General features: G+C 42.4%; 1 protein-coding gene across 1 annotated transcript; it reads left to right on the forward strand.

Annotated features, from left to right (window-relative positions):
* The first annotated feature begins 16,191 nt into the window (after positions 1–16,191).
* Positions 16,192–148,284, forward strand: PTPRC (protein tyrosine phosphatase receptor type C). Its single transcript, XM_052654011.1, has 31 exons — positions 16,192–16,306; positions 73,541–73,567; positions 76,945–77,124; positions 81,055–81,279; positions 82,058–82,129; positions 83,499–83,528; positions 85,622–85,831; positions 87,350–87,490; positions 88,594–88,737; positions 91,791–91,910; positions 93,992–94,150; positions 95,859–96,067; positions 100,528–100,588; positions 117,902–118,010; positions 118,618–118,652; positions 124,405–124,514; positions 125,077–125,167; positions 125,260–125,336; positions 127,073–127,109; positions 127,206–127,303; positions 128,154–128,279; positions 131,401–131,558; positions 132,096–132,231; positions 134,087–134,236; positions 137,640–137,730; positions 138,957–139,096; positions 140,775–140,909; positions 143,341–143,463; positions 143,687–143,865; positions 145,419–145,554; positions 147,935–148,284. Exons 1-31 carry the CDS (start codon positions 16,234–16,236, stop codon positions 148,208–148,210), a joined length of 3,858 nt encoding a protein of 1,285 aa, XP_052509971.1. The 5' UTR covers positions 16,192–16,233; the 3' UTR covers positions 148,211–148,284.
* Positions 148,285–288,358: the final 140,074 nt, after the last annotated feature.

A 288,358-nucleotide genomic window follows, 5' to 3' on the forward strand; every position in this document is an offset into this window, starting at 1 on the left:
TTGCTGTCTTTGTTATGAGTCATCCCGGTTATCTACTGCTGCTTAAGCAATGATTCCCAAAATTAGGGCTTAAAATGATTTATTATTATCATATCTCATGCTCTAGGAACCAAGAATTTGGCAAGAGCACAGCCAGATGACTCATCTTGCCCGGATAACTGGGGCCTCATCTGGGATAACACACACGTCAAGGACTGGAGCAGTTGAGGGACTGGTGAGCATCTTTTTCTCTCCAGTGCAATCTTGCAGCCTGTTGTATCATGAACTAAGGATGCCCAGGAGCCAAGCAAAGTTTTAAAATCTATCAATGTTTTTAAAAAAATCTGAAGAAGAATAAAGCTCCATGAAGTCTGAAAGTTATATGAGATTCAAATTTGTAGCCATAAATAAAGCTTCGTTCACATGGCAACACACACTTGTTTAAATGTTATCTACTCTGTGCAACTGTATATCCTGAAAAACTGTAACCATTTCCCCCTTTATGGAAAAATCTGCTGCCCTTTACGGTGAATGACCTCCACACGTGGCTAACGTGGGCTCAAGGCTTCAAGAGTGAGTGTTCAAGAGACAGGGCGTGGAAGCTGCTATTTTCCCAAAGTATCTCCTCTTGTTCAAATCTTGCCAAGGATAGTGTGGCCTCCTTCATCTCTGTCACTTGACCTACAGCCTGTTCCCCAAAGAGGAGATTTTTGGAAGGTAGAGGACATTTGTTGAATTATTTTTCCCCAAGTCAATAAACATGTGCGCAATTGCACTCCAGTTGTTAAATTGATGGCATCTCTTTGCCTTGATATCAAGCTTGAGGGGGAAAAACTCGTTCCATCTTACTTCATCTTCAGTTTGGAAATGAGGATCCAATGGAGAAGTGGAGACTTCAGAATTCTAATTGCTCTCGGTGTTCGGACCCCTTCTAATAAACTTGAGAGCTTTGTGTTTCTGGTCTTACCATGGGGCATGTTCACGATTCACCCCATTGTTCCCAACAAGGGTAACTGACTCCTCTTTAATGGAGAAGTCGCTGACGATTACGTAAGTCCCCTCGACTCCCGCTGCATGCCAAATCACGGCAAGATGGGGTTGGGGTTTTATTACCTGGTCGCCCTTTCGTGTGTTCGGAGTGGAGGATGGAGTCTCACTGTGGTTCTAGAAAGTGCGAACATGCCTTCCTTGGGCGGCTTTCCCAAAACACAATACTTCTCCCCAAAGAAACAAAGGTCAAAACCCCACAACTGTCTGTCCATCTGAACCAACTGATTACATATGAAAGCGAAGTCCATTGACAGAAACACAAGTGCCCCCAGCAGGCCTGGTGGCAGATTCCTTCAGATTAGTCATTCTCAAACTCTTGAACCGGGTCATTAAATTGTCAAGTAAGAGATAAGGAAAGACGTGCTTGCAGATTTTTGAAACTCATGTTTACACAGTTACAGCTTATTTTGGAAATTGCACTAAAATCTCATTTGTAAAAAGTTAGCGTTTTCATTTTTGCCCTTCTTGCCGCTATTGTGTGTGTGAGTTGCTCAGTCGTGTCAACTCTTTGTGACCCGGTGGACTGTAGCCCGCCAGGCTCCTCTGTCTATGGGATTCTCCAGGCAAGGATACTGGAGTGGGTTGCCAGATCCAGGGGATCTTCCCAACCCAGGAATCGAACCCGAGTCTCCCACATTGCAGGCAGATTCATTACCATCTGAGCTACCAGGGAAACCCTTGCAACTATTAAGGTTCACGAAAAACTACATTAAACGTTTCCCAAATGGCGTGACGATGGATTTAAGCCTCTAAATTAGAGCTAAAAGCAACTTGTTATTATCCTATCACGTTATCTACGGAAGCTAATATGTGACAGATAATATTATGGGTAGAAAATGATGGAGTATTGCCCTAAAGTAAAAAATAAAAGAGTGGTTAACTGAGAGCGAGTAAGTGGGAAGCTCACGAATAGAAACAAGTTCTCTGACCCCGGGATCAATGTAGATCCCGGGCTGTGTTCTCCAAGGAACTGTCGTTTCCTACACAGGACGTGGTGCCAGATGCTCAACATGCATTTCACTTAGTTCATGTTCCAATTCAGTCAAGTAGTGTCGACCATTTTATACCGAGAAAGCTGTGCTAAGAAAAAGCACCATTACGTGTAGAGAGCAAAGTAGCTTTTATACAAAGTTCTCCAAACTTGGTGGCAGCTATTGCATTTTTAGGAAAGAAAGCTTACTCCAAAGTGCAAGCTGTCAATATATTATGCTGTGTCTCTACCAAAATTATATATGTTAAGGTTTCCTCACATGGGAAAAATAAACGCACATCTTCCACTTACTCATGTAACCCTCTTCTTGTTCGTGCATACCACCACGCTCTCCTTCACTGACATGAACTGCGCACTTTCCAGAAGATAGGCACTGGGCTTCCCTGGAGGGCCAGTGGCCAGATTCTGCACTTCCAATGCAGGAGATGTGGATTTGATCCCTGGTTGGGGATCTACGGTCCCTCATGCCGTGCGGTGAGGCCAGGAAAAAAAGAATAGGTGCTATGCCTGGCACCAGTGATTCAGCGGTGGGCAAGGTGAGCAGACCACTGCCCTTATGGAGTTTACATCCAAGTGGGGAACATGGATGAAAGTCTAGGAAATAAATGGACAAACTGAAATATCCCAATTATTGAAAGACATTACAAAGGGAAAGATGGAGGGGCTGAACTAGAGGAGAGAAGCAGAGTTGGGGTCTTCTTTAGGAAGGATGGTTTGGGAAGGCTGTTCTGATAGTCAAGACATGATGTGAAAAGCAGGAGTGTAGTGGTCTATGAACGAGATGGAAAAGAAGTTCCAGACGTGAGGCAGAATGAGAGAAGAGAGTTTATTAGAGTGGGAGACGCTGTTAGAACAGCAGCAGGCTCTAAGGGAGAGACGAGCCCTTTAGCGGGCTAGTAGCCAGTTCTTAAGCAGCCTCAAGACACAGAAGAATTGATGTTTTTGAACTATGTTGGTGTTGGACAAGACTCGTGAGAGTCCCTTGGACTACAAGGAGAGCAACCCCCCCAAAAAAAACCTCTGGAACTGACCAAGTCCCATAGTGACTGTTTCTATGAGCCTTAGGATCTAAACTGGTCAGTTTTCTGACCCCATATTGGGTAAAATATCCACCTATTACCCACCCTATGACATCCCAATCAATCACCTAAGAGGAGTCAACCCCAAAGGAAATCAGTCCTGAATATTCATTGGAAGGACTCTTGCTGAAGCTGAAGCTCCAATACTTTGGCCACCTGATGCGGAGAACTGACTCATTGGAAAAGACCCTGATGCTGGGAAAGACTGAGGCAGGAGGAGAAGGGGACGACAGAGGATGAGATGGTTGGATGACATCACCAGCTTGATGGACATAAGTCTGAGCAAGCTCCAGGAGTTGGAGATGGACAGGGAGGCCTGGCGTGCTGCAGTCCATGGGGTTGCAAAGAGTCGGACACGACTAAGCAACTGAACTGACTGACTGACCGAGAAGACGCAGAAAATTCCTGTTGGAAGGGTGGCATTAGGTGATTGATTGGGATGTCATAGGGTGGGTAATAGGTGGATATTTTACCCGATATGGGGTCAGAAAACTGACCGGTTTAGATCCTAAGGCTCATAGAAACAGTTGCTATGGGACTTGGTCAGTTCCAGAGGTTTTTTTTTTTGTCCTCTGACCTTGGTTCAGGGTTCCAGAAGAAAGATTTGGTGATCGGAAGTAGGAGGGAAGGAGTGTAGTTCAAGTTAACCGCATACGTCGTGGCCAACGTAAGGGGAGGACGAACCCGGAAGCGTGGAACAGTCGGCGGGATTAAGTGTGAGGCCCAGGCTGGAATTTACAGGACTCTGGGGGCTCTCCTAAGGGGCTGGGTTTTATTTGAATTGCAAACAGGACCTTTAAGCAGATTGTATGCAAGTTCCTATCACGGGCTTATTTACATTTTAGGAGATTCTCTTGCTGCTGTTGTGGAGGATGGCTTTGAGCAGGGCAAGAGTGGAACCCGAGAGCTGGGTTAGGAAACCTTTCTGGTTCTCCAGGAGAGAACTGGTGTCATACCGACATGGCAATGATGCCAATGGGAGGAAGGTCATGAAAGGGATGCACAGGTTAGACCCAGGATTGAGAAAACTTACTTCTGGACTGGACTTGGCCATTTGAGATGAGCATGGAAAGTGAGGCTGATCTCCAGGTTCCTGGCCTGAGTAGCTGGGTAGGTTGTGGTGCCCTTCACTGGGGCAGGGCTGTGCACGGGGCAGGAGGGTGGGATTCGGGGGGAGCATAGAGAGTTCAGGGTCCACGTGTTGTCGGTGGAGCACAATCCTGTCATATTAGGCAATAGGAAACGGGCACAGAGGTAAAGTTTGGGCCTCGGCTAGAAAATACCGATGAAGATTTGAATCAGTGGAAGTCCACGGCATTTTAGTTCACAGGAGTCAATCAGACTGTCTTGGGAGGAAGTGTGGCGGAGGAGCAGGGCCTGCAGTGTTTAGAAGGTGGGCAGAAGAGATTGGACATCAAACCCTGAAAAACTGCATTGTATACGTGTTTGCACTGTTTATTACTTCTGAGAGACACGAAGGTAGGTTTGATTGGAAACATTTCCTGATTCTGGGATTTTTCCATTTGAGTTGCTTAGAATTATGTGTACTTGCAAATAAAATCCTTTAGCGCAGAATTTTGGAAGATTGGATGGGGTTCAAGTGCTTACACTCAGGACTTGGGTTCAAATTTCAGTTCTGTCTCTTACAGTGCTAATAAGCTAGGGGCAGTTTCTTTGCTGATCGGAGCCTGAGACCGTGGTGGCGTATACTGCCCGCCTCGTACTGGTGCGCTGGCCCTGTGAGAAACTCCGTGGTAACGTGAGAGCAGCTTTTGATGGCTATGTCACAGCCTCTGCTACTGCTGCTCCTGCTCTCAGCACGGCTTGAGAAAGCGCAACTAATGAGAGATGGCTCTCCCCTCTTGGCTCTTTAAACATAATCTTGTTCCGTAAAATTGTCCAGGTTCATGGTATTTGCCCATTTTCACTCCAGTTCGTTCCCTCCCGTGCTGCCTGTCTTATCTTGCTTAATTTACAATGATTTTTTTGTTTTTTTGCTGTGAAAATTTACTGCCTTCCATAATAAAGTGAAGGTCACTCAGTTGTGTCCAACTGTTTGGGATCGATGGACTGTAGCCTGCCAGGCTCCTCTGTCCATGGAATTCTCTAAGGCAAGAATACTAAAGTGGGTTACCATTCCCTTCTTCAAGGGATCTTCCCAGCCCAGGGATCAAACCCAGGTATCCCACATTGTAGGCGGATTCTTTACCATCTGAGCCACCAGGGAAGTCCAAGAATACTGGAGTGGGTTGCCTATTCCTTCTCTAGGGGATCTTCCCGACCCTGGAATCAGTCCAGGGTCTCCTGCATTACAGGCAGATTCTTTATCAGCTGAGCCACCAGGGAAGCCCCCTACATAGTAAATACATCCTCAATTCATGAAAAAAGAAATAAAGTGTCGAGGTTATCTGACAGGTGATAAGGGGTCACAAATGCTATGCTTCTCCTATAAGACAAGTAACATTTTTTAAAAAATTAATTTTATATTGGAATATAGTTGCTCTACAGTGGTGTGTTAGATTCTGCTGTACTGCAAAGTGAATCACCTAGAAACATACATAGATCACCTAGTTTTAGAATTTCCTTCCTTTTTAGGACATCACGGAGCACTGAGTGGAGTCCCCTGTGCTGTATGGTAGGTTCTCCTTAGTTATCTAATAAATTACTTTTTACAGATGATATACCTTTGGCAGCCACAAAACCCAATGCTTGATAATCATCTGAAGAAAATAAAGATAATCCTTAAGATCTAAGCATGTCCTGAAAATTTGAAAAGTCTTAAATTCATTAAAAAAAGTAAATGCACACACGTGTGCACACATGTATGTTTGTTCACATTTATGTCACACAGCATCTTATGTTATAGTAACTGGGCACTTGACGCTTTCCTCCCTGGCTTGAACTCCTGTAGTGTTTAGCTTGAAAGTGTGTCAGTTGCTCAGTCATGTCTGACCCTTTGCAACCCCAGGAACTGTAGCCCACCGGGTTCCTCTGTCCATGGGATTTTCCAGGCAAGAATACTAGAGTGGGTTGCCATTCCCTTCTCCAGGGGACCTTCCTGGCTCAGGGATTGACCCTGGGTCTCCTGCATTGCTGGCAGCTTCTTTACCATCTGAACCACCAGAGAAGCCCCAACTCCTATAGGGTGTGGATAAGATCTTACTCACTTTTATTTGCATTGTACTCGAAAAATAGCTGTATTTTTTATTTTCCAACATTCTCTTGTTTCTACTTCCAAGTTCTCCTGGACATTTTTTTCCCCTAAGGTGGAGAAGGCAATGGCACCCCACTCCAGTACTCTTGCCTGGAAAATCCCATGGGTAGAGGAGTCTGGTGGGCTGCAGTCCATGGGGTCGCTAAGAGTCTGACACAGCTGAGTGACTTCACTTTCACTTTTCACATTCATGTATTGGAGAAGGAGGTGGCAACCCACTCCAGTGTTCTTGCCTGGAGAATCCCAGGGACGGCGGAGCCTGGTGGGCTGCCATCTCTGAGGTCGCACAGAGTTGGACACGACTGAAGCGACTTAGCAGCAGCAGCAAACCTAAGGTATTTTTGGAAAAACTCTAGCTGTCCTCCCAAACTTACATGTGCTCTCTTTTCCATAGAGTAGAATTGTTGCCCACAGTTGGAGACTGCATTTTCCCATTGCCCTTCCCCAACCGTATCTGGCTCTGACATTATAAATCATGGTCAATAGAGTGGGTGGCAAAATGTGAGTTCCAGGCCAAGGCCTCAAAGCACTGTGTATGACGTATCCGTGCTGTCTTTAGCCTTCTGCCACTGAATGCTGGCACCTCCAAGGCCAGGAAGTGTGAAGCAGCAAGACGGAAAGGACCTGGTCCCTGAATCACTGTGTGGGGCCGATCAACTTCCAGCCTGGGGACACTAGACTTGAAGCATCTGGTGAGGCAGAAATCCTTTATAGATTCGAGGGTCTCTTTGATCCAGGAGGAAGAATTAACCCTACGTAATGGAGTGTCAGTGGCTCAGACATTAAAGCGTCTGTCTGCGATGCAGGAGACCCAGGTTCGATTCCTGGGTGGGAAAGATCCCCTGGAGAAGGAAATGGCAGCCCATTCTAGTATTCTTGCCTGGAAAATCCCATGGACCGTGGAGCCTGGTAGGCTACTACTGTCCATGGGGTTGCAGAGCTGGACACAACTGAGCGACTTCACTTTCACTTTAATGGAGTGCTTATTACTGTTAAAAGGACTTCCGTCAAAACACAGCTACAACTTTTGGAAGATGATTTTGGTGTTACATGCCCTTTTGTTTCTTCCTGGATACAGAGCATAAAATGAACTTGTCTTGGTAAACAGGAAGAATAAGGGTGCCCTACTCAGCAAGCACAGATCTTCCTCCACTTGTGATGGGGTTACGTCCTGATAAACTCACTGTAAGTTGAAAATTTCACAAGTCAAAATGCATTTCGTACTTCAAACCTACTGAACATTGTGGCTTAGACTAGCCTGCCTCCGCTGTGCTCAGAACACTTGCATTCTAGCCTGCAGCTGGACAAGGTGATCTAACACAAAACTAGTTTATAGTGAGGTGTTGAACATCTCATGTAATTGACTGAATACGTTCTGAAAGTGAAAAGCCGAATGGTTGTGAGTGTATGACTTGCTTACCTTCGTGATCTCATGGCTGAATTGGAGCTAAGGTTGCCACAGCCCAGCCTTCAGAGAGAGTATTGTATAATGTATCGTTGGCCTGGGAAAAGATAAAAATTCAATATCTGAAGTATGATTTGTAATGAATGCATATCATTTTTGTACCATCATAAGATCAAAAAAATGGTCAAGTCAAACCATCATCAGTTGGGGACTGTCTGTATAGCAGATATGATTCTGTGACTTTAATTCAGGTATCCTCAGGTTGTCACACTTCTTTATTTTTCTGTAACTCAAATCTAACCTGCTACCCACTTTATACCAGGAAGGGTGGAAACTTGAATCCTCACCTCAGGGCTGCACTAAAGTCCTGAGAGTCTTAGGCCGTCCAGAAACATCAGGAAAGACTTCTGTGTTTATTCATTCATTTAAAAACTAACGAGAGTTCACCTCTGCCCACGCGCTGGAGGTGCAGACCTCATGGGACATTTGGTTTGGTGGTGGAGAAAGAAATTAATCAAACAATTACCCAAACAATGTGACTGTGAAGATGAAATAAACACTGGGGGGGGGGGGTAATGGTAGGTTATTCGGTCTAATCAGAGATGTAAAGGAATGCTCCCCAAGATAGGGGTGCTTGGTCCTACCTGTAGGATTCAAAGAGTGTCGACAGGTGGAGAAGAGGACATTAGATGTAAAATCTCTTACCTGGGTGAAACTATGGTAAACAGGAAGGTGTGAGCCAATGTCTGTATCACTGGGGTGAAGAGATGGTGAAAAACTGGGTTGTAGAAGAAGCAGAAATTTGGGTCATGCAAAGCCACTGAAGGTCCTCTTAAGCATTTTTCTTTTAACCTAAATTCTGTGAAAAATATTTACAGGATGGAGGGCAGGTGCCTAGGATATAATTTAATTTTGAAAAGACCCCGCTGATTACAGAGTAGAGAATGAACTGGGGAGTAGGAAATGTTGTTAAAGCAGAAACAGGCAGAGCCGTGAAGAGCTCATCTTAACTGCATCTTCACGAGGTGGTGGTCCCCTGGCTGGTGAGGTGGATGGAGAGAAATGGAAGATACCCTTAGGAGATCACATGGAGAGGAGTTAGTGATGGACTGGAGGAACTGAGTTTCGAGAATGACAGCGAGGTTTCTATTTTCACAACAGGATGGCTGGGAGTGCCACGAGCCGAGGTGGGACGCTCTAGAGCAGAAGCACGTTTGGGGGAGAACAGTTATGAGTTTGCTGTCCGCTGTCTCCGGCAGGTGATCCCCGACGATCTGCTCGGTCAGTTTTCTGAGCCTGTCAGGCGCCTTACTGTACTGGCTGGCTGTCCTGCCAGAGTTCTCACTATTCTGTTAGGAGCTCTCAGTGGTATGTTGGGACACAGCCCTGTTCCAATGACATGGGTGAGTGTAAAGCAGACAGAACTCAGAAGAAGCGATCGACCAAGGCTGGCCCGCAGGGAAAGCTGGCCTGGGTCTCTTACACACCGGCTCACAAAGTCACACCACCCACCCTTGTGTCTTTCCTTTGTCCGCAGAGAAAGCTGGCTTCTCAGAAATCATGTTTGCACTAGGAAGTACGCTGCACAACTCAGTGACCCAAGTGGCAGGTTTTCTCACCCTTCTAATTCTCAGAAGCAGCACCTGCAAGGCTTCGAGTTAGGCAGACTTGCAGCTACCTAGCTTTCAGTTCATCGGTTTGCAAGAAACACGTGGGATTTAGGGATCCACAGCGCTGCCCTGGCTCCTCCCGAGTAACATGCCCCAGAGGACACTTGGCGTGAAGCAGTCCAGGGGCTGGTGTTCCATGAGTGTGCTGTGCTGCAGGGCTGTGGGGAGGACTGGACCAGAGGGCTCCTTGGAGGAGGTGGCCTCAGGTGTCTCCACCACTGGGCCTTATTCAAGCAAATAAAAAGTTTTCTGAAAAATTGTTCTCCAAATTAAAAAAAAATCATACAGGAGTTCATCACCCTCAGAACAGAATGTGATGAGATGTGCCTGGCTGTCCAGTGGTTAAGACTGTGCTTCTACTGCACAGGTTCAGTTCCTGGTTATGAAACTAAGATTCCCCAAAGCTGGACAACTTGGCCAAAAAAAAAAAAAAAAAAAAACAAAACCCCAAACATGTTATATCTCACATTATCAACCTAAGGGCATCTTCGAAATCATGTCCACTTGAAACCAGCACAATCAAAGCTTACATGTCAAATTTAAACAAATCAGAATGGAGAATGAATCTTTTAATTAATTAGTTTTTATTAGTGTATAGCTGATATACAATGTTGTGTTAGTTTCAGGTATATAGCAAAGTGATTCAAGTATACATATGTGTGTGTGTGCACGTGTGTGTGTGCTGGCTTAGTTGTGTCCAACTCTTTGTGCCCCTATGGATTGTAGCCCACCAGGCTCCTCTGTCTATGGGATTTCCCAGGCAAGAACACTAGCGTGGTTGCTATTCTCTTCTCCAGCAGATCTTTTTGACTCAAGGATCAGACCCCTATCTTTTTGTGTATCTGATATTGGCAGGCAGATTCTTTACCACTGTGCCACCTGGGAAGACTACAAATATACAACTAGATATATATTCTTTATCAGATTCTTTTCCCCTGCAGGTTATTACAATATACTGAGTACAGTTTCCTGTGTTCTTCCCTGTTGTTTTGTTCTATAATGTGTTTTATAAGTTGGCCAAAGCAATATGCAATGTCTTCGTGATGCCAAGGGCATGTTTAAGTTGAGACTTCCAGGAGACTGAAGCTCTAGGGCCCATTACATGGAATGTGCACCTTCTCACATTCTTGGCCTTGATTCTGTGTCATTTAGCTTCACGGGGTCCAATCCATCGCCACTCTAACACTATTTCCCTTGTGATTCTGTGTAACAAGCTTGGAACCCTGGCATGTCCATATTTTTGACATTTTGAGATTTACTGTGAACTTTTTGATGGAACTTTTTTTTTTAATCATTGATTATTTGTGTGGACTAATTTAATGCTGGATTCATAAATTTTAACTCGAAACGTGTGTTTCTGTAGCATTTATAGCACTGTCTACTGATGTATCCTTTGATACTGTGCTACTGCTTCACAGGGCTGTCAAACCGCTGCATGGTTACAATATGGACTTTTAAAAAAATGTTCCATCGTATGTTGGAGTATAGTTGATTAATAATGTTGTGTTAATTTCAAGTGATTCAGTTAATTTCACATTAATTCAGTGAATTCAAGTTAATTTCAGTAATTTCAAGTGATTCACACAAGTATCCATTCTTTTTCAAATTCTTTTCCCCTTTAAGTATTACAGAATATTGAGCCAAATTCCTTGTGCTATACAGTAGGTACTTGTTGGTAATCTATTTTAAATGCAGCATGAACTTCTAGAAATTTTTTTGTGAAAATGTAAGTAAAATGCAGATGACTATTTAACAATATTTTCAAACTATAAGAGCTACTAAGCTATTAAGCTGGTGATAAGGAGTTTGAGCATGGTACGACACGCGGTGGGAAAAATCCCACAAAGGAAAACCCGTGGACACCAGGGTGCAGGACACCAGCAGTGTAGACACGGTATGAAGGGGGTGTCAGTGGCAGCTCAGATGGAGCCAAGTGTGCAGCGTCTTTTGGTTTTTTATTTTCTATCTTGTTGAACAAGTCACGACACTTAGGGCTGTGAAAACTGTGTGTTAGTCACTCAGTCGTGTCCGACTCTTTGTGACCCCACTAGGCTCCTCCATAGGATTCTCCAGGCAAAAATACTGGGGTGGGTTGCCATTTCCTTCTCATGGGGATCTTCCTGACCCAGGGATGGAACCCGAGTCTCCTGGTTTGCAGGCACTCTTTGCTGTCTGAGCCTCCGGGAAACTAAATCAGTCGAGTGAGCGTTCAGTGCAAGGGTTAGAGTGAACACGTCAGGTCACAGTCGAGGCGTGCACAGTAGAGTGTGCAGAGGCCTCTCTTTTACACCAACGTGAACAGGATCCCAACATTCTATTGCTCGTAGCATTTGGAGGCCAATTCGTCTCATATTATGCATCTAGTTAGGTAATTGGAATGGCCCAGAAAAGGAAGTCATCCATTGCCAGGAGCCTGTGCAGTAAGAGATGGAGAGAGAGAGTCAGACAGACAGACACACAGATAGAGAGAGAGAAATAGCATCCTGGAGCCTTGAAAGGAACCAACCAATGTTAAACGCGGCTTGTCATCAGTCATCTTGCTGAAGCAGAGCACTCATACCCCGGCTCAGACCTTACAGAATAAGGACAACGTGGGATCCATAGACCAACTGGCCAGAGTGGAATATTCTCTGAATTTGTGAAAAGCTACAAGACTTTCTTATTGAGGCAGATTTGGAAACCTGTCGGAACTCACTGTAATACATTACTGGTTTACTAAACAGTTTGAGCTCATTAAAATAATTGTATAACCCTCCTGCCATGGGTCATCTCTTTCAACGTATTTCATTGATTCTGAGACACATATCTTATAAAGCACTTTGATCTGGCTGAAATCAGAATGCATCTTACCATCCACAGTGTCTTTAAACCAATTAAAGAAAGCATATTGAATTTTCATTTCCATCTGTTAACATTAGTAGGGAAGGTACCCCAACTGCCTAGCTACATTGGGGTTAAAAAGAGGTCCATCCAGCTGAGCTGAACCTCAATCAGCGTAGCCCTTCCACCTCCTCTCCTTCTGTGTCCACAGACGTTGCCAGGAGGAGGTGTAGAAGGTTCTGGAGAGGTGAGGTCCTCGGGGTGTTCCTCCTCCCTCCTCTGGGGCTCTCCTCTTTTGGTTGGGGCTGGAAGGAAGGACAGGATGCATGCTCTAATGTGTATGCTTTTAAGTGTAACCTCGTATGTTCACACCATTAATGGAATGCTGTTTCATTAATTCAGTTCTCACAGCAACACTAGGTAGAATTATCAGCTCCATATTAAGGAGATCAAGTCATTGCTTGAACTAGGAGTTAACCCTGTTTCTTGGCCACTAGGCAGAATCTTTTCTTTTGCATATCAACACTGAAGCTTTTGCATCAGTTGGCAGTGATGTTTGCAGATCCATGGGCCAGGTTACCGAGAATCGCCAGGAGAGCTGGGGTTCTGAGGTCCAGGAAGAGTGAAGCGGGCCTGGCCTGAGCTTGTCCTGTGTCAGGGACAGGAAGGACCTCTCATGACAGCTGCTACAGATGAGCCAGTGAGGGTCAGGGAATGTGTTTTGGAAGCTGACCGGAGACAAGGGTTGGCGGAGAGGCTAACAGCTTGATGCTGCTGTGTCACGTGAGATGAGGACAGGGAAGTGAGTGCAGGGATCAGATCTTGGATGCAGGGGTCATCAGCAAGGAGACTCGGGAATAGCTCTTCACACACTCCAACAGCTCCTGTGTCTCTAAGGATAAAGTGATAAGTGGCTTAGAACCTACGAGGTCTGGCAGGGTTTGACTATCACCTCCTTCTGAGCCAGATCTTTTTTTTCTTCTTCATGTCTGGCTTAAAAAATTTTTTTTTTAAATTAATATTTAAAAATAAAATTTTTGGCATGGCATGTGGGATCTTAGCTCCCTGATGAGATACTGAACTTGTGTCCCCAGCGATGGAAGGCAGAGTCTTAACCTCTGGACCACCAGGGAAGTCACCGAGAGCCCTTGAACTGTATACTATTTACCCAGTGCTGTCTTTCTATATGAGGCCCCATTTCTTTATACCTTTCTAGTATCCCTTATCAGAGAAGGCAGTGGCACCCCACTCCAGCACTCTTGCCTGGAAAATCCCATGGACGGAGGAGCCTGGTAGGCTGCAGTCCATGGAGTCGCAAAGAGCTGGATACGACTGAGCGACTTCACTTTCACTTTTCACTTTCATGCATTGGAGAAGGAAATGGCAACCCACTCCAGCGTTCTTGCCTGGAGAATCCCAGGGACGGCGGAGCCTGGTGGGCTGCCGTCTATGGGGTCGCACAGAGTCGGACACGACTGAAGCGACTTAGCAGCAGCAGTATCCCTTACACATTTTGCTACCTCAAAGTCTACGGTTTCTTGTTGACACCAAACTCAGTTTTAACACTTTAAAATAAAAACACCACCCGGTTCATTTGCTGCGGATTAACTTCAGTGTTCCTTGGGTGGACTCGCTCTGCCCACTCGCCTGAAATGAAATTAAGTCTCCTGATTTCTTGCTATTCCTTCAAAGTTATAACCTGCAAAACCCTTTTAAAAATGTCTCTTAAAGGCTTCTAATCCCCTCTCTTCAGCTCAGTCAAAGTATATTGTCTTAACTCCCTTTTTAAAAATGGCATGTCACACGGCTTTTCCCTGGCTTTTAGTTTACTGAATATCCTACCATAAGAGTGAGCTAACAGAACACAGATATTTGCCTAAAGATACAGCTAATCCCCAGATAGATTTCCATTGCAAATGTGTTTTAAGAAACACATTGAGGTGAGAACTAAAATTCGTGACCTCTGACATAGATCAATGCTTTTCTTTAGGCCTAACTCCTAAACAATAGTGTTGACGAGCACAGACGCTTAATTAAAACACACGTTTGTAAAAAGAGACTAGTATCATCTGTATGCCATCAGGTTCTATCTTTCTGAGATTAAGAATTAGAAAAGTACAAAGTATAAAAGATTGGAGAAGGAGATGAGAAAAATGAAAAAAAAAATAGTAAAGCAAATAAGGAAAGTAAGATGAAACTTGAGGTTGGGTTCAAAACGTAGCTTGCTTACGTCCCAGCTGTGAGACTTCAGACAAATCACCTAACCTCTCTGAACTTTACAGATAAGATGAAGAATTATGTATCTCTTTATCTCCAAGTTTGTTGTACAAATTGCATTATATGATTAAAGGGTAAGCATTTTCCTGGATGTGGTAAGAGTGCAGTAGTGTTAGCTACTATAAAAACCATCATTTAAAATCATAATAATGAAAAGAATCTCATTAAAATGTTACTTACTGTTCAGAAATTAAGGAGTGGAATTATTTTCATTTGTACCAAGTTGGGGTGTGTGTGTGTGCAAATTGGGTTCTGTAGTTCCTAGCAGCTAAAGTAAGAGAAAAACAAATAAGTATGCAGACATTAAAAGGTTTATACATGTCAACATAGGAATCCTACTCTAGCACTTCCTAGCCAGATCATTGCAAGGGGTCTGTCTCCAAGTCCCTTCCGCCTGATCTGTAGTTCAGAGCACGATGCCTTGCCTATGTGTGCAGTAGGGTTTTTATTAATGCATGCCTGCAGGTTCTGTGATGATGAGACCAGCTCACTCCACTGTATTGCTGACTTCTTAAAAAATGTTCGTTATTTATTGGTTTATTTGACTTTGCCGGGTCCTCGTTGCGGCACATGGGTTCTTTGGTTGCAGAGTGCAGGGTGTTTTAATTGCAGCACGTGGGGTCTAGTTCCCTGACCAGGGATTGAACACGGGCCCCCTGCGCTGGGAGCTCGGAGTCTTAGCCGCTGGACCACCAGGGCAGTCCTGTACTGCTGATGTCATAGAGGCTTCCTTCTCGTACGCGTTTTCCTAGTTAATCGACTTACTGAGAAACACCATCCAAATCACAAAGGATGTTGTGTATTTATTTGCAGTCATTTAATCAGAAAGGTCGAGACAGTATGGCTGAGGGGGAATAAAAGGTTAACTTTTGTAAAAAAAAATAGCTCTCGATTGAATGTCTCTTCTTTCCCTCATCAGCAACACCAAGAATATCTCAGGTCACAGAGGCACCCCTTTATTGAAGCATGGTTTACTGCAGGAGAGGTGAGTTTCTGATTCCATTCCCAGCCCTGCAAGAATATCTGTGAAAGATTTGGGGCAAGCCTATTAAGCTTTCTGAAAGTGCTTTGCATAGAAAGTGGCTGGATACTCGAACTGTCCTATTGCGGAGTTCTGAATGCCCTAATGGTACAAGATTCTGGTTGTCGAAAATAACTAGAGAGGTAGTTGCTTTTTCATTCATTTGGTCATTTTAAGACAAATACAGTTGTTTTTTCTTCATTAATTCAATTAGCATATCATCTTGCCAGTCCTCATTTTTGTTATACCTATGCTGACTGTTTTATCATTGTTTAGGTAAGAATGTAATGGATTTTGTGGGGCATGTCATTTTCTAGTTATCATGAATACTGCATGGGAGTATTTGGATATGAAAAATGCATCTTTCTTGAGGGAAAATCTATTGAGAGGCCTAGTAACTCAGTCTAATTACTTGAATTAAGGAAGTAAGAGGCCTTGGCAGTGACTTTGAACAACTTTCTTGACTTCCTGCAAAGAGGACCCTTTGCAGCTTTTTGGAGAAGTTAGTAAAACCGAATCTGACATCACTGCCTCTCAGCAAGTGGTTTGTTCTCAGGGCAGCAGGAGGAAATCGCCCCTGTCTGATAAGACACCAGTTGAAGAGTACGCATTCACTTCTTTCCTTCTTGATTCGGCCTTACAGAGAAACATTGGTTCGGAGATAACCATTATTTTGCCTTTCAGAAGGACGCATGCTGTCTCTCGGGAGTTTGGCTGATTTCCAGATATGACCATGTATCTGTGGCTTAAACTTCTGGCATTTGGCTTTGCCTTCCTGGACACCGCAGTGTTTGTTGCAGGTAAGCACAAGGAAATTCATATTTCCTTAGTTATTTGTGTGTGTGTGTGTGTGTGTGTGTAAGGACATTGGTTTGAAACAGACATAAAAGCAAGTGAAGTGTTGGTGACTGGAGGTGGGGAAGCCCTCTGTAAAACGGTCAAGGTCATTGTCCCTCAGAGAGACATGGCTCCCTGGGGGACAGAATACATTGTTTCTGTTTAAAAAGGCGTATATGTTTGGCCCCAAAATCACGATTCCAAAGGCAAACATTGTCTATCTGTATCTTGGTTTACAAACTGTTCAAGGATATTACAACAGCAGTGTTGAAAGTCTGAAGATATCTGAATGACCAAAAAACTAAATTTTGGTCTTTTTAACAAAAACTGCATTTGTAAAAATCATAATATGGCTTTGTTTGCACACAAACCACTCCTTTTTTTTTTTCAGACCGGGGGTTTGCTTCCTCAAATTTTGATTATGGCCAAAATATTTTATTGAATACTTAAGTGTATGGTACTTAAAAAAATAAAAAGCAAATTTGGATATGGCATTAAAGAGTAACTTTTTGCAAAATTTTTATCACAAAATGTATTTTAAATCAAAGTTTTTGTTCCTTACAATCCTTTGAATGATTATTTCCTCTGAATACTCTTGCAGGGCCACCGCCCTTCCTGGGTGCTGGGTAAATCTTACAGCCTTGACGAGATAAAAATACCTAAACTCTTTAGAGTCATGTAGATAAGGCATTCTATAGGAAAATGTAACTGACTGGAGCTCCTGCATCTATTCAGCTTTAAGATCTTTGCACACTTCTGGCCCACTTAGTGGGCATTTCTCGAACGGTTGCAGTGTGGGTCATGAGTACATTTCGGTTGATATTTAGTATGACTTCTTACGGTGGAGGATCGAAAAGCTTTTTAAAAAAATTATTATTGAAAGGATATTTGAAATGATATTTTTGCAGATTTCTAAATAAGTTAAAAAAATGGGAAACATACTTTTAAAAAAATCTTGCTTATTGTAATTCACTTTGAAATGCCTTTTAAAAAAATTTGCACCACTCTCCTTTTCTCTAAAAGGCAGGACAGAAGTTTTCTTTTGAACATGCTACACTGTTAATTTACATTCTGTGAAACTAAAGATAGTAGAAAGTAGTGTGTATATATATATATTTTTTTAACTGCAAAAATGGATTAAATATTTTTTATGTAGGTATAGCATTTTGTCTTAGTACAGAAAATGTTTATTAAGTTGCCATTCCTATGCAGCTGGTTATCACAATTAAAGTATTATAAGGAATAATAATTTTTATAAGGTAATACATGTATTATCATGTCAGAGTAAATTTCCATTAAAATTTTCACTCAGAAACTGTTGCACAACTTTCTAAATGAGATATTTTGTAGGCCATAGAGCAAACTACCATAAAAATTTCAACTTCGCCTATTAAGACTTTTTACTCTACGAAACATCTTTGAATTTATATTCAACATGAGAGTATAAAATGATCTAGAAACCTTTAAAGCAATTTTGCTGAATAGTTTGTACCATAGATAAATGAATAGATGTACAAAGATTTATTTTGAAAGACCAAGTTTAACCTGAACTGCTCAGAGAAACACTAAGGGCAAACATTTTTCTAGTCTTCCTCTAACACATACTCATTTTTTGGGAAAAAAATATACATACAGTTATCTAGGTGTGCAAATCTTGTTTATCATACTTTGAAGTCCCAAGAGAGATTTTGTGATTCACTGCATAATTTGGGAAATTATTAGTTCTTTCAATGATATATTTTCTTTTATTAGCAAGCTGTGAGCTGGAGTGTATGTTTTATTTGAAGGTGTTAAATTGAGTTTAATGTTTATAAGAAATATTAGACATCAAATTTATATTGTGTATTCTAAACACATAAAGAAATAGAGCCAAATGGAGAGAGACATCAATGGATAAATTGATGCACAACTTGGATATGTTATTTAATCTCTAAAATGCAAATGTTGGCAAAGTTCAGCTTTCCCAGAGCAGTCACAATGCTGGGTGGAGTTTTACATAAAAGTCAGTAATCTCTTTGCTCTGTGCCTCTTTGCTGAGATAACAGGAAACCAACATTTTGTTTAAATTTTCTAAATAATTCGCGGGGAGAGAGATGGTTTCAAGAATGCAGGTAGAGATGAATGATCTCTGGCTTGAACAAAGTATGGCCAGGTTACAGCTTTGTACCGTCACAGCTATGAATGCAGAAATTATGTTGAGTTATGAGTCATAACAATTAAGAGTTGTTTCCTGGACATAGTTTTTCATTTTTCCATCGACAGAAAATAAATAGCTTATGTTACAAATGCGTACTTTGCCTTGCACACTTGCGGGAGTTCAGTCTAACTGTTAATGGAATTGGATCGGCAATCCTATTAAGGTCTAAATACAATGTAGAGTTTTGGGGGTGTGGGGATGAAGACGTACTGAGTTTTTGGAAAGTATTTTTCCTAATACACGTCTGCGTGGGATCCTTCTTGTTGCTAGGATTTGAAACGCGTTTGGTGAGGGGAAGGTAAGGTGAGGCTAGGGGTCTGCTTCCGTTTCCACCCTTGCTTCACGAGACGGAGCGCAGGGTCAGCACACTCAGTACTGAGCTAGGTCCTTGCTGTGTTCTGGGCTACATGGTGTCCTTTTGCCAGTGATGGTTAACCTCTGTAAGAATACAGGTGCTTCTACATGTCCATACACACACATGAACAGGCTAGTTATATGTGTGGGGGCTCCGTATGTAATATGTGCCAGTTATTTCATCACACTTACAAACATATATATGAGTATATATTGGTTTCTCATCTGTCTACTGATTCTCCACATTTGTCTGCTTTTAACACTGTGGTTCTACAGGCCTCAATCTTCGGCCAGTTTTATTCTCATTGAGTGGACGCTGGGAGTTGGTGATGGACAGGGAGGCCTGGCGTGCTGCGATTCATGGGGTCGCAAAGAGTCAGACACGACTGAGTGCCTGAACTGAACTGAAACTCCGAGCTCCTTATCATCACCTGCTATGTGCTAATGGTCCTTATTCTCTGTCTCCAGATTCAGCCCTTACACCGGTGAACCTACCTCCTTGCCTAAATGGAATCTTGTTCCATTGCCTTGGGTTTTTGCAAGAGAGAAAGTCTGAAATATGTATATTTAAATGGTCCCAAGTCCTATCATTTTACTTTATAAAGACGCCCAAAATCTTCCCCTCTTCTTCTCCATTGCCATCCCTTTCATTCGTGTCTTTATCACTTTTCACACTCGTATTGTAACGATCTCATCGTCTGTCCATTTCTTTTCACACCCTACAGCTTTAAAAATAGAAAATGAAAAAGGAAAACACCCTCAGACATCTCATCGCCTTGGTTTGCCTTCTAAACTCACTGCTGGGGCACTCCTCAGGGAGACAGGAGCTGGGCAGGGATATTTTTTCCTTTTAAGATGGACTAAAATAGAACAAGCAGGAGGCAGTTTCAACACCCTGCTTCTCTACACTTGCTTCAGACCTTTAAGGTACTGTGCAAGTCCTATTTTCCCTCTAAAGTTCTCTGTCATCACTCCTGCCACAAAATATCTCCACCATGATTCTATACATTTCATCACCCTTCCCTGTATAAAAAATGAAACAGTGTTTCACATACTGTTTCAATTTTTCGCTCTTAGCATTCAGTTCAGTTCAGTTCAGTCACTCAGTCGCCAGGCCTCCCTGTCCATCACCAGTTCCCGGAGTTCACTCAGACTCATGTCCATCGAGTCCGTGATGCCTCCAGCCATCTCATCCTCAGTCGTCCCCTTCTCCTCCTGCCCCGAATCCCTCCCAGCATCAGAGTCTTTTCCACTGAGTCAACTCTCTGCATGAGGTGGCCACAGTACTAGAGTTTCAGCTTCAGCATCATTCCTTCCAAAGAACACCCAGGGCTGATCTCCTTTAGAATGGACTGGACCTCCTTGCAGTCCGAGGGACTCTCAAGAGTCTTCTCCAACACCACAGTTCAAAAGCATCAATTCTTCGGCACTCAGCCTTCTTCACAGTCCAGCTCTCACATCCATACATGACCACAGGAAACTCCAGTACTTTGGCTCTTGGCATTCCTATTTACCAATCAGAGCATGCTTCCCAGTGTAACTTACATGAAAGCAGGAACCATCTTTTTGGTGCTTGATTTCTTCCCAGGTGCTGAAAAAGTAATGGGCATCTTTCTTTGGGGGGTGCATACCTGCAGATTATAACAGTAGAGAAATGAGGCGGGGGTAGGGGGAGGAGATGAGAAAAAAGTAAAGACAGAAAGAGGAGAAATAAAAGATGAAAAAACTAGACAGAGGCCAAGTGGAAGGATGGAGGCTGTTTGATAAAATGAACAATAAAATCAAACAATCAAGATTAGATAAAATCATTTTAGATCTGAATCTTTACAGGCATTGCCTCCCCCTATCCCCATTTCCTTCTTTCATATTATTTTACTTTTTATCTGGAAAGAGCCTCTGATTTCTTAAAAATACAATGTTCAAGAATGTTGTTCCTAAATTTTTCTTGACTTGCTCTTTTGGACATTCTTGTTAGAGCCATTTTGTTTGATGGATCAGTTTTGTTCTTCAAATCCAGATGTCTCTGGGGCAAAAAGTAAGGACTAGGAAGGGAGGGACTCATGTGGCAGGGGTACACGGCACCTGGGGTCTTGTCCAGCCTTTCCACAGACCCACGTGGGCGGCACCTAGAGCACTGGGGCTGTTTCCAAGGGTGGATGGAAGACAGCTCACCTTGTCAGCCTCACCGCCTGTGCACAGCAAGCCTGGAGGAGTCTGAGCATCACTTCTTCCTGGATAATGTGACACTGAATTTCGGTCTGAGCAGGTGAAGAGCAGAGATTTGTAGTCAGGTTGATCAAATTTGTTACTGAAAGTCTAGTGTGAACATTGCAAGGTTTTGTTTTCAGACCCTGTGTGTGTAAGGCAATGGTGCAGAGAAAGAAATTCGTCTTCAGGGCAGTTCCCTGGTTGTTTTCAGTTGTCTTCTACATTTATGAGAATTGTTAGGAGAGAAAACAATGGAATTTAACTTAACCTCAGTTTAAACTTAATTTTAATCTTGTCTAAATAGTTTTTTTCATTATAAGGGACCCAACCACATCAAAGCTGCCTAACACTACAGAATTAATGCTATGACGTTTACAAGCATAAAGATATTAGTAGTAGTCTTATAAGCAATGAGGAGTTACTATATAGCACAGGGTACTATATTCAATATCTTGTAATAACTTATAATGGAAAATAATCTGAAAAAATCACTGAATCGCTTTGCTGTGCACCTGAAACTAAAACAATATTATAAATCAACTGTACTTCAATTAAAAAAAAAAAAACAAAGATAGTAGTCTTATGGAAGGATAAAGAAAAAAAATATGGCAGGTTATTCATTAAAAAATACCATGTGATATCTATTTTTACATACTTCTGAAACACATAGAAGTAAATATTATAGAAATTATTAGTTTTTTTTTTACACAGCTACTGCTACTACTACTGCTAAGTCGCTTCAGTCGTGTCTGACCCTGTGCGACCCCAGAGACGGCAGCCCACCAGGCTCCGCCATCCCTGGGATTCTCCAGGCAAGAACACTGGAGTGGGTTGCCATTTCCTTAACCCAACTGATATTTAGATTGGAAACTATTTAATTATCTCCTAAAATCTTTACCATGCATCCCTTTAACCTCTAAATATATACATCAATATATTACTTAAATTTCAGTCTCTCAAGAGCTTGGGGAATGGCTCTTGTAAGCAGAATATTATATGTTCAGATATAACAATAGAAACAAGGAAAATAAAGAAACGGAAAGCTTCCTACTCTTTCAGCTGGGACAAACATAAGCAAACAGAAAGTCAGTGTTGGTGAAGTCCTCAAGAACTGTTCACGTCCCATCACTGTACCTATCGCCGATTCATTTTTGAAAAGATAATCAGGAAGATTGTCAATGCTTTTATTAGGTTCTTTACTGATGGCCCAAACTGAAGCAAACGTTAACATCTTTTATGGTGCATAGTTATACAGTGTTGAAAACCAAACATTCGTTTCCTGTTAAAAATGAGACACACGGATCTGAAGTGAAAAAAATTTGCCTTACTAAAACTTCAGTTTCTCCTGTAAGCGTACTGCAGGTGTGATAAAGTTGTAACTGCGTGTTGTGGTATCTAAATGAAAACAATTGTCATTCATATATTTAAAAATTTACCTTCAATCAAAATGTGATTGACTGGAGGAAATTCATCAACTCCCTGAAAAAGTGATCTTCTGGAGCAGAGCCTAAGGGCTGAGGGCACCTCAATGTCCTGCTCGTTTCCTAGTGTTGGGAAATGAGCAGCTGGCCAAGTGCACTTAGCAAAAATCCCTGATGGATAAGAAGAATCTCTGTGTTGTTCATTAAACAAAATGTCCCGGCAGTCATGAAAAGGGATTAGAGACACGTGTATAAGTGATGGTGTTAAGAGATGTTATCAAAGGGACAATATCAAGGGAATAAAGTGCGGTGAGTGTATTTTAAATATGTCTACTTAAAGGGAAAAAAACCCAATCCTTCATTTATTGATAAAAGAGACATATTAAGCATCATAGAAAGTGAGTCAGGACCCATTCTAAGTTGGAGAAGACCATGGCAGGTGGAATGAGAAATACACTGGAAATCAAATCTATGAATTGTATCATCTGGGTCCAATCATTTTCCACTTCTGATCCACAGTTTACTCATCTATAAACTGTCATTGGCATGAAAAGTGATAATCTTGTCAAAATGCTTTGAAAACGATGAGACCCTCTGCAAAGTTGAAAATTCCATTTATAATCCCATGCAGTCAGCACACAGCTCTTCTCCATTGAAATATGGGTCCAAGTCACACTTCTTCCTTGGAGGGTCTGAGAAGGTGAAGTTGGAGACTGTGTGGCAGAGGAATAAACCCTTAGGAATCTTTGAATGTTTTAAATTTCGTATCCCGTTTTAGAGGTTTGCAAACTCCTCTGGATTCTCCTTCTTGATTTATAGATCCATCCTGTATCACAGCTCTGCTCCAGAGTCTTATTTCTTACTGCAACCATAGTCTGGAACCTTGCTTTCCCTCAGATCCCATTAGGACTGTCTTTGTAAAAGGCAAAACTCACCTTCGCTCATGCCTTCTTCAGAGCCTCCCAGAGGGGTGGAGAACATAGTGATCCTGTGATTTTGATCTCAGGAGTGTTTTGACTCAACATTTATGAATATAAACATTAAATTAGAATATACCAACATTTTTGAATTTTCCTTGAAAACAGATTTCACGCAAAAATCTCCCTCCATTAAGCCAATTTAATTCTGTATTTTTTATATAACTTAATTGAATCATTACCAGTGTTTCCATTTTTATTTTACTGAACTAAAGTTCAACAGCATCAGTTTTCATGTAGCTTTTACAATTGTTATTAAATTCATGAATTGATTTTTATTCACATCATATTTACTGATTATAGTTTATGCCTGTGGGAATTTTTCCTTTATGGCTATTGTTTTTCTTTTTTTTTCTTTCTAAGTGTAATTTTTCTTGTCAAGCAATATACGTGCTTAGTCGCTCAGTTGTATCTGACTCTTTGCGACCCCACAGACTATAGCCCACCAGGTTCCCTGTCCATGGGATTCTCCAGGCAAGAATACTGGAGTAGGTTGCCATGCCCTCCTCCAGGGGATCTTCCCAACCTGGGGATAGAACCAAAGTCTTCTGCATTGCAAGAGGATTCTTTACCGTCTGAGCCACCAGGGAGGCCCTATTATTTTTCCAAGTGTGATTTTTCCTGTTGAGCAGTACGGATCTACATTCCCCCAAAAGGCTTTAGTTTTTCTATGTAGCCAGAAACAACATTTCCTGTGTGCAGTTTTAGACACTGTTGATTTCTTGCTTTCTTTTTTCACATTTCAAAGTCACATAAAATGTAATTTATGTGATATAATTTTTCACTTTTGTCAAATTCTAGATTGGGCAGTACTAGCCATCATCAGATCTGTTTTGTGTTGATTCCTCTATTTGTAACACCCATTTTGTGATTGAGAGCTCTTTTACCAAGCTTCCTCTGAGATTGGGAGTTCTTGTTGTTTCTCAGGTAGCCAATGGAAACTTTAGAAACCCTGATTGGACTGTTGTACAGTCTAGCATTATTATATGTTAATTCTCATTTGTTTGTGCCAACTTCTTAGTAACTGGTGGAGCAAAAGATAAATAGGACAATCAACAGAAGTTTAGAATGTTCTCGAGAAACCATGGCAAGTGAAGTAAAAGAATGAAGTGTCTAATTGCCTTCCCTGGTGGCTCAGATGGTAAAGTATCTGCCTGTAATGTGGGCGACCAGGGATCGATCCCTGAGTCTAGAAGATCCCCTGAAGAAGGAACTGGCAAGCCACTCGAGTATTCTGGCCTGGAGAATCCCACGGACAGAGGAGCCTGGCGGGCTACAGTCCACGGGCTCACAAAGTCTGGGTCATGCCTGAGCGACTAACACGCGAGCACCCTCCTCTGTTCTCTGCGCGTTTAGGAGAAATGAAAGCGGTTAGCACAGCACGCGCGGTTCTCGGGGAATCCCTCTAGGTCTCTCCCGCTGCATCTGGAGCCACTTTGTGACATGCACCGAATACTCTTGCCACTTCCATTTTCCCAAAATACAGTGTTTTCCTGCCTGCAAGCTGTTGCAGCTCTCCTCCACTGCGCTTTCTTCCCTCCACAATGTTTTTAAATTGGGCAAAGTATAATTGCTCTTCAAAATTTAGTTCAAAGGTCACCTCCTCCGGCAGCCCTCCTGGACTTCCCCTGGTCTTCTGCGCCTTTCACACTTGGGTAGGTCCTCTTCTGAGCCGGAGGTCTGTTTCTCTGGCTGTTTCTCACCGCTGCTGGTGAGCTCCGGTAGGTTTTCAGCAGGTCTCTACTCATTTACCAGAGTTGAATGGTCCAACCCAACTCTGTCCTTGGGAAGTACTTAAGTCATAGAAAAGAGTTGGATTGTCCTTTGGTTGTTGTTGTTCCTTAAGTGAATTATTCATAGAAAAACTTCTATGTGAAAGAAAATTTCAAGAAATAGATCAAAGAAAAAAAATCTTAAACTCCTTGCTAGTATTTTTTTCTTTCTTTCCTGCTGTTCCTCTCTTTCAGTCACATGCTGTGTATAAAACTGCATATCCCATTTTTTTTCCACAGATGAACCACGATTATTCTAGACAACTTGAGAAATGCAGAAATCAATACATAAGGAAATAAAAACCAGTTACCAATACCCATCACCTAAACACTTTCTGAGTATTTCATTTTACCAGACGAGCGAGCCCTATTTACTTATTCATGCATTCACTAATGAATGTTCTGTGAGGGTTTCCCCTGTACCGTGAGTTGGGAATACCGTGCTCCATGGCTTTCCTTGTGTAGTCTGTGAACTCCATGTGGCACTGCAGCTTAGGGAGAAGGTTTTACATCTTTCAGAGTCTTTTCTTTTTTTTGGTTCCACCTTGTGGCATTAGGGATCTTGCTTCCTGGGCTAGGGATTGGACCCAAGCCACCTTCAGTGAGAGCATGGAGTCTTAACCACTGGACACCAAGGAAGTCCCTAAATCTTCCAAATTCTTCATAAGCTGTCTCCTTAAAGTAATAGTTCAACTCGTAACAGATAATTATTTGTGTTCTCAATCTTTTACAAATGATAAATTATTCCTTTAAAATCTACATATAGTACATTATTTAAATAAAAATTCTATTCTTGCCAGGCTACATTTAGGACCCATTCCAACCAGGTTTCTTCAGCAGGCTTTTGGTTATGGAAATTTTGGGGCTGCCACTGAGTTGTATAGATTATTATTAGATATTTAATCAATCAAGGTGATAGACGTACGGAGGAGCTAGCCAACGGTATCAATTTGTTTCGGTTTATGATTTAAACTGAAAATAAAATATTTACTTGGAGAGGAAGTTTAGACATACACACACTCACACACACACACACACACACACACACACACACAAATCCTCCACTGTTTTTGGTGATCTTTCACAGTAATTTTCTAAGGTCAACCCCTCATAAAGAGTGGGAGTTGTGATTTCGTTTATCAAATTTTTCTTATTTTTTTTTAGCCATGCCATGTGGCATGTGGGAATCTTATTTCCCTGACCAGGTATTGAATCTGTGCCCCCTGCATTGAGAGCATGGAGTCTTCCCACTGGACCGCCAGGGAAATCCAGGGTTGTGATTTCAGACTGAGGCTGTCTGATTCTAGGTTTATTTTTCCGTCCTTCCTAATGGTCAGCTTAAAGAGCAGGGACACTTGCGCATGGCTGCCTGGTGATGGGCAGCTCACACCAGGACTGAGGAGGCAGTGCTTAGAGGTTATTTGGGTGAGATACACATTAATCCACATCTACCTGACTTAGCTCCATGAGTGAGCCACTGTACCCTGAGCCGCTTCCGTGTCATTAGCGAGATCTAAGACTATCTCTTATGAAAAGCAAAAAGACATCTTTGATTAATTGGTCCTAACTATGAATACTGATGCCATGTCAATAATGCAAGACTGGAGTATGACCCTTGTCTTGGAACGGTGATTGACAAAAGCGTAGCACCAATTCTGACTGGAGCTGAGTGACAGAATGGAAATGCTGGATTTTCCCCATACCTAATTGGGTTTTGATATTGTATAAAGTGAAAGCTATTGAATAATTTACAGAAGTATCTAGAATTTTTTTTTTTTTTTTTTTGCTTTTGAAGTTTGAAGCAAGGGAAGTAACTTGACCTTTGCTAGACGCTTTGATCATGGAAAACATATGAGGTTCTCGTCTCATTCCAGGAAGTGTAGACACCAGATTATCTTTTCACGGTCATCCCAGAGGCATAGTAAATGAATCAGGTGGAGCATTCTTGCAGTTTGCTACTCCAGGAATAAGTTGATGATAACTTAAAGGAAAGTAAAGAAAAAAATATATCTATTGTTTGGTTGCCTTGATGAATGTAGGCTGCCCATCAGATAATTCAGGCCAAATATTGTACTCTGACTTCTCAGACTTTGGTTTCTTAACCCCTTTTGGGTTACTAAACCAAGACTTTAACTTTTCCCGAATAAACCCTGTCTCTCTGCTTTTCGGTGGTCCATGGTTTTATTTTCTTAATTTGCTTATTGATTCTTCAGGTGTGATCAAGATCTATACTCACGAAAAAAGCATAAAGACAGTGGAAGACACCAGTTCAGAGTTTTGACTGTGAGAGGAAGTGATGATATGAAGAAGGTAGATGAGGACAAGAAAAGGGTCGGGAAGTTGACAGAAGAAATTTAAAGAGATAATACTAGACATTATCAATACAAGCTAGACATTATCAATGCATGCTTAAAAATTTATGAGTTCTCAAACCCCCTCTCCTTGTCACCACTTGTATTTCATTCTTTTACACTTCTGCCAAGTTTATAGGGGCAATTCCCCCGCCCCCATATTCCTTTCTTTTAATATTTACTTTTCTGGTTCACTAGTAAATTTCATCTTTACTAGTAACTAGCAGTTAAACTTCATCTTTGAAAGCCATTTATATTTGCCCATATACATTGCCATTGCCACCTTTTTCCCTGTTGATTTTGAAGAACTTGAATATTGCAGATAGATAAACCTGCTTATTAGTAGTTAAAAAAGAGATGATACTAAAAATGTTGGATTCAGGCAAGTTCTACTTTTAAAGTGCTGAAGAAATTAACCTTTGCCATCTTGCCTAGACTTCATTCTGAGCTTTCCAACTACGAAACATGAGGAAAATTACCTCTTAAATTCTCAGCTTCATTATCTGTACAGTGGGAATCATGGCAGCCGTTATTAAATGAGACAATTTACTCATTGATTTAATTGTTTTTAGGGTCCCTACTATGTGCCAGAAAAGTGCTGACATAGAGGTAAACACACCAGGAATAAAAATAGTGGTAAATAGTGGTAAATACAACTTTCTTGAAGCCTCCATCTTAGCAAGAAAGATAACAGAAAACCAAATACATAACTGAGAACATGCGGATGTTGATGAGTGTTGGGAAGTGAAGCAGTGTGATATGACCCCCATCAGGCGGGCGTGAATGGACCTTCAGACAGAGTGATCAAGGAAGGCTTCTTTGAGCAAGTGTCATCAAGCTCCTTGTCAGCCGCCAAGAATATAAAGATTCATGTGAAGAGCAACTGGCAGGTGCAAAGACCCTTTGGAAAAAGCAAACAATGGATGGGCTCACGGCCCAGAAAGGAGGTGAGAGGCTTGCAGTGTGGCAGGTACAGATGGAGTACTGAGGTGTGCTGAAGAGGGAGGGAGCAGCAGGAGGGGCAGGCTCCCGGCACCTCCTGGGGGTGGAAAGAGTGTGGACTCACCCTGAGTGCAATGAGAAGAAGCCATTTGGAATTTTCCCACAGAAAATGACCTAGCCTCTTTTCTCTCTGCAGAAACTATCCTGGTGCTGTGGGGAGAGCAGGCTGGAGATGAGACAAGTCTGGGGGCTAGTTAGCACCAGGCGAGATGGCAGAAGGGAGAATCTGGGCTGAGTGTTGATAGTAACAGAAAGGAGAGATTTGCACAGGGTCTGGAGAAGTTGCGGTGTGAAAAGGAAGTAAGACGTCGTGCAGAATGACTCATTATTTTCCCCATGAGCAGTGAAGACGGGAAACATCCCAGGAGGAGGCAGACAATCCAGGGTCTATTTTGTCCGTGCTTGAATTCTCATTAGACATCCATCTAGAGATGTGGAGAAGTCAGCTGGAGTTAAATTAAGCGTAGGGGTCTCCCTGTTTAATGCGATTGACATATGTGCCCTGTTGGTCCTCTGTGACTAATGAGAACCTACCGTATATCATGGGGAGCTCTGCCACTGCTCTGCGGTGACCTAAATGGGAAGGGAATTCAGAAAAGAGGAGACACAGATGTGGGGGCTTCCCTGGTGGCACAGATGGTAAAGAATCTGCCTGCAATGCAGGAGGCCCAGGTTTGGTCCCTGAGTTGGGAAGAGCCCTTGGAGAAGGGAGTGACCACCCACTCCAGTATTGTTGTCTGGAGAATTCCATGGACAGAGGAGCCTGGTGGGCTGCAGTCCGTGGGGTCACAAAGAATTGGACATGACTAACACACACACATACACACACACGTGTATATATGTATATACATGTATATGTATCTATTATAATAAAGCATATCTATATATATATATCTGATTCACTTTGCTGTATCACAGAAACTAACAAATACTACAAAGCAGCTATACTCCAATTATTTTTTTTTTTTAAGACTAAGGGGCTCATTAGGTCTTGATCGGAGGCATAACTTTGGGATTCACTGTGTGCATACGAATTCAGAGCTGAGGGACTGACTCTGAGACACCGGGAAGAATGTTCAGGTGGAGAAGGACCGGGGACTCGAAGCTAAGGCCTCGTGCACCGTGTTTGAAGGGGTTGGCAGGAGGGTTTAAGAGAAGAATGTGAGAAGGGGTAGCTAGTGGGAAAATGGAGAATGTTTTGCTTCAGCAGTTGAAAAAAAGAAGTGATGATTGTGAAAGGCTTAACATGTTTGCTGGCATGTAATAAGAATCCAGTAAATCCCATTAGAAATCCCAATTCATGATGCCTCTTGAAAGGTTATTGATAAGAGATTATGAATTTACTAATTATTGTCAAATATCCCCATTTGACTTGAATATTATCACAAAAATAAATGTGAATGAAGTTATAATAATATTTAGAAGCATGGTATATTTAATATCACATATATATTTAATATGTGTTATATGTGATATATTAAATATCAAATATCTCACATATCATATGTATAGCTTGCTGGCTTAGCTATTAAAAAATAAAGGTACAATAGTTTTTAAATAAAAACTATGTAAAATGTATTGAGAACTTAATAAATTAGGAATTTAACTCAAAAAACAATGCTCTGTTGAGTCTATTGTGGGGACCTTGTTTTGATGCTTACTGATAAAAAAATATTTTAAATACTATTTAAGGCGATACTTGGACAGGTTGTGGTGGGTTGTTGGGAGTGAATTTGTTACATTAAAGGCTTCTTTCTTTTTTTGAAATATAGTTTATTTATATTATTGTGTTAGTTTCAGGTGTACAGTAAAGTGACCCAGTTATATATATATTTTATTTTCCACTACAGATTATTATAAGATATTGCATATTATTCCCTGAGTTATACCATAAATCCTTGTTGCTTATCTGTTTTATGCATAGTAGTGTGTATCTGCTAATCCTATGATTTATCCTTCCTTCTTCCCTTTCCTTTTGGTAAGCATAAGTATGTTTTCTATGTCTATGAGTCTATTTCTGTTTTGTACATAGATTCATTTGCATTATTTTTTTATATTCCACATAGAGGTGATATCATATAGCATTTGTCTTCCTCTGTAAGAGGCTTATTTCCAACTCAAATTGTAAGTCTTTCATTTCCTTGAGAAAAGTGAAAACAGTTGGTGATACCATAGTCTTGTACCAGGTGGAACTAACAGCCTTGATAACTCTGCAGCATACACACGAGGATTTGTCCTTTCGAGACCACACACAAATAAAATCTTAATTTCAGGCTTAGAGGTTTTCTTACAGGTAAATCTTTAGAGGAGCTTATTTTTGGACTCACTGGTAGTTAACTAGCAAGAAAAGTAGTGCTGACCAAATACTTCTCTCAACATTTTATAAACGCGATCTCCTGCAACAGGCACACAGCCGTTATCAAGTCTGGCTCATACTTGTGCTTCTTCATTTGTTTCCCGATATTCATCGTAAGAGCTACTGGCTGTCCTGTGCTAAGAGCGAATAGGTAGACTCCCCCTTGGCTGTTGTTCTGGTTTTAAGTACAAAGCCTGAGAAGGAAGGAGCCCAGGGCCCCTCCCGTGGGCCCGGCGCGGCAGGATGAGCCGCCTGTGCCACGCTGCTCTTTGATGTCCCTTTCTACACTTTCTGTATTCAGAATCCTGCAGACTCTCAAATCAATGCTCCGACAATCCTTGGTCTCTAGTCTTAATAGAGGACAGCGGAATTATTAATAAGATTAAACCCAAAGTGCAAGTAATAGAGATATTATCACATTTAGTTTTGTGGGATGGTGTCTCACTTAAGTTGAAAGACAGGCACGTCGAATGTTTGGGTCGTTTACTGTGATCCCAATAATGAAATCATACCGAAAAGGCTCAGCACAGGAGACAGTTGTAGGGCCTTCTCTTCTGGCCCTGCTGTATCTTTGTTCAGGTATAAAGCATAGTTTAGGCACAACTGCTTCATCACACATGCATGCAAGGTTGGGGTTGGGGGAGAGGGAATGAGAGAAAGAGAACCAAAGTACTGTAAGCAGTCTCTTCCTACAGGGGCATAGATGATCATGCTTGTGACTTTTGCATCAGTCAATCAGAAAGCCTAGCTGCTGTAAGTGGAGAAGGCAATGGCACCCCACTCCAGGACTCTTGCCTGGGATATCATCTGGACGGAGGAGCCTGGTGGGCTGCAGTCCATGGGGTCTCTAGGAGTCGGACATAACTGAGCGACTTCACTTTCACTTTTCACTGTCCTGCATTGGAGAAGGGAATGGCAACCCACTCCAGTGTTCTTGCCTGGAGAATCCCAGGGACGGGGGAGCCTGGTGGGCTGCCGTCTCTGGGGTCTCACAGAGTCGGCCACGACTGAAGCGACTTAGCAGCAGCAGCAGCAGCTGCTGTAAGACCATCCACTTGTGTGTAAGGAGTAGGGTGAGAAAGCCTGGAACAACCAAGTAATCCATTTTCAGAGGTATTAGCTCAGTGATGGAGCAAGTATGACTTTATTTGCCCATTTTTTTTAAGGATAAAAGTTTGAATGAAGGGAATGACTTTCCATCTAAATAAAAGAGAACTCGAAACAACTTTCCATGTGAGCAGCTATGATGCTGGTTTGCTCGCTGGTAACTTGAGAACAAATGGAACCCACAAGTCTACAGATTTGAGAGAGGGAGGTTCTTACAGAGAGGAAGACCATTTTCAGGGTGACTTACAACGCAAACTCACCAAAGCCTTTGCAATACAAGAGGATCCCTGTTCTCAGAATAGAAGGCGATGCTACATTGAGGGCCTTTAGAAGGTGCTGATGAAAGAACCACAGGGGATGGCCAGTGCAGGGTCAGAGACAAGTAGAACCTCAGCATTCTGGACGTGGAACAAGTCAGATAGAGTATGAGCAGAACTTCAAAGCTGAGGAAATAGAATCACAAAAGCACCTTTAGTTGTCAAATGTAAAATTTGTGCCAGCTCTGTCACATTCTGTTTTTCAGGAGTGCTGCAAAACTAAAGATATTGTCTATTAACATCAATTTAACTTTACCTGTTTTCCCCGTCTAGCTTAATCAATTTGCAAAACAAAAAAAAGTGCATTAGGCTCAAGGAATCCAAAATGACTTTTGTGATCCTCAACAGAATGCCTTCTCTTAAACTAAATGTCAAAATGTACTTTCTAAGTATGGGGTGGTTACAGAAAACGAACGAGAAAGCACTTCATGAAGTGCAGTGAAATGAAGTCATAGAAGGAATTCTTTAAGAATTTGGAAAGCCGTGCGGGAGTACGAAGTTCTGTTATTACTGTAATCATTAGCTCTCTTTTGGTTTTTCACTTTATGAATCGGAATAAAAGTTGAAATCTTGATTTAAAAAATAAGAAATGTTCTCATATTAATCTATAAATCGAACGGAAATATGGAATATTCAGCCACTGTCAGTGTGTACACCTATTTTGTGATCAAACTATTCTATAAATATCTGTATTTGCTAAAGACCAATGGACTAAAGAAAAGAAAAAAAATCAGTGCAACCCACAAAGCATTGGTTTTGTGGAATATTTGCTCTGATATCTGTTTTGTCAGTTTTTGAAAGAAAATTCTTATCATGGATCTACATTTTTTTTTTTTTGCTAAAAGAGTAATCTTTATATTTTAAACTGAAGTGTTTTATAATGTTATTTCTGAAAAAGAAATCCTGCATCTTTTAATTCACCCTTTATTCCATTCCACATTGAATGTAGAAAATATTGTTACAATTCTTTTAAAACTAAAGCTTAATTCATTTAAAAATCTAATTTGGCTTTCCTTGTCCATGAATTTTATCAGAAGCAACACTTCTTAAGGCTATCAGATACCATAGCCCGCCTTTCTTTCTAGGCTTCCATTTTATGGGCTGAACATCTGGATTTGATGGGCAGGAAAATATTTCCTTCTGCTGACTTTTTAAATAATCATTTCTTACAGATGCACATGCCTCATGTCTGTTAATAAAATGGACATGACTTTCATATCTACTGTTTTAACACATAGTGAATTATGGAATTTTCAATGACTTGTTTAAAACTAAATACCCTTTAAAATTCCTTATAAAAACAATATTAAGAGCCACTCTAAAAAGTGTTAGGACCACAGATGTTTTCCTTTAGAGTGTTAATTGATTTAAGATTCATCAAAATGTTGTTAAAACCTCCAGAGGTCAACAATAATGATAGCACATGGGTCAGATTAAAATTCTTTTTGTACAAAAAAAGAGAGAGAGAAATGGTAGCTCATTTAATTCTGATTAAAAAATTAACTAATGAGAAAATTAACAGCAGTCTGACATCTAAAAATGCCATTTGCCCTTTTTTTTAATAAAGAAAGAGGATTTAAAATTAGGACTTAAAAGTTACATGGTAACCCTCCCCCCCCCCCCCAAAAAAATTTTATGTATACAGGTTACAGGTAATAGTTTTGTTTTTAGTGAACAGAGGAGAACTATACATTAAAAAAAAATCCCTTGTCCTGTTTTACAATTGTAGCAATTAACCTACTGAGTGTTTTAGTCTTCAAAATAGAGCACATAACAAGCACCATTAATCCCACTTTTGCTCTAAATGCATGAGTATGAGAATTAAAGTACTGATTAATTTTTCTTATCTATATTATCAAAGTTACTGATAATTAAGATCAGTGAAGGTTTTGGGGGACTTTTATCCCAGGAAATATATCGTGGATTTTATCTGTCAAGCAAATTCCATTAACTGGGTAGCAACATCTTGCTGAGTACATGACTGATTTTCTTGTGTTTTCCTATCCTAGTGTTTATATTGCATGTTTATGGTCAAAATAAGTTAATATGTACATAGGATAGGAAAGGACCAGAAAAACTTGTTTTCCTACTAAAATCATAGACACTGAGGATGCCTTTACTCCTTTCACTTTATTTTTAGATTACATATTTGAATCGCATTGCACACTATGCTCTTCACCATTTACTGAGAGTCAAGTATTTGTTAGGAGCTGTTTTGTTTAAATTAGCAGCAATATTTTCCGCTTCTTTTGGGGTTAGGATTCCCAGAGATGTTTAGAGAGAAAGACGAAGGGAATTTGGAGACAATTATAATGTAAGGCATCATTGTTTATGTAATTATAGAATTTTAGAGTAAAGAAATCCTAAAAAGGACTTTAGAAATCATCTATTTTAGCTCATCCACTTTACGAGTGAAAAAGACTGAAACTCAAGATTGTTTAAGACTTGCCCTGTGTTAGATGCTCTAAAATGAGGAACCCCAGTCCAGAAATGCTCTTGTACACCCTGAGGTTCATAGCGATTTGCCTGACAGAATGAAATGAATATGAGATTAGACGTTCAGGGACACGCTTTGAACCTTGACCCTGTCACCAGTTTCTGTTGCTTCAACTCTCTCAGACTCTTCTGGGTGGTGTTGCGTCAGTCACTTGATGTCCTCGGAGCTCAGTTCCCTAAAGTGAAATGAACGCAGTCTGAGTGTGATGGGCGTTTTGGGCTGGATAACTGGGCTGTCTTGTGCATTGTACCACGTTCAGCAGCACCCCTGGTCTTTACAAATTAGACATCATAGCCTCCTTTGCCCCCTTCTCCCCTCCACCACAGTCAGTACCACCCAAGAAGTCTTCAGGCATTGCCAGTGGTCTGAGAGCAAAATCTCAGACCCTCATCACCTTCCTTGGGAACTAGTGGTTTAGCTGAAATCACTTCTTTAGGACTTCCCCAGCAGTACCGTTGTGCAATTTGGGAAGGACATAACTCTTGGATGCTTCCAGGAAGGACATACACAGCATTGTTCACCAGGAAGTTTGATGGGTTACTGTTTAAAGTGACCAAAGGGGACATTGATTTTTTTTGTTGTTGTTTAGAAACTTAAAAGATCAGAAATATCCACAAATTTGAGAATTTTACTATAGACGCAAGACAGTAAATAGTAAAAAGGTTTAAGAAGGCTCAACAGAACAATATAAAAACATCTTCCTCGTAAGGGCATCATTTTTTTTTTCCATGTAAGAATTATCTGCGTATTTACCAGTTGTTCCAAAGGCAAAACAGCAATTCGGTCCCTATTTCATCGATGAGTAGAGACCCACTTCTAATCATAGGGGGCCACAAGGCATGTTCCTCTCTAAGAGCAGTTCAACTGTCTCAGGCAGTTGTCTCTGATAAGATGTTCTAGAACCAACCTTAAGCGTTTCCTGGTGAAAAGGGTCACAGATGTGTTTGCATTGTTTACACAGGGAAGAAAGAGATATCTACCATCCTCAGGTTTTAAACTAGAAGATACTGTGGCTTTCCTTCCTGTCTCTTTTTCGTCCTCCAGATTTCCACCCCCTCCACCCCCCATTGAATCCAACACCTGCCAGGAGAATAGGAGAGGCTAATTCAGAACAAGGTGTGCTCGGGAGCTACCAAAGGGATCTCAGAAACTTGTCTAGCTACTGATGCAGCTCGGCTGGGCGCCGCGAGTTGAGGCTGTTGTTCACGCATTGCTGCGAGCTCCCCAAACAAGTGTACTGACTTAAGGTTTTATAGGAAATATGCGTCGTGGAGCTGGTGGGGGGCCAGGAACCCAAGCAAGGAACATTCAGTTGCTTTAAAGTCGGAGCTGAGAACTTAAACAGGTTGGTTATGTTCTGCCAGATGGAGATAAAAATTGAGGCAGCCACATCCTGTGACTCGAAACTGAAAGCAGACACAGGCAGCCTTCTAGCAGGGAGCCGTAGCAAAGTGCGCTAGAGAAGGAGATTCAGTTAGAGAGGAAAGCCAGTTTTGTTTCGACTAGAAGGTGTGTTTCTTGGGTTTATGGAACATTTAAAATGCAGCATAGCATGGAATCAAGATCATTTTACACCAGTAGGTGTAAATAGTAAATAATAGTATAAAAATACAATATTTACATGTATATGAATATTTAAACTAAAGACTTTGATTTCCTACAGTAAAGAAAAGTTTGGGCTGATATTACAAAAAAAAAAATTGGTTATTACAGCAGAGAAAGTTACCTGTGTCTTTTCTCTAATCAGTGTTGATAATGAACTGTTTCAGAAAATTAAGTTTTTCCAAGTTTACTAATGGAGAAAAGAAGCTTTTCTGATCCTGAATACTCACCAATATGGTGCTTTAATATTTTTTTTCATTAAAGAAATTCAAATTTTGTAACTAATTCCATTTTGTGTATTTATTGAAATCAAACAGTGAAGACTTTATTTCTCCCCAAGCTAAGGTAGAGAATGTCAAGAATAAACAATGTTTCTCTCTAAATAAAAATAGATTCATTAGGGATATTTGCCTATAATCTCAAACATATCTGAATGAAGTATACTGAGTTTTGTGGATAAAAATCAATTGTCATTAAAAATAAATTAACAGTGTTTTCATTTTTATCTCTCTTGCTTCTTCCGGGTTTCTGAATGAGTCCGGAAGCAGAAGTGGCAAAACACTGTGAGAAAACTTTGGCTCAATTTTTTTCAATCTCCGCCCAGATGGAGATGCCAGAAGTCTGAGAGGAAAGTCCATTCTTGCTAAACACGAATTTCAGGGTTGCATCTCCACCGCGGCGCTTGGGCACCCTCAGTTCAGTTCAGTCGCTCAGTCGTGTCCGACTCTTTGCGACCCCATGGACTGCAGCACACCAGGCTTCCCTGTCCATCACCAACTCCTGGAGTCCATCCAAACCCATGTCCATCCAGTCGGTGATGCCATCCAACCAGCTCATCCTCTGTCTTCCCCTTCTCCTCCCGCCTTCAATCTTTCCCAGCATCAGGGTCTTTTCCAATGAGTCAGCTCTTTGCATCAGGTGGCCAAAGTATTGGAGTTTCAGCTTCAACATCAGTCCTTCCAGTGAACACTCAGGACTGATCTCCTTTAGGATGGACTGGTTGGATCTGCTTGCAGTCCAAGGGACTCTCAAGAGTCTCCTCCAACACCACAGTACCTCTACCCATTCAAAATTTCTGCTCATGTGCTAACATCCCTGCTTTCATCTTGAACAAGTTCTTGTAGGTTTCTTGTTGCCATGGGCTTCCTCCAGGCCCCCTAAAATTCGATAAGCATTGGTAGCATCTCTTCCATAATTATACAGACTAGTCTAATTATGTTTAGATATTGAACTGTAGCCTGGTAACCAGCTCCATGGCCTAGCCCAGTTTTTTTTTTTTTTTTTCTATATTCACATTTTTAGGAAAGAGGTTGATGTGCCTGTAGGTTGCAGCCTTCCACATCCCCACAGGGACATCTTCTGACTGTCTCATGGGAATGCTCTTTCCTTGACATTTTAGTTTCTCTCAGAAATATTGCAGGGCTTCCCAGGTGGCGCTAGAGGTAAAGAACCCGTCTGCCAATGCAGGAGACACAAGAGATGCTGGTTTGATCCCTGGGTTGGGACGATTCCCAACCTGCCTTGGAGGAAGGTGCAGCAACCCACTCCAATATTCCTGCCTAGAGAATCTCATGGACAGAAGAGCCTGGAGGGCTACAGCCCACGGCGTTGCCAAGAGTAGACATGACTGAACCACTAAACACATCACGCACATAATCCTGTAAGTCCCTGCAAGGACTGACTTGTCCTTGTTGCTTTTATATCCTCCGGGGCAAATGCTTTCGCATTAGAGAGCGGTCTTTCAACACATCTTTGCTGGATTCACAAGAAATGAATGAATGAACCCTTAACACTCTGAGGTTCCTTGTGAACACGGGAATATTTTAGACTGTTTTGTATAGAGACACTGATACTGATGGCTGCTATTCTGAGAGAAAAATGGCAAACCATTGGGTCTGAGTAGGATGGTATTATGTTACTTCTTTGTACCAGGAGGGCACAGAACAAAGCAGCATGCACCGAGAATAAATGAACCAGTGAAGGAAACCTGGAACGTAAATGCTTTGCGTCCTCCGCAATCGGAGGACATGGAGACAGCAAGACACAGAGAGGCTGGGATGGTCCCCGTGACTGGCCAGTCTCTGGTGCGTGAGAAAAACATTTCCTCCGTGTGCAGCAGTTTGGGTCATAGAGGCTTTTTACTTGGTCTTTTACAGACTAAGGTAATAAGTTTTCTGTGCCTTTCCTCCCCTTTCCTGTCCCTCGCACCCCCCAAAAGCTGGTTAACACTTCAGCATTTGTAACCTGGGAATAGTAAATGAAGCACATCCGTCACACACACGTGCACACACAAACGCGCAGATGATGAAGTGGTGAAATGGCTCTTCTGTTCTGATGCGAGTTTCCGGAAAACCCTACTCATTCGGTCCCCCACAATGACTGTTGAGAACACGGCTCGGTTGTTGGAAGCTTTTCACAATGATCTGAGAAGACACCTTCCCTTGGGAGTAAGTCTCCAGAAGAAAGGACATTTGTTAGTGAGACTTGAGAATGTCAAGCTGAAAAAGCAACGTGGTCCTACCTCGTGGCAGCAGACAGCAAGCGTCTCCCCCGGCAGGCAGCGCTCTGCCTCGGCACTGGTGAACGAGAAAGGCCATTTTTACACGGCCTGGTTTTGTTAACAACGTTTTTTTTTTTTCCAAAGTCTTAATGGTGAACTCAAAATTAGGGACCAAGTGATTTCAAGTAAAATAAACACATTCAGAGAAGTGAGATTCTATTTCCTTAAGACTGGAAACCCAACATGGATCAGTGGAGGTGGCCCGTCCTAAGGTGCCTGGTCCTAAGGGGGTGTCCACATGAGTCCCACGTCTCTGACGATCTGGTACCACATCCTCACACTGTGATCTCCATCTTGTGCTCCTGCCTGTGGTCACTGGACACGTACAGTGTCACAGCAATTACTTGCTTATTCCCTACAAGGACTGAACAGATGTACGCATCACTCTGAGCCAAGGGATGGAAGACACAGCAGTGGTGGGAAGTTTCTGGCCCCTTCCTACATGGACCCTCCTGTGTGATCGCCCCTGGAGACGTGGAGGGGACCGAAGCTTCAGGCAACAGTAGGTGGGGGCTGTCTCAAGAATCGGACAGTGTATGTTTGATGACCAAGCCGATTTGGTCCTGAGGGTTAGGTGTCTTACTTTTTCCCATGGAACTAATTCTTTAGTTTGTCATCAAAGAAGAATGCTTTGGCAGTTTCTCTTTAAAATGCATATCATTATACAGAAACCTTTGACCATAGATATGTGACTATTTTAGACAGAGTCCCCGATCTGGAATTTCTGTGTCAAAGACCAGGAACAGTTTGAGTCTCTGCATGTGAAGGCACAAAGAACTTTTCAGAAAGATTTTCTTGCCGAGGCTCTTCCTGGCAAGGTATGGCAGTCCCTCATGTACATCTGCCAGGGTTTACTTGCATCATTTTCAACGTGTTAATTTTATAGGGGCAACTGGTACTCCTTAATGTGCCTATTTTGCATTTAGTTTGATACTTACTGTTTTTTTTTTATTTGCTTATCATCTTTTGCATTTCCTCTGTGAACTGCATTCTCCTAGTTTGCACATTTATCTTGGGTGCAGCTGTGTTTAAATTTTGATATAAAACTGAGTGGAAGAGAACAGAAACATATATGTATATAACTCAGGGAGATGGTGAAGGACAGGGACATCTAATGTGCTGCAGTTCATGGGGTTGCAAAGAGCCAGACATGACTTAGCGCCTGGATGACAACAACAAGTATTTGTGAATGTTAGACACAAATGTTGATACCAGCAGTAGAACCAGAACAATGAGTCTGCAGAGTCAAGACTTCCAAGTTATTGGAGGTGACATAGTCCAGAGGAGGAATCATATGTGCTTTGACCAATTTTCCTCTTCAAATGACTCTTAATCATTAGTTTCTGGAATGTTCAGGGGAGACTTGTGGGGCCATTAGGAAAACCAACATTTATCCTTCCAGTTCAGTTCAGTTCAGTTGCTCAGTCATGTCCAACTCTGTGACCGCATGGACTGCAGCATGCCAGACCTCCCTGTCCATCACCAGCTCCAGAAATTTACTCAAACATTTCCATTGAGTCCGTGATGCTATCTAACCATCTCATCCTCTGTCGTCCCCTTCTCCTCCTGCCCTCAATCTTTCCAGCATCAGGGTCTTTTCCAACGAATCGGTTCTTTGCATCAGGTGGCCAAAGTATTGGAGTTTCAGCTTCAGCATCAGTCCTTCCAATGAATATTCAGGACTGGTTTCCTTTAGGATTGACTGGTTTGATCTCCTTGCAGTCCAAGGGACTCTCAAGAGTCTTCTCTAACACCACAGTTCAAAAGCATCAATTCTTCTGTGCTCAGCTTTCTTTATAGTCCAACTCTCACATCCATACATGACTACTGGGAAAACCATAGCTTTGACTAGACAGAGGTCCTTAAGAAATGGAAGTGACTTGGGCTGTGAACCCAGAGCCTCTTCTCAGAGAACCTAGCTCAGGCACAGCGGTCAGAGCGCATGTCCCTTGCTTGGGGAGAACTCTTCACTTTCTGCTTCACCCCAAACTTCTACCCGTAACCACATGCCAATCTGCCCCCTCCTCCAGCAGCCTCATGAGAACAGTATCTCAGCCAACTCTCTTTTGTTTCCTTTCTCAAGGGAATTGCACAATCTGAATTGAAACAAATTTTAGAGGACATTAATATCAATGAATCCATTTAGCACATACCCTTTCTGTAGGGGGGATTTCCCTGGTGGCTCAAGTGGTAAAGAACCCACTTGCCGATGTAGGGGATGTGGGTTCAGTCCTCTGGTTGGGAAGATCCCCTGGAGAAAGAAATGGCAACCCACTCCAGTACTCCTGCCTGGAGAACCCCATGGACGGAGGAGCCTGGCGGGCTGCAGTCCATGGGGTCACAAAGAGTTGGACACAACTTAGCAACTAAGCAATAACTAAAAGAGGAAAGTCTACTTTGGTGGTAAGCAGCTCAAATTATTTGAAATTACTGGTTTCAGAGCCTCTCCATTATGACTGGACCTCAGACATTTCAGTTCTAGTGCACCTTCTTGAACATTCTTTAAAGTAAACTCCATTCTTCAGCATCATTATGAACCTTGAAGGGTTTTCTTTATGTGGGTCATATCTCTACTGACCACAATGGAAGAGAAAACTGAGACTGTATAGTATTTATTTACTATTAATTCAATAATAGAAACAAACCCCATAGGTGTGAATATAAACAGTATTTATAATAATATTTATTTAAAATAATAAATATTATTTATTTATTTATTTATTTAAAATAATCACATATTACAAAATAAGAATTTAGTAAGGCTAGTGGCAATGTTTTATATTTTTACAAATCTCTTTAATGTCTGTCTTAGTAGAAATACTTGGATTCTCATATCTGCTTTTATTTATTTATTTATTTTTGCCACACCACATGGCTTGTGGGATTTTAGTTCCCTGACCAGGGATTGAACCCAGGCCCTTGGCAGTGAGAGTGCTGAGTCCTAACCACTGGACTGCCAAGGGATTCCCTGCTTTTGCATTTTGACTGTTGTTATATCATATGCCATGTAGCCTCTGGGAATATCTGCTGCTGCTAAGTCACTTCAGTCGTGTCCAACTCTGTGTGACCCCCTAGACGGCAGCCCACCAGGCTCCCCCGTCCCTGGGATTCTCCAGGGAAGAACACTGGAGTGGGTTGCCATTTCCTTCTCCAATGCACGAAAGTGAAAAGTCAAAGTGAAGTTGCTCAGTCGTGTCCGACCCTCAGCAACCCCATGGACTGCAGCCTACCAGGCTTCTCCATCCATGGGATTTTCCAGGCAAGAGTACTGGGGTGGGGTGCCATTGCCTTCTATTTTCTACTAATGGGTGGGAAAAAAAAGGGTGAAAAATAGGCATTGCTGTGAAAATAGTTTTGGCCTTGAAGACACCTTGACAGATCCTTGGGGACCCTGTGAGTCTCCAGAACACACTTGGAGACCTACTGACTTAAACCAACTTGGTAAATTTCTTTCTCTTACATTGGCATAAAATAGGATGATACCTTCTCCCATATAATATTCCAAGTATTTGGATGTATTTCTTATATCCTCACCAACACTATTTTATCTCAGAAAAAAATATTCTACATTTTCTTAAATTTCTAGGCTTGACATGTAGTGTTTCATCCTCTGCTCCCCACACGACTGGGTTAACCTCTTTCGAATAGTCCAGGATTTCAATTCCATTCTCAGTGTGCTATCCAGGGCTGGATCTGGCTCTTCAGACACCTAGGATCTTGACTCAGCAAACATGTGTCTTTCTAAGGGTGACTATCAAGAAGTGGCCATGTCCAATTAATAGGCTAACTTTTTGCATTAAACCCTGGTGATCTTGGAGTCCACATAACTGGGTTCCTGTGACATATTTCTTCCATGCTATATTGGCTTCTAAATAATAACATCAACAGGAATAATCATTCAAATGACTGACACTGTTCAGCACTTGAAATGTGCTATGTTGAATGCAATATTCATTCGCTCACCTAATTCTTACAACAGTCCTATGGTATACATACATTTGTCCTCCCTATCTGATAGGTAAAGAATGGGAAGTGTCGGGAAATTGGGTAAGTTGTTTGAAGTTACATGGCTCATAGGAAGCAGGGTGAAGATGTGGTCTGAAACCTTTTGACTCTGGTTCATTTTGACCAGGCGTGTTCTGGAGGCTGTGTGTTTAGATAAATATATAAAAATACAGTATAAGTGTGTATTACTATAAACATAAATATCAATGCATGTTTTATTTTTTTGATTTTTAAAAAAATTTTAACTGTGCTGGGTCTTTGTTGCAGCACCCCGGATTCTCTAGTTGGGGCACTTGGGCTTACTTGCCTCTAGGCATGTGGGATCTTAGTTCCATGATCAGGGATTGAACCTGCATCCCCTACATTGGAAGGTGGATTCTTAACCTCTGGACCACCAGGGAAGTCCCTCAGTATATAATTTAGTCCAAAACATCACAGGTAGGAGTAGTTTGTTTGGTAGCAATGAGAGGGATAAAGTAGGATGCCGAGAGAGAGAGAGAGAAGAAATGAAAAAGTATTTAGGAAGACTGGAAAAAATTTCAAGCTTTGTCCTCCCCTTATGCCGGAGACTCCTGTTTTAAATCTACCCAGTGACCTTCCACACACAGACCAGGGTCACTCGCCGCTTTGCCAGGACAGCCTAACAGATGCTACAGATAGCCAGCTCCCGGACAGTGATGTTTCTGTTCTTTGAACTTACCTGACGGTGTTTTCATAGCAATTATGAAAATGATGATTTCTCCTTTAGCTCTGAGGTCTTTATTTCAAGCCCTTGTTCTTTTTCTCTTAAGGGATCTGATAATTATTTGGTTTAACAGGAATTTAATTGCCAGGTGTGGATGAGGAAAACAAACGCTGGGCGTGATTTAGGGTGGAGAGTAAGGGCGAGGGGACAGCAGCAGGAGAGGTCACTATTCAGGGAGAAGGCGGCAACCTGGCGAAATCAACGCGCCATTTCTTAATGGAAAATGTGGACTGTAAAACTCCACCTGCGGTATTAGGGTAAAAAAACAAATACTGAATATATTCATGAACAGACCAAAGGGTGATGTGGACTTTAAACAATGCAATTGAGGATGTGAGTATGAGTAATTTTTTTTGTTTGTTTTCAGTTATTTCAGTATTATCTGAAATGAAGTATTAAAAAAGAAGGGAAAGAAACTTTATATATTAGAGATCAAGACACTGGGAAGCCAGATACACCACAAATAAGATATAGAACACTTTTGTGGGAATGAAAGCCTGCATATATCTCTTATGTGTGTGTGCGCATTCACTCAGTGGTGTCCGACTCTTTTGCTGCCCATGGACTGTGGCCCGTCCTCTGTCTATGGGATTTTTCAGGCAAAAACACTGGCGTGGGTTGCCGTTTTTAGGGGATCTTCTCCCCCCAGGGATCGAACCCACGTCTCCTGCATCTCCAGCATTGGCAGGCAGTCCTTTACCCCTGCGCCGCCTGGGAAGCCCATATCTTTTCAAGCAGTCTGTAAGTGGTGGTCGGCCAAGCTCTCCTTCTGGACTAACCCATCCATTTATGCAGTTGCTGCAATAATGCCACATGTCCCAGTGTGGGGGGTGGGGGTGGGGGCTGAACTGCCATGGTCCCCAGCCAGGGCACAAACCGCCTGCCACAGAAGGGGAGCCTCTGTGTCCTACTTCCTGGGGACCACCACAGCCTCCCGAGTCTGTGACCACGCTCCTGGGGAGCAGAGACGCTCTCCCGCACAATTACCCTGCAGGCAAGGTGCCCTGGATCACGACTCCGCTATGTAATTCTGAATTCCGCAGACCTGAGCCCTGCTGGGTACACCTGCTCCCTTCGACACCTTGCTGAATTTTATTCTTTTCAGTCCATCTATGGAGCCGAGCCAAGCTGGGAGTGCTCACAATCTGAATAATAATGGTCTTGAACTTTTTATCTTTCTTTAAAAAACAGCATTCTGAAGAGTGCTTGAAGCTATACGGTTCCTTTATCTAATTAAATAAGCCCCAACCCCTTGTGAAGTGTAGAGCGGCTCAGGTGGGTTTGTGGAAATAGAAGGAAAAAATCCTGAGTCTGGATAAGTGGAGGCACTGGCGAGCTTCTGGAAGCATGGAAAGAGGGTTCAGTTCTAAGGGGATCCCATGGGCCATGCCCTGATCAGGTCACTGCAGACCCGTAGCCTCCCCTGCATCCGGAGCGGACCTGGTGGCCTGGAGACACGCTCTCAGTTATAGGGTAGTCTTTCCATTGCTTAAGATTGGGGACTTGACTAACTAGACTTCCTGGATTTAAATCACAGCCCCTCCACATACTGGATTTCTTTGGGAAAGTTGCTCAACCGCCCTGTGCCTCCATTTCTTCTTCTGTAAATAGGGAGATTTTGAGCATCTACCTCCCAAGTCCTAAAGAATAAACAATTAGCCCAGAGAAAGCATTAAATATATGTGAGCATATATTAGCTAGCATTTGTTATTATCGTGGGCTTCCCAGGGGGCTCTAATGGTAAAGAAACCTGTCTGTCAATGCAGAAGACTCAGGAGACCAGGGTTCGCTTGATCCCTGAGTCAGCAAGATCCGCTGGAGTAGGAGAGGGTGGCCCTCTCCAGTGTTGCTGCCTGGAGAACTGCACGGACAGAGGAGCCTGGCTGATCACCGTCCATGGTGCTGCAGAGGGACAGACGCGACTGAAGCAACCGGGCGTGCACATCGTCATGGCTACACTGTTATTTGGATCATTATTTTCTTTCTGTCTGACGTCACCTTGCCTGCCTTTGAGCAGCGTAGAACACAAACAAAAGAGCGTTTCTCTGTGAACAGTAACGGGGGCCGTGGCAGCCCAGTTGGATAAGACTTCGAGTTTCCAGTGCAGGGGCTCGGGTTTGATCCCTGGTCAGGGAACTAAGATCCTACATGCTGTGCAGCGTGGCCAAAAAGTGAAAGAAAAAAAAATTAAAAATAGCAAGAAGCACCTTCAGTGTTTCAGAACAGTACTGCTTTCTCCTGCATGCCCGTAAGTCATCTAGGAACCAGGACATCACATGGTGAGACTGTATGGAGGCGAGGAGGGGAAGGAAATTATACTGTTTGGGGCAGCGTTGTTCTGATTTTTATGCATCCATATAAGCCTGTGTGTTCTAAGAAAACTGATCTGTGGATAACTGAGGTGAGACTGCGGGTGTTCCTTCTGTTTCTCTCAGCATCTGTGGCTGGTTGTGAGAAATAAGGAACAGACCATCTTCCCACGTTTGAAAGGTTCACAAAAACGGGAAAGTATTTGCTCAAAATGGCTGATTTGAACTCTGCGGCAACTGTGAAGGGTGTTAACAGCAAATAAACTATTTGGTTGGTGAGAAGAGATTTAAAGATGCTTTGTGTGTAAGAAAACCAAGTGCCCACCTGTCTTCCTGAGAACAAGCTGCAGAGGGCATGGTGTTTTTCAGACCCTTAGGGCCGTCTTCTTGGGGCCCAATGTAGAAACTGTTTCCCTGTAGAAAGCTGGGCTTTGTAGTCAACTCATAATTTTTTTTTTAGGAAAAACACTGAAGCCTTGATCCTGCTCTTCCTGTTTTTATTTATTTGGCTGCACCAGGTCTTAGTTATGGCACATGGGATCTAGTTCCCTGACCAGGGATCGAACCCAGACCCCCTGCATTGGGAGCAAGCAGCCTTAGCCACTGGGCCATCAAGCAAGTCCCCATAATTTTCACTAGTCGTGTTACTTGATAACAAGGCCAAGTAGAGGGACTCGTAATGGTATTTAATGAATGCTTTTTGGAAATTTGGAAAATTCCAGCTTCCAGAGGCAAGACCTGCTCTGATGTTTATGGCCCATGAGTGTGAAACTCTGGCTGAGAAAAAAGACAAGAATCTCCTCTTTGAGGATACTTAGGACCCCAAGAAGCACTGGCTTGCAAGTTAAGGACTAGTTTTCCCACCGGGCCTCCTCCTTTTAACTCCTATAGATTCTAACACCTGAAGAAGCAATTGGACAGCTACTTTCTTTTGACTTTGTGATACTCATGTATCAACAGTAGTCGATGCTAGCTTTAGCCCTCTAAGGCTGACGTTCTGGGAGCCCATGAAGAAAAATTCAGGTCTTCCAATTCAGAGAGGGTCTTGAATCTGAGTGGGTTTGGATCCAACAAAAAGGCAGTGATTTTGGAAGATTTCCACAGCCTTTTTATAACAGTTCAATAGATCATTTGGATATCCTATTTTGTAGGAGAATATATGTTGTTACTTATTATAATTTTGATGGATGTGTTTTGACATCAAAATGGGCAAGAGAAATCAAGTTAGGCACCAGGGCAGTGAAGCAGGCTGGAGGCAAAGCCAGTGAAGCAGCAGAAAGGTCAGCCCCCAAAGCATCTGACATCCTCATTCTGATTTCTCGACACATTTGTATGTCTCCAAGAACAGATATCAGTCTTCTCTGAAAGCTCAGTTGGTAAAGAAACCTCCTGCAATGCAGGAGACCCCGGTTTGATTCTTGGGTGGGGAAGATCCGCTGGAGAAGGGATAGGCTACCCACTCCAGTATTCTTGGGCTTCCCTGGTGGCTCAGCTTGTAGAGAATCCACCTCCAATGCGGGAGACCTGGGTTTGATCCTTGGGTTGGGAAGATCCCCCTGGAGAAGGGAAAGGCTATCCACTCCAGTATTCTGGCCTGGAGAATTCCATGGACTGTATAGCGCATGGGGTTGTAAAGAGTCGGACATGACTGAGCGACTTTCACTTCACTTCAAGAGCAGATACCTCTGAACTCAGTATAGGGTCCTCTTGGTTCCCTACCCTCTGGCTAGTAAACACAGCACAAACCTTCAAGCTTGTTCCTCAGGGTTCATGGCAAGAAAGGCCAAATGAAGAGTCTCTTTAGCAAACTGTTGAAGTGTAGGCAGATAAATTCTGATCAGCACATTCAGGATAAAAAGAGAATATGGAGAAATTTGAGTGAGTCTCTTCCTGATCCTGGAAAGACAGCTCATGCACGATTCATATTGTCATTCATGTGTCTTGACCTACAAAGGGAGCTCACTGTCTTTTAATTGACTCCCATCTTCACATTTAAAGATGCAGGTAGAGCTGTGGACACTGACTTATAGAGGTTTGAATAGTGGAAACGGCAAACTTCTGTGTCTGGAAAAGTGTGTTTTTTTCACTTAGAGAAGAAGGAGAGGCAGAAACAAGGGTGAGATTCCCTTGGTGATTGTAAATTTAGTAGATGTGGTGATCTCTGGATTTAATAGATTTTTTTTTCTAGGCCAAATACTTTTTAGAAACAATTGTTGAGGTGAGGTTGCTCTATCTTAGAAAGAAAAGGCGATGATGAAAGGCAATTTGCTATCTAGATGCTGAAGCAAGTGTAAAACTGAAAAGTCTAACCATCTATTAACTGAGTTGAAGAGAAGGACTCACAGCAGTCTTTAAGATGCACAGGGCCAGAGCAGAGATGGCACGAACAGATTTTATCCAGCCTCGGTCAGACCAGACGCAGAATTCGCCGGCATACAGTACTCCATGAACAAAGCGACCTTCTTAAAAGAACACTGTTTTCAAGGTAGACTGTGAGTACTTCCATCATAAACATAGTAGATTTATTTTTAATTAATTTATTTATGTAAATAATTTTTATTTTAAGTAATATTTATTTAAACTACCTTTAAACATAGTAGATTTATTTCCATTTGTCTTTAAAAGTAAAATCTAACCTCGCTTGAGTGTAGATAACTCTAAGAAACTTCAGCAATGATCCTGCAGCTTACTGTATCAGTCAGCCTGGTATTTAGCTAGCAAACAAAGTAAAGTAAATCAAATAAATTAAAACTATCCAACTAGGGATCTAGAGGAGTTTAATCCATGCCCAGCACAGAGGTATTGGAATGGCTAAAGCGACGTTCCTCTTTTCATGTGTCTGACCTAATTCTATTAAGATTTTAGAGGCTTTTGTCCTCGTGCTGGCCATCTCGTGTCTCTTCATGGCTGCTGTACATCCATACTTTTCATCTGCCTCCCGAGAAGGAAGAAAGGGAAGGGCAAAAGTAGCAGGAGAATTTTTTTTTTTCTAGTGAGCTTTTGCCTTTTGTTTAAGAGATGGAAACCTTTCCCAGAGGCTTTGTCTTCACTTACTGGCCAGAAAATTGATCGTGGGGCACCCACTGAAATTCGGGATAGGGAGGAGGCAAGGAGAAATAAAACATTTTCACCTTTCAGCCTCTATAGTAGACTAGGACAAGGAAGAAGAGGGTTAGGAGGCACTCTTGAGTACTCATGGTGTCTGCTCGTTGCCAGAGCTGGTGCTCATTGCCTATGATTAAATCTGTGTTAGGCCATTTTATCTGACAAGCTTTCCAGGGTGTAAAGATCAAAGAAAAATAGTGAGCTGACCTCAGATGGGACTGATTCTATCATACAGCTGGTGGTGATGTAAGAGGCCAGCCTCTTTGGCCAAATGAGTCTAGGAAGAGAAGGTTTTGGCTTAGTTCCTTTACTGACAGGCAACAAAGAGCAAGGCCCTTCATTCACCCGGGTGCTGGGTCATTGCGGTCATCCTAGCCGTGGTATCCAATCCTTATTATCTGAGAGCAATGCACTCAACACTGGGCACAACACCGAAAGGGTAAAGTCTTGGTCTTTGCCTCAGAAACATGTTTACGGTATTTGCAGACATACACACACATGTCTGCAAACCAGCAGTTCACAAGGCGCCATAGAAATATGCTGAACAGGTAACCACACATTGGGTGTCTAGAGAAATACTGAAGTGGTTGATAGAATTTAAACCCTATGATTTGGATACATCGTCGCTGTGACACAGGTGTCCTGGGCAGCACACAGCCTAAGAAAGTAGAGTCATAAAAACACACAGTGGCAGGGACTTTCCTGACGGTCCGGAGGTTAAGACTTCACCTTCCAGGCAGGGGGTGTGGGTTTGATCCCTGGTCAAGGAGCTCAGATCCCACAAGCCTCACGGCCAGAAAACCAAAACCTAAAACAGAAAATGCAATATAAAGACTTTAAAACATGGCCTCCATCTAAACAACGGCAACACAGGCGGAGTGGGGGAGTGTTAGAATATTACTCAGGGATTCAGCATGTAGCTGACTCTGAAAGCGGAAGTCGGAGTTAAAATGCGCTCTCATACCAGTGGAATAGAGACTGTTACAGGGGCCAGGGCAGTCACAGAAAGTGACTTCAGAGGAAGAGCAGAAATGGTGAGAATTACCACATACCTACGTGGGAGAAGAGCATTCCACGTGCTCAAATCAGAAGATACAGTGACGATACAGTGTGATGCATTTTATATAAGCGTAGACAGAGAGTGAAACGGTAGCAAAAAGTACTATCAGCTAAGGTCGAGCTTTAAAGACCCTATAGGAGTTGGGGAGGTGGAGCGCACACAGACACATTCAGACATCTGGGGCACGAACCTGCCTGCAAAGAGACGGCTTCAATTTAGCCGAGCACCTCCCATACTGCCACTCAGCACAGACAGTATGCGGGAGAATGAAATAAGAGCCCTTCTTGCATTTGGCAGGTCAGTGCCAAAAGAGCATAATCATTCCAGTTGCATGGTTTGGGGGAAAAACCACTGATCAGGGGCCAGGTGAGAATGGGGGTTAAGTCATGAGTCGCGTCTATATCAAGGGAGATGGTTTGAAAGGAAGCAGGGAATATGGCCACAGCTAAAGTGTCTTCCAGGAACAAGCAAAGATTTTTTTCAGATTAGGTGAGACAGGTACGTGAGAGCACAGGAGACTGAGTATACGTTCTAGAGGAGATAAACACAGAGTCACAGAGATTTCAGACTCGGAACGGCGCGGGCAGGTGTTTTAGCCTTCAGATTGGGAACATCCATCTCTACCTATGGAAGAATTAGAGTTCTTTGGTGAACAGATACGTATTTAAGGGAGATGAAGCCAGGGGTTGGTGATGGACGGGGAGGCCTGGCGTGCTGCGATTCATGGGGTCGCAAAGAGTCGGACATGACTGAGCGACTGAACTGAACTGAACTGACTGAAGGTTGTTTAACAAAGACCTTCCATCCACCCACGTAGCAAGACCGCCGAGGCCATGATACATTTGGCTAGAAGCCATTTTCACACGTACAGTAGGCGACATGGGGCAGACAGGCTGAAACACAGGCACTGTTGGCTCTCAGAAGGAACCGTTTTCTGGGATCCAGCTTAATGGCAGTCATTTCAAAGGAGTGACTTTTGTGCAAATAACATGGTTGAAATGGTGCCCACAGCTAACTTTGTGCAAATAACATGGCTGAAACGGTGCCCATAGCTAATGGGTCAGAATTTACAAAGAAGTCACTGCTTGGTTGCATAGTAACCACAAGAAATGAACCCATTTTCAGAATTCACATTGTGGTGGTCGATGTGAGTGTGTTTGAGAATGACTAGTTCTCGGCGCCATTTCCTCTGCTGCCAGGGGCTTGCACAGGGCTCCATTCTGCCTCTCTGACTGGCCGTGCTCCTGTGGGCTCTCTGCCCGCTTTGCTGGGGCTCACACCCACCCACCTGCTTACCCGGCGTTCCCCTGTGATGCCGTGTGTGCCCTCCCTCCCGCTTCAGCCGCAAAACAAGATCTGGTTTTGTTTTTTCTGCTAGGTCTGCCTGCTCATGGGATGTTAGCTCCCCAACCAGGGATTGAACCCACATCCTTGGCAGTGAAAGCCCCAAGTCCTAACCACTGGATCGCCAAGGGATTCCTGCGAGATTTTTTTAAACCTTGAGAATTTGAGAATCGTCATTCTTTACCTCCACTGGTCTTTAATATCACCTTTAACCAATTGGTAATGAACCACTGTGTTTGGCAGATGAGGTTTTTGTGTGCCTGTGGGTTTATGTGTGTTTATGGCGAAAAGGACAGCATATTTGTAACTGACTTTAACTAGAGCTATTCTAGGCTTAGGGGGAAAAAAATTAATTCCTTTGTTTCACTCAGAAATCGTTTGATGACTTGGAAGGTCAACCAGTAGGCATCATTTGTGCAGGGGGTTAATTGATTTGTTTGATCAAGAGTTTTTCAAGCTATAAAGGCTGAGATGTACATTGACTTATTTCTTTAGAGGTGATACAATTAGATTTAAACGTGAAATATTTCTTTTAAGATATTTTCCTTTGTTTTTCAAGTTTTTGCATTATTTGCTATTTCCTTAGCACTTTTAAGGAAAGACACAGGCTTAAAATTCATGGTAACTATGTCAGATACTGAAAAACACTGGAAGCCAAAATTCATGATAACTGATTAATGTTATATAGCCCTATTAAGCATAAAAAGTGTACTTAACTTCCTAAATGTGAAACCTAAGCAGTTTGAGGCTTAAAGATTTGTAATATAAGGAAAAACCATTGAAGAAACATGCAGAAAAAACAACAGAAGATAGCTTAGACACATTCATCACTTATATTTAAAAACAAAGGTTTAAATGCCAAAATTTTTCCTAATGGATTTAGTACGTGATACATCCCAGAGGTAATTACATTACATTTTTTTAAAGCTTTCTGCCACGAAGGCTCCAGAACAGTTCGTCAATGTGACCATCAAAACACAGTTCCGGGAGAAGTAATCGCAGTGAAAGTGTGATTAACAAATAAGAAGCCCCTCTCCACTCGGCGTCCCTGCAAGCCTTTCTTCTCTAGCTCTTTGGTCACAGACTTTGTAAAGATTTTTCCAACCTCACAGTCAACACCCTCACTTCCCATCAACCCGCCTACCACCCTCTCACTGCTTTCCTCCTACACCTGCTCACAGTCACACACCAACATCCCCCCCCACCCCCATCTTCCAGCTCGTACACCTGCTCACAGTCACACACCAACACCCCCCCATCTTCCAGTTCCTACACCTGCTCACAGTCACACACCAACATCACCGCCCCCATCTTCCAGCTCCTACACCTGCTCACAGTCACACACCAACATCACCGCCCCCATCTTCCAGCTCCTACACCTGCTCACAGTCACACACCATCACCCCCCCCATCTTCCAGCTCCTACACCTGCTCACAGTCACACACCAACATCACCCCCCCTCCCCCCATCTTCCAGCTCCTACACCTGCTCACAGTCACACACCAACATCACCGCCCCCATCTTCCAGCTCCTACACCTGCTCACAGTCACACACCAACATCACCCTCCCTCCATCTTCCAGCTCCTACACCTGCTCACAGTCACACACCAACATCCCCCCCACCCCCCATCTTCCAGCTCCTACACCTGCTCACAGTCACACACCAACACTCGCCCCCCATCTTCCAGCTCCTACACCTGCTCACAGTCACACACCAACATCACCCCCACCCCCCATCTTCCAGTTTCTACACCTGCTCACAGTCACACACCAACATCCCCCCCCATCTTCCAGCTCCTACACCTGCTCACAGTCACACACCAACATCACCCTCCCTCCATCTTCCAGCTCCTACACCTGCTCACAGTCACACACCAACATCCCCTCCATCTTCCAGTTTCTACACCTGCTCACAGTCACACACCAACATCCCCCCCATCTTCCAGTTCCTACACCTGCTCACAGTCACACACCAACATCACCCCCCTCCCCCCATCTTCCAGTTTCTACACCTGCTCACAGTCACACACCAACATCACCCCCCTCCCCCCATCTTCCAGTTTCTACACCTGCTCACAGTCACACACCAACATCACCCCCCCCATCTTCCAGCTCCTACACCTGCTCACAGTCACACACCAACATCCCCCCCACCCCCATCTTCCAGCTCCTACACCTGCTCATAGTCACACACCAACATCACCCCCACCCCCCCATCTTCCAGTTTCTACACCTGCTCACAGTCACACACCAACATCACCCCCACCCCCCCATCTTCCAGTTTCTACACCTACTCACAGTCACACACCAACATCACCCCCCCCTCCACCCATCTTCCAGTTTCTAAGGAATTAAATCCTGCGGACCAAGCTTGAACATTTATTTTACTCCACCCCTCCCAGATGTTTGGCTTTCTTCTTTTTGAATCTCTTTCCTCTCCTAGTTTGCAGGAAACATGAAACCACCTTCTCTAGGCTTTCTTCCTTATCTCAGTCCTCCGGCTCCCCTTTCTCGGCTGGCTCCTTAATTACTGGTGTTGGTATCTTTCTGGGAGTGATCACTCCCTCCCAGGCTTCTAGGTCTGTGTCTCAAGTTTTGCTGTCTCTTCTGTTTTAAAGACCCAAGTTGTCCAACTATACACCAGACACCTAGAACCCGTCTCCCAGGAATCTCAGAACAGCCTTTTACCAAAACTCAACTCAAAACCTTCTTCCGTTAACCTACTCTGCTCTTGCAGTCCCTGAACCAGGAATCCTATCAGTTTTCACACAGTGAGTTTGGAAGGCAGAAACTTAGAACCTATTCTGAATGTCTGCATTCCTCTTACTCAGCCTTCACTTATAAAATATTCCGAAGTCGACAGTCTTTGTATGTCTTGAAATATTCACTCCTGTCCACTCTGGCTGCCATAGCTCCAATGCAGCCCACCTGGCTTCCTACAGTCGAGCCCTCTGAGACTGCTCAATGTCATGTGGCAGCCTGGATGCGAGGGGGGAGTCTGGGGAGAATGGATACACATATATGTATGACTGAGTTCCTTCGCTGTTCCCCTGCGATGATCACAGCATTGTTAATCAGCTATGCCTGTGTGCGTACTGTTTCTTCAGTCACGTCTGACTCTCTTGCAACCCCATGGACTGTAGCCCAGCAGGCGCCTCTGTCCAGGGAATTCCCCAGGCGAGCATACTGGACTGGGTTGCCAAGCCTTCTTCCAGGGGATCTTCCAACCAAGGGACTGAACCCAGGTCTCACGTCTCTTGCATTGAGAAGCGGGTTGTTTACCACTAACTAGCACCACCTGGGAAGCCCATTAATGGGTTATACCCCTGTACAAAATAAAAAGTTTTTTTTTTAAGAGAAACATCTGAGTTTGTAACCCCACACCTCTGCGTTTTTCTTGCTAATGAGAACTTCTTAGAAACAGAAGTGGGTTTTGCCTTCTTTTGTTTATTCATCTTTTTATGCCTTTCCGTACGATAAAGTTTGGTTCAACCTGGCTGCTTCAGGGTGGCGGCACCTGATGGGTCAGAGTAGCTTGTGATGCACGTTCTCCCTTTAACAGGGGTGTGATTTAGATCCATGAGACATCAAGTGGGCTTGGGGAGACCTTGTCCTCAGGTTTAAGAAGAAGCAAAGGGACGGCGAGGCACCTTTCCTGTCTCCAATCTGTGTTTTATGAGACGGTGCACCTAGTCATTTTGAGACCTTGAGGGCAGTGAGGTCAACACCCTGTGAATGTCAGAGAATCTACGGAAGGAACCTGGACTCTGATACCATTGTGGACGCACTGAATTAACCCTTTGGGGGAAACCAGTAAATTCCTTGGTGTTTATTCTGTTTGAGGGTTTCTTTTTCCCCGCCTCTGCAGCGGAAGGCATTTTAACAGCATTTGGAGAGCATCTGGCAGGCTCCCACCCCGTGCCCTTGTCTTGCCTGAACTCCACTCGGAACCCACACACGGGTCACCCACCTGCTGAAAGCGCCCCCGCGGGTCTGGTTGCCCGAGGAGAAGAGTGTGTAATAAGGAGGGCCTTCCACCAGCAGAGCAGTTTCCCTTCCAGATTCGAGCCCTTTCTATCTCTCCTCCCGCTTTCACTTTTTTGAAATGTTCTAGGTTCTCCGCTCGGGGCCTCATTGGTCTTTTTCTCTGAAAGACTCATCCTTCCTCCCTGGCCAGCTCCAGCCTGTCCTTCTCAGCTTAGACACTGCTGTTTCCAGGGCATCTTCCTTTATCCCCCCAGAGTCGGGTTAGGCGTTGTCTGTCGGTTGCCGCGGTCAGCTGTGCTCGGCTCCACTAAGGCACTTCGCATGATGCTGTGTGGTTACAGCCAGTGATGAAGAGAGCTGACTTCAAGCCCTGCTGTCTGCACTCAAATCCCATCTCTGCTGCTCACGAGCTGAATAGGCCTGGACAAATTATTCACGGTACCTTATTGTGCCGTCTCCATCTCCAGAGTCGGGGTGGTAATTATACACACGCCACATGATTGCAATGAACGAGGAAGCTAATACGTACGGCACATTCACACAGACACTGGAAATGGGGTGTGAGAGTGCCGGTACATGACAGGGGCTACGCAGGCGCCAGTGTTACTAGGACTACATGTCGACTAGGCTGGATGTCACCCGACACCAGAGGCTGCGTTTCCCTGGCGTCACAGACACGGCGTCTTGCATACAACAGGGATTTGACTATATGTATTGAGTGAATTCGGAGAAGGCAATGGCACCCCACTCCAGCACTCTTGACTGGAAAATCCCATGGATGGAGGAGCCTGGTGGGCTGCAGTCCATGGGGTCGCTGAGTCGGACACGACTGAGCGACTTCACTCTCATTTTTCACTTTCATGCATTGGAGAAAGAAATGGCAGCCCACTCCAGTGTTCTTGCCTGGAGAATCCCAGGGATGGGGGAGCCTCATGGGCTGCCGTCTCTGGGGTTGCACAGAGCTGGACACGACTGAAGCGACTTAGCAGCAGTAGCAGCAGCATTGAGTGAATTAACAGTGAAACATTGGATTTTATTAAACAAGAAGACCCTGTTTGGGCTGTTTCCTTTATAGGGGCAAAGCCCCAGTCTCTCAGTTTGTTATTTAGAAAATGAAAGAGTTCATGTTTATCTCTCTTCCAGTGATAGTAAGGAACACAGTCTCTTATTAGAAATTAACAACATATGATGGAAGACCACAGAAGAATATGCTCTCAGAGTGAAGCAGAATTTCTCCACAAATAAATCTTTTGGTTTGTGATATCTATCTGTCTGTCTGTCTATCTATCCATATATGGTTGCCTAGTGGCTCAGACAGTAAAGAATCCTTCTGCAAAGTGGGAGACCCAGGTTCTATCCCTGGGTCAGGAAGATTCCCCTGGAGGAGGAAATGGCAACCCACTCCAGTATTCTTGCCTGGAGAATCCCATGGACAGAGGAGCCTGGCGGCCTACAGTCCATGGGGTCACAAAGAGTGAGCAACTAACATTTCACTTCGCTTCATATATGTATTTACTTTGCTGATATTTTTAAAAAAGTAAACCCAAATTTCAGAAATTTATAGTTGGGAGATGTTCATGATATACTTCTCTCCAAACATTGCTTTAATTAAATGACTTTCATGCCATGGTGAATTGTGTAAACATATAGGGGCTAAAAACCCTAAAAAATAAGTAGAGTTATTTATAAGCTCTATTGGTAAACTCATATATTCATTTGGTATACCATAAAGTAGCCATCAAAAACCACTCTGAAAAAAAATTATATTTACACATTTTCAACAGAATCCAGATTTATCTTCTTCACCCACAGGGTTTATTTCCCCGCATTTGTTTATTCCTTACCTGTAGTAGAAATGACACTGGCTCTTTGGCCTGAAGGCCATGTCCTCTTTCCATGGGAACCTGGAGCAATTGTCTCAAACCCACCATCCCTTCTGTTAGGTGACGGATGCTGTGTCCATGTCTATAAAAAGCTGTGAGTACGTTTTCTATAAAGATGTTTAAGGGTGAACTCACACATAGTGTGCAGGAATTTTCTAAAGCAGCTTCATGTTAAGTAGATATTTAAGGACGCTTTATTGCATCTTTCAGTCCTGAAATTTTATGATTCCTAAAACGGCCCAGTATCCAATGCGGCCTTTTTCCCAGTGGCTATTTACAGCATCTGCATTGCAATTCCACGAGGACAGAGCCACGACGGCAAGCATTTACCAGATGTGCCACGAAAGTTCCTCTGAATCTCGAGAGTAATTCTCTGTAGGAGTGCAAGACAATCTTTATGTTTCTCAGAAGCATAAAAATAAAACGCTTTTTAAAATAACCTTTAATTGGGGAATAATTTTAGATTCACAGAAAAGTTGCCAAGAGAGTTCCCATCCACTTTTCACTCAGCTTCCTCAAATTTTAACCTTTTACATAACCACGGTCCATTTGTCAAAACTGAGAAATAGACGTTGAGATTTCACCAGTTTTTAACGCCAATGCCCTCCTTCTGCTGCGGTGTCCAGTCCAGAACAGCACAGTAATTATTCACCAAGCCTCTCCAGTCTCCTCGGACCTGTGAGTGTTCTTAACGTCTTCCCTTAGTTTTCATGATCTTGAAACTTTTGCAGAGTTACTGGTCAGGTGTCTTGTAGAATGAATTTGAACTGGGGTTTGTCTGACGGACCAACTGAACGGCGATGCTCTCTCTTGAACGTAGATACTAATGATGAGTAATTATCAAGAGGATTTTACTATTAAACTAGCCTCCTTTAGGACTGAGTAACTCACAGCACTAACACTCAGTGCGCTGTTCACTTCTCACAGCGATGCTGGAGCCCGGGGCTCACTGCGGGTCACTTCTCACAGCGATGCTGGAGCCCGGGGCTCACTGCGGGTCACTGGGGTCCTATGACCCCCAGTGGCATATGCGCCACCCTGCAGCTAGGCTGTTACCGCAGTGACTTGTCCTCATCAACGTGGCATTGACCTCCCCTCTGAAATGCAGGTAGTACCTCCATCACAGACGCCCTCACTCAAGTATCAGTGGGTACAGATTTCCTTATGGAAACTTCCACCGGGTCTTTGCTATGACCTTTCTGTAGCTGGCCCTTTCCTGCTTCACATTTGCATCCCTGACATTGAAAGCAGCTGCCTGTGACTTGGAAAGCTTATTCTGCCTCTGAGTCTTTACGGATCCCTCCTCTTCACCAAACTACGGACAGATGGGGCTTATCCATCCAGTATTAAGATAAGAAGGCAAATCTTACTCTCGGGACCTAAATCCATGGGTGGAAGGCAGAGCCTCTGAGCCCCCCTCCCACTTAGCCTGGACCATTATCTGCATGGTGGTCCAGTCCACGGTAATTGGAGGATGCCACGTAGCACCCCATGGGACATATATTAAAGAAATAATGGTCTTGAAGACCCAGTGGCTTTGGTGTTATCTGGAGGAGCAGCGAGGGAGGTAGGTTATCCTGACCTCGTCCTGGCTGAGCAGAGTGTCAGGAGGCCACCTTAAGGGAAGACTATCCGTCTAAGCTCCCCGATGTCATACTAGCAGTAGCTGTTGTTTAGTTGCTAAGTTGTGTCTGACTCTTTGCGACCCCACAGACTGTAGCCCGTCAGGCTCCTCTGTCCATGGGATTTCCCAGGCAAGAGTACTGGAGTGAGTAGCCATTCCCTTCTCCAGGGTATTTTCCCAACCCAGAGATCAGACTCGTGTCTCCTACATGGGCAGGTAGATTCTTTACCGCTGAAGCACTGGGGGAGTCCATCATACCAGCAGGGCAAGAGCTTAATCAGCATTAACTAGTGCCCTCACCTTCATCATCATCATTGTCGCTGTCATTTCTACATTGAGAGGGATGCTCTAAGCCATTTCAAATATTTTCCCATTTTTCTAATTCTATTTTATATTCTCCATTTTCAAAAGATGTGGCTACATGTTCTAAGATTCACGGTGGGTCCATTGTTCTGATTTATTATAACTCTCAGAGCAGTTTTCAAGAATCCACAAGTTGAGGATATTGTATAACGTGACCCTTCACTTCTAAAAACATAGCTATGTTCTGTTTCATAGTCTTTCAATCATTGTCTCAAAATCAATCAGCAGAAAATATAGAGATTAAAGGTAGCTTTAAATGAACTTCTTTAACACACAGCAAATATTAATTTTCTAATTACAAATATAATATATTCACAATAACAATGTAGACACAGAAGTATGCAAATAGATGGACAATAAGGTAAGCAGTTAAAATATTTATTAGTTAATATAATGATGCATACACTTCTAGGTTCTCTTCCCCATGCATATACCAAAGTGACTCAATTTAATTTACCAAAAACTTTAATCATACCGTATACTGCAAAACCACTCTACCAGAATTCCCACTCCGTTTTTGGAGACTCTGCAGTGCCCCCAGTAGTTTGCATAATTCTTTAAAATTATCTATTAACAGTTATATAGCATGTGAATTTCATTTAACTATTTCTGTAATCTGAAGGCCTGATTTCGGTTATAACAAATTTTTTCCAGTCATCCTTGGAAAACTTTTAACATTTCTCGATTCCACTCACTGTAAGATTGTAGTAACTGTAGTTTTTTGATGTGTAATTCATTTTTGTGAGAAAGTGAAAATGAGTGAAAGCCACTCAGTCGTGTCTGACTCATTGCTACCCCATGGACTAAACAGCCCATGGAATTCTCTAGGCCTGAATACTGGAGTGGGTAGCCTTTCCCTTCTCCAGGGGATCTTCCCAACCCAGGAACTGAACCAGGGTCTCCTGAACTACAGGCAGATTCTTTACCAACTGAGCGAGCAGGGACAAAATCTAAATTTTAAAGAAAATGTAATTTTGTTGAGATAGGTGAGAGACTATGAAACAAGAACTTATAATACAAAAACCAAAAACAACCCAGTGCTTTCTCACTGAATGTGCTCCAATTTACCTTTATTTCATTCGCATCTAACTTTCATTCTTTAAAAAAAATACCATTGATAATATTTCATTACAGTAAGAATTCACTGAATTGTGGCCTCAGCTTCCCCCTCACTAGGGTCTATTGGAATAGATTCTCATAAGGAGAAAAAGGATGTGAAAAAATTAAATCTATGAGCTTCTCATGAGATTTCCATCAGAATTATCTCAGCCCAAGTACACTTTTTTGTTCTATGACATGAAATGATGTACTAGGCCAGAAACCAGATTTCTTTTATTATAAGTCAGGCATCAAAATGATTTTTCTATCTCTGTAAATTAGGTATAAGTTATGCAAATATGTTAATGAACTGATAATTCAAACCCATGTGGCTTGTCTTTGTTGGATCATTTTATCACTTATAAAAGGAAAGAAGACCTCTATATCCATTTTATTTTATTACACACACCCACACACACACACATGCACACATTTTGGGTAACACCTTATAGCTGGCAGGATTCTAGTTCCCTGGCCAGGGCTTGAACCCATGCCTTATGAAGGGGTGCACAGAGTCTCAGCCACTAGAGCACCAGAGGATCTCTCAGGCTTCCCGACCCTGAATGCCCCCTTTATTTGACCAGTGGCTCTGTTCCTGGATCTGAAATGGGTGGGCCAATTTCTGTTGTCACTGCTGCCTTCACTTTAAAGGATGACCAAAGCCTGTGAAAAGCACCGTTCCAGAGCTCTGCCTGCCCACAGTCCACGCCTGCCTCAGGATTGAGGGCCAAACTCGAGGGTATGCATGCTCTGTGAGATGAAAATGGCGCCTTAATGTGAGCAGTAAGTCAAGACGCAGCTGCAGTGAGAAATAGACGCATGATGAGGCGTTTTATTTTGGCCACTGCACACCCGCTCTTCAGTGTTGTGATGCTGTTGTGTTTTTTAATAACAAGATTCAGCCAAACCAGTTTCAGCTCAATACACAGAGTCGACGTGCTGTCTGGGCCCCCAGGCTGGCACTGGATACTTGAGGACTCAGGTCTAATGAAGCCATATCTGGAGGTTTTAAAAGAGTGACAACCTTAGCATGGCTTGCATGAAAGCCTCTGGTATGCTTTCGACTTGGGCAATGCCTCGGCCAGTCGGTAAGGAGGACAGTGAACTGGACGTGAGGCTGAAAAGAAGGCAGGCCTGTCTCCATCCAGCAAACTGCTATTACTATCTTTTGGTGTGCATACAACTTATTTACAGTGTTGCTATATTAACTCTACAAAGAACAGAGACACACAGACAGAAGCTTGAGCTGTATAGTACTCCCATAGTTCTTTAGGACCACTTAGTATTTCAGTATTGCGTTAGCCTCTGATATCCTATAAACGTAAGTTAGAGGCAAGAAGAAAAGTCTTTCATGGGCTATCACTATTATACAACTTAAGATCTGTGTCAGTAGGTGAGGGGTTCAGGGTAGTGTTCTGGGTGATGGCCAGAAGGCTGGGTCCCAGAGAGTGGCGCTGGTGTCTGAGCACCTCTGGGAAGGGAGGCCTGGGGCTCAGCACCCATGGGCCCCAGCCATTTCCACTGCTTGCCCGAGACAGAAATCACAGCTGATGGGTCATTAGGAAACCACATGTTTTTGAGGGCTGGTATCTTTATTTTCACTCATAAGCCCTTCTTTGATAACATTTCTTCAAAGCTCTCCAGGGGATGTTGTTATTCAGTTGCTAAGTCACGTCCGATTCTTTGCAGCCCCATGGAGTACAGCCCGCCAAGCTCCTCTGTCCTCCACTATCTCCTGGAGTTTGTGCAGACTCATGTACATTGAGTCGGCGATGCCATCCAACCATCTCACCCTTTGCCACTTTCTCCTTTTGCCTTCAACCTTTCCCAGCATCAGGATCTTTTCCAATGAGCTGGCTCTTTGCTTCAGGTGGCCAAAGTATTGGAGCTTCAGCAATAGTCCTTCATCCAAGGGATGAGGAGAATGCAAAAGAAATATAGAAGACACACTCCTGGATATGAAAAGCACATCCATGCTAAGGGCACATGACATATTCTGGGTGGAGCTCAGAGTCTTTCCTTTCTTTCCCAGCACAAGTTGCATTAATTGCACAACAGGTCTGCAAAAATTGAGAATTCAAGATAGTAGGCACATGTAGATTCTTACTCAACTCATAATGAAAAATAAAATGAGATTTGGAGTGCCAATTTAATGAATAGATGACTCAGCCCTGAGAGCCTCTTAAAATGGTAGCTTTAACTACCCCTGGATTCCTGACTCTTTTTTGAAAATTAGGACTACTGAGAGTCACCAAGTGAAAAAAGCAGAGTGATGGATGGGTGTCATTGGAATGAACGTTGATTCAACACCACTTGTGTGCCTGCTGTGCATTTTGTGAACCCTCCACAAGTATTACTCCATCTAATCGTTTGTACCTACATGTACATGAGGTGTGGTGATTCTGTCTCCACACACAAGGAGAACAAAGCTCACAAATATTATTCAGTCTGCTCGAGGTCCTAAGTGGCTGGCTAGGATTCAACACCAGGTCGTTGTGAATGCGATGCAGAGCTCGGTTTGCTGTGGGTATGGGTTTGCATTTTGGTCTTCAGTGCAGGACGTAAATAGAGATGTGCAGGAAAATGTGGAAGCACACGAACATGTCAAGAGGAACCACAGTGCTGTCTTATGAAATGAGCAATTACACATCCCATATCTTACAATGAGTTTCAGAATTATATTGCTCAATGTTGTGTTACCATGTACGAACTGCATGAAGGCTAAAACCCAAGATATTTATTATTTACCTTCCATAAATAGTCACTGTGTAACACACAAGGCCTGACGATTCACCAGCAACTTTAAGGAACACAGATAGAGTTAACAAGTCAGATTCCCAAAGGTGATAATCATGGTGTTCATGAGAAAAACAGTGGTCGTTATCCATGTAAGTCCCTAAGTGAGAAAGGGCTCAGTGATTACTTAGGGGCTGAGTGCACTCATTAAGTGCTTCACATTGTCTTACCTAACAGACATAGAGCCCTAGTAGATATTACAGATTAACTGGAGAACTGATGTTCAGAGAGGATATGCCACTTTTCCAAGGTCAGACAGCTGGAGAGTGGAGATGGAGGGATTCAAGCCATCCTGTGCTGTTTCAAACAGCTATGACCTTAACTGGCACATTCCATGGAAAGAGATAACTAAATAGATAAGTTTACTCATGATATATATGCCCGTGAGTGCCATATATCATTATTATTCTAAACACTGGAAGACCTTGGTGACCTGAGGGGACCAGGAAAGTTGTCATGAGGTTGGATTTTGAATCAAGTCTTGGATGGCCACGACTCAGGGTCATTAAAAGAAGGAAAGATACTCCAGGTTAGGATAAAAGAAAACTGAAAGGGGAGTGGGGAAGTATGCTGAAACCCTATTTGGTTGCAATAAATTGCACTTAAACTGAATTTGAAGTTAAATAAGTAATTTCATTTCAGCATACCGATAATGTCATTGGAAAGGCAATTTGGAGATAGATTGGGAAGGGCTTTCAATAATAACAGTAAAGATTCTGGAATCTTCTACTAAGTTATTTTGACAAGAATCAAGCATATCAGTACATTGTAAAAGTGGACTCCTCGTGGCTGTATCTAAAATGCATGGGGAAGTGGGGGGCTGGTTCACAGTTTAGGCCCGAGTGTAAAGGTTGGTGAAATAGGACGAGGTCAGACTAGGGGAAAGGCTGGGGAAAGAAGCTCGGAGCCCAGGTATTAGATATTCATGGAGGCTGAGCCAAAGCTCAAGAGTAATGTGAAATGGATGCTCTGAATCCTGCAGTGCCAGGGGGTGGCCTTCTGTGGTTGATAAAAAATGCCGGCTCTTTGCTGTCTGGCAGAGGTGGGACTGAGTTTTTGCACTGTTAACTTACTCACTCTGTGTGTTCATTTAATCCAATTTATTCAAACTATCAGCATCCTCGTTTTCTCAGTTTTGAAGCAAGAGTTCTAACACCCCCACAGAGATATTCCAAAGAAAGTAGGTATTCCAAAAACGCTCCTTTTTACGTGAGAGAGAGGAAAATTTCCTGAGACACAAAGGCCCAAGAAACTGACCCAATATGAATCTTCCTGAAAACATTCAATAAAAATGATCTCATGACCTTTTCCAGGATTGATAATTTATGGGTGTTCATATGCTGTTTTAATATTTTATATATCATTAACTATCTTCAGCTAAGACCTAAGGCAGTTGGAAAGATTGAAGGTGGAAAGAGAAGGGGGCAGCAGAGGATGAGATGGTTGGTTGGCATCATGGACTCAGTGGACATGAGCTTGAGCGAGCTCCGGGAGATAGTGAAAGACAGGAAAGCCTGGCGTGCTGTAGTCCACGGGGTCTCAAAGAGTTGGACACGACTTAGCAGCTGAACAACAACATCAGGGCAGTTGGTAGAAACACTCGGCATGGAAAATGGTTCCTAACCGGGGCTGAAGCCGGTTGGTAACGTGGCTGAGGGACCAGAACTCACCTATACATTTCTGGGTTCTCAGGCGTGACCTTTCAGGAGGCTTCAAGTGTGATATTAAGGAAGTTGCTGAACATATTTAGCTCAGAACATTTGCTTGCAAAGGGTGTGATGTGTTGCGTCGTAGCGGGAGAGTAACATTCGTAGGTGATGATAAAGAACTCTGCACTGGGTGAAATATTTTCACCTCTGCTCTCTTTGGTCATTTCATAACCTTAAGGTTAAAGGAGTGTGAATTCTATTTACAAATAAGCACATCTGTCTTACTTTTTTCTTTGGAACCTGTTTTCTCTAAGCGGCATTATGTAACTAATGAATCCAATTTCACTGCGGGCCCAAGAGAGGGTGACTTTTTACTTTATTGAAGAGGAGCTTGGATTTAACTTATTTTTTTTTTCTCATTAAAATATGATCGGCAAACGCCTTTCCAAACGGAGTGCTTCCAAGGGGTACAAACCACCCTCCTAATTCTCAACCTTCTCCTTGAAACACCTTTTCATTGAAACAAAAACAGAGAGCTCTGAAACTCAGGGCTGCAGCACGAGCTCATTGTCTTATCAGCCGGCTTCGCCATCAACTAGAGAAGTTGTGGTTTAACCCCGGGCTGGGGCCGCTGCCCACGCTGCCATGGCAACGCGCTGCACCATTTGCAAAGGCTTGCGCGCTTAACCGCACGGCTACACCTCTTCCTTTCCTATAAAGACTCAGAATCAGAAAAACAGAAGTACCCTGGAGGAGGAGAAACCACAAGAGCAGAAAAGCCACCAAGGCTGCTCTTCGCTGTGCAAACAGCCTTCTGATGAGAAGAGCGTGTTGAGAACCTCTTCTGTTTGAAAGGGGAGCTTTTCCCATTAGGCCAGGTTCCTTTAATGATTTTGAAAGTCAATCAAGTGTTTCTGTTCGGAGTTTTCAGCAAGGGGAAATGAGAAGTTAGTAGCGCGTGTTATCAGACTCTGCTTTTATTTCCCTTCCCTTCTGGGCAGCCTGGTCAGACCTAGGGATCCTGTTTGCCAGAGGGGAGACAGGTTGGTTAGGCAGACTCGCTGCAACCTAGCGTCCTTCTCCTCTTTATTTATTATTGTCTAGTGTTTAGTTCACTAGAAGATAGTATTGGGCTGGCCAAAAAGTTCATTTGGGTTTTTCCATAACCTCTTGGCCAACCCACTATAATTTAGATTTCACTCTTGGTTCCTTTTTAAAAAAAGTCTGTGGGTGCTAAGTCATGGACCTTGACCCAGACCTGGATCAGTGCCCAGCCCTGCAGCCAGCTGTCAACCCCTGGCCCCAGGAAGCCCACCCACCACCCTCTCTCTCCCATATCCCACCTCTTTTAGGAGATGTAGGTTTGATCACAGACTTTTTTGCTTGTTTGTTTAGTTTTAAAGCATGCACATAATAAGAGTAAACCATTTTCAGGAATGTTTTATTTTCCCTTCCTTGAAGCTTTGTGTACAAATACTGAAGAATAAGGGGATTCCCTGGTGGTTCAGTGGTAAAGAATCTGCCTTCAAAGCAGGAGACATGGGCTCGATCTCTGGATCAGGAAGATCCCCTGGAGAAGGAAATGGCAACCCACTCTACTCTTCTTGCCTGGGAAATCCCACAAACAGAGGGGCCTGGTGGGCTACAGTCCACAGGGTCACAAAGAGTCAGGCAGTACTGAGTACACACACACACACTGAAGGATAAGGTGTCAGCTTGGTTCTATTTATTTATTTTTATTTTAAAGATTGGATTTTTTTATGTGGACCATTTTTAAAGCCTTTAATGAATTATATAATATGGCTTCTGTTTTATGTTTTGGTTGACTGTGAGGCATGTGACAGGCATGTAAATCCCTGACCGGGGATGGAACCCGCAAGCCCTGGAAGGTGAGGTCGTAACCGCTGGACCACCAGGGATGTCCCTCAGCTTGGCTTTAGTTTTGTTAGCTCACCACAGTTCTGTTCACACCCTTCCTTGCCTTCCATGCGCCCCCATCACTTTTTTTTGTTTGTTTCTAAGTAAGAAGCTACCTCTTTCACAGCCATCATTCAGCTTTTAAAAAATAAATTTCAATGTATGACTTACTCTGAATCCCGCTTTGATGGTTCACACATGGCATTTTACTCATCGTGGGTCTCTCTAGAGTAACTACTGGATTGAGCATTAAATATGTTTCCCTTATGGCAGTGTGTAGTTGAAAAAGCCTGGGACATTTTAGAATCATGCTGCTGCTGCTGCTAAGTTGCTTCAGTTGTGTCCGACTCTGCGACCCCATAGATGGCAGCCCACCAGGCTCCCCTGTCCCTGGGATTCTCCAGGCAAGAATACCGGAGTGGGTTGCCATTTCCTTCTCCAATGCATGAAAGTGAAAAGTGAAAGTGAAGTCGCTCAGTCGTGTCTGACTCTTAGCGACCCCATGGACTGCAGCCCACCACGCTCCTCCATCCATGGGATTTTCTAGGCAAGAGTACTGGAGTGGGGTGCCATTGCCTTCTCCGTTTAGAACCATATCTACATTTAAAACCAAACTCCTGCTAGGAGTTCTTTAGCCTTGCATGTGTTTATTTATTGAGACCTCCTCTGTTAAAAGAGGACAGTGCCACCTCCTCTCTGGGGTTTCTGATGAGATGGGACTGGGAGGTCTGTAGTAAGACCAGGCCACGGCCCTCCACCTGTTAGTTAGCAGCCTCCAGCTCTCCAGAAGAAAACACAAACACGGAGCTACTTGACCGTCTTTAACAGGTATTTCCTGTTGTCCTGCTGTTTGTTTTTCCTGAAGATCTTGGCCAGTATCTCTTGACCTCCTTTCTTGTTCTTGAAATGTTGCTTTTTAGTGCTCCTCCTTCTGTTCGTGGATAGAATATTGTCTCATTTCTGAGAAGAATTACAGTTTCCAGTGGTCTGTCTGCTCCTTGCACCCTCTTGTCTCTCCCGGGTCTTTCTTCTGCTTATTCTGGTCTCTGTCCTTCCTAAAGATTTCAGTCCATGCTTCTGGGAAGCCCATTGCATCTAAGAATGAGGCTTCCCAAAAGGGATGTGAAGATCTGTGCTAACTGATGGAGCTTATAAATCATGTTGTTCAGTTGCTAAGTCGTGTCTTATTCTTTCGTGACTCCGTGGACTGTAGTCCGCCAGACTCCTCTGTCTAAGGGATTTCCCAGGTAAGAATACTGGAGTGGGTTGCCGTTTCCTTCTCCATGGGGTCTTCCTGACCCAGGGATTGAACCCACGTCTCCTACATTGGCAGGTGGATTCTTCACCACTGAATCACCAATAAATCTCCAAGTCTTTCTACATGGCATGAAATCAAAAAGGCATTAAAATTCACTGAGCCTTAGTTTCCTTATCTGTCAAAAGAGCTCCATGTCAATAGATATTAAAATCCTATGTTCCTTTACCAGTTGGAATATCTAAAATGATTTTCTGGTGGTAAGAAGCAACTATTTTATTCATGGGACTTTAGACACTTAAAAAATGTAAGCTATGTTTTAATACAAATTCTGCATAAAAAATAGGAGAACTAGTATCAGACAGTCTTCTTCACGTCTGCCACTTGCTCAGCGCAACTGGACAATTTGCTAATCTCCTTTCAGTGTCAATTTCATTCCCTGTAAAATAGGAAAAATAACTGCTGACTCATTGACTTGCTGGGATGCTTAAGGGCAAAACCATGAGAAGAGGCTTGCAGAGTCTCCAATACACAGCTTTTGGCAAACTGTTGCTCTAATTATTATATTCACTGAAGGAGGGAAGGAGAGACTACCCCCTACAATTTTCCGAAGTCTAGCCAATGTTTTGTCACTTGCATGAAGACTCATGCCATAGACGCGGAGTAACTGGATATATTTGTTGGATTTGCTGTTTGTTGCTCATACATTTAAAGAGTAAGTTAAGGTAGAATCCTTTTATATTTATTATTCTGTTTTGTTATTATCATGCCTTAGTAAGCAAGGAAAACCATACATATCTGTCTTACTTGACCTGTATTTTTTGGGGGGCGTTCTTGATTTGCTTTTCCATTTTTGTATTTTGCTTTTGTGTTTACAGAGGTCAGATGTGCATTTTTACCTTCAAAACATGCAACCACTCATTGGAGGCTAGATCCTGAAAATCAGCATTTATTTCATTTCTTCTGCTCACCCCTCTGTCCTTGTACCTTTCTTAGATTTGCCAAACGAGACAGATTTGGATCCCTTTGGAAATGGTGTTCCATCCCTTCTGAGGGAGTAGGGGGTTGGGGCAGTGGTGGTTATAGGCATAGTTGGTATTTAAAGCTCAAGTATGTCTTTTGAAATGTCATTTTCACTCAGTTGATTCCTAGTTTTTGCTGAAATCTCTGGTGGGGGACTTAGGGGTGTGACTTCAAGGTAACTTTGATTTGCAATCAGTTAAACATTTTGAGTTGTAAAAGAAGCATATTGGGAAAGGTAAATTCAGTAACAAGACATGTGTTAGAATAACACGGCTTTGAAGATCAAGTGGCCTGTTATCTCCATTTTCATCTGTTTAATGTACCTAGTCAGTTCCGTGGGTGATTCACAGCAGCGGGATGGGAATGCTAGGAAAGGATTTGCAGATTTTTGGTGCTCTTGTGCCACCTACTGGAATACTTCTAAATAGTCCTTTGTCTAATCGGTGAAAACTAGTTCTTACCATATATATATATATTTTTTAAAGGGTAAGAAATGTTATTCCCAGAAGAGAAAAAGTCAGATTATAACACACAGAAACACTTGATATCTAATGGTGCTCTATTTTATTATATTTATTGGATATGATGTATGTGTGTGGAACCCAAGAGACCATTCAATGCGAAAAAAAAAAAGGAAAAATCTTGATACCTTCTCTTGACTGTCACATCCTAAGCATGTACTTTCGTAATTCCTACGGCTATTTCACACATTTTTCTTCACCTGTTTTCCAGACCTTCTCCGTATTGTTCATGTAAGTTTGACACCTATTGTAATGCTATTTGTATTAGCATAACCTCCTAATATTAAATAGCTTTCTAGGGAGATCAATGGTGAAGCCTTCTTCTGCCAGTGCAGGAGATGCAGGGTTGACCCCTGGGTCGGGAAGATCCCCTGGGGGAGGAAATGGCAACTCTCTCCAGTATTATTGCCTGGAGAATCCCAGGGACAGTGGAGCCTGGCGGGCTACAGTCCATGAGGCCACAAAGAGTTGGACACAACTGAATGACTGGGCACATATATACAGTATTAAATCGGTACCTGTCATACATAAGTTATTAAGTGCTTTAGGCAGATATCTTATTTGCTTTTCCAGGTCTGTTTGATTCCACTAACAGTAGGTGGTTGCTTTCTAATCACACACGAATTTGGGTATAAAGAGAGCTGCCTGCCTATATCACACAACACAGGTAACCGCGCCACCTTCGTTGGCCGATCAGATCCCTCAGTGACCAAACGCATTGACCAGATGGCTAAATGGTGACGTAGTTAAATATCTCACACAACCCTTCTCATCAGGTCTTCTTGTTTAGTGAAAAGGATTCAGCAGAGTCCCTTCGGCCTGTGATTTTGCTAATGTTCTGATGCACGAAGTGCAACAGACACTTGAAATCACTGCTTATGTAATTTTGGAAGAATTGCCAGTTAGGATGGGGCGTCAACAAACTGTACAGACATTTGGTAGTTCAGTCTCCTCTCAATATTGACGCAATTCCAACCTTCCGCTACTTTATCATGGTTTTGTTTGTTGTGGTTTTTGTTTGTTTGTTTGTGTCTGGCTTCATCTCTGGGCTTCCGGGATCTTAGTTCCCCCCGGCCAGGGATTGAGCCCTCAGCAGTGAAAGCATGGAGTGCTGACCACTGGACCACCAGGCAATTTCTATCCTCTCTTTATCTCTCCTGGGGAGATAACCTCCACACAAGTGTCTGTTGTGTTCATTTGTGGGACAGTCATCAGGGGACTTCTGAGCGTGGATGTGTCCTTAGAGGCGCTTCCTGGAGGCTCCGTGGTAAAGAATCCACCTGCAATGCAGGAGACCTGGGTTTGATCCCTGGGTCCGGAAGATCCCCTGGAGGAGGGCACGGCAACCCACTCCGGTGCTCTTGCCTGCAGTATCCTATGGACAGAGGAGCCTGGGGGATTCCAGTCCATGGGGTCGCGAATAATCAGACACAACTGAGCGACTAACACACTTTCCATACACACATGTCCTTTCCCTATGACTTAGATTTTTGACTAGTCTACTTCATGCAGACTGTCTTTATATGTGTTCCCGCCTTGCAAATTATAGCTAAATTCTAAAAACTAATTGAAATATTTTAATTGTAGTCTAGTGGGTATGGCTTATGGAAATGAAAGTGTCTTTTCCAGTTACATTGCTGTAGTGCCTGAATATTTTCTTAAATATTTATGTGTAATGAACATTATATATATGAAAGTGGAAAAGTGTTAGTTTTCAGTTGTGTTGGACTCTTTGAGACTCCACGGACTATAGCCTGCCAGGCTCCTCTGTCCATGGGATTCTGCAGGCCAAGAAGAATGCTGGAGTGGGTTGCCATTTCCTCCTCCAGGGATCTTCCCAACCCAGGGATCGAACCTGGGTCTCCTGCATTGCAGGCAGATTCTTTACCATCTGAGTCACCAGGGAAGCTCATATTACATAAATAATGTATAGTATATATGTGTGTGTCTATCTGTCTATAAAATCAGTTCATTTTAGTCGCTCAGTCATGTCCGACTCTTCGCAACCCCATGGACTGCAGCATACCAGGCTTCCCTGTCCATCACCACCTCCCGGAGCTTCTTTAAACTCATGTCCATTGAGTTGGTGATGCCATCCAACCATCTCATCCTCTGTCGTCCCCTTCTCCTCCTGCCTTCAATCTTTCCCAGAGTCAAGGTCTTTTCCAGTGAGTCAGTTCTTCGTATCAGGTGGCCAAAGTATTGGAGCTTCAGCATCCGTCCTTCCAAGGAATATTCAGGACTGATTTCCTTTAGGGTGGACTGGTTTGATCTCCTAATACAAGAATATGTTTTATTTTGAAGAGCATACCAGGGAATGTAATTGAAGGACCCTCCTCGCTGATACACACACCTCTGATGGTGTTTTTGAGGGGAGAGGGTTTTTTTTTTTCAGATCTGTTTGTCCTCAGAAAATAAAATCTCGAGGCAGGAAGTAGTTTAAATACCAGCCCACGCGTTATGCTACCCTCTCACAAGGTCAGCTGCCTGTCTTTTGGGGGAGAACCGACAGGATCTTTTTATTCAATACTTGTTTACTGAGAGGGCGGATGGATCCACGCCTTGCGATGGGCTGGAATCCAGCTCTCATCACCCCAGTACAGTAGCTGACCGTAATCCCTGAGCTCACAGGCTAAGTGTACCGAGAAACGCTCTCCAACACCTCCTCCACCCGCCAGCCACCAACGCTGGGAGTCTGCGTTAGGTGATCCTCATATTCTTCTCTCGGAGAAGGCGATGGAGCCCCACTCCAGTGCTCCTGCCTGGAAAATCCCAGGGACGGAGGAGCCTGGTGGGCTGCAGTCCATGGGATCGCTAAGAGTCGGACACGACTGGGCGACTTCACTTTCACTTTCATGCACTGGAGAAGGAAATGGCAACCCACTCCAGTGTTCTTGCCTGGAGAATCTCAGGGACCGGGGAGCCTGGTGGGCCGCCCTCTGTGGGGTCGCACAGAGTCGGACACGACTGAAGCGACTTGGCAGCAGCATATTCTTTTCTATGTCGTATTTCCTCTCGTCTGTCATCACACTGGATGGCTTTTCTCTTTCTTTTTTCTTTCTTATCTTTTTTGTGTATATCTCACATTGGACTAAGTTCATTGAGGGTAGAGAATTTCTTTATCTTGATCATATTTAATCCTAGAATGTGGCATAATGTACAGAACATAGTAAGCAATCAATACTTATCATCTCAATAAAGGAATTCGTTTTCGAAAAACTTTCCAGAAGTCCTTTAAGATTTTTTTTGCAGACTTGAAATTAATTCCAATAGGTCTTCTTTAGCCTATTATTTTTATTTTACCCAAGAATTCAAAAACTAATATTAATAGGGTACTTTTTACATACTTTGGCTTTATAAACACGATGTTAAGAGAATAGCTATGGTTTCACCGAGAAAAAGGTACTGAAAATTGTGACTGTGTGAATGTGAATCAACATGCTGCTGCTGCTAAGTCACTTCAGTCGTGTCCGACTCTGTGCGACCCCAGAGACAGCAGCCCACCAGGCTCCCCCGTCCCTGGGATTCTCCAGGCAAGAACACTGGAGTGGGTTGCCATTTCCTTCTCCAATGCGTGAAAGTGAAAAGTGAAAGTGAAGCCGCTCAGTCGTGTCCAACTCTTAGCAACCCCATGGACTGCAGCCCACCAGGCTCCTCCATCCATGGGATTTTCCAGGCAAGAGTACTGGAGTGGGGTGCCAAGAGATGCTGTGTATGTATATATATATATTTACATATGTATGTGTGAAATTTGAAAATTTCTAAGAGATGTTTCTTTTCCTTTTTTCAGGAAACTCTACCCGTCCTTCCACTCAAGGTATTTACATTTTACTTATTTTACTTTTTGTTGCTAACTTTGTATATTTAATGTTGATAAAATTTTCTGTGCTATTCTAGTGAAATTGTTTTATACAGACAAGCCTTATAATCATGAATGGCTCTTGACATTCTCTTGTTCTTAATATTCCTACTTGAAAGTTATAAAGTTTGATAACTACCTGAACATATTATTTGTAGATGAATTATTGTGTATAAATTATAGCTTTTCTTACACCTGACAGTAAACCATATGGCAAGTTTTCAATCTCTTTTTAAATTTTATTGCTATAAAGAAACCAATTTATTTTGGTCAGATTGCAGAGCTTCATAGTTAGGAAACTGTATGATAAATTAGAATTTTAAACATAATTATATATATATCTGTATAAATTCCTACAACAGAAAAGTTTTGACAGTATCGAGATATTTTAAATAATCATTTCCAAGTTGTATTGTCACACCCAAACTGTTTTAACAAGTGTCCTAATCCTGAGGTAAATTAAATTTAAGCAATGAAGATGCTGACAGTTAGTTCATATATTTCACATGTCAAAGGAGAGAGAAAAATTAGGTTACATCCGATTAAAAATAAATTACACTGGTTAAATGTTATTGAAAATATGTTATAGGTACCGTATAACATTAATCATTAAGAAGATAGGTAATGTCCCTAAGATAACCCTGGTTTAACAGTTATAGAGCACAGCTCTAATGAGGCACATTTGAAATCGCCTCAGAATTGTTTGTTATTTTTTAAAAAAGAATTTTAATTTGGAGGATAATCACTTTACGATATTGTGATGATTTTTGCCATCCATCAACACGAATGGGCCACAGGTATATATGCGTCCGCTCCCTAAAGAAACTTTAGCCCATGGCAGAGAGGTCTTATAAATATATGAAAGTCACTGAAGCATAGCAGATTGTGATCAATCAGTTTATTCCCACCTGCTGACATACCCACCTTTTACAGAAGAGTAAGTTCGTCTCGACCACAGAAACTGGTTACTTTTGCCGGAGGGCATGGGAACGGGGTGGAAAGGAGAGGGAACATTTAAAACAGTAGGTGACCCTCACCTTATTGGGAGAGTTTCCACGCTCTCTGCACGGACCCATCACAGCAAGCCTCCAAACGGTGAAACCGGGTAAGTGAAAATAGTGGCCCCGGATGCAAGCCAGAATATTCTCTCCCAAGTACGAGAATACGATCAGTGGGAACCAGTCCCTTTTTCCTGAAAGCAGAAGGGCTCACTGGAACCTTGCTGACACAAACGTTAGTTTAGCCTAAAAACAAGACCCTGGTCAAGTCCGTAGTGATGGCTGTGGATTAACGTTACTGGGCAGAATCTTCAGCTCCTCCCCCGCTTCTTTCTTCTCCCCGCCCCTGCCCTCCTCCAGTCTCTCCCGGCCCCACGCCCCTGCTGTCAGTCGACACTTGGCAACGAGAGACCCTAAGGTTTAGGTTTAGCCCTTGACGCTGAAGACAGGAAGGTGCCACTTGCTTATTACTCAGCTGGATGTGTTGGCGTGTCATTGTGGATGAAAGTTTGTTAATTAAACTCCTTATTTGTGACGTCCTGCTGCTGCTGCTGCTGCTAAGTCGCTACCGTCGTGTCCGACTCTGGGCGACCCCGTAGACGGCAGCCCACCAGGCTCCCCCGTCCCTGGGATTCTCCAGGCAAGAACACTGGGGTGGGGTGCCATTTCCTTCTCCAATGCATGAAAGTGAAAAGTGAAAGTGAAGTCACCCAGTCGTGTCCGACTCCTAGCGACCCCATGGACTGCAGCCCACCAGGCTCCTCCGTCCTAGGTTATGACATTTTAGGGATTGGGGCCTTTCTTTGGCAAAGACCACATGGAGCAACTGCCCTGCCTCTAATTACAGACTAGTTCTGTGATCTTTCCGGCGCTCTGGCCTCGGGGCAATTCCATGTGACTCAGGCAGATTTCATAGCTATTTGGTGAAAAATGGATTTCACGTCACCTTCAACACTGATGACTGAAGCTGCGAATTCCTTCCGTCGTTTGCTGTTTCTGTTTCCTTAATCCTTTGCTCCGATCTTCCATTTCTGTTCTTCGTTCTGTTGAACTGAATGAATCAAAATGCTTCTGTGATAGAACTCAACTTTTCATGAATTAGATATTGCATAACATGAAATTTGCTATTCATAGAAGTAAACGCAGGTTAAACAGAAAATTCAGAAAAAAATGGATCTCTATAATCCCATTAGTCAGAGATCACCGTGTTGTTTTATTTATTTATTTATTTTAAACAGCGGGTGTACTTCCCCCTTCCTCTGAGATGAGGAAGCCTGCTCACCGAGGAAGAGTGCACACGTGCTGCAGCCTCAGGCACATGGCTCCTGCTCGCCCTGCCTGCAGCCTCTTCCACTGCGCACTCATCTCGGCGGTGCACTGTTCTACTCCACCGCCCCCTCGCCACATTTTTTTTTTTCTGAAGTGAACTGAAACTGGGGGAAATGTTACCTCAGCATCTCAGACTGATGTTTCATTTGTTATCATGAAAAAATATTTTTTTGGAGACTTAGGTCATTTGTATATTTGTGAACTTTGTTTTCCAGTCTTTTACTCACTCTTTGTTTGAATTTCTTTTTTCCATTTTATTAATTTTTTAAAAAACTTTTTGTTTTGTATTGGCATATAACTGGTTAAAAATACTGTGATAGTTTTCAGGTAGACAGGAAAGGGACTCAGCCATATATATACATGTATCCATCCCCCCCCCCCCCCCCCCCCCCAAATTCCTCCCATCCAGGCTGCCACATGGCACTGTGGTTTGTTTGGATCTGATTAATTAAAAAAATCAGCGTGTGCATTTAGAACATTTGTCTTTCATTTTTTATCTCCTGGTACCCTAGCCCTCCTAATGAACCTCTTCAACTTTATTTTTCTTTATCCTTTTCCTTGATCAGTCTTCTATAGTTTCTTTTAATCATCTTCATGTTTTGTGTTTCATCCTTCTGAACCTGAGTGCTTCAGACAGAATCCACCAGTGAAGTAAGAGGCGGGGAGAGGATTACTGCTTTTGATTCCATTTCCCTATTTTCACCTTTAGCCCCTGTTTTGTAGCTTGTGTTACACATGTCTACATATTCTGTCTATACCTCTGCACGCATCTTTATTTGTATATATGCGTGTGCACATATGTATACACATACACACCCCATATACACATATATACCACGGCTCCTGGCAGTATGGTGTGTGTATATATTTACGTATATGCGTGTGTGTTGATGTACACACAGTAATGGGCGGGGGAGTTGGCAGGCTCAGACGGTGTGATTTGGGGTATGACTCACGTGTCTGTTTTCTCCTTCCTGCATCTCCTGTGAACATGATGGAACACAACAGAAGAGCTCTCTGCTTCGACTCCAGGTGGCCCCTTACCTGCTCCCACCACTGCATTCTCACCCGCAGACACCTCTGAACGAGGAAAAGACTCCTCAGAGACCTCACCTCCTGCGAGTCCACACAGTCTCACCACAACAGCACCCCTGACCTCTTGGAAAAGTGATAGTACTGCTGTGACAGGTTGGCAGAGATTAACTGACACAGGATTAGGAAAACTTGTCTCTCTTGCTCTCTTTTTAAAGTTATCAGAACAGTTTGCCTTTAAATTCTGTGTTCGGTGTCTGTGTATGTGATTTCGCTGAAGTGTGTAAAGTGTAGAACCTCTAGGTTTTAGTGGAATGTTGGCGGACTCAAGTCACGCAGCCTGTTGTTGGGGAGAAGGGGAGAGAGGGAAGCCCCCTAGGTAATATGAGTGTGTGCATGGATGTGGGGAGTGGGTTCTGAGTGTCCTCTGGCTCACGTACCGCCTCATTTTCCTGGATCCTTCTCACCTAGACTTTCTGTAGCCCTCCAAGAGTCAGAATGTCCCCTTTCAGGTTGTCAGTCTTACCCTTCCTGGCTTTTACCCCAAAGTAGAGCTTTTCTTGGTTCAATCCCAGGTTCTCAATATCAGAAAATCACTGGAGACAGACCTTTGATTTTTTTTTTTTTTTTTAATCACGCTGAAGGGTAATAATACAGCTTTGTTCTTGGATTTCTTCCAGGGATTCTTGTTCTTTTTTTTTTTTTTTTTAATTATTTAATTAGGGTCGTGAGTCCCAAGAGTAGAATTTAAGATAGCAGGGCTATGTTGGTAGCAAAGTGGCAGAGTGCATGGGAGGTGTTTCTGCCGGGGAGGTCTCTGAGGTTCCTAGAATCCAGGGACACCAGTGAGCTGCTGGTTCTCTGCTTAATGCCCACTTTGCAAGTGTATCTGCCACATAAACTGACCATCCTGAGGACTGTTCCTGCTTTTTGCCTTAGTAGTGTGCTGGGCGCCATTTTCTGAGGCAAACTGTTTAATAGGCCTGCTCTGATTAAAGAAAAGAAGAAATTTATTTGTTCAGTTAGGTCATCAATCTTAGCTTGGGTAGCGCCGTCACAGACCTGGGGTCCACGGCACACATAGGGTTTTGAGTACCATCCCAGTGAAGTTTATTGGTTGTGGTAAGCAGTTATATCAATTGCAGTAATTTATATTTAATCTTTATCCCACTTTCCCCTGCAACCACAGGGCAGGCATGGTGGCTGGGACCTACCTAAACATGGCAAGCATTCAAATTCCATTTAACAAAAGGAATGTGAGGATGAGGGAGCTGATGTCTAGTTCATGCTAAACTTTTTTAATGACTGAGTGACAACACAGTGCACAAAGTTCTCTCTTTCAGAGACCCCTGCTTTATCTCACACACACAACATTACTACTTTTCATTTCCACAACTTCCCCCCAAAGCCATTAAAGCCAGAGATTTACGTATGAAACAAAGCTCCATAAAAAAAGGTTTAAAAGGAAATGGATTGGACATAAGGATGAATTCTTTACAAATACTAACTTGCTCTGGCACAGTAACACTGATGGTGAAATTGGCATGGAAATCTTCATATGCTTTCAAACAAAACACATTTTCTTTTCTGAAAAATAATCTTGGCAATAATCAAATTATTATTTTAAAGTATTAAAACCGTTCCTTTGGGATAAAAATTATGACAGGCAATCCACGAGCTTTAAATAGCCACCCCATTTCACTGACTCCAGCTGCTGTGGAAACTTTTCCAGGCAAGAATACTGGAATGGTTGCCATTTCCTTCTCCAGGGGATCTTCCTGACCCAGGGATTGAACCTGTGTATCTTGCATCTCCTGCCTTGGGAGGATTCTCCACCACTGAGCCACCTATTTTTGTTCAGTTGCTAAGCTGTGTTTGACTCTTTGTGACCCCATGGAGCCACCTGGCAAGCCCTAAAAAGATCTGGAGATTTAGCAAATCCATAGATTCAAGAACTGTGGCTGGAAGGACTTTTTCCGAGACGCTTCCCATCCATGAATGAGGGCAGGGGTGATTGTCACACAGACTTGTCTGCTTTGTCCCATCAGGGACTTCTGTCCCGGTGGCTACGTCCACTAGTGAAAAATCGATTAGGATCAATTAACCTCATTAAAATTGTGCTTGCCACTCCTATGCCGTCTCTGAGATCACTCCTCCAGGAAGAGCAGGTTCCCTTGAAGAGGGAAGGTCACGGATGTCTGGACCGGGAAGAGTGAGGGCTCTCAGGACGCCCTGAGGACTAGGGACCCTCGGGAGGGACAGAGAGAATGAGCTGGTGAGTGGAGGAGGAGAAAAAGGTGCGCAGAAGCCTCAAGTCAAGCCCGACTGATTTCAGAAGGGCCAGTCGTGTGCCTGCCGGTTTTTTGAAGGCTTAAAACAAACAAACCAACCAAGTTTCCACTCTTCTCCTGGTTCTGTGGGAAGCTGCTTCTGAGGATCTGGAACTGAAGAACGGATGTTTACGTTCTCCATTCTGGAACAGCTTTAGTTAAATTTGGGGGTTAAGGGGCTTCTGGAGCCTGAGCTGAGAACTCAGACCCAGAATCTGGGAAAGATGCGCATTCAGTTCTGGCAGGCATGGATGTGCGTGATGGGAGGGAGCCTGCGTGCTCACGTCAGAGCCATCGAGGGACGTGCACGTGCATGTCACACACTGACACACCCAGCATCTAACTGCAGAAGCGCAGCCAACCTCATACCTTTGAGCCAGTGACCCCAGTGGTCAGTGCAGAGAAGCTGCTACACAAGTTCAACCAGGAGCTAGCCCGTATTTTGTTTCTGCCAGGACAACGAAGCGTCTAGTTAGCACTGAGTGAATACTCGTTGCTCCCCTGTGCTGTGATTCTGGGTGAAGTGTGTGTGCATGTGAGTAAGTGTGTCTGGGGGTGGGGGATGTGTGACGCGCGGTGGGTGCTTTGAACCTTGACAATGAGGCGTCTGGGTGAAGTATGTGTGCGTGTGAGTGAGTGTGTCTGGGGTGGGGGATGTGTGACACGCGGTGGGTGCTCTGAACCTTGACAATGAGGCGTCTTAAGTAAGTTCGCAGTGGGCTTTCATCGGCGGCCATCCTTGATTCCACATCCACGAGCTATACTCATGAGCTCGTCTGTGATTGGAAACCCAGTGGGCGGCTGTCAGTGTAGCATGACGTTCTTGGGCTCGAAATCAGTCCCCTTTCCCCTGGCAAGGGCAGCCGCCATCCTGAAGGGAACATCGTGACCCTCAGCTGGAAGAAAAAAGTCAGTTCCGCAAAGGTGCAGGCGAGACCCCTCGCAGCTCTGTTTTCAGAAAGTCAGGAGGGAGCACCCGCACCGCGGGCTTCCTCCGCCCCGAGGCTCCGGGCAGGGCTGGGGGGCAGGTCCTGCGTGGGGACCTCACCGCAGCCTTCCACCTTCAGAGCTCACTTCCACCTCTGCGGCCTCTGCCCCGCCAGCAGCACCCACTCTGTGCATTTTCAGCGTCACCCACGGTACCCCCTACCCCCGCCAGGAAGCGAGGCCTCCCTGGGTGGGCGGGCAGACCCAGACTTTCTCTCCAGGTCCCAGATGCCTCGTTTACTCCTGCTGCTGAGTCTTTGCTGCTGCACGCGGGCTTTGTCCAGCTGTGGAGAGCCCAGGGCTCCTTTCTAGATGGGGACTTCTCCTTGCGGTGGCTTCTCTTGTTGCAGAGCCAAAGCTCTAGCGCGCGGGGGCTTCCGTAGTTGCAACTCTGGGCGCTAGAGTGCAGGCTCCGCAGTTGCGGTGCATGGGCTTGGTTGCTCCTTGGCATGTGGGGTGTTCGTAGAGCAGGGATGGAACCCAGTGTCCCCTGCAGTGGAAGGAGGATTCGTTACCCCTGAGCCACCAGGCTAGCTCCCCCCATCCCACCCCCTGTGATTTTACAATGTGAGTTGAGACGCGCTTGAAGTCATGCCTCCCGCGTGCCGCGCTGGTTTTCATCCGGGTTTGCAGACGGGTAGGTTGTGATGCTGCAGGACTGCTTGAGTGTTTGCTGCCTGGCCTTAGCTTGATCAGTAGGCGATGCCTCCACGGGCCGCGTGGCCCTGCACTTGCCCGTCGGGAATGCTGATGGCCTTTGTGATTGCAGGTGCCCCAGGAGAAGGGACCACGGCCACCTTGCCTGCAGACCCTGCTGCCCCATCAGCCACCTCCCGCAGCCCTGCACTCAGCAGCACTGCTGCCACACCTCCACTCACCTCCAACCCGACCACCCAGGATAATGCCTCACTTCCACTCACCTCCAACTCGACCACCCAAGATAAAGCCTCACCTCCACTCACCTCCAACCCGACCACCCAGGATAACACCTCAGGTTTGACTGTGATGCCTTAGGCATGTTAGATGCTGGATCATGAAATGGAAACTTGAGACCTTTAGGCAGCTGTTTTATTTCACACCCAACAGTGCTCAGTGGGTTTCCTGTTTTACAAATTTTCACACATTGGTACTAAATTAGGCAACAAAACCTTACCAGTAAGCTTCCTCTGGGCATGTTTTATTTTGTTATTTATTTTCTAAAAGTTCATGGCAAAGAAGAAAGGTAACAAGCTTTCAGTCCCATAGCCCTGAGATCAAATCCAGCCTCTTCAACTTTCTGGTTGACTTCAGGAAAGTTGCTCCTACTTTCTCTGTGTCTGTTTTTCACTTCTTGTAAAAAGGGGTGTACTAATACTCATTTCATAGGATTGATGTGAGGGTGGGATATGTAAAAAGCCTGGTATGAGATGAATAATACAAAAAGGTAACTGGGATCCTCGTTAGTGTAACAATTAGAATAAGGAGAGTTGTAACAGAATGAGAAGCAATTGGAGGGAGACTGCACACGTCAGAATTACACCAAGGAAGGGTTTCTTCTCAGCATATACAGTATCTGGTTCCAATGGTATGAACTCTTAGTCATCTTAAAGGGCCATGCGTAGATAAATCTTTGGCTCACTTTCTTATTTTAGCAACAAGCCAGCGTCCATTCAAATGAGGAGGAAGCCTCTAGCAAAGATTCCTTTAAGAAATGATCTTTGCTGAGGCGTTTTCCCCTCGCCCTTCGATGGGACAAGCTCATTAACTGTGAGCCCCTGTTCACTTCCTTGCAGATGAGCAGACCACGACCCCTGCGCTGACCCCTGCATCCAACGTCAGTTCTGCAGCTGCTCCCTCGACCACAGGTGACGACCTGGCCCCAGTCGTGCAGTCACCCCACCACCATGCCCTTGGGACAGGCTCCCTGAAGGCACTGCGTTGGCCCCATCTACCCCAGGCTCCTTCTTCAGGATGTTCACTTGAGTGTCCTAATCCTGGTACCATGGAAGGGCAGTTGGTCCAAAGCACTGATCCGTGTCTGCAGTGCCAGAGCCGCTGAGATCTGGGCCGGTGTCACTGTGATAACCTATTGCATCCCGGTCGTAGCATTCCCCTCGGGTGTGGACTTGAGGAAAATGCGTAGAGATGACCAGCTAGCTATACCAGGACTTTTAAGAGTGGATTTCGGTCTTGGTATGAAACAGAACAGTTCTCTCAGTGGGAGGCTCCGTATCAAGAAGTCAATGGCAGGGGAGCCTCAGCATTCTGGGGCTGGGGGTATGGAGACAGAGATGAGGAGGCCTCCACGTGGGAGTGAACGCCCAGGAGTTGGCCGAGTCTGCGATGGGTCAGCCAATCACAGCCTGCCAGGGCGCTGTTCCCACCTCAGTTTCTCCATCTCCAAGACCAGACTAGCAGGGATCTCGTATCTTCCACAAGCCACATTTCCGTCATGTTCATTAGTTAAATATATACGCTCACACAAGACTTGTCTCAATGGATGGACAGATTTTTTACCCTGAGTCTAGTATATGGGCAAAGAGCTTACACAAGTGAAACCAGAACATGGGCAGCCCTTATCTATTTTCTGATATTCTTTGCAAATGAAGTGAAGTCACTCAGTCGTGTCCAACTCTTCTCGACCCCATGGGCTGTAGCCCACCAGGCTCCTCCATCCATGGAATTTTCCAGGCCAGAGTACTGGAATGGGTTGCCATTTCCTTCTCCCGGGGATCTTCCTGACCCAGGGATCGAACCTGGGTCTCCTGCATTGTGGGCAGACACTTTACCCTCTGAGCCACCAGGGAGACATTCTTTGCAGAGATGCAAACTGAACTCTCTAGGGTTATAAATATATAAACCTCTTTTGAGATTAATCAGGGGGATAAAGACTTTAAAAATGCCTCTGGCTGCTTGAATAGTCAGCCACATCACCATTCCATAATCAGATGTGTGTCAAAAAGTCTTAATATTGTATTATCACGATTGGGCTTATTAGGTAAATTCATGAAAATGTTTTATGGGGCTAGCTCCTTGGTTTACAACCTTTGAGGTTCTGAGATCCAAACATGGGACTAGGCACTGCAAACTCTGGCTTTTCTGTTAAATCTAATTTGGTAAATTCTACAGTTTATGAAGATGAAACATTGTAAACCACCCTTCCCCAAAATGACTAAGGTCAGAGATATCCTAAAAGTTGATTTTAATCATCTGCATTCTCTTTTTTTCTTTCAGCTCCTACTAGTACATCTAAGCCATCATGTGGTAAGTTTGTCTACCTAGAGGCAACGTATATCACTTTAATGATTTCATTCTTTATTTCAAGTTTCCAAGACCCCTGCTCCCCCACCCCAGCAAAATAAACTCAGTGGCTCTAATTTCTAACCAATGATTATCTCCAGCTCTTAAGAGCCAGAGTCCTTCAGGGTGAGAAATTTGATGTCATGTTCAGACCTGGATTTGAGGACGTGGATCAATCATTACTAGCTAAACAACTCTGGGTGGAGCCACTTACCCGTACTTTGGGTGTTTAAAGTGGGGTGACAGCAAGCTTGTTTGGGGGTTGGGGGAGGATTCCATGTAGTGATAAATGTGGAATGTGAATAGCACCTTCAAGGCTAATCAAGAAGAAAATTCTCCCCTGTCTCTCTGTCTCGCTAGGGTTCTCCTCAAAGCAGATGCTTGAAAACAGTTTGTATCTGTCCTCCCATCTTCTTCCTCTGTTCTCAGTGAAAGCAGAGTCCTTCTTCACGACCTGGGCTCATGCACTGCACGTGTGTCTAAATCTCACCGCCGGAGTCCCTGCTTTCAGTAGCTCTTCACATTCAGTGCAAACACCAGCCTTCATATGTTTGCTTAACTGATATGATCCTTCGTGATCAGATTCCTCTTGCATTATTGCTTTTTTACTCTTTTCACTTAAGTAACACGGAAATACTCATTGTTGTGTTTCTCAACCTTTTATTTTGTTTTAGAGTCCAGCTGATTGTGATAGTCTCAGGTGGACAGCAAGGGGATCCAGCCATCCATATACATGTATCCATTCTCCCCCAAACTCTCCCGCATCCGGGCTGCCACATAACATTGAGCAGCGTTCCCTGCGCTGTATAGTTGGCCCTCGCTGGTTATCCGTTTTGAATATAGCAGTGTGTCCCTGTCCATCCCAAACTCCCTACCTATCCCTTCCCCCGATCCTTTCGCCTGTAAATTTGTTCTCTTGAGATTGAGCTAGAGATTGTCTTACCGAGTGAAGTAAGTTAGACAGAGAAAGGGAGATACCATGTGGTATCCCTTATATTTGGAATCTGAAAAGAAGTGATACAAATGAATTTATTTACAAAATAGGAACAGACTGACAGACGTAGAGGGCTGCTTCTAGGTTTCTGAGCACAAGTTTCTTCCTCCCAGGTTCTTTCCCTACACTTGGAATTCCATGCCATCCTCGCCCACCCCCGCTCCCCCCCCCAGTCACTTTTTCTATGTCTTGCTCCTATTTTAAACTGCAAACTGAGTCGTGTGCCCTGGAGAGCCTCTCCGGGTCCTCTGCTTCTTTATTCCCGTGTTGTTTTGTGCATCATCTTGTTTCGGCGTTTTTCCTGTCTTCTCCAGCCCATTCCTGTGCCCATCTCCACGTTAGAGACCCCACAGTGGAACATTTGTACTCCTGTTGTTTGGGACAGTGTTTTAAAACAAGTGCGTCATAATTTTTGTTGCACTAAAAAATAAGTGAATACATCAGCGTGTACTGAGAAGGTGTTTTTGTGAGTCAGTGGAGTCTGTTCGAATGAAGGAGAGTGTGAGATGACACTTGAGAAAGCTTGAGGAGGAGCTGTTGTCCGTGGCTTTACATAAGCAGAGGCATTGTGAGGCCTCTGCTCTCTAATTAGTGTTCTCCGTGTCAGGAGAAAGAGATAATCAAGTTCTGCAGTTTAGAAAGTGAGGGAAATGAGAGAGCTGGAATAAGAAATTTGTCCGCTGTGTCACTCTTTTTTGCGTAATTCAGCCACTTTTGAGACCTTACTAATGACAGGTTTTGCACAAGGATCTGAATTTATGGTGATGATCAAAATCGATTTTGCTCTTATGGAATTTACAGTCCAGTTGGGAAGACACGAGTCCAGTAATCATCCAAGTACAGACTCCTGAGCGGGGGTCTTTGATGGGGCAGCGATCTAAAGACAATCACGAAGGAGTAACCTGGAGGCGCTGATGTGTTCCTTCTCCATTTTATGTTCCTGGGGCTATTTTTGTTGATGTTTGGATATTTTAAAAAATATATGTTAAGGGGTTTGTAGTTAATGTAGGTTTGTTTGTTCTGAAAAATCGAAGATAATCCTGGCTGTCTTATTTTCTTTCAGAGGACAAATACAGAGGTGTGTCTGTGAACTACACTTGGAACCAGAACAATTACACATTTACCGCAACGCTCGATGTTAAGGGAGAGGAATGTGAATCTCCTGGATGTGAAAAGCAGCACCGTGACCTGCCTGCATGTGAAGCTAAGGCTATCAATATCTCACACCCTTCATGTGAGCCTCCATTTGTATATCGCTTAGAGGTACCACCAGGTAAATGCCAGTTGCTTTCTATTTGTGTGTTTACAACAACAGTGCGGTTTTGTGCGTGGATTGTCGGGAGGCGGGGGGGGAGGGGACGCTGGCGGCGGGGGGTGGGGGGGTGGGGTGGGGGGGGTGGGGGGCGGGGCGTGCTGCTCTCCTGACCCAGTGAAAGTGGTGACCTGGGAGGAGCCTTCTGTCTTCATCCCTTACTCGCCTCCCTGCACCTCTTTTACTGCATGGTTTGTGTCGACCAGATATAATCTACTCCTCTGAGCGATTATTCATGAGCTTCTTTTCTCTCCTCAACTGAATTCAAGTCATTTAATATATATATATATTTATACATTATATGTATATACATATGTGCATACATTATACGTATATACACATCAACACACATATGTATATATTAATTGATGTATTAATTAATTGCAAGTGTATCTAGAATAAAGGTTTCCCAGGTGGCTCAGTGGTAAAAGAACCTATCCGCTGCTGCAGCAGCCGTGGGTTCAGTCCCTGGGTCAGGAAGATCCCCTGGGGGAGGGCATGGCAGCCCACTCCAGTATCCTTGCCTGGAGAATCCCATGGATGGAGGAGCCTGGCGGGCTACTGCCCATGGGGTCGCAAAGAGTCGGACACGACTGAGCGCGCGTGTGCATGTCTAGAATATCTTGGGGGAAGGATACAAAGTCAAAAACTTGATGTTTGTGGGGAAAAAAAAGTACTTTTGCAAAAAAAATTAAAAAGGAGAGTTATAGTCACGTTAGGGGGATCCAGCTGGTTTTGGGGCCTCCGTGACTGCTGGGAAAGAGAAGGGGCTAAGGTACTGTGTGGACTTCAGGCACACAACCTTCACTAAATGTGTTTTCCAAACGAGACTTGGGAGCTGTGTAAGTTTGTTAAGCCTCTTACATCTTTTATTAATCCAAGATCATTGATTTAATTATTAACATTTATGTAGGCTAAATGTCTGATGCTTTTGGAGAAGAAAGCTTAACCTACTCATTTTAAAAAAATATTACTGAAATAAATGACCAAATAAAAACAGAAAGTGACAATTTTTAAAAAATGCATCACCCAGTGGGAATCTCACATGCTCTGTGTAATGACCATTCAATGAAAATAATCAAAGAGTAAAGGAAAAACTGAAAATATAAGTAAGAATACAAAATGAAGCCAGTCTTTTAAAATGTGCAAAAGATGCAATTTTATCTAGATTTTTGCTTGGGTTCTACTTTTTAAAAGTAGTGTAAATTTTAAATGAATTAGCGTTACTTATATTGGTAGCATTTCATTTAGAATTTATGCTACTTTTAAGAAATAGAACCCAAACAAAAATCTAAAAAAAAAAAAAAAAAGAATAAAGGCTTAAGAAGTGCAAAACCCTGAGAATTATTCAACTTTTCAAAAGTAATCTAAATTCTTGCCAGATTCTGTATCATGAATATAATTTGAATAACTGTCACTGAGCATACAGCACACATTATGGAATATTAATCATCCATTTTTGTATCTTTATTCTGACAGATCCTAATCAGTTTGAGCTAATAGACTGTGTGAAACCTAAAGAAGCAGATACTTCCCTTTGTTTACGTTGGCAAAAAGATTTTCCCCGTCATGGAAAATTCATGTGTGATGAAAATAAAATTGAATACAAATTTCAGTGTGGTAAGAATTTAACATTGATGAGAGGAGGTTTTTTTTTTTTTCTCTATAGTGGGAAGTTTCTCTAAATATTATCTAATGGTTCCTTCCTCCCTCCTTTCATCCACTCTCTTTCAATCTCTCTCCCTCTCTCTCTTGCACAGTCCATGATACGTTTGGAATTGAACACTTATATTCTTTATACCACTCAAACTCATAAAAGGGACAAATACTTCACTGGAAGAATAACTTTTGAAATAGCAGTATCATTTTTATTGATAAGAATTTTCTTGGCAACAGTTACACAGGAGGCGTTGCTGAAGAGATTATCAGAGAAGAGTTTAAAAAGTTAAGATGCTCATTCTCTTAGCATGAGTGGGAAAGCAAGCAATTTCATGTGATTCCATGAGTTCCTTTTTCAGCCTTCCATCAACAACACTCATAAAAAACTGCCAGAAGACTTTTACAGAGGAAAGCAGGAAAAGAAAAATCAGTGCTGCAAGGGATATGAGTCGGTGTTCATGGAAGGGGGGACACTCGAGATAGAATTTCTTTTTAATAATTAATGATCAAATACCTTTTAATTTCTCTTCATTTGAGGTTATTGGGATGAAATCTCCCTCCCTTGGCATAAAGCCACCTGCTAGGCCGTATTTGGCAAGACACACAGACGAAAATACACACTCTCACAGAGGGTGGATTGTGGGACTAGTTATAGACATCATGTTTTGGGGAAGATGTGCAGCTTGGACACGAGCAGGATGAGGAAAGCAAGAGCAAACGTATGACGGACTGACGACACAGCCATGGTCTCAGATATCTGCGAGATAAAGGCTAACTCAAATGCAGTCTCAGCTCTGAACAGAGAATGATGAGCTAACACCTCATTTCCTCAGTTAAATTAGAGACAGTCTCAAGTTGAGTTCTACTTACCAGTGTTTTCTTTAAAAATGCGTGTAGCAAAATCACACATTATTGCAGCAGATCTCTGGATCTTCTACTTATTGTTTTGACCATTTGCATAGGTTTTTAATCTAATAGATATTAACTATAGATATAAAACCAAAGTGAAATTTAAGTGTGATATATTACATTCATATACTCATATGCAATACTTATTTTTTTAGATGCCCGTTTTCAAAGTGGTAATGAAGCAACATTTAAAGTGAGCGACCTTCAACCCAGAACTAATTATACTTGTAGTTCACAAGTATTCTATAATCAACGGCTTCTTACTAGCCAGAATAAAACTATTGAAACGGATTTTGAAGGTGAGTATATTGCTTACATTTGTATGTTAAATTTCTTTTCTTTTTATAGTCTTATGATTCTTTGAAAATCATAGAAAATGATATTATGAATTTGGAGAAGGGGTTTCACAAAAAGGCGTTGTGTCCATTTTAAAGTGAGAATTTAGAAATAAATGACAGAGAATCCAAACCTCCATGAAGTTTTTGCAAACTGTAGGCTGCTGTGAGGTCCAGGTGGAAACAAGACTGTGAGGTAAGTGACATGCTTGTTCACACAATCCCCATTGCATCTCCTCGTTCCTGTAGCAGCCTCCTCCTTTTGGTGTCTCCTGCCTCTTCTGGGCCATTTTCAAATCCTGCCTCTCACAGGAGTAAGGTGAGCACAGAAGCTAATGAGAAGCAATGATAAAGCGAATTGTTGATAGCAAAATAATAGTTGTTACTACTGAGAAGCCAGCAACATAAATAATAACAAGATTATTATAACTAGTAGCAATTGAAAAATAAATTCTGGAAAATAACAGCATCTGGAGGCTGGCAGGGAAAAGGAATCGAAAAGTGCTAAAACTTCAGTCATATTTAGTGGAAGTAGAGAGATTAGTAGAAATAAAGCCTCTCGATGAAGGTGAAATGGAGAATGAAAAAGCTGACTTAAGACTAAGATCATGGTATCTGTTCCCATCACTTCATGGCAAATAGATGGGGAAAAAATGGAAACAATGACACACTTTATTTTCCTGGGCTCCAAAATCACTTCAGATAATGACTGCAGCCATGAAATTAAAAGATGCTTGATCCTTGGAAGAAAAGCTATAATGAGCCGAGACAGTGAAAAAGCGGAGACATCACTTTGCTGACAAAGGTCCATATAGTCGAAGGGATGGTTTTCCCAGGAGTCATGTACAGATGTGAGCTGGACCATAAAGAAGACAGAACACCAAAGAATTAATACTTTCGAACAGTGGTGTTGGAGAAGACTCTTGAGAGTCCCTTGGACTGCAAGGAAATCCAACCAGTCAGTTCTAGAGGAAATCAGCCCTGAGTATTCATTGGAAGGACTGATGCTGAAGCTGAAGCTCTAATACTTTGGTCACCTGATGTGAAGAGCTGACTCAATGAAATAAACCCTGATGCTGGGAAAGATTAAAGGCAGGAGGAGAAGGGGATGACAGAGGATGAGATGGTTGGATGGCATCACTGACTCGAGGGACATGAGTTTGAGCAAGCTCCAGGAGAGCGTGAAGGACAGAGAAACCTCGCGTGCTGCAGTCCAGAGCTGAACACAACTGAGTGACTAAACAACCAAGAGGCTCCAGTTGACTTCAGAAATTTACTAGGAAAATATGGTAATTGTGAGGCAGTTTATGAACAACCACTAAAAATGTGAAGGACAGATAAATAGATGCCATTGTGTATAATCAGTAGAAGAAAGTTATGGAATAAAAGATGTTCTACATGTTGAAGGAGGGAAAGGAGAAAGGAGGAGGAGCGGGAGGAGGATGAGGAGGAGGAGAAGAAGAAAAATGGGGAGGAGGAGGGGAAGGAAGAGGGAGAACGTGGCGGGGAGGGAGAGAGAAAAGGCCAAGTAGCAAACAGTAGGTGAAAGAGCAGAAACGTCAAAGCACATCGAAAGCCGGACTTCCCGCATAGCTCAGTTGGTGAAGAATCCGCCTGCAGTGCAGGAGACCTGGGTTCGATTCCTGGGTTGGGAAGATCTCCTGGAGAAGGGAAAGGCAACCCACTCCAGTGTTCTGGGGAAATCCTGGGAAATCCCATGGCCAAAGGTGCCTGGCGGGCTGCAGTCCATGGGGTCACCAGAGTCGGACGCGACTTAGCGACTAAAACCGCCGTATCAAAAGTTGGTATAAATAAAATGGTTTAAATTTACCTTTAGAAGCAAAGGCATTCAGACTTGACTAGAGTAAAGACATATTTGAGGGGAATTTGTACCTTAAGTAAGATCAAATGATAATATATGGGAGCTTTTATCACTTAGCTCCTGTTAAATGAAATCAGTGGAGAGTGCTTGGAAAAGAACAACAACAACAGCAACAACAAACAAAACAGAAATGTTAGAAAGGAGACAGTAACAAAGCCTGGAGTACAGATTATTGAAAGAAGAAACCAGCAAAAATATCAGGAATTTACTAATCAGTTTGAAGGCTTGGTTTTGAAAAGAATAATAAAATAGACCTCTAGCAAAACAACCTTCCCCCACGCATTAACAAAAGGACATTAAAAATACAGCAGAAATTTCACAGATTATAAAGAATCTTGTACCCAATATGAAAAGTTAGGTAAAATGGATAATTTTCTAGAACATACGAATTATGAGCATTTGCCTAGCGGAAAAGTTAGAAAATTAGACTTAAAATTACAGTCTAATACCTCTTCACTCACTTCCTACTCCCTGTCTGCTTACTTCACCTATCCTTTAAAAAAGAAAAACCAGAAAGGTAAGCTTACAGTTTCTGTCCTATCCAAACTACCCCACAGTATAGAAAACATGTACATCTATCAACTCACTTTGATTATTGTTAGGGTTTGGAATAGGCTTAGGGATACTGTTATGTGGATATCAAACATGCACAAAGATGAGGCCACTCTAAGCCGGTCTCTTCCATGCACGCAGGTACTAAATAGTAAATGAATTACTGACCAAGTCAATCCTCTAGTACATTATAAAGCATATAGTTACAAAAGAAGATACACAGAAGTGTTATATGCTCGGTTGTGTCCAACTCTTTGCAACCCCATGGGCTGTAAACTGCCAGGCGCCTCTATCCGTGAGATTCTCCAGGCAAGAATACGGCAGTGGGTTGCCATTCCCTTCTCCAGGGGATCTTCGCAGCCCAAGGACTGAACCCAGGCCTGCTGCATTGCAGGCAGATTCTTTACTTTCTGAGCCAAATGATCTCTAAAGAAAATGTAACAAGAGCAGGTATCTTTCTTACAATTTCATCTTTGATTCATAATCAAATTATGACTATTAATGATGCATGCTAATAATATGAAAAATGGTTTCTCTATGTCTTGTTTTTTTTTCATATTTTATCTTCTTATTCTCTCAATAGAACCAAAAGCACCTCAGAATATTACTTGTTCTGCTAAAAGTGCAACTGAAGGAAAGATTACCTGGACACCACCTCAAAATTATTTTGATAGATTCTCTCTTTGCTATTGGATTACTTCAGGTAATTTGTAGAAAATTTAATTCCATATCAGGAAAGATAAATCTAAAATTGGAAAACACTAGATATATGGATGGAGCAAGTGAGCCACAGAGCTTTCTACACAGCAACCATAATGGGCATCCTATATGTCCTGATTTTAAGAATTGCCTCCACTTACCATGGACTCCCCAGCCTCTGAGATGACTGAAGCTCAGAACATCCCCAATATTGCTTGTCCTTCTTACTTATAATCTTTACACTCTAAAGCCTAGTGAAAGAAAATCTCTGGACGATAATACTCAGCTGTCTTCCACATATTATGTAAGTGAGCTGCACTGGCTTGAACTCTTTGTTCTAGATGACAAACAAATCACTTTCATAGCTTGATCCAACTGGCACCCACACAAAATTGGGTAAATAAAAATGAACATGTTCCTATTTAGTCATGGAGGGCACTTTACCGGCCAGTGGAATCTTAGAACGTAGTTCTAGTTAGCATGAAACTTCTGCAGAAGTACAGGCAGTCCAAAACACATGCTATGATGAATCCAACCACTGGACTCGCCCTTCCTTTGGAGGGACTGTTTAAGAGAACAGACCTCTCCTGGATGATGTGAAGCATCTAAAATGCCTGTAGAACACAGTGGGGACTGTGGATCATCTCAGAATAGACTCAGCCCTTGGGATAGCCCTCTTGACAGCCCTTGCCCTGCAGTTTAAAGTAGTTTTGAGCTGAACATCTCACAGAGTTCCATCTCTTTAGTGGGTAGGTGAAGTTTTCAGATTTCAAGAGGCAGAAAGCCACTTCTCTTCAGCGTGTTATTGCATATTTTGATAACATGTGCCTTTTGCTGGTTGAATCATAATAATCAAACTCCTAAAGCAAAGCTCCATCCACATGTAGTTTTCCAGTTAGCATAAGAGGACTCAAATGCTATGGAGAAGAAATGTTTGCCATGTATTTGAGCTTATGGTACTTTGAAAAGTGATGTCTATGAGAAAAGGAAAGTGGAAATTATAGGAAGATAAAACTGCAGGACAGTCGGATAGTCTGCCTCGCTGGACCGCTCTCCTGTGAGCTCTCTTTGCTTGGTTTCTGTGTGAGCACATTGGTTTTCTTTTCTCTTTTCTGAATCTCCTCACTTTCCCTTGCTGTATTCCTCACTTTTTATATTCTCTCTCCACTATGGAGTTTTTTTCAATGCCAGAGTATATGGAGGGAATTTATGGAACAATGTTTATTGTTCCTTTCCATTTTATACAGTTTTTAAAAGCATTTGAATAATAGGCTTAGAAGGAGGTAATGCATTGGTTATTGTGGTCAGACAAGTCCTTGTTTATTTTTTGTAACGAGTGCAGATCTTTCTTACTCAGTGCTATCCAAATTTATGACTGCCCTGTGATAATCCTTGAACAGAATGGATGGGGAGGGATGGGCAGGGAGGGATACAGCCTCAGGCTTTGTGTGCCCTTTTCTCAGAAACTGGCTTGGTATCTGGCTGAATCCAGCCTCCACGGTGGCTCACGCACTGACTCTGCTCAAAGGGTTCTTCGGAACCAGCTCACCCGCAGTCCCCTGTCTCTCGCGGCCTCCAGACTCCGCTGCTTTCCCTCATCGTCTCAATTCCTGTAGCGCTCAGAGGAGTAGGGCGTGGAGACGGAGTTATCGGTGATCAAATGGATTCTGCATCTGAAGTCCATAACAGTAGCTCATACCAAAGTTCAAAGTTTGGAGGTTATCAGGAAAAGCTTCACTAAAGTATTGGAAAAAAGACTTTCATAATATCTGCCATGGGCTGTGCTTTCTCAGAAAGAAAATAGACCATCTTCACTGATACGCTTGGACTCATTTATTAATATCTTATGTACCAAATTAACTATGAAACCATTAGTTTGGAATATTTGAGTTTATTTGGAGTAATTACATTCATTCAGTACATTTGCCGATAGCTGTATGTACTTCTAGGCACAAACAATGTTTTTGTATTTCAGTCACTCAGTTTGGAGTGGGCTCAGGATGATTTAATGGTACAGGCCAAGTTAAATATGTGGTAATCCTGACTTTTGATGACTTAATAAATGTTTCTGTTTTTCCTTCTGAGATAAACCAAATTGTACCACTCTGGATAAAACCTGTATTGGAAGAGATTTGCACCATTTGACACCTTTCACAGACTATGAGGTGCTGTTACAAGCCTGCGTCACAGGAAAAATAGTTCGCAGTGGAAATGTGACCTGTAAATTTAAGACAAATGCAACAAGTAAGTTATGAAGTTTAATGCTTTTTTCTATGGATGGCGGAAAGCAAAATCTAAACCGTCTAAACAGCAAGTTCACATTTATTCTTCATTTGGGAAGCACGTTGACTTGGCACATTTGTTAATACCTAGGGTTTTTAATAATTTAAAAAACAACAATTTAAAAGCTCTCATTTGAGCTTTTCTCTGTGTCCTTCAGGTATAATCACAGAATTGTAAGAATGAAACCTGAGAACCATGAGCTGGGACAGTGTGTAAGAGTTCAGGCAATGAAGAACCTAATCAACTTAGAGAAAAATGAATTATCTATTGTTTTCTTTATTGTCTGGAAATTTCGACTGCTATCAGATACCTGAGAATACCACACTCACAAACCATTCACTTGCTGACTTTTGCCTGCATGACAAGCACTTCATAAACCGTAGTGCCTTGCCAGCATTTTCTTCTCATTGCAGTGAACTGCGTACTGTTTTAAGTCCCATTTTACGTTTATTCGGCTCTTGCCACCAATGGGAGGCATCACAGATTCCAGGTGCAAAGCTCCACCCGTCTCTGGGGTGACTGTGAACTCCATGAGGGTCAGGACAGAAGAAACAGCCCTATGCAGATCAGCAGCCGGGGCTCCAGAGACCCTCCCTGGGGCTAGGCTCACGGAGGACAGGTGTTCTACTCGGGGCTGGGTATAAAATGCTCCTAACGTCATTTAAGTTCATGCTTCAAAAATCCAAGTCCTCAAACTTTACTCTTTGGTTATTTTCCTGAATTCCTATGCTATCATAGACACAAAGACGATTTGTTGCTGATGAAGAATTCAGCCAGGTATCTCCAGGGTCATGTAAGCGCTTCCAAAAGGAGGGCCTGAGCCGTCTGTAGGTCTTCGAGGTTTCCCCATCACCATCTCTTCCCTCCCTGCCCCTTCTCTTCATTTCCTCTGTTTTCTACTTCTACACATTCTCTGTGATAAAACTAGATAGCGTGTTAAAAAGCAGAGACATCACTTTGCCAGCAAAGGTCCATATGGTCAAAGCTGTGTTTTTCCAGTAGTTGTGTACAGCTATGAGGATTGTACCATAAAGAGGGCTGAGTGCCAAACAACTGATACTTTCAATCTGTGGTGCTAGAGAAGACTCTTGAGAGTCCCTTGGACCTCAAGGAGATCCAACCAGTCCATCCTAAAGGAAATCAACCCTGAATATTCATTGGAAGGACTGATGCTGAAGGTGAAGCTCCAATAATTTGGCCACAAGATGTGAAGAGCCAACTCACTGGAAAAGGCCCTGATTCTGGGAAGCATGGAGAGCAGGAGGAGAAGGGGGCGACAGGGGATGAGATGGTTGGACGGTATCATCAACTCAATGACATGAGTTTGAGCAAACTCCAGGAGACAGTGAAGGACAGGAAGTCTGAGGTGCTGCAGTCTTCAGGGTTGCAAAATGCTGGACACAACTGAGTGACCTCTTTGGGAGAATCGCAAGCATCTCAGAGTTTCAAGAACAACTTATGTGCTAATATTCATTGAAAGATGTGTAATTTATTTTCAGATGTTTTCTTAAACAGCTTTTTAATGTACATTATCTCCTAATTTCCCCATCCCCAAATAAGCACTTAGAATGGTTTATATTGTTCACATATATTATTAAGTAATTTAAATATTCATTTAACAAATGGTTAAAGTAACCACTGTTTTTTTTTTTCTTTTTCATTTTGATAGATCCAAGCAAGGTCAATGATCTAAAGGCTTCACGGACGAAAGAAAATACTATAGAAGTGAACTGTAAACCTCCTGACCGGGATAATGGCCCCAAAGGGATGTATCATTTGGAAGTGAGAATTGGAACTACCTTGGTTAAAAATTATTCAAAACCAGAATGCAGATTCTTGTTAGAAAATCTCAACTATTTAACAGAATATAATTTTTCGGTAAGATTACAATTTCTATAGTCACTCCAGAGCTGATATGTATTATAGTTATTATTCTGCAGTGCTTAATACTAGGACTAGTGCTCACACAAGCTTGAGAAGCTCTGATGTCTAAAGGAATCACACTTTATAAGTCTTAAAACTTTGACTCCATACTTTTCATCTACAGTACTAAATATAGGGATTTATGGCAGATATTTGGTTGGAATATTTTTGACCTTCAGCATGACTACTTATGGTTAAATTATTGTTCCTATGTCAAGAAACACAGGGCACAAATTGTTATTATTTATTAATGATAATTATTGGTTATTACTTTGCCACATCTTTTGTTCTTCTTGGCTTTGTGCCTTTACTAATGTGATCTTTCTTTAATTACAAATATTTTTTTACAGGTACATTGCGGTTAGAAAATAGGAAAAAAATGTAAGGAAACAGCAATGTATGCCGAGTTTAAAAGCTCACCCATAAGCTCACTGTCTACTGACCATGTTTTGTGTATGTGTTTCTCAAATGGGAGGGCTCAGTCTTTCCTTCTTGCTGTAGGAGAAAGCCTCAGCTCATTCAGTCCATTCTGCCTCCTATGTTTCTTCCCTGTAAGAAATACTGAGAATTTCCAAAGAAAACTGAAGACCTGAAAGACTCCTGACACTTTGGGTCACCCACGTCTAGCAGCTATCTGAGACGACTGGTGGGCGCCCCATAATTTAATTCAATTTTGACACCATCTACCCAGAGAAAGTGTCCTATTCCACAGGGGAGGGGTCAGTCCCATGAGACTGGCCCCGCCCCACTTCCGAAAGACAGCTAAGAGATCCCCATCACTTCTGCTCTATTGGGCTCCACGTCGGGGACTCCCATCACCCCTTCCTTGAGTTTGGTTAATTTACTAAGGCAGCTCACATAACTCAGGCAAATACTTAAAGGCTGTGAGAAAGGATTCAGGTAAGCAGCCAGCTGAAGAGATACGTAGGGGAGGTCTGGGAGGGTCTGAGTGCGGGAGCCTCTGTCCCCGTGGAGTTGGGGGTGTGTCTCTTTCCTGATGTGAATGTGCTCCCCAGTCTGGAAGCTCTCTGAACCCTGTACTCGTGTACGTGATCGGTCATTAACTCCGTTTTCCACTCTTCTCACTTCTCACAAGAATGGGGGGGCGGATTGCTGAAAATCCCAAGACTGATTCTGGCTTGGTCTTGGCAGTCCTCCTGCGGGAGCCATCTGGGAACCCACTCATTGGTACTTCAGTGGAAGAAAAGACTGTCACTCCCGGTGGCTCAGTGAGAAAGAATCTGCCTGCAATGTGGGAGACCCGGGTTTGATTCCTGGGTCTGGAAGATTCCCTGGAGCAGGAAATGGCAACCCACTCCAGGATTCTTGCCTGGAGAATCCATGGACAGAGGAGCCTGACAGGCTACAGTCCATGGGGTCACAAAGTGTTGGCCACAACTGAATGACTGAGCATGCACGCAGGAAACTACGCAGGTTTTAGGAGCTCTCTGTCAGAAACTGGATATATTTCTCATTATCTCACCACTCCCATGATAAAAGCACACAGTTTGATAAACTACATGTTTCAAAAATCACTGTATCATGAACATTTTCCATATTAAATATTCTGCTATTAATTTCTAATGGTTGCACAAGGTTCTGTCTTATGGCTTGATTGCGTTCTACTCACCGTAACTGTTTTGGTCTCTGTTAAAAGCAACAGTAAGTAAACACTCTTATTGGAAAATAACAGCGACTTTGAATATGTCTTTTATTATCTCTGAATAAATTCCTGAAAAAGAATGTATTGGGCCAAAAGGGAGTTACATATAATTTAAGATTTTTAAAAAATTAACCCATTGGAGTATAGTTGCTTTACAATGTTTTGTTAGTTTCTTGCTGTACGGCAAAGTGAATCAGTCATACATGTACACATATCCCCTTTTTTGGATTTCCTTCCCATTTAGGTCGCCACAGAGCACTGAGGAGAGGTCTCTGTGCTGGGCAGCAGGCTCTCACTGGCTGTCTATTTTATACACAGTATCAACAGTGTCTCTATGTCACTCCTAATCTCTCAAATCATTTCACATCCTCTTTCCCCTTTGGTAACCATGTCTGTTTGCTACGTCTGTTTCTATTTCCACTTTGCAAATAAGTTCATCTCCACCGTTTTTCTAAGTTCAGCATACATAGGTGATGTTTGCCTTTCTCCTTCTGACTTCCTTCACTCTGTGTGGCAATCCAGGTCCATCCACGCCTCTGCACACAGCGCTGTTGAGCTCCTTTGTATGGCTGAGTGAAATTCCACTGCACACATGTCCCTCGTCTTCTCTGTCCATCCCTCTGCTGGTGGATAATACTTAAGTTGCTTCCATGTCTTGGCCATTGTAAACGGTGCTGCGCTGAACATCGCAGTTCGTGCGCCTTTTCAGACCATGTTTTTCTCTGGGTTTATGCCTGGGAGTGGGATTGCTGTGCTGTGTGATAGCTCTAATTTTAGCTTTTTAAGGAACCTCCATGCTATTCTCCATAGTGACCGCACCAATTCACATTCCTACCCACAGCATAGGAGGGTTTGAATGAGTGCACTTTTTTTATTTTCCCAAACAAATGCATTGTTATTATCTATCATTGTCCATTTCACCTCATCTTCCTCAGCACCCAGGAAGCTCCAGGCACATTGGCTTTCTTTCTGTTTTTCAAAACACTTAGGTTTTACTCTCTTTAGGAACTTAGTACTCTTCTCTCTTTCTGGAGTTTTCTTCTCCCATGTGTCAATCGTGATAACTTATTCTGGAAAAATATAGCTCAACACCATATTAAAGTGCAGTCTTAAAATTCAAATTAGGAGACAGTTTAGCTTTCCATTCTCTTCCTCACTCTTCAAAAGACTATTGTTTTCTTCTCTGCAGCTTCCATAACTTGCTTTTATGTTTATTTCAGAACCTGTTGCTACATTTATACCTTCATGAAGGAGTAACGTTTTAGCTTTATACATCATTCTTATCTCCAGTTAATAAATTAATATAATTGTTTTTATAGTTATTAATGTATTACTTTCCATTATTATAGGTTTATTTTGATGTTCTGCTAGTTTGGGAACTGAAAGTGATTTTTGACTATTTCTTTCTCCTTTTCTTTTTTATTAACTAAGAAAAAGCTTTCAACTTATCGATTATCCTTTGCTAAAATTTTCACTCTATCCCATGTCTTTTATCCCTAACTTCTAAATGACTGACATAAAATTGAATGAATGGATTTATAAACTAGGTTGTTCTTATTATTGATAATTTCCATAGAGTATGTAATTGTAATTTGGAAGCATTTTTAATTAATTTTTTAAAGAAAATGTTTGTACATTTCTAATTCCTGCATTTTTTATTATGCTTAATTATTATTTTAAAAAGATAACTGGGCTTTTACAATTTCTGCCCTTTGAAATTTACACTATTTTTTACAGCTCAATGTGAGATTAATATTTATAAACATTCTGTGAGTACTGGGAGATTGTATATCCTCCACAGGGTAAAAGCTTAGGTATATATATTTTTATAGATCACTCAGTCATGTCCAACTCTTTGCGACCCCATGGACTGCAGCATGCCAGGTCTCCCTGTCCATCACCAAGGTCTGGAGTTTACTCAAACTCATATCCTTTGAGTCGGTGATGCCATCCAACCATCTCATCCTCTGTCGTCCCCTTCTCCTCCCGCCTTCAATCTTTCCCAGCATCAGAGTCTTTTCCAGTGAGTCAGTCCTTCACATCAGGTTGCCAAAGTATGTTTATCGTTAATCTCTTTTAATTATACTGTTCAAATCTACTTTTACCTCAATTGTTTTGTTTTGTTTTTTTGACTGAAGATTCTTAATGCTTTCTTGGTCCATGCAGTTTCCCTTGTTTATCTAAATTGTTTTTGCTTGATCATGTTTAATATTTTGAACTCCTTATGTCTAAACTGTAGATGTTGCCATGTCATCAATTTGTATCATTTTAACCCTTATGAACTAAAATCACTTTAATATAAATAGTGTGATTCTTACATTAAATTGTTTCCACTTAGTCTTAAAATTTTTTTGTACAGAGTATGAGTATGTGTAACTCTAGTAAGCAGTATACACCAGAATTTCCTTTTTAAAGAAATGTGAAGATATTAGTCTATTCATAGGGAATTTTAACTTTAAATAATGAACACTTTGGTATGTTGGATTTTATTCCTTCATGTCCACTTAGTTCTTGCTGACCATAACTATCAGTATTATTATTATTGCTAAATTGGATAAGATTTCTTTATATCATTTTCACTGGTAAATATTTAAGAAATCTGATGAGTATTGCCATAGTCTTGAAGTTTCAAGTTATCCAGTGTATATTTTAATGAAAATAAACAGCAATGTATGACAAATAGGAGTGTGTTATATTGTGATTCACAAATTTAATTTAGAAAACCTTCTTCTCTCTCATTTCTGAAACCCAGGTCTATTATCACAATACAAAATATGCTGGTCCTCCGAAGAGTACTACAGAATCAACATCTTGTAAGTCTTCTCTTGGCTATTTATTCTGTTTTCATGGGACATGTGTTCCCACTTCCAATGCTTTATTATTTTACATTCGTACTCACATTTAATTATTAAATTTTCAAATTATATATTTCCATAAACATTATATTTTAAGTTGTATGAGCAAATGTACGTGCAGGTGAACATTATGTTAAAATAAGGCCTTACATTTGGGCAGGCTCGGGGCTGCCCTGCGTGGTGTGGGCCCCTCTCCTGTCCGCATGCACCTGGCCGCTCCACAATGCTCAATAAATGTCATAGTGGAATATTTTGTCCTGTTGGCATTTATCTGAAAACTTGAAAGAAAGGCTCCGCTACTGTCCTCAGCCACCTGTCTTCTGACATAAGCGTGTTTGCATGTAAAGTAAGCTGAGGGGCGGTCTGGTATCTTCAGTCATCTTATTACCGTGGGGCATGTGTGTGTTTGCTGTTTGTATTTTTTTTTTTCAAACAAATGCTTTGTGTGTGTGCTAGGTCGATCAGTGCCTCTGACTCTTTGCAGCCCCATGGACTGCAGCCCGCCAGGCTTCCCTGTCCATGGGATTCCCCAGGCAGAAATACTGAAGTGGGTTGCCATTTCCTCCTCCAGGGGATCTTCCTACCCAGAGATCAAACCAGTCAACCTTACCTCCCATGACCAAAAACTAGACTCAGTTAGCCAAAGCTGTTTATTTATCGTAGGCAGGATTTTGGTCATTCTGGACATTGCTTTTCAATCATCAACTGAATGTATCCAACCTGAGGTTTCCTGAAAAAGAAATAATATCTTAAGTTCTGTTTAGAAAATTCAATTCTTGAAAGTTGGTTGATTTCATAAAATAATTCATGAGGAATTTATCTACATAGACTCCTATTATGATTCTGTTTATGATGTTTGTGTTAGGAACCAGCACATTTGTTTTGTGTACCGTGTTAGAAAGTACCTTTTTTTTGAACTTACTTTTTATTGATGTATAGTTGAATTGTTGATTACAGTGTTGTGTTAATTACCGCTGTACAGTGAAGCATCTCACATGCATCCAAAAGCACTCTGTGTTTATATTCTTTTCCATTATGGTTTATCCAGGATATTGAATATAGTTCCCAGTGCTATACAGTGTGACCTTGTAGTTTATCCATTATAATCTATTCAGTATGTACACCAGTTTGCATCTGCTCATCTCAAACTGCCCCCAGATATGGGGTGCTTCATGAATCTGTGTGTCTTCCTTACCCCAGGAGTGGCACTAAAATTCTCTGTGTTGCTTCAGTCTTAGTATATGTGCTGCAGAAGCCAGCGCTGTCACCTTTTCTTTTCTTCTGTCCATCAACTGTATGCTTGGCAGAGGCAGGTGTTACTACGAATCTATGTTGATGTACCCAACTAAGCTAGGATAAACAGTCCCTAAAAGCTTCCCTAGTGGCTCAGTGGTAAAGAAGCCATCTGTCAATGCAAGAGACATGGGCTTGATCCCTGGAGAAGCAAATGGCAACGCACTCTAATATTCTTGCCTGGAAAATTCTATGGAGAGAGGAGCCTGGTGGGCTACAGTCCATGGGATCACAAAGAGTCTGACGTGACTGAGTATGCCAGCAAAAATGCTTTAATCAAAGTAGAGCTGTGTGTAGGAAAAATCACTGAAATTAAATGTCATTGTAACAGTGAGGGTAACAGCTGGATGCCACCACTCCCCTCTGCTTGTTCTGCTCACCAGAATGCCCAATTTTCACTATTTCTGTTTTCAGTTCTTCTTATAGTTTCCTCCCTGTCTAAAAACAGTATCATCTGCTGCTCTTTGGAGAGTTGCTTATTGGTCTGAGCCTGTGGAGGAAGAAGACCTTGCACTGTCTGAGTTTTCTCTGCTTGTCAGCTTTGTAAATTAAGTTAAATTCAGACCTCCAAGTGCGGTGTTACCAAGCATAGCTAGTTTTTATTTTTATATTTTTAAGATGTTTTTTGATGTCGACCATTTTTAAAGTCTTTATTGGGTTTGTTACACTATTGCTTCCATTTTATGTTTTGGTTATTTTGGCCGTGAGGCATATGGGATCTTGATTCCCTGACCAGGTGTCAAACCTGCGGTCCCTGCATTGGAAGGCAAAGTCTTAACCCCTGGACCACTAGGGAAGCCTCTCCACAGCTGATTCTGATGGCAGCTCACCAGTGCTCATATGCACATGTGCATTCACTGATGCTTTATTTCCCGAAGTCTTTCCAAAGAGGGGGTATATAAAAGCATCTTATTTTCCAAACTTGCTTGACTAGGTTCCATAAAAAGTTTTAGTTCTTTCTGCTCAGATATTTTAAATGAAGGCTCCTAATGTGAAATGCCACACACATTCAGCCAGCTCTCTTGAACTTTATTTCCATGCACTTTTCTTTTCTAAGCTCTTATAATACCAACAGCTTCATTGAGTTCTTCTGATTATGTAAACAGTTCATAGTGGCAGCACTTACTCTTGGGGGTCATAGATTCCACTGGACAATTCACACACCCATCTTTATAAGCCCAGCTTCGCACCACTTCACTCAGAAACACGGAGCAGGAAACACAGTCAGAAGCGGGGTCTGGCCAAGGAATTCCTGGTAGCATTGCCCACCGCAGTCTGTGGACCATGAACAATTCAACCCTCCAGACTCCACTGAGAAGAGTGAGGCCACCTGTGGCGGAGCGTCCCGGCTTAGAAGCCCCATGTCAAGAAAGGAGCTGATGGATCATGTGATAGTTCCCTGGGCGCAGCTGCCAAAGGTGCCGACGGGGGTGAGCCCAGGGACACGATGCGCGCTGGGTGCATGCTTTCAGGGGAGCCCAGGTCAGCACTTCCCACCAGGACGGTGGTTCATCCACGCCCGTCCTGGCCCAGACGCCATGTAGAACTCAGGGCTTGTGTCAATACCCGCCGTGTTGCCAAGTAACACAGCTGCGAGTCCATCTTGATCAGATTTTACCTTCAGTGGAGATATAGGGTTACCCCATCCTCCTTTTCTCCATAAGGCAGAAAAAGTATCAACTCTTTCTAGCAACAGATTCTCCTAAGAGATGAATCATGTTGTCCCCTTTTAATAGTGACGTCTACTCCAGGGTGGGGCGGCTCTCAAGTTGTGAATTACAGAAGCGCAGCTACTCGCAATGTATTTTACGCAGTTTTTATGGCATCACACTCTACCACCTGTAGTTTAACAACATTTGGGCCCTTTTCTTCTGAAGCTCTCTAGGGGTACAGCCCCGATGCCATTATAAAATTTCCCCGCATCGGTTTCCCGTTTTAGAATTGCTGCATTTGAATCTCATGTATTTTTATAATTTTACCATTTTTAAAAAAATCTGGTACTGTAAGAAGGAGATATTCCAATTTTGCATGCATTAAGATATCTTTATAATGGCACTTGATCAATATGTTACCCTGGGATGGAATCTAAGCTTAAAAATCTAGACTTTGAAAGTATTTCTGTGGACATCCCTGGTGGTCCAGTGGTTGAGTCTTCAGCTTCCTGCAGGGTGTTGTGGGTTCAGTCCTTGCTCAGGGAGCTAAGATTCCGCAAGCTGCATGGTGTGGCAAATAAACAAATAAATACCTGCAAGCTCTGTAGAAGAATTTTTCTGAAGTATGTTTGTTTGTTCCACTGTGTCTCGTGTGACTTCCCGGCTTCTTTGTCTTTTCCTATGTCCCCGTGTTTTATTTTCTTCCGGGAGCGTTTCGGCTCTCCTCTTTATTCTTGGTCGTCTGTGGGTCTTTTGCACTTATTTTCTGGGATGCTACTGGCCTTTGTGACCTGGAGACTACTATCTGTGGAAAATTTTCTTCGGTTCACTTTCTTTTTGCTGGCCTGTTGGAGTTTGTCTGGGTCACATTTTGGAGTCAGAAGTTGATGTATTATTTTGGCATCCATCTTTCGTGAGAGGGTTTCCTTGAGGGCTTGGTTCTCAGTGGCGATTTAATCCTAGTTACAGTGAGACACAGGGGAGAAGGTGATTAGAAGTTCCATCGTCCTTAAGGGGCCGTGTGGGCCGCGGAGATCCCCTGTGTTGTTACTGATCATCCATTGTCTCCAGACACACAGTTTGGGCAGCCCTTGGCCTGGCTGAGTCACTCCATGCTTCCGGCTGTAAAATAAACGTCTCATGCTCAGGAAATCTCGCACAGACCATGTAGAAAATAGGTTTCTCTTATTTTCATACTTCTCTACCTTTTTCCCCTTAAATCCAAGGAAAATATATAATCGTTTTATTGGCTTATTCACCTGTCTAGCCTTTGTTTTCCCCCCAGAGAGAAGGAAGATTCCCTCCAAACTGGTGCCTTTTTATGCCGTGTTTTCTGTCCTATCCCCAGAGACCGTCATGGTTGTAGGAAGCATAGCATTTGCTCGGTCAGTGTGGGATGAATGAGGGGTATTGATCAGTTAAGACAGTGGTGGATGCCGTAACAGATAGATCCCCAAATCACTGTGGCGTAACTGAGTAGACACTGCTTCTTTTCTTAATCACTTTTAAAAATTGGAGTATAGTTGCTTCACAGTTGCTGGGTTAGTTTCTGCTGTACAGTGGAGTGACTTATGTACACGCACACGTGCATCTCCTGGCTCTTGGACCTGCACCCCTCAGCCCACCCCTCTAGGTTGTCGCAGAGCAGTGAGCTGAGCTGAGCTGAGCTGAGCTGGGCAGGCTTTGCTGTCCATCCCCAACTCCCGCGGACAGCGGCTTCCCGCGGACAGCGGCTTCCCGCGGGTAGCGCGCGTGTCTCAGTGCTCGGCCCTCAGTTCGTCCCCCTCCTTGGTGCCCGCCTGTCTGCCCTCTACATCTGCATCGGCACTCCTGCCCTGCGAAGAGGTTCGTCTGTACCATTTCTCTAGATTCCACGTACTGAATTAATGCGGACTATTTGTTTTCCTCTTTCTGACTTACTTCACTCTGTCTGATGGGCTCTAGGTCCGTTTCTACTCCAACTGGGGATGTTTATGTCCTTGTCAAGGGCAGAGTCCTGCTCCACACACTCATTCATAGCTCCATGCGGACCCAGGGGCTGCCCTCTGCAGAGGTGGCTCCTGAATTTGGGATGACAACCAAGCTCCAGCCAGCACTCTGGAGAAGAGAATGTAGGGTCTTTCACAGGGTGGCAAATACCAGACCCAGCTGTGATCGAGATGCCTGCTACCCTTATCTCAGTTACCTGTACAGACTTAACAGCAAGGGAGAGAAAATAAGTCTGCTTAAGAGTTAGCTAGGGCCAGCCACGGGCAGAGGAGGGGAGCAGGGTCGGGGAGGAGGCCAGTTGTTCCCCTCAACCCCACGGACTGTCTCTAGCCGAAAGCACATGGGACAGGTAGCTGTGTATTCATTTTCTCTTGCTGTCTAACGGGTTAAACCAGCAGCTTCACACCACACCCATTGATTTATTAGCTCACAATTCCGTAGTCAGAGTTCCGGCTCCGTGTGACTGGGTCTTGTGAAACCTAGATGTCGGCCAGGATGAGTTTTTGTCTGGAGAACATGCATACAAATGCTTCCAGGGTTGATCCAGGTTGGCGGAGTCCTGTTTCTTGCTGTGGTGGGACCGCTGGCCTGATTTCCTTGGGGTCCCGGGGCCAGGGCTTGCACTCAGCTCCCAGAAGCCCCTTGTGTTCTTTTCAGCTGACCTGCTCCAGACAGCCTGGAGAGTCCTTCAGCACCTCAAATCACTGACTTCAGCTTTTTTAAAGGACTCGTGATTAGGTCATGCTCACCCAGAACAGTCTTGGTGTCTTCTAGTGGGAAAGTCCCCGCTGACTTGAGGCTGGGGTTTGCTCTGCAGCTTCTTTGTCATAGTGCCTACATTAGTGGTTGATGAGATAACCGAGACTGGAAACCTTGGGCACCATCTGGAAATTCTCCTCACCACCCATCTCCTTCAAAGCACCCAGGCTTCTCAGCCCACGCCCACCTCAAATGTATAATTTCTGTATTGCCTTAGAAACATGATTTAGGAGGGTTGAATTTGTTTCCTCACCTACAAGAGTAAGAATGCTAGGTCTCTGCCCATCTTCATGAAGCGCAGTGACCACAGCAGCGGTAGTGAACCCTGATGTAGATAAAGGTCCTCCACTCCCACCATCAGTTCAGTTCAGTCCCTCAGTCGGGTCTAACTCTTTTTGATCCCATGGACCGCAGCATGCCAGGCTTCCCTGTCCATCACCAACTCCCGGAGCTTGCTCAATCTCATGTCCACCGAGTCCATGATGCCATCCAACCATCTCATCCTCTGTCATCCCTTTCTCCTGCCTTCAATCTTTCCCAGCATCAGGGTCTTTTCCAGTGAGTCAGTTCTTTGCACCAGGTGGCCAAAGGATTGGAGTTTCAGCTTTAGCATCAATCTTTCCAACGACTATTCAGGACCGACTTCCTTTAGGGCTCCCACCATGCACAAAGTCAATTCGTAATCCGTCACCGTAATCTCTCTCTTGCCATTACCCTGGAATCCCTTGATCCTGGAACCAACGTCCATGACCAACAGCCTTTTTTCTCTCCTGGCTCGTCATTTCCCTCCCCTGCTGGATAGGTCTCGTCGGCATGCGGTGTTTAAAAGCAAACAAGCGGGAGCAAGTGCAGTATCTCTCCTGACCCCGTTTCCTCTTCAGCTGCCGCCCGAGTTCTCCACCCGCACACCTGTCAAGAGCAAACCTCCTTTCATCCTGCTTTCATGAGAGTCCCTTTGCCGGCTGCATCTTTTCCTCCCACTTTTTAACCCTGCATGTCTCAGGACTGAGTCTTGGGACTTCTGTCCACTTTTACTTTCCGGGTTAATCATTCAGTCTTCACAGCTTTAAGCAACAGCTGTGTGTTGGAGACCCTCTGTCCAGTCTCAGGCCCCTTCTAGCCGGCTTCCTACTTGGCACCTCCGCTTGGGTGTCTACTTGTCCTTTCAGACTCTCAAATCCCAAACTGAGCTTCGGTTCCCCTCTCAGGGCTGCTCCGCACAGCCTTCGTGGTCTTCACTGATTGTGGTGCTGTATGACTTCTTTCTCCTAACACCTGCGCTGCCAGCCTCATCTGAGCCACTGTCAAATTCTGCCTGGATGATAGTACTTTCAACATGGGGGTGATACAAATCTGTATAATGCCCAAGTCACAGTTTATTTCTCCTCTACTCAAAATCCTGCAGGTGGTACAGATTTAACTCAAATACCAAGGTAAGCAGGCATTCCCTGGAGGCCCAATGGCTCGCGCTCTGTGCTCTCTCTCTGGAGGGTGTGGGTTCCAGCCCTGATTGGGGAGCTAAGATCTTACAAATATAGTGGTGCAGCAAAACAACAAACAAGCAAACACACACACACACACACACACACACACACACACACACACACACACACCCCAGTGTGACCTTAAATGCTTCACAATCCCCTCCAATCTTACCCTTGCCCTCTGCTGACTCATTCTCAGCTGGCATCTCCTGATGCCCATCCCTCTCCCCTACTCCAGCCTCAGGGGATTCCTGCTGCTCCTTGGATGCTAGGTGTGTGCCTGCCTTAGGCTCTCACCTAATCCAACCTGTGCCGGAACAAGCATCCCCCAGATACCTGTCCAGCTAACTCCTCACCTTCTCAGTTCAGTTCCGTTCAGTTCAGTCACCTAATTGTGTCTGACTCTTTGCGACCCCATGGATTGCAGCACGCCAGGCCTCCCTGTCCATCACCAACTCCCAGAGCTTGCTCAAACTCATGTCCATGGAGTTGGTGATGCCATCCAACTATCTCATCCTCTGTCGCCCTCTTCTCCTCCTGCCTTCAACCTTTCCCAGCATCAGGGTCTTTTCCAATGAGTCAGTTCTTCACATCAGGTGGCCAAAGGATTGGAGTTTCAGCTTCAGCATCAGTCCTTCCAATGAATATTCAGGACGGATCTCCTTTAGGATGGACTGGTATGATCTCCTCAGAGTCCAAGGGACTCTCGGGAGTCTCCGCCAACACCACAGTTCAAAAGCATCAATTCTTTGGCACTCAGCTTTCTTTCCAGTCCAACTCTCCCATCCATACATGACCACTGGAAAAACCATAGCTTTGATTAGACAGACCTTTGTCGGCAAACTAATGTCTCTGCTTTTTAATACGCTGTCTAGATTGGTTATAACTTTTCTTCCAAGGAGTAAGCGTCTTTGAATTTCATGGGTGCAGTCATTATCTGCAGTGATTTTGAAGCCACCAAAAATAAACTGTGTCTCTGTTTCCACTGTTTTCCCATTTATTTGCCATAAAGTGATGGGACCAGATGCCATGATCTTAGTTTTCTGAATGTTGACCTTTCAGCCAACTTTTTCACTCTCCTCTTTCACTTTTATCAAGATGCTCTTTAGTTCTTCTTTGCTTTCTGCATAAGAGTGGGGTCATCTGCATATCTGAGGTTATTGATATTTCTCCCAGCAATCTTGATTCCAGCTTGTGCCTCATCCAGCCTAGCATTTCTCATGATGTACTCTGCATAGAAGTTAAATAAGCAAGGTGACAATATACAGCCTTGACATACTCTTTTTCTGATTCGGAACCAGTCTGTTGTTCCATGTCCAGTTCTAACTCTTGCTTCCTGACCTCAAGAGGCAGGTCAGGTGGTCTGGTATTCCCATCTCTTGAAGAATTTTCCATAGTTTGTTGTGATCCACACAGTCAAAGGCTTCGGCATAGCCAATAAAGCAAAAGTAGACGTTATTTTTTGGAACTCTCTTGCTTTTTTGATGATCCAGCAGATGTTGACAATTTGATCTCTGGTTCCTCTGCTTTTTCTAAATCCAGCTTGAACATCTGGAAGTTCATAGTTCACGTACTGTTGAAGCCTGGCTTGGAGATTTTGAGCGTTACTTTACTAGTGTGTGAGATGAGTGCAATTGTGCAGCAGTTTGAGCATTCTTTGGCATTGCCTTTCTTGGGATTAGAATGCAGACTGACCTTTTCCAGTCCTGTGGCCACTGCTGAGTTTTCCAAATTTGCTGGCATATTGAGTGCAGCACTTTCACAGCATCATCTTTCAGGATTTGAAACAGCTCCACTGGAATTCCATCACCTCCACTAGCTTTGTTCGTAGTGATGCTTCCTAAGGCCCACTTGACTTCACATTCCAAGATGTCTGGCTCTAGGTGAGTGATCACACCATCGTGATTATCTTGGTTGTGAAGATCTTTTTTGTACAGTTCTCCTGTGTATTCTTGCCACCTCTTCTTAATATCTTCTGCTTCTGTTAGGTCCAGACCATTTCTGTCCTTTATCGAGCCCATCTTTGCATGAAATATTCCCTTGGTATCTCTAATTTTCTTGAAGAGATCTCTAGTCTTTCCCATTCTGTTCTTTTCCTCTCTTTCTTTGCATTGATTGCTGAGGAAGGCTTTCTCATCTCTCTTTGCTATTCTTTGGAACTCTGCATTCAGGTGCTTATATATTTCCTTTTCTCCTTTGCTTTTTGCTTCTCTTCTTTTCACAGCTATTTGTAAGGCCTCCTCAGACAGCCATTTTGCCTTTTTGCATTTCTTTTTCTTGGGGATGGTCTTGATCCCTGTCTCCTGTACAATGTCACAAACCTCCATCCATAGTTCTTCAGGGACTCTGTCTATCAGATCTAATCCCTTGAATCTATTTGTCACTTCCACTGTATAATCATAAGGGATTTGATTTAGGTCATACCTGAATGGTCTAGTGGTTTTCCCTACTTTCTTCAATTTAAGTCTGAATTTGGCAATAAGGAGTTCATGATGTGAGCCACAGTCAGCTCCCCGTCTTGTTTTTGCTGACTGTATAGAGCTTCTCCATCTTGGCTGCAAATGATATAATCAATCTGATTTCAGCATTGACCCTCTGGTGATGCCCATGTGTAGACCCTTCTCTTGTGTTGTTGGAAGAGGGTGTTTGCACTGACCAGTGCATTCTCTTGGTAAAACTCTATTATCCTTTCTCCTACTTCATTCTGTACTCGAAGGCCAAATTTGCCTGTTACTCCAAGTATCTCTTGACTTCCTACTTTTGCATTCCAATCCCCTATAATGAAAAGGACATTATAGGGTGTTAGTTTTTTTGGGTGTTAGTTCTATAAGTTCTTGTAGGTCTTCATAGAACCATTCAACTTCAGCTTCCTCAGCATTACTGGTGAGGCATAGACTTGGATTATTGTGATATTGAATAGTTTGCCTTGAAAATGAACAGAGATCATTGTCATTTTTGAGACTGCATCCAAGTATTGCATTTTGGACTCTTTCGTTGACTACTCTTTTGATTGCTACTCCATTTCTTCTAAGGGATTCTTGCCCACAGTAGTAGGTATAATGGTCATCTGAGTTAAATTCCTCCATTCCAGTCCATTTTAGTTCACTGATTCCTAAAATGTTGATGTTCACTCTTGCCATCTCCTGTTTGACCACTTCCAATTTGCCTTGTTTCATGGACCTAACGTTCCAGGTACCTATGCAATATTGCTCTTTACAGCATCGGACTTTCATCACCAGTCACATCCACAGCTGGGCATTGTTTTTACTTTGGGTCCATCCATTGATTCTTTCTGGAGTTATTTCTCCACTGATCTCCAGAAGCATATTGGGCACCTACCCACCTGGGGTGTTCATCTTTCAGTGTCTTATCCTTTTGCCTTTTCACACGGTTCATGGGGTTCTCAAGGCAAGAATACTGAAGTGGTTTGCCATTCCCTTCTCCACTGGACCACATTTTGTCAGAACTCTCCACCACGACCCATCTGTCTTGGTTCGCCCTACATGGCATGGCTCATAGTTTCACTGAGTTAGAAAGGGCTGTGGTCCATATGACCAGACTGGTTAGTTTTCTGTAATTGTGGTTTTCAGCCTGTCTGCCCTCTGATGGAGAAGGATAAGAGGCTTATTGGAGCTTCCTGGTGGAGAGACTGATTGAGGGGGTAATTGGGTCTTGTTCTGGTGGGTGGGACCATGCTCAGTAAATCTTTAACCCAATTTTCTGTTGATGGGTGGGGCTGTGTTCCCTCTGTTATTTACCTGGGACATAACTATGATGGAGGTAATGAAGACAATGGCAACCTCCTTCCAAAGGTCCCATGATGCACTGCTACACTCAGTGCCCCCAACCCTGCAGCAGGCCACTGGCAACCCACGCCTCTGTGGAGACACCTGGACACTCACGGGCAAGTCTGGGTCAGTCTCTTGTGGGGTCACTGCTCCTTTCTCCTGGGTCCATATGTGCAGAAGGTTCTGTTTGTGCCCTCCCAGAGTCTGTTTACCATCTGAGCCACCAGGGAAGTCAGTATTGAAATCAGACTGATTATATTCTTTGCAGCCAAAGATGGAGAAACTCTATACAGTCAGCAAAAACAAGACTGGGAGCTGACTGTGGTTCAGATCATGAACTCCTTATTGCCAAATTCAGACTTAAATTGAAGAAAGTAGGGAAAACCACTAGACCATTCAGATATGACCTAAATCAGATCCCTTATGATTATACAGTGGAAGTGAGAAATGGATTTAAGGGATTAGATCTGATAGACAGAGTGCCTGATGAACTATGGACGGAGATTCATGACACTGTACAGGAGACAGGGATCAAGACCATCCCCATGGAAAAGAAATGCAAAAAAGCAAAACGGCTGTCTGAGGAGGCCTTACAAATAGCTGTGAAAAGAAGAGAAGCAAAAAGCAAAGGAGAAAAGGAAATATATAAGCACCTGAATGCAGAGTTCCAAAGAATAGCAAAGAGAGATGAGAAAGCCTTCCTCAGCAATCAATGCAAAGAAAGAGAGGAAAAGAACAGAATGGGAAAGACTAGAGATCTCTTCAAGAAAATTAGAGATACCAAGGGAATATTTCATGCAAAGATGGGCTCGATAAAGGACAGAAATGGTCTGGACCTAACAGAAGCAGAAGATATTAAGAAGAGGTGGCAAGAATACACAGGAGAACTGTACAAAAAAGATCTTCATGACCCAGATGATCACGATGGTGTGATCACTCACCTAGAGCCAGACATCCTGGAATGTGAAGTCAAGTGGGCCTTAGGAAGCATCACTACGAACAAAGCTAGTGGAGGTGATGGAATTCCAGTGGAGCTGTTTCAAATCCTGAAAGATGATGCTGTGAAAGTGCTGCACTCAATATGCCAGCAAATTTGGAAAACTCAGCAGTGGCCACAGGACTGGAAAAGGTCCATTTTCATTCCAATTCCAAAGAAAGGCAATGCCAAAGAATGCTCAAACTACTGCACAATTGCACTCATCTCACATGCTAGTAAAGTAATGCTCACAATTCTCCAACCAGGGTTCAGCTTGAACCATGAACTTCCAGATGTTCAAGCTGGTTTTAGAAAAGGCAGAGGAACCAGAGATCACATTGCCAACATCTGCTGGATCATGGAAAAAGCAAGAAAGTTCCAGAAAAACATATATTTCTGCTTTATTGACTATGCCAAAGCCTTTGACTGTGTGGATCACAATAAACTGTGGAAAATTCTGAAAGAGATGAGAATACCAGATCACCTGACCTGCCTCTTGAGAAACCCATATGTGGTCAGGAAGCAAGAGTTAGAATTGGACATGGAACAACAGACTGGTTCCAAATAGGAAAAGGAGTATGTCAAGGCTGTATATTGTCATCCTGCTTATTTAACTTCTATGCAGAGTACATCATGAGAAATGCTGGACTGGAAGAAACACAAGCTGGAATCAAGATTGCTGGGAGAAATATCAATAACCTCAGATATGCAGATGACACCACCCTTATGGCAGAAAGCGAAGAGGAGCTAAAAAGCCTCTTGATGAAAGTGAAAGAGAAGAGTGAAAAAGTTGGCTGAAAGGTCAACATTCAGAAAACGAAGATCATGGCAACTGGTCCCATCACTAGATGGGGAAACAATGGAAACAGTGTCAGACTTCATTTTTCTGGGCTCCTAAATCAATGCAGATAGTGATTGCAGCCATGAAATTAAAAGACACTTACTCCTTGGAAGGAAACTTATGACCAACCTAGATAGCATATTCAAAAGCAGAGACATTGCTTTGCCAACAAAGGTCCATCTAGTCAAGGCTATTGTTTTTACAGTGGTCATGTATGGATGTGAGAGTTGGACTGTGAGGAAAGCTGAGCACCGAAGAATTGATGCTTTTGAACTGTAGTATTGGAGAAGACTTTTGAGAGTCCCTTGGACTGCAAGGAGATCCAACCAGTCCATCCTAAAGAAGATCAGTCCTGGGTGTTCATTGGAAGGACTGATGCTAAAGCTGAAACTCCAGTACTTTGGCCACCTCATGCAAAGAGTTGACTCATTGGAAAAGACTCTGATGCTGGGAGGAATTGGAGGCAGAAGGAAAAGGCAGAGGATGAGATGGCTGGATGGCATCACCGACTCGATGGATGTGAGTTTGAGTCAACTCCAGGAGTTGGTGATGGACAGGGAGGCCTGGCGTGCTGCGGTTCATGGGGTCGCAAAGAGTTGGACAGGACCGAACAACTCAACTGAACTGAGCTGAGAGTCTGTTTCCCCTGTCCTGTGTACAGTCTGGAGGCTCTATGGTGGTTAATGGCGAACTCCTCCAAGAGGGTTTATTCCACACCCAGGTCTGCTGCTCCCAGAGCCCCTGCCCCTGCGGCAGGCCACTGCTGACCCGGACCTCCTCAGGAGACGTTCACACACAGCTCTGGCTCAGTCTCTGTGGGGTCTCTGAGTCCTGGTGCTCACAAGGTTTGTTTGAGCCCTCTGAGTGTCTCTGGTGGGAATGGGCTTTGATTCTAAACGTGAATTTGCCCCTCCTACCATCTTGCTGGGGCTTCTCTGCCCTTGGACGTGGGGTATATCCTCACAGTTGCTCCAGCGCCATGCAGCCGACGCTCCAGTCTTCATCATCTTTCAGCCTACTTAACTGTTCTCTTGTTTATAGTATATATTGTTAACTGCCTTTCCTCCCAGAACATCAGTCCCATGAGTACAAGGATCTTTGTCTGTCTCATTCTCTGAGGCATCTTAAATACTTAAATCAGTGACACACACTAAGACCCAAAATATTTTGGGTGAATAGTGAATAATAATGAACTCCTTATTACCAAATTCAGACTTAAATTGAAGAAAGTAGGGAAAACCACTAGACCATTCAGGTATGACCTAAATCAAATCCCTTATGATTATACAGTGGAAGTGAGAAATAGATTTAAGGGCCTAGATCTGATAGAGTACCTGATGAACTATGGAATGAGGTTCATGACATTGTACAGGAGACAGGGATCAAGACCATCCCCATGGAAAAGAAATGCAAACAATCAAAATGGCTGTCTGGGGAGGGCTTACAAATAGCTGTGAAAAGAAGAGAGGCGAAAAGCAAAGGAGAAAAGGAAAGATATAAGCATCTGAATGCAGAGTTCCAAAGAATAGCAAGAAGAGATAAGAAAGCCTTCTTCAGCAATCAATGCAAAGAAATAGAGGAAAACAACAGAATGGGAAAGACTAGAGATCTCTTCAAGAAAATTAGAGATACCAAGGGAATATTTCATGCAAAGATGGGCTCGATAAAGGACAGAAATGGTATGGATCTGACAGAAGCGGAAGATATTAAGAAGAGGTGGCAAGAATACATGGAAGAACTGTACAAAAAAGATCTTCATGACCCAGAAAATCATGATGATGTGATCACTCATCTAGAGCCAGACATCTTGGAATGTGAAGTCAAGTGGGCCTTAGGAAGCATCACTACGAACAAAGCTAGTGGAGGTGATGGAATTCCAGTGGAGCCGTTTCAAATCCTGAAAGATGATGCTGTGAAAGTGCTGCACTCAGTATGCCAGCAAATTTGGAAAACTCAGCAGTGGCCACAGGACTGGAAAAGGTCCATTTTCATTCCAATTCCAAAGAAAGGCAATGCCAAAGAATGCTCAAACTATCGCACAATTGCGCTCATCTCACATGCTGGTAAAGTAATGCTCAAAATTCTCCAAGCCAGGCTTCAGCAATATGTGAACCGTGAACTCCCTGATGTTCAAGCTGGTTTTAGAAAAGGCAGAGGAACCAGAGATCACATTGCCAACATCCGCTGGATCATGGAAAAAGCAAGAGAGTTCTAGAAAAACATCTATTTCTGCTTTATTGACTATGCCAAAGCCTTTGACTATGTGGATCACAATAGACTGTGGAAAGTTCTGCAAGAGATGGGAATACCAGACCACCTAACCTGCCTTTTGAGAAATCTGTATGCAGGTCAGGAAGCAACAGTTAGAACTGGACATGGAACAACAGACTGGTTCCACATAGGAAAAGGAGTATGTCAAGGCTGTATATTGTCACCCTGCTTATTCAACTTCTATGCAGAGTACATCATGAGAAACGCTGGACTGGAAGAAACACAAGCTGGAATCAAGATTGCCGGGAGAAATATCAATAACCTCCGATATGCAGATGACACCACCCTTATGGCAGAAAGTGAAGAGGAGCTGAAAAGCCTCTTGATGAAAGTGAAAGAGGAGAGCAAAAAAGTTGGCTTAAAGCTCAACATTCAGAAAACGAAGATCATGGCATCCGGTCCCATCACTTCATGGGAAATAGATGGGGAAACAATGGAAACAGTGTCAGACTTTATTTTTTGGGCTCCAAAATCACTGCAGATGGTGACTGCAGCCATGAAATTAAAAGATGCTTCCTCCTTGGAAGAAAAGTTATGACCAACCTAGATATCATATTCAAAAGCAGAGACATTACTTTGCCAACTAAGGTCCGTCTAGTCAAGGCTATGGTTTTTCCTGTGGTCATGTATGGATGTGAGAGTTGGACTGTGAAGAAGGCTGAGCGCTGAAGAATTGATGCTTTTGAACTGTGGTGTTGGAGAAGACTCTTGAGGGTCCCTTGGACTGTAAGGAGATCCAACCAGTCCATTCTGAAGGAGATCAACCCTGGGATTTCTTTGGAAGGAATGATGCTAAAGCTGAATCTCCAGTACTTTGGCCACCTCATGCGAAGAGTTGACTCATTGGAAAAGACTCTGATGCTGGGAGGGATTGGGGGCAGGAAGAGAAGGGGACGACCGAGGATGGGATGGCTGGATGGCATCACGGACTCGATGGACGTGAATCTGGGTGAACTCTGGGAGTTGGTGATGGACAGGGAGGTCTGGTGTGCTGCGATTCATAGGGTCGCAAAGAGTCGGACACAATGGAGCAACTGAACTGAACTAAACTGATGTCTCGACACTATGCTACTGTAGATCCAACTTAGCCTCAGTTTACTAATTAGGGGTGTAGATACAAAGATAATAAGGGTTGTGGCCAAGGTCCCAATCAGGAAGTGGTGGATCTAGGCTGGGAGCCCAAGAGGTTTGTATCCAGCACTGAGACCCTGATGTCTCCACATTATTTCACTGGACTTTCACCGTAGATGAACAGTATTACCTACTTGTTCAGGACAAGAGATATTTCCAATAAGCGCTCTTTTCTCTGCCCTTCTTCCAAGAAAGGATGTGGTTTCACATTAAACCTTTGTAAAAACTCATGTCAGGATAAGTCTAATATCAAGTGTAGAATAAAATAATTTTGTCCTGTGGTTAATTGATTTTATACCTCAATAAACAGGTTTATCTCATGTAGGGCAATGACCTTTCTGATCCCCTTAAGAAGCTAGCTAGTTCTGCACAATCCATTCTGAAGGAGATCAACCCTGGGATTTCTTTGGAAGGAATGATGCTAAAGCTGAAACTCCGGTACTTTGGCCACCTCATGCGAAGAGTTGACTCATTGGAAAAGACTCTGATGCTGGGAGGGATTGGGGGCGGGAGGAGAAGGGGACGACAGAGGATGAGATGGCTGGATGACATCACTGACTTGATGGACATGAATCTGAGTGAACTCCGAGAGTTGGTGATGGACAGGGAGGCCTGGTGTGCTGCGATTCACGGGGTCGCAAAGAGTCAGACGCGACTGAGCGACTGAACTGAACTGAACGGAGTTCTGCACATGAACTATAGGAGGTTATCTCTGAGAATCGTAAGTCGATTACCTATTTGATCCCTTTCTAAAGGAGTGACCAAAAGAAAGAGAATTAAATCTAAATGGTAGTGTCTCATAAATGGACATTATTTAGTAGAAAGGAAGAGAATTGATCTTCCGTACTATGAATTCTTAAAATATAAAATATTTTATTGGTTCTGAACCAATAAATGGGTGAGATATGGGCAAGACACTACAAAATCAGAAACATCCTGTCTTTGGTCTCATTATAAAAATTACAGTTTTTAAAAACTTCAAAAGAAATGAAAGTGTTAAAATGTAAGTACTTTAAAAGTGATTTCTCAACGAATCCAGCAACATGTTTGACATAAGCTCTCTTCCTGTGTTCTTTTTCATTCCTAGACAATGCTAACGCAGTCATCATATTTTTGGTATTTCTGATTATTGTGACATCAATAGCCCTGCTCATTGTTCTCTATAAGATCTATGATCTGCATAAGAAAAGATCCAGGTAAGAGTTGATTTCAAAGTGAAAAGATAATAATAGTAGTTATAATGATGAAAGTCCCATTTATGAGGCCAACTTGGAACCAATTAAGTGGAATTCAGAGATGACAGTAAGAAGTCTAGGACATCATTAACCTTTGATGAAAGACTTTCCTATGGTCTTATTGGTTTATATTAAATGTTATTTTTTCTATGTTTACTAATAATGGGATAGATTTCCTTCAGTAATAACCAATGAAAAGAATGTGTCTGTTCTTTTAGTACGAAGTGGGTCATAGGTATCTAGAAGTGACAATGGAGAGAAATATATTGGGAAGCATATACATTCCTCTAGCCAGGAACAACTGCACTTTATGAAAATCAAGAAGTTCCAAACAAAAAAAATGCGGTCACTTCTCTGAGACTGACCAACCTCCCATGGTCGGTTCCCCAGCCCCTACCTCTCTTTCCCCTCCCCCCCGCTTGATGCCTTCTTACCCCCTCCCCTCTTTCCTTTCATCCTCCCCATCTCTACTTCCTCCTTCCCCCAAGATGTTCATCAAATATAAATTGCTTGCCAACTGAATTCTGTTTCTTAAGAGTATGCAAACTTACATGTCTTATCTTTACAGCAATTTAGATGAGCAGCAGGAGCTAGTGGAAAGGGGTAAGTGTGCACGTTTTTTTAACTGGCGAATATCTCCCTTGTTTTATATAATAATTCAACATTTTAAAAATCTAACCTGGACTTCCTCTGTGATAAAATTTAAATTCATGGATGTGTTGATTTAACCAGCAAGGATCTGTACCTTCTCAGAGTGTGCCAAAAACTATGGCAGTGACAGGTCACAGACTCTGCATTTAAAATTTTAGGGTCTAGCAGAGGAAGACAGACGCAGACAACTATGGTAGAATTTGCTAGATGCCGCAGGCACGGGCTGTGTACAGTGCTGTAGAAGATAGAAAGCTGTCTGTGCAGAAGGCAAGAAGCTAGGTCTTCTCAGGTGGTGGGGAATCATTAGACCAACAAAGGAGCATGATGGAAGAGCAGATGGAAGGTCACACAGGCAGGGAGGTGGCAAGTGTGTTCATGTCCCTGAAAGGGTGGGACAGGGGCCGTTCCCACTAAAGGCACATTGACAGACACGACAAAAGACCGCACCCTGACTTTGGAAATGAAAGCATATTTCATCTTGTCTCTCTCTCTCTTTTTTTTCCACTTTTACTGTACTCTTTTCAGTTCTCTTTAAACATGTGTTTTTTGATCCAGTAAAATGGGGATGGGGTTAAAGAAGTTGATACTGTGTTTATAATCAAGAAAATGATTTGGTTTTGTGTACTCAAGATAGCAAACATTTCAGAACCCCTCTCTTTGGTTTTAACTTGTCTTGGAAAGGGTCAAGGAGCATTTATCTCAGAGTTGCCACAGATTACCCCTTGGAGTGGTTAGAACTTACCCAAATCCCATAAAACCTCCAAGGTGGCCCTAGGTCAGGATGAATGAATGCCAGGAGCTCTAACCATCCAAAGGAACACGTGAACATGGACAGTTTGATAGTTGTGATTGGATAGAAGATTTCCACAGTCAAAAAGCTAAATATAACCCTAATGAACATTTTTTTCATCTGATAAATAGGGGACATTAACATGGATACTAAAAGAAATGCTGCTAGATGTACATGGTTAGGAGTAGGAACATAACTTTCAACACATGTGGCAGCTTATAGTCTCTTAAGATTCTGAAACTTGTTTGTCAGTGTCCATATGCAATTATAGCTCTTTACTTTAATATATTTTGTTCTTTCGTAAGTTATTTTGCAATTTTGGTATATAATGAGTTTCATACTCTGATGGTGTAAAAAATGAACGCAGTCTGTTTACACTCAAGTATGGGAATGGCAAGCCACTTCAGTGTTCTTGCCTTGAGAACCCCATGAACAGTATGAAAATGCAAAATGATAGGATACCAAAAGAGGAACTCCCCAGGTCATTAGGTGCCCAATATGATACTGGAGATCAATGGAGAAATAACTCCAGAAAGAATGAAGGGATGGAGCCAAAGCAAAAACAATACCCAGTTGTGCACGTGACTGGTGATAAAAGCAAGATCCGATGCTGTAAAGAGCAGTATTGCATAGGAACCTGGAATGTCAGGTCCACAAATCAAGGCAAATTGGAAGTGGTCAAACAAGAGATGGCAAGAGTGAACGTCGACATTCTAGGAATCAGCTAACTAAAATGGACTGGAATGGGTGAATTTAACTCAGATGACCATTATATCTACTACTGCGGGCAGGAATCCCTCGGAAGAAATGGAGTAGCCATCATGGTCAACAAAAGAGTCCGAAATGCAGTACTTGGATGCAGTCTCAAAAACGATAGAATGATCTCTGTTCGTCTCCAAGGCAAATCAATATCACAGTTATCCAAGTCTATGCCCCAACCAGTAACGCTGAAGAAGCTGAAGTTGAATGGTTTTATGAAGACCTACAAGACCTTTTAGAACTAACACCCCAAAAAGATGTCCTTTTCATTATAGGGGACTGGAATGCAAAAGTAGGAAGTCAAGAAATACCTGGAGTAACAGGCAAATTTGGCCTTGGAATGCGGAATGAAGCAGGGCAAAGGCTAATAGAGTTTTTCCAAGAAAACGCACTGGTCATAGCAAACACCCTCTTCCAACAACACAGGAGAAGACTCTACACATGGACATCACCAGATGGTCAACACCGAAATCAGACTGATGATATTCTTTGCAGCCAAAGATGGAGAAGCTCTATACAGTCAACAAAAACAAGACCAGGAGCTGACTGTGGCTCAGATCATGACCTCTTTATTGCCAAATTCAGACTTAAATTGAAGAAAGTAGGGGAAACCGCTAGACCATTCAGGTATGACCTAAATCAAATCCCTTATGATTATACAGTGGAAGTGAGAAATAGATTTAAGGGCCTAGATCTGATAGATAGAGTGCCTGATGAACTATGGAATGAGGTTCGTGACATTGTACAGGAGACAGGGATCAAGACCATCCCCATGGAAAAGAAATGCAAAAAAGCAAAACGGCTGTCTGGGGAGGCCTTACAAATAGCTGTGAAAAGAAGAGAGGCGAAAAGCAAAGGAGAAAAGGAAAGATATAAGCATCCGAATGAAGAGTTCCAAAGAATAGCAAGAAGAGATAAGAAAGCCTTCTTCAGCAATCAATGCAAAGAAATAGAGGAAAACAACAGAATGGGAAAGACTAGAGATCTCTTCAAGAAAATTAGAGATACCAAGGGAATATTTCATGCAAAGATGGGCTCGATAAAGGACAGAAATGATCTGGACCTAACAGAAGCGGAAGATATTAAGAAGAGGTGGCAAGAATACATGGAAGAACTGTACAAAAAAGATCTTCATGACTCAGATAATCATGACGATGTGTTCACTAATCTAGAGCCAGACATCTTGGAATGTGAAGTCAAGTGGGCCTTAGAAAGCATCACTACGAACAAAGCTAGTGGAGGTGATGGAATTCCAGTGGAGCTGTTTCAAATCCTGAAAGATGATGCTATGAAAGTGCTGCACTCAATATGCCAGCAAATTTGGAAAACTCAGCAGTGGCCACAGGACTGGAAAAGGTCCGTTTTCATTCCAATTCCAAAGAAAGGCAATGCCAAAGAATGCTCAAACTACCGCACAATTGCACTCATCTCACATGCTGGTAAAGTAATGCTCAAAATTCTCCAAGCCAGGCTTCAGCAATATGTGAACCGTGAACTCCCTGATGTTCAAGCTGGTTTTAGAAAAGGCAGAGGAACCAGAGATCACATTGCCAACATCCGCTGGATCATGGAAAAAGCAAGAGAGTTACAGAAAAACATCTATTTATTGACTATGCCAAAGCCTTTGACTGTGTGGATCACAATAAACTGTGGACAATTCTGAAAGAGATGGGAATACTAGACCACCTAACCTGCCTCTTGAGAAATCTGTATGCAGGTCAGGAAGCAAGAGTTAGAACTGGACATGGAACAACAGACTGGTTCCACATAGGAAAGGGAGTACATCAAGGCTGTATATTGTCTCCCTGCTTATTCAACTTCTATGCAGAGTACATCATGAGAAACGCTGGACTGGAAGAAACACAAGCTGGAATCAAGATTGCCGGGAGAAATATCAATAACCTCCGATATGCAGATGACACCACCCTTATGGCAGAAAGTGAAGAGGAGCTAAAAAGCCTCTTGATGAAAGTGAAAGAGGAGAGCAAAAAAGTTGGCTTAAAGCTCAACATTCAGAAAACGAAGATCATGGCATCCGGTCCCATCACTTCATGGGAAATAGATGGGGAAACAGTGGAAACAGTGTCAGACTTTATTTTTCTGGGCTCCAAAATCACTGCAGATGGTAACTGAGCCATGAAATTAAAAGACGCTTACTCCTTGGAAGAAAAGTTATGACCAACCTAGATATCATATTCAAAAGCAGAGACATTACTTTGCCAACTAAGGTCCGTCTAGTCAAGGCTATGGTTTTTCCTGTGGTCATGTATGGATGTGAGAGTTGGACTGTGAAGAAGGCTGAGCGCTGAAGAATTGATGCTTTTGAACTGTGGTGTTGGAGAAGACTCTTGAGGGTCCCTTGGACTGCAAGGAGATCCAACCAGTCCATTCTGAAGGAGATCAACCCTGGGATTTCTTTGGAAGGAATGATGCTAAAGCTGAATCTCCAGTACTTTGGCCACCTCATGAGAAGAGTTGACTCATTGGAAAAGACTCTGATGCTGGGAGGGATTGGGGGCAGGAAGAGAAGGGGACGACCGAGGATGGGATGGCTGGATGGCATCACGAACTCGATGGACGTGAGTCTGAGTGAACACCGGGAGATGGTGATGAACAGGGAGGCCTGGCGTGCTGCAATTCACGGGGTCGCAAAGTGTCAGAGATGACTGAGTGACTGAACTAAACTGAAGTGACAGAGATTATCACATTAAGATGAGTCCCGGGTATCAGGGTAGTCATCAAATTCTCCTATTTATATGTTTACAATATTTCACAATAAGTTAAAATAGATGAAATTTAAAAATACGATATGGGTAACTATAGTTCAGTTCAGTTCAGTTCAGTCTCTCAGTTGTGTCCAACTCTTTGCAACCCCATGAATTGCAGCACGCCAGGCTTCCCTGTCCATCACCAACTCCCAGAGTTCACTCAGAGTCACGTCCATCGAGTCCGTGATGCCATCCAGCCATCTCATCCTCTGTCATCCCCTTCTCCTCCTGCCCCCAATCTCTCCCAGCATCAGAGTCTTTTCCAATGAGTCAACTCTTCGCATGAGGTGGCCAAAGTACCGGAGTTTTAGCTTTAGCATCCTTCCTTCCAAAGAACACCCAGGACTAACCTCCTTTAGAATGGACTGGTCGGGTCTCCTTGCAGTCCAAGGGACTCTCAAGAGTCTTCTCCAACACCACAGTTCACAAGCATCAATTCTTCGGTGCTCAGCCTTCTTCACAGTCCAACTCTCACATCCATACGTGACCACTGGAAATGCATATAATGCAACAGAGAAACGTAGCCCGAGATCTGCTTATCGTGATCATACTTGGCCTGAAGTCTGTTAGTGCAGATAGACAGTGAGGAGGGACATTCTCTGCATTGAGAACAGTGTGAATGGAGGCATGGGGAGAACCTCTGTGATGTACTTGGTGAATATTCATGCCTAAGATACAGAACAAGAGTATAGGAAACTGTGGTTGAGAGGAGTCATGTGAAGTTATAAAAAGTGCTCATATATCACATTAAACATCGAAACATTAACCCGTAGCCTGTGGAGCACAAACAGTAGTGTGAGCTTTTTCGTCAGCAAGCGGAGTTGCACGCTCATATTTGTGGATCAGAAGATGAATTTGTGGAGTTTAAAAAGTCAGCCAGGGTGGGCACAGACTGGAAGCAGGGAGAGGGGTCATCATGTGGGTGAGGAGGGGTCCCGAGCATGACCATGGGCAGAAGGGGAGGCACACGGTGACCTGCTGGATGTAAGCACAGAGGGAGAAATCGTGGGTCACTTGGAAGTTTGCTTGATAGCCGACTTTGGGAATGGTGGTCCCATTTGCTGAGATCTGAGATGCTAGAATGAAAGGGAGATGACTTTGAATATCTTGAGTTTGGGGTCCTTCTGGAATAATTGGGTGGAAGACCTGAGAGTCAGTGGGAAAGATTAATTAATACAAAGAAGACCAGAAGAATATTAGAGCCCTAAATTTAGATGTCATAGGTTTACAGGTGAATCTCTATATGTGAGTGAGGTGTTCCAGGTGGACTGTGTGTGAGAAGGGAAAAACACTCAGGACTTAATCCAAGATTTGCTTCTAATGAATTGTGTATGAACGTGGGAAAGAGAGATGTGATACTAGCCATGAACCTTTAATGTGTTTAAAGATGATGAGAAGCAGCTGATGCACGTGGAGCCCATCCATGCAGATGTTTTGCTGGAGACTTACAAGCGGAAGATGGCTGACGAGGCAAGGCTCTTCCTGGCTGAATTTCAGGTGGGTGCTCCTCTTGCCATAGGACGAGAAAGTTCATTCTGTCACCAACATGATCCGTCTTAAATGTGTTGTGTAGCTGTTGGCCTTGATAGTTTATCCCACATAATAGTGCAGCGGAGTCAAAGCAGCTATTATTACCAGGTATTTGCAGACCAGCAGAGAGATTCACAGTCATAAAACTAGTCAACATTTCAAGATAATGCTGCTTCAGTGAATGAGTACCAGTTACAAAGTCATGTCCAGAAACACATGGGGCTGATGTGTCCTTGTGCTCTAGATAATTATCCAAGTGTGTTTTTCAACGAATTTGAAAGTGGCAGAGCAGTTGCTGCTAAATTTGCTCTCATGGGATTTATTCTCCAAGTAGTCCATCATTCATTTTCTTAAAGAGGGCTCTTTGCATAATTCCTAATAACGTTCATTTCAATTACCATATGCAGCTTGTTCAACGGGGTAAAGGAAGTACGCACCAGGATGGCTCACTTGTTCAGAACCATAAGTGGTGGGGGGAAGTGGTTTTTCTACAATCTGCCCTGACCCAAAGGATCTTTGTGTCTTTCAGAGCATTCCACGGGTATTCAGCAAGTTTTCCATCAAGGATGCTCGAAAATCCTTTAACCAGAACAAAAATCGCTATGTTGATATCCTTCCCTGTAAGTTGTTCATTGAGAATTGGATTCCCATGCATTTAGGCTACTTGATTATCCATAATTTCACTTATTTAATATTTCTTTTCATTGAGCAGATGACTACAACCGTGTTGAACTCTCTGACATAAACGGAGATGCAGGATCAAACTATATAAATGCCAGTTATATTGATGTGAGTAAAAAGTGCATCACGGCCAGGTTTTACAGCTTCACCATTCTGTCACTGACCATTTTCATTTTTCTTGTGTCTGTACATTCTATTCAGCTCCAACTTTGTCATGGCAAATTTTAATGTTTTTAAAGAGTTTATTGCACTGCAGTTGATTAACAATGCTGTGTTAGTTTCAGGGGTAAAGTGAGTCAGTCACACATATACATATGTCCACTCATGGCAAGTTTTTAGAAACATTATTTGAAATCATTTGAAGGAAGCCCATCCCTGTCACTGGTATAAACAACAACATCACTAATAGTTGCAAGGACAATTATTTATTATTTACTATTATTTATTATTTTCTATCATTTATTATAGGACTTTTGTCTCCCAACAAAATGATAAGAATTAAAATGCTCTGGTGCCTGTCGTGTGTTGTATATTATGCAGATTATCTATGTGTGTGTTTCTCATAAGGGCCCTGCCTTTGCACCTCACCGTAGAGGTGAAGATTGGAAGGCACTGGTTAATTTGTTACTTTGCCCTTGTTCAGTTAGTAAATGTCTGAGGATATTGTACATGGTTTATTTATCCAAAATATTTTAAAATTGTAATTTATTATACCATTGCTAATGAAGTAATGCGTCACACAAAATTAAAAAAAAATAAGCAGTATGAAAATACAGAGAAACTATTACAGAATGTGTAGCATGGCCTTATTGGTTATCTATTTTATATAGAGTAATGTATATATGCTAATACTAAACTTCAGTTTTTATCATAGATTATTCTTGACTCTGACTGCGGCAGAGGAGACCTGGGTTCTATCCCTGGTTGGGAAGATCCTCTGGAGAAGGGAATGGCAACCCACTCCAGTATTCTTGCCTGGAGAATCCCATGGACAGAGGAGCCCGGCGGGCTACAGCCTATGGGGTCACAAGAGTGGGACATGACTTAGGGACTAAACCACCACATCCTGTTTCCTCTTTATCCACTGAGAGTTTCTTTATACATAAACCAGAAAACAGCAATATTTGGTACCCCTACTTATGCAAAAATGTTACCATGATATTCACACTGTTCTGTATGATTTTTAATTTACCTAAAATATATATTTCAAATACATAAAATGTCACTCTATGAAAGCAGAGATTGGCAGGCTTTCTCTGTAAGGGGCCAGATAGCAGCTTTGGGGGTTTTACAGGATACACCACCTCTATCACAGCTACTCAACTCTGAAGCCCATGGCTACACTTCTATAGATAATACACGATGTGGCTAATACTAGGCCATCAGTGGTATATCCCGGCACTAGATAAAAGGTAGAAGTTTGAGGCTAATCTCAGGATGAGTTATTGAAAGAAATTGAGTAAAAATCCCCAAAGTTACTCTATGGCTGGTAAGGAGGATTTAAAGCTTGACAGGATATAAAATGTAGGAATGCCTGATTACTCTTATAAATTGCTGCACCATCCCAGATGGAGCTAAAACCTACATATGTTTCAGCTTTGTTTAAGGTATATCACAAAGACACATGAAGTTATGGATATTGTTTGTAAATGTTAATATGTTTGGCACAGTTAAATGACTGATCATGAGTTAATAAACTCCTCCTTATAATTTGAAACTGCTCAGGAAAATACACATCCAAGAAATGACTGATTTGAAGTAACTTCCTTACTTCACACTTTTGCATGTAAATGAATAATTGAATGTTCAGTAAATGGTATTTCTTTTTTGTCTGTCTTGAACAGGGTTTCAAAGAACCCAGGAAATACATTGCAGCACAAGGTAATTTCTCTGGTAGTCTGATATTCTTTTTGAAAAATTGCTTTTTAGCCCTTTAAGAAGGGTATTTCTCACCAGTTTTTCTTTGTGTACCCCCAGGTCCCAGGGATGAGACTGTTGATGATTTCTGGAGGATGATCTGGGAGCAGAAAGCCACGGTTATTGTCATGGTCACTAGATGTGAAGAAGGCAACAAGGTAGGAACCCAGAAGGTTCTCAGGGTCAAGGTCTAGGACTCACAAGGTGGAGGCTGGATATTAGGAAAAGAGAGGGCTGGACTGCATTTCAAAAAGTCACATCTGTATGTGCTTCATGACAAAACAGACAGTTCTCTCTTTGAACATTTGATTTAAATTTTCATACCTATAGAAGGATAAAATATGTACATATATAAATATACGTCCCTGGAGAAGGAAATGGCAACCCACTCCAGTATTCTTGCCTGGAAAATTCCATGGACAGAGGAGCCTGGCAGGTTGCAGCCCATGGGGTTACAAAAGTCGGGCATGTCTTCACAACTGAGCGTACAAATCTACATATATAAGAATAAAATTTAAATGTTTCTGCTTAATTGCTGGACTCCTATGGGGTTCCTATTTTGTTACAGTCTTATTTTAAGTTCAGTACACTTCTGTGAGCTGGTTTCACAAGTTCTTGTGACTACTTGAAACACACTGACCTTCGCACTGACCTTAGGCAGATAGATGGTAATTTATGTAACGTGACTTTAGGAAGCCTGAAAACCTCTGCATGCCCCAGCCTGAAATTAACCACATGCAACCACATAATTTCTTGCTCACCACCAAGCACGTCCCCATTTAATATGCAGCTAAGCCTGGGAAGATCATCTGCTGGGCAGAATGAAGGAAATCCTTCTGGGCACTTCACGGGAAATGAAACACTTTTCAAGCATCCCAGTGAAATGGAATAGAAACATGTTTTGAGACATTCAAAGAACACATTTCTTGTTTTGTTTTACAAAGAGTGTTTAATGAACAAATTCATTTAAATGAAAAACTTAAATGCTTAATGGTTTTTTAAACATAGAACAAGTGTGCAGAGTACTGGCCGTCAATGGATGAGGGCAGCCGAGTTTATGGAGATGTGATTGTGGAGATCAATGAGCACAAAAGATGCCCAGATTACATCATTCAGAAGCTGACTGTTGGAAACGTGAGTTTGGTTTTGATAGAATTTTAATTTTCAAACTGTTAGTCTAAAATGTGACTATGGAATAGTCAATGCGAGACATTGAAATATACCTGGAAATTTTACTTTTAATGAACTACATGGGAAAAGAGTTGGTTAAAACAATAAGCCACCAAGGTCAAGTAGGTCACAGATGATATTTGTCTGCATTGCATTCAGGTATTTATGATGTTGTGACCCTTGAAGTAGAAAGAGTTCATTAATTGTGTTAAATGAATGACCAAATTATTGAATGAGTGATAAAAATGGTCCTTAGTCTCAGTAGGTTTATTACCATTATGGAAAGAATATACAATGGCATAGAGACTAGTCTAAGAAGTCTAAAGTTCTAACTCTGTAGGAGAAATAAAATGTTTAGGTCAGAAAAAAAAATTGTCAGTGTGGCCTGTTAAAATGGTGGTCCTCCCATATACTATTATATGATTCTGCTCATATGAAAAGTCTAGAATAGTCACACTTACAGAGACAAAAGGTTGGTTAGTGATTGTTTGGTACTGAGGTGGGTGAGGCAAGAATAGAGCTGACTGCTAATCTGTACGGGGTTTTTTGGAGAGTCATGAAAATACCCTATAATTAGTGGTAATGCCTTCACAACTCTGTGAATATAATAAAAACTTTACTCTTTAAAAGAATGTGAAAATATCTTAATAAAGGTGTTTAAAAGGGAGGTCCTTATACTGAGATTCGATCCCTGGGTTGAGAAGATTCCCTGGAGAAGGGAATGGCAACCCACTCCAGTATTCTTGCCTGGAGAATCCCATGGACCGAGGAGCCTGGCAGGCTGCCGTCCATGGGGTCACACAGCGTCAGACACGCCTGAGCGACTAACACACACACATACGCACATAGACAAGTTTGATAGTTTCTCTCAATTCCACTTATTGGAAGTTTTCTCAGTAATCTGAATTGTATTTCCATATGATCCAGATACATTTTGTACAGAGGGAAAAAAATACCAGTTGCCTATTTCTCCTATGGCCTTCTAAAATCTTACGGCATCACTAACAACTGGTAAAGTAACACTCAAAATTCTCCAAGCCAGGCTTCAGCAATATGTGAACCGTGAACTTCCAGATGTTCAAGCTGGTTTTAGGAAAAGCAGAGCAATCAGAGATCAAATTGCCAACATCCGCTGGATCATGGAAAAAGCAAGAGAGTTCCAGAAAAACATCTATTTCTGCTTTATTGACTATGCCAAAGCCTTTGACTGTGTGGATCACAATAAACTGTGGAAAATACTTCAAGAGATGGGAATACCAGACCACCTGACCTGCCTCCCGAGAAACTTGTATGCAGGTCAGGAAGCAAGAGTTAGAACTGGACATGGAACAACAGACTGATTCCAAATAGGAAAAGGAGTACATCAAGGCTGTATATTGTCACCTCGTGTATTTAACTTAGACGCAGAGTACATCATGATAAATGCTGGGCTGGAAGAAGCACAAGCTGGAATCAAGATTGCCGGGAGAAATATCAATAGCCTCAGATATGCAGATGACACCACCCTTATGGCAGAAAGTGAAGAGGAACTAAAAAGCCTCTTGATGAAAGTGAAGGAGGAGAGTGAAAAAGTTGGCTTAAAGCTCAACAGTCAGAAAACAAAGATCATGGAATCTGGTCCCATCACTTTGTGGGAAATAGATGGGGAAACAGTGGAAACAGTGTCAGACTTTATTTTTCTGGGCTCCAAAATCACTGCAGATGGTGACTGCAGCCAGGAAATTAAAAGATGCTTACTTCTTGGAAGGAAAGTTATGACCAACCTAGATAGTATATTGAAAAGCAGAGATATTACTTTGCCAACAAAGGTCCATCTAGTCAAGGCTATGGTTTTTCCAGTGGTCATGTATGGATGTGAGAGTTGGACTGTGAAGAAAGCTGAGCACTAAAGAATTGATGCTTTGAACTGTGGTGTTGGGGAAGACTCTTGAGAGTCTCTTGGACTGCAAGGAGATCCAACCAGTCCATCCTAAAGAAGATCAGTCCTGGGTGTTCATTGGAAGGACTGATGCTATAGCTGAAACTCCAGTACTTTGGCCACCTCATGAGAAGAGTTGACTCATTGGAAAAGACCCTGATGCTGAGAGGGATTGGGGGCAGGAGGAGAAGGGGATGACAGAGGATGAGATGGCTGGATGGCATCACCGACTCGATGGACATGAGTCTGAGTGAACTCTGGGAGTTGGTGATGGACGGGGAGGCCTGGCGTGCTGTGATTCATGGGGTCGCAAAGAGTCGGACATGACTGAGCGACTGAACTGAACTGAACTGAACTGAACAACTAGCAACTCTGACCTTGGAGGGCTGTGAAGCCAGTGGTTCATGGCTGAATATATGATGCACTGGAGCCAGGAAGGGCCAGTCATAGGTCAGGGTGATGTGTAGAGGCCGATGCCAATCTGGTTACCTTGATTAGTCTGGCATTACTCTTCTTCATTAGCTCGGTTACTTCTGATCTGAAAATGATGACCAACCAAGTTGGTAGTTCCTCTTCATACTTGGTTAGAGATTATGAATTATGCGTCTTCTAGTGCTTGCCTTGAAATTGGGGTGAACATGAGCTGTAATCTGGAGCTGACTTTCCCCAGTTCTCTCTCTACTGTCTGAACTGACATTTCTAACATAAGAAATACAGCATTAGTCAAATAATTAATCAGACTTTCTTCCTATGATGATAGTCCTGTTTGTCTGCCTACCCAAGAAGAAGTATTCCAAACCATGTGAGAGGAGCTTTTACTTTATTTCTTTTCAATCCCATCCACCAGCCCCCGGTTTTGTGTGTGTGTTCTTGTGTTTTAACTTTATTTGTTTTTGGCTTGGCAGCGTGAAAGTTCCTAGCAGTTTCAGCTACACTTGTCATACATTACTTACCTTCCTGGTAAGTTATTGCTTACCGGTTAGTGCATGCCATCCCTGCATGATGTCTCAATTCCTAGTTATTCACTGGAGAGGAAAATGCAGTCATGAATGAAAAAAAAAAAAGCTTGCATGAGAAGTGTTTTGTACTGGCCCTCCCTTCCACCTACTTACTTTCCATAGTTTAAAAAATATATGTCATCTAAAAGAAATATTATCTCCTGACTAGAGAAAAGAAAAGGCAAATGGAAGAGCCGTGACTCACATTCAGTTCACCAGCTGGCCGGACCACGGCGTCCCCGAAGACCCTCACCTGCTCCTCAAGCTGCGCAGGAGGGTGAACGCTTTCAGCAACTTCTTCAGCGGCCCCATTGTGGTGCATTGCAGGTATGTGGATACGGCCCCCGACAGCAGCAGGGCTGTTCACACCCGCGCCCATGGGGCTGTCGGGCACGGTCTCCCCTTTGGCAACTGTTGCTTCCAGAAAGTCTATGAGAAGAAAGTTAGTGTTCCCCCTGCTTAACCCTTCTGGGCTTTTATTTTATTATATTTTTTAATTTATTTATTGTTTTATTGAAGGATAATTGCTTTACAGAATTTGGCTGTTTTCTGTCAAACCTCAACACAAATACCATATTCTAACACATATATATGGAATCTGGAAAAATGGTACTGACGGATTTATTTACAGGGCAACAGTGGAGAAACAGAGAGAATAGATTTATGGACATGGGGAGCGGGAGGAGAGGGTGAGATGTAAGGAAAGAGGAACGTGGAAACTTACATTACCATATGCAAAATAGATAGGCAAGGGGAGTTTGCTGTCTAACAGGGGCTCTGGATCAGCCTAGCAGGTGGGCAGGGAGGCCGGAGGCGCCCCTGGGGCTTTCTGCTCATTGTCCTGCTGCTCCTTTGTTTGGCCAGTGCTGGCGTGGGGCGCACAGGCACCTACATCGGCATCGATGCCATGCTGGAAGGCCTGGAGGCAGAGAACAAGGTGGACGTCTACGGCTACGTCGTCAAGCTCCGGCGCCAGAGGTGCCTGATGGTGCAGGTGGAGGTAGGTTCCAGGCACGGTCCTCACTTTCAGCTTCCGGCTTAAACCTTTTTTCATGGTGGGAGTAGTAACCTTAAAGGAAATCCAAGTTGTTCTCAATCTCAAACAGCTTCTTTCTGTTTGCTGAAAACTCAAGCACTGATCACAGAAGCATTTTGCATTGGTGGCTGAGAGCACTTGTGGAATAAGGATGACTATAAAGTATATGTTAAAAAATAATGAAGTACCATTTACACATCCTAGGCTGGGAAACAATTAAAAATGCCAAAACCCAATTTGTCAGCATTTCATAAAATTAAAACTAGGAAGACCTAATAGTACAGTACAGTGGTTAAGAGTCTGGTTTTTGGAACTAGATTTAGAAGTTTCAAATAGTGATAGTTATTCTTAATTCTTCAACCAGTTTTTAAAGTTCTTGTGCTTCAGTGAAGTCATCCAAATGGAGATAACAAGAGTATTTACCTTACAGAGTTAAGACACAAAAGATCATCCAAGTAAAGCACTTACTCAAATCCCTGGAACATACACGTCATCAGTAATTGTAATCGATGAATATTATTATTGAGAATGTCTGCACTTGACCCAGAAATTCCATATATTGTATGTACCCAAGAGAAGCATTTCCAAATCTGCACAGCTAGACACACATTCAAGAACGTTCACTGAATTCAACATTGCTAGGATAACAACGAATGGAAAACTTTAAATGCTCTGTACACTGTGTTCGGCTGCAGTTGGCAGGGTTAATCGGCCTGTAGCTCTCAGTGTGGGCAGGCCCTCAGATGAGAGCAGTGAGCAAATACAGCCCCCAGATGAAACATATACAGTACAATGTATGCAACTGTTAAGAAAGGACACAGAAATACGGTGTTTGTAAATACATACACGTTATTGTAGGAGTCTTAAAATGGATCGTCCGCTAGAAAAAAAGGAACTATTTCCTTTGGAAAAATAACATAGAATGGAAGGATACAGTCAAACTAGAGGTGGCGTTAAAGAATCTTGAACTTTATCAGAAATATGTCATTTGTTTAAAAACAGTAAATTCAAATATGATAAAAGTTTAAGGATGGTTAAATCTGGGTTTGGTATTTTATGCTTTCTTGTATATGTGTTAATTGCTCAGTCGTGTCCAACTCTTTGTTACTCCATGGACTGTAGCCGGTCAGGCTCTGCTCTCCATGGGATTCTCTGGGCAAGAATACTGGAGTGGGTTGCCATTCCTTTCTCCAGGGGATCTTCCTAACTCAGTGATTGAACCCGGGTCTCCTGCATTGCAGGCAGATTCTTTACCGTCTAAGCCACCAGGGAAGCCCCACGATCACTGGAGCGGGTAGCCATTCCCTTCTCCACAGGATCTACCCAACCTAGGGATTGAACCTGGGTCTCCCACAAATCAGGCAGATTTTTTCGTATAATCTCTATTTTTAAAAATGCTAGAAAACTTTAAAAAAATGTGTTCCTTGGAACATCAAATTTTTTCCCCTCTCAGATACAGTGTGGAACTTTACAGTTTTATATATTAGTAATTTAACTTACTAACTCAACACTAGTCCCGGAAGGAAGTAACAGATAGTGTTTTTTAACTGTTAGGAATAAAATAGAAGTTATAAGATGCCTAATCTATTTGTGAAGCTATTTTTTTTTTTCCTGGCAAAATAATCCAAGATGGAATTTACTCATTTCCTGGAGATCTATGAGTGCCAACTTCCAGATTATTTAAATGTGGCAGATACCAGTGTTCCCTTCCAACTATTGTCTCCCGATGAACCAAATGTGTGGGGGGGTGTACTTTATTTAAATGTGATTCATAGGACTGTAAATGATAAATTAACTCTGTCCTTCCTTGAAATGACAGGCACAGTACGTCTTGATTCACCAGGCCTTGGTGGAGTACAATCAGTTTGGGGAGACGGAAGTGAGCCTGTCTGAGTTACACCCATACCTGTCTAATATGAAGAAAAGAGACCCGCCCAGTGAGCCTTCTCCGCTGGAGGCTGAGTTCCAGGTAACAGCAGCCACTTGAACCTCTGTCTGTTTCCCAGGCTGTCCTGTGCACGTGGCCTGGCTCTTGTATTTGGGCTTTGCCATAAAACAGCGCACCGATGAGGGAACTAAGACACAGAGAGTTTAAGAGAAATGCCTGAGAGCACAACACTGTTATGTAGGAAACTTGTTTAAATCTAGAAATCAGACTCTGTGGCCAACATGTTAACCATTCCTCGTTAACCTGGTATAAAATAAAGTGTCAAAATAATAGTATATAGCCACAAAATTGGCCCGCCAAAGGCAGCGTAACATCTCACCTTCAACAACTGCATCTGGTTTTGGTTTGTAAAGGAAATAATTATAGGAGTTTATGACGACTGAGGAACGGGAACTGGCTGGAGCTGGTAGACAGAAACTAAAGGATAAATACGTGTGTCCTAACCTATTTATTAGGCAATTACTCTGAAAACTAACCTAGGATGTGGCTCACTGTGATTTCAGAGAGTTGGTATAGCTGTCTCCAGGCTGTTCAGCCATCACAAAAGTTTTGTTACTTTTCTCTTTCACTTGTAATTTTCAGTTTATCCAATCTGTGTGTGAACTACCAAACTGGTGAATTCAGAGGTTATCACAACAAGACCAGGAACGTGCTTTTAATCAGATACAGAGTCATTTAATGTTTTGGATCAGAATGGGACTGGGGTAGGACTTGAGATAGTCACCAAGTAACATGAGCCAACCTGAAGACTGTACTCTGATGGAAAAACCAGCAGACTACCAGCTTGGTCTTCAGTAAGGGGTGTTTTCTCATTCTTGCTCTTTCCACGCATTTAATTCACTAACTCTGCTGTACTCCATATACACAGACACTGTTTGAAATGCTTATACATTTAATCTAAAAATTCATATGTGAAGTCACTAAAAGAAAGAGTAGATTCTTTGACTGAGCAAATATGACTGAGCCTGTGCTTCTAAGCACAAGAGTCTAAGGGATTTGTATGTGGAAGTGGCTAGTGAGTGTGATCCGCACAGGCAGTAACCACAGCTCTGATAGAAACAGTGAAATTGTTCCAGCTTAGCAGAAAGGGAGACAGAAAATGAGAGTGGAGATGGAGGTTGGCTGGTGGATTAGTGATGGGACATTGAGGCAGTTCCTGTCTAACTGCCTCGTCTTTCTTAAGGGCATATGAAGTAAGATCATTGGTTGAGAGTTTGGGGGTGGGGCAGAAGTGAGTCACAAAGAAGAGTTCATACTCAAGAAAGAGAGTGATTTGGAATAGTTCTATCAAAGAAGGAAAGCAGTCTCCCAGGTGAAGGGGGTAGGGTGGCCAGAAATTACTGTTGGATCTTTTGAAATTTATGGTCATGAATTTTCCGGGAGAGTCAGCCAGTTGGTTTTTTGTTTTTGTTTCCTGCAGTAAATTGAGGTTAGAGGCTGTGTGCAGTTGGGTTAGCCACATCTAGCATATTTTAAAGTGGCCAATTGAAAGTTGGGACGTGAAGGAGCTGAGGGTGCTTGCAAGTGAATAATTTAGGGTGGTCAATAAAGAGCGTATGAGCCACAGAAACACATGTGGTACAATGAGAAAGTCATAAAAGCAGTATGCTGAAGGTTTTGATAGGATTGCAGATTACTGAATTGGAGGTGCTAGAATAAATGGCTAGGAACAATGGAGGCAATTTTCCATAGCAGGTATGGTGGAAATCATAGCGTTTAAAGTGATGCAGTTTTTGGAATGAAACCTGTCTACAAAAGTGGAGTGGAGACTGTGGATGGCTGAAGATTGGAGGAAAATTACAGGAGGTGAAGACATGAGTGTGGTTTGGAACAAAGTGCTGTATTGACTTTGAAAGAAGACACCATAGTTTTTCTAAATGTGTTCATAATATATGTACACGCAGACATGTATGTGCATACACATATCTGTATTGTTGTTGGTGGTCAGTCTCTCAGTCACGTCCAGCTCTTTGTACCTCCATGGACTGTAGCACACCAGGCTTCTCTGACCTTTACCAACTCTCAGAGCTTCCCCAAACTCATGTCCATTGAGTCGATGATGCCATCCAACCATCTCATCCTCTGTCGTCCCCTTCCCCTCCTGCCTTCAATCTTTCCCAGCATTAGAATCTTTTCCATTGAGTGTGTAAACTGAGTGTGTATATCTGTGTGCATAATGGTACTCATCTCCTGCCCTCCCTCTTTCCCATCATCAGGGTCTTTTCCACTGAGTGTGTATAACTGTAAAACTGAGTGTGTGTAACTGTGTGTATAATGGTACTCAACTGTGCATGTTGACCCCCCTCAGTTTAGGCTATTTATCCACTTGAAAGATATTTGTTTAAGTTATTTATTAGGAAGAAAAGGCTGCAGGCAGGGAGATCTTCCGGTAGAAACTGACCTTTGCACAGATATCTATCTAAAGGGCAAGCAGGAGTTAGCAGAGTGACAGAAAGGGTCATGGGTAGTCCAGATAGAAAGGGTCATGGGTAGTCCAGACAGAAAGGGTCATGGGTAGTCCAGGCAGAAAGGGTCATGGGTAGTCCAGGCAGAAAACATGCCTGTGAGTCTCCCGAGAATTCAAAGACCGCTTGGCCCCATCCGAAGATGGAGGAGTTGGTTTGGCTGCAGCGCAGAGGGCCCTGCAGGAGGTGAGGCTGCAGAGATGGTTGGGGCCACCTCCCTAGAGGCTTCCTGAGCTGTGCAGATAGATATTGGGTCCTTCCTGACAAGGACGGGAAGCTGCCAGAAACCTGAGAGGAACGTGCCCTGTTGTGTTCTAGAAGGATTAGAGCAAGTGAGATTGAAGGTAAAGAGGCCGGCAAAGAGACTGTTGATGTTTTCAAGTGAGAAATGAAAGTGATTGTCCTAAGCAGGAGGAGAGAAACGCAGAAGGATTTGAGAGCTTCACCCGGAGATATGACAGCTTTTGCCAACTGATTAGCTACCAGGAGGGAGAGGGGAAGAGTCTGGAGGGCTTAAAGAAATGAAGTGTTGATTATGCAAAGCATGAGCCGAGTCATCTGTGCACGCTTTATCCTGGAGGAGAGTTGACTTTGGGTCATTTAAAATAATTTAACATTGTTTTTGCCATATGGAGAATGGCCAATATCTGTACAGTGCTTTTAGCTTATAAAAGATCAAACCATACTTTTTTACTATCTAGCACCTCTTCACTGGGAAACATATTCTGTTATATAATTGTATATGTTCAAATTCACCATGTCAAAGTACTTAAGACCTGAATAGTTAAAAAAAAAAAAAGATCAGCGATAAACTTAAAAATTGGGACCTTAGGGAATGTATGCAGATTTCATAAAACTTAATGAAATTCTTTTCTTTAGAGAACGTCTTATGCTGCAGTAATAAACTAAACTAGTCATTACATTTTAAAAGGTGTTTCCTTTCTATTTCTTTCTTTCAGAGACTTCCTTCTTATAGGGGCTGGAGGACACAGCATATTGGGAACCAAGAAGAAAATAAGAGTAAAAACAGGAATTCTAATGTCATTCCATGTATGCAGTTTATTTTTATCTTTTGTATCATAGTGAAGTTCTTTGAATTTGTTTAATGTGAGACATACACACAAACCTTTGGGAAGCAACTTTTCAACATTTGCTTGACAGCAGAGAATAGTTATAGGTTATTTAAATTTTAGTTGTAGCAAATACACTGAACCCCAGACATTCACAATGGACTTTGGAAGACAGACGGTATTGACTGTTTTCTTTTTATCAATTAGTTCAGAAATGAGTTTTCAGAAAGACGTAACCTTTTAAGCTGGGGAAAGGCCAAGTTTTCTTTACAGGTTTTCTCTCATCTTTAGTTTATTGCAGTTATTTACTCCAGGCTAATTGCCAAGTAGAAAATTACATCCTTTTGTTCGCTTTATGTTTTCTATTTATCCCATCCTTACCTCAGGGCGGTTAAAAGTAGGCAGGAAATATGCTATGAACTCTTGATCATCACGTTTAACAGAACAAAACATGCATCTTTTTCTATTTGAGTGTATTGATAGGACTGTGCCTATACAGCTATAATTTCATTCAGTTGCTAAATAAATATTCATACACTAAAACTAACGTGGAGAAAATATAACCCAAGATAGACAACCTTATAAATTGGATCAATGCAGGGTTGACCTAGTTAATTTCTGAAATGGACCTTATGAATACAGTTTAGAATATGGAATTGATGGTGATACAACTAATCAGATCCTTTGATCAGGTTATTCTAAATTTAAGAAATTGAGTAACATCGAGAAATTACGGACTAAATACTTTCCTCGATGAAATAATTATTTATTTGAGATACTGATTTAATTAAGATTGTTAATTTACTGTTAAGACATAATTGAAAAATTAGGTTTTACCTAAGGTATGTATTTTATTAACTTACAGATGTATTTTTAAGACTTTTATCCATCAGATTTATGCCATTTCGTGGAAAACTAAAGTATATGTATTAAATATTGAATAATCATATGGAACATTATGACATAGAGTTATGTCCTGTGTTTTTTTCCTGGGACTTTCTTGCGATCGATCACCTTTCAATTAGAGTTTAAAAAAATAATTTGTTAATCAATGAGAATGGAGCAGGATCTCATTCCATGTAGATTGATAAGTATACATAATGCTGTCTGTCACTTCTAAATGACTTTCTAGTTTCCACGTGACAGTCAAGCAGAGATTTATTTGTTTTTTAAATCGAATTTAAATTTCATGCTTACTTTGCACAGATGACTTTAACAGAGTGGCGCTGAAGCATGAGCTGGAGACGAGCAAGGAGAGTGAGCAAGACTCCGACGAGTCCTCCGATGACGAAAACGACAGCGACCTGGAGGAGATAAGCAGATACATCAATGCCTCCTTCATCATGGTACGTCCTCACATTCCCAAACCCGAGGTCCACCTCCAAAAAGATGCATATGTTCTTTTGGCCATGCACTAAGTGATTTTATAAAAGAAGAATGCTGCTAAATCACTTCAGTCGTGTCCGACTCTGTGCGACCCCAGAGACAGCAGCCCACCAGGTCCCCCGTCCTTGGGATTCTCCAGGCAAGAACACTGGAGTGGGTTGCCATTTCCTTCTCCAGTGCATGACAGTGAAAAGTGAAAGTGAAGTCGCTCAGTCGTCTCCGACTCTTAGCGACCCCATGGACTGCAGCCTCCCAGGCTCCTCCGTCCATGGGATTTGCCAGGCAAGAGTCCTGGAGTGGGGTGCCATTGCCTTCTCTTTAGCTTGACCATATCTATGTATTCATTGATGTGAAAGTTTCCATTTTTAATACTATATCTTAACTTATTGCAATACTTAGACATTAAAACCTAATGAGTTGATACAAAACAATACTGTTAGTTACAATTTATGGCAAATATGACTATAATGTAATTTGAAAAATAATGAAATTCAGCAGAAACAAATATTTGAAAATGTTTATGTATACTCAGATCCCCATATTGCAAGCAGATCCAAGGTTGCTTGTATGTATAGTTAAACCTTTTCATTCAGATTTTCTGAATATTTCAGTGAATCTGTGTCACATACGGTTTTTTTAGTATACTGAGAATTCAAGAAGGGACTTAGGTAATTCAGTACATACTTTTTGCATATTCACTAAGCTGAGTTTATTTCTTTTCCCAATTTTCTTAAAATACATATTCATAGAATAGTAGTTATAAGATAGCAGAAGAATGCTGTCTGAGCTAAGTTGCTCAATCGTGTCTGTCTCTTTGCAACCCCATGGACTGAAGCCCACCAGGTTCCTCTGTCCATGGGAATTCCCCAGGCAAGAACACTGGAGTGGGTTGCCATGCCCTCCTCCAGGGGATCTTCCCTCACCCAGGGATTTACCTAGGTTTCCTACGTTGTAGGTTAATTCTGAGCTACCAAGAAGCCCAAGAATCCTGAAGTGGGTAACCTATCCCTTCTCCAGGGGATCTTCCCAACCCAGGAATTGAATTGGAGTCTCCTGCACTGCAGGCCGGCAGATTCTTTACCAGCTGAGCTACCAGGGGTCCCTAGCAGAAGAATATATAAACATAAATTAGAGGCATGATAAAGACAATTCTGAAATGCTTATGCTTTTTTTTTTAATCATCACATTAAGCTTTTTAAAGGAAAAAATCGTATTTTTGGAGGGAAAAATTTGTTAGTTTTCTAAAATATCTTCTAAACTTGATTTTACATTAGTAGCCAAGTATTATCATTAACTATTATCTTTTATAGAGACATTGCATTCTTTTTGGACCTAAGAATCTGTTTGTCACTGTTTTAAAAAACTGAAGTGTAGTTGCTGTACAATATTGTGTTAATTTCTGCTGTACTGCAAAGTGACTCAATCATACATACATACATGTACATACACACACTCTCGTTACGGTGCTCTTTTCTGTTATGGCTCATCACAGGGTGGGACCTAAGAGTCTTAATACTTTTATGTAATAGCGCTGACATCGAATTAGGTGACTCTCTTTCCACATGGTTGTCTTAAGAATCCACTAGAATTCCCTCCCCAGCAGCACTAACCGGGTCTCAATTTTTTCTTTGTTGAAAGAGTTACTGGAAACCTGAAGTGATGATTGCGGCTCAGGGACCGCTGAAAGAGACCATTGGTGACTTCTGGCAGATGGTCTTCCAAAGGAAAGTCAAGGTGATCGTCATGCTGACGGAACTGAAGAGTGGAGACCAGGTTTGTGCATTTGAGAATCTCTTCTTTCGGGTCTTTCTGTCATAAAATCTGATCCTTCTTTCCTGGATCACTTACTGGATGGATCTCTGTATCCCAGTCCCTTGGATCCCCCTGTAACACGGTTCCATTTGCTCCTTCTCCCCATTTCCCATCCGAGCGCTGGCCTCTGGAGTTTTCACCTGGGTTCTGACCGTGCCTCCTGTTTGCCTCCCCCGGCCAGCTCTGCCCACTGCTCACAGGTCAATTGTCTAATAACGCACAGCAACCCCGGGCGTCCCTCTGCTAAATGCAGTGGACCGCGTGAGCAGGGGGCTGCTGAGAACCTACTGTATAGCACAGGGGAAAAAAAAGAAGGTGCGATTTATTTGTAGGACATGCATTGAGTGAAACTTAAAAACGCATTCCAGTATGCAGTGAGAGTGTCCGACTCTCTGCAACCCCATGGACTTTGGCCCGCCAGTCTCCTGTCCATGGATTTCCCAGGCAGGAATACTGCAGTGGGTGGCCATTCCCTTCTCCAGGGGATCTTTCCGACCCAGGGATGAAACCCAGGTCTGCCGCACTGCAGGTGGATTCTTTACTGTCTGAGTCACCAGGGAAGGATGCAATAGGTACAGACATAGCTTGATGCCATTTGAATGAGGCACCTCGAATAGTCACATTCGTAGAGTCAGAAAGCTGTTGGTAGGCGCCAGGGACTGGGGTGTGTGCAGGAGGTGGGGAGGGGATGGAGACTTAGTGTCCAATGGGGACAGAGTTTCAGTTTAGAAAAGTGAAAAGTTGGGGAGATGGATGATGGTGAGAGCTGCCCAACAAGTTGAACTGTGCAGTTAGATATGGTTAGGATACTACGTTTTATATTATGTGACTTTTACCACACACACACACAACAGCCACATCTTTATTCTTTTTTTTTTTTTTTTTGCAGGATAGAAACCCACCTCTTTGATCTGACATTTAAGACCATTAGTAATCAGGCCCAATGTATCTTGCCATATCCTCACGCTTTTACGTTTTCCACACTTTCCACCCTGTACAAGTTACTGATGGAATCTTAACACAGCATCTGTGCTCTCCTCAGTGAGCTTTAATTTTCTGACATCCCATGCATCCAGATGTACCCTCTTTTTCCATTTTGATCCTCTTCTTCTAGAAAGACAAAACTCCTGAAAACCATATCTAAATCCCGTCTTCTTTATATCCACGTAAGAGTTACTGTCACAAGATTCTATGGTTGGAGGTGAACCTCAGACCTAATTTGATCTTCTGCCTAATGCCTGTTACATATATTTGAGCCTTTTCTTAATATCACAAGTTATCAAGATTTTCCTGGCAGTACATCTTAGTTTTTACCACCTAACACTTTATCTGACATATGTTAAAGCTTATTTAATGAATGTTCTCACCAGTATGCAGTTACGCTATATGTATTCTTTTTTTCTCTCTCCTTTCCTTTCTCCCCTACCTGCGTGCATAGAAAATAGTTTTTTTTCTTTATGGTTTTTTTTTTTTTCATTTTCCGTTTGTTTCTTTTCAAAAAACTTTAACTGGAGGAGAATTGCTTTACAATGTTGCGTTCGTTTCCACTCTGTGACGTGAATCAGCTGTGAGGATACATATATCCTCTTCTTGAGCCTCCATGCCCACCCGCTGTCCACCCTGTCTGTCATCACAGAGCACCCAGCTGAGCTCCCTATGTTATACAGCAGCTCCCCACTAGCTATTTTATGTTTTTTTTTTCCTTTTTTTTTTAAGGGATGGGATTCTAGTAATCTTTTCCTTCATGTAAATTGGGAAAGGCAGGGAATGGAACAGGACTTCAGACAGGAATGCCTATCGTGGTCAGCAACTGTGGGTCTGTAGTTAGCGGAAATCATTTGAGGAAGGAGCAAGTACTTCTGTGATCCATGTGTTTGTCAATCTGACCCTTTCCTCAGATAGTCAGCTGACACAGACAAGATAGAGACGAAACTTCTAAAGGTGCAGTCTCTTTCCCGCCAGACCCCTGGAGGGACAAGGAGACCTAAGTTCTTGGAGGGGTCATGACAACATCAGCCCAGTCCATCCTTTTTGAAAAGGTGGTGGTGAGGCATGGAAAGGTGGGGAAAGCAAAGCTGAGATCTAGCCTGGGGTGGCAGAGCCATGCCCATGGTGTGCTGGGCACCTTGGCTCTCCCTGGGCTCCTTGCACAAGGTAACACCATGTATCTGTTGGATGGATGTCCAGAATACTTCCAATAGGTTTTAGATTTTTATGAAGAGGACTCAGTTTGACAGCACAGTTAGTCATTTCACATTTAACAGAGCAGAGTCAAGAAGAGCGCGAAAGAGGACAGAGGCAAAGCCGAGATGAGCGCAGTGGCTCTGAGCGTGTTGACAAGCGAACAGAGCGCTTGGGCAGCTGATGCTGAACCACGTTCTCTCTCATCTAGGAAGCCTGTGCTCAGTACTGGGAGGAGGGAAAGCAAACCTACGGAGATGTGGAAGTTCACATGAAGGACACCAACAAATCTTCAGCGTATACCGTCCGTGCATTTGAACTGAGACATTCCAAGGTACACACTCAATTTCAGGAGTATGTGTCTTTGGTATAACTGATCTGGTTGAAAAATTAAGATGTGTTGCTCTGTGAGAGCAAAGCAACTCTCTATATAATGCTTTCAGGATGAACTTTTTAAAATGATTTAAATGAAAGTAACTGGGAGGGAAAAGTAACAATCAACTAATCGAATGGGCTGAGTTTCTCCCTTGAATTCATGTTCCTTCCCCTGGTTTTAGAGGAAAGATCCGCGAATGGTGTACCAGTACCAATTTAATAACTGGAATGGGGAAGAGCTGCCTGCAGAACCCAAAGAATTGGTCTTGATGATCCAGAATCTCAAACAAAAACTTCCCAAGAAGAATTCTCCCGAAGGGAATAAATATCACAGGAATGTGCCTCTGCTCATCCACTGCAGGTTGGTGGGGGTTTCACGGGATATGTTCTAAAACCCACCGTCCTGCTTGACCTCTTGGCTCACACCTCTTGTTAAAGGCGATTTCTCCTAATAGTTAAAAATGCATGACTGCAGTGGAACACGTCTCTCCCACGTGTTCCAGCAGCGCAACTATTGTGGAAATGCAGTAGAAATAACTATATGTTAGTGCAGGAATATTAGGTTATGAGTCCCTTAGTATCAGGGGTATTTAATCCCTGACTCAGTGCTAATGCTGAACCCAGAATGTCACCTGTCCTGAATGAATGAGTGAATGGAAGCATGCGTGGACAGATGGATGGACAGATGTTACATCTTATTTCTACCTTTACAAGTGCGTTGAGCCACTCTGCTAGTTGTCAGTGGAATCCAGAGGACTGAATGTTTTGCCTCCAATACATGTATCTTATTTATTAACTGAAATCTCATACTTAGCAACTTTGATTTGAAACCCATTACTTGACTCCCTAAATAGAGCCCCAAAGGCAAAGATTTTAATAAAATACATAATAATACTTTATTTTATTGAATTTATGTTATGCAGACCCTTAAGTTTCATCTGTGATAGGTCTCCACCTTAAATAAGAGGTTTGAAAGAAGGATGCAAGCTGTAAACTATTTACATAAAATGTTACACTAAATCAGAAATTAAAATAGTAAAGTAAGATGAGAAACGTAAATCTAGCGAAGTGCTTAAAAGAAATGAGGCTTTTTGAGAAAACCTCATTATTATTATTAGAATTGCATATACTACAACCAAGCCCTTAAACAAGTACTACTTTGGGGCATTTATTTGAGTTTTCAAAGGTAAAATTTACATGGAAAGAAAACTAAAGAAAGAAAGTTTAGTATTTAAAACTGTATGTGTTTCTTAGGGGACAGATGAGTACCTACTGTACATTCCTTGGTTATTTACATCAAAAATCTTCCAATAATATTCTTTAAATTGAATTTTTATTATAATGTAACATGCCTCTCACAGTTTAATAAGTGATTTGACTGCCCTCTCCTTAATGAGTAATTTCACTAGGTATCCTTTTCCTGTTGGTGCAGAATTGTTAACGTTTGTGAGAGAAAAAAAAGCACTAGAGAGGCAGCAGAGAGGAGAGAAAGTACGTGGTTTAGTAATTTACCGTACATCAGGTCCAGTTTTCTGGATTCATCCCTTTCTAGCCATGCCTTTATCTTCCCTAAAGTTCAGTATTTTCATCGATCAAACTGGCTTTATGATATGTGTCTTAACAGCTTCATATATAAATTAAAGTGCATGGTAATTAGTAAAGTACTCAACAGGAGAAAGTCTATTTTTAAAGTGTAAGTTTTTAGACTAAAGGACTATTGTATTCCCAGGTTGAGAAAGTTTGCATAAAACATGCATTTAGCAGGAACGTTCTGCTCTTAAGAGATGGGAATAAAATAATCACAGTAAACCTGAAGCAAAGAATGTATTCTTATCTCTGTCTTTTGATTTTTATCCCAATATCACTTTCTCCATAAACTGTAGCATTTTAAAAAATCTTTTCTTTCTTTTACAGAGATGGATCTCAGCAAACAGGAGTATTTTGTGCGTTGTTCAACCTCTTAGAAAGCGCTGACACAGAAGAGGTGATAGACGTGTTTCAAGCTGTGAAGTCGCTCCGCAAAGCTCGGCCAGGAATGGTCCCCACCTTTGTAAGTGTGCCGCACCTACGCTTTTAGCATGTTTTCCCTTTTTGCTTCCTCTCTCTCCTCCCACTCCTCCCCCCCTCACATCCTCTCCTTTCTGTTCCTTCTCTTCTATTTACTTTTCTAGTCTTCTCTTTTAAAATTGCATTTTACATGATGGTTCATTGGATTTACATTGGATTGTTATCAGTATAAATAAGAGACCTAACGGGAGTTTGCCAGCAATGCGTGGTGGTGGTTCATGAAGAACACTTTATTTAAAAGCTCATGAATCCCCTCCACCCCTCCACTGCCAATCTTGAATCAGTTTGTGTTGCTGCACCACAAACCGCCCCGGCGTTTAGGGACTGAAGAAAGGTGACATTTATTATAGTTCAATTATCTGTTTGGTCAGTTGAATAGTCCTGCTGCTCACACCAGGCTCAGCCAGCCTGGACCAGGCTCCCTCGTGTGTCTGCTGTCGCTGGTGTGTCCACTGGGAGTTGGCTTGTCCAAAGGGATCTTGAGTGCCCCTGGGCTGGCAGTTGGCTGGCATTTAGCTGTGGCAACAGGGGTGCGTGGATTGCATGTCTGTTCTGGTCCAGACGTGTTCCCATAAAGGCAGCAGAATCCCTGCAGAGTGAGACCCCTGAGGGCCCATGCTTGGGACTGGCATGTGTGTACCTCTGCATTTTATTACCTGAACAGGTCACAAGGCCAGCTCAAGTGTCGGGGTGGGATAGACTCACCCTTTGCCCAAAGGGCCTGCAGAGTCCGTTTCCTAAGAGGTGTGGATGCCACCAAAAGCGGGGTCTGGCTGCTCGCCACTCAGATGCAATAAAGAGGCTGGGCTGGTAGGAAGGAAAGTGTGCTTTATCTTGGAGGCTGGCACCTGGAGCAGCGGGGAGGTGGACACCTGTCCAAAGCCAGCTCCCCCCCTCCACTGACAATCAGCGGGCAACAGCTTTTATAGACTAAGGGTGGGGACTGCCTGCAAACACAGCACAGTCAGCTCTCACAGTCATCTTCAGATTGGTCATCGGTGGTCTGACCAGCATCGTCTTGATTGTTTTAAGTGCTGGTAGTCTTCAGTTCCATGGCAGGTTTCTTCCCGTTTCTCTGAGGCCAATTCTCAGAATTGTGGCAGCTTTTGTTATGGCTACAGTCCGGTTACCCTGTAGTTAACTTCTCCACCTGGCGGGGGTTTCACTGTCTGTAAGACAGCTCACAGGATATGGCTCAGAGTATCATCTGCAGCCCATGAAGAGGAACTGAAGGGCCTTGACTGTGCTTAATGACTAAACCATTGTTATTTCGTCTCCTTTGCCTGTTCTCCTTTGTTTCTCACTTCTCTGATTAAACTTCTTCTTTGCCTAAGGTTTTTCCACCGACCAAGGGCAAGCAGAGGACCGGGGTCCGGGGGATGAGGACCACAGGCTCCTGCTCTGTTTCATGGGTACAGAGAGGCTGTTGAATGAGCATTGTCCTTATCAACCCGAGTTGTGTCCTAAGTGTAGTGACCACAGGTGATGGTCTGGGAGCCAGGCACTCGTCACAATGCAGACTTAACCACTCACCCAAGCACGGGCGGCCCTTACTTGTGCATGACCTTGACCTTGCATGCATTGATGTTACAAGTATACGGAGTGCCTGCTATGTGCTTTTGCCAGTAAGAGACTCACTGTTTAGTGTGAGGAAAAGGCAGACCTATACTAAGCAATGCCATACGTGAAATGACAGAGAAATTATTAGGTGGTGCGGTGGTAGAGTCCGCCCGCCAGTGCAGGAGTTGCAAGGGACCTGGGTTTGATCCCTGGGTCAGGAAGATCCCCTGGAGAAGGACATGGCTACCCATTTCTTCTCCATTCCTGCTTATAAAATTCTGTGGGCCGACGAGCTTGGCGGGCTACTGTCTATGGGGTCGCAAAGAGTCGGACACGATTGAGTAACTGAACACATGAGTGAAATGATGGAGAGATCACTAGAACATGAATGAGGGCACTGAATTTAACCCAAGGGGCTCAGACTGGCTTTCTGCAGACTCTGGATTGGATGCCAAGTGATATGTAGGCATAAATCAAGAGAATGGGCATCCAAGATGGGGTCCTTTGCAAAAGTGTAGGAACGAGATGCCCCCCTATGGCCTGAGAGGGGACCAAACACCGATTTGGTGTGGCTACAAGGTCAGTCCTGAAGACTGCCTTGCCGTCAGTCCTTCAGGACCCTAAGCAGAGTGAGTCATTTAAAACACTCTTTTTATGAAAACACACAGGAATAGTTTTCTGTTACCCAGAGCCTTCCACACGTAAATGATTAAGTCTTGTTCATTTTCATCTGATGTTAACAGAAAAAAAGAAAAAAGGACATAACCTGTTTTGCGTAATCCCTGGCTTCTTCCCTTTGTTAGGAGCAATACCAATTCCTGTATGACGTCATTGCTAGCACCTATCCCGCCCAGAATGGACAAGTAAAGAAAAGCAAGCATCCAGAAGATAAGGTTGAAATTGATAACGAGGTGGACAAAGCTAAGTCGGATGCTAACTGCACAAGCCCCCCGGAGGCCCCGGAGAAGACTCCCGAAGGAGACAAAGAGGCTGGAGGCACCAAACCCACGGAAGGTGCTGAGGAGCCGGAGCATGCCGCCAACGGCCCGGCGAGTCCCGTTTTAACTCAGAGTGCGTAGGAAAGAAGACGCGGGGCAGCTCCCATCCCCGGATTCAAGGTTGTTTCTATTTTTCTAGAACCAGAGAGGCAAAATAGATACACAGTGGATTCATGAAGGGCATGGACTGGGGTTTGTGGGAGGCTTTTGTTTTACAACTGTAGAAAAATATTTAAGACAGTTTTGCTGAAGCATTTTTGTACAGTCTTGTGCTTATTTTAAGTTTTATCCATCTCTATCATCCAGCAAGAAGCAGCTTGTTTGTAGTCTTTGTGTGTGTGTGTGTGTGTGTGTATGTGAAAGAGAAAGAGGCAGAAACAGACAGACACGGGGTTGAGTTAGAGGATGCTTTCGAGTAAATCTAAGTGCTCTGAAAATCTTTGCCATTTTGGTTTTGAAGAAAAATGACAGTATTTTATACTAGAAATATTAACATCTCTCAAAGGTTCCATTTTTTTTTAAATCATAAATTGTGTGTGTGCTGCCAGTAAGAAGGACATGTACATTCCTAGAATGACCTCAAGATGGCCTCCTTGTCCTGCTGAAATACATCTTATGATTTCCTATTTTACTTTCAGAATTGACATAAAAATAGAATGTGTGTACTACAGGAAAGTTAAGTAAATTAACATTTGGAAATCTTATATTCCATATGTCAGCATTTAGTCCAATATTTCAGGCTTATTTAATCTAATTTAAAATTTCAAGAACGCCTATCCTGTTATCTTCATATGCTGTTTATAATTTTGAAGCACGGATTATTCTCACATGTATAATATGTGAAATTCATTGCTTGATAGTTTTGACCCAAAACTATGTGTTTGCTACAATTGAGCTTCAATAAACACCTTTAAATAAATGTAATGTGTATTCAATCCTTAGGACAAAAGTAGAGTCATTAGAGTCTATTTGCGCTAAGTATTTACATATGAAGCCTAACATACCTATTTTTATGGAATAAGACATTGATAGGAGGTATATAATATTGCGCAGGCATATTTTTCATCGTTAAGTTTGTTCTTGTCTTTCACCGAAATGAATTTACTTTGAATTTCTCAAATATTTAGACTACTTTTTTACCATGAATTGGTAACAGCAACCACAATAAAATCCAACAATTATCTTTTCTTGTATATAATGTATTGTGTCACATGTTCATATATGAACTATGTAAGCATGTATTAAAATATAGGCTTTTTGCAGTTAACATTTGTGTAACAATTTTATAGGTCTCATTTTATAAAAGATCTGTAGTCTAATAATTGTTTGGGATCTGAAAAAATTCAAGAAAAGGTAACAAACAAAACCCTTTTTATTGAATTCCACATCAGTTTATTATATTAGTCACAAACTGCCTCTGAGTTGGCGTGGTTTTATACATCTTCACTCTCTTGGCTAAGTTAAGTGTCTCAACTATGCATATTCAATTGTTTTCCATTCAGCTCACATTTGTCTTACGTTCAGCCTTCTATTTCTTTTATTACTGTACACACAAAATTAGCAATAAATATTTACCTTATTTTATAGTACTGTGCCATTAACTTATGAGAAGTGAATTTTAGAATGAAGCAAGTTTCTAATTTACATTGTTTAGTTACTAATGAAACAAGAGGTTTTAGGAGTCAGCAGCTATGAGCTCCAGAAAGAAAGAAAACTGGCCTTCACTTTTTCATTCAAACTCTGTACCTCAGTTTCTTTCATAAAAACTTGATCAGTTGCCATTTATACTACGGTATAGTTAAAATTTAGAGTTTTTTATTTATTTTTTTAGAGATTTCAGCTGCAAGTGACATCTTCAAAATGTGAACGTTGTGTGTTTAAATGTGTATTTTCTACTCGAGTCCATCCTTTTGAGAAGACACAAAATAAATTCTTAAATAATAGAGCAATAGTAAGTTCTCTTATCAATAGTTTAACAGAAGCAAACTAGAAACATGTTTTTCTTCTGCACACGAGAAGGTGTGGTAAAGGATGAGCTGGGGGAGTGGTCCGACAGAAGGTTCATTACTCCTAAGACGTTAACATTTTACTATGAAAAATGAATCTTTGCAGACAAGAAGTATATATTTTAACATCTTTAAGCAAAGATAAAACTGTGTGAAATATTAGCTGAATGTCTTTGCAATGATACTTTTTTAAATGTAAGCTTTTAGCTTTTACTCAAAATTGTAATACTTAACAGGGCTTCCTTCACCAGTGGCTCAGACAGTGAAGAATCTGCCTGCATTGTGGGAGACCTAGATGGCTTTTAGAACTCTAATACTTACACAGTGATACTTTCATATCTATTTTTGTTCTTGCTAAAACATTGCATATGAAGCTTGTTATTTCTTATAACTAATTAGAACTGATCTTTTAAATTTAGTTTTTAATTTACTCTGGAGATTTGTTATAAAATGTTTTCATAGCACTCTATTAGGTCCAAGAAAGTGGGTGGTAATTGCCCCGGCTAATTGCAACAAATCTCTTGATATAAAGACCTTCAAAATGCACAACTTCAAAGGAAAAGACTATCTGTTAAAATGAGTAGAAAAGGCTATGCTTTCATTCTCTTATACACATTTTACAGTTGGAAGGGTCTAAAGGTTCTTCAAAAGACATGCTCAAATTTGTGATTTTTTTTTCATTTCCTATTTCAGGTGAAAAGATTTATTCTGCTAAATGTCCATTTTCTACAGTCCTTCTTTTGTAAAGTGTTGGTTGCTCATTCGTGCCTGACTTTTTGTGACCCCATGGACTATAGCTCGCCAGGCTTTTCTGTTCACGGATTTACCCAGGCAAGAATACTGCAGTGGGTAGCCATTCCCTTCTCCAGAGTATCTTCCCACCCAGGGATCAAACTCAGGTCTTTTGCTTTGCAGGTGGATTCTTTACCATCTGAGTGAACAGGAAAGACCCTTCTTTTGCAAACCTCTTTACATTTTCTTGGATCAATACTGATCTAATCAAGGGGGTATACATCCTGTATCATTTCTAAATAAATAGAAATATTATTACTATGATAACATTTATTGAGGTATAATTCATGCAAGGCATTTTATTTATTTTATCTGCATTTGTTTCTCTAGATAAATTCTATGCTGCACATGCTCGTAATATCTCCATTTTATAGGTGAGGAGTTGAGTCTTAGAAAAGGTAGGTGCCTGGCTTGTTATAACACATTTGGCAAATAATAGACTCAGGGTTTAACCAGCTCTTCCTGACATCATAGTCTGTGTTTTGCCCTTCTGCCTTCCCGGGTATTAACTTTGTTCATGTGTTTTGAAAAATCAGTGGAAAAAACAGTCTAAACTTATTTGCTGTCTTTATCCCATGATAAAAACAAAAACAAAATCACGTGAAATGGCTCTCTCAACAACACTGTACAATGCAGTAGGCTTAGCTGAACTCATAACATTGAAATTATTATCCAAAAACAAACACACTCTTAAACATCCCTGGGAAAGGATTGTCCTCATAACGCACATAAACAAAGATCACCTCATCACTGGAGTGACTGCCAGGAAATAAAAGCCAACAATCAATCTCAAATGTCATTGTTCCATTGTCTCTCAGTTTGGTGATCAGAACAAGTTCTTACTGTTTAGATCACATTTCAGTATGTTTGTCAGACGACTCATCAATCAGTATTTGAAACATGTTAACAGAGCACCATAAAATGCAAACCACATTTATGGAGATTATGACTCATTCCCCATCTCTGGTGAGTGAGTCCAGGGGCGCTTGGTTCTTCTGACCTGTTGCTGCTCAGTCACTAAGTTGTGTCCGTCTCTGTGACCCCATGGACTGCAGCATGTCAGGTGTCTCTGTCCTTCACTATCTCCAGGAGTTGGCTTAAATTCATACCCACTAAGTTGGTGATACCATCCAACCATCTCATCCCCTGCCACTCCCTTCTCCTCCTGCCTAATCTTTTCCAGCATCAGGGTCTTTTCCAAAGACCATTTGATCCATCAGGGACGCCCTGCCAATGACCTAGCTGTCCCCAAACTTAGGATACCAGGGATTTGGAAGTAGGCTTCCTGTGTAAAAGAACACAGAAATGTCCCTCTAGAAAAATTTCCCTCTTGATTCATATGTTCTTTTTAACCATAGTATAAGTGGGACCTCTGGGATGTTATATTTAATTTCCCTTGAACGGAGAACTTGTTAGACTCAATAGAACTTCTTAGGTATAACAAACCCCACCAAGAGAGGCTGATAACCTGTCAAAGAATAAAAATATCCTCTTGAATTTTTATGGATTGCATGATGTTACCATGCTCACTCTGTAAGGCGGGGAGAAGGTTAGGCAGTAGGGAAGGAAAGAGTCTGTGCCCTGCCAATATTTCGGATGAAAGATGGGATGGAGTTGAGTTGCCCACAGAACTTGCCCCCATTTTTTAACATGGGCTCAAGGAAGGGGTTTCCTCAAGATGTGCTTAGATAACTGCAGATTGAGAATTTTTCCTGGCAATTAATAATTTACATTTTTCACTAGTTCAGACTAAATCATCCCTCATGAATTATGTGGCATGACTTTTGTCACATGAGTTATAAAACAGTGGAGAATTGAATTAGTACATTTATAAGAAATTGATGAGTAGTAAATCCCTTTATAAGGGGGTCTCCATTTATATTTAATCATTTGCTCTCATTGTGTGGACATTCTAAAGACAGGGATAGAAAACAGGATATGCAGAAGATTTAAAGCTAAAAGTTGGGTATTTGTCATAACTTGGGGGTAGCGGTGGGATGAACTGGGAGACGGATTGGTGTATGAAATAGATAGCTAATAAAAATGAAATGGCTAAGTAAGGTGCACCTATGGTATAGGACAAGGGGCTGCACTCAATTCCAGGGTAGGAAGGAAATCGAAAGCAGAGGAAATATATGTGTATGTGTAGCTGATTTTGGAGAAAGCAATGACACCCCACTCCAGTCCTCTTGCCTGGAAAAATCCCATGGATGGAGGAGCCTGGTAGGCTGAGGTCCATGGGGTCACAGAGAGTCGGACGTGACTGAAGCGACTTAGCAGCAGCAGCTGATTTACTTTGCTATGCAGTATAAACGAAAACAACATTGCAAAACAACTGAAGTCCAATAAAAAAATTATACAAAAATAAACGTGTTAAAAAAAAAAACTTACTCAACAGCTGTCTAGTATCTGCTCTGAGTTACTTTGGATTGACTCAGCAGACACTCTCCCATTGTTTCTCCTGCATTGTAGTGGGTCTTCATAGACAATAGCAAAGAACAGTTAGCTGGCTATGTAAGGTAATGCTCTGCCAAACATCTTAGCAATGGTTATTTTTACAACATTTTTTAAAACGTGTTTTACCCCTCTTACACTATTGTGTCTCTGAGGATGCACTCTGATTAGGTTACAAATCTTTAATAATCCATTAGACCTTTGTCCTAGGAGCTTCATCCTGACCTTCCTCCCACACTCTTTTGGAATGTCTAATAACCCTAAAGAACTCCCTCCTGGGGGACACAAGTATGTCACCACCACCACACGCGACCACAGTTAGTTCGACATCCAAGAAATACTTTGTCTCAACAGCTAGAGTCATGTGAATTACGAGAGAAAGTAGGTATCAGTGATATAAAAGCAGTACACTTTCATCTGGATTTTTCAATGTGTGTGCAAGTGTGCGGGTTTCCCTTCATATAGTCTAACGTTTCTCTTCTGAGCTCACAGTTGGTTTTAGTTTTATAAAATGACTTCTTAAATGAAACAAGTTATTTCTGTAAATAAAACAGGCTTTGGCAGTATTCTCTTTGTTTAGAGTAGCATTAAATCATGGAAGTCAAATTTCTCTTTGATGAGAGTCAGTGGTAAATAAACTATTTGTTCTTGCAAGAAGTAGCAAAATATTTATTCACAATTTAAATACAAGAAGTTAAAAAAGGTCAAAATCAGTGACAAGTTTAGGCAAATTACTAAAATCCACTCTTTCTCTCTACAGATTTGTATAGTGTATTTAAATCCAATGCCCTGTAGTCATTCAGAGAACATGCGAATTTCAGAAATAAAATCAACTCTAAATTTATACAATGTTAAAGGAAGAGATTAATTTTATTTAGCATTGCAAGATGACATACTTTGTAAATAATTCATTACTTAATGTCATTCTACATTTACACATTTTTCATGTGGAGATTTACATATAAGATATCTTTCTAGGAATATTATCTGAGATTTGTGTTTTATGTAGCAGCTAAAATTATTACAAGTGCAAGACATGTTTTGATATGAATTTTGACAAGAGGAAAAAAGAACTGGGAGTGGTCTGGAATTTCCACGGAGAGCTCTGGTCCTCCTTCTCCTCTCCGTGCATTCCCATCCAATGCTTGTCCAGAGCATCACCAGCTCCTTGGCCACCAGACCTCCTACCCTCAATTCAGTTCAGTTCAGTTCAGTCGCTCAGTCGTGTCTGACTCTTTGCGACCCCACGGACTGCAGCACACCAGGCTTCCCTGTCGATCACCTAGTCCCGGAGCTTGCTTAAATTCATGTCCATCAAGTCAGTCATGCCATCCAACCATCTCATCCTTTGTCATCCCCTTCTCCTCCTGCGTTCAATCTTTCCCAGCATCAGGGTTTTTTTTCCCCAAGGAATCAGTTCTTCACATCAGGTGGCCAAAGTATTGGAGTTTCAGCTTCAGCATCAGTCCTTCCAATGAACATTCAGGACTGATTTCCTTTAGGATGGACTGGTTGGATCTCCTTAGGACTCTCAAGCGTCTTCTCCAACAGCACAGTTCAAAAGCATCAATTCTTCGGCGCTCAGCTCTTTTATTGTCCAACTCTCACATCCAGGAATACATGACTATTGGAAAAACCACAGCTTTGACTAGACGGACCCTTGTTGGCACAGTAATGTCCCTGCTTTTTAATATGCTGGCTAGGTTGGTCATAGCTTTTCTTCCAAGGAGCAAGAGTCTTTTAATTTCAAACCTCCTACCCTACTGACAATTAACTCTGAATTGGTCCAGTTTTTCCTATCTCTGTTCCCACTTCCATTCTTGCAACTTCTCAGCTTAGAACTACTATTACTTTTAAAAGCTAATCATCAACAGTGTAGGAGGGTTCCCTTTTTCTCCACCCTCTGCAGTATTTATTACTTGTAGACTTCCTGATGAAGGCCATTCTGATGGGTATGAGGTGGTACTTCATTGTGGTTTGATTTACATTTCTCCAATGATTAGAGATGTAAATTGGTACAGCCACTATAGAGAGCAGTGTGGGGCTTTCTTAAACAGTTGAAAACAGAGTTCCCATATGATCCTGCAATCTCACTCCTGGCCATACGTCCAGAGAAAACCGTACTTCAAAAAGATACATACACACCAGTGTTCATTGCAGCATTATTTACAAGAGCCAAGACATGGAAGCAACAACCTGAACAACCGTCGACAGAGGAATGGATAAGAAGATGCGGTACAGGGCTTCCCTGGTGGCTCAGGGTAAAGACTCTGGCTGGCAATGCAGGAGACATGGATTCAATCCCTGATCAGGAAGATCTCCCACGTCACGGAGCGACGAAGCCTGTTCACCGAAACCGCTGAGACTGTGCAGGAGCCGCAGCTTCGGAGCCCACAGGCCGGAAGCCCACAGAGCCTGTGCTCTATAGCGAGAGGGGCCAGTGCAGGAGGAGCCAGCCCATCCCAGCTGGAGAGCAGCCCCAGCTGCCACCAGAGAAAAGCTCATGCGGCGAGAAAGACCCAGCACAGCCAAAAATGTGAGAAACATTTGAAAAAAGAGACGTGGTACCTAAACATAGATGATGGAAGAGCCGTATGAAGAGAATGAAATAAAGATGATCATACTGAGTGAAGTAAGTCAGACAAAGACAAATACCTATGATATCATTTAAAGGTGGAGCCTAAAAAATAATACAAATGTACTTACATGAAGAGCTGACTCATTGGAAAAGACTCTGATGCTGGGAGGGATTGGGGGCAGGACGAGAAGGGGACGACAGAGGATGAGATGGCTGGATGGCATCACAGACTCGATGGGCGTGGGTCTGAGTGAACTCTGGTGAGTTGGTGATGGACAGGGAGGCCTGGCGTGCTGCAATTCATGGGGTCTCAAAGAGTCAGACATGGCTGAGCAACTGAACTGAACTGAACTGAACTTATATACAAAACAGAAAATAGATCCACAGACATAGAAAACAAACTTATGGTTACAAAAAGGGAAAGGTGGATCTATCAGGCCCCTGTCATCCTCTGTCGCCCCTTCTCCTCCCCCATGGAAAAGAAATGCAAAAAAGCAAAATGGCTGTCTGGGGAGGCCTTACAAATAGCTGTGAAAAGAAGAGAGGCAAAAAGCATAGGAGAAAATGAAAGATATAAGCATCTGAATGCAGAGTTCCAAAGAATAGCAAGAAGAGATAAGAAAGCCTTCTTCAGCGATCAATGCAAAGAAATAGAGGAAAACAATAGAATGGGAAAGACTAGAGATGTCTTCAAGAAAATTAGAGATACCAAGGGAACATTTCATGCAAAGATGGGCTCGATAAAGGACAGAAATGGTCTGGACCTAACAGAAGCAGAAGATATTAAGAAGAGGTGGCAAGAATACATGGAAGAACTATACAAAAAACATCTTCACGACCCAGATAATCATGATGATGTGATCACTAATCTAGAGCTAGACATCTTGGAATGTGAAGTCAAGTGGGCCTTGGAAAGCATCACTACAAACAAAGCTAGTGGAGGTGATGGAATAGTTGAGCTATTTCAAATCCTGAAAGATGATGCTGTGAAAGTGCTGCACTCAATATACCAGCAAGTTTGGAAAAATCAGCAGTGGCCACAGGACTGGAAAAGGTCCGTTTTCATTCCAGTTCCAAAGAAAGGCAATGCCAAAGAATGCTCGAACTACTGCACAATTGCACTCATCTCACATGCTAGTAAAGTAATGCTCAAAATTCTCCAAGCCAGGCTTCAGCAATATGTGAACCGTGAACTCCCTGATGTTCAAGCTGGTTTTAGAAAAGGCAGAGGAACCAGAGATCACATTGCCAACATCTGCTGGATCATGGAAAAAGCAAGAGAGTTCCAGAAAAACATCTATTTCTGCTTTATTGACTAGGCCAAAGCCTTTGACTGTGTGGATCACAATAAACTCTGGAAAGTTCTGCAAGAGATGGGAATACCAGACCACCTAACCTGCCTTTTGAGAAATCTGTATGCAGGTCAGGAAGCAACAGTTAGAACTGGACGTGGAACAACAGACTGGTTCCAAATAGGAAAAGGAGTATGTCAAGGCTGTATATTGTCACCTTGCTTATTTAACTTATATGCAGAGTACATCATGAGAAACACTGGAGTGGAAGAAACACAAGCTGGAATCAAGATTGCCGGGAGAAATATCAATAACCTCAGATATGCAGATGACACCACCCTTATGGCAGAAAGTGAAGAGGAGCTAAAAAGCCTCTTGATGAAAGTGAAAGAGGAGAGTGAAAAAGTTGGCTTAAAGCTCAACATTCAGAAAACGAAGATCATGGCATCTGGTCCCATCACTTTGTGGGAAATAGATGGGGAAACAGTGGAAACAGTGTCAGACTTTATTTTTTGGGCTCCAAAATCACTGCAGATGGTGACTGCAGCCATGAAATTAAAAGACGCTTACTCCTTGGAAGAAAAGTTATGACCAACCTAGATAGTATACTCAAAAGCAGAGACATTATTTTGCCGACTAAGGTCCATCTAGTCAAGGCTATGGTTTTTCCTGTGGTCATGTGTGGATGTGAGAGTTGGACTGTGAAGAAGGCTGAGCGCCGAAGAATTGATGCTTTTGAACTGTGGTGTTGGAGAAGACTCTTGAGAGTCCCTTGGACTGCAAGGAGATCCAACCAGTCCATTCTGAAGGAGATCAGCCCTGGGATTTCTTTGGAAGGAATGATGCTAAAGCTGAAGCTTCAGTACTTTAGACATCTCATGCGAAGAGCTGACTCATTGGAAAAGACTCTGATGCTGGGAGAGATTGGGGGCAGGAGGAGAAAGGGATGACCCAGGATGAGATGGCTGGATGGCATCATGGACTCAATGTACGTGTCTGAGTGAACTCCGGGAGTTGGTGATGAACAGGGAGGCCTGGCGTGCTGCGATTCATGGGGTCGCAAAGAGTCGGACACAACTGAGTGACTGAACTGAACTGAACTGAACTTGGGATTAATATGTACAAACTAATACGTATCAAACAGGTAACCAACAAGGACCTACTGTATAGCACAAGGAGCTATACTCAAAATCTTGTAATAATTTATAAAGGAAAACAATCTGAAATATACTTTCCATTAGAAGTCATCCAGTGAGATGTATCTTGACATCATTTATCAATGTCCTTTCCCCACTGTGTGTTCTTGGTACATTTGTCATAGATTCTTGTGCAGTCACTGAGTCCTTCTGACTCTTTGCCACCCCATGGACTACAGCACCTGAGGCGCCTCTGTCCTTCTCCATCTCCTGGAATCTACTCAAATTCATGTCCATTGAGTCAGTGATGCCCTCCAGCCATCTCATCCTCTGTCGTCCCCTTCTCCTCCCGCCCTCAATATTTCCCAGCATCAGGGTCTTTTCCAATGATTCAGCTGTTGGCATGAAGTGGCCAGAGTAGTGGAACTTTAGCTTCAGCATCAGTCCTTTCAATGGATACTCAGGATTGTCATAGATTAACTGACTGTATATAAGGGGGCTTATTTTGGGGCTCTCTGCACTTCTAACTTTTATATCTAGATTTTACTTTGTCATGATTATTTTCATGAACTGTGTCTTTGAATTTTTCTTCCATACATTTGATGTCTTTCAGGGACGTTTTCTCAAATTTCTACATCTGTTAGATTCCTTCTGATTTTTTTTTTTTAGGCATTTCTCTTTCATTTCCAGTGCTGTCACTTCTGGGAAGTCTAATGCTACTTGATTTCTGATACCTGTTTTTGGAGGTTTCTTGTTTTCCTTCCTGAGATATTTTAGGATCTATTATTCACCATAAGGTTTTGTTTTGTTTCTTTTTAATGTTACTCGTTTAGTCACTTGTGAGACCTCTTCATGTGGAAACTAACATTTTCCAGTTTGGAGAAATTTCCCTAAATCTTGTCTCTGATGATCTCTTTCCTCTTTTAATCCTCAGTCTCCAGATCTCTCTCTTTACCACCCCCCCCCATCTCATTTTCTTCTCTATATGTGTGTGAGGGGAGGTAAAGATTACATTTGTTTTTATATTGAACTTCTTAATTCTCAAATTTTCTTTCATTTATTTTAAGCAAAATAAAACATCATTTTTTTGGTCTCCTCTCTGAGTCTTCAACTTCATTTTCTACCTTACATTGATAGTCCTTCTAAAATATAATTTTATTAATAAGAATTTTTATTAATTGATTAATTAATTTATTCTCAGGATCTCCATTTTTAATCACCTCATGTTGATACTTCATGATGGGACACATTCTCTGAGCATATTAATTACCACTTTGTCCTAGCCTTGGTATTGTCTACGTTTCGTCTACATTTCCTTTGCTTAACTATAGACTTTTGTCCTTTCTTGGGGACCTAGTAAGTTCTTATCACAGACTGGTGAACTTCTCTGTGCCTTTAAGACGCATCCCAAATATCACTAAATCTCTAAGTACCTTCTTACTACCTCAGTTAGACTTCATCACCCCTTCACCTTCCTCTCCTCGCAGAGTTTCTAGAACTCTACTGTGGCTTTCATCGATGTCATATTCCATGATGATTATTATCCAAGTGTCTCAGGAAACTCAGCTGCTCAGAATCAAGAACTATGTCAGAATTTATTTGCATATCCTTTCTGAAGCAACTTCTAGTAGCAGGAACACTGGAAGGTCACCAAACGTGTTTTAATGCGGTCAGTCACCTCTCAGGTTCCTTCTGCACAGACATACGTTTATCACCCTTTGCTTTACTGCACTTTACAAATGCTTTGTTGTTTACACACTGAAGGTTAGCGGCAAACCTGGCTTTTCAGGTGATGGCTTTCTTTTTAAGTGAATAAAGTATTTTTACTTAAGAAATTTACACTTTTAAAGACATAATGATGTGCACACTTAGTAGGCTACACTACGGTATAAACAAGCTTCTATATGCACTGGGAAACCAACAGGAAATGGACGCGACTCCCTTCAGTAAGACATGCCCTCTATGGCAGTGGTCTGGACCTGAAACCATGATATCCCAAGATCTGCCCATAGAAATCTATACTCTGCTGCAGGTGCTAAGCTGCTTCAGTTGTGCCCAACTCTTTGCGGCCCCATGGACCGTAGGCCGCCAGGCTCCTCTGTCCATGGGATTCTCCAGGAAGGAATACTGGAGTGAGTTGCTATTTCCTCTTACAGGGCATCTTCCCGACTCAGGGATCAAACCCACGTCTCTTATGCCTCCTGCCCTGGCAGGCGGGTTCTCGACCACCAGTGCCTCCTGGGGAGCCGCCTCAAGTGAAATATTGACTTGATGATGATAAAACAGATGATGCTTAACTTTATCACCGTGTTTTCTCATCCACGTCACCCACCTTGAGGAACGAAAGTTGTGCTGTTCTCCCCAGCATCGGGCATGTGCCCTCCGTGGGCAATAGCCACCGCGCTCTTTGTGGCGTCCTTTCGCTTCTGCGCCTTGACGTCATCAGGACTCACCTTGACGGAGCTCATGCCCCAGCGAGTTTGTCGCTAGTCTTTCGAGCGCCTGATACGTGGTAGGCTCCGTGCTGTGCTGTGCTTACGTGCGCAGTGGTTCTGACTCTTTGTGACCCCATGGACTGTAGCCCGCCAGGCTCCTCTGTCCATGGGATTCTCCAGGCAAGAATACTGGAGTGGGTTGCCATGCCCTTCTCCAGGGCATCTTCCAGACCCAGGAATTGAACCAGGGTCTCCTGCATTGCAGGCAGATTTGTTACCAGCTGAGCTACCAGGGAAGCCCATGGTAGCCTCTGGAGACATCCTAATGAAAGCGCTATTAACTGGAAGGAAGCAAATCTGTGGGTGCCTTTGTGGTCGGCCACAAACCCCTGCAGAGAGTGGAGCTAACTGCTCATGCTACACTGAGCCTGCAGCCTGGGGAGGTCTTCCTGCCATCAAACAGGAAGGGGAGGTTTCCCTGGGGCGATTTCAGACAGGTACTCGGGTAGGAGGGAACAGCAGGAATCTCATGGATACTCAGCATCGCCCTTGGAGGCCCTTGGGTAGACACTGTAGTCTTGGAGAGAAACTTTTGGGTCTAAGACCTGTCTCCCTGGTTTTCTTACTTCACCTAAAATTAACTTCACACTCTATCTGCTGTGTTTTAAGATAAGAAATGGGGTTGCTTTGAAGCAGCTAATGAAAAACAGTGATCCAGAAGAATTAATGGGAGGGGTGTTTTTCCCATCAGACTTGTGCAAAAATGAACATGTGATTAAATTTCATTTGGGTGCATGTTTAGCAATTCCACTTTATCTGACTAAACAGCTATTATCATTGTAGTACGATATAGAAGCCAAATCACTCAATGCATCATGAATTTTACAGGGTCTCTGTGAAGTGATTTTATTACTGAACAGGCATTTAAAACATGGGTGACTCCTTTTTCCATGAGAATCTATGTTTTTAATAAATGAAGCATTAATGCATGTGAAATAGTTCATTTTTATACAAATGCAAATAACCTTCCAAATAAGTAAAATTTACCAATGAAGAGCATTTTTGGGGGGTATTATTACAAAAGAGAAGATTTTAACCTTTTTTTCCATTGTGTGTAGCTCCTGAGCACTGGGCTTATTACAGAGAGCTAAGCAAATATTCTGTTCCAACTTTAGTTAAATAGTCATAGTTCAATGATCAAACTAGTCATATTTCAACAGTAATTCTTAATGGATGACTGACTCAAAGAGTATCATTAATTTATTAATTTATAAGTAAAACTGGTGTTTATACCTTTAAAAATCATAACATCATTAAAGAAAACACGAAGATTACCAAAGACATACAGCTGTGGGTTCATAATAAATGAAATGTGGAAATTCTTCATTTTTTTATACATTCACTTGATAAAAATTATCTTAAAAATATTTTAAAAGTTAAGATTTAAAATTCTTAGACTTAAACAGTTCCAACCTCAATCAACTGTAACCTAAAGTGTCAGGGGAAATACATCCCTATACACCCCCCTGGGAAGTGCAGCTTCCCTGAACTGGCAGCCTGTGTCTCAGTCCAATAAGACCTTCTAGCCCTTGCTTTGTAAGAACTAGCAAATGTTTTGATAAAGCTTATTTAAAATAGAAAACCAACAAGGACCTATAGCCTATCACAGGGAACTCTGCTCAATACTTTGTAATAACCTAAATGGAAAAATAATTTTAAAAAATAGATCATATATGTGTATAATTGAACCACTTTGCGGTATACCTGAAATATTGTTAATCAACTATGCTCCAAAATGAAGTAAAATTGAAATCTAAAAACCAAATACCAATAAGCAAAACTTTTGCCAGATTGGGACTTCCCTGGTCATCCAGTGGCTGAGATTTCTCCCTCCAATTCAGGGAGTGCAAGTTCCATCCCTGGTCAGGGAGCAAAGATCTCACATGCCTCACAGCCAAAAACCCCAAAAACATCAAACAGAAGCAAAATTGTAACAAATTCAATAAAGACTTTATAAACGGTCCGCATTAAAAAGAAAAAAAAAAAACCTTAACACATCAACAAAATAAGCTTTTGTCAACCAGATAAACATGAAAAAATAGACGTCATGTAATGCTCAAAAATAAATAAATAAATGAAAGCTCTTATAAACAAATGAAATATATATGAATTCAGTGGGATTTCTATGCTAGGGTGAGAAAACCAGACAAAGAAAGCATGCAACTACTCTATATGTTTTTTTTTTAATCACTCTAAGAGGAATGTTAATTTATTAATGAAACAACATATCAAAATATTCAGTGTTTAAATTTGGACTTCCCCCGACTTTTTTTTTTAATCATTAACTCATTTTTAAGCTCCAACTTATTTATTTGATGAAGACTAAATTGCTACTTTACAAATAATTAAAAAAACTAATTCTACAGAAATAATTAATTCTCTGAGTAAAAGCAAAAAGAGTCTGCGGAGACTCCATTTTCAATTCAGGATATTTTTCAACCAAAATAGATATTTCTTTTCTGAGCAAGTGGTGAATAAAAACAAATTTAATAAAATATATGCTCTATTTTTCCTGATTTGTGCTCATATTTTCTTATTAGCTAATGCTGAACGTTAAATCTCATGGGAATGGTTTGTCTTCTGGATAATTTTTTCACACTGGGGTGTTTTTGTGTGGATGTGCTTGAATGCTTTTCCTCACCTTCTTGTGCCAAGTAGAATGACCAGCAGGTTGTGCTAAAACCTTTGCAATGGTCTGCTGGAGGCTGGGGCGGAGAGGGGTGGACGGCTTCTAAAGGCTATAACTTTATGGGCTTCCCTGTTGGCTTGGATGGTAAAGAATCTGCCTGCAATGAGGTCCCTGGGTCCGGAAGATCCCCTGGAGAAGGGACTGGTAACCTACTCCAGTAGTCTGGCCTGGAGAATCCCATGGACAGAGGAGCCTGGTGGGCTACAGGCTGTGGGATTGCAAAGAGTCAGACACGACTGAGCAATTGACACACTTCTGTGTTATGTCAGTAAAAGCAATGGCATATTCAGACAGGCCTGCTCTCCAGGCTCCCACGTGCATGCTGGCATTGCGTCGGTAGCCTCACTCACTCTTGGGAATAGTACTGATGGGTCACTCATCATATTCTTTCTGTGGAGAAGGGTATTTTTCTAGACCGTGTTCCAAATGATCCTTTCAAAGTGGTCCAGCCTGACATCTCCACTCACCCCTTTTAGAAACCCACTGGTCTCTGACTTCAGACAGCAGGAACCCCTGGGAAGGGAGTTCGCTTTGGGGTCAGAGCTTCCAGAAGCAGATCTCAAGCCTCTAATCTTTGCAGCATCTTCCTCTATCTAAACCACATCGACACCAGCTCCTCCTGGGCAGAAAACATAAAAGGAGGCCCGGGTTGGTCACAGTTTTCTTTGCTCCAGATCAGAACAGTGTTGTAAAGACCCTGTCTCTGAATCTCAGTTACAGAAACACTCACACAGAAGCCCTTCTGTGCAATGGTTTTGGGCTCCTTGGAGGACAGAGGAAGGTCTTTTCTGAGGACTTCAGCAACTCCTTCGTTAGACCTTTGCTGCTAAGTCACTTCGGTCATGTACAACTCTGTACAACCCCATGGACTGTAGCCCACCAGGCTCCTCCGTCCCTGGGATTCTCCAGGCAAGAATACTGGAGTGGGTTGCCATTTCCTTCTTGTTAGACCTTTATCAGGTGGTAAATTAAATGCAAGTAAGTTTAGATACTTCAATATACTCTTTGATTATCTTTGGAAACAAAAGAATTTGTAACTGAGCTGAAGTAAATAACATAATCTGCACGTCCCAGGGGGCACTAGTGTTAAAGAACTCTCCCTCCAATGCAGGAGGCACAGGAGAGAGGAGCTCGGTCCCTGGGGCAGGAAGATCCCCTGCAGGAGGAAATGGCAACCCGCTCCAGTACTCTTGCCTAGAGAATCCCATGGACAGAGGAGCCTGGCGGGCTACAGTCCATGGGGTCACAAAGAGTCGAACACAACTGAGCGTGCACGCACACACACAAATAACATAATATGATGGCAAGCAAGCAACATGTTTAATAAAGATAATTTAGAAAGTACACTTTCTATTTTTTTTTTAAATTAGGGTAAAGTGGCTTTACATTTTTGGCTTCTGCAGTACAAAAAAGTCATCAGCTGTGTGTATACACATGTCCCCTCCCTCTTGGACCCCCCACCCATCTCCCCCACCCCCTCCTCCAGACCATCAGAGAACGCTGAGCTGAGCTCTCTGTGCTATACAGCAGCTTCCCACTGTTTTACACATCACAGTGAAAGTGTTAGTCACTCAGCTGTGCCCAAATCTTTGTGACCCTATGGACTGTAGCCCACCAGGCTCCTCTGTCCATAGGATTTCCCAGGCAAGAATACTGGAGTGGGTTGCCATGCCTTTCAGGGATCTTCCCGACCCAGGGATGGAACCGGGGTCTCCCCTGTTTCAGGCAGATTGCTTGCTCTCTGAGCCGCCGGGGAGGCCCATTCTGCGCAGGGCAGTGTATATATGTCAAGGCCACTCTCCCAATTTGTCCCAGCCTCTCTTTCCCCACCTGTGTCCGTAAGTCCACCTGGATCTCTATTTCTACCCAGAAAATTGGTTCATCTGTACCATTCTTCCAGGTTACACATATATATATTGTTTTCAGAAAAACATGGGTGCATAAACCTGTTTATTTTAATCATAAAAAGTCTGAAACTCTATGGAAACTCTTAGAACAGTATTTCCTTTCCGGGAATGGTTTTTGTCTCCATCTCAGTTGTGGTCTTGATTTTGTACCTTCCTTCCCTTGGGTCCGAGCTTATCTCTGCAGGTCTGATCATCTTTGGAGGTTATGCCTCTAAAAACGCTGGCCTCGAGATCTTCCCAGAACTGCTCAAGAGCTGGAGTCTGCAAACTCACATACCTTCAGAGGTTAGGAAAATAACAAGAAGGAATGGAAAAGCTTAATAAAATATTAAGGGTGGCAGCTTCAAAAACATGGAAAATGCATACCCCTAAAAGCACTCACATTCAATTATTCTTAAAGTGTGGCTCTGGCCTGAGTAAACACGCTAGCAGCCTGAGCTTGACGCCACCCCCATGCTAAGTTTACCAGCCCTGTTTCCGTCCCAGAGAACTGTTGCTACCCATCTGCTAGGGCGCTCTTCACTTCACCTTCCGTTTCTTCACATTTATATACTGTGATTCCACCCCTGACGAGGAAGAGGAGGAGGAAGACCAGGAGGAGAAGAGGAGGAAGGGGTCTTCGTTCTACTCAGGGAAACAATGGCTTCTTTCCCCCTGTTGCATTTTACACTTGAAACGTTGCCCTGCTCTCTGCCGAGCTCAGTTCCTGTGCACGACAGTCTTCAGGGCTTTTACTGAATTCTGACGTGTGTTCTCACCCACTGCTTTCACTCTGTGGTCCTCAGCCGCAAAGGGTGACTATCTCAGAAGATCGCAAAGCATCCCCTAAAGGCAAAGCTCCCCAACCAGCTGAGCTGGACACCTAGGCATGCCTTGACCTTCACTCCCATGGTGCTCACAGGGTCCTGAAGCCACACAACGTTGCAGCTGGCTGCCCATGGACGGGGCAAACTCCTGTGTGGGCGACAATGTCTTCGGTTTACTAGTTGTCCCAGTTACCCTCTCATACTTTCATTTACCGTGGACTCATGAGATGAACACCCCGGGAAGCATGGCCCGACCAGGGACAAGGTCCTCAGTCACGGGGTCACTCATCATGTGGGTCGAGGGTCTGTGGTCTGCAGAGCATCTTCACAGCATCCAACCTTCTGTCCTAGTGACCTGTGCTCACTTCAGACTCACTGCTGCACATCTGTGGCCTCAGATGTATGGATACCAAGCAGGCAGACCCTGTGTTTTTGAGCATCTGGCCTCCTCCTCCTCTTTAAGAATAAAAGAATAAACGACCCTCAAACCTGGTGAGAGGAGGTTGCCTCCAGGAGGACCATGTCCCCGAGAGGGAGCCCGTTGTCCCAAATGGTCTCTTTTCTTCTTTGGCTAGCATCCTCCGTGATGACCTTGCTTTTTGTGTGTACCAGGTCGCTTCAGCCATGTTCGACTCTTTAGGACCCCATGGACTGTAGCCTGCCAGGCTCCTCTGTCCATGGGATTCTCCAGGCAAGAATGCTGGAATGGGTTGCCGTCCTCCTCAGGGGCATCTTTCTGACCCAGGGATCGCACTTGTGTCTCTTACATCTCCTGCACTGGCAGGCAGGTTCTTTACTGCTAGCGTCACCTGGGATGGATATCCCTTTACACAGGTTCATTTTCTCTTTTTTAACTGCTGCTCTTCTAGGAGAAGGGAGTTCTTTTAATCAAATGTTAAGTACTCTAAGTTTTCCTTGATGTTCTTTTCATGACTGCCACTTGGGACCTACTGGTTTCCCAGCTTGAATTTTGGAGGGTTCACTGTTTCTGCATTTGTAACCCTTAATTTAGGGTTGCATCTGCCCATCTGAACCTTCCCTGCTTTCCACTCAGATAACCGTCCACTGCTTTTGTGCTGATCACATACATCAACATTTCACGGTTAGGCCTCCAACTGTCTTTCGTCCTTGGTTCTTCACTCTTGCCTTGGCTTCCTGGGGCATCTCATTTTGGCCTGTGTGGCACTTTCTTACAGAACAGACTCCTACCACTTTCCAGGTTTCCAGGAAGTCTCAGCATTTGCCTTGAACTCAACTTAGGTCCTTCCAAAAATTTATTCCCAGAGTATTTCAATAAGCGCCTATAGAGGATGTCTGCTTGGTCTCCAGTGTGAATTCTCTCCTGAGAAACTGCATTGTGTCTAAACGTAAAGCATCAAACCCAGCTTCCTTCTATTTCCAGCCCACGCTCTCCCCACCTCAAGTGTTAGGAACCAGGAGTAGCCTGACTCCTGCATACCCTTTTGTCTCTGCAGGGAGTTTTGCAGGGCTGAGGAGCATCTCCCTGCTTACTGAGAGTCATTTCTATTAATAGCAGGCTTCCCAGGTGGTGCAAGTGATAAAGATCAGACCTACCAATGCAGGAGGCACATGAGATGCGGGTTCGATCCCTGGGTCGGGAAGATCCCCTGGAGGCGGAAATGGCAACCTACTCCAGTGTTCTTTCTTGGAAAATTCCATGGACAGAGAGCCTGGTGGGGCCACAGAGAGTCCAATATGACTGAGCCCATTTATATTAATGTACCTTGTGGTGGGGAATCAAGCAAGAGACATGAAATTCATTGTCATGTAAAATATAAGAGGATTCTACTTTATTATCTGTATATATTTTAAGAGAGGGTCAAAAGATTCAGTTTCCTTCCAAAAGTACGTGTAGAAAAAAAAAATGGAGGCGAAGTGTCTTACATGTTTCATTATAGACTTTTTATTAATTACTCTATTGACTTTTTCCTCTTACGTGTTCAAGTCTTCTCTATCTGTATTACTGCTGTGCACAGCTGTTGATTCCTAGGGCAATTGTTGACTTTACCTCTCACCTTTGGCTAAAAATATAAATAAATGAAGCATTGCTTAAGTCCTCAGATAGATTTTTCTTTTATCTTAAGTAATGCATTAACTTGCTTTTTCCCCAAAAGAAACCCTACAAAGAGAATCAGAAGAGGCGAAAAGAAGCCCATTGTTTTCTTCTGTTTCAGAACATAAACTAATTAATTAGACCAAATCAAGCTCTACATATTAATCTAACAAATGAAATATGCTGCGTGCAGCAGAGGCTTAGACATCTGCCCTGCACAAAGTTTATTTAAGGTTCTTTGGCAGCAAATCACGCTGGAAGAGGCAGCTTCTTGGATGCTGTCTACTTGCAATTTGACACCTAATGGTTTTCCTCTTGGCTGAGAAACTCCATAAACAGAAGTGAGCTAGAGGCCACGTGACTCCAGCAGCTCCGCTCCCTGGAAAGGAGGGGCGGGCAGGGCGGTGGACGGAGGCTGCTCTTGGCTGCTGCCCTAAGATGCATCTAGCAAGGAAAACATCCTCTCTGTGAAGCCTGGGGCCATGTCCTTAAGAGCCCGGGCATCAGCCTGACCTCTGAGGGCAGGGCGAGCCTTCCACTCCATCCTGGGTGAGGAGGCTGCTTTCAGACAGTCCTTTTTGTGCAGGGCTCGTAAAGCCTTTAGAGCAGAATGTCTGAGCTTTGTTCTATTAACATGGCTCTTAGCGTCCCATTTTTTTCATCTCTAAAACTGGAATAATATTTTTAGATGACGATTTATTTAAGGCAATAACTCAAGCACTGTGCTAAATATACTGTGTTCCCTCATTTCAGTCGTGTCCGACTCTTGGCGACCCCGTGGACTGTAGCCCACCAGGCTCCTCCGTCCATGGGATTCTCCAGGCAAGAGTACTGGAGTAGGTGGCCATTTCCTTCTCCAGGGGTCTTCCTGATCCAGGGATCACAACATCCACGCCTCTTATATCTCCTGCATTGACAGGTGGGTTCTTTACCACTAGAGCCACTTGGGAAGTCTGCTCAGCATACTAGGTTTTCTCATTTAATCCTAAATGAAAAGCAAACTAGCATTAGAGTTTGATGGTGGGTCCGTGTTCTGACCTCTCTCAGCCCCAGCTTTCTCATCTGTAACCCGGAAATCATGAGAGTTCTTATCTCCTGAAGGTCGATGGGAAGATTACTCAAGATGATGTGCAAAAAAATTGCTAGAGTGACTGACACGTCACTAGAACTCAGTGGAAGATGACTAGTAACCATTTTCAAAAGGTAGCTATTATCCCCTTTACAGAGGTGGAAACTGGTACCAGTACCAGTTGGTAGCTAGCGGAGCTGCAATTCACGCTGAGGTCCACTGACTTCTAAAACGTAGCTCAAACCACCCAGCTAGGAAAAATGGCTGTTGCCTGAACTGGCTCATCCCCTTCGCCTCTCCACATGCCCCTTGCCTTCACTGTCCTACCCCCCGAAGTCTATGAATCATCCTAACCCTCAGCTCTGTTCTCCTCATTCCCAGACTGATCCTGACTTGAGGGAGGAAGTTCCAAACCAGACTCAGCCTCTCCATCCTTTGAGGCTGGAGTCTGAGTCACTCTTCCTGTTCCTGTGAATTCAGGACAAAGCGTCCCAGTGCTAACCACAGAGTCCTGTCTACTCACTGAGGAAACCCCCGCAGTGGTCTCACAAAGGATAGGAAGGCCTTGCGGTGTTGACCGAGGTCTTCGTCCCACTCCCTGGCTAGCTTCCCCACCTTTCTGTCCAGCCCTGCCCCCTCCGAAGCTCCCAAAACCAGGCTCAGCTTGCTGTTGACCTAAGGACTCTGTGATCGCCGCTTTAAACACAACCCCTCTAGTATACATTATATTCTCCAAGGTAGCTATTTGTAGTTCAAATTTAAATTGAGGAAACAAACTTAGAATGTTTACATAGTGTACCCAGGGTCACATAACCATTAGCATCTATAAAATCACAGCTTTTCGCATTTGTTTTCTTCACTGACATATCTAACTCACCTAGAACTAGGTTTCTCCCCTGCAGTGCTACTCTATGTGCTGGTGCGAAGTGGGAAGAGAGAAAGAGCTGGCTATTGCCTTTTTGTTTTTTGTTTTTTGCCTTTGTGTGTCTCTTTGTTTACTTTTAAAAATTTATATTGGAGTATAGCAGCTTTATAATGTGCTAGTCTCTACTGTACAGAAAAGTGAATCAGCTGTACACGCACACATATCCCCTCTTTCCGGGATTTCCTTTCCATTCAGCTCACAGAGCACTGAGTGGAGCCCCCTGTGCTGCGCAGCAGGTCCTCACTGGTTATCTGTTTTATGCACAGTATTCTGCTGCTGTTGTTCAGTTGGCCAGCCGTGTCTGACTCTTTGCGGCCTCATGGACTGCAGCACCCCAGGCCTCCCTGGACAAGTTCTTAGCCATCGCACTGGTAATGGCATCCAGTCATCTCATCCTCTGATGCCCTCTTCTTCTTCTGCCTTCAATTTTCCTCCTCATCAGGGACTTTTCCAATGAGTCAGCTGTTGGGCTCAGATGACCAAAATACAGGAGTTTCAGCATCAGTCCTTCAGACGAATATATCGATAGTATATATGTATCAATCCCAATTTCCCAATTCATCCCCCACTTTTCCCTTGCTATACATATGTTTGCTCTCTACTTCTCTGTTTCTTCTTTATAAATAAGATCTATACCAGTTTTTTTTTCAGATTACACGTATGTGCATTAATACACACTTTTTTTTTTTCTCTCTTTTTGACTTCAATCTGTGTGACAGACCTAGGTGTGTCTGCTGCTGCTGCTGCTAAGTCACTTCAGTTGTGTCAACTCTGTGCGACCCCATAGATGGCAGCCCACCAGGCTCCCCCGTCCCTGGGATTCTCTAGGGACTGAGAACACTAGAGTGGCTTGCCATTTCGCTCTCCAATGCGTGAAAGTGAAAAGTGAAAGTGAAGTCACTCAGTCATGTCTGACTCTTCACAATCCTATGGACTGTAGTCCACCAGGCTCCTCCATCCATGGGATTTTCCAGGCAGGAGTACTGGATGACCCAACAGCATTCCTTTTAATGGCATAACACAGAAGTAGCACCCATCGCCTGCCAACATCTCATTGCCTCCTCTCTCATCCCACTGGCCAGAACTTAGCTGTACAGCCTCGTCTAGCTTCAAGGAAGCCTGGGATGTGTGGTCTGTCTTTTGTGTCCATGTAAAAATCAGGGCTTGTGATGGTTCATTTTATGTGTCAACTTGACCAGGCTAAGGGGCACCCAGACAGCTGGCAACACATAATGTCTAGGGGTGTCTATGAGGGTGTTTCTACAAGAGGTGGGCCTTTGATTCGGTAGGCTGAAGCTTCCCTCACCTGTGGGCTCTTCTCTCACCAACGTGGATGGAGTCATCCAGTGCGTGGAGGCCCACATAGAACAAAAAGTGAAGGAAGGGTAACTTCTTTCCTCTTCTTGAGCTGGGAGGTCCATCTTTTCCTGCCTTCAGATATCAGGACTCCTTGTCTCAGACCAAGTTACATTAGCAGCCTTCCTGGGTCACCAGCCAGACGGCAGACTGTGGGGCGTCCCGGGCTCCATCACCCCGTGAAGCAGTTCCTCCAATAAATCTCATCTTATATCTCCCTATGTATCCGATCGGTTCCGTTTCTCCGGAGTAATACAGTAACCCTGACTAATACAGGAATTCTATTGTTGTAGAAAAACCCAAACAGACATTGGGAACCACTAGCAATTTCCACCACAGCTCTTTAGAGTTTTGTCACGAGTCTCAAGGGACTTGTAAATGGGAGAGTGTTTGGTGAACCCTAAAGGGGAAGAAAAACCCATGCTGGGCTAAGCCTGGCTGCAGACTTCTTGTAAAGAAACTCTTACGCCACAAATCCTGTGATTCTTACCAACTCATAAAAGTCAGGAAGATGGCGAAACCCCCACCTCAAGTTTCCCCAAGACGGGGGCTCGAGGTAGGGTTGGGGTTGTGTTTGGGGGTTGGGTTAAGGTTAGGGTGAGGGTTATCGTTGGGTTAGAGTGAGGGTAGAGACCCGGTTCAGTTTAGGGGCTAGAGATAGAGTTAGCTTGGTTTCAGTGGGGAGTCGCAGCTGAGGCCTGCGTGCAGGCAGAATGACGACCAGGATTCAGAACATCGTTGGCTTCCCCATTTTCTTTGCTAGGACGGGCTCAGAAAGCCCCTCACGTCCTCGCGTGTCCCACCAAACAAGTGAGTCTGCCGATGGCCCAGTTGACATCAAAGCGCCTCGGACCTGGGCACTGGGACTGTCTCGCGTTGCCGCATCTGCCCGTCTGCTCTTGACTTTTCTTATCTCCGAAAGAAGGAGACAGGCCTCCAGGATCTCCAGCATTCCATCGAAGCAAGATCTCCCTGTAAGTCTGGGGTTCCAGAGTCCCCGCTGGAGACGGCGGGGGTGGGGGCAGTGGCCACGCCTCCCTCTGCGGCTCTGAATGCTGCCCGGTGACTCCGCCCCCAGTCACTGTCCGGCCAGCGCTCCGGTTCAGCCGAGGTCCGGGCGTGGTAGGCCCACCCCGCTGCCCTGACCAAGGTATACCCAGGGAGACGCGGGTGCTGTTTACACAGGCCCGGAGCTGGGGCCTGCCTCGCCCTGGCCCCAGCCTCTTACTGCTCTGCGAACTGGAATTCCCCAAATTTTCTCCCAAATTAAAAGAACTAACAAACTGTATTGCAAAAACAAACAGAGTTTGTTTTTCTTTTAACAAATAAAAACTAATTTATGCTCCAGCTTTGTTGCCTTGAATCAACCCGACCGCACAATTTCGCTGCCAACAACTTTTCTGTATTAACTTCTCAAGTTCGTCAAGCTTAGCCCTTGCTGGAAAAAGTATAGGGTTTGCAAGCCACTAATTGGCCTAAAATGCTCCTCTATTTTATATAAACACACAGCATAGTATCAAAAATAGAGTTGCATTCATTAGCCTAAAAATCCAGCTTCCCACGTGGAAGCTTTTTTTTTTATACCCCTCAAGATTTAGGTCTGCGTCTGGAGTTAAAGGGAAACTTGTTTTTTAAACATGTACTCTGTAATTTCACATTAAAAAAAAAAGATGGCTTTGATTTCTATTTTTGCCTATTAATGTATTTTATAAGCAGTGAAGCTGAAAACGAAAATCTTTTTCTCAACTCTTTGGGGCTCATATTATCAGGAGAGTAAATCTGAAACTATGCAAAAAACAAAGTAATAACAAGACAACAACAATGATAATAAGAAAAGAGAAAGAGATGGGTCCTGTGGATTCTGCCACAGATGGGTGAGTAAATCCCATCACCGTCTGCAAACCCTGGTCTGCAACCCTCTTACTCTCCCACTCCACGCCTCACCAGCCTCCGCAGAAAAAGCTTCCTTCTTCAGGAAGAGCAAGACGAGCCCGCGTGTCCCCTTGGCCAGCTTCTCCTGAGCCCAGGGGGCCTGTGCGTCCTCCTCCGGGCCTCCTGCGTCCCTTGCATCTGCTGTTTCTCCCTCTTCGTTGCAGGAGACCCCGTCTGCGCCCGTCTGTGTTCTCGGTCCCACAGCCTCACACTCCCTCCTCAATTACCAGCCTCTACTTCGAATTCTTTTTTATTTTCCTTGTTTATTTTTGGCTGTGCTGGGCCTCTGTTGCTGCACACGGACTTTCTCCAGTTGTGGTGAGCAAGGGCGACCCTGGTCGTGGTGCTCGAGCTTCTCACTTCTCTTGTGGTGGAGCGAGGGCTCTGGGGCGCGCGGGCTCTGGGGCGCGCGGGCTCTGGGGCGCGCGGGCTCTGGGGCGCGCGGGCTCTGGGGCGCGCGGGCTCTGGGGCGCGCGGGCTCTGGGGCGCGCGGGCTCTGGGGCGCGCGGGCTCCGGCCGTTGCAGCACTCAGACTGTGTAGTTGCGGCTCATGGACTCTAGAGCACAGGCTCGGTAGTTATGACCCATGGGCTTAGCTCCCCACGGCATGTGGGATCTTCCCGGACCAGGGATTGAACCCACGTCCCCTGCGTTGGCAGCTGGATTCTTTACCATTGAGCCACCAGAGAGATCCTGCTCCAAATTCTTCTATTGATCATTCTGATCAACAAATACATTTCCCCCATTCTAAAGGCAGCGATCTATCTTGCCATTCCCGCAGCTGGTCCCGTCATAGCTGCCTCTTCATTAACTTCCAGTTCTCAGGAGTCGTGTACATCATCTTTTGCACTGCCTCAGTCCATGCTCAGTTTTCAAATCTTTGACATCTAATGTTTATTCTCAAACAGATACCTAGTCTTTTCAAATTTAGTGATAAACTCTGCATCATCAAATTTAGCGATTCCTTCCAGTCCTCACGAGACTTGACTTCTGTAGTAGGTGATCCCATGCATACTGGCCATCTCAGTCGTCCACTAAGCTGGGACTCCAGATGTGGTCAGCCCACTGCCCCTTCCTCAACACCCTGCCCTGGCATCGACCCTCGGATCTAGAAGGACGCTAGTTTCCCCAAAAGGTTCTGTTCTGTTAGGTCTGTTTCTAATTATAGAATAGTGACTCCATTTTTTACCACATTCAGTGATAGAGTGAATTTCTCCTTAGTTTCCTGTACAATATAATTTTACTCAGCACCATATATTTTGGTGGACAGAAGTTCTTACTTTTTTTATTTGCTTCTTTACTTATTTTTTAACTTTTTAATTTTATGTTGGAGTACAGTCGATTAACAATGTTGTGATAGTTTCGGGTGTACAGCAAAGTGAGTCAGCCATACATATAAAGAAATGTACGCATTTTTCCTTTGTGGATGGTGCTATTCATGTCTTATTTATATAGCTAGATACTAGACCAAAAAGGATGGCATCAGTGCCTCCTTTGAGGGACCAAACTCACATTTTAATTCGCTCCTGGAAACTCCCATCGGATCCCTGTAAATGCAACTGAAAATCACCCAGGGTCCTGGGATCAAGGCTTCTGTGTTGCCTTTGATCCCTTCTTGGGGCCTGTGATCACATAGACTGATTGATTTTGTTTTCCAGGGGGCCTGGCAAGTGTCCATTATTTTGATACCTGAGGCCAAGGCCTTGGTGGAAGCCCTTCCCACCTCTTGACCAGATTATTTTAATGCAACCTCAGAGTCTCCTAGACTCCAATGCTCTCATCTTTGGTTTATCCAACACCCTGCTGTCAAATCACTTTCTTGTAATACATCTCCGATGGCAGCATTGTCTTTCTGGGACCCTACCACGCCTCGCAAGGAAAGGTCAGTCTCCCTTGCTGGCCTGAGACGCCCTCCCTCAGCCCTGTCGCCTGCAGGCAACTCTGCGCAGGAGCTGGCCTGCTTAACTCCCTGTGTGCTCGCTGCCATCTGCTTTTATGTCCCTGGAGCCTATTTCACTGTGCTCGTCCTGCTTGGAAGGCCTTGAGCCTGGAGATGGCACTGGAAGAGCTTGCTGCTGAGTCTCAACTCAAACGCTATCCACTCTAAGAATCACTTCTGCGCCCCTGTTTTCCTCCTCCTTTGGGGTTTACCCCTCTTGGAAGGATTTCTTTCTCAACTTACATCTCACTCAAGTTTTTATCTTCCAGCTCAGTTATTTGAGAGGCAAGTTTCTTTGGGAGGCAAGTGAGTTCTTTATTTCTAGAATAAAATAATGGAATGATAAGAATAAATTAATGGAATAAAGAGTGGAAAGAACTGCAGGGGGGAAAGAAAAGGGGAACTAAGATGTGGGAAGGAGGTGAGATGAGATGACTGTGTTGGGGAGAAAGGGAAGAAGGACCACAGCAACGAAGGGATCAGCAGAGACACCAGGACCAACAGCCTCTGAGACACCGTCAGCCTTGGGTTAACCTCTGATAACCGTCTCATAGGCCAACCTTCTCATATTCTCAGTTTGACGGAATATAGCAGCACAGCCAGAACAGACCGATAGAACCTGTGGGCATGCAGGGAACATAACTCAAGGTGGTCCTGGCGATGCAGACCAAGGGGGAGAGACTAAAGAGGCAGCAGATAAGGGGAAAGAATGAAATCCCGTTTCCGCCTCAAGTCACACACACATGCTAATTCCCCTTAGTTTAGGACTTTAAAAGCTAAAGGAGAAAACTTGCATGTTTAAAGAAATGGGACAATGATTTTCCTATGAAAGAGGAGGATTCTGTCAACCAGATACAAATAGCACCATCCATAAAGGAAAAAAAAATCATACATTTCATTACTTTAAAGGTAAGAGTGCCTGTTCACTGAAATATACTGTGTTGAGTGAAAAGACAAATGGAATGTATACCTGTAACATATATGAACAATGTAGAATTAATATGAAAACACACACACATACAAACACACCCGTATTCATACATTCTATAAAAGATAATTAAAAAGTTGGACAGGTTGTATTCAGTAGTGAATAGAAAACAGATGGCTGATAAACATGGGAAGAGATATTTAGCACCCCTAAAGCAGCATGGAGCCCTAAAGCCCTGCTTGGACGAAGCACTCCCACCCGCCTGGATTAGAAGGTCCTTCAGTCCCTTGCTGACTCACCGTCTTGCTCCACCCAGTTGTCTCCCTTTGGAGAACTTGCCTCATCAGGGATTCCTTTGCTCTGAAGTGTCCTTGGCTCTGATTCTCGCTCCCAGCATCTCCATCTAGGGTACCAAGGACAGCAAATGGCATGACAGATGGTCATCCGACAGTCGTCAGGACAGAGTGTGACGGTGCTGCCTGGGTTTCGAGCTCAGCCCTCATCGCCAGCCTTACCCGCTCACTTTCAGACAGTAATTCACCTCTCTAGGTCTGAGTCATCTCATTTGTAAAATATCAATAGTAAACAAACTTAGTTTTATGAGTGGTATGAGGACTGAGTTAATACCTATACACAGCTCACAGCACAGGGTCTGGCCCATTGTCAGCGTCCAGTGTTCTACGTGTCTGCGAAGTCGCTTCAGTCCTGTCTGCCCCTTGTGACCCCATGGACTGTAGCCCACCAGGCTCCTCTGTCCCTGGAATTCTCCAGGCAAGAGTCCTGGAGTGGGTTGTCATGCCCTCCTCCAGGGGATCTTCCTGACCCAGGGATCGAACCTGAGTCTCTTGTTTCCTGCGTTGGCAGGTGGGTTCTTTTCCACTAGCGCCGCCTGGGAAGCCCAAGCTTTCAATAAATGTAATCTATTAATCTTATTTTCCTTATTAGACATTGAAGAATGAGAACATTAGTAATAAGACTAAAACAAAAACAAACAACAAAAACTTTGCCCTCATGGCTGAAGAGATTGTTCATTTTCTTCTTCAATCAAGATTTTTCTTCTTCTTTGATATGCAAGATTTCTACCTCTTCTGGATCCATCTAATCTGAATTGGAATGTCACTTGCATGTGTTAGCAGCCTCTGGTTATCTGCAGAGAATTTCCCATTCAGTTTATTTCCTTATTGTATTTAACTGAGTTACCTTCTTGCACTGAATCTTCAGAAGGCCTGCCCTGGTTAATTATCAAGCCTGGAATGGCTTTTCTATTTGAATGGCCCTACCTCTCTGTATTTTTTGCCCCTCACATCCCTACAGCCTGCACTTTTATTGGAATAGGTTTTATGTTAATAATCAGTTCAGTTCAGTTCAGTCACTCAGTCATGTCCAACCCCATGGACTGCAGGACACCAGGCTTCCCTGGCCATCACCAACTCCCAAAGCTTGCTCAAACTCATGTCCATAGTGTCGGTGATGCCATCCAGCCACTTCATCCTCTGTCGCCCCTTCTCCTGCCTTCAATCGTTCCCAGCATCAGGGTCTTTTCAAATGAGTAGTTCTTTGTATCAGGTGGCCAAAGGATTGGAATTTCAGCTTCAGCATCAGTCCTTCCAATGAATATTCAGGACTGATTTCCTTTAGGATGGACTGGTTAGATCTCCTTGCAGTCCAAGGGACTCTCAAGAATCTCCTCTAACACCACAGTCCAAAAACATTAAGTTTTCAGCAGTCAGCTTTCTTTATAGTCCAACTCTCACGTCCATACATGATTACTGGAAAAACCATAGCTTTGACTAGACGCACCTTTGGTGGCTAAGTAATGTCTCTGGTTTTTAATATGCTGTCTAGGTTGGTCATAGCTTTTCTCCCAAGAGCAAGCATCTTTTAATTTCATGGCTAAAGTTACCATCTGCAGTGATTTTGGAGCCCCCCCAGATAAAGTCTCTTACATATTAATACTATCCTGCCTTTTTCATGGAGGAATCGATACCCACTTGAGGTAGAGACACAAAGATGTGATGACACTAAGTTTGTAGCACTATGAAGCCCCACTTTCTCTCCCTGTAGCTCCAGGTGTTTGCTTTCATGTTTGCAGGTGGAGTAAAGCCCTATAGGAACAGTGGATGGGAAGCCCTTTTTCTGCCATGGGTGGCGTGGGGCCTGGAGGGCGGCTAACTTCAGGCAAGGAGCAACGTTGGGACTGTGCTTAGAATTTTCTCAGCAAGGGAGGTAAGAGCCTTCTAGACTGAGGGTAGCCACGATGGGCCGCCCCTCTCGGTAGCCGTGGCCTCCCTCTGGTTGCCTGGGGGATGTGTTCAAGGCCCCCACAAGTCTGGCCCTGCTCCACCTAAGGAAACTTGACTGACCTCATGATATCCACTGGCGAGACGAAAGTAAGCCATGTAACATTTCAAGCTCGTCACAAAGGAAACCACTCTCACAAAAGTTTATAGGGATTAACGGGCCCTCCCCATTCTGACAGCTGTCACTGCGGTGTCTTAGTCCAGCAGCCCCTGTCACCCAGAGATAAACATAGCAACCCTCCCCCGCCGGCTGGGCCTACCTCCCTCAGCAAGCACAGAGGACAGAGTAAACCCCCGTCAACCCCAGCACCCTCTTCTGGGAATTTCACTTGGCAACATCCTGGGAGACATAAAACCACACAGTAGAAGTCATGTTTGGTCTTTATTGAGTTCTTCTATCTCACGCCGTTGTTATACCTTTTATCCCTCACAACACACATCTGAATGTGTGATATTATGATCCCTTGCATGGGAGAGGGCTTCCAGTGAAGTGATCTTCAAATAGAACCAATGCAGCGTATTCAGACAGACACATTCAGCGCGTGAACGGAGTGAACCGCTTTGGACACCTGGCTTACGGGGAAATGTTTCAAACGTATATCCCGGGTCCAGCCCGTGCGTCTCACCTCTGCCTGGTTTCCTGAAAGGATCTGGCCTTTTTTCAGTGTGTTCTGCAGAGCCCTCTGGGAATACCCCTCCCCACACAGAGCCAAGGGAGTGGGTAGGAGAAAGCCAGGGAGAAACCAGGGCTCCAGCATGACAAAAGTGAGTCTGTAAAGACAGATCGAAACTGCACGCTGGGATCCTCTGTGTGCCAGGGGAAGGGATTTAGACTCCACCACCCCGTCCAGCGCTCTTGCCTGGAGAATGCCCTGGACAGAGTGGCCTGGCTCCTCTACGGAGGACTGTAGTCCAAGGGGTCTCAAAGAGTCACACGACTGTGCAACTGACACTTCAGTGCGTTGCTCACCATTAAGCAGAATGTTTTCTGAAGGCAACATAAAGCTCATGTTTTATCATGATTTCCAGGTACGCAATCGGATCAGTATCAGGACTCTCAGTCCTCTTCCATAGCAATCAGACTGATTTGCACTTACCTTGTACCTTTGGATAAAACCTTGTTCAGCTAAGCCTTTGCTCTATCACTTTTCAAACCATTTACCATCCTAGCTTCCAGGTTGCTGTTGCTGTGCAGTCTCTCAGTGGCGTCTAGCTCTTTGTGACCCCATGGACTGCAGCACACCAGACTTCCCTGTCCTTCACAGACCAGGTGTGTGATTTTTAAAATAATAATAGATAATGTAAGACAAATACTGTGAACATTACTAGGAGAGCCAAAACATAATACTATGAAAAAGCATATCTCAAAGAAATATTATACGTTTTCAAGAAAGTACTATGTACTTATTTTATAGTAATTTCTTTTTAGGGCTTCCCTCATAGCTCAGTTGGTAAAGAATCTGCCTGCAATGCAGGAGACCCCAGTTTGATTACTGGGTCAGTAAGATCCCCTGGAGAAGGGACAGGCTACCCACTCCAGTATTCTTGGGCTTCCCTTGTGGCTCAGTTGGTAAAGAATCCACCTGCAATGCAGGAGACCTGGGTTCAATTTCTGGGATGGGAAGATCCCCTAGAGAAGGGAAAGGCTACCCACTCCAGTATTCTGGCCTAGAGAATTCCATGGACTCAGTCCATTGGGTCACAAAGAGTCAGACACGACTTTTACTCCACTTCAATCTCTTTTAAGGATTAGAATAGAATATTTTCAAGACTAGTCTCCAAACTTACCTTTCTCATTTTAAATCACCATCCGCTCTGTTCACTGACCTGGGGATTTTGGCTCATCTGCTATCCCAGGGCTTCTGTAACTTTGGTATGAATACAGATCATCCGGTCGACTTTTTCTAACACCAAATTCTGGCTCCTCCCTGCGCCCTGCCCTTCCTCAATCCCAGAGATTCTGACTGAGGAAATCTGGGGAGGGTGCTGAGTCTCCAGGTGGCCAAGGACAAGGCTTTGAGTAGCCCTGAGGGACCCCACCTCCTACAAACCATCACCCCTTCCAGTTCACTATGAGTGCCAAGGAGTCTGCCCAAATCTATCTCTAAAACCTGTTCTCTTCTTTTTTATTTTTCTTTCCTTTTACACTTGGCCTGTTCATAGCTTCTATTATCTCTTCCTTCAAGTCCATTCTTCAGACAGCTGTCAGAGTGGCTTTGAAAACCAACCCACCAACCAGCCAGTCAACCAGCCCACAGAAACATGGTGTATCTGTGGTTTTCCCATTTCAAAGTACTTAGCGTATTAAGGGAGAAGGCGATGGCACCCCACTCCAGTACTCTTGCCTGGAAAATCCCATGGACGTGGGAGCCTGGTGAGCTGCAATCCATGGGGTCGCTAAGAGTCAGACACGACTGAGTGACTTCACTTTCACTTTTCACTTTCATGCACTGGAGAAGGAAATTGCAACCCACTCCAGTGTTCTTGCCTGGAGAATCCCAGGGATGGGGGAGCCTGGTGGGCTGCAGTCCATGGGGTCGCTAAGAGTCAGACACGACTGAGTGACTTCACTTTCACTTTTCACTCTCATGCATTGGAGAAGGAAATTGCAACCCACTCCAGTGTTCTTGCCTGGAGAATCCCAGGGACAGAGGACCCTGGTGGGCTGCCGTCTATGGGGTCCCACAGAGTCGGACACGACTGAAGCGACAGCAGCATGTTAAGTTCTAAATGTCTCTGTTCTTTAATTAGGGCTTCCCAGGTGGCGCTGGTAGTAAAGAACCTGCCGGCCAAGGCAGGAGAGTTCGATGCCTGGGTGGGGAAGATCCCCTGGAGAAGGAAACGTCAGTCCACTCCAGTGCTCTTGCCTGGAGAATCCCATGGATGAAGGAGCCTGGCGGGCTACAGTCTATAGGGTTGCAGAGTCGGACATGACTGAAGCGACTTAGCACAGCACTTCTTAAATTGGTTTATTTTTCCTTACACAGGAGAACCCTTTCCTTAATGATGTTCTGTGAGTGTGTGCTGCTCATCTCTGGCTGAACTCTGAGTGGGGGCTGGACCTTGGTGACCTCTCTCCCGTGGCAGTCCCTGGTGGATCTCCTATGCTTCCAGAGGTTTGCAAGTGAATTCCTTAGATGGCGTCCCAATGTTTACTGACGGAGAGTCACAGATATGAGAGTATGGCATTGACGACTTGTCATCCTCCAGTTTAGGTGTTCCATTTCCTGTCTTGACACTTCCTTTCTGTGAGTATGAGTCCATCATGGAGCCATCTGGCTGCTTACAGTGAACTCCCAGGCCACCAAGGATTCCCTGGATACACACCGCCAAGCCCAGCAGCACTATCCTGCTGGGAAAGCTCACCCAGGCTTTCATCCCAGGACCCCCAGTACCTGAAGACCAAGAGAGTACGTCCAGTAGGAAAGTACATCCATGTCCTGGCAATATGTTTGTGCATCACCATCTTTAATGTAGAATATGGGCACATATGTCTGCACTAAATCTCTGCTCTGTCCTAGAGCGGGTTACGATGGCTGCATGTTCATGCCCAGTCACTCAGTCCTGCCTCACGCTCTGTGACTCCGTGGACTGTAACCCACCAGGTTCCTCTGTCCATGGGCTTCCCAGGCAAGAATACTGGAGTAGGTTGCCATTTCCTACCCCAGGGGATCTTCCCGAGCCAGAGACAGAACCCAGCTCTCCTGCATTGGCGGGCAGATTCTTTACCACTATGCCACTTAGGAAGCCCCATTAGGGTGATAAAGTGAAAGTCGCTCAGTCGTGTCCGACTCTATGTGACCCCATGGGCTATACAGTCCAAGGACTTCTCCAGGCCAGGATGCTGGAGCTAGGATGATTAGCCATCATAAATCTTGTATGATATAATTTATGATCATTATAAGAAATGATGATCTACAGCAAAGAAGTTAAGTACCACACAGTAGTCATAGCTGTGGTTATTCTAGGCCTTCTATTTATTATAAATAAGATGAAAGATAAATTTGTTGTATTGGTCATTGAAGGTCATTTGGTCATCCAATCCTTCTGATTGAAAATCTGTGCCTTCAAAGGGAACTCAGTTGCAATTTATTTTACCCATAATATGGGAGGCATTATCTCCACCACAGTCTCAACAAATAGGACTCTGGAGGAAACACTCACCTTCTACGTATTTCTTGAGTGTGATCAAGTTATTTTGCCAGAGTCACATATATGTGTAATTCTCTTTCAGTCTCATTGGACACCACTGATTCCTCCATGACCACCGCTAGCAGAAGATGGTTGAGGAAATAAGAAATATTCTGTGCTGGAAGTAAGTATATTTTCCCCCTTAATTTGGAACAACCTGCCCTACTTCAGTGCAAGAATTTTTAGCATATTGCCGTTATGTCCTAGCTGGAGAAGGTAACAGAGAAGGCAATGGTGCCCCACTCCAGCACTCTTGCCTGGAAAATCCCATGGATGGAGGAGCCTGGTGGGCTGCAGTCCATGGGGTCGCGAAGAGTCAGACACGACTGAGCGACTTCACTTTCACTTTTCACTTTCATGCACTGGAGAAGGAAATGGCAACCCACTCCAGTGTTCTTGCCTGGAGAACCCCAGGGATGGGGGAGCCTGGTGGGCTACCGTCTATGGGGTCCCACAGAGTCGGACACGACTGAAGCGACCTAGCAGCAGCAGCAGGTGCAGAGAAGGTAAATGGCACAGACCTGATACATCGTCTCCAAGAAAGCTGGGAGTTAATCCAAAACAGGAGTAACCTCTTTCCCAATATATGTAAAACTGCTACCATCCTGAAGCTCTCACTCCCACATGGATTATTAATTTCCAATATCACGAGTAGGAGTTGTACACACCTCTGAAGAAATAGGCTCCCTACATTTAAAGGACCCATTCTGTTCAGTATTTCTTGTGATTAAAATGTACCACACTTCAATGTTTTCCTGCCTGGTTATGAATGTGAAGCAGTTTTGAAATTAATGCCCTTCATATCACATTAAATGCATCATTTTAAACACGTGGCAGGACCTGCACTGTTTTCTTCAGGCTTCCAAACATGTGGGAATATTTATGCTGTTCATAGCAAAGCTCTTTGCTCAGGAAGAGTGTTTATGATACTTGGTCAAGTTTTGTCTCTTTAAATTTTGCATTGGTTGGCAGTACCAAGCTGGTGCACTCGACGCTATAACTTTCCATCCACTGATCCAAAAGCATTCTTTCTCCCTTTTGAAAATCATGGCTGATTAACACTCTAATGCAACAGCTGTTAGTGATCATGTGATTGATATGTTTTAAAAGACAGATGTTGAGTATTAAAAGCAGAACCCTGTAGATTCCTCTGCAGTCAAGGAATATTTTTGAATGGCTGCTACTTTCTTTTCCCTGCTTTTTCCACCCGGATTATTCTTAATTTTTTTTTCCTGTCCTTGTCTTGTCCTTCTTTCTCTTTTTATTGGTTGAGTAGAAATCATTTTAATAAAATAAGTTATTTAGAAATATATGCAATGCCCTCCACGCTCGAAAGCAAGGACTGGAATAAAATCTATCTTTCAGGGAAAAGGTTTTGTAAACTTGCAAGAAATCATGAAAATATCTTTAGGTTCTGACTAAGAACACAGATACAGTGAAATTCAGGAACCACACAGTTCCCTTTAGTCGGCGGATTTCTGTTATAGGGGGCACTATAACAGAACATGCACTCATTGGAATATGTGTTTTGAAATACAGTTTTCATTGCTATGGTTTTCTTAATGTGTTTGTTTACAAATTAACTCTCATGTTAGAAAAATTTGTAAAAGACATCACAAAAAATAGATATCTGAATATGTATGAGTGAATCATCCCGCTGTACACCTGAAATTAACACAACGTTGCAAGTCAACTCTACTTCTTTAAAAAATAAAAGGAGACTAAACACACAAATGCGTTCTCTTAACTCTCTGAACATTTAAAACCCTGTGCTCTCCTGGTTTGGCACATCCCTTTGGCAGCGCCATCCTGTGGAGTCTACCCTGAAGTTTTTGGGCCTGAATTTATGACAAGAGGGTGAATTTATATCACGATGCTGATGGTGTCCTGGAAGGCGACTCACCTGGTACATCCCCTGGAAGGAAGAAACTGCTCTGAGGAAGAGAAGCAAGGTTCCCCACAGAGAATCACGGCATTTCAGAACTGCAAAGAGCGCTGAAGTCACTTCAGAAAGAGAGTGTTTAAAACACTCGACAGTGAATGTAAAAGCATCGGAATGAGAGGTGATTCAACACAAGCCTGGGGGCCCAATAGACGGATTCTAGGCCAGTGTGTTCACCGCGGTGATGGAACCTTTTCTAGTATTCCAGTCTTATAGGATTCTGCATAAGCGGAAAAACCATTAGCTAAGCCCAGATGAAATCACCATGAAAGTTATAGGACCCAGTCTTGTGATAACTACCGTGTATTCATATAGTAACTTTCACCCCTGAATTGTCTGGGGAAAGCCACAATATTATTTTCACTTTAGTACAGAGAAAGAAACAGTAATTTATCAAAGTGCCTGAATAACTTTTCTGTGAATAACAAATGTATATATATATATATATATATATATATTACTAAAAGGCAAGTTATCAAACAAAAGATGAACCCTTTTCTACAAAATATGACAGATCCTTTGTCTTCCTCAGCATTTGATTGGAAATAAGTACTGAGGCTTGAATTAAAATATATTGTGCATAAAAAAGCAAGGTATCAATTTATCTCGATCCTTCACAAACAGCTTCTTAAAGGAACAGCAGGGGTGGACCGTTCAGCCCAGGGGAGGAAGACCGCGCATCTAGCTGTCTTCTTATTGGCATTCCTGAGCTGCGTGTCATTTACAGGTTTTCACGACTCCACGCACGTCATTACTCTTATGCTCAGCATCAAAATCGGTTTTCATTCAGTCTGCATGAATTTAGAGCAGTTTTCAAAAACTCCCACAACCTTTTCAAGTCCACTGGCTTTGTTTCGACATGTGCAGTATTTGGTCTGGGACTAATAACTCCATGGTGCTCTCAAGTTATACGCAGTGGTAATCATCAGTAACACCCTTTCCACCCGCAAATGCTGATGGAGCAGGACAGCGCACTAGGCACATTGTCAAAGAGTGTGCTCAGAAAGGCCTATATCCAGGGCCCAAAGTTTGCAAGAAACCATTTCCAACCTGATCAATGAGTAGATTTTATTTTAAGCATTGGTTAATTTATATCAATTTCCTGGCACTTTCTATTGATGGTGTGGGCCCTCAAAGCATATTAGCTGGGAAATCAAATGCATGAGAATATCATTTATATTTAAAGATCATTCTAAAGTACACAAACATCGGACTTTTCTGAAACTTTAAGTGCTCATGTGCTCAGTTGTGTCTGACTCTACTCTCCCACAGTCTCCCGCCAGGCTCCTCTGTCCCTGGGGTTTTCCAGGCAAGAATACTGGAGTGGGGAGACATTTCCTCCTCCAGAGGATCTTCCCAATCCAGGGACTGAACCTGGGTCTCCTGTGTCCCCTGCATTGGCAGGCAGATTCTTTACCACTGTGCCTCCTGGGAAACTTAGTTAAATACAATACTAAGCTGAGACACCTTGACAACAACTAATACACTATGTTATTATTCCTACTGATAGGCTCGTTTGATTTTGCAAAAAATTAATAAACAGAAACCCCAGTAGTCCAGAATGGGGAGGGCGCTCTCCTTATGATCACAGCAGCCCAACAGGAAGACAAGCTCCTCTTACTTCCTGTGAGGACTCAGCCAGCGAAAAGCTACTGTCTCTCTGTTTCCATAGCCCTCAGCACTTCCGTCTCCTCTGTAAGAGGGGTCTCCTTCTCTCGCCGCGTGGGACTTGTACATGGCTTGACCCATTTGCAGGCCCTGAGTTGCAATTCTCTGCTGATCCCAAACACATCCATCTTTGCTGGAGAAATATCTGGTAGTCTATTGACTTTATGTCAACAATTTCAATCAAGGAAGATTCCCAAATACCTCTCCTCTGTATCTTAGCTGACAATGTTTTCAATCACCAGCAAATGAGCCATAGAAATCTCTTTCTAAAACACAACTTTATTTACATGTGAATAGGTTTCTCTCAACGATTAAAAATAATAATAATAAAAAGTCTTACAACTACTATTGAAATCGCTGGTGGCTCAGACACAGTAAAAAGAATCTGCCTGAGATGCAGGAGATGAGGTTCAGTCCCTTGTTGGGGAAGATCCCCTGAAGGAGGAAATGGCTACCCACTCAAGTATTTTTGCCTGGGGAGCATTCCGTGGACAGAGGAGCCTGGCAGGCTAGAGTCTACGTGGCTGCAGAGTCAGACTTGGCTGAGCGGCTAAGCACGCATGCGCAGTGCATCTGTACTGTCAAGGTCTGACTGAGGCACGGATTTCCACAGTAAAAGACATTGCTTTAATTTCAGTCATTGTATCACTAATTCCAGGAAGCAACTGCCTCTCAATCTCTTCACAGGCAGATTGCTTCAGGAATGGTCACTGATTGATTTTATATTATCAAATTAAGCCTCAGGCATTTTTGTTTGTGGTTTAAATTTTAGAGCAGAATTATAAAGAAATGCACAGTAACTTCTGGAAGAAAGGCTTACTGCAGGACCAAGCAAGGAGAACAGGCAGTTTAGACTCAAAAGACCCAAACTCTAATTTTGTGTGACTTAATGTACACATACGGACTTCCCAGGTGGCACTAGTGGTAGGTAATGAACCTGCCTACCAATGCAGGAGATGAAAAGACATTCGAGTTTGGTCTCTGGGTCAGGAAGATCCCCTGGAGCGGGGCCTGGTACTCTCCTCCAGTATTCTTGCCTGCAGAATCCCATGAGCAAAGAAGCCTGGTGGGCTACAGTCCATGGGATCCCAAATAGTCAGACACGATTGAAGTGACTCAGAACACACACATGTACGTATATACTAGAAACCTTATCTGTAAATCTCAGTAAAGAATACCAAATTACAAAAGTCTGATAAACTTAAGGAAATGTTGTAATAAGTAGACAAACTAATTTTTCTAATAACTGATATCTCGTATTCATTTGATTTCAAAGTGGTTTTAGTGTTATTATTCTTTCCTTGAAATATTTCACACTTCAAATATCATTATTTTCATGAACTAAAAAAAATCTTATATTTTCATTAAACCAAAAGTTAATAAACTCCAACGTTTTCACGTTTCATTCCACATTACGGCAAAATCCATTTGATTTGTTTGCCGGAATGAAGCTTGTATACAAAGAGCTTTTTGCTTTCTTCAGATTCTCCAACAGCAGATGCATGTGAGCCTCCCATAAAATATAGCTCTTTTAAAATTTAAATTCAAGCAGCTACTTTGCTGGAAGCCAGTGAATTCTGGGCAGGGTCTAAGAAATCTGGATATTATTACTTAATGCAAAATTTATCTCAATTTTTCCACTTGTGAAATGGTAAAGTTCTCTGTGTTGAAGATGTTTACAGAAAATAATGTAATTGTTGTAATCTGTGAGCCATACTTCCAACTCTTTCAAAGGAAAGCACCAGTCCCTGGTTTCCTTTCATGTTTTTTCACATCAAGAGAATATAAACCAAACAGCTCTAAACACGGTTGAACTTAACTGCTTCGTAAACGCCCGTCAACGGCTATAAGAATTTTAATCAGTTCAAAAATGTCAACATGCTTGTGTTTCTTTAAAGTTGGCACCACACTAAAACGTAGCCGTATATTTCTTATTTCAGAAGTTTAGATTGGTTAAAGAGGCTTGCTTTTTTACAGTCTAGAACAACTATAGAGAAACGAGGTATAGGTTTTATTCACAAAGCAAACAATACTTGATCTGCTCACTTAAAACTGCTGGCTGTTGCCAGGCTGCCTTTCCAACGGCTGCATTAATTCCCGGTTTTGGAGCAGTGCCCTCAGGCTAATCATGTTCAAGTTGGAATACAGTAAGGTGGCTAAAAAAAAAAAAAAAAGATGGCTCGGAGAGACTGTTGGCATTCTTGACTGCAGATGGTGACTGCAGCCATGAAATTTTAATTTAAGAAGTTTGCTCAGTGAAGAAAAGCTATGACAAACCTAGACAGCTTATTAAAAAGCAGAGACATTACTTTGCTGACAAAGGTCTGTATAGTCAAAGCTATGGTTTTTCCAGTAGTCATGTACGGATTTCAGGGTTGGACCATAAAGAAGGCTGAACACCAAAGAATTGATGCTTTTGAACTGTGGTGTTGGAAAGGACTTTTGAGAGTTCCCTGGACTGCAAGGAGATCCAATCAGTCCATCCTAAAGGAAATCAGTCCTGAATATTCATTGGAAGGACTGATTCTGAGGATGAAGCACCAATCAATACTTTGGCCACTTGATGGGAAGAGCCAACTCATTGGAAAAGACCCTGATTCTGGGAAAGATGGAGGGCAGGAGGAGAAGGGGGTGACGGATGAAACGGTGGATAGTATCTGACTCAATGGGCATGAATCTGAGCAAATTCTGGGAGATAGTGAAGGACAGAGAAGCCTGGAGTGTTGCAGCCCAGAACTTAGTGACTGAACAACAGCAAAATGCATGGATTGATTGACTGATCCTATTATTTTCTTAATTGAAGTGTGGTTGATTTACAATATTGTGTTAGTTTCAGGTGTACAGCATAGTGATTTGAAAGTTGTTTTTTTTTTTTTGCAGATTATATTCTGTTATAGACTATTACAAGATATTGAGTATAATTCCCTGTGCTTTACAGTAAATTCTTGTTTATCTACTCTATATATAGTCATTTTTATCGATTAACCCCATGCCCCTAAAGTGTTCCTCCCCCTCCCCTTTGCCCCTTTGGTACCCATAAAATTGTTCTCTTTATCTGTAAGTCTGTTTTGTACATACACTCATTTGTTTCATTTTTCAGACTCCACGTTTATCTGATATCATATAGTATTTTATCTTTCTCTGACTTATTTCACTAAGCATTATATTCTCTTGGTTCATCCATGTTGCTGCAAATGGTAATATTTTATCCTTTTATAATGACTTCAGTAAATTCCATTGCACACTATCTATATCTACTGTCTATCTGTCTGTCTATCTATTAATACCACATCTTCTTAAGTTGATTGTTGATGCACAGTTGGGTTTCTTCCATGTCTTAGCTATTATAAATAGTGCTGCATATATGCTAATGTTTTATTAATTACACAAATACTTATATATTTTATTGGAGGAGGGCATGCATTCCACTGCAGTATTTTTGCCTGGAGAATCCAATGTACAAAGGGGCCTGGCGGGCTATAGTCCATGGGTTCACACAGAGGTGGACGCTACTGAAGTGACCTACATGCATGCATATATTTTATATATCATGTTTAAAAACACAATCATGGTGTTGTGGGCTTACCATGGTGCCCTGATGGAGTTGAGTGAATACTTGCACAACATCTGATGTCTCCACGTTGCTCTCTGCCTTGCTCACCATCCTGCACTGTGAGTCCTCCTTTGAGTGTGTACAAACCAGCTCTCAGCCAAGTTCCCTGTTTTCAGATATCTAGATCCACCAATTCCAGTTGTCTCATCAGCCCTACACTGAGCTCAACCTCTGTCAGCAGAATGGATCACTGCTCTCCGCTGGGTCTCTAGCTCTTTGCACTGGTCTATGGAAAATCCTGGGGAGTATTTTACGTGTTTTCGGCACTCAAGGAATCATACCCTCTGCTTTCTGTTGTCTAGTCCCTTCATATTTTTATTCTGTTTTAAGATTATTTTCTGTGGCAAAAGTGAAAGAGCAGTTGGATACAATATTGGTGTTCCATCAGGAATGGAGAAGAAGCACATTTGCTGTTGAATGTTATGGCTGATATCATGGGTGGCTATAATTCTAGGTTACTGGAAAATCTCAACCAGGATTTATCTAAAGAAGCTACCTGCCCCCTCCCCCCACTTATTGCTTTTTGGTCAGAACCTTATTCTTATTTCTTTTAAAGATGAGAGCCAAGTCGATACTACCATATCTTGCCAAGTGACAAAGAGCTGTGTGTGTGCATGCCTTTTCTTAGTTCTGTTTCATTCGAGTTGATCTATTCTTGTATATTTGAAATGATAACTGAGTATGGCCTTTGAGCATAAAAATAGCAAGGACAAAGCACACAAATAAATGCAAATTCAAGAAAAGAAAGAGGTCTGACTCTTCAAAAACAAAATTACAGAATTTGTATGAATACAGAGCTGCAATAAAATACTTCAAAGAGAATTCTGGTTTCTTTTTGAATTAACCTTCAGACTGACATGCTTATAATGCCTGCAAAAGGCAACAGATGGTATTAGAATGGTAAATTACATCAAAAGATGCTTTCCAACCTGGGTACTATATTTATTAAGTTATTTAGTCACAAGTTCAGTTTAAAAATAAACTCAGCTCGGCAGGTGTAGCCTAAGGATAGATTCAGAAAGTTGTAGGTCTATTTCAGATTTTAGGAAAGTGGATCCCACATTAGGACTGATGAAACTGAAACAACCTTCCATGAAATGTAGCTTTTTTAGCAATGAGTTGTTTCTACCCGAGGATAACAGTAGCCTTTGGATAAGGAAATAAGAAGGCTACCAGGTTGTCTTTAGTAGCACATATATCTTCATCTGCTTCCCAGAATTAAAGATGGATTGAGTGAATTCATCCCTACTTGTATTTCAAGGAATCTTGATGAATCTAAGGACTTAATCCAGGGTCATGGAACCCGTCTACCAACCTAGGGGCTCATCTTCTGGAGTCATATCTTTTTGCCTTTTCATACTTTCTTGGGGTTCTCCAGGCAAGGATACTGAAGTGGTTTGCCATTCCCGTCTCCAGTGGACCACATTAGTAAAAGCCATGGCTTTTCCTGTAGTCATGTATAGATGTGAGCATTGGACCATAAAGAAGGCTGAGTGTCGAAAAATTGATGCTTTTGAACTGTGGTGCTGGAAAAAACTGGAGATTCCCTTGGACTGCAAGGCGATCAAACTAATCAATCCTAAAGGAAATCAACCCTGAATATTCATTGGAAGGACTGATGCTGAAGGTGAAGCTCCAATACTTTGGCTACCTGATGTGAAGAGCCAGCTCATTGGAAAAGACCCTGATGCTGGGAAAGATTCAGGGCAGGAGGAGGAGGAGAAGGGAATGACAGAGGAGGAGATGGTTGGATGGCATCACCAACTCAATGGACATGAACTTGAGCAAACTCCAGGAGACAGTAAAGGACAGGGAAGACTGGCATGGTGCAATCCGTGGGTTAGCAAACAGTCAGACACAACTTAGAGGCTGAACAACAACATGGAATACAAAACTCATTGGCTCACAGGGTAATAAGTATGCTCTTCTGGACTCAATGCCAGTGTGTGCGCTCAGTCACTCAGTTGTGTCTGATTCTTTGTGAACCCATGGTCTACAGCCTGTCAGGCTTCTTTGTCCATCAAAATTCCCAGGCAAGAATGCTTGAGTGGTGTGCTATTTCCTCCTCCAAGGGATCTCCCCGACCCAGAGATCTAGCCTGGGTCTTCTGCGGCTCCTGTACTGGCAGATGGATTCTTTACCACTGAGTCATCTTAGTGTAATTAGACACAGGAAATTTCTAAGCTAACTAACTACAGAGAGATGCTATAACCAATGGTTATATGAAACAGAAATTTTCCAAAGTCAGAGCAATGGGTGGCCGTATCTTAGGTGATCATGTACTTAAGGACCTTAGGTTCCTAGGAGACTGTTACATAGCTCCTTCCTCAAGGAAATGCTTCATCCTAGCTAGATGGTCTTCAGCATATGAATATCTCCACTGAGAGGGGAGTTATTGCTACTTAACAATCCACTGAAGTTTTTAGAAATTTAGAAACAGCTCCTTATGGTAGGCTACATGATTTAGGAGCAAAAGCATAGAGTTTAGAAATGACTGAATTTAATTTAAACTTTGTTGCTTCCTACTTCTCTCAGTCGTCAAATGAATTTAACCATGTGTAGCTATTAAAATTATTTGTCATATTTTTGAGAAGATGAGGAAGTCTTATGACTTCCTCAAATGTAGGAGATAAATACTGTTGTTATTTTCAGAAAAGGTGAAGAAACTAAAGTTCAGTGTCTCCCAGGTAGAGAGGCTGGGATTGTCCGTATTCAAATCCATCCTTCACACCCTCCCCTCCTCTTGGCTGCTATTTAGAAAGTGCTTGAAAAGTGCATGGAGGAAGTTCCCCACTTGGGGCAATCCCTATTGTTATTTCTTCTTTGAAAGCAGTTGGCCTTTGTCCTACTCAGACCCCTTCACACATGGCTTACTGTTAGGGCAAAGTGGGACAAACAGGACATTTCAGCATTTCCTCTTTAAGACCAAGGTCCTCATTAAGGGAAGTTCATGCCCCTAATTGCTATACAGCATAGCAGTTAGTCTCAGTGCTTTGGTGCTAAAAGCTTGAGTTCAAGTCCAAAGTCTCCTACTCACAGAGGATGGCAACTTTGGAAAGTTACTTAAGCTCCCCCCCTTTTTTTTTCTTCTGGTTTTAAGTGGAGATGGTTTAATTTAATTCTCCATTTACAGTGTGGTTCTAGAGTCTGGGTGATTGGAAACAATTGGAACAGAGTAACGATTTGATAAATGCTGGTAATCTTTTCCATTTCCCTGTACCACACACAAAAAAGCAAGAGAGTTCCAGGAAAACATCTCCTTCTGCTTTATTGACTCTGCCAAAGCCTTTGACTGTGTGGATCGCAATGAACTGTGGAAAGTTCTGAAAGAGATGGGAATACCAGACCACCTGACCTGCCTCCTGAGAAATCTGTATGCAGGTCAGGAAGCAGCAGTTAGAATTGGACATGGAACAACAAACTGGTTCCAAATTGGGAAAGGAGTATGTCAAGGCTGTACATTGTCATCCTGCCTATTTAAGTTCTATGCAGAGTACATCATGAGAAACGCTGGACTGGAGGAAGCACAAGCTGGAATCAAGATTGCAGGGAGAAATATCAATAACCTCAGATATGCAGATGACACCACCCTTATGGCAGAAAGTGAAGAGGAACTAAAGAGCCTCTTGATGAAAGTGAAAGAGGAGAGTGAAAAAGTTGGCTTAGAACTCAACATTCAGAAAATGAAGATCATGGCATCTGGTCCCATCACTTTATGGGAAATAGATGGGGAAACATTGGAAACAGTGTCAGACTTTATCTTTTTGGGCTCCAAAATCACTGTAGATGGTGATTGCAGCCATGAAATTAAAAGACACTTGCTCCTTGGAAGAAAAGCTATGACTTACCTAGACAGCATATTAAAAAGCAGAGACATTATTTTGCCAACAAATGTCCATATAGTCAAAACTATGGTTTTTCCCGTAGTCATGTATAGATGTGAGAGCTGGACTATAAAGAAAGCTGAGCACTGAAGAATTAATGCTTTTGAACTGTGGTGTTGGAGAAGACTCTTGAGAGTCCCTGGGGCTGCAAGGAGATCCAACCAGTCCATCCTAAAGGAAATCATCCCTGAGTATTCATTGGAAGGACTGATGTTAAGATGAAGCTCCAATACTTTCGCCACCTGATGTGAAGAACTGACTCATTGAAAAAGACCCTGACGCTGGGAAAGACTAAAGGCAGAAGGAGAAGGGGACGACAGAAGATGAGATGGTTAGATGGCATCACCGACTCAATGGACATGACTTTAAGCAAGGTCCAGGAGTTGGTGAGGGATAGGGAGGCCTGGTGAGCTGCAATCCATGGGGTCGCAAAGAGTCGGACACGACTGAGGGACTGAACTGAATGAAGTGATCTGATGCACAAAACTGGGAAGGGTATTGTGAGGCACTGTCCAAACTGTAAAACAGGAAGATGTGCTGATAGGTGTTCCTCTTTATAATGGTTGGTTCTTCTTGCTTCTGTGTGACATTATATGACACCAGTGCCCACTTGCCTGGTGCCGAGAAGGCTCAAGGCAATAAAGTTACAACTCATGAAAAGACAGTTTTGTCCCCAAACCCCTGCAGAATCCAGCCCTCCTGGTTAGTGTATACTGTTTTCTGATTTCTGAGACTTACATGAGCAGAGCTAAGAAACTTTCAGACACAGTGTAATTAATACATTATACACACTTACATACATTGACAGATTCACGACTTTCGTGAATAATAATTTTCCCTAGAAGATGTGTTTTCCAACTGATACTGAAGACCCCGACGATGTCATCCTACACGTGACTGTGGTGATTTCAGCACATAGTCATTCATTACCCACATTCGTTTTTGATATATTATATTCATATTTTCATGTTCCTCCAGAAAGATGAATGATTTCTGATCACAGCCTGGAACACATGTCTCTAATAACGGCTCTTGCTGTGCCATTTTTTTTTCTTTTTTACATAAAGATACATGAGTTGTGGAGCAGCTTAGATACTCTGAGATTAAACTGATGAGGTCAGGCAAGCCTGACTGCTTTGTTTTCTAGAAGTCAAAACGACTGCAAATTTACAGGATGTAAGTAGTTCAGTTAGACATTGAGGCACCACTGGGGAGACGGATGTGTATGAAGTTCATGGATTAATGGAGAGACAGCGTGTACAGCATCGCTCCAAGCGCTGAAACTTCCAGCTGGATGATTTGGACACCGCAGTTGTGGTTGCTGGGACAAGCTGTGGACCGGCACAGACAGAGGCTGCTCTGCGGCAGTTAATAGAAACTCTACCAGTGACTTTTGGGTTTTGTTTGCTTGTTGATGGTTTTCTGTATATAAAATTTGAAAAAAAGTTCATCAGTGCTTTCAGAGTAAGCTTGGCATCATGGAAAAAAAATGATTTAAATGTGATTTGAAAGTGAAAAGTGAGGCTTTGAATTAATCATGGAGAAAGATGGTGATAATGTTATGGCCAGCATTAGCTTTTCCTCTCATTCTTAGATTACTCATTGTAATAACCTTTTTTTTTTTTTTTTTAAGGTTTCAGGCAGTTAGCCTTAAAAAACAAACAAACAAACAAACAAACAAACTCAAGACACGGGATAAATTACTTTTCTAGCCAGTCTTTTCTTCCCTTCTCTTTTCTTCCCTTGTTGTTGTGTTGATTTTCAGTCGTGTCCGACTCTTTGCAACCCCGTGAACCGCAGCACGCCAGGCCTCCCTGTCCATCACCAACTCCTGGAGTTCACTCACACTCATGCTCATTGAGTCAGTGATGCCATCCAACCATCTCATCCTCTGAGGTCCCCTTCTCCTTCTGCCTTCAATCTTTTCCAGCATCAGGGTCTTTTCTAATGAGTCAGCTCTTTGCATCAGGGGGCCAAAGTGTTAGAGCTTCAGCTTCAGCATTAGTCTTTCCAATGAATACTGAGGACTGATTTCCTTTAGGATGGACTGGTTGGATCTCCTTGCAGCCCCAGGGATTCTCAAGAGTCTTCTCCAACACCACAGTTCAAAAGCATCAATTCTTTGGTACTCAGACTTCTTTATAGTCCATCTCTCACTTCCGTACATGACTACTGGGAAAACCATAGCTCTGACTGTACAGCCCTTTGTTGGCAAAGTAATGTCTCTTCTTTTTAATATGCTGTCTAGGTTGGTCATAGCTTTAACTTTTATTTTCCACCTTTTTCTCTATTTTGACTTTGATTTTTTCATCTTTATTCCAATTCCTTGTTTTGCCAAATATTTGCCACACATTCCCACTGTTACCGGGATAAAGGTACTCAGTCTTTTTGCGATTGCATGGACTATACAGCCTTCCAGGGCGTCTCTGTTCATGGAATTCTCCAGGCAAGAATATAGGAGTGGGTTGCCATTCCCTTCTCCAGGGGATCTTCCCAACCCAGGGACTGAACCTGGGTCTCCTGTGTCTGTTGAATTACAGGTGAATTCTTTACCTGCTGTGCCATCAGGGAAGCCTAGAATAAATCACATTTTGTCAGAAATAAAAAATATGAATGTGATGACTAAAGGGCTTCCCAGGTGGCTCAGGGGTGAAGAACCTGCCTGCCAACACAGGAGACGCGGGAGATGCAGGTTTGATCCCTGTGTCAGGAAGATGTCTAAAGAGGTTTGGTTCCATGTGTAACCCTAACATGAGAGACATCTGCAAGTTAATAGAGTGAAGTTGTCTCTAGAATCTCAAATGTGACTGTAGTGGAGATGGAGTCTTTTAAGAGGCGACTATGTTTAAAATGAGGGGTATTTTAGGGTAGACCCTCTCCAATATGAGTCGTGTCCTTATAAGGAGCGATGAGGACACAGACACAGGGAAGAAAGGTCACGTGAAGACAGGAGGAGGAGGTGGACACCCACAAGCCCAGGAGACAACCTCAGAAGGAGCCAGTGCTGCAGACACCTTGGTCTCAGCTGTTTAGCCTCCAGACTGTGAGAAATTAGATTTCTGTTGTTTAAGCCACCGAGTCTTGTGTACTCTGTTAAGCAGCCCTACCAAACTAATACAGCTGGTTGAATCCCATCTCCATTCCTTCACAAGATCCAGGACTGCAAGGATAAAAGAACATCATTTTGTTATTCGTTAGTCAACAAACAGTTACCAAGATACATCTCATCACAATGACCGAGACAGGAAGCCAGAGATTTCTATCCTCATGGAACTTACCAAAATATAACATGCAAAAGTGCTTGGTAAATAAAATTGTTAAATGCATTTATCAGATTATTGGAAATTTTTCTATTTTCAAAAGCAGTAATGGAAAGACTTGCCTTCACAGAGGAGTCAAATTCCAAAGCTTGAGATTTTTCATGTGTATTCATCTCCATGGTAATAGTTAACATTGACTGAACAGTTTTTACTATGTCCCAGGCACTATTTCAAGTGCTTTATTAGCAACAGTTTATTTTCATAATGACCCACATAGGTAGATGCTCGTCTTTTCCTCATTATACAGATAGGAAAGCTGGGGCACAGGAATTTGAATAACTGGCCCAAGATCACACAGCTGAAAATAGAAGCAAGTGACAAATCACTATGTGGAAGTTGAAAGCAAAATCACGACACAATAAAGTCAGCATGTGATAGACTGGTGGGAAGTAACGGTTGGGAAGTTTCGACGGGGAGGAGTCCTGCCCCGAGTCAGTCTCTGATCTCGGCCTCACGGTTGACCTAAGTCAAACACCAAAAACATGGTACATGAAAAGAAGATGAGTAAATTGGAAAGAGGCGGAGATATATTCTGTCTGCTGATAGTTTTCAAAATATATCTGCAGAAGGGTTGATGCATGAAGAGGGTGAGAAAAGAGGCAGGAGAGAAAAAATGGGGCTATAATCATCTAATCAGTAGAAAGTTTGGTCAGTGAGGTGTGCCCTCCCCCCTACAAGAAATCTTGTTAATTGGGCCTTTTTAGTGTCAGGTGGCTAAAAGGAGACAGAAAAAACTATTTAATGGTGGTCTCTAACCCTGCCTTGTCTAGACAACTGCTCTATAGAAATGGTTCATTTCTGATCAGCTCCAATTTTTACTTGGCCAATTAAAGGGCATTATAATTTATATGGATTAAATATATTTAGACTTTGTATCTATAAATGAAATAATACTAAAGAGCCCTGTAAAATTGTCTTCTGGAGTGCATGTGTAAAGTTTCTTCCTGCTTAAAAAACAAAACAAAGCAATGATAAACATTGAAAGGCAATTATTGGTTGGTTTTTAACATGTAGCAAAACTCATTCTCCTTTAGACCAATTTTTTTCTTGTTATACAACTAAATAATGTAAGTCTTGAAAGGTTATAAAGCTAAAGTGCCCTAAATTGCTGTAATCTCTTAATTATTATAGGTGTGATACCAACGGTGGTCTTAAATGTTGAAATACTTAAATTCGGAAAAGCACTATGTTATACATGCAAAGCAAATTATACATTTTCCCATCTGCAGAAGTGTTAGCCTTCCTACGGCAGCTGGTTTGTTATTGCTTTGTAACAAGCCAAGTTCACGTGCATTTACCAAACTTACAAAAGCTGTGAAACTCTGAGTTTTAAAAACTGTGGCCATAATGCAAAGGTGAAGAGAATAGGCAAGAGTGAACGGAATTAGGTGTGGGCATGGCAGCGGGGCTGAAGAGCTAAGGACAATCCCGTGAGCAGGATGTGATCCTTCTCCACTCTGATCAGCGCATAACTGAGCCAGTGTTGGGAGGATCGCTGTACCAAAGGACAGGGAATCCTCTGTCTTCGCTCTGTGTAAAGAAAGTCAACCAGTAGTGGTGTTTGCACATCTTTCATCTAGTAAGTTGGCAGTCAAGTATCCTTACCTTCCTGTAGGATCACTATGTTCTATTCAGTTTCCATAAAAATGTGCCTGTAGCTGATTGCATTTTTGTCCCTAATTGCTTGCTTCTCTCCTTGTAAGATGGGCATCTCTTTCTCCCCTGAATTCAGACTCAGCTGTGTACTCTGCTTTGGCCAGTGAGACTGGAGTGGAAGGGAAATGTGATGCTGCTCAGGAGCAATTTTGTGGTTTCATCACCGTTTGTTGCTTTTGATTTCAGGGTGGCACATCCTGGGACTTCCTGGGGGGTCCAGTGGCGAAGAATCAGCCTTGTAATGCAGCGGGGGTGGGTTTGATTCCTGGCTGGGGAGCTGAGACCCTACCTGCCACTGAGCAACCCAGCCCGTAAGCCTGCAGCCCTCAACAGGAGTCCCTGAGCTACAACAGAAGATCCCACGTGCTGTAACTAAGACCTGATGCAGCCAAAAATAAATGTTTAAAATAAGGACAGAAACAAAAAGTTGAAAGCCATTAAGAAAGAAAAAAAAAGAATGACACATCCTTGGGACTCTGGGATGAGGCTATTCCTTAAGCCTGGGCCCAGGAATAGAGGAAATTAGAAGCAGAGCCGGAACCAATCCGTGCTGGAGATGTAATTTAAATGTAAAACAGCTTTTGTTGGTGGTGGTGTATGCCACGGATAATTGTGGCCACTTATCACTGCAGCTTCCCTGGTGGCTCAGATGGTAAAGAATCTGCCTGCAATGCAGGAGATCCAGCTTCTATTCCTGGGTGGGGACGATGCCCTGGAGAAGGGAATGGCAACCCACTCCAGTATTCTTGCCTGGAGAATCCCATGGACAGAGGAGTCAGGCGGGCTATAGTCTATGAGGTCGAAAAGAGTTAGACATGACCGAACAACTAGCACACACCCATTACTTCAACATAATCTATCCTAAGCTGGTTGGTACAGAATCTAAATGAAGTTTTTTATTTGGCCAAAGCACAGCTGCGATACTAGCATGAGTCACATGGTCTAAAGCCCAGTACCTGCTCTGTTTCTCCTTAATGTCTTCTCTCTGCTCCTCTAAGTTTCTTTCTGCAAACAGCTCAGAAGTGATAACCACTGTGTTGCTATTTGATAATCACTGAGCTTATCTAAATTAAATAGGGGTCCCCACACATACAAGATAAACCATGAAAACATGATCACAGGTAATCTAATCCAATGGTCTCATTGCACGTTGGCCTGTAATTTGAAGTCCAGAGACACAGGTTGGCTCGTCCAAGTTCACACAGCGCGGGAGTGACAGCGTGAACTACGGAGCTAATCTCAAGGCTTCTGGAGAGCAGTTTCCATGAGGAGCCCCAGACTCTCCAAGGAATTTCAAGATGCTACAATGAGCTCTGACACAATATTTTTCTCTTCTAAACATTTGGAAAAGGACTCATATATATAACAGACACAGCAGGAAAACAGGCATGAAACAGTCAGGATCAAAATGGTAACTTGACAGTCTGTTTCTAAGAGCTGAGAGGAGGCACAGGAGGGGCCGGAATGCAGGCAATATTGGCCGCTTACTCTTGTTGGATCGAACAGTAGGGCTTCTCAAAACAAACCAAGTGGAGCTCACGAACATATGCCTCTCCCTATAGAGTTATTTTTCTACCGCAAAAGAAAAAGAGGCAACATGAATGCACAGTGAAAGGCCACTTTCTGGTTTCACTTCAGTTAGGAGAACTAAGCCTCTCTCCTTTCGATTGTTACAATAAATGTGTCAGCACCATTATTTTTCAATGCTTCTCCCTCATTCATCATAAAATAACATGATGTTCTGTGATTAGTCACTCAGCCACATCCAACTCTTTGAGACCCCATGGACTGCAGCTTGCCACCTAGGGTCCTGTGTCCATGGGGATTCTCCAGGCAAGAATGCTAGAGTGGGTTGCCACGCCCTTCTTCAGGAGACCTTCCCATCCCAGGGATCAAACCCAGGTCTCCCACATTGCATGCAGATTCTTTACCATCTGAACCACCATGGAGAGGCCCTTAAATTTCATTTCTTCTTCCAGAGAATCAGAACATGAGATCAAAAACCTCCCAACAAGCAAAAGTCCAGAACTCTACCAAAATTTTAAAAAATAATTAATACCAAATCCTTCTCAAATTCTTCCCAAAAACAGAAGAGAGAGAGGCGCTCTTCCAAACACAGTTTACCTGATTCATATTTACCCTGATACCAAACCAGACAAAGATGCCATAAAAAGAAAATTATAGGCTAACACCCCTGATGCACGAAGAGGTAAAAATTCTCAACAACATTAAAAAGCAGCACATACCATGGTCAATTGGGATTTATTCCACGGATGCAAGGATGATTCAACATTCGCAAGTCAATCAATGTGATACACCACAGTAACAAAATGAAGAGTAAAATTTATACGACCATCACAATCGATGCACAGAAAATGTTGGACAAAACTCCACACCCATTAATGACAGAAACTCTCTAGAAAGGGGGTCCGCTAGAGCCACGGTCAACGAAAGCTTTCACTCTAGGATCAGGAACAAGAGAAGGATCCCACTCATGCCACTTTCTTTCGACATAGGTTTGGAAGTCCTAGTACAGCAACTAGGCAAGAAGAAAAAGTAAAATCATCCAAATTTGAAAGACAGAAGCAAAACTGTCATTATTTGCAGATGACATGGTACCATATATAGAAAACCCCAAAACTGTGAAAAAACTATTAGAACTCATAGACAAATACACTGTAGTTAGTGGGGCAAAGGCAATACACACAATCTGTTGCATCTTATACACTAATCATGAGCTATTACAAAGAAACTGAGGAAAAACATTTATTCACAGCTGTATCAAAAGAAAAAGGACCAAGAAGGTCAAAAAGACCTGTACGTTGAAAACTACAAGACTTGTCTATTGATGACATTAATGGAATACCTTGAAGGATACACAAAATGTAAAAATATTCCATGCTCATAGATTGGAAGGAATAATATTGTTAAAATGCCCACATTATGCAAAGCAATCTACGTATTCAATGCAATTCCTATCAAGGTTCCAGTGGTATTTGTCACAGAAAGAGAATAAAAAACCTTAAAGTTGGTATGGAACCACAAAAGACCCTGAATAGCCAAAATAACCTTAAGAACATAGAATAACGCTAGAAGTCTTAAACTTTCAGACTGTACTACAGAGCTGTACTACTGTACCATAGTAGGCTGCCGGGGTCCAGCCTCAGCAGAGTCCAGGGATATCCTCAGGATGGACGACATCAGCGAATGAAGAAAGATAGAGAAAGAGATAAGGAAAGAGACACGGGGTGACCAGGCTTCAGTGAGAGAGGCCCCTTTTACTTTATTTTCCTCGGGGCTTTTATACCCTGAGTTGTACATACAGCAAGGTTGAAAAATGCAGAGTCAACTCAACATTCCATCAGTAATAACTTTTATCGATATCAGGTTCCTTCTTGTAAGAGTCTTATTTTTTGTACATCATCTTCTGTTCCGGAGGCCTGTTGATATTCCATGACCTCTTTTTGATAAAGGTTGGTCAGCCAGAACAATAATTTTCCCTTAAAGTGTTTCTTCTTAAATTCTTAGCCTGCGTCACCCTTAAAGAGTTACATTTTTATGGAGCAAAGATTCAGCAGGTTACAGCAAAGAAAGAACTTATTAACTCAAAGTCTAATGTTGCTAATGCTAAAGCTACTGCTTGTTATTTCTACATCTCAACTATATGTACTCCCAGGAACACAATGGATAAGGAATGAGAGAACTTGGCAGCAAGCATTGGCTCAACAATGTTGCAAGAGTCTGGATAAACCTGTCAGGTAAGCTAGAATGCTAACAGAGTGTTTGAAACACTCCTTTCATGCCCAGGAGATTTATTAACTAGAGCCCTAAGTTAACTCTTATGAGAGAAAGGTGGTCGGGGGACAGCCCCCTGCTAATGTCAGAAGAGCTGGTGAAAGACATAAAATAGTAAGACAGACAGATTCTGGTTTGAGGGTAGATGCTTGAGCAGGTCCAGGGGTCCGTCGAGTCCTGAGGCCTTGCTTATCAGGACTCTTCTGCATGACCTTGTCATGGGTAGGATGGCCCAGGGAGTCCCTCAAGTCCTACATGACCTTGTCACGGGTGGGATCTCCCGTGCTGGCTCCCGGCAGTAGACTATATGACTACTCTACTACAGATTTCAGACTGTACTATAAAGCTCCAGGAGTCAAAACATTATGATATTGGCATAGAAAATGGACACACAGACTAATGGAAATGGGACAGAATAGAGAACCCAGAAATAAACTCAAATATATGTCGATTAATTTATCAGAAAGGAGCCAATAATATACAATGGGGAAATGATAGCCTGTTTAATAAATTGTACCAGGAAAATTAGACAGTCACATTCAAAAGAAAAAAAAAACTAAGCCACTATCTTACACCATACATGAAAGTTAATTAAGATGAATTAAAGACTTGAGTAGAAGACTTGAGGCTGTAAAACTCCTAGAAGAAAACATATGCAGTAATCTCCTTGGCATATGTCTTAGCAATGATTTTTTAAATCTTACATCAAAAGTGAAAATAAAAAAGTGAGATTATCCAAAGGAAATGAAAATACTAATTCAAAAGATATATGCACTCTCACATTCATTGCAGCTTTATTCACAGTAGCCAAGCTATGGAAACAATTTAAGCACCTATCAATGGATGAATGGATAAAGACACAGAATGGATATAGATAATGGATAAGGATACAGAAAGGATAAAGATAATGCAATATTATTCACGCATAGAAAGAATGAAATCTTGTCATTTGTGAAAATACAGATGGACCTCGAGGGTACATGAAATAAGTCAGAGAAGGACAAATGAGTTATGGTCTCTCTTACATGTGTAAACTAAAAAAATGACAGAAAAAAGATGAAAAGAACAGGAAGATTAGATGTGGTAGGCGAGGAAGGGTCCACACCCGACCCCTATTTTTCTGGCTTCAGAAGCTGGGCATTAGTGGTGCTATGTGGGAGGCATGGAGACTGAGAGCAGGGACGCCTTGGAACGTGAGGGGGAGACCCAGAGCTCAGATGTGGGCGTGTTAAGGTAAGCTCTGCTCTAGATGTAAGGCTGGGTCAAGGAGGCACTTGGATAAATGAGACTGAGGCTCCGAGAAGGGGTTTGGGCTTGAGTTAAAAAACATTTCATGAGAATCACCGTGACAGGTTTATGGAGTCCACGGCTGGGTCTTTCGAATGCTATCAGTGAAAGGAACTTCTCTGGCTCATCCCAGGTCCCATTGCCTTCTTTTTCAAGGTCCCAAGGAGGTAAAAATACAAATTAATGTCTTTTTCAGAGGCTGCCTCAGTCACCAACCTTCTGATTCTCCATGAGGACCTTGGCTCATGCTTTCTCCCTCCTGGATCTGTGTCCTTGTGAGGATACACGTGCAAATTTTACAAGGAACGCAGGCTAAATGAAAAATCCATTTTATGGAAGTCCAGTATAAGATGAGGTAAGGCAGACAAAAATATTTCAAAGCTGGCAATAGCTAAAACTCAACAGACTTTAATATTTAGGAATGTTATGAAGTGCATGCTTTCCCTTTGTAAAGTGTGATTCCAGTGTGCCATCTCGCATACCCGAACCACTGATGGCCCTGCTGCCATAATAAACACGCTCTCTGGCCTCCTGGGTGCTCTCCAGCAAGGCCTATCTGATTTTTATACATCTCTGCTTTCTCGGGTTAGAATCTTTGTGTTTTTCTCTCACAGGCCTGGTGGTTTCTCTTCCTATAAGTCCTGTATTTGCAATTTCTATCTCTGAAGGAACTAAATAATCTACTCCTTTTAATTTTAATTTTTACTTTATTTTGCTTTACAATACTGTATTGGTTTTGCCATACATTGACGTGAATCAGCCACGGGTGTACATGAGTTCCCAATTCTGAACCCCCCTCCCACCCCATATCATCTCTCTGGATCATCCCCATGCACTCACTTGCATGACACAGTGACATCATTCCAATTCCTCATCTAGACTCTGGAAATAACCTCCTCACCACACCACATCTTGTCCCCTTACAATACACCCCTAATATACAAACTTGTTGTTCAGTCCCTCAGTCGTGTCTGACATCTTTGCAACCCCATGGACTACAGCATTCCAAGCTTCCCTGCCCATCACCACCTCCCAGAGCTTGCTCACACTCATGTCCATTTTGAGTCGGTGATGCCATCCAACCATCTCGTCCTCTGTTGTCCCCTTCTCATCCTTTTCACACACAGCTTCCATCTTGTCAGCCCTCTGGTAAGCCATTGGTTGTTCCCTAGAGATGGTGGCAAACTCCTACAAGTGGTCTCTAAGTACCTCTTTCTCAACTCACAGTTTTATTTTCTGTGTTTGTCCTAAGCTCCAGTTGTACTGGACAACTTTCGGGTCTTGAAATAGGCTGTTCCACTCCATGGCTTCCAAACGTCAATTTCTTTGGCTGGAATGTTTCTTCCATCGATTTCCCCATATTTGTCCTACTTGTCCCAATTTCCTCCAGGCACCTCTGGCCAAATGCTTCACCCAACAGAACCTCAGGCTTTCCCATAGCATTTATTACACACTCATAAGCATGTGTTTACTTGTGTGGAAAGGGAGGGACCCGTCCTTTGCCTGAAGTGTCTTCAGCAGGTCGCAAAATGCCTGTAATGTAACAGCCGCTTAAAAGTGTATTTGGTGTGTTCTTATGGTCTGAAACTGTCACCATCTTCCTCAGCTTTCATTATAAAGATATCTTTGAAGGAAGGCTTTGTAAAAAGATGACTAGATGAGGGTGTGGTGGGGGTGGGAAGGAAAATTAGAGGGCTGGGGGATTTGTAGTCATGAGAGGCTAGAGAAAGGACATAACAAAGTCCAGTGAAAGATGTACTCAGGGTAAGTAAACCTCAAAGAAAGAGGAGGAGATGCAAAAAAAGGGATATTGACTCAGCAAGCGGGAGTGATGGAATCTAAAGAAAACCCTTGACAGACAGAGTTAATTGACCTGAGTGGCTCTTGCTTGCTCTGGGAAATCTGAGAAATAGTCAGAAGTCAGTCTACAAAGAGACGCAGTGTTTCAGACCACTCAGTGGAGCTTCCAGGGACTTGTACGTCTGTTATTTCCCCACACCCCAGGCTGAAAAGACAGTCAGAGAAGCCCAGCCTGCTCTGCAGTTCACCAGGCATAAAATGTCTGACGGCTCTCTCGGGAGCTCCATGTAGACAAGGAAACAACCCAGCTTGTCAGATATCATCATCTCTCACTGAGCCAGCACTGCTGCTATCCAACCCTGTGCTATTCCTGGGGGTACTGGACATCGAGACCAGGGATTTGGGTCCCCACCATGTTTTAACTTGGTGATCTCACATCTTTCAGCAGAGGGGAGATCTCTGTAGTGCGTTGGAAGACAGAAAATCCTGCTTTCTGAAATCTGTACACAGAAAATTCCTATTAGCTGCCAAAATCTATCTCAGCTATAGAATATTATGTTGTGTGTGAGAAGAAAGTGTACACAAATGGGAATGTATGTATTATATACATGCTATGTAACACGTTCACATTTACAGTAAAGTACCTAGAACTGCTGCTTCTGCTAAGTCGCTTCAGTTGTGTCCGACTCTGCGCGACCCCATGGACTGTAGCCCACCAGGCTCCTCTGTCCCTGGGACTCTCCAGGCAAGAACGCTGGAGTGGGCTGCCATTTCCTTCTCCAATGCATGAAAGTGGAAAGTGAAAGTGAAGTCGCTCAGTCGTGTCCGACTCTGCGAGACCCCATGGACTGCAGCCCACCAGGCTCCTCCATCCATGGGATTCTCCAGGCAAGAGTGCTGGAGTGGGGTGCCATAGCCTTCTCCGGTACCTGGCACTACTTGTGCCCAATGCTGATGATGCACTTTGGACTAGATTTTGATTCCCCTTTTATCTCAGTACTGGATATTTAAAACAATCTTGAAAAAGAACAAAGCGAAAGGACTCACACTTCCAATTAAGGAGTTTAGGATGGATACGTACACATTGCTACATTTAAAATGATAACCAACAAGGACCTACTGTATAGCGCAGGGAACCCTGTTCAATGCTATATGGCAGCCTGAATGGGAGGGGAGTTTGGGGGAGAATGGCTACATGTAGGGGCTTCCTCAGTGGCTCAGTGGTAAAGAATCCACCTGCAACGCAGGAGCCGCAGGAGATGCGGGTTTGATCCCTGGGTCAGGAAGATCCCCTAAAGAAGGGAATGGCAACCCACTCCAGTATTCTTGCCTGGAGAATTCCATGGACAGAAGAGCCTGGCAGGCTACAGTCCAAGGGGCCACAAAGAGTTGGACACGATTGAATGACTAACACTTGTCTATCTAATCTATCTATACATCTCTCTCCCTGTCTATCTTCTGTCGTCTTTCTATCTCTGTACATTATAGTGAAGTCGCTCAGTCGTGTCCGACTCTTTGCAACCCCATGGACTGTAGCTCACCAGGCTCCTCTGTCCATGAGATTTTCCAGGCAATAGTCCTGGAGTGGATTGCCATTTCCTTCTCCAGGGTCTCTGTACATTGATCTAGCCTATATGTATTTTTATCACCTGTCCATCATTGGTTATCCATCTTTTGTTTATCCACATCATATACCAATTTGGGACTTCCCTGGTAGCTTACATGGTAAACAATCTGTCTGCAATGAGGGAGACCGAGGTTCGATCCCTGGGTTGGGAAGATCCCCTGGAGGAGGGCATGGCAACCCACTCCAGCATTCTTGCCTGGAGAATCCCAAGGACAGAGGAGCCTGGTGGGCTATGCAGTCCTTGGGGTGGCAAAGAGTCAGACACAGTTGAGCAACTAACAAATACGCCCGCACACACACACACTGATTTAGCTTAGTGCCTACTCAACTGTTTCTGTCATGAACACCACACAGGAAGCTACTCCATGTCAAATCCAAGAGCATCTCCGCCCTTTTCAGGTTGGGGTATCCTCTAAGCAGAGGACTGAACCCAGCCTGGTCCTGCTGCCTGAGGAAACGTGTTTGTTGAGCTGAATAGTCTAAGAGGACTGTAGAAAGTAGGGCAACCAGCTGACTAATACTCCTAAAGCATTTGAAATTAATCCAAAGACCAAAAAGATGGTCTCCACATGTTTTCAATTTCAATTTTCTCTTCTGCCTAATCATTTTAATATCATTATCCTGAGGTCAAAATCATCGTAATTAGCCTTAATTCATTTTATTATAGTTCTGGCATTATGCCTAAGCAAAATGGATAGAATGGTGATTTCTTTCAGTAAATAACATATGCTGAGAGGATTAACTTTATTAATGGTTCACAGGGTTCTGTAGTACAAAAATATATGTTTTTTCAGCTACAACAAAAACTGTTTCCACTGGTACCTTATTTATGTCTGATAGGCACATCAAGCCTAGTAAATTGCTGCTCTACCCTCCCATTAAGAGTGAAAAGAAAGGTTAATCAGTTAAATAGACAAGGTTAGGATGCTTGGATAATATGTTGCATTTGATAAGTAATTTTCAAAATGCTGGAAAAAGGTTCACCCAGATAGTCACAAACGTGCTGACTCTTGGGGTGAGTGAAGTTGAGCACGTGTGTGCTCTGTCCGGACACATTCTGGGAAATCAGCAAAAGGCTTCAAAAAAGGATTTGGGCCTCAGATGAAGAAAAAGAAACAGTGGGTGAGATATTTGGACATTTTTTTTTTAAAACAAAGAACGCATACAAAGCATCTGTTAGTGTCCTGTGTTCTTATGAATTTTTTCAAAAAAAGAAAATCTGTTAGAGATGTAAGCTCTCTTATATGATGAAAATAAATGGCTTCCTAGTCCTAGGTATTGGGGCATATGTAACACAAAATGCTCTCCTGGAGAGGCTTGGAGTGGTGGCTGTTGTTATCTAATCAGCTTCCCAGGTGGCTCAGTGGTAAAGAATCTGCTTGCCAACACAGAAGACGCTAGATACCCCTGGGTCCGGAAGGTCTCCTGGAGGAGGAAATGGCAGCCCACTCCAGTGTTCTCGCCTGGAGAATCCCATGAACAGTGGAGCCTGGCGGGCTACAGTCCATGGGGTCACAAGAGTCGGACACGACTGCTTGACTGAGAACAGATGAATGAATCACACTTAAAAACTTCTCAAAACGATGCCTCAGTTACTTATTGTTTTCTTTCCTACTCAGGGATCAAACCCATGTCTCCTGCATTGCAGGCAGATTCTTTACCAGCTGAGCCACAAGGGAAGCCCATATAATTTATAAATCACATTATTTAGAGAAAGCCCCCTGGAGAAGAAAATGGCAATCCACTCCAGTATGCTTGCCTGGAAAAAATCCCATGACAGAGGAGCCTGGCGGGCTACAGTCCATGGGGTAGCAAGAGTCGGACACAACTTAGCGACTAAACCACCACCACCACCATATTTGATTTATTTTTGCTTTTTTAAAAATTGAAGTATAATTTATTTACAATGTTTTATTAGTTTCAGGTGTATAGTGAAGTGATGTATCTATCTGTCAATCTGACTATATATACATATATTCTGATTCTTTTCCCTTATGTCAGGGACTCAAGGATTGAATGCCTGATATAATAATAGAAATAAAGTGCACAATAAATGCAATGCACTTGAATCATCCCCAAATCATCGCCCATCCCCAGGTCCCTGGAAAAATTATTTTCCACAAAACTGGTTCTTGGTGCCAAAAAGGTTGGAGACCACCGCCTTATAGTTTATTTTAAAGTATTTTTTGGGCTCCAAAATCATTGCAGATGGTGACTGCAGCCATGAAATTAAAAAACGCTTACTCCTTGGAAGAAAAGTTATGACCAACCTAGATAGCATATTCAAAAGCAGAGACATTACTTTGCCGACTAAGGTCTGTCTAGTCAAGGCTATGGTTTTTCCAGTGGTCATGAATGGATGTGAGAGTTGGACTGTGAAGAAGGCTGAGCACCGAAGAATTGATGCTTTTGAACTGTGGTGTTGGAGAAGACTCTTGAGAGTCCCTTGGACTGCAAGGAGATCCAACCAGTCCATTCTGAAGGAGATCAGCCCTGGGATTTCTTTGGAGGGACTGATGCTAAAGCTGAAACTCCAGTACTTTGGCCACCTCATGCGAAGAGTTGACTCATTGGAAAAGACTCTGATGCTGGGAGGGATTGGGGGCAGGAGGAGAAGGGGACAACCGAGGATGAGACGGCTGGATGGCATCACTGCCTCGATGGATGTGAGTCAGAGTGAACTCTGGGAGTTGGTGATGGACAGGGAGTCCTGGCGTGCTGCGATTCATGGGGTCGCAAAAAGCTGGACACGACTGAGCGACTGAACTGAACTGAACTGAACTGTAGTTCCCTGTATTATACAGTAGGTCTTTGTTGGTTATTTGTTTTGTATCTGCTAATCCCAAGCTCCTAATTTATCTTTCCCCCAATATTTATCGGGCTTCCTTGGCAACGCAGCTGGTACAGAATTCACCTGCAATGCAGGAGACCCCAGTTTGACTCTCGGGTTGTGAAGACTCACTGGAGAAGGGATAGGCTACCCATTGAAGCATTCTTGAGCTTCCCTGGTGGCTCAAACAGTGAAGAATCTGCCAACAATGTGGGAGATCTGGGTCTGATTCCTGGGTTGGGAAGATCCCCTGGAGAAGGGAAAGGCTACCCACTCTAGTATTCTGGCCTGGAGAATCCCATGGACAGAGGAACCTGGCAGGCTACAGTCCATGGGGTCACAAAGAGTAGGACATGACTGAGTGACTTTTGATTTTGATTTTCACATTGTTTGTTAATGCTAGTGTAAAAATGGGCTTCCCAGGTGGTGCAGTGGTAAAGAATCCACCTACCAGTGCAGGAGACTGGTGTTCTATCCCTGGATCAAGGAGATCCCCTGGATAAGGAAACGGCAGCCCACTCCAGTATTCTTGTCTGGAAATTTCCATGGATGGAGTAGCATGGTGGGCTACACTTTATGGAGTCGCAAAGAGTCAGACACGACTCGGCAACTGAGCACAAAAATGGAACTAATCTCCCGTGAAAATAAAATAGTTAAAGCTTTAAGATAAACAGAAAGTTAAAGCTTGGCCTGCTGATGGTCATGAATTCAAATCACAGATAGATAGTGTTGTTTTCCGGAACCATAGTAGTGAATGATACTCGTTAGCCTGTGTTTGCAGAGTGAGGTCTCCAGGTTATAGAGAGTTTTACTGTGGGTCTTCTTTGGCAGGTGGAGGGGTGAGCGAGCCCTTGGTCGGCAGTTGTTTCTCTGATCCTGCCCAGCCTTCTCGGTTGCTATAGGTGGAAATCAGAACTAGAAGAAAGTTACCCTTTGGTGCCTGATCATCACCTTGTTGCTGTTTAGCCGCTAAGTCTTGTCTATCTCTTTTGGGACCCCGTGCACTGTAGCCCAACAGGCTCCTCTGTCTATGGGATTTCCCAGGTGAGAATACTGGAGGGCTTTGCCATTTCCATCTCCAGGGGGTCTTCCCAGCCCAGGGACTGAATCCTCATCTCCTGCCCTGGCAGACAGATCCTTTACCACTGAGCCACGTGGGAAGCCCCTTAGCTCTACACCTACCCCATGAAGGTGTTCCTGTTCAGTTCAGTTCAGTCACTCAGTCGTGTCCGACTCTCTGCCACCCCATGAATCGCAGCACACCAGCCTCCCTGTCCATCACCAACTCCCGGAGTTCACTCAGACTCACGCCCATCGAGTCGGTGATGCCATCCAGCCATCTCATCCTGCATAGGGCACCTGTATTATATACTCTTCTCACTAGATACTATATTCCTTAACTTTTACCTGAGCTTTTCAATCTCACTCTGTTTCTAGCCATGACTATTTTTCAAGTCTCTCCCAATGCAAATTCAATGCCTCATGTTTCCCTATTGTTCAAATTCTTTAAGAAGGTCGTTGAATATATTCAGGGCTCCAAGCACCTGTGTCCCCTCACCTCCCCACCTACATGCATCTGGTCCTCACAGACATCTTCATTTCATCCAGGCCCACTGGTTGTTCTCCTTCCAGCCTTCGTGCTCTGCTGCTGCTGCTGCTAAGTTGCTTCAGTCGTGTCCAACTCTGTGCGGCCCCAGAGACAGCAGCCCACCAGGCTCCCCCGTCCCTGGGATTCTCCAGGCAAGAACACTGGAGTGGGTTGCCATTTCCTTCTCCAATGCATGAAAGTGAAAAGTGAAAGGGAAGTTGCACAGTCGTGTCTGACTCTTAGTGACCCCAAGGACTGCAGCCCACCAGGCTCCTCTGTCCATGGGATTTTCCAGGCAAGAGCACTGGAGTGGGGCGCCATCGCCTTCTCTGCTTTGTGCTTTAAGCATTGTCTGTTGTTCTCTTTCATGGGAACACACATCCTCCCTGATCTTTTTACTGAATTAAAAATTCACGATCAAATCAAATATAAATCCAATGTCAGTTTCCTATTGTTTTAAAACAAATTTCTGCCAAATCAGTAACCTAAAATGATACACTATCTTGCTTTAAAATTCTGAAGGTCAGAAGGCCACGTTACCTCTTACTGGGCTAAAATCAAAGTGTCAACAGGCTACATTTCTGGAGGCTCCAAGGGAACAATCTGTTTCCTTGATTTCCCCAGCTTCTAGAGACCGCCTGCCTTCCTTGGCTCTGGGAATGAATGGATCCCCTTCATGCTTTTAATCATCTTTTTTCATCGAAGGACAATTGTTTTGCAATATCGTGTTGGCCCCTGCCGTCCCCGTGAGTCAGCCACAGGTATCGCGTTGTGCTGCAATGCTGTCTCAGTTTCTACTGCAGAGGAAAGTGAATCGGCTACGTGCGTCCATTCCTCCCCTCTTGTTCTGGATTTCATTCCCCTTTCAGGTGACTACAGGGCACAGACTAGAGTTCCCTGCGCTCTCAGTGGTTTCTCACTAGCCATCTGTTTCATACACAGTATCGTTAGTATACATGTGTCGATCCCAACCTCCCAGCGCCTGCCCCCCTTTCCTCTTGGTGTCCATACGTTTGTTCTCTACAGGTGCATCTCTGCTTCTGCTTTGCAAATAAGATAATCTATACCATCTTTCTAGATTGCACACACACACATTCATTATATGTGATATGTTTCCCTCTTTCTGATTTTTCCCTCTCTGTATGATGGTCTCGAGGTCCAGCCACGACTCTACAAGTGACCCACTGCACTTTCTTTTATGGCTGAGTAAGAGTCTATTGTGTATGTGTACTGCGTCTTCTTTACCACATTCCTCTGTCGATGGGCATCTAGGCCACTGCCACGTCCTGGCTGTTGTAAATAGGGCTGCAATGAAGTCTTGTTGAATCATGGTTTTTTTCTGCGTGTATTTCTGGTAGTGGGATTTCTGGGCCACCCGGTAGTGTTTGAAAAGTGAGTCCATCCTTTCTTTCCGGGTGCTCTTGTCCTCATTAGGGATAATCTTCACTGGGATGGCAAAGATGGGGAAAATCCAGTTTTCCAATAAACAGACCACCATCACCTTTTATCTTTCCTCAGACTGTTCAGAGACACAAGCGATCAAGAAATTAGGAGCTAAAGCCTCTATCTTTCCTTCTACCAAAACTTCACATTTAAACTCACTTCCTGCTTTTGTAAATAATGATGGTAATGTTTCCCTTCCAACATCACTGGGTTGCAGTAAATATGTCATGTAAAAACATACTAAGAAATTCAAAAGGGCTGTATAAATGATAAGACATTATTGACTTCTCAGAGTTATTTACAAAGTGCCTCTTAGAGATAAACAGATAATCTTACATGAACTCACCCATAGTTGTTTTACTGTGAGAAATAGAGGGTGAGGTGTGACCCTCCCTCCCAGGTGATGTGAACTGCACTGGGAAAGCAGCGCATTGCTCAGTTCCAATCACGCATCTTGAGTCATAATAATAATGGCAGAGAAGCTTTATAATCTCCTTTATAGTTCCAAGGTTTAAAAGAAATATTGCTGCTGCTGCTGCTAAGTCGCTTCAGTCGTGTCCAACTCTGTGTGACCCCAGAGACGGCAGCTCACCAGGCTCCCCTGTCCCTGGGATTCTCCAGGCAAGAACACTGGAGTGGGGTGCCATTTCCTTCTCCAATGCATGAAAGTGAAAAGTGAAAGCAAAGCCGCTCAGCCATGTCCAACTCTGAGTGACCCCATGGACTGCAGCCTACCAGGCTCCTCCCATGGGATTTTCCAGGCAAGAGTACTGGAGTGAGGTGCCATTGCCTTCTCCAAAAAAAAAAACGTTAATGACAAGCAAAATAATAATTCTCAATGAGAAGTCAGTTAATCATTATACTGGTTTATGGTATAAATGCTGTTACACGCTCCATATTACACAAGAGGAAATTGAGACACAGAGATGTTCGGAAACTTGAATAAAGTCACAAAGCTACAAATAATTAAAGGCAAGGTGACCTGCTGAACATCTGGCTCAGGAGCTTGAGCTATTGATCAGCAAGAGCGGTAGAGCTGCGTTTCCTTTCACGACATCAGAAAGCAAGGTTTAGTGTTAATCGTTGATTGAGGAAGCATGTAAATATGTCCTCTGTTTCTTCGAAGTTTTCTGAATCAGTACTCACAATAATAGGTTCACTCAAATCTCTGGTCTATTTAACTGGCTAGGGATCTGATTTAACTGAGTTCCCAAAGTGTCTTGAGTATCATGGTCTTTACACTTCAGAGACCACAAGAACTGCTAAAATAGATATTTATGGGCTAATAGGCTTTGAGATTTGTGGAAATAATCTATGTCTATTCTGTTCTCAAGAATCCAGGATAGAATCCATTAGTTACCAAATGCCTGACCTTCAGACTCTTAGCTTCTTATCCATCAAACAGATATAATGGTACCCAACTCACAGGATTATTGGGTGTTAGATAAGATAAAAATATAATGCATAAAAATATATAGCATAGTTCCTGATATATGGAAAACTCTTAGTGGGTGTTGGATAAATGGTAGCAAACTTTTCTATGGAAATAAGGAAACTCTTATAACGTATGTTGTCAAATTGATTGGGTTGGAATTGTTTCTTTTTAACCACTGAAGTGGAAAAATAACCACGAATACACAACAGGAGGCTGCCTATAGAATAAAACTCTGTTTTCAAAATAAATCCCAATAGAGCAAGTATACGCCAGCCATTAACACTCTTCCCAAACATGCAATACAAAGTAACGTAATCAAATCCTCTGCAGGCATATGTTGTTTGTGAGTGTTTATGAATTGATTCTGAAAGGGATTCCCAGTCTGAGTAAGAATCTCCGTGTGTCACTCAACATTTACACATCTGACTAGATACAAGGAAGCTCTTTTGAATACTCTGGAATATAATCATGTAATCGACATCAGGTACCAGCTTAGTAGATTATGTCAAGTGTAGGAAGGATATACAGCATTCTCAAAATGCAATAAACAAATTACACTAAGTTATAGCTATCCTCAGAGAGTACTGGGTTTTTTGTCAGGGGACTTTTTGGTTGAATTGGTTGAAGGAGTCCAAATGTTGGGTCTCTAAACATTAAAACACACACACACACACACACACACACACACACACACACACACACATATTCTTATGCACATCCAAACTAAAACTAGAAGCTCTGCAATCAGAAAGTAATTTTACATTCAGGTATGCAAGGGTGAGGGGCTTCCCTGAAGGCTCAGTGATAAAAAAATCCACCTGCAATTCAGGAGATGAAGGTTTGATTCCTGGGTTGGTAAGATCCCCTGGAGGAGGGCATGGTAACCTACTCCAGTATTCTTGCCTGGAGAAGCCAATGGACAGAGGAACCTGGTGGGCTGCAGTCTGTAGGTTTTCAAGGAGTTGGACACAACTGAAGTGACTTAGCATACGCACACATGCAAGGATGAAGAAGGAGTCTACCCTGAACTTTTTAGTGTTCATGCAAGTGGAACTGTCATAATGAAGAATGAGTTCTGATAGTGAACCCAAGTAAGTCTACTGTACAAATTAGGGATCTGGGCAAAGGTTAAGGCAGGTGAAGCTTCTCATCAAGACTTCTCTATTTTTTGTTTATAGTGCTTCTTCATTTTGTAGCACTTGTCTCTAGGTATATAAAGTTTCTAGTTAGATGGATCTAGGCACTTACATAACCTCTTTAAGTGTTTATTCAGTAGCCTGGAAACAATGATTAATAACAGCTGCCTCTGAAGGTTGTGAGACATCTTACAGAATGTGTCTCAATTACCTGGCTCAGTATAGGCATTCAAAAAATAGTACTTCCTATCAGTCACACTATCACCTGCATTGCCAGGACTTACAACTTGGTCCTATTTTCATGACACTGGATTTTCCTGAAGGACACAGATGGATACTCGTGTGTGCACATGCACGCACACATGAATATATACACACACACATGAATATACACACACACACACACGGAAACACATATAAGTTACCTAAAATGGGATCTGGCTTCTTGTGGCTCAAAAACCAATATTCGAGACAGGTTGGTGGAAAGGGCAGTTTGCTTTATTTCAGAGGCTGGCAACCAGACGAGAAAGTGGACTTATGTCCAAATGCTGACTCCTCACAGTGTGTGTGTGTGTGTGTGTGTGTGTGTGTGTGTGTGTGTGTGTGTGAATGCTTGGTTGATTAGTCATGTCCAGCTCCTTGCAACCCCATGAACTGTAGCCTGCCAGGCTTCTCTGTCCATGGGGATTTTTCAGGCAAAAATACTGGAGTGGGTTGCCATTTCCTTCTCCAGGGCAGCTTCCCAACCCAGGGATCAAACCCATGCCTCCTGCCTTGGCAGGCGGATTCTGTACCACCACTCTACCTAGGAAGTGCCCCGTGTCACAGTGGGCAAAACTGGTACATGCAGGGCTTCCAGGGTGCACAGAGGGAGGGAGGGGGCTACAAACAGCACGGCCAGGTCTGACAGCCATGCTGAGACTGGTCATCGGTGTCTGACCAGCATTATCTGGACTGTTTTAGGTACAGTCAGTCTTCAGCTCCGGGTCAGTTTGTTCCCATTTCTTTGAGGCCAGTTTTCAGAATCGTGGCTACAGTTGTGGTCATCACATAGTTAACTTCTCCACCTGGTGGGAGTTTCAGTATCTATGAGACAGCTCACAGGGTATGGCCCAGAAAATTATCTGTAGCCCTTGAGAAGGAACTAAAGGTCCTTGGCTTTGTTTAATGACTAAGCTATTATTACTTGGTCTTATTTGACTATTTTCCTTTGCTCCTGCATTTTCTCACTTTTCTCTTTGAATTTATTCTTTGACTAAAATTTTTCTACAGACAAAGGCAGGCTGAGGGCTTGACGGGGTGGGAGTCTGGGCTGGGAAGTCTCCACTGCTGTTTCATATATACGAACGTTAGGCAGTGGGCTTTATCAGACATCACAGAACGGTGTGGTGAAGGGCATGGCAACCCATCTGGACCCTCTGGTGTGGTTAAGACTCCACGCCTCCAAAGTCAGGGAACTAAGATCCTACATGCTGGGTGCTGCAGCCAAAAAAAAAAACAAAAAACACAACACAAGGTTTAATGATCCTCACCACCCAAACTCATATTCCTTTAGAAATGAAGTCTTTTATTTTTTGGACTCAAAAAACATACGTTTATCATCCCACTGTCTAACTCAATGAAACTATGAGTCAGGCCGTGTAGGGCCACCCAAGACGGGCGGGCATGGTGGAGAGGTCTGACAAAACGTGGTCCACTGAAGAAGGGAACGGCAGAACACTTCAGTATTCTTGCCTTGAGAACCCCATGAACGGTATGAAAAAGCAAAAAGATATGACACCTCATCAGTAGGTGCCCAATATGCTATTGGAGATCAGTGGAGAAATAACTCCAGAAAGAATGAAGAGATGGAGTCAAAGCAAAAACAAGCTCTGGGAGCAGGGGATGGACAGGGAAGCCTGGTGTGCTGCAGTCCATGGGGTTGCAAAGAGCTGGACATGACTAGGCAACTAAACTGCATTTATGAAGGTCACCATCATCTATCTCCTGAGTTTTTCACTTTCCTAAATTTAAACTCCATTCCGTTTAAACACTAGCTCCCCATCACCCCTTCCCCTCTCCACCCCAGCTCCTGACATCTACCAATGTACTTTCTGACTCTATGAATTTGACTAGTCTAGGTACCTTGTGTAAGTGGAATCAAACAGTATTTGTCTGCACCTAAAGTAGCAGGATACAAAATTAATGCCCAGAAACCTCATGCATTCCTATACACTAGCAATGAAAGATCAGAGAGAAAAAGTGAAGAAACAATCCTATTCAGCATTGCAACAAAAAGAATACAATACTAGGAATAAACCTGCCTAAGGAGGCAAAAGACCTGGACTCAGAAAACTATAAGATATTGATGAAAGAAATCAAAGACAGCACAAACAGATGGAGAGATGTACCATGTTCTTGGATTGGATGAATGGATACTGTGAAAATGACTAAACTACTCAAAGCAATCTACAGATTCAATGTAGTCCCTATCGAAAGGAAGCTGCTTAGCTTGATGGTGATGACTTGGAGTCTTCTCAGTTGGCCTTTAAGATGTCACCTGGAGCTGCATTCATTTGGGGCTGGAAGAGCCTCTGCACAGCCACTCACATGACTGCTGACTGGACAGGTCGCTCCCTCACTATATGGGTTCTTGCCACAGGCTGCACAAGTGCCCAAGACTTACCTTCTGACTGGCCCCAAATCTATTTTTAATTTTTTATATGAATCAAATAAAAGATCACCTAGAACCACTCTCATGCTACATAGATTATCCTAATCTCAGAACAGCGTGGTGTGTCCATCATTGATGAAAAGTTCTAATTGCCATTAATTGGTAGTGTTTTGGTAGCACTCTATTTATATATATATAAAAAATTCTGAAACCTCTTTTGGGCTCATCCAAAATTAAGTGTTGGGTTTAATTATCAGGCTCCCCCACAGTTGTTACAGGCAGAAAGACAGCTCAGAGACTGTCTGCAAAGAGATTCTCCCTTCTGTGTTAGATTATTGACTTTGGACATTTGAGAGTTGATGCCACTTATATAACTCAGAGCCACCAGAAGGCTGAAGGGGGTCCCTTAACGTAAAGCAAGTTCTACACATTTTAGCAATTTTTACGGTGAGCCAGGAGTGATAATTCAACTGAATAATATTTCTCCAGAGTCTTAGGCATTGTATAGAACTGCTAAATTGTAAAACGGAAAAATCATTTTATGAGGCTCAATGTAATGTTTGCATAAGAACCAGTGTATTCAGTAGCAATAAGCAGGTATCGTACTTTCTATTGTAGAGGAAACTGTCCATTTTAAGCCCTTTTTCTCACTTCTTCAGCATGAAGAAGATTATCAACCTAGCTGCTAAGTTGCTTCAGTCTTGTCTGACTCTGCAACCCCAGAAATGGCAGCCCACCAGGCTCCCCCGTCCCTGGGATTCTCCAGGCAAGAACACTGGAGTGGGTTGCTATTTCCTTCTCCAATGCATGAAAGTGAAAAGTGAAAGTGAAATCACTCAGTTGTGTCAGACTCTTAGCGACCTTATGGACTGTAGCCTTCCAGGCTCCTCCATCCATGGGATTTTCCAGGCAAGAGTACTGAAGTGGATTGCCATTGCCTTCTCCATATCAATCTAGACAGCATGTTAAAAAGCAGAGACATTACTTTGCCAATAAAGGTCTGTCTAGTCAAAGCTATGGTTTTTCCAGTAGTCATGCATTGGACCATAAAGAAAGCTGAGTGCCAAAGAACTGATGTTTTTGAATGGTGGTGTTGGAGAAGACTCTTGAGGGTCCCTTGGACTGCAAGGAGAGCCAACCAGTACATCATAAAGGAAATCAGTCCTGAATATTCATTGGAAGGACTGATGCTGAAGCTGAAACTCCAGCACTTTGGCCACCTGATGCGAAGAACTGACTTCGTGGAAAAGACCCTGATGCTGGGAAAGATTGAGGGCAGGAGGAGAAGGGGACGACAGAGGATGAGATGGTTGGATGTCATCACCAATTCGATGGACATGAGTTTGAGTAAACTCCGGAAGTTGGTGATGGACAGGGAAGCCTGGCGCGCTGCAGTCCATGGGGTCACAGAGTGAGACACGACTGAGCAACTGAACTGAACTAAACTGGGCTTAGATTTATGCCTCCGCAGGTGCAGCTCAGATCAGAAGCCATCTCTGCTTCCACTCACCCCTTCCATTACCCTCTCCTGTGTACCATTTCTACATGAAACCTGTGAGCTCAAACCCCTCCTCCCACATTCCATGTATCTTTGTGGAGACTTGCTGTTGTATTAAAACAGGCAGGTGCTTTCATCAGCATCAGAACAGGACATCCATGCACTAGGACCATAACAGCAGAGATTTCCTGAAAAGTTACAAAATTTCACAGTCACCCTGAAAATTGTGCGAAACTGTGAGAAAAGATGGTGGAACTACAGGTGGATGGTTCTTGGAACTGCTCAAACAGTAAATAGAAACATTTAAAAATACTAGAAACTTACACAACATTGTTAGTCAACTATACTCCAATATATTTTTTTTTATAAAATCTCAAAACCCTCCAAAACAAAATACCTGAAAGGAAGGGACAGAAACCTTTTAAAATAACTGCTACAAAGCCGTAAAATGCAAACACATTCAGTTTGAAATCTTTTCATGCTGAAGAAGTGGGAAAAAGGGCTTAAACTGGACAGTTTCCTCTACAATAGAAAGTACGATACCTGCTTATTGCCACCGAATACACTGGCTCTTATGCAAACATGTCACTGAACCTCGCACAACGATTTTTCTGTTTTACAAGTAAGCAGTTCTATACAATCCCTAAGACTCCGGAGGAACATTATTCAGCTGAATTATCATTCCTGGCTCACCGTAAAAATTGCTAAAATGTGTAGAACTTGCTTTAGGTTAGGAGACCCCTTTCAGCCTTCTGGTAGCTCTGAGTTATATAAGTGAGGTCAACTCTCAAATGCCCAAAGTCGATAATCAGTTTGTGAATTATACAGACTCTGGTGGTGGTTTTTTCCCTTCATCTCATCCCTGTCTCTTTGTCTTTTTGTTATTTTGTTTCTGCTTGCCAGCTGCACATGCTTCAGTGTCTCTAAGAGAGAATGGGGAGTGGAGTGAAAAAAAAAACTGAATAAAACACAACAAACAGCCATTTCTTTTAAAGCCTGGGTTACAGCAGTGTCTAGAGGATCTTGACATTTCAAAGGGTGTCAGGTATTCAGGATTCTTCTGATCATCCCCATCTTCTTGGCCCCCAAACCGACCCTGTTGTCATGAGTTAAGGGTTTCCTGGAGAATTGGCTGAAGGCATCAGAAAAGCTAGATAGCATCAGAAACTCAATGGACATACGTTTGAGCAAACTCCGGGAGACAGTGAAGGACAGGGAAGCCTGGTGTGCTGCAGTTCACGGGGTCACAAAGAGTGGAACATGACTGAGCAACTGAACAACAATAAAATCAGAAAAGCATCACTACCTAAAGCGCATGGACTGGAGACCCTTCCTCCCGAATGTACGGTGTCCCACACTTTCTCACGTCAACTCCCTCCCTTACTCTGTGAAGCGAGACACAGCATTGCTGAGCTCCAACGGGAGACAAGGGGGCAAGAGACAGAGCCCAGGTCTGCAGGGATTACACCTGCATCCGCTGTTTCCTCCCCTCCATGTCAGCGCCTCCTAGCAGCAAATCAGAGGTGGTCTCCATTAGCATAACATTGGGTTTGTGGATCTCTGGAACCCTGGAGCCCTGGCTTAGCCTCAGAATCAGAGTTTATTTTCCCCATCCTTAGGATGGTGTCTTCATACATTATTTAAAACATATGTTTTCTGGTGGGTCCAGAAAACAACCTTGATAGCAAGCTTCTGTTCTCCAGATAATTCCTTTCCCTTCATGGGCTCATCAGACAACGTGCAGAAGAGATTGTGGAGGATGCGGTGCTCTTCCAGCTTGAGTTTAAGGGGTACATCTGGGCCTCTCACAAAAGTAGGTCTTTGGTTGAGTTATCATTCACTAGTTTCACCAACTGTAGGAAATTAAAATCCCCTAGTTTATCTATTGGGAATAAAGCTGATATGAATGCTCTTGTATAAGGGTTTTGTTTTTTTTTTGAAAACTTACATTATCACTTCTCTTGGGTAAAAATACGTAGGAGTGGAATCACTGGGTCATAGGTAGGTTTATTTTTAAGTAGATAAAAACTTGAAGTGAAAGTCACGCAGAAAAGGTGTTTTTAAATTTTTTTTCAAGTTATGATATGGTTATGAAAGACTTGAAATCATAACTTAAGAACACCTTCTTGACATCAGTGTTATTTTCACTTCTCTTTCCCAAGGAAGAGACCATTAAAACAACATCTTTCTCTCGGTTCTCTGCCCTTTCCTCTCTTCCAAGGTGAGACAAATCACAGCATACTTTACATACTGGGAGCCTGGGATGGACGTGTACAGACTGCAATATTTAAAACAGATAACCAGCAAGGACCTATTGTACAGCACAGGGACCTCTGCTCAATACTCAATGATAACCTACATCAGAAAAGAATTTGAAAAAGAACAGATTCCTACGGATGCATACCTGAGTCGCTTTGCTGTGCACTTGAAACTGAGAAAGCATGGTTAATCAACTACACTCCAATATAAATAAAACATTTATAAAACTGACTAAGTAGATTTAATGAAGATTTAAATTTAAAAATAAAATACTCAAATTCAAAAGCAGAGAGTAGAATGGTGGTTGTCAGGGGCCTGGAGGAAGGGGAAGTGGAGACTTGTTACTGGCTGTGTACACGGTTTCAGTCCTACATGGTCTGGGTCTCTCAGGATTGACACAAAAGGAAACTTACAGACATGAAATGCTATCTTCTCTCTACAACAGAGGGTTACTTTCTCACCGCACCACATCTTTCTTTCTCTCTAAAGATTTATTTATTTGGCTGTGCTGGGTCTTTATTTCAGCAAGAGGGACCTAGCTCCCTGACCAGGGATGGACCTTGGGCTCCCTGTATTGGCAGTGAGGAGTCTCAGCCGCTGGACCACGGTAAGTCCCATCACCACAGCTTTCTACCCAGCCCCTGGTGCAAACCAGCTCTTGCCAAGGGGCCTGTCCACCATTCACCAACGTGTCTGAAACGCTGTAAAGAATGTGGACTCTGCCAGTTCTGGAACCACCTACATAAAGGAGCTTGCAAACCATTCTCTCCCCAGTGTACACAGACATAGCGTCTTCTAATCCCAGCCTGGAAGAGCTTTTCCAGTTTTATTGGTCAGATTTGCAATGCCCTCTTTCACTTCTGGTTTATATGGTTGAGGTCAGAGTGTTAAGTTTTATGGGTTAAATATAAAAGCCTCACTGTTCCTCCTTGTTTTGCTTGTCATAAAGAGTATAGTGCCCGAGTGGCAGGACTTAATGAATCAAGTCTTCAGACTGACACCCAGGCCGTACCTGCTGGGAACTGGAAGTGGCCTCGCTAGAAACCTCCTCCCCCTCGGTTGCCCGTGTTCACACTGGGGCCTGTGAACTCATTATCCTTTAAACCCATGATAAACATCCTTCTTTAAAAATGAGGTGTTTCGGGTCGAACTCTTCTTTTCCACGTATTGATTCCTTCCATGCTATCAGTGCGAAATATCTTTAACAATAGGAAAGTGAAGGTGAATTGCATTTTTTTTTTGGGTGGGTCTTTGTCCAAGAGTGTTCATCTTCGACATGGTCTGTCCATATTACGTTAATACCTAAAATAAAGTTGGGAATTTGATTCCTGCTTGAAAGTCTTGCATATGGCATAGAGAGCAGCCATGTTTCCAGCTGGGAAACCAGAGTTCTGTAGTTATGCCTGGTCATAGTCTTCCAAGCAACTCAAGGAAAGGGTGGTTATGATAATTCCTATGACTGGACAAGCATTGGTGATCACAAGAACTGAGGAATTGAAAAGCTGGCTTGACTTTAAGAGTCTCCTTTTAGATGCAAAATGTGAGATTATTTTCTTTGTTAGCTTTGTTAGCTCACTAATGAAATACTGGTAAGAAATATGTGACAGTTACTTTATAAAAATCTTCAGAATAAAATGTGAGGATATTTCTAGAGACACTCTTTTAAATAAGTTTGGATAAAGATAGCCTGCAAGACAGCTAAGAAGATGTTCTACATATCCCCAGGCAGAAAAATTACAGTGCAGCCAATCTTGCTTGGAGAAAACGCTTTGAAAAACTTTTTACAATAATAAAATATGTTATTGTCATGCAAACAAGCATGGAATTTGATAAACAAAAATGTCTCACAGTACCTTTTCTTGTTGCCACCCAATCATTTTCAGGATTCATATAGAACATTACATAGGAAAGTCTATCCACATGCTTATGAATGGATTCGGTGATCCAATAACCTCAGAATTTACTCTGAGAAAATTGCATAAGAATAGTAACATTTGATTGGTGTTTTCTCCATGTCAGACACTGTGGTAGGTGCTATGGGATGAAACCACTTCAAAATATGTATTTATTTATTCATTCATTGTTCAGTTAGTCAACCAAAACCTCACTCATCTCCCACTCTGCACTCAGCACTGTTTGGGTAATTGTGTGCACGCGTTTTGTGTTCTGCACTCAGCACTGTTAGGGTAATTGTGTGCACGCGTTTTGTGTTCTGCATTCAGCACTGTTAGGGTAATTGTGTACACGCGTTTTGTGTTCTGCACTCAGCACTGTTTGGGTAATTGTGTGCACGCGTTTTGTGTTCTGCGTTCAGCACTGTTAGGGTAATTGTGTGCACGCGTTTTATGTTCTGCATTCAGCACTGTTAGGGTAATTGTGTGCACGCATTTTGTGTGCTTAGTCGCTCAGTCGTGCCTGACTCTTGCAACTTTGTGACCTGTAGCCCTTCAGGCTCCTCTGTCCATGGGATTCTTCGGGCAAGAATCCTGGAGTGGGCTGGAATGCTCTCCTCCTGGGAATCTTCCTGATCCCGGGATCAAACCCAGGTCTCTCAGGTCACCTGCCTCAGGAGGTGGTTTTTTTTTTTTTTTTTTTGCCACTAGATTCACCTGGGAAGCCCTTTGGGTAGTTGATACATCACTGAAGAACCTCTCTGCAGTCAAGGAGCTTACATTCCACTGCGGAAGACAGAAAACAGGCCAACTGATTCACTGCACTGTACAGCAGAAATTAACACAACATTGTAATTCAACTGTACGCTAATAAAATTAATATTTAAGAAGGCTAGGGCACTGGTCAGGGCCACCCTCTTTATGTGTAAATTGCTGTGAGGGTCTCTTACCTCATCTCCCTGTCTCCCTTTGGCCACCTACCAGAGAGAGAGAGATTGGGACTGCCATGTATACACTAATATGCCCAGAATGGATAAACAAGAGCCTGCTGTATAGCGCAGAGAATGTGACTCAGTGCTCCGTAATGACCTGTGCAGGAAAATAAACTAGAAAGAAGAGATAGATGCATATGGTTCACTTTTTCTGTACAGCAGAAACTAGCAAAAAATTGTAAATCCACTATACTCCAGTAAACATTTTTTTTTAAAAAGAGAAAGGATGGTGGTCACAAAGTCAATTGAATACCCTGAAAATATTATTTATCTCAACTTGTGGCTCAAAATGTTCAGCATTTTGATTAACTTTCATAGAACTAGCAAGTGGTAGCAATTGGACTTAAGACCAACTCTTTTGACCTCAAATCTGGGTTGTTTACTCCAAACACTGAAGGCCTAGACAAGAAGCAATAGTTGTTTTAACTGTAATTAAGGCTCCAAACATGAATACAAGAGAGTGGTATTTTCTTGCCTGTAACAAGAAATGCTGACCAAGTTTAACCCAGAGAAACAAGAGTAATCCACTGTTTTTTGAATGATTCATTGATGATTACTTGATATGAACATATTTGTGATCTTATTGTATTTTAAAATGGTTTCTCGATAGTGGTTTACTGATAATCTCTTTCCATTTAATTAAGACATTTTTAAGAGTGTATTTTAAGGAGATTTAAAGAAAGCAAAATACACAGATGAGAACAGAAGAGGCAAAAAGCTGTAGTAACCACTTTCCATGGTTAGGGTGCGTTAGTTGTGCTTAGCTTTGCGGGAAGTAGGTGCTCAGCTGAAATACGTGGCTAAAAACAGAAAGCGCCTGGGGAAGACTTTTGTCCAGAAGTTATGTAACCGCCCTGGGAACTGCAAAGGAACCAAGGGGAGGCGATCTGGATTGTCAGGATTCTATCATTTCTTCTATATTTTAATCAAGAAGCATCCCTCATATCTGTTTCATACGCATGGCTTCCGGATAGGTTTTATTTGACTAAACAGTCTCACAAACAACTGAGCAAAAAAACAAACAGAAAACTGAGGACCCAAGATATCTGTTGGGCTTCCCAGATGGTGCTACTGGCAAAGAACCTGCCTGCCAATGCAGGAGATGAAAGAGATCCGGGTTCTATCCCTGGGTGGGGAAAATCCCCCAGAGGAGGGCATGGCAACCCACTCCAGTATTCTTGCCTGGAGCATCCCATAGACAGAGGAGCCTGACAGGCAGCCCATGGGGTCGCAAAGAGTCGGACACGACTAAAGTGACTTAGCACGCATGCAAGAGGTCTCTGGGTGGTGTTCAGTTCAGTCGCTCAGTCATCTCCGACTCTTTGCAACCCCATGAATCGCAGCACGCCAGGCCTCCCTGTTCATCACCAACTCCCAGAGTTCACTCAAACTCACGTCCATCGAATCCATGATGCCATCCAGCCATCTCATCCTCTGTCGTCCCCTTCTCCTCCTGCCCCCAATCCCTCCCAGCATCAGAGTCTTTTCCAATGAGTCAACTCTTCGCATGAGGTGGCCAAAGTACTGGAGCTTCAGCTTTAGCATCATTCCTTCCAAAGAAATCCCAGGGTTGATCTCCTTCAGAATGGACTGGTTGGATATCCTTGCAGTCCAAGGGACTCTCAAGAGTCTTCTAAGACGCAACAGTTCAAAAGCATGAGTGGTGTGGGATCATAGCTATTAAGGCTTGAGCTGCTCAGATCATAATTTAACAACCTCAAATCTAATGTATGGGTCTGTATTTCTCCATACAATATTGTTATTCCATAAAGGAGGAGTAAGGGAGTCCCACACTTTTTGTTTTCTTTCAAAAGATATATATATATAAAATTCTCATGCCAAATTGGCTAAGTAACAGCCATCTCCAGATTCAAGTTCAAAGTAGTTATTGAGTAAACTCAGAGGAGAAATTATACCCAAATTATACAAAGCTGACCTATGCACTGTGCTGTCTAATAAGGCATCACACCCACAGCAGGACAAAATTGTCAAAATTCCATCTCAAAAGCCCTATGTGAAGCTTTGGACCTAAACCAATTCTGCAGACACAAGGGTTGTTGCAGTGATGCTATCCCGGGCTTAAACGTGCCCACTGGTGCCTCGCAGACTCTTGAACTTCCTCCCCTCCGTGTTTCTTTCTCCATTGCTTCTACAAGCTCACAGCTTCGGAGTGTCTAGCCTTCTCCCTAGGAGTAATAGCTAGCATGAATACTTTTCAGGTCTTAGTACATGCTCAGCACCGCTCTGTGTTGCATATAATTATTTTAATTCACCACAACTCCATGCAGCTTTTAAAAGCATTTGTGGCTTAGAAGTCACGGAAGCTGTAGCAGTGTGAGGGAACTTGCCCAAATTCACTAGCATTCAAGCCCGATGCCTGAACTCGAAAGCCTGACATTAAACCACCAGGTGTGTGCAGGAACACGAGCGGGCCCGTTCCTTCAGAGCCTCACCGTATGCCTCGTGTTTCCTGAGTCTTAATTTCTAAGGTGAATCGTTTCATTTTTTCATAAGACTGTATACTCTGTTTTGTATTTTTCCTAAGCATTGCATCATGAAAAAAGGCATACAAAATCTCTCCCTGTGTGACTCAAGCCATCAGGGCTTTCCTTGACTATACAGCTAATTAAGAATCTAATTTGAGGGAAGTTATTAAAGTCCAGGACGGGAAAACTTACAATTCTCCTCCTTTGCACTCAACCTCTCTGTGTGCGCTCCGTCGCTCAGTCATGTCTGACTCTGCGAGCCCATCAGCAGCGGCATGCCGGGCTTCTTTCTCCACGCAATTTCTCAGGCAAGAATCCTCGAGTGGGCTACCATTTCTTCCTCCGGGGGACCTTCCCGACCCAGGGATTGAATCTGCATCTCCTGTTTCCCCTACGTTGACAGGCGGATTCTTCACCACTGTGCCCACGTTTGAAAGAAGCTTACCTGAACCGAACACTATAGCTGTGCAAAATTTGGGCTTCATAATAGGACTGAGAATCGATGCAGTTTTGACTTTGCTGATCTCAGATTACAACATGGGGACAAGCTCCTCTGCTCTCTGTGAAAGTGGGTACATACTGAAAGCACGCGATTTTTAAACCACTCAACGTGCACCCACTAAGAGGAGTTCCAGGACCTTGTACCTGTGCTGTTTCTTATGCCTGGATGCTCTTCTATACTCAGCGCTAACACCACACCCTCCCCTTCATTCTTCTGAAGAATAATCCTTCCTACACTTTTTTCTAGAGTTTTTTTTTTTTTTTTTTTATGTGCACTGTTTTTTTTGGTCTTTATTTAATTTGTTACAACAGTGTTTCTATGTTTTGGCATTTCGGCTGTGAGGCAGGTAGGCTGTTAGCTCCCTGACCAGGGACTGAACCCATGTTCCCTGCCTTGGAAGGCGAAGACTGAACCACTGGACCACCAGGGAAGGCCCTTCTTCCTACACTCCCTACGGCAGGATTTCCGTTACAACAGTCATGGGTTTACAGAGCTCTGCCTCCTTCAGCAATCAGGTGGTGATGGTCGATTGGTCGATGTTGCCTGAGCGAACCAGAATCCTGTTCTGAGATTTGGGAATGAGAGTCTATGATGAGTTCCTCTTGATTTCCTCCAGTGCTGGGGAGCCACGCGTTTTGATAGCTGTGAGGTCCTAACACCTACTGCGTAGAGGATTTGAGTCTTAAAATATAAAACAAATCTGAAAAGAGAGTCTAAACAGAAGGAACTGGTAGATTCGGGCAGCTTTCAAAGGCTTGAGGCCAGCTGTGCCCTTTGTTGTTATTTTTAGTCGCTTAGTCCTGTCCGACTCTCTGCGACCCCATGGACTGCAGCACACCAGGCTCCTCTGTCCTCCAGTATCTCCCTGAGCTTGCTCAAACTCATGTCCATTCAATCAGCGATGCTAACAATCTCATCCTCTGTCGTCCCCTTCTCCTCCTGCCTTCAGTCTTTCCCAGCATCAGGGTCTTTTCTAATGAGTCAGTTCTTCGCATCAGGTGGCCGAAGGATTGAAACTTCAGCCTCCACCATACCTTTGCCATCCTGCAGGCTGGAAGCAGGATGTACTGGGACAGTTCCCCACTGGACCCTTAGATATCTCCCTGAGCTTCATAAGAGGAAAGGCTGTGGGCAGAAGACAAAGGAATTTTCTTTAAAAAAACAACAACAACAACAACAAAAAACAAAAACAAAAAAAAACCAACAACCACCCTCTGGAAACTTGAGTTATGAGCGTGGGAGGGTGGCAAAGAGGAGCAGCCACCCCACTGGCTCCTGAGAACCACATGGCTTCTGTTTAGCACCAATTTCTCAAGTCAGACTTGTGTGTATTTGGCAATGGCGGTATTGAAAAGGACACCAGAACTTCCCTTGTGGATATTGACCTCAGGGGGCAGAGAAAATGTCATTATCAATGGAATCCTGTGAAATACCTCAGAGGCTCCCAGAAATCAGTTTGGGAAGTTTTGGAATAAAGAGGAATTGGGTAGCTGGATAAGTTGTTCTATTTAATATGAAAATTGCTTTACAAACGTGAATTATCAAAACTGTTACACACTAGTTTCCATTGAGAATCAGTAAAATACAGCCTATACTAGTGCCATTTTATCCTATAATATTTTAAAAATATTTTGTTCTTAAAACTGCATCAATCATAGTTCAAAAAGATTGTATTGTAGAGTGGTGTCCGTAAATAAAACAATATTCTTCAGTTTCACTTAGAAGTCATTTTTTGTCTTATATATATTTTTAATGATATGTTTATCAATATTTACATTTATTTATCCATTTCTCACTGTGATTCTCCCTACCTCTTCTACACACTTTCAGTATAAGGCTCTTCTGTTGGTAATGTTTTAGCGTTAAATAATTTATTGAAACTATTGCTTGTCCCATCATTATCGGCAGTTTATTACCAATCTCCACGTCTTCAAATGAGGATACAAAAGCCTCTAAATTTCTACTCTCAGCCTCTTCTGTTCTTCTTATCTTCTGGAAGATTGTTGCCACTTTCATATCAAGAATGGGATTTGTAACATATGATTTTTGTCTGGAAGCCCAAGTGACTCTTACATGCATTGTCCAAAAGTGAAAGTAATTCTGCATTATTGTGAATATATTCATGTTATTTGTATTGCAAGCCAGCAGCGCAATAGGCTGCAAGGCTCTGGTGTCCGTCTTCCCTGCTACACTGTGTTTTCTAAGGGAAGCAGTCATATGGGTTCTTCTTTCCTATATTCCAAATTCTAATATAGTCTGGTTCCAAACTGGGAAAGGAGTACGTCAAGGCTGTATATTGTCACCCTGCTTATTTAACTTATATGCAGAGTATATCATGAGAAACGCTGGGCTTGATGAAGCACAAGCTAGAATCCAGATTGCCAGGAGAAATATCAATAACCTCAGATACACAGATGACAACATGCTTATGGCAGAAAGCAAAGAGGAACTGAAGAGCCTTTTGATGAAAGGGGAAGAGGAGAGTGAGAAGGTTGGCTGAAAACTCAGCATTTAGAAACCAAAGATCATGGCATCTAGTCCCATCACTTCATGGCAAATAGATAGGGACACAATGGAAACAGTGAGAGATTTTACATTTTTGGGCTCCAAAATCACTGCAGATGGTGAAAGCAGCCATGAAATTAAAAGATGCTTGCTCATTGGAAGAAAAGTTATGACCAACCTAAACGGCATATTAAAAAGCAGAGACATTACTTTGTCAACAAAGGTCTGTCTAGTCAAGGTTATGGTTTTTCCAGTAGTCATGTATGGATGTGAGAGTTGGACTCTAAAGAAAGCGCTTTTGAACTGTGGTGTTGGAGAAGATTCTTGAGAGCTCCTAGGACTGCAAGGAGATCAAACCAGTCCATCCTAAAAGCAATCAGCCATGAATATTCATTGGAGAGACTGATGCTGAAACTGAAGCTCCATTTCTTTGGCCGTCTGATGGGAAGAAGTGACTCATTGGAAAAGACCCTGATGCTGGGAAAGATTGAAGGCAGAAGGAGAAGGGGACGACAGAGGATGAGATGGTTGGATGGCATCATTGACTCAATGGACATAAGTTTAAGCCAGCTCTGGGAATTTCTGATGACAGGGAGACCTGTGGTGCTGCAGTCCTAGGGTCGCAAAGAGCTGGACATGACTGAACTTCTTATATTCTGCCAGTTGTTCAAAATAACGTGTGTGTGTGTGTGTTAGCCGCTCAGTTGTGTCCAATACTTGGCAACCCCATGGACTGTAACTCACCAGGCTCTTCTGTCCATGGAATTCTCCAGGCAAAAATACTGGAGTGGGTAGCCATTCTCTTCTCCAGAGGATCTTACCAACCCAGTGATCAAACCTGGGTTTCCTGCATTGCAGGCAGATTCTTAACTCACTGAGATCTTGAAACATTTATTAATTTTTTTTCTTGTCATTGTTGCTATTGTTATTAACAGAAGGACATGGAAAGGTTGAGGATGACTTTTCTTTGATGCTGGGTGGAATTAGTTTGAGGTCAAGTGGTTTCCTTTGCCCTGATTCAGATAATTCTGGCCATGATTTTCCAGGAATCTATTGTATGAAAAATTGGGAGGCTTTCACACACAAAAAATGATTTTTTTTGTTTGGGTTTAGTCCTAAAAGCACCTTTGCAAGGTACTTGACATAGAGATGCTTCTGTTGGCTCCATTTATGGATTTGTGCTTGATTCTCTGAATTAGACAGAAAGAAATGCTCCATGGAGGCTTTATATTTGGAGAAAGTGCAGTTCATTGGTACCATTTTATCAGAACATTAAACTGAAAGATGAAAGAAAGTTGCTCTGAGTCCTCCACCCAGGCAGCTCTGGGGGTCTGAGTCAGTGCTCCAGGGGCATCGTGGTACCCAGAAGAGGCAGAGCCTGGCAGTCAGATTGCTGTCATCCAATGAGGTTGCTCTGTCAGCAGGAGGAAGCAGTCCCTGCTGAGTGTGACAGCAAGCAGCCAAACAAGCAGTGGTGCAGTACCCAGTGGACAAGGTTTTCACGGAGACAAGTTCATGTTCTCTCTACGCCCACCATTCATTCTTGGTTCATAGTAAGATACCAAGAGTTCTTTCTTCTATTATTATGTAATTACATCAAAAATCTGAAGACTGTCATTTTTACTTAATAAGTACTACCATAGCTTTTACCAAAAATTGCTAAAATTAACAAAGCAGAGAAGATAAAGATACATTAATAGTTTGATTTCATCTATTGTGTGAAATTTATCAAAGCAAAATACCTCCTAATTTTATAATAGAGTTAGATTTATAAAGACATCATATCTCTATTCGTTTCTTCTATCAACCTCTGAACCATTAAAACTAAAAAAAAATCTAATTTTTCTATTATATCTATCTGTACACTGACTCCTGTAAAACATAACATATTAAGAAAAGATTTAGCAAGAAAGTGAAAAAGTGTAAGATAGTGAAGAAGTGCATCCAGAGATTAAAAAATAAAAAATTAGAAGAAGTGACATAAGAAGGGCATACTGCTTATTTATCCAGCAAGTTTTCTGCATTAGTCACCTATTGCTAATCACCCCAACCCTTAGCAACTTAAAAGAATGAAGACTCACTACCTCACACTGCGGTCGGGAACCTGATGTGGCTTGGTTGGGTCCCTCTTGGCTCAGCATTGCCGTAGCCTGTGGTCAAGGCATTGGTCCAGCTTCAGTTACATCCAGATCAAACTACAACGGGATCCACCTGCCAGTTCACTCAAGCAGCTGTGGCTTCCACCCATCTTTGCAGACACCTTTCCACCAAGATTGTTTCATGACAGTACAGGTGGTTCACCCCACGGAGAGTGACCCAGGAGAAAGCAGAAGAGAATTGTCAAAGGAGAGGACACGTCTGCTGGTGACCTAATCGTGGAAATGACTCCCTCACCGCACTCCCCCCCCCCACCCCATTCCCCTGGTTAGAATGAAGTCCGTGGGTCCAGCCCATGCTCAGGAACTGGGTATAAATACCTGCCAATGAGGATCACTGGGGCTCATTTCACAGGCTGCCAAACATAGCTGCTAACGTGGAAACTTGGGATCAAACCTTAAGTGTTATGTTCATCAATTATCCAGCAGTTTGTGTTTTGGATGCCCTAGTTATTTCCCCTCACACAATCACTCTTTTTCATTGTAAAAAAGATCACCCACATTTATTGGAAACTTCTGTTTCGAATTCCTTCATCTCTCTCTGGACAATGATAATTGCTTCCTCAATGGTGTGCTGTGCTGTGCTTAGTTGCTCAGCTGTGTCCGACTCTTTGTGATCCCATGAACTATAGACCACCAGGCTCCTCTGTCCATGGGGATTCTCCAGGCGAGAATATGGGAGTGCCTTGCCATGTCCACCTCTAGGGGAGCTTCTTAACCCAGGGATTGAACCCAGGTCTCCCATATTGCAGGTGGATTCTTTACCAGCTGAGCCACTGGGGAAGCCCAAGCATCCATTAAAGCCTCAGGTCAGTAAGCAAAGCTTTACACAGTCAGTTCAGTCGCTCAGTCCTGTCCGACCCTTTGCAACCCCATGGACTGCAGCACACCAGGCTTCCCTGTCCATCAGCAACTCGAGAGTTTACGCAAACTTATGTCAATCACATCGGTGATGCCATCTCATCCTCTGTCATCCCCTTCTCCTCCTGCCTTCAATCTTTCCCAGCATCAGGGTCTTTTCCAAAGAATCAGTTATTCGCATCAGGTGGCCAAAGTACTGGAGTTTCAGCTTCAGCATCAGTCCTTCCAATGAATATTCAGGACTAATCTCCTTTAGGATGTACTGGTTGGATCTCCCTGCAGTCCAAGGAACTCTCAAGAGTCTTCTCCAACACCACAGTTCAAAAGCATCAATTCTTTGGTGCTCAGCTTTCTTTGTAGTCCAACTCTCACATCCATACATGACTACTGGAAAAACCATAGCTTTGACTAGACGGACCTTTATTGGCAAAGTAATGTCTCTGCTTTTTAATATGCTATCTAGGTTGGTTACAACTTTCCTTCCAAGGAGCAACCGTCTTAACTTCATGGCTGCAGTCACCATCTGCAGTGATTTTGGAGCCCCCAAAAGTAAAGTCTCTCCCTGTTTCCATTGTTTCCCCATCTATTTGCCAAGAAGTGATGGGACCGGGTACCATGATCTTTGGTTTTTGAATGTTGAGCTTTAAGCCAGCTTTCTCACTCTCCTCTTTCACTTTCATCAAGAGGCTCTTTAGTTCTTCTTCACTTTCTGCCATAAGGGTGGTGTCATCTGCGACTCTGAGGTGGTTGTTATTTTTCCCGGTAATCTTGATTCCAGCTTGTGCTTGTGGTTCACACAGTCACCAGAGTGATTTTTTTTTTTTTAATTCAGTGAGATCATCTACTGCCCTTCAAATCCCACCTGTACCTTTTGTTTTAAAAATCCTTTGGTGGCTTTCTATTTTCCTTCAGACAGTAGTAAAGTTCTTTTTTTATTGGTGCATAGCTGCTTTACAGTGTTGCATTAGTTTCTGCTCTACGGCAACAAGCCTGAGCTGTAAGTATACACATTATACCACCTTCCCCTCCTGTGCCCACGTGCCCATCTCTATATCTCTGTATTTATTCCTGCCCTGTAAATCGGTTCATCTGTACCGTTTTTCTAGATTTCATATGTATGCATTAACATGCAATACTTTTCTCTTTCTGACTTTCTTCGCTCTATATGACAGACTCTAGGGTCCATCCACCTCACTACAAATGATCTCATTCATTTGTATGGCTGAGTAATATTCCATTGTATATTATGGCCTGGCCATAGGCCACCTTCCCAACCTCGAGTGGCAGCAGTTGTGCCGGCTTTGTTTCTTCATACCGTGGCGGCCTCCGTCGGCTCCTGTAATAGCCTTTCCGATGCCACGGTGGTGCCCGCATGTGTTATTCTCACTGCGTGGACTGCTCTCTTTTCCTTGACTCCATATCCTCAGCTGCTTGACCTTCCACATCTGCAAATGGAAACTTTTCTACTAGAGTAGAACTTGCCTGGAAGATATCAAAACTAAATTTCATGACAACTAGCTCTAACCATCGGAGAAGACTCTGATGATGGGAAAGACGAAAGGCAGGAGGAGAAGGGGAGACCAGAGGATGAGATGGAGTTTGAGCCAACTCCGGGAGATGGAGAACAGGGAAAGCAGGCATGCTGAGGTCCATGGGGTCACAGCCGGACACAGCTGAGCAACAGAACAACAACAAGCTCTAACCAGACGAAACTAGAAGAAGACCGTGAACTTGCAGTGACCTTGGTATAGCAAACCCTTTCTGGACCTAGCTGAAAACTCTTCACTGGTCAATAATTAACTATGAGGTTTGTTTTACCCAACCATCTGCAGAACTTGAATTCAATTCTCATCATCCCCAGAGGGCTAGATTTCAATCCTGACTGATCACGTGACCATGAATACTCTTCTCTGTCGTTAGGGCGCCATAATGCTCTCCCATCTGTCGATGACCTAGTGGCGCTCTCCGCTGGTTTTCATCCTTTGCTTTGCAAGCTAGGAAGACTCAACCTTGACCTTTTTTTAAGTTCTGGTGGCCTACCTTTTATTCCCTAGCCCTTTACTGTAGAGCCCTCTAAACAGTAGCTGTGCTGTATATCTTTCACTGTTCAACAAAACGCCAGGAAAAAATAGGCTCCACGCACACGTCTATTGAATCAGTTCAGTTCAGTTCAGTTGCTCAGTCATGTCACGCCAGGCCTCCCTGTCCATCACCGACTCCCGGAGTCCATCCAATCCCATGTCCATTGTGTCGGTGATGCCATCCAACCCCCTCATCCCCTGTCGTCCCCTTCTCCTGCCCTCAATCTTTACCAGCATCAGGGTCTTTTCAAATGAGTCAGCTCTTCGCATAAGAAGAGTACAAAACTTTGCATTTTATGCCCTTGCATTCTAAACCAAGAAACTACATTTCACTGGCCATATTCCTTCATGATGGATTTAGGTCTTAATTTTCAGGCACAGCTGTCTTTTTTTTTTTTTTTTTTTAAATCAAGCTTCATCTATCCTTACTGCTTGTTAGTTTGTGTTTACCAGTTGCAAAAGGCATTTAATGGTCTGGAGGAGGTGACCTCCCCTCCCCTCCCTTCTGACATGCCCAGTAATGTGCTCGGCCAGCTGTGCAGTGCTGTTATGTATACAGAAATTCTTTTCTGAAAAGCACAGGTGATCAAGTTACACCCTGAAGCCTGAGATCTGATTACTCTTATTATAGTAGCCTGAAAAGTTACACATGTCATTAGGAGTCCTTAAATTACTCTCCTTGGCTCTCTAAAAGGAGTTCTGGTATTTGACTCAGCGATCTCACATGGCTGTAAATTCCACATTTTGAACATGCATTTTCATGGGGCTGCTTATTCTTTGACAGATTCTGTGTGTTAGTACTCTGAAAATGACTCTCAGTAATGAAAGTAGAAGCTGAACCCAAGGATTCTAGTGGGAATTCATGGAAATTCGAGTCTTAGAATCAAGTGTGTGAGTACTGGCATGACCAAATTGTCTTCTCCACTCCTTGCGCTACCCTCTTCTTTTTAGCTGTGTTCAAGCAATTTAATTCTGCATCTAATTTTAATCTGTAAACCATATCCCCTCCTGCAGTTGTAAAGCATGTGTTAGCACTTAACCAGCAGGAGGGGGTTGCCTAAGGTAAGAGGATTGATAGCATAGAACAGGCATCTTAAAAACGGCTTTGTGTGATTTGGCGCCACTAGCTAAGGCTTTATGTGCCCGAGTCCAAGCTGTCTGTCTAGGGCTTAGAGAGAGGCAGGCAGGGAATCTAGAAAAATTTGCATGGGGAGGGGTGTTTTAAAGGACTCTGTAGGTACTCACAGAGTGAGCAGGAAGAATGAGTGAATTTGTCTTGGGAGGACGGGGGACTGATTTGGAAAATGTGATTAAGACCTCTTAAAATTATATTGAATTGTGATGGCGTTGTGGAAGGTGAAAGAAAGGATTTTTTAAAAATACAAATTTGGCTGCTAGACAAATGCTAGCTCTCCTTGCTAGCTATAATTTATAGTCTTAGAAATTATGAAAAATCTGTTTATACACAGAGTTATTCTTACCTTAAGGTCAAGGGGAAAGTTGGATTTTCAAGTCAGCATCTAGGATGAACATAATGTACAACTCAAACAACTCTTGGAAATCCTTGAAAACACTTGTAAACTCCAAACCATGCATTTCACTTGTGGTCAAAGGTAGGGGAAAAATTAAAACCATTCCTCCAAATTTTCCATCATTGTTTTCCTACTTGCGTTACATTTTCAGGTTTGTGTGTATTGTTTAAAAGAAGGACTACCACCTGGTGAATTTCTGGGAATAAATACTCTCTTTCATTAACTCTAAGATGCATCTGTTTTGTATTTTAACATCTCTTAAATTGAGAAGCGTCTTTTCATTGATGGCATTTCAAAATCATAATGATCAGAGTTCTTTTTTTTCCCCCCTTCCATCCTTCCATTTCTTTCTTCTTTCTCTTACTACTTACAGTGATGGTTTGTCTTGCCATTATTGCTCTGATTGGAAGAAATATTGTGGTTACATTCATATGTTATATATATAAGTGAATGTTAGGAATCCACTCTAGAGGCTAGAAGTAAATGCCATTGTTGCACATTTAGTTTCCTAAATAAACTACGTTTTAACCAAGACTCAACTTTGATTCGACAGCATCCGGCCTAAAGTGTCGTGTGGTGTGAGCCTCAGCTTGCTGCGGAGCTGTGCTTATAGCTCATTCATTCACCTAAAGTTGGTGCACTCTTACCGTGTCCTTGACACAGCTCTTGGTGCCAGCCTGGAGCAGCAACCAAAACAAGCAATTTTCTCTGATGAACAAGAAAAACCAGGTCTCACATCACTTAAATTATAGACTATCCTTCCAAACATGGAGTCTGGGAGGATACACCTTGTTCTTAGACCATGTCTTTATATTTCACTTAAGTTCCGGGGAACCTTAAATTGGATTGAACTGTTGTTTTGAAAGAAATATAGTATTTTTTTTCTTTTCTTACAGTTGTTCATTAATGGTTGGATTCTTAAAACTTGAGTATAAAGTAGATAGTAGAGTTGAGAGTCATCACTCGGCAAGTCGTGGCAGCAGGCATATGACTTCCTGTTCTGTCCCCATATTCAAAATCATATTTCCTTCCTAAGATGGTTCCTGTAAGGATTAAAGGAGACAGTACACCTAGATCATTGTATCAGTTCAATAAACAACAATGTCATTTATTTCTTTTTGCAGTTGACCAAAAGTTCTGTGGTGTGATTTCTTGAACTAAGGCCTAAAGTCTTTCAGGATAATCAAGAGGTATATGTTAAAACAGCTTAAAACAAATCAAAGAAAAACAAAGCCAAAGAAAAAGAAATAAAAGGAAAAAATATATAATTCATATAAAAAAATAACCAAGATTCCAGCACTGAGAGCTAAATGAAAAGAATAACTTTTACATAATGAGATTTTATCATACATAGGATAGAGTCTACTGATACTACTGAGCATTGTCAGGTATTGAGCAAAAGTAATTATGCAAATTATTTCATTTCTCCTAAAAAGTTATCAGATAAGAAATATTATACCAATTATGTGGTTAAGAAAATTGAGATTTAGGAAGGTTAATAAATTTCACCATAACTTTTCCTTTAGTAAGTTGGGGTTTGATCCTCAGTCTGAGTTTTACTTAATTATAAGCAGGCTCTCCACTCATGAAAACGTCTTGTTTATCGTTCTTTTTTCTCATATTCCTGTCATAATCCATTGTCCATTACCCATTGTCAGATTTATATTTTGCTGCCATCATTACATTTTTAAAATTGAAGTTGCTTTAAATATCTTCCTATATACATACATTAAAGAGAATCCTAGACTGAGATTGATTGATTCAAAGTTTACAAACACTTAAAAATTCTTAATAAATAAAATTTTTTCTTCCATAAAGTTTGCATCCATTCATATTCTCACAAGCATTGTATGGTTCTGAAGACAAAGAATAGATACTGGTCTTAGCTAACAAACAAACTAGAGTTAATTTCAAGACATCAATCATCTGGTAGACGTGTAAAAGTCATCAAAAAGCATAGCAGACAGTTGGGATACTAGTCTTTACTAATGAATAAACTAGGGTTAATTTCAAGACATCAGTCATCTGGTAGAGGTGTTCAGTTCAGTTCAGTCGCTCAGTCGTGTCTGACTCTTTGGGACCCCATGAATTGCTGCACGCCAGGACTCCCTGTCGATCATCAACTCCCGGAGTGCACCCAAACTCAGGTACATCGAGTCTGTGATGCCACCCACAGTTTATTGTGATCCACACAGTCAAAGGCTTTGGCATAGTCAATAAAGCAGAAATAGATGTTTTTCTGGAACTCTCTTGCTTCTTCCATGATCCAGCGGATGTTGGCAATTTGATCTCTGATTCCTCTGCCTTTTCTAAAACCAGCTTGAACATCAAGGAGTTCACGGTTCACATATTGCTGAAGCCTGGCCTGGAGAATTTTGAGCATTACTTTACCAGCATGTGAGATGAGTGCAATTGTGTGGTAGTTTGAGCATTCTTTGGCATTGCCTTTCTTTGGAATTGGAACGAAAACTGACCTTTTCCAGTCCTGTGGCCACTGCTGAGTTTCCAAACTTGCTGGTATATTGAGTGCAGCACTTTCACAGCATCATCTTTCAGGATTTGAAACAGCTCCACTGGAATTCCATCACCTCCACTAGCTTTGTTCATAGTGACGCTTTCTAAGGCCCACTTGACTTCACATTCCAAGATGTCTGGCTCTAGATGAGTGATCACATCATCATGATTATCTGGGTCGTGAAGATCTTTTTTGTACAGTTCTTCCATGTATTCTTGCCACCTCTTCTTAATATCTTCTACTTCTGTCAGATCCATACCATTTCTGTCCTTTATCGAGCCCATCTTTGCATGAAATGTTCCCTTGGTAACTCTAATTTTCTTGAAGAGATCTCTAGTCTTTCCCATTCTGTTCTTTTCCTCTATTTCTTTGCATTGATCGCTGAAGAAGGCTTTCTTATCTCTTCTTGCTATTCTTTGGAACTCTGCATTCAGATGCTTATATCTTTCCTTTTCTCCTTTGCTTTTCACAGCTATTTGTAAGGCCTCCCCAGACAGCCATTTTGCTTTTTTGCAATTCTTTTCCATGGGGATGGTCTTGATCCCTGTCTCCTCTACAATGTCACAAACCTTATTCCATAGGTCATCAGGCACTCTATCTATCAGATCTAGACCCTTAAATCTATTTCTCACTTCCACTGCATAATCATAAGGGATTTGATTTAGGTCATATCTGAATGATCTAGTGGTTTCCCCTACTTTCTTCAATTTAAGTCTGAATTTGACAATAAGGAGTTCATGATCTGAGCCACAGTCAGCTCCCGGTCTTGTTTTTGTTGACTGTATAGAGCTTCTCCATCTTTGGCTGCAAATTCTGAAAGAGATGGGAATACCAGACCACCTAACCTGCCTCTTGAGAAATCTGTATGCAGGTCAGGAAGCAACAGTTAGCACTGGACATGGAACAACAGACTGGTTTCAAATAGGAAAAGGAGTACATCAAGGCTGTATATTGTCACCCTGCTTATTTAACTTTTATGCAGGGTACATCATGAGAAACGCTGGACTGGAAGAAACACAAGCTGGAATCAAGATTGCAGGGAGAAATAACAATAACCGCAGATATGCAGATGACACCACCCTTATGGCAGAAAGTGAGGAGGAACAGAAAAGCCTCTTGATGAAAGTGAAAGAGGAGAGTGAAAAAGTTGGCTGAAAGCTCAACATTCAGAAAACGAAGATCATGGCATCTGGTCCCATCACTTCATGGGAAATAGATGGGTAAACAGTAGAAACAGTGTCAGACTTTATCTTTTTGGGCTCCAAAATCACTGCAGATGGTGACTGCAGCCATGAAATTAAAAGACACTTACTCCTTGGAAGAAAAGTTATGACCAACCTAGATAGTATATTCAAAAGCAGAGACATTACTTTGCCGACTAAGGTCCGCCTAGTCAAGGCTATGTTTTTTCCTGTGGTCATGTATGGATGTGAGAGTTGGACTGTGAAGAAGGCTGAGCGCTGAAGAATTGATGCTTTTGAACTGTGGTGTTGGAGAAGACTCTCGAGGGTCCCTTGGACTGCAAGGAGATCCAACCAGTCCATTCTGAAGGAGATCAACCCTGGGATTTCTTTGGAAGGAATGAAACTGAAACTCCAGTACTTTGGACACCTTATGGGAAGAGTTGACTCACTGGAAAAGACTCTGATGCTGGGAGGGATTGGGGGCAGGAGGAGAAGGGGATGACAGAGGATGAGATGGCTGGATGGCATCACGGACTTGATGGACGTGAGTCTGAACGAACTCCGGGAGTTGGTGATGGACAGGGAGGCCTGGCGTGCTGCAGTTCATGGGGTCGCAAAGAGTCGGAGATGACTGAGCGACTGAACTGAACTGAACTGAACTGATGCCATCCAGCACTCTCATCCAGTTTCACTCTCCACTTTCACTTTCATCAAGAGGCTCTTTAGTTCTTCACTTTCTGCCATAAGAGTGGTGTCATCTGCATATCTGAGGTTATTGTTATTTCTCCCGGCAATCTTGATTCCAGCTTGTGCTTCCTCCAGCCCAGCGTTTCTCATGATGTACTCTGCATATAAGTTAAATAAGCAGGGTGACAATATACAGCCTTGATGTACTCCTTTTCCTATTTGGAACCAGTGTGTTGTTCCATGTCCAATTCTAACTGTTGCTTCCTGACCTGCATATAGGTTTCTCAAGAGGCAGGTCAGGTGATCTGGCATTCCTAGATGTGTAAAAGTCATCAAAAAGCATAGCAAAGACAGTTGGTTGGACTTAGAGTTTTGTGGGAAAAAACTGCTCCACCATTTTTCATGGAATTGCTGTCTTCACTAACCACCCTCTACTTCTGATCTACCAACAGATACATAGAGTAAAATGAAATCTACCCCGTATCTTCATGACATTATAGATATTGCACATACTTACTACCTCCTGACTGATTGAAAGGATTTTAGCTCAAGTTCCCAAGGAAAAAATACGGATGTCTCTTCCAGACTTATGGATTCATTGCCCTTGGTCCCATCAGCCATCACTGTGGAGATTAAATGTCCAGAAAAGGCAGATTAAGCATAAGAATGAGTGTTCGCAGAAACCAAAGATAATCGTACATTGTACAGTATGAGGACATTCCTTTCTGTTAGTGGCTTCTGGGTGTTTTTCTTCATCCGTTAACTTTACTAAAGACAGGTGGCATCCCATTGTCTTACACTTGAGTTTTCGCAAGTGGAGCAGCCTTCTGCAGCATGGATGTGAACTTTGCCTCTCTCACGTGCATCTCTTTTGTGAGTTCTCTGTTCAGATGCATTGTCCACTTCTCTCTTGAGATGTTAACTTCTCCTTATTAAACTTTCTATATTGACCCTGATGCTGGGAAAGATTGAGGGCGGGAGGAGAAGGGGGCGACAGAGGATGAGATGATTGGATCACAGCATCACCGACTCAATGGACATGAGTTTGGGTGAACTCTGGGAGTTGGTGATGGACAAGGAGGCCTGGCGTGCTGCAGTCCATGGGGTCACAAAGAGTCAGACACAACTGAGTGACTGAACTGAACTGAATATATATTTAAAAATTTTACATATTAATCAGATTAATAATCTGTTTTATTGCTCATATTCTTTGTCATTAGTCAATCTGCCTTCTTATTGTATTTTTTGACATGCTAAAGGTTAAGTTCAAGTAGTCAAATCTTCCCACTATTTTGTTTTCTTTTATCTTGCTTCTTTTGTTGTGTTTAATATTTTTAAAGTTCTTCATCTTTTCAAGATTAATAAATTGTCAACCTCACTTACTTTAGAAAAAAATTTTAAATTGCAATCAGTTCCTTAATATACTGAAATAAAAAACTTGAGAGAGTCTGTGAAATTTCAGGTGAAATTTCATTTTTCCCACTTGGCTATATTCACATTTCCCACTAGAACAATACATCTATTAAACATATTAGGTCATGAACGTGTTCCATAACAAGATTAAAGTTTTAAAAAGATTAAAAATATATATTATGGGTAAAATATATTGACCAGATGGCTGATTGTAGGCAGAAAGTTAGTTAGATGACCGTGAGAATAGTCCAAGTAAGAAGTACAAGTTTCTTAATGATATAGGAGAAGTGCAGAGAAAACATGGGACCTTAGGAGGATAGCAATAAGTGGAGGTCTTTAGGACCCTGTGGTTATATGTGCAGGAAAGAACAGAAGGCAAAAGTCAGAACAGTGGGACGATGTCCAGATTTCTGGCTTTGGTCGCCCAGGAGATAAGGGTTGTTATCCTTTGGGGGAAAGATGATGAATTTGTTGTAGTCGTGTATGGACAATGGTTTATGGGAAGAGCAGAAGGCGGGTCTGCAGATTTGGGATATCTCATCTGGAGACAAAGACAGTATCAGCAACATCTAGGCAGATGTAAACGCTGTACAGGGGCCTGAGATCCCTTCAGAGACTGTGAAGCCTGGGAAGAGAAGTAATTCTGAAAACCAAAGATGTGTCTCACAAACACGCTAGCTGTGCTGGGTAAGGTGGATGAAGATGGGTCTCTAAACAATAGGACACCACTGTTCCAAACGGAAAGCAAGCCCAGTGAGGATAGGCTCATGATGTCAATGGAGACTGGAGTTTAAAAAACGAACAAACGTCAGTGGTGACAGAGGGGTGTTCAAGTGGGATGACGACAGTGTGTTTTGTGTTTGGTGCTGGGAGCTTGCTGGGGATTTGATCCAGAACAGCTTCCACAGGACAAAGTTCTGTGTGCTTGTGAGAGAGGGATGTTAGAAGCAGCCAAATCACAGGTAATTGAGGTCAAATAGGCAGTCCTCACATCCAGACATCACTGTGGCTCCTGCATCTTATTTCTGAAGACCCAGGTTGAAGCAGAGGAAAGAAATGGGATGATTATTTCAAGGATGCAGCAAGTACAGAGATCTTTCCAAATTTTCTTTTATTTCTGTTGAAAAAGAGAGAAAACTGACTTTTCAGTTCAGTCGCTCAGTCGTGTCCGACTCTGCGACTCCATGGACCACAGCACACCAGGCCCCCCTGTCCATCACCAACTCCCAGAGCCTACCCAAACTCATGTCCATTGAGTCGGTGATGCCATCCAACCATCTCATCCTCTGTCATGCTGTTAGATGAAAACAGTGAGTTTGAATAAACTTCAGGAGTTGGTGATGGACAGCGAGGCCTGGCATGCTGCAGTCCATGGGGTCGCAAGAAGTCGGACATGACTGAGTGACTGAACTGAACTGAGCTGAAATGAGAACCGATATGGTAACAAAGGAGAGGGATATTGTGGAGGAAGACCTGTCCTGACGAGGAGGCAGGAAGTGCACTACAGGGAGGAAGCCACACCTTCAGAGACAAGTGTGAAGAAATGGAAGGACAGCCAGAGAGACTAAAGCTTCTCCACAGAGACCAGAGGTCAGTTCACCTGCTGTAAACCAGAGAGAGGAGAGGAGCAGCTGAGGAACAAGGACAAGGCTTGGGATAATTCCTGAGGAGGGGCCGGGAGGCTGCAAGGTCAGAGTTGAGGGACCAAGAAATTTGGAAGCCCATGAACACGTCCAAACACAAAATCATACGATTGTGTGATTTTTTTTCCCCAGCAACACTGCAGCAGAATAGACAGTTGTTTGGGGGATAAAATAATGAGAAACTAGAATAGCCGGGCATGTATAGGTAGAGAGTGGATGCTCACAGTTTAGGTATGGAGGTACTGAAACATGTGATGGTCACGATGAGCTGTGGAGCAGGGGCAACAAGAATGGGCTGCTGCAGTGGGAGTTAAATGTAAGTGGAATTGAAAAAGGCGAGAAATGGAAAGAATAATATATTTAACAGACTTTAAAAAGTAAACATTGAAGTCTTCCAGATACTCCAAACATAGACGCTCCATAAGTATTTATATTGTTATTCCTATAGCTAATAATAGAATGATTATCATCATCAAAAATGATAACTTTTAAACTGCTGTCATCAAATTCAAAGACGTTTGGACTATATAAAACATTGCACCAAACTAGTTAAGAAACCCAAACCATAATGTCACAGGAGGCAGTTCATAAGCTGTGGTCATAAGTCTAATGATAGATAAGGTTCCTGGAAGGGAAAACAAAAAATGTGGGTAACATTTCCTCTTCAAGTTGGATTTAATTATGGAAATCAATCTGCTCTATGACTCCTCAGAAGTGTCCTGCGAGTTCTATAGTTATTTATATATATATATTTCTTCTCGCTTTAGCAAATTCCATGACAAGAGGAAGTATTATTTTAGTCAGAGCAGCAGAAAGATACAATTACTTGATGATTACGCCAGCGGTAAAGGGCCTGCCTGCCAATGCTGGTGTCGTAAGAGCACAGGTTTGGTCCCTGGGTCGGGAAGCTCCCCTGGAGGAGGGCATGGCAGCCCACTACAGTAATCTCGCCTGGAGAATCCCATGGACAGAGGAGCCTGGCGGGCTACAGTCCACAGGGTGGCAAAGAGTCAGACATGCCTGAAGAAATTTGACACATATGTTCCAATTTGACCAGGAAATCTAACAGAAGATGCAGAGAACAGATATTTTTAAGTGTTGTTATTGCTTTCAGGGCATGGGCACCAAAGGCAAAGATGCTGATAACCTTCTTCATGCTTTCTTTTTCACCCCTAAATGAAGATGGGAAAACTTAGTTGTGTTACAGATTTCATGGGCAAAATAGCTTCACTCTCTTAAAAAGTGCTCTGTGCATAACATACAGAAATGCAGCAAAGCGTTGTTTAACTAGTGCCTTTTCCACTGAGACTGGGTCGTGTGGACTCGGCCGCCTGAAAAGCTGGCGTAAAGAGCCGTCTCCCTACTTTCAGCGGCATCTTCCGAGGGTGGGGTACTCTTGATCACGCTCGCACAATGCGGGGCCACAGTTGCACTCATTGTTCAGTGAGCTTGTCCACACAGTTCAACCCACCGACAGCAATGAATGTTGATTGTGACCTTTTAAGAAAGAACCTCTGCCCAAGGAAGGGAAGGTCCCGGTGTGTTCTGCTTTGGTTTCCTGTCTTCAGCAATTTCTGAAGCCACGGGTGGAGATGGTGGTTGGCCATAGGGTACAATCAACGGTCGATGGTTTTGATTTTTAATTCCAAACTCACCGACAGCGTTGAATGTTCACTGAAGCAACCTCGAAGCTCAGAATTCTGCTGACCTTACAGTATCTGCGAGGATCTGGAGGGGGTGGGAGACAGAAACGAGCAGAGTAGCTGCAGTCACACATTTTATGCACTTTAAGCCATTTCTGAAGAACAAGGAAGAAGAAGCGTGATTCCTCCAGCCGAGAGTTTGGCAGACCTCCACGTCACATTGTGTGAGAGAGAAGGATCTGTTTCATTGAACTAAAAAAAAGAAAGGCCTCTCTTGGCTTAGTTACAGGGATGAATTTATCTCACTGTTAATGACACGGAGAATTTGTTATTCAAAGTAGCTTGAGGTATCAAATCAAAACAATATCTCATAATTTAAATATGGTTATGCTTATGGTAGGTAAACATGATGTATTTGGATTACATAAATTAAATAGAATTTTCTTACATTACCTAAAATCATATTAATGTTAGTCAATGTTATGCTTTTATATTTAATAGATTTACATTTTTCTAAAAGAGGGTTTTAAAATTAGTGTCATTTCAAAACTACTGAACAAAAAATAAATGAAACTAACTCAATACATTTCTCTTAGCTTATGGTACAAAGATTTCATTGATACTGTGAAAGGTACAATCTAGATGTGCTAAAAAGCTGTTCATTTCCAAGGTTTTGGACATGAAAATCCTAACCTTTTTTTTTTGTTTGTTTATTTGTTTCTGCTCTTTTCATACCCCCTTTCTCCAAGAGGGCTTTGTGACTTATACTTTAAATTACTGTGAACTCCAGTGAATATATTTCTAGACCCACTTTCAATAATTTTCTGTCATTAATTTTTTTTAAAAATGTCATTTTGCACATATCAAAATCATGGCAGAAAGTCCCTATTTCATACATTCAAACTGGCACCTAACGTGGTGATGATTATCCATGGGTGACCCAAACCACAATTTGCCCTCCTACTTTGAAGGTGATCACACTCTATTCAATTAAGAACGTCGCTCTTGGAATATAAGTGGAACAGGTCCTCTCAACCTGTGTACAATCCAATATCTTACACAGTCAGAATATTTCAAAGCCATCAATTGCTTCATACCTTCCAGACAATTTTTTTTTCAAGGCAGAGAGTTTAGTGATCTCTCGGGAGTTCACACTGAGGCAACACATAATCCTAGAATATAAAACAGTGACTAATCTGAACTTCGTCATGTTTCATTCTTTTGAAATAAGTACACTCTCCCTACAGAATGAAACTGCTGAGGAGGGTGTGCGTGCTCAGGAGGTAGTGGAGATGGAAAGACTACTATCATGGGACGGGGAGCTCACTTGTTTGCATGATCAGTTACAAAGGAAAGCGTATCCCTCGCGCTCTGTTGCCTGAACATGGTGATATTAGCGTCAGGTCAATATGTAAACATTTTCAATCACGTCTATTCATCTCTGGGTACATCTGCTAACATTTGTATAATAGGGATGCTCTGAAAAAAAAAAAAGGCTCTAAATTGTGTATTTTGCATGAACATAAAACATGCATTGGCCTACTAATAAGCAAAGCTCTAGGGCAGTTAGAATTAATTGCAACACATAACCTTGTTTTTCTTCACTTTCCAGCATATTTTCATAGCAGTCCATAGCAGAATATAATTAACTTAAAATTCTTAAATATAAAAATGATTCACTTATAACAAAAAGAAATTCGACTAAATTTCATTTACACATAAAATAGCAGTGGTAAATTCAGTAATTAATTCTTTCTTCTTCCATGGACTAAATGGGATACATGATTAGTTATACTTTGTTGAAGATGGTGCCTCCTCTCAGAGCAGTTTACATTTCCACCACCGGAAAATAGGATCTTGTTCTTGCTTGCAGGTACCCTAGTGCCAGAAAAGAAAATAAACTTTTGAGGCCTATATTCGCCCATGTTTTTGCTCCATACTTTGCTTTGCTTGCTGATTCAGCTTAGTTTTCCACTGCTTCAAGCATGGCTTTCAGTTACTAGTATCTCCTACTCCTATGTTTTCCACGTCTTTATTTTCACGACTTAATCTTGGCTGTAAAATATTTATCTCTAAAGCACTGAGATTTGACAGAACCAAGGTTTTACATTTTCTGCAAGAAAGCGTACGGTGTCTCTTTGGGGGAACACAGTGTCACAATTCCAGAATTCTAAGCAGATGGCAGCAATCTGAGTTTTTGCATAGTTTTCCTTGAATGAAAAAGAGCCACAAGACATAGGCCATTTATGGACAAATATCTTCCTCTCCAGGTTCCCATCATTTTGGAGGGTCGTGTGGGGAGAATACGAACAATTTGTATCAAAGCCAGATTTATTTTCGCTTTTATTTCTCCATCCCTAAGCTTGTGAGAACATTAAGTATTTCAGTTTTCCTTAAGGTTAGTAGGTCATAAATAAACCAAAGCCATTTCTTTGCTTTGAGCGAGAGGGTCACAGGATACATGAAATATCACTTTTAAACACAGCCAGCCCTAACATGAACTGACAGAGTGACACGGGGAGGCAGCGTGATGAGCCCCGGTAAAAGGCCATGGGGATTTGGAATGCTCGAGTTGTCTGCTTTAGGAATAGATTATATATCTTGTCTGATGACCTGTGCTTAATTTAAGTGACTGCCTCCGCCAGTCCTTCCAGAGGGCAAGTGTGTGAAATAGAGCATCCCAATGTCATCCTGTGGTCCTTCCCCCCGCCTGACGCCTTGACCTACATTGAGCACCAAGCTCTGAGCTGGACCAGCAGCATGGAAGCACACTCCTACCGCACAGGTCTTCTCCTTCCTGCTGCTTCATCTCGACACTTTAGGGGCAGCTTCTGCTCATGCATATTTATGGTTTAATCAGCTTTATTTTCTGTTCGTGGAAACGAATCTTTTCAAAATAGAAAGAGCAAGAAATGTTGCCTTAGAAAAACAGCCACTGCTGTCTGCTCCCCTCACCTCATGCTCTCCGAAGCCTGCAGTACCTGGGATGCCCCTTACCTGGTGTTCGGCAGCCCCCGACCCCTTCCTTAAGTCCATCTCCATTCTCTCAGAGGATTTCTCTCTCTCTTTCAGATATGAAATCTCCTGAAGTGTTTCAACACCGGCACTTTCACCTTACCAATTACACTGCCTATTATGGATGCTCATTCTGGGCCATTATCATTGTAATTATTGGGGCTTCTGGCTACTTCAATACAAAGAGTGGAAGCTTCAAAGCGTCAGCGCCTGAGTCAATGCAGAGAGAGCCAAGCTGAATCCTTGGACATGGTTCTTCACTGGGGAAGCAGAAAAAGCAGGGCAAGTCATGCCAAAGCTTGGCTCCAATTAGACAAGCTTTTACTATTGAAACGCTGACACCCCGGAGGGGCCTATAATTTTGTTTTCCAACAGCCTCGTAATTACCGATAACCCTTCCTCCTGCTGACGGCAAAGGGCCTGAAACATTCCTGGTTTTTCTCTCCCAATAAACTATGGAAATGATCCCATACTACTCACTTTGTAAAACGTCCTTACGAATTCTTTTTTGGAGAAGAGGTTCATTTCTAGCACAACCTTTGTACTATTTGGCAAAGTTACCAGTAATGAGGAAAAAACGATTGATGCTTACTGTGTATATGAATCGAATTTTTACATATGAAACCCATATTGTATGTATCAGGGGCCCCCAACCTCAGATCGAATGCCTGACGGTCTGAAGTGGAGCCGATGTAATAATAGAAATGAAGTGCACAGTAAATGTAATGCACTTGAATCATCCCAAAACCATTTCCCCCAACTCCTGGTCCATGGAAAAATTGTCTTCCATGAAACTGGTCTCTGGTGCCAAAAAGGTTGCAGACTGCTGGTATACATGTTCCAAAATATACTGTAAGTCACTGAAAAATATTTTTCCACAGGCAAATCAGTCCAATGGACACTTGTGGAGTCTTTATCATTTTAAAAGAAATTTGTATTCTCTGGAAAGATTTGTGATGTCTGTGTTTGGTAGTATTCACAGATACATTTATGGGTCGCCTGTTTAAAAACCATACACTACCCCAAATATTTACAGAGTTTTAATCTAGTAGAGAAGGGTAAGGAAGCAAGAACCAGTGTAACCCCCGAACGAACATCACTTCTAATAAAAATCTAGACATTGATTTTTTGTGCTTATCTTACTTCCCTTATATTAACCATTTATCATCACAGGTTGGATTAAAAATGTTTTTTATGTAAACTATGTGTATACGTCTGACAGTTTTCTCTGCATGTGAACTTCAGCAATTTAAAAGATGTACCTCACTGGGAAACACAACAGAATAACTGGAAAGTAGAAGAGTTGGGCCTTTGTTCTGGGATCTGCCACTCACCACCACGGTTACACAAAATCACTGTCACAGCCACTAGTTCACTGTATTGCTAAACAATCCTTTATAATAGATATTCTGCAAGGGCAGGTGTGACACGCATTATTTAAGGGATAGAGATTCAAACATGTCTCCTAATGTTTTAATGCTTCACAAACTGCTGCTTTCCTACTTCCAAGAATGAAAAAAGAGAAATTTTAGATTTTTTTTTCCTAAGTAGCCTCCAAATACATCATTCTTTAAAGACCAGCACAATAACATTCCCAGTAAGGTCAGCCCTCTGCTGTGTTGCTTTCTTACCTGGTAGGTGGTGTTGACTGGCTCTTCCAAGACAGGTGGTTCTCAGAAGGATGGGGGTTGACTTAAAAGTTATCCTTCATCTCAAACACTCCTGCCTCATTAACCTAATGCATCTTTATCTTCATCGTCAATTAACTCAGTCAAGATGGCTTTTCCTGATCACCTTTCAAAACAGTTTCTTGTCCTTGAGTTGCTGTCAGAAATCATTTTCAATCGAGAAAGTATGTCATGGGTTTTACATATAATTAGACCTGTGTTTCTGTATTATTGTATATTTAAACAGTTATCAAATCTTCATTTTTTTTTTTTAATGTTTCAAAGTTTGTCTGCTGGGAAAAATATGTCAGTGTTTCTTTGTTCTGAAATTTAGACTTCTTCCTGAAGCAAAGAAATAAAAGAAGATATATACAATACCACATTTTTCCAAAAATCATTTTGTAGTTATACTGAGCTATCAAAACTATTCCTTTATGAAGAATTGATTATTTGAAGAACCAACGAACAAGTACATTTTTAAAATGAGAATAAAACCTTTTTGATAGGAAAAGACACAAGGATGGTGTTGAGTTTGGTGTGAATGGAATACAGTGAAAAGATTCAAATCATGGTTGAAACTAGGGTTGTTTTTATTTTGTTTCATAATGATGAACCATTATGTCAATAGTATAGCCATTGTGACTTTGACAAATTGTGCCAAGGCCATGTTTAGCAGTGTTTATTTTTAACAAAGAAATATAATGCTTGTGTTCTGAGACTTTGCAGAAATGGTTGATGCCTCCTTCAGTTTGGAAAGGAGAAATACATTGACCATTCTTCAAAATAATTTAAAAAATTAACCCCCACAGAACACTACCATGATAGTAGCTCAACTTGTCTTATCCTGGTTTATTATTAATCCCATAAATTAATCTTAGAGAATTAAGAGCAATATTGTTCTACAGAAAGTAAGTATTTTGCTAGAAAACCATCTAGTTTTTGAAAAGAGGTAGACCTCTTGCTTATATATGTTTAAAACTTGTCAGTGGAAGAGATCAGATATGCATAATCCCAACTAACACATGCTAGTTTTTTTTTTCATTTAAAACAATCAAATACTACTTTACAGTTATATTGTTAAATCATAAATTTAGTGATTACAACCAGATATTTAGAATATGGATAAAACTTTTCAAACCGTCCATGCTTCATTCAAAATACAGTGTACAACCTCGACTCTCCCAAGCTTTTTGACTTCATTCCTCATGAACTGTGTTATTAGAATGCCTTACTATTTTTGGAAGATATTGTGAATATATTTCTGGCTTCATATATTATACAAGCATCTGTTCTGTTCTTTCATTCAACAGGATACCAAGTGTTTTTTACATCAACCTGTGTGAAACAATGTATGTAATACAATTTTATTTCCCATGAGTTTTTAGTAAGCGCTAACTCTGCAGTAAAAAACAAAACAACATAACACTTCGAATGGTTAGCAAGGTAAAAGGGAAACGAAAATAGTAAACAAAAACGATCCACGGGGATTATAAAACAGAATTTATGATCTAAAAGTAGTGTATAATGGTTTTCTAGGGGTCATTCCACAGAGAAATTTTAAAATAGATGAGGTCAGCAGAACTGGATAAATTTTAAGTACAAGCTGTATCTCTATTGAAAGATTACTTCTTGTGGCTTTAATAGTATATAAAATACTATATTCAGAAAATACGGCAGTTTATAAAGGTGTTTCATATGAAGTTCCAATATGCATTACACAGCTTTTGGGTTACTACATCAAAATCACTTTTTTTGAGGGGGTAGAGATGGCAAGTACTACCCTCTGGATTGTCAGGCAGTTCTCTAAAATCACTTTTATATGAATTTATCCTTAAGAAAGAAAAGTCTAAAGGAGGCTTGGACAGGCAAGAACCTTTCCGAATAATGACCAGCAGGTTTCTCTACAGGTCACTTGCATGCCAAGAAAGGATTCTAACCAAAAGTCAAGTCCATTAAAGTTAACTATCACGTTGCTCAATACATGTTATGAAAATGAAATACTTTAGCACAGTTGTTCCTCAAATAGATCCCGGATGACACGTTTGGGTTAATTGTCCAAAGAATTATTTTAGTGACCTCTTCTAGACGTGATATTCTATGGTTTTTATACTTTTATTCTTTTTTATTTCCATCAAGCAATAAATTTATAGGCCTTAATATTTCCTCCATTCTACATTTTAAGAGAACAAATAGGCAAAACCCCAATATTTAGTTAACAATTCACAGTACTTTTTAAAGAAATATTAATAGATCAGCTTGTTCCTTGAACAATAGGACCATGTGGCAACTCGATTCACTGAAATCGTAATTGAGGAGAGAGAAGGCAGAAGACTTCACTCAGATATTACTTTATGTTTGTACCATTCCAAGAATGTCCCTTATTAAATATGCAGCAATAACCCAGATATTTTAACAATTTTAAATGACTCATTATATTCATTATAACTGTTTCTCCTCCAAAGCAGTTATGCCAAATTATTATATATTAAAATGTTTCCAGAGAGACCGACAGAGACAAAGGAGAGAAAGAAGAAAGAAAAAAGTTTCCTTTCATCCACATTTTAAACTCTTGACTGCTGAGTTGCTTCCCTTTCATATTAACATATCTTACAAAAAGAAATCAAATGACGTAAATATTCAAAAAGGACCAGATGATAATTCAAAATCGATGCGAGATGGAGGTAAACCATCTTTAATGGTAGTAGGTGATAGTAGAAAATTATGATTTAAGTGATCTTTATGACGTCACTGTGGACAACCCTGTAAGGACACCTCACCACTACTAATCAATCCAGGGAGAGAGCAGCTCGCTTCTGGCAAAGATATGCGGTAACTTTATCATATTTTTCAGAGTTATTCCTTTTGGACTTAATTAACAAGCAGCCTCTCTCCTGTATTACTCATAAATGGCTATTAGAGATTAATGCAGAAGGAAACTGACAAAATGACACATTTGTAGGACTATTTTCAACAACTGGTTATTTACTATTCATGATAGCTCTAGAGTTAACAGTTTTTAATCAGTGAGGGTATTAACCTGATAATCTCGGATCAAAGTCAATGGTGGTGCTTTTTTTTATATCCTCTCTGAAACTCCAATTAAATACAACACTCTTCCTGGTTTCCTGTCTTAAAACTAGTTTTTAGTGTTGCCTGGAGGCTGGTGAGCAGCTGCAGCATTCCAGCCATGAAGCTGATGCTTTTTCCTGATGAGAGAAGTATACAAATGCAAATACTGTTACATTTCTTCTGGAGAAGGAGCTTCAAATGCAGATTTGGGGATGGGGGATGCTTAGCCATCAGTGGATTTCAGGCATCAGAGTATAGACATGCCCATAAGTCCTTTAAAGCTTTATGGAAAAGATGCCATTGTACAAATAAACTCATCATATAGCCACAGGATAGTCAAAGCTATGGTCTTTCCAGTGGTCATGCAGGGATGCTGGACCATAAAGAAGGCTAAAGAAGAGAAAAAAGTGAAAGTGAAAGTTGTTTAGTCTTGTCTGACTCTTTGCGACCCCATGGACTACGTGGTCCATGGAATTCTCCAGGCCAGAATACTGGAGTGGGTAGCCCTTCCCTTCTTCAGGAGATCTTCCCAACTCAAGGATGGGACCCAGGTCTCCAGCATTGCAGGCGGATTCTTTACTGTCTGAGACGCCAGGGAAGCCCAAGAATACTGGAGTGGGTAGCCTATCCCTTCTCCAGCAGATCTTCCTGAACCAGGAATCGAACTGGGCTCTCATGAATTGTAGGCGGATTCTACCAGGCAAGAAGGCTGAGTGCTGAAAAATTGATGCTTTGGAACTGTGGTGCTGGATAAGACTCTTGAGAGTCCCTTGGCCTGCAAGGAGATCAAACCAGTCAATCCTAAAGAAAATCAACCCTGAATATTCATTGGAAGGACTGATGCTGAAGCTTCAGTATTTTGCCAAAGTGATGCGAAGAGTTGACTCATTGGGGGGAAAAAAAACCCTTATACTGGGAAAGATTGAGGGCAGGAGGAGAAGGGGGTGGCAGAGGATGAGATGGTTGGATGGCATCACCGACTCAAAGGATGTTAAGTTTGAGCAAGCTCCAGGAGATAGTGAAGGACAGGGAAGCCTGTGCTGCAGTTCATGGGGTCACAAAGATTCGGATATTACTAGAACAACAACAACATAGCCGTAGGATGGAGACAGATAGTTATTCTCTAAAAGCATTAAATGTTGGGCTCCACGGACAGACTCAGAAACAGACTAATTGGGGATGAGTTACCAGTGGTTGAATTCTACTCCCTACTCCAACCCCTTTTCATCACTGCATGTATACAATGTATAAGTTTCTATTTTAGTACCTTTTTGTTACCAAATTATTAGCTAAGGAGTTTCAAAATCAAAATTGCACAAGAACCAAGATAAATGATTCTGTATATACATTCTGAGACTTAAAGGCCATTTGATATTTCCCACTGAACTTTCAAACAAGAGAATAGGAAGTGTCATAAGGTAAGTACACCAAGAGATGTGGAATTCTCGTCTCTATTTTGAATCTTTTTCTGTGTAACATGACCTTCAAAAATAAAAAAATAGATACGCCAGCCATTGTGTGAAGGCACATTGTGTATGCCTCTCTGCCTTTGGCTGTCTTGCCACTAGGCAGTGAGACTCTTGAGATCCGGGACTGTTTCTCAAACATCCATGGAGCTTGGGGACCTGACATAATCCGTTGAACACAGTAAGCGCACAATATGTACAAGTGTCTTCCTTAATTCTCAGGCACAGGTCTATATCCGGCTGTCCCCCAGACACAGTCTGCACCCCCTCCATGCTGCATTTACCTGGCTTGATGTAAAACACGGGGAAGGGAGCAGCTAACTTCCCCATGGAGGCCCCACGTTTCGGGATGTTCTACAATCTAAATTCAGAGTCACAGAAGCTAAACATCCTCCCAAAGTTTAACACAGAAACCTTCAAACAGGCTTTGACTCATCACAGATCTTGGCCACCAGAATCACTGATACCAAGCAATGCCAAGGGCCAATTTTTAGACAGGTAATTCTTGTTTGCTCTTTATTAAAGTGTTTCATTAAATTAGGAATTTTTACTCTTGCATGCAACCGACCATATATTTTCTCCTGACCATATGCCAAAAACATGACATGTAAGCAACTAAGCAACAACATAGTCATGAATATGTTTCTAGCCATTAAATGAACTTTTTTGAGTGACTTTACACATCTTCCAATAATATTCTTATTTTTGAAAGCATTTCTGTTATCTTTATTTTCCAGACGAGGGTATGATGGAAAGAATAATAACACGGGGCCCATTCTTTAGCTGCTCCAAGCTTAATTTAGTGAAAAACTGTACGGGGGAGAGCAGAAAAGGAGGTGATGTCGTCTGGTTAGACAAAAGTGCCCCTTGGAAATGACTTTTTCTACTTCTGTTCTTGTCAAAATATACCTTTTATAGTGAGTTTTGTGCCCCCACCCCCTCTGGAATCTAAATATTGTAATCACATAATGTTTTCCCAGTGAGGAAAGATCTGGTAAAAATAAAAATAAGATAATCTGATTCTGTCCACCACAATGACCTTAGAGGTATTTTCATTAAGTACAGGTGAAAATTTGCATTGATCTTTTCATTCCAGTCCTTGTGAATCAATCAACTGTTATAGGCACCAAACTTCACAACATTAAGGATGTTTCAACTCTTTTGAAAATTGAATTACTAGAGGAAAGTTGTCATCTTTCAGTATCTTTAAAAAGTAAGGTTAAAAAGTAAGTGAGGTTGGATTTAGAGAATTCCAAAAAGCGATCAGGATAAGATTCCCTGGGTTATAGTTTCATCTTCTAAGATGATTAATTCTGAAGGCCCAGTGGAATTTGGATTACATATTAGGATTTGCTAATCCAAAAATCAGTCACATTAACAAAGTTGACATTTATAAAAAGTCTCAGCAAATGGAAAATTTGTTCCACAAAAGAAATACAAAGTCTTACTTACTAATGGTTAAGATGCTATCAAATTACCAAGCTCTCAAGAGAAAATGTTCTAGCTTTCTTAGATGTTTCTTCTTTATTAACATCATGTTAGCTAGAAGATATTTTCCCCAAAAGATAATGTTAGAGAGAGCTTTAAAAATACCTTAAGAAAGTTTACTTGAGTCTCCCCCCACCAATGTTTCTTTTCTTTTTAGAGTCAGTTCCTGTCCATGTCCAAGAAGCCGATCATCACACCAGTCACACTATCATTCTTACTCCATTTTGCAGCAAAGCTTTCTCGATGAGACGCCTGTTCACACTGTGGTCATCATATTACGTCTAAAGGGGCATTTTTAAAATTTTCTTTGAATTTCTGCTTATCGCTCACAAGAGGAAATTCTGAACAGAAGATAATAAATTGTATTACATAGTTACCTAAAAGGCTAAAGCATTCCCCAAATAGTTTCAAACGTTGACTAATTTGAGCAATCCAATTAGTTTCTCCCCATACCTCATCCTTTATATCACAGGAAAGGCATACTTTACATAAAGATATTTACAGAGAAAAATCTGTTATTTGGAAAGAAATCTATAAAAATATACTATGCTTCAGTCTACTTTCAGCTTTTATTGTATGGTTAAAAAAAGAAAAATAATTTTGGCAATAACTTGTCAAAAAAATTCTCCCAATTCTTCTTGCTATTTTAGGGTAGCAAAAATGGTTTTTACTAAATGGTGTTTTTGACCTAAATGATCCCTTAAACATAGTTTCTTTCACATTTTCAACTCAGTACTCTGTCCAGTTATGTTAACTGAAGTCACTCCGTTGTGTCCGACTCTTTGTGGCCCCGTGGACTGTAGCCGGCCGGGCTCCTCTGTCCCTGGGATTCTCCAGGCAAGACTACTGGAGTGGGTTGCCATTTCCTTCTCCAGGGGATCTTCCCGACCCAGGGATTGAACCCAGGTCTCCTGCATTGCAGGTAGATGCTTTACCCTCTAAGCCACCAGGGAATCACCTCAAAGATATAAAATCTTGCTAACTTATACTGACTTCAAGGAAACTGTGAAAGTTCAATTCTATGCACCCAAACTATATGACTGTAATTCTAATTAATAAAATTAACTCTATGAAAGACCTTTCAATGAGAACTTTTAAGTTACCAGTTTCCCCACACCATACTGAAAACATGTGAGGGCAGTGCAGAGAAATATTATCATTTCCTGGGATAAAAAGTTGGTACAAAAAAGCTAAAAATGTCCCTTGGAGGCAAAAGATATGAAAGAGTAAGTTTCCTTTCTGTTATGGGAAATAGCTTGTGGCATATGGCAGAAAGAATGGCAAAGGCCCCAATTTCCCTGCTGCCGTTAAATATAACTTTTTACTTTAGCTAAAACCAATCTTATATTGAAAGTACAATTTTTGCAAACCTCTGTGGTTACTAAATATACATTATTGAAGTGGACAGTAAAATTTTAAAATTAGCTGTATATCCATTATCATGAATCTGGAATACTTTGGGAGAAATAGTGGAATAAAAATATACATAGTATACTGAGAAATTCAAAACAGATGTCCCCTAAAATTCAGTATATTTACATACTTGTAAATAGTATCTCTTTCCAAAACATGACATTTCTCCTTTAGGACAGTTTGTGTGTGTCCATGGGATGGTGGGGGTGGGAGAAGAAGAATAAATTTAATCCAAACTTCTACACTTGATGATACTGCCGAAGATTGAGCTCTCATAGCTATTCCAAGAGCAACAGAATGTTTCTATTTGAAGAAACATCCGAGTGACTGAAGATTGGTGATTTGCTTTAAGTCGACTTCTTTTCATGCTTTCGCACATGTCTTGGGGAATATTTGCTCAACACTCCCCCCTTGTTTTTTGTTTTTTTTTTTAATATAGTTTTAAAGATGTCAGAGATTGGTAGATGAAAATAAAAGCCAAGGCTGTTTTCCAATATCTTTCAGCAGGAAGATGACCGAAGGTAGAGGCTGCATTCGTCTTCTGACTCTGTGGCTCCCTAGCTTGCTTTGCAGTTCTCAGCACAGTATTGTCAGGTTGTCCTTACAAAGCCTTGGAAACATATGCAAGGTCTTTAGGGCTCTGAAGTTAAAATTCCAAACAGGATCAACCCATCTTTCCTCCCTTAGATTTGGAAGCAAACACGAAAACCAAATGACTTCCACTGCTAATTTAGCAACTGCACATCAAAACCCCAAATATAAATCAAGAAAATATTTTTCCATCTAAAATGACCCATGCTGAAAATTTTTTCTTAGTAGAATAACACAATAAAGAAAGGAGAGAAAGGATGGATGAGGGAGGGAAGAAGAGGGAGGGATGGAGGAAGGAAAAAGGAAAGATTTCTAAATGGGCATGGTATCCTTCTACCAGCAGGATTATCTTAAAAAATAAAATGGAAAAACAAACCAAAAAAAAAAAAAAAAAAAAAAAGACAAAAAAACTCTATATTATTTTATCTTTGTTTTTCTTTGTGAAATTTAAAATTATGAAAGCCTATGGTTTCATTACAGAGAATATCAATGTGAAGAGTTGATACCAAATAGAATACATATTATACTATAAGTAAAGAGAGAGCACTGCACTGCTTCTTTGAATATAGATTATTGGCTAAAAATGAGCATAAATTAGGATCATTCTCAGTGTAGCTAAAAATACTCACATAAACTCTTAAATGGGCTTTCCTCGTGGCTCAGATGGTAAAGAATCCACCTACAAGTGTGGGAGATTTGGGTTTGATACCTGGATTGGGAAGACCCATTGAAGGGGGAAATGGTAACCCACTCCTGTATGCTTGCCTGGAGAATTCCATGGATGGAGGAGCTTTGCACAAAGAGCAGCTAACACTTTCACTTTTCACACTCTCTCATGAGAAATCTTAAGAAATAACCCTAAAATTACTGATGATTTCATGGAGTGATGCTGACAAATGATTGAAGCTTATTCTGTTTGTTTTATTATAAAGACTATTCGAAGATTACATTTCCTATCAAAATAGATGAGTCAAACTTCCAACTCTTTGAATTTTTTCTTCATGTAGTTTCATCACATCATTTCACCTCATAAAAGAGGAAATGACTGCTTAGAAAATTTAAGTAACTTTGCCTGAAATCCGACAAAACTACAGAGCCAGAGCCAAGAGTCAGTCCCCAGTCCCAACCGGGACCATGTCCAGCCATCGTTTCCTCCTCTCAGGTGCTCCAGGAAGCTCATGAGCTCCATGTACATCTTTTCTACCTCTCAGAACGGTCATTATTGCTCAACTCCTTGCTCTGTTTTTGATTTATTATACGAGTTTATTTTTTATCTTGTTTCAGCCAAAAGGTAGCACCTAGAGTTCCATATCTTTAATTAGAACATCATTCATCTTCCATTTGAATTGTTTTTAATCTCCTTTATTTTTTGTTTTTGAAAAATACATTTAAGAACCTCGAGCATCGCTGTGCCTTCCCATCAATGCCGTCACACTGTTGCCATGGGGACAGCCAACCGCTCATCCGCCCTCAGCAACCCTCGGCCTGTCTCGCCAAAGCCACTGGCAAATATATCTGATCTCAAAATGTCATCAAACATCAACCTCCATTCATTTTGCTTTTGAAGGGCAAGGAGGCTTAATGAATTTTTCTTCTTTGCTATTTTTCCCTGCAAAAGGAGTGGGATGCTTTCTGTTTTGCAATAAATAAAAAACTTTCAATCTAACTCTTAAATCCCTGAATACTTTTTCTTCCTTATTCCTCTGCTCCCCTCCCCCCACCCTTTTCTCCTTCCCTTTTCCTTCCATTTTTTCCCCTCTTCCTCCTCCTTCTCCAAAAATAGCTACCTTATTTTTCACTACTAGAAAGGAAAAGGGGGAAACATAATTTGGAAACAGAACAAAGCATTATCTGCAGGATTATACGTTGGACCTTAAAATTAAATTTTTTCAATTTATCTTACCATATTGAATTGATATTCAAAAAGTTAGAAGCTCATGTTCTATCTGATCCATGTGAGAGATGCCTAACAATACATTGGGAGAGATATTTACCAACATTTGTTATTAATATAGATGTTTAGGCTATAGCGTAACTACTACACAACTTCGAATTTTGCTGTTTATGGTTTTCCCTCTTGCCTTTGGAAGTGAAGTGAAGTGAAGTCGATCAGTCGTGTCTGACTCTTTGTGACCCCAAGGACTGTAGCCAATCAGGCACCATCCATGGGATTTTCCAGGCAAGAATACTGGAGGGGGTTGCCATTTCCTTCTCCAGGGGAGCTCCCCAACCCAGGGGATCGAACCCGGGTCTCCCACATTGTAGGCAGACGCTTTACGGTCACCTCCAAACTAATCTGTGTACGTCAGTGTATAGATCACTGGATTCTTAAATTATAAAACTCTTCTAAGTGTTTTGAGAAATGAAGGATAAGCATGAGAAAGTCCATAAAGATGAGAAAAAACAGATTTTTGAAGTCTTGTCTGACCAGCAGCAAAGCTCACTGCAACAGTCTACAGCTCTTCCGAGCAGCTGTGTGCAGCACTTCCAGCACCAGGGAAGGGTCTCCTGGAGACGATTTTTACAAGGCCTGGGGTGGGGGCTGGTTTGGGGCTGATTCAGGTACATTACACTTCTCGTACACTTTATTTCTGTTATTATTATCAACTTTACGTCAGACCACCAGGCACTAGATCCCAGAACCCATTGCTGTACGGAATCTGCCTCCTCGACAGCAGAAGCGTCCTCGGTCCCGGCCCTCACTCGTGAAGAGTCCTGGCCCATCTGGGGCCCACAATGGCCAGAAGACTCCGTCAGCAAGTTGGTGCACTGTTTTTTTTTTTCAACTTTTGATCCTTGTGGATGGCATCACTGACTGGATGGACGCGAGTCTGAGTGAACTCTGGGAGTTGGTGATGGACAGGGAGGCTTGGCGTGCTGCAGTCCATGGGGTCATGAAGAGTCGGACACGACTGAGCGACTGAACTGAACTGAACTGAACTGAAGAAGACTGAGGAGTCGATTTCCCTAATACATTAAGTACTAGGTGGCAAGAAAGTTGGTTTGTTTATTTTAATACATAATTCACTGAAAGCAATTTTTCTGCATCATTTTATGAAGTAAAAGGAAGATAGAATACTTTTTTTTTTAATTCTAAAGGAGCAATAACCAAATTAAAAATCATTTTCCATTCATTTGAATTGACGACAACTCAGAGCCAGTTGCAAGGGGGAGGCTGCTGAGCCTTCATGCTGCCAAGGCTGGAGCTGGCCAGGGTCCCTGAGCGCTGCCCCTTCACTTCAGGCTCCTGTGAAGGAGAAGGCTCAGCACTCTGGGACTTGGCTTAGAAGGAGCAGATGTAACCTGTGCCTGACGGGTGGAATCGCATCTTTGTTTCCTTTGCTTTCTTTCTAACTGAAATAGAGTCGATTTACAATACTGTGTTAGTTTCAGGTTTAGAGCACGGTGGCTCAGACAGAAAACATTACAGACCCAATGGAGATGAATTTTAGCAAACTCGGGGAGGTGGTGGAGGACAAGGAAGCCTGGCGTGCTGCTATATCATTATATAATACATTTATATATGTGTTGTATATACAATGTGGTATAACCATATTGTATATTGTATATACATACCAGTTCAGTTCAGTCGCTCAGTCATGTCTGACTCTGTGACCCCATGAACCGCAGCACACCAGGCCTCCCTGTCCCTCACCAACTCCTGGAGTTTACCCAAACTCATGTCAGGTGGCCAAAGTATTGGAGTTTCAGCTTCAACATCAGTCCTTCCAATGAACACCCAGGACTGATCTCCTTGCAGTCCAAGGGACTCTCAAGAATCTTCTCCATCACCACAGTGGAAAAGCATCAATTCTTTGGTGCTCAGCTTTCTTTAGAGTCCAACTCTCACATCCAAACATGACTACTGGGAAAATCATGGCTTTGACTAGATGGACCTTTGTTGACAAAATAATGTCTCTGCTTTTTAATATGCTGTCTAGGTTGGTCATAACTTTCCTTCCAAGGAGTAAGCATCTTTTAATTTCATGGCTGCAATCACCATCTACAGTGATTTTGGAGTCCCGAAAAATAAAGTCAGCCACTGTTTCCACTATTTCACCATCTATTTCCCATGAAGTGATGGGACCAGATGCCATGATTTTCGTTTTCTGAATGTTGAGCTTTAAGCCAACTTTTTCACTCTCCTCTTTCACTTTCATCAAGAGGCTCTTTAGTTCTTCTTCACTTTCTGCCATAAGGGTGGTGTCATCTGCATATCTGAGGTTATTGATATTTCTCCCAGCAATCTTGATTCCAGCTTGTGCTTCTTCCAGCCCAGCGTTTCTCATGATGTACTCTGCATAGAAGTTACATAAGCAGGGTGACAATATACAGCCTTGACGTACTCCTTTTCCTATTTGGAACCAGTCTGTTGTTCCATGTCCAGTTCTAACTGTTGCTTCCTGACCTGCATATAGGTTTCTCAAGAGGCAGGTCAGGTGGTCTGGTGGTATTCCCATCTCTTTCAGAATTTTCCACAGTTTATTGTGATCCACACAGTCAAAGGCTTTGGCGTGGTCAACATATATGTATTATATATGTTCTTTTTCAGACTCTTCCATTGTAGGTTATCACAAGATATTGGATATAGCTGTCTTCTTCTAGGGAATATTCCAAGGACCTCTTAGCTCTCCTTTAGGGGTCCAGTGACAGCTTTCAGGTGTAGGGCCGAGCGCCAGGATAAGTCTTCTGCCCCAGGGCAGCGTGGGGTCCCCAGTGAGGCGTTGCTCTCAAGGAGGACTCAGCACACCCACCAGGGACAGAAAGTCTGGCCCCAGGGAAGCCTGGGGACAGCTGAATGTGAGAAAGAGCCTTTGTCTGCAGCTCCTGGCTGTCTGCTGATGGAGTGACACAGAGTGGGAAAACGCAGCCCCACAGAAGTACAGGGGCCTGAATTGTAACACAGCAATTACGAAGGGCAGCCCCGACTCCAAGTTTTGGAGTAATGAACATGTTTTCAGGACAAAGAAGCTAAATTCATAATGTATAGCTGGCACTGTGTCCATTGCCATGCCTTTTGGGCAAAAAAAAGAAACCTACATATTCTACCAACTCTATGCGAATTTTTTGACCAATTTCTGTAACTCTTTTTGGAATTAAATACAGCACATGGTATTTAAACTTTTTTTTTTTAAGATTTTTTTTTTTATGTGGACCATCTTTAAAGTCTTTATTGAATTTGTTACAGTTTTGCTTCTGCTTTATGTTCTGGATTTTTGGCTCTGTGGGATCTTAGCTTCCCAACTAGGGAGCAAACCCACACACAGCCCTTACATTGGACCCCCAGGGAAGGCCCTAGCACGTGCTTTTTAAACTTGGCAAATAAAATCTGAACAACACAGGGAACTATGCTTAATATCTTGTAGTAACCTATAATGGCAAAAGAAAAAAAAAATATGGCTTTCCTGGTGGCTCAGCAGTAAAAGCATCCACCTGGCACACAGGGACGTGGATTTGATGGCCTGGGGGGCTATGTGTCCATGGGGTTGCAAAAGAGTCAGATACAACTTAGTGGCCAAACAGCAACCGCCACTCACTGTCAAATCCACGTCCTCATCAGGGCTTATTTGAGTGGTCGCTTTGCCCCTACCTCACTTCTCCTGACTCCATGTGCTTCAGTCACACGGCCTTCCTGCTGTTAACAGAGCCAAACACAAACGACCTCAGGGCCTTTGCACATGCAGTTTCTTCTGCCAAACAGTCGGCCTTTGGTCACCCCATGGTTCATTCATGTCTTAGGTCAAAGCTTTCTGAGAGAGGTCTTCCCTCTCCACTCTTTTAAAAATTAGTACCCAAGGGACTTCCCTGGTGGTCCAGTGGTTAAGCCTTTCCCCTCTAAGGCAGGAGCCATGGGTTTGATCCCTGGTCAGGGAACTAAGTTCCTACATGCCTCACTGCCCAAAATCCAAAATACAAAACAGAAGTCATGTTGTAACAAATTTAATAAAGACTTTAAAAAATGGTCCATATAAAAAATATCTTAACAAAATAATTAGTACCCAAGTTTGCAGGACTAGTCAGGAGCTGAGCTGTGACTCAGTCTGCAGCCATAATCTATGCTTAATAGGTGTCAGCAAGCTGCAGTCCACTGGTGAAGTCTAGCCCAGTGTTTGCTTTTATAAATAAAGTTTTATTGGAATACACACATACAAAAAATAAAATAGTACCATGGTTACTTTCTCTATCAACTTTATTTTGCTTAATTGCAAATATCAGCATAGGACATTATTTTAGATATGAATGTAGTCATTTAATAAACAGATCATGAACTCCTGATAGATACCAGCTGCATTCTAGAGCCTTGGGAGAGAGTAGAGAATAAAACAGACAAACGTCCCCCCTTCTTGGAGTTTATCCTTTATGAGGAAACTGCAACATAAACAAGACAAATAAGTAAAGATGGGGTGTGTTAATACCAAGGGTCAAAGATTTAAAAAAAAAAATAGAGCAGAAAAAACCATACAGGTTGACCTGTAATTTAAAGTAGGAAGCCAGGAAGGGTGACTTTTCGATAGGAATCTTAATGCTGGGAACGGTCTAAGGTTTTGCCCCTCTATGGAAAGAAAAGCTCCAGGAAGAAGGCACAGCCTCGTTATGGGTGGAGGAACGGGAGAGCCCTTTTTTGATAAATCAGTTTATCAGCTCAGTCCATGGGGTTGCAAAGAGTCGGACACGACTGAGCGACTGAGCTGAGCTGAGCTGAGTTTACCAGCTGATCGTCTGTCCCCTAGCGCTAGAACGAATGGTCAGGAGAGCAGCACTTTTATCTGCCTGGTTCACTGGTAAATCCTCAGAGCCTAGAACCGAGAGCTCCCACTAAGCATGTCTGAATGAATGAAACACGCTTATGCACAGTTTCTTGCCTGGAGAAGCCTAGGGACAGGGGAGCCTGTTGGGCTGCCATCTATGGGGTCACGCAGAGTCGGACACGGCGGAAGCGACTTAGCAGCAACTTAGCAGCATGCACAGTTTACAAATGAAGACGTTGAGACACAGCAGCTTAGGAACCGCCCAAAGGACCCAGGGGCACGTGGGTGGTGAACGCACACATCTACGACAGCAAAAGTCTCAGCTGCAGTCTGCGTTCTCACCGCTGCTGCCCTCTGCTCGTCTAGGAGCCACCGGTTCTCTCTGAAGGTAAGAACACAAGGCTTGCAGACTGAAGACTGAACAGGGAATCAGGAAAGGGGGTGAAAAGAAGGAAAGAAAGGAACTCTCCTGGATTATCTGTTTTAGTCCCAATTTTAAATTTAGATTCAGAAAGTCCAACACGCATTCCCGAAGTTTTATTCGAAGATTATCTGAATTGAAGGCTGATGCGATCATAGCTTGGCAAGGAATGAGAGGTTGGTCTTGGCTATTTTATACCACTGTGTGATTTGGGGCAATATTTCTCTCCATGACTCAGTTTATTTTGCTGCAAATAGAAAAGGTTGGGCTGGATAATCCTGACATCCCTTCCCACTTTAATGGTCTCTTTTCTCTAAACATTAAGTCCCTGAAAATAGGGTTGAAAGTTTTGAACAACTCTTGTCCATTAAAGAGATAAACAATCCAATTTAAAAATGGGCAGAAGAACTGAATAGCTAGCTATTTTTTCCAAAGAGGAAATGCCAATGGCTAACAGGCCCATGAAAAGATGTTCAGCTTCACCACTCATCAGGGAAATGCAAATTGAAAACACAGTGAGATACCACATCATACTTATCAGAACAGCTATCATCAAAATAACACAAATAACAAATCTGGGCAAAGATGTGGAGAAAAGGGAACACTTATACACTGTTTGTGGGAAGGTACAGTTGTGAAGCCACTGTGGAAAACAGTATGGAAGTTTCTCAAAGAACTACCACGTAACCCAGCTATTATGTTCCCGGGTGAGTATCCCCAAAACCCCGCTAATTTATAAAAACATATGAGCTCCAATGTTCTTAGAAGCATTATTTACAATATCTAAGACAGGAGAACAATCTAAGTGTCCATCAACAGATGAACGGATAAAAAAGAAGTTGTACACATATACAGCCATAAAAAAGCATAGAGTTTTGTCATTTGCAACAACACGGATGAGACCATGGTGGATGAGCAACATGGATGGAGAGCTTAATGCTAAGTGAAACAAGTCAGACAGAGGAAGAGAAATCATATGTGATACAATTTATATGTGGAATCTAAAAAATAAAAAAAACTGGATATAAAAAAAGACAAGCAGACTCACAAATGCAGAGAACAAACAAGGGGTTACCAGTGGGGAAGGGGAGAGGGACAATACAGGGGGTAGGGGATTATACAAGCTACTGGGTATAAAATAACTTCAAGTATATATTGTAGAACATAAGGAATGCAACCACTATTTTTATAACTATAAATGGAATATAACCTTTGAAAGTTTGGAATCACTGTATTGTACACCTGTAAGCTATCTAATATCATACATCAACTACATTTCATATAAAAATAAATAAAATAAAAATGAATCCATAAAGAGATGAGTAGAATTTATCCATGAAAAGAAATGGACAGAGGAGTTCCAAGGAGAAAGGTACTTTTAATAAAGTTTATTTTCCCTTTTTCCTTTTATATTGGAATGCAGTCGATTAATAATGCATTAATGCCGGGTGTGCAGCAAGGCGATTCAGTTCTACGCATGCATGTATCTGTTCTTTTTTCAAATTCTTCTCCCATCTAGGTTTGTACCTGTCAATTTGGGCTTCCCAGGTTGCTCAGTGGTAAAGATTTCACCTACAATGCAGGAGATGGGGGTTTGATCCCTGGGTTGGGAAGATCCCCTGGAGAAGAGCTTGGCAACCCACTCCGGTATTCTTGACTGGGAAATTCCCTGAACCGAAGAACTTGGGGTGCTACAGTCCATGGGGTCGCAAAAGAGTGGACACAACTTAGTGACTACCAACATGTCAACCCCAAACTCCCAATCCATCCCTCCCCCCACCTCCCTGCCCCCGAGAAAGGGTGTTTAAGAGAAGGTAACAGGGCATAACAATTTATGTGTTAGAAAAACAGTACTCAAGTATAGACCAGTAGGACTGGGATATATGGTGAGAAAGAGAGGCAAAGTGGATGTTTGAAGATGCTGTTTCTGAGCTCAGAAGACAGCTTTCAACAGCCTGGTAGAAAGTTTGGATAAGTATTTGATAAGTATCTTACTATCTGATAAGTAGCAGAATGTATGGACACTTTCTACAAAAAGCCCACAGAGTTGTTCTATGTATTTCAAATTAGAAACAGCTTCGGCAACAAGTGTTTTCTTGTCCTAAGATGCTTTCTTTAAGACAAGGTGAGAAAGAGAAAGAGCTTTAAAGATTGATTAGAAGAATTCTATAGATGCTAAAAAGCAACATTAGAAGAGCTTTTTTCTCCCTTCCACTTTCTGTCCTGCGCCAGAACCTTGTAGACCGGGAGGCATGTGGTCCACACTCGCGGGCAGCTCATCTGCAGGTGGAAGACAGTGTGAACAGACTCAGAGTCTCATTCTCCAAGTCATTCGACAGTATATCCAGTCTAAGACTTAAGAGAGCAATTTCAGTATGGAATTCTAGAATGTTCAAATTCTAGAAAGATAAAGCTAATTGTTAAAGAAGAACTGCACATGTGTGTGGAATCTAAAGTGCCACACACGGACTTCCTTGGCGGTCCAGCGCTTTTGGACCAGGGGTTGTGAGTTCAGTCCCCGAGGAGCTGGGATCCCACATGCCTCAGGGCCAAAACACCAAAAAACAAAAAGCCCATAAAACCCAATATTTGTACCAAATTCAATCAAGACTTTAAAAATGGGCCACATTAAAAAAAAATCTTAAAGGGATAAGATAAATAAAATAAAAAACAACACAGAAGAACCTCTCTATGAAACAGAATCAGACTCTGACTTAGGGAGCAGACTTGTTGCTAAGGCAGAGGGGGTGTGGGGGAAGGATGGACTTGGAGTTTGGGGCTGGCAGAGGCAATACCTATTACATAAGGAACGGATGGGCAACAAGGACCTCCTGTACAGCACAGGGAACTATATGCGGTATCCTGGGATAAACCATAATGAAAAGAAAAAAAAATAGATTGTGTGTACTTGTATAACTGAGTCACTTTGCTGTACAGCAGAAATTAACACAACACTGAAATCAACTAAACTTTAATTTAAAAAAATGTTTTTAAAAAAGAGTTGCAGAGTTCTTTGAGTGGTTGGTTCAGTGGTAAAGAAGTTAAAAAACAGTAAAAGCTGCCTACTGAGTGCCCTTCCCCACCCCATTCCCCAACACCTCTTATTTTCCCCTGCCTGCCTCCCCACTCCTCCCCCTCATTCCTTGTCAGGCTTTGCTGCGGCCATCTGTGTGAAAAGCTCAGAAAGCTTCTTTACAGTCCGAGATGTGCCAGTTTTTACACAGTATTGCATTTCTTGAAGACGTACACATCGGGTCACCCATGTGTGCCCTTCATTTTTAATTGGAGATTGTGTTCACCCCTGCAGACTTGTGTATAATTCATGCAGTCTGTAACACAATACTTCTACAATACAATTGAAAAATTAAAGTATAGTTTCTAGTAATAGCTTGTAAAATGCACTAAGAAAATTGAGTAGAAATCCATCTATGAACAGATAAGTCAAAAAGAAAAGAAAAGGCTCTGGGTTTGGACCATATTTGAAATGGACCATTTTAATTTACCTAATAAGTCACACTCCAGAAACTAGGATGAATTAATACTTTTGAATCTAAATACATAACTCATATGAAATCCATACATTTGACTTAGGCCAAACCGAGTTGCCTCTGTAAAGCAGAATGAATAGTAGCATGGGAACATATACACTCCAACCTGTAAAACAGAGAGCCAGTGGGAATTTGCTTCTTGATACAGGAAACTCATCCGAGGACTCTGTGACAACCTAGAGGGGTGGGATGTGGTGGGAGGTTCAAGAGGGAGGGGACATATGTATACCTGTGGCTGATTCTTTCTAGTGTATGGTAGAAACCAACACAATATCGTAAAGCAATCATCCTTTGATTAAAGGTAAACAAATTTAAAACATACTTTTAAAATGCTAAATTAAAAAAAGAAGAAGAATGACAAAATTCTGGAAACGACTGCAAAAGCTACCAGTATGTTGAATCTAGAAAAATCAAATTTGTTGTGTGAGTCATTGCTTCAAAGAGGCAAAGCGATTATTGCATTGATGGTTTTGGTGTGTGCGTGTGTGTGCCACACATACCAACACTTAGGTAACATACATGTGTATATATTTTAAAAATAGTACCATTGCCTTGCTATAAGTAGTGAACTATTTTCAGAAGTTCATTAATTTTGCATATAAGCTGTATCTTCCCCTTCCCATTAGATCTCTTATTTCCTGTATTTCTCATATTTTAAAAGTTTTTTTTGGCCTCACGGTCCATTGGATCTTAGTTCCCTGATCAGGGATCGAACCCAGGCCCTCTGCAGTGGAAGTGCCAAGTCCTAACCACTGGACTGCCAGGGAAGTCCCTATATCCCCTTATTTCCTCAGCAATGACACTCACACTGCTGCTGGGCTCTGCTCAGTCAAGTCCAACTCTCTGTGACCCCATGGACCCACCAGGCCTCTCTGTCCACGGGAGTTCCCAGGCAAGAGCACTGGAGCGGGTTGCCGTTCCTTCTCCAAGGATCTTCCTGACCCAGGGATCGAATCCATGTCTCTCGTGTCTCCTGCACTGGCAGGTGGATTTTTCTTTTTTAACCGCTGTGCCATCTGGGAAGCCCAGTGACATTCGAACTTCCTTATTCTCCTCTATTGCTCTTCCCTCTGCCTTCATGACAATCATTCATATATTTTTTAAATTAAAGCCTTCTTTTACTCATCTGCCCTCATTTATTTTTTAGAATATATGCCTTACCTTCAAACTGATGAAAGTTTTTAAGAACATCCCAGGTCTTACTTTGTGTATCTTTGAACAATGAATATTTGGAAACGTCTGGATGAGCATTGTTATAAAGGAACGGCCACTTCACAAACTTGAAAACAGGCTCTGGAGAAATATCTTCTAAGAATCAGAATGCACCCTTTTCAAATATAAGTGGTTATATCAGCAGTAAATGGCAGATGTTTTTCAGTAAAGTGGGTATCTGAGAGACAACTATTTCAACTTTGTAAGGGAAAAAAAATCTATGTGATTAATTAATCCATTGCTGCAAAAACAAATTTTAATTTAAAAGGGGAAAGTGAAGAAAAATAACCATTCTTCCTTGGAAATGAAATTATGTTATCCTGATATGTCAGGATGCTTAGATTTTTAAACTAAGATTTTTAAACTGTTAAAATGATAGGTATGTTTCTATTTTTCTCTAGTGAGTTCTGTTTTGCATGCATCTGAAAATATTTTGTTAATATTATCACCTTTATTTTACCAATAAAATATTTTTCACCTCCTTTATTTTAGGTTTAAGCAATGATTAAGCTCTGTTCTGTATTATGCTAACAAAATTGAAATGAGTGAGTGAAATCAGTTGCAGAAAAGCAAGTTTACTTAATAATTCATACTCCAGGAAAGAGGGACCATATGGGTGTGGATGGGAGTCTGTTGGAGCACAGGCTTTACAGGGGGGTTAGAATAGAGGGGTCTCCCAAATATACTGTCTACAAGAGACCCCCTTCAGTCCAACAGACACATACAGACAGAAAGTGAGGCATTACGTGCAAAAGGAAATCAAAAGAAAGCTAGAGTGATAATAATCATATCAGACAAAACAGACTTTAAAATAAAGACCATGATAAACGTCAGGGAAGAACACTGCATAATGATCAAGGACCAACCCAAGAAGAGGATACGACAGCTGTAAACTTTTGCACCCAGCACAGGAGTGCCTCAGTCCACAAGGCGAACGCTAAGAGCCACGAGAGGGGGAATCGAGAGTTAACACGGTGATAGCGGGCTCTTTAACGCCCCACTTACACTAATGGGCAGATCGTCCAGACAGAAAATTAATAAGGAAACACAAGAACCTTAAATGACACATTAGCCTAGATGGACTTAATTGATATTTACAGGACATTCCATTCAAAAGTGTTCAGGGCTCTCTAGGTGGAAATGAATTCCCACAGTGGGAGAGGTGATAATAAATACACTTGTAATAAGAGGATATGATTTTCCTTTTTTTTTAGCATGAACCTAGGAAGGTAATTTTTTCAAAGCACCTCATTTTTTTTAAGCTATGTATTTTAGTATTTAATGTGCTTTTCTCCCCTTTCTTTTTGGAAAGACATTACACTAAAAGGGGCAAAGATATTTTGTTGAAGTGACTAGAGGGTGAAAGTTTTAGAAATAAAAGTTTAATTAATCATATTTGTGCCTGTTCATCTGCATATGAGTGCCAAGAATTAGCAGCCCAGTTCTTTGACATAAACTGGGTTAATCCAAAGTATAACGAGCAGGTACCTTTAGGGGATTTCCCCCTGTGTGTTGATGCACATGTGACATTTTTCTGCGCTAAAATTTTCAAAGTTGGCTAAATTACAAGTATGTCTAGTGATAAGCGCTGCGTTTTTCTGTGGATAGATGATTAGCATGCTGGAATCCACTAAAAAGCCCTATTATTGGGAGCTACTTATAAAGATCAGCGGAGGTGGCACCCCCTCGGGGATTCAGATCTAAAGCACCCATGCAATCTTACCTTATCAGGTCAGGACTAGCAAAAGCTGTATCTAAGCTTAAAAATATCTTTAATACTACAAAAGCATGCGTGTGCTCTAAGCTCATATTTAAAGAAACCTTCTGCAATAAATTGTCCTAAGTGTAAAGAGATTAAGGTCCAGGTGATGGAGATGTGAGTTCAAACTCAACAAATCTAAAATACGAGACTTGTTCTCTTGATAAAAGAACCATAGTACCGGGCAAGCTTCATACTTCACTTATTTTTGAAAATATACATTCAATGTAGAGAGTTCAGACTTTATCTTTCAGGGAAATACACAGTATATTAACTTCAACAAAAACCAATGACATCCATGGGCTGCATAGGTTCAAAAGGACACAGAAGACCTGAGTTTTTGCTCTAGTGTCTATCAGCTATGAAATCTTAATCAAATGATTTAACGTCTCAAAGCTCTATTCCACCAGAGAAAATGGACGGCTGCCAACTCCCCAGTAGATCTCAGGGTGTTTGGGTGAGGATTTGGTTAGCTGAGGGAGGGCAGGATCCGTCAGTTAAAAGGACTTTGGTACCAGGGAGACCTGAGTTTGATTTTTGACTTGGCTGATTTTTTTAAAAACAACTTTTTATTTTATATTTGAGTATATTACTGAGTGCACTGAACTGAACTGGTAGCCAGTTAACAACGTTGTGATGGTTTCAGGTGCAAGGCAAAGCAACTCAGCCATACATGTGCATGTATCCATTTTCCCCCAGACTCCCCTCCCATCCAGGATGCCACGTAACATTGAGCAGAGTTCCCTGCTCTCTTTGCAAAGTTTTAATTGAAGGACCTTGAACACTTAACCTCTCAAAATTTCAGTTTCATCTTCTGTAAAATAGGTATGAAAGGGTGGAGCCGGACTGACTGGTTATCTATCTATCTACCTGTGCGTACGTCTGTGCTCAGCTGCTTGGTCATGTCCGACTCTGTGTGACCCCAGGATGGTAGCTCACCAGGATCCTCTGTCTATGGAGTTTTCCAGGCGAGAATACTGGATTGGGTGTCCATTCCCTTCTTCTGGGCATCTTCCCAACCCAGGGATTCAACCCATGTGCCTTGCGTCTCCTGCCTTGGTAATCAGATTCCGTACCACTTCACCACCTGGGAAGCCCAACTATCTTCCCACTACTGATTTATTTACCAAACAATCTCCGCATTGGGAGTTCTGGTAAATATTAATAAGGTAAAATGTTGTGAAGATTGGTATTCCACCCAAGGGTGCCCTATTATTAATAGAAGTAGTTTGAGGAAGACTGCCCTTTTAAAATGAGCCCTTCAAAGTATCAGCTTTACACCTACAGTTAAAATACTCAAGCAATTTCATAATATTGAAGTTGGAGTAAAGCAACTTGGATATTATATCAACATCTAATTTTTTTTCCTAGAAGAAATGAATACATTCAAATAACAGAAAAATATTGTAAAATTAAACGTATAAAAGCTGATTTCCTCTATCCTTTCTTCCATCTAAAGATGTATCCTTAGAGTTTTCATTTAACACCTAGAGGAGTAGTTGCTGAGGATACTGATTCATAGGAGTTCTTAAAAATCTTCCCACCTAAAGAAAACTGAAAGCTGCTGGTATACTCATATACAAAGCAGCATCACTGACAAGAATCAAATGGTGGACACAACCTACTATCCATCAACGGATTAACAAAATGTGGTTCTGTACACACAACGAAACACTATTCAGGTTTAAAGGCAGGGAAAGTCCTGCCACATCATGAATGAACCTTGAAGACACTATTCTAAGGGAGATGCACCAGCCAAAAAAGGACACATACCTCAGTTCTACTTAAGTGCTCTGCTGCGTGCATGCTAAGTCACTTCAGTTGTGTCTGACTCTTTGCAACCCCATGGACTGTAGCCCACCAGGCTCCTCTGTCCATAGGATTCTCCAGGCAAGAATCCTGGAGTGGGGTGCCATTTCCTTCTCCAAAGGATCTTCCTGACCCAGGGATCAAACCTGCGTCTCTTGGGTCTCCTGCATTGGCAGGCGGATTCTTTATCACTGGGCCACCTGGAAAATTTACAGAGACAGAAAGTAGAAGGGTGGCTGCCAGCCACTGGGATGGGGGATGGTGGGGGGAGGGAGCTTTTGTTTAATGAGTATAGAGTTTCAGTTTAGGAAGATGAAGAAGTTTTCTGAAGATGGAAGGTGGGGATAATTGCACAACAATGTGAATGTATTCGAAGCCACTGAACTATACACTTAAAAATGCTTAATTCCATTTATGTGCATTTTACACCATAAAACATCTTGCTATCTAATAATTTTCTGCATGTTTTTCTGCCTCCTTATATCTAAAACTGTAATTGCAATCTTCAGTTTTTGGTGTGAACATTCAATATCTCTAAAAAATAATTTGAACGGCTTGAACAGGGCATGGAAAGGGGAGTAAAATAGGTCATCTTTGCCTTGGATGAGTCCTCTAATTTCAATCCTTCTTTCCTAAGTTTAAAATAAATACATTTAATCCACATTAAGATAACCAAAAGGGTTTCTGGCTTTGCTTCCTCTTCTAGCTAATGGATTTGGATAAAATGATTAATTGATTGTTTCAGCAAACCAGGAATTTCACAGAACCACCCAAATAGTTACGTGTCAATGGAACTGATGCATAGCTACAAATACTACTTGTACAAATACCGCAAGCATAAGAGACTTTTGGGTCTTTTAAAGAAAGCACTATCTAGCCCAAAATAACATTCTTTGTATAAGGGCTTGAAGTTTTAATTTTCATATACACATCCTCAATCCACGCACAAACCTTAAGACTCAGAACATCCTATTCTAGCACATACCTTAGAGCTTTGCTTGCCCATGCGTACCCAAAGACGTTATACGAGGATATTTACAGCCACAGCACACATAACTGCCGAGGAAATAACAGCTCAAAGTCAAAGAAGTTGACATGTTCCTGCTTATACCTATACTTCTGTAAAAATGTAACATCTCATTTTTATATCTGCAGGAATATTCTAAGTGCTGATTTTATTGTTGTCAGCACGTAAACATTCTATTAAAGTACACATTCAAATTAAAGCTTGTCTCTCCGGTGACACTTGAAACACACTGTCTAGACTGTGCTACGAAAGAGCTCAGGCCACGGCCCCTTCCGGCTATGTGTGGTGTGGGGTTAGCTGCTCTGATGTGTCTGACTCTTTGCCACCCCATGGGCTAGACCAGGCTCCTCTGCCCATAGCATTCTTCAGGCAAGAATATTGAAGTGGGTTGCAGTTCCATTCTCCAGGGGAATCTTACTGACCCAGGGATCAAGCCCAGGCCTCCTGCATTGCAGGCAGATTCTTTATTGAGCCACCAGGGAAGCCCTCTGTCCACTGCTACATGTTATGGTCACTCTCGTATATATCAGTTTAAACTAATACAAAACATGTTGCTTTGAGAAAAAAAAAAATTAGCTATAGTTCATTAATGAATACACATTCTTGATTTTAATTTAATAAGTGTCTATAGTATATTCTACACGAGAAAGATTATAATCCTAAAAACAAAAATGTGAAGAGGAATATTGCAGATAAAAAGGAAGAAAAAATTGGATAAATTAAATTATAATAATGCAAACCAAAGTATGCTTCTTGTCCTGCTTGATTAGGTCAATGCATAAAACCAGTTTAAAAGACAATTTGCTCAACTTTTCTAGTAAAGGAGAAAAATGAGGACAAGTACAGTATGGAAGGGTTTTTAAATAAGACGTACTGACAGATTATAATATGGTGTCTCATCAGATGACGTGGTGTTTTGACTGCATGGCTACAGAAAGGCTATAATTTAAATGCCATTAAAGACACATAAGCTCTAGCATGGAGACAGGAATACTGTAAAATTTTTTGGTCTGCAGTCACAATGCAGATAAAATTGTTCCTTTGATCTAACAATGCCAAAGTCTGTTGTCCAGAAGGGAAATGTCTTTGTGTTTCTGTCTTAAGCTAAGACAGATTTCACTTTCCATCTAAGTCATTTTGTTAACGTCACATGAAAAAATGAAGCGTATTTTACCAGCAGAGCTTCGTCTTCTTCCATTGTTATTTTAGGTTACTGTATGATTATGTACTACTCAAAAAAATGTACCCAGAATACCCTCATCTGGGTTTAAAGTGACAAAAGTCTAACCTCAAATGTCTTCGCAGGGGCAGCTCAGTAGCATTTGTGTCTGAGGAACTAAGAACACTGTAATTTTCTTCTTTTGCACAATTTTCTTCTTAAAGAAAAAGGACACATTTTTTTTGTTAGACTCAGAATCACATAAACACACACATCTGACCTTTGTGAGCAATGTTAGCAGCTAATAATCTGTAATAAAATCTATGCTCCAAACATTTGAAAAGCATGGTGAATTCTTTCCTGAGCAAGTCTCTAAATTCTTTAAAATCTTGTGAAATGTTAACAATTTTTTTGGCTTTAAACTGTAACTTTATATACTACATTTTAAGGGGAATATATAGTGTGGAAATTTTTTCACAATAGATTAATTATGCTTTATTCTTTGGAAAACCATGCAAAAGGAGTTAAATCACTGTGATTTTCACTTACTCCTGATGGCTCATTCTATAAGAGCTGTTTACAATTATATCAAAAACCTATATTGTTTTAGGACCATGGTACATTGATGATACTCCCCAGAATTTAGTAAACTTTAAGTCTTAAGCATTTATATTTTGACTCTTCTATATTTAAAAATGTGGAATAATCTTTTTAAAGAAATATATACTTAGTTGAAAATTCAGTATTTTGCAAGATTGAATCTAATATTACAAACCTAATTTGTATTTGTCTCTTTCTATTCCCATTATACTTAAGAAAGAACTAGTTCAAGTTTCTCTTCTAGGTGAAATTCTGGGAATGATTGAAAGAAGTATGTTTAATGGCCAAAAATAACATTTTTTATCCTGTCAAATGTATGCTGTGAGGTGGGACAATATTGATAATAAACTACCGAAGTCAGGTTTAGAAAGCTTGAAAGCAAAATATCTTCTGCATAAACAGTGTTTCTTTGATTTTTTTTTCTGCCTCCATACATACTATTATATCATGGCATAAGTAAATTCTAAAGTCCATTTTCTAATGAATAATTTTTTGGGAAATTAGAAGTTATTTAAAAAGTGTAAGAAAAATGTTAAAAAGCTTAATCGACACTGTTTCTGGAGCAAATTCTGCTCAGAGTGAAACAACTCTAACACACTGGGCATTTTGCAAAACGTCCAGTCAACAAGCAAACAAACAAAATAAAAACCCAGACCTGTAACTGAACTCCTCCTTAAGAGCTGTTCTTCTCAGTATTTGAGAGAGTGGTTTGACTTCAGTACAAACGGGGTGCTGGGCAGGGCTTTTGCTGCCTGTCCCAACGTGGGGGCTAGTGGAGAGGTCTCTGTTGAAAATTCTTTCCTAGTGTGTACTGCTATCCACCTGGCATGTTATGAGTAGACTCGGGAGTGTGACCCTCTGCTGTGCCATCCTTCTGTGCGTTTCCCCCATCAGACCTGGACCAAGGGATGAAGTCCCCACCTGCTGAACGGTGGCCCAAACCTCTCCTGTGCACATGGACCCCTGTCCATAAAAAGTGCATCGCTGGCATTCTACCTGAGTCTCTGCATAACATAAATGCCGTGTGAAAATGCCATCAATGAAAATAATTTTGGTTTTATTGATTCTGAACATAATTCATCTATCTGTGAATGTCTGGGAACAACACAAAATTGATACAGAATGTCCTATTACTCAGTGTCTGCTGATGAAAAGTGAATTCTAGTGAAGACAGTAAGAAAGGCAAGTGGCGCAGATGGCAACAAAAACACAGTCGTAGAGAATACATTGGATATTTTGCATCTGATTCTAAAATTTTTTAAATATTCATATCACCATCTTTCTTAGAAACCATAATTGTTAATGGTTACAAGTATCAGCCCCAGGCAGACTGCTGAGCAAGATTTTCTAAAGTTGTAAAGGTACACAAGCCATTTACTCTGCAAACAAATATTGTTTCTATGGTTATTTAAACACTCACTCTCCATTGGAGTATTGAAATCCTAGGAGAGGCACAGATCTTGTGATCATCACAGGAAGAGCTGGATAACATGGACAAAGTGCTTAAGCACACGTAGGATCAAGTGCATAGGGAAACCGCAGTAAACACGGTACTAAATCACTTCTAACCAGAAGGGGAATCAGAGATTACAGTCACTAGAATAGTAGTCATAAATATTTAGAACCAACCCTTAAATTATGAGAGAGGATTAATTTCATCGAGTATAAAATTCCACAAGAAATAACTAAACAAAGAGAAATACTAACTTAAGTTGGAGATGAAGGCCAATACAAATATTCACTGGGAAATACCTTTATGTTTTGGAGGAAATGTAAGAAAGAGAAAAAAATATATAAAATGTGTAAATTAAAGGCAAATCATCCATCATTGTATTTTTGCAGAGGTCTGCTCTGAATCAGAGCCGTCTTCAATCAGGTCTGCCGCAAACCAATTCAGTTTCAAGGAGATCCCTAGTAATACTTTTGATTAATGAGGTAATTGTAGGGTGTTACTAAAATCCATTTTATTCTCAACTTGCTGAATAAAAAGCACTAATGCTCTTACAATGAAGGTAATAATTATTTGTGGCCATGTCAACGGTAAATTCACAGTAAATCCATCCAGGAGTTATTCTCTTCGATTCTTTTAAAAAAGATGAAAGCGTTCTGAATGAACAGTATATAGATTGTATCAGTTCAAAACTTCATTTCGGATATTTCGTGAAGCCAAAATGTAGCCAAGCTTGCCCAGCCATGAATAATTTTGCACTTCCTTTGGAGATCTCTAGCAAATCGATAAGGATCTGAAAAGTCTCTGTTAATGCGGGCATTATGTGAGGCTACCCAGCGCACAGTGGTTCCCACAGCACTGTGAGACTCAAGTCCTGAGCTTATATTAAATCATTGTCTTCCAGCGATTTAGAGTACGACTTGAGAGAATGGCGGCAGAGTGGGGTCCTCGATAGACAGACCGTGGTGAGCACTGTGTGGACAGGGCCTCTTAGAAAGCACTCTGCACTTCGCTCGGCTACATTTGGCGTCGGCTCACCGTGTGCAGTGATGGCCGTGAAGAGGAAGACAATATCTGATACCTGTAAGCGGTTCAGGTTGCGACAAGTTACTCCTTTGTGTGTGGTTCCAAAGTGAGATTGATACGAAAGAGTGTGCCCTCCAAGATCCAAGCTTCTTGAGCTGCCAGGAAAATCTCAAAACAATTAGGGCTCTTTGGAATGCGCGGTTAACTTCCTGCTGTAGGACCGGAACGCCAGCTGCTCCAGTAGCAGTGGGCTTCCAGACGTCAAGGCTGTGTGCATAGTGAGGTAATTGCAGGAAGGAAGGGATACAATTTTGTTATCACAGATTACCATCCCCATTGAAAACCATGGCTACGGCATTAATGTCAGCGCTTCAGAGGCACGCAGCGTGAACGGGAGGTCCCGGCGTTCAAGTGTGGAGGTTGTACAGTTGCTGCTGTGCCAAAGGATGGGTCCGGATGATTAAATGTGTGGGAGCCAAAGCTACAGGCTACCAGGCCTTATCAGCGAAAGTAGGTCTCATAAGACCAAGAGCCAAACAACAAGGTTTAAATTTAATATAAGTGTTCTGGAACTATGCTTGCCCATTGCATTAAGAAAAACAAAATGTTTAGACAAAGATTAATAAATCAACAACTCCATTGAGGGCTATCTTTGGTCGTTAGTGACTGAATAGGGGAAAATGGGTGGTGATTTTCCAGTGTTCATCCAAGAAATAGTCTCTTTCTCAATTTCTCCTGCTGTGTTATCAATAGACCACAAATTATCAAAAGCTCTATAGACTTTTAAAAAATATTTGTTGGCGTACAGTTGCTATAGAATGTTGTGTTACTTTCAGGCATACAGCAAAGTGAATCTGTCATAAATAAATATATATATATGCATATTTTTTAGATTCTTTTCCCATATAGCCCCTTGCAGAGTATTGAGTAGAGTTCCCTGTGCTCTACAGTAGGTCCTTATTAGACATCTGTTTTATATATTGTAGCATGTACATGTCAATCTCAACATAAACTTTTATTTCAAAGCTAGAATCAAGATGCCATATTTCTATCTGGGAATTTTAAACGACCTTCTTCTGGCATATTCCACTGGCCAAACCAGTCTATGTTTATTCCCAGATTATTAAAATTAATTAAAAAGTCGATTTAACAATTTCTTGCCTTTCTGTCCAAGGAGCTCAGTTGCTTATATGGTGAATGTAGAAAATTTTTAATTTTTTTTTACTCACGGACCATTTTTAGTCTTTATTGAACTTGTTCAATATTGCCTCTGTTTTATGGTTTGTTTTTTGGGCTGCCAGGCATGTGAGATCTTAGGATCGAATCCACAGCCTCTGCATTGGAAGGCGAAGTCTTAACCATTGGACTGCCAGGGAAGGCCCACAGAACATTTTTTTAAACGTTGCCTGTAAGTGAACAGAACCATCGGTGCTTTGGTTCACCTACGAACATGGCAGTGTCAAGGATGGGGTCTGCAAAGTGCTTGATTCCGGATTCATTCTACCAGCCATGAAGATAAAAGTCCTTCTCATGTCCCCTCACGTCAAAAACTCTCTCCTACTAAAACACCCAGGTGTTCGTGGCTTCTGTGGACAATAGCACATTACTACTGGCTTACACTGAGCTAAGAGCACTCAAATCACCTTTGCAATTCTTAAGCCAGGCCTTCCCACCTGTAGAATTTTGGAGTTAGGACAAGACTATAAACCTGTCTTGTTGAACCTGCCCTATTGCTTCTGACTAAGGCACAGCTGATGGCATGATTCCAGGAGACCCTTGAAAATATTTTTTGAATCCTGAATAATTTATTCAAAATAAATTTATATTTCCTGGAGTTTAATAACATCCTAAAAGTCATAAGATCTTACCAACTGCAGTGCATTTAAGGTACAAAACATATAAGAACGAGAGCTAACGTGTACATTGCGAGGGGAAAGAATTTGAGGGTGGACAATGATAAATTCTTTTCTGACAAGTGGAAAAGCAATAATTAAGGGAAAATATGAATAAAATACTGACACCTAAGTGTTTGCTGGTGTAGGAAAACAAACTTTTACATTGTAGCAGACATTTTAAAAAGCTGTTAGCTAATTTAAATCCCTGTTTGAGAGTAACACATCCGGTTTGTTTTTAAGGTTTCCTGTCTTTCAATGGTACGTGAAGACTCTTATTAAAAACATTCACTCTCATTAGTCATTCTTTCCAGTGACAAAGATGATTTGGTCTATTGCCAATGAGTAAATCCAAATTCGGAGAAGGCAATGGCACCCCACTCCAGTACTCTTGCTGGGAAAACCCCATGGATGGAGGAGCGAATCCCAGGGACGGCAGAGCCTGGTGGGCTGCTGCCTGTGGGGCTGCACAGAGTCGGACACGACTGAAGCAACTTAGCAGCAGCAGCGGCGGCAAACCCAACTTCATACCACTCCTTTATTTCTTCATATTTATAGCCTTTGCCATTTCCAATAAAAAGTTACCAAGCCAGACTGAGAAACTCCATCTGAGGCAGAACCCACCTCCAGGGCAGGGGCTGTCCCTGGTCCTGGCTCACCTGATAACTCGGGAGAAATGCAGGTTCTCAGACCCTGCTGACGAACCAGAAACCGGACATAAAGCACAGCAATTTTTATTTCAACAAGCCTTTCAACTCATTTGATGCAATGAAATTCTGAGAAACTTTGACCTAAGACATCTGTGGTAATCAAAATATTTCTTCAGTCACTAAACAGCAAGCAACAGTGACATGGTATGTAAGTAAAAAAAATGGCCATTTCTTTTAAATTGCAACATATTTGCTATAAAAGTGTTTTGTTACTTATCAAAATTCCCTTGTGTTGATAATTATCTCATATCCACACACCCCACACCTTTGTTTGCATGTTATTTATCACCAGGGAGCACCTTCATTGTCATTAAAAACATGCACATACAGAAATAAACATTGTCCCTGAGCTCTTAGATTCCTTTTTTAAAAAAATTTTTTTTGAGATTCCAAGATTTGGGGTGCTGCAGAAACACTCGCATTACAGAGCTGTTCTTCACTTGATACATACCAGTTCTGTATGCAGAGCTTCTACGGCAGTATTGTGAAGAGCCAACCTAACTCATTTTGCAGCGAGATGGGAGAAGAAATGAAACATGTTTAAACAAGTGGTTCTCTGCCAGGGACCATGTCTACAGATACCCATGTGGTGGGGAGGGAGCTACCCCATCTGGTGAATAGAGGCCTGCAATGCATAGGAGATCTCCCACACCCATAATTATCTGGTTCAAAGTATCAATAGCACTTCTGTTGAGAAGTTTTGGCCTAAGGAAAAATAAGTCATATTTCATCACACTAAATTAGCGACAGTCACTATAATTTTGAATTGTGAGTCTTGAGAAGACTCTAAAGAGTCCCTTGGACTGCAAGGAGATCAAACCAGTGACTTCTAAAAGAAATCAACCCTGGATATTCATTGGAAGGACTGATGCTGAAGCTGAAGCTCCAATACTTTGGCCACCTGATGCGAAGAGCTGACTCATCAGCAAAGACCCTGATGCTGGGAAAGACTGGAAGCAGAAGAGGGCAGCAGAGGATGCGATGGCTGGGTGGCATCATCGGCTCAATGGACATGAGTCTGAGTGAACTCTGGGAGACAGTGAAGGACAGGGAAGCCTGGCGTGCTACAGTCCATGGGGTAGCAAAGGGTCGGACACGCTTTAGCAACTGAACAACAACTGGAATTGCCATGTTACCCACTTGGGAAGCCAAAGTCTTTCACCACAGCTGTACAACCCTGGAACCCTTTCTTATACTCAAAATCTCCAATTCCACACCAACCCTCAGGCCCTGAGGAGAGCTTTCCTTCTCAGCAGAGAAAGTACAGCTAATTATTACAGACCAGCATTGAAATCCCTTTTAGGAGCTCACATTTTTTTGCATTGGCATTCTGAATTCCTGGCATGTTGCCTTGTGTGAATATTCAGCTCTGTTAGTCAACTTCTTCTTTCCAAAAACATGTTATTCACTTGAAAGAAGACTTCATCTTGAAAAAAAAAAAACCCACCATTTACTTCACTATCTATAAGTTTATTGCTCTTAACAAGGTTCTTTTTACATTTCATCTTTTTTCAATTTTCCTTATGATTGAACTCTATCAGTCAGGTTGAGAAAATATTAAAGCATAGCCCAGTTACTAAACAAAACATATTTTCCATGAGCAAACATCTTTCAATGGTCCTTTCAGCAATTCCTGCAACAGTTCTGAAAATGTTTTCCAAAGGCATGTGAGGTCTATTTCCTTTGTTAGCCAAAGGATGTTTCTAGGCTTCTGTGGCTAAAGATGCCATTCAAAATTTAGTGGAATTGTGCGACACGAAATTTAACAGTGGACAGATGTTACTCTGCGTATATAATTTATCTGCAAGTACAAAGCACGGACTAGGAGCACGGTCTTTCTGTGTAATCTGATTAGAATTTTCATGGGGCTACATCCTTGGACACTATCTCTAGAAAGCAGGCATGTGACTCACAGCTGCACCCCACCCTTCCCGAGGACGGCAGGAGAGGCAACTCGAAGTAAAGCCTAGTTAACTCTGCGATGTTTGATCCTGGATATCTTTAAGAAAAGCACAGTTCCCACCCACCTGCAAACTCTGATGTTAGCCATGAACTTCCTCATAGCATTAAGAAAGGAAATTCTAAATCCCATTGCTACAGAATGGTACGCAGAATGGTACGCAGAATGGTACGCAGAATGGTACGCAGGAAAGGTAACCGTGCACACCCTTGTGTGTGCTGATTCCTCTCACTCTTTTCCTTAGATCCACATTCTGTTACACCTCCCTGCTCTCTGTTATATAAATTACCAGGCTTCCTGGGTGTCACTAGAGGTAAAGAACCTGCCTGCCAATGCAGGTTAGATGTGGGAGATGCGGGTTCGATCCCTGGGTTGGGAAGATGCCCTGGAGGAGGAAAATGGCATTCTGTTTCTGTACTCCAGTATTCTTGCTTGAAAAATCCCATGGACAGTGGAGTCTGGCAGACTGCCATCCATAGGGTCACACACAGTCAGACACGACTGAAGCAACTTAGCACACAGGCTTGTAAATTATGGCAGTAATAGAGACAACTCAGATCTTTATGCTGTTTCACTGAATTTGGAATCCCTGAAACACATATCAAGATTTAACATGAAATCAATCCCCAAACTGCTGTTTAAATCTTTTTTAAAAAGTAAAAAATTTTATTTCACTTAGATATGTCAACAAAGTTTGGAGACTGAAATTTATGCCCTGAATAAGCAGCCAGAGTTTATTATAGAAACTGATAACCTCCTGAAGTTTACTATTTCATCAATATGCCCACTTTTAATGGAGGAGGTAGCTGTCTTCTAAATATTTTCATCAAAATGTGCTTTAAACTGAAAAGTTAAACAGCTTCTATCTATCTGTAAGACTTGCATGTTTAACCTTAAGACAGTGGGTCAGCCTTTTTGAAGGTCAGATCTTCTACTTGTTTAATTTATAAAAATACTAATTTGCAGTAACATCGATAAACACATTTCCATGTGACATTTTCAGACATTAATCTGAGTAACTATTTCTTTTCTGAGTTGTCTGATATCCTAGACAAATTAGAAAGCCAGTTTAGGAGTATAATTAAAAATGTAAAAGCTTTGTTTCTCAAACATATTTTGGGGTGTGCATAATATTTTTTTAAACAAGAAGTCTACTATGTTTTCAAGAGAAAACACTATTTTCTCTAGAATACCACCTACTGCCTTGAATAATGGGATCTCGCTGTTTATCTGCAGTAGACCCCTACCCCTCTCCCTCTTCTGCCAGTTCTTATGAGAATACTCAGAAGTGGAAGGTAGGGATTTTTCTTTCATTTTTTAGGAGCATAAGGTTAGTGATGGAAAAGAACTTCTGTATTCCCAACATCCTTGGAACAACTTACCTTCTTTTCTTCTGGGAGATCCTTTTTGTTCTGATCACAACTATGGGACTACGAGTAACATGCAATTAGGATACACAAATGTCAAAAAGGGTATTGTACTTATACACAAAATGAATATTCATTCATGTGCATAATTTGTACATGGTTTACATACTTTATGCAATGATTAAAGGACATTTTATTCTGAGATTGACACCCCCAGGCAACTTCAATATATATTATCGCCTACTGAATGATAGTGATATTTTATTGCAGATATATTTTCACGATGGTATGTCTTCTCAAACATTTTTTAACCAGTCTTTGGAAAAATATTTTTCTTTTTCAAAAAATATGCAGAACTACAATTAAACCAATGGCACTTATACCTGAGCAGAATGACTTTCTGGGCTTCATTTTCTTGGTTTCAATCTGAGAGATGTGTTACAAAATTTCTATGATTTCTACCAACTCTATGGCTCTATTAATTCCAATGAAAATATTAAAAAGTCAGATCATGAATTGAAACACCCAGGATCACAGTGACTGTTACATAACCTAGACAGAAGCCTATATCTCACCATTTTATCAGTGATCCTGTCACTATTATAATTTATTCTTCAGATCATGCCATCTACGAGTCAGATTGCCTGACATCCATATGTGCATATGTGTTCTTGAAAACCATTCCGGGGGAGGGATTCTTTCTGAAAATCTACGGCCACAGCATATTCAAAAATGAGCAAGGTCAAGTGAGGACGCCTCTGAGATGCAGTGTCTTTTTTTTTTTTTAAAGTCTGTTCTTTGTTGCCTGGGAGGCCCCAGCATGGAGCAGTGGTCAGAGGCCAAGCAACTAGTGTCTTTAAAAAGGGTAAAAAGGGTAAAAACTGTGAGGAAGGAAAATAATACGTGGAATTGTCAAAGACAGGGAGGGAATCTAAGGGAATGGGGAATGGGAAGCAGAGACGGACAGGGACCTAGCAAGCAATCCCGACCCAGCAGAGCATCTGCACCGCTGAGTCAGGAGCGCGCCGTCAAGTCCTTCCCAGACTCTGCGCCAAGTGACTGCCTCTTTCAACTGCCTCATCCAACAGCCGATTCAGTTGCCACCACAGAAATAGAAATTACAGCTTTCAACCCTTCATTTTATCCCTCTTACCTATAATCCTCTAGTTCCAGTCTGTCTGACCACTTGACAACGTTGTTGGATTTTTTTTTTCTTTTTTAAATTAGCACGGCTTTGGGGGACCGCTTAAACATGCTTTACTCACAGACAACAGTAGATATCCCTCGAAACTCTTGATGAGGAAAAAAGAAATCCTGCTGAGAACATAAAATGGCACAGAGAACACACAGAACGGATTCTCATAATTGAGACTGTCGTGTGTCTTATTAAAAGCCATCAATTTACCTGGAGGTCTTTCTTTAAAACCTGTTAAGATTCTTCACAGATTTTACATAAAGATTTTTTTTTTCCTTCTAAGGCTCATTGATCTCTTTTCACATGTGTGTTGTTTGCTGGGTCCTTCAAAGGGCTTCATGCTTTACTTTCATATTTAAAAAGAGTCACGATGAAGGCCAGTCTTTGAATGCAGTGCCTTCAGAGGGACCAAGATGCTTATTATAACTGCCCTGATGAGACTGTCGTAGCCTCTTGTGACTCCCAGGCTCCTCTAATGTGTATTTAGGTGTCCTGCCGGATGGCTTGCCTGAGTGATGTGGCTCAGATTTGATGAAAGGATAGCAAATAGCATCAATTATAAAGGACATATGTTAATGAGAAGAAGAAAAGAGAGAGGGAGTCTAGGGTTGGGGGAAGAAGAAATTATCCACAGTAGAAAGAACAAAGCATTTCAACCGAACAAAAAGAAACGCCGTACCTGAATCATGTCCTAATTTTAGGGCATGACTATGTTCTTTAGAGGCATATGTCTTTGGAGACGTAACATGTTTCTTCAACCTTTGTGGGACTGTCATTGAAGGCGTAGATCAAACTGCCTTCAGTTTCCTTTATGGACTTGTTGGTAATTTTGCCATGATCCCTGTACAGAACAAAGATACTATGTAAAGCTCAGGTCATGGAAAGCCAAATAGCTAAAAGTGATTTTTATCTTTTTACAGAAATGTTCTCCAATCTGGCAATCCATAGAGATCTGCCAACTTTTCATATCCTAATTTTTCCCATTCTTAGGGTTACCGATTTAACCCAGAAAACATTGCATGCCACTCCTCCCCCATAAAATAACAAGCAGAGACCCCTGAAAAGATAAAACAGATAGTTTTGCCAACCTCCTCTAGGCTAATTAATTATAAGGATCAGTTTTCCTTTAGATGTATTTCCCATGTGTAAAAAAGATTTTAAAATATTAAAAACTATTAGCTCAATTGATAAATAAATCTAGATTTCATCCCCAAACCCATTAAATATATTTGCTTTATTTT

This window comes from Budorcas taxicolor, chromosome 16 (assembly GCF_023091745.1).
Source record: "Budorcas taxicolor isolate Tak-1 chromosome 16, Takin1.1, whole genome shotgun sequence".
Classification (NCBI taxonomy): Eukaryota; Metazoa; Chordata; class Mammalia; order Artiodactyla; family Bovidae; genus Budorcas; species Budorcas taxicolor.

Excerpts from the sequence above, each read along its gene's own strand:
- PTPRC (XM_052654011.1), top strand. The coding sequence starts at position 16,234 with ATGACCATGTATCTGTGGCTTAAACTTCTGGCATTTGGCTTTGCCTTC. Across the intron at positions 94,151-95,858 it reads ATTTAAGACAAATGCAACAA|ATCCAAGCAAGGTCAATGAT; the intron begins GTAAGTTATGAA and ends TCATTTTGATAG. Across the intron at positions 139,097-140,774 it reads TCAATGCCTCCTTCATCATG|AGTTACTGGAAACCTGAAGT; the intron begins GTACGTCCTCAC and ends CTTTGTTGAAAG.